Source organism: Ambystoma mexicanum, chromosome 3p (genome assembly GCF_040938575.1).
Source record: "Ambystoma mexicanum isolate Mex_15411 chromosome 3p, UKY_AmexF1_1, whole genome shotgun sequence".
Classification (NCBI taxonomy): domain Eukaryota; kingdom Metazoa; phylum Chordata; class Amphibia; order Caudata; family Ambystomatidae; genus Ambystoma; species Ambystoma mexicanum.
This window is the reverse complement of record NC_090925.1, coordinates 787,306,883-787,595,240: the sequence shown is the minus strand read 5'-3', so window position 1 is coordinate 787,595,240 and position 288,358 is coordinate 787,306,883. Positions and strand designations below refer to the sequence as shown.

Sequence of the window (288,358 nt, the reverse complement as noted above, 5' to 3'; positions counted from 1 at the left end):
AAGACAAAGACATTGAATGAGCGAATGCAAAGACATTACCCGAGCGCTAATCCAGAACTTACCTATCATTTACTGGAACTGCACGTTTCACTTCGGGTCGGCGCCATATCTCCGGCATTCCGAACCCCGGCCCCTAAGGGGAAAAAGACAATGAACATTATTATTAAGCTTGGACTTTTGAACTTGCAACAGAACTTTTACAAAGCCTTACCTGAATAGTCAAGCTTACCTGAACTCCCATCAATCCTCAATCCAGTGAAGTAACTGGGTTTCAACGCGCCCCTGCATCAGAAGCAGGATGGAGAGCTCATCCTTCCTGACCCTAAGGTGAGACTTCACGGGGAATCGTGGAAGGGTATCGTGGAGGGTTGGAAGAGAGTGGGAGGCTTGAGCATAACTCAGTCAGTAGGTAATACTCCCTTTTCACGCACAGGGGAATATTCCTGCGAGCCGGAGAAGCCAGAGTAGAGGGGCCCTTCCTGTCCATCTTCAGAGTCCTGCGCTTCACCATTGAAGAAGCATCAGCACTCGAAGCCAGGCCTGCGCCTCCGTGGGAATCAGGTGAGCGTTACAGACCCTTGCTCAGTACCCCTTATTGGTCCGCTCTCCTGCCAAGTGGGGTATGCCACAATCTTGTTTTCATCACCTTTTTGCTCTGAATTCACCTCCACACACAGCCTGGGTTTACTCTCCTGCCAAGGTTGCTGAGTGTCAATCGTTCGTATAGGCATGGTGTTTCTCCTTAGTTCTATTAGAGGCATACCTCCCCAGCATGTGTCCCAGACCCCCTTCACTTGGTTAACTTCACAGTTCTCTTTGTGCCCCAGCGTTGGTTTACTCTTCTGACAAGCTCGACAAGCACTAGTTGTAAGTGCAAAGTACGTATCCCTTCTTATTGTTATTTGGGATGTATTTTCCCAATAAGGGTGCTTGATCCCCTTCACCTTGCTTCTGTGGGTCGGTAAATGTTTGTATGTGTTAGTCTTTCTTTCACTTAAGGACTCTTGCCTTCTCTGGATCTCCCTAACCCCGGGTTTGTCCACCCTATTACCTGCAGGGTTTTGTCAGTTGCCCTCCGGTTGTCATTGGGTATCCCAGGCTCTTCTGCGGCTTCTCCAGCTACCTGTAGCCTTCACTGGTATTTTGCAAGCTTCTCCAGCAGCCCGATAGTGGATTTTCTGCACTTTGCCAGCCTCCGTTCCAGACGTGAGTACTTCCTCCTCTACGGGAAGCATCCTGCTTCATGCGACCTTTATGGACGTGCCCCTCTCCCCGACTTAGTCTACTTCTCTCATCTGACCTTCTTCACGTAGCTTGCCGAGCTCCCACTCCGTGCCCAGAGGTAGAAGGCACCATCATTTAGTTCCCTCTCTCGTTTTGAACGACAGCAGGCCAATTGGTTGATTCGAACAACTGGACCGCATGCCTTGGTTCTCAGCATTTATCCTCATTGCACTTGCCCTCTTCTTTGTGTACTGTCATTGAATACCTTATGGGCGTTTTCCTTTTCAGTGGTCTCTACCTGAGAAGTGCAACAAACGTATGTTGGGGCAGATGATGGGAGGGTAAGGGAAGGTTTTTTAGGGAAGGTGGGAGGCTTAAATGGATACTGCGTTCTCCCAAGATGGTCAATACTCTCAATGGGGTCCTCCCTCCCCAGCAGATCCTCCCGCTGAGTACCACCCCCCCAGGATGACTATCGGCCTGACCTCCCTGGCCTCATGGGAAGGGCCTCCCCCATCAGAAGCAGTGATGCTACCTTGGGATTCATCACACTACCAGACGCAAAACCAGCTCAGGATTTCAGAAATGTAGCAGTTCACTGTGTGCTGATGAGCCAACCCTGAAGCCAGAGGAGAGAGTAGCTCATGTTGCCCTGAGCCGTAACATGAATTGAAGGCATAAAAGCCTCGAGTAAGGCTTGTAAGCCTTCCATTCACACCACAGCTCATTTCCAATCATTTGTATGGCACAGAGGAGGAACAGAACACAACTTTCATTTCTACCGCCTACCGTCCTCTCCGTCATACAAATGCTTCAGCATTTGCACCAGCATGGTTGCTGGCATGCCGATGCAAATGCTGGAGATTCCTTTGGAGTCTGCAAGCGTTATGCATCAGCATAAAACAGACAGGCCCCATAGGAATCCATTGTATGTACTGCCTGCCATGTTGCCATGGCAGGCAGTGTGTGCAATTGAAATTAAACCCTCCCGGACATGCAACCATGGGTTTAATTGTTATTGTCACCACTGCTTTCAAGCAAGCCAGCAAGGCAGTGGTTATTCTCTTTGTGCGGCGGAGTGCAAAAGTACACATGCATCCTGCCCTTTGCCCTTCATTTTTTCACTCCTTCCTGCAAATGATGAAACCTTGGTGGCGGGGAACTGCCTATGTTGCAGTGCAAACAGAATGGCTCCTGACGTCAAATTTTATAACATGAGCTCCATAATATTCATGAAGACAGTATTAGATTGATCAAACTCGCAGACAGGTCAAGGTGGGCCGTCCTCTGCTCAATCCATAAGGAAAGTAAGCCCAAAGGTCGATTTTATAGACCAATTGCATTGATAAATGAGATAGGACAGTACATGCAAATATCTTGGCAGAACGACGCAATAACATTATGCTTAAACTAGTAAGCATCAAGTGGGTTATGATGAAAGGTTGAAAGGGTAAACACTACACACACCTTCTTCTGGATGCACATAATACTGTGTCTGATCATGGTGAACATGGGGTTGTCATCTCACCGGATACTGAAAAAGTCCATGTTTCAGTTCCTGTTAAGGATGGGTCTTAATGCAACTTAATTGATGAGAACGGGACTGTACTCTAGTTTTCAGGCCTATATCTCTTTAAATGGTCTTATCACTGTTTTTTCCACACTTGAACGTAAAATTGACAGCTACACTCCCTTCCCTCCTTGTGCTTGGGCACTGTGATAAGAGAGAAGGATGTACAGATGAGAAGGTCTTCCTTTAAGGAATTCTTATGTATCTCACTGACATATTTGTAGCAGCAATAGAGCCTACCAGATCCATCCTCAAGTTTCTGACCTTAGTAGGAGTGTATGGGAAATTGTTAGGGTAAAGGCCTATTGGTCATAGTCTAGGGTTCTCCCACTCTCGAAAGTCTATTTCAAGTTGCGTTTCGATGCATGGCGGATAAAATGGTCACCTAAAGGATTAAGGTATTACGGTATTGTTTTCCCAAGGTCTAAGTAAAATCTTAAATATTACAAGTGTAGCCCTGGTTTCCTGGCCCTGATCTATGCAAGTTGGTACACTTTCCTTCCCTGGAGCAGGGACAGTTCCTATGGATACCACCACCCCCACACCCCAGACCTGCTAGGTAGGGAGGGGCGTAGCACCATCCAAATAAGATTGCTGTTACCAGGAGATGGGGTACACCCTCAGTTTTTAGATCACTAATGGACTCAGACACCAGAGAGTATTGTACTCATGGTAAACACTTATACCTTTAACTACCCTCTCCTTTCCGATTCCCCTCGCGTGAGCACCAGCTAAATGGGGACCTGCTACGCCAGCCCACCCTTCCTTCGAGGGTTCTCGGGGACCAAGAGGGGGAGCCTGATGCAAAGACCCTTTACTTAAACTCAGATACCATCCAGATGGAGTGTGAGGCTACAGGATGGCATCTATGGATGGTCCCATCTCGCTAGGTGGCCTCAGGCAGGTCGCCACACTTTCACGCTACCTCACGCCAAGGTACCTTCCTCTACCAACTTTTTCCTATTTAAAATCATTAGCTATGCTTATCATTATACCCCTACTTAACCTTTAGGCCTACATAACATTTCCATTGAAAACCCCTACTCCCTACTTAACATTTAACCTACTTAACAGCAATTAAATATATACACATAACTACACATACAAAATATAACACTATGTCAAAATGTGGATACTGCTGCAGTCAGCCCCTTTACAGTACATTTGTGGGGCTGTCCTGGTGGCTGGCTGGCTGCATTGGCTGGCTGGGGACCTTCCCTCATGATGACAGAGGGGAGCCTGGCACCTCATCTTGCTTTTCGGTGGCAGTGCCACATGGTATCACCCATACTCAACGCGCAGCCAAGTGATTCCTTTAATTGTCCTTGGAAGCCCCCTGCAGGTTGGGGTCTGCCAATCACACCCGCGGGCCTCTCTGCCTCTTTGGGTCTTCAGGGTAGGCCGATGGGGCCCCCCCATCTGCTTTCACCACGTACACATGCTGATTCATGGCTTCTGGGGGCATCCACCCCTGATCATCACTGCTCCTGCCTTTTGCAAATCTTCTGGGTGGGCTCCGTGCTCATGACTACACTTTTAAACTCTTCGGGCAGGTCATGTTGGTGTGGGGACCGTCCCACGTAACTGCCATGATCCGTGCCCCCATCATCTCTATAAGCAACATCCCCTGTGCCGTGGGGATGCCTCCTCTTTCACTGCCACTCCTGTGACCATGTTGAAGACAGGTGGCATCCCCTTGGCAATGAGGACACTGCCACGTTCACCACTGCGGCCTTCCTCCTCTGCAATGCATCATGAGATGCAGTGGGCGGACCTCAGGTCTTAACCTGGGCTGCTCTATTTGGCAGCCCTGGGCTTTGCTTAATCTGGGCTGCACAGCAGAGGGGCCCAGGACTTCCTATTTCCTTCACTTCACACGAGCTGGCCGGCAAGGCCAGCCCGGGACTTTACTTCACTGCTCCACCCTCCTGGGTGGAGCGGGCTTCCCCGCTCTTCACCTCTGGGGCTGCACTGGATGTACGCTGCCCTGGATGGCTTTTATGAGGGGCCCACCTTGCTGGCCATAAGGCTGGCTGACAGGGGGCATGGCCGGGAGCCTTGTTGTGGCCACCCACCACTGGAGGCCCGGGCTGGGCTGTTCTTTTTGGCCCAGGCAGCAAACTTGTCAATGCTGGGCTCATCCGGTCTGTGCGGAATCTGAGGGCATCCTCACTTCTTTTTCTCCAGTATCCTCTTCTCGGTTGGCCAGGGAAAAGCCATTGCTTTTGGATCCTGACCCTGGGGATGGATATATATCGAGGGAGGATCACCTGGGGGGGAGGAGACTTGGGGAGAGGGGAGAGGACGTCCTTTGTTGAGACATTGTATCCCCCATTTCCCTTTCACAATGAGCCCTCCATCCCTCAAGCCTTTGTAGGTTTTTGACCTTACCCTGTGCTTCCGCTAAAACATTCCCCAAAATACACCAGTATGCTACTGGGATGAAGAAGAGGACAACACGAATGACACATCCATGTTATATTAAAGCAGACACAGTTTAGCCCCAGACAAGTACTGGGACAAGGAGGAGGAAGACAACACAAGTGAAGCAGGACTACCGCTTTAATGGTGAGCGCTCTAATCCTTTTTGGAATAAGTATGGAGGCGGGACCTTTAAAAGCAGGAATCCCGAAGGAAATGGAGTCAGCTGTGGTAGAATGTCCACACACTGCTGGGTGCTGGCAGACCTCTCCTGTGTAGTAGCAGGAGCGCTTGAAACCTGTGGGAAAGTGCAGAGCATATGCAGCGGGAAGCAAAGGTACAGGACGGTGGAGGCCGGTGGTAAGCCGAAGAAAGGAGACCGGTGGGACCAAAGGAAGCAGTCATGTGAGTCCTGAGGTACAGAGGAAGCACTGCTGTGTGTGCGCGAGCCACGGAAGACCTCTGGGAGGACTCTGCGAGTTACCGCACAGGAATAAAAGTGGAGGACCTTGCAAGGAGCTGTAAGTCCGATCGGTGAGTGCAACCAGAAGGGGGAACACTGGGCTGGCAGGCGGTCATAAACACAAAGTAATGGACATTGAGATAAGCGGAAAACACGCATTACTGTATGAACTGTCAAGTTAAAGCAGATATAATGCATTTTGAATACCAAACAAATGAAAGCAAGTTTGTGAACACTCTTGCATCTCGAGAGGAGTGGAAAGAAAGAGTGTGAATCTTACTGAAAGGACGTTTATTAACTGTTCTAAAATGATGAACTGCATTAACTGACAAAACAGTGCTGGCAAAGCCAAGAGTGCACAAATAGTTTTATGCCTGATATGAGAAATGAAGCATTGGCCACAGCCAAGAGAGGCCAAGGAACTGCATGTTATAAGGAAACAAGCATTGACAAAAGTCAAGGGAACCCAAGAAAGTTTAACAAGTGTCTGGTGGCCAGTTAGGCCAGCATATAGAGTGTGACACCTATGAATGAAGCAAGCCTTACTGCTAAGGAAAAGCAGTAGACAGGTGCTAATGGAAAAGCAGTCAAAGTAGTGTGACCTGTAATGGGTAAATCGTGTGGTCTGACAACTGCGCCTAGACCGGGTACCCCTTGAATGGAAAAGCCACTAAATACACCTATAAAGAAGCTTGGGTTGTAGAATGACCTTTTTGGTGATTTTGAAGTGAAATGTTTTTTTGAAAGCTGGAAGATTTGAACTCTATGGGAAAGGAACCCTTGTGTTTTATTAACTACTTTGGCCTTGGGGAAGGGGTGCTGATTGCAAGCCAAGAGCTGGAAGTTGCTCTGAACTTTATTTTTGAACACTATTCATTTTGATGCTAACATGCCTACACATTGTATACCGTTAGTTGTGAAGGCAAGTGTAGGTTTTGGACACAGACAGATGTTTTACTTTGGACTTCCTGATGCAGACTATCCTTAGTTTTCTTTAGGTAGAGGAATCCCACCTTAGAATAGGGCAAGTTAGGCCTTATTCCACTCTACCTTTGAAGTTAATAAAACTTTGTAGAAAGAACTTGAACCTGTAGTCTGTGTCTGACTCATGATGCCTTCACAACACTCACTACAGCCCTGGGGCAGCTGAGCTGCCCCTGGCATAAGCAGCTCAACCCCTGGTGCAGTCTCTGCCCCCCCCAAGCACTGCCCAGTGCTTTTGATGGATTTAGGCCTGGGGGGCACTCGATGCAGCAGCCCCACCAGGTAAATCTTTTCACTTCATTTTCTCTGCCTCTTCTCCCTTTCCTGCTCCTTTTACAGCTATCCTTCTTAATTGCCTTTTTTTAAAAATAATACAAATCCTACTGGATTCATTTCTTCCCTGCCCAGCCCATTCCTGGGCAGGGGAGTTCCGTTTCATTGTTCTTCTCTTATCTTTTTCTCTTCTCTCAAAATTCCAACAAGCTCCATGGTGGGGTGGAAGGTTTAGTCCAAATCACACACATTAATAAAGAAAAAACTAACTTTGTTACAATGGTGTCTGCGCCTTTATTTATAGGTGTTCCCTAAGGGGACAAGCATGTAGCCCCTGCTGGCCAGGCCCCGTGGGGCCATGGGCTGCACAAGAGACGGTTACCCTTGATCTTGAGATAAGCCCTGCTCCCAGACCCTGATCAAGGTGACCACAGAGGTTGGAGTCAAACCCGATAAGCCGGTTGATAATTTCCTCTGGTATGTGTGACAAAGTTACTCTGTAGGCTAGGAGATCCCTTTAGACCCTGGTGGCAAGGGACAGCTATTCACACTGTCCACCTAGTGTGCTGCCAGCCACATAGCAACCTAGAGCTTGTTCTGTCATCCACAACCATACATTCTAGTATGCATGTGAGAGGCAGAGGTATACCGGGCCTGAGAACACCAGCTCACAAACCCTTGTCTGCAGGACTCTGTGCATCTCACATTTTGCCCATCAGAAATCAAACCCTCTCAGATGACAAATCCACGGACCAGACTTGTGGAGGATCCCGCACAGCTTCTGTGCTCAGGCGCGCACCATTGGTTGGGAAAGCCCACAACAATACGGATTGGCACCACCATCATGGAGTGAGGCAGCCATAGAGGATGGACCAGCTAACTCCAGGATAGTAGTACCAGCCTTTTGAGGCCTCAGGCCGCAGAGCCATGGCCACATATCTATAAATGAAATGGCATTCACACCAAATGTGGAAGAGGTGGGACAAACCACCCAAAAAATCACATGCTCTAAGCAATCCCCAGGCCCATCTGCAGCCACTCAAACCTTTGGCACTATAATCCTGGAGAAGGCAGGGGTATGAAAAGGGAGCACAGCCAGAGTAGGAGTGTGGGAGTAAGGAGTCACATGAGGAATATGCAAATAGGCAAGAAAAGAGAGCGGCGAAAGACAAAGGGACAAGATGGAGGAGTTGAAGGGAGAGCGAGAGAGGGAATGGAGAGGAGGAGGATACAGATAAAGTGAGGGACAGTAGAGAGCAGAAGGATGAGGGGGTTAAGGAATATCGAAAGGGAGAAAGAGGAGTAGAGAGATCCAGACCGTGAGATGAAGATACAATGTACACGCTGTCCAGAAGAGTGCTCTGGGTCTGGTGGGATAGGCGACAGCTAAAGGGCCAGGAAACAAGTAGAGAAGGCGGATTAGCCTTAGGAGAATAGGGGTCGTATAGAGCCCTTCCAGATGGGAAATGTGCTAATGCCTGTGGCCTACGTGTTCCTGAAGGGTGTGATGCCTGATTCCCGTCAGATGGCATAAGGGTGATGCGCTGGTGGTGTCTGGTAGCTGAAGTCCAGGAAGAGTCCTGAGCTGACCAAGGAAGACCCGAACCAAGGCAAATTGCTTGGCTGCACTATTGAAATACCAGAGACTTGGATGACTGTTTGTTCTGAAGGGCAGCAAACATGAACCTGAAAGGGTAGGGATGGCCTCATGACAGAGAAAGCCTACTAGACTGCCAGCACCGCTGTGACACCTAAATAAGGAAACAAAGATATTCACAACTGGTTGGTTTCAAGTCCTCTGCTAGTCTCTCTCCTACCACAGGTGCCAGGAAGAAGGCTTTACGTTTAAAAAATAAACTGTCCCTATTCTCCTAAATGCCTCAAACTGTTACTTCTGTTCCTTTTGCCCAAGTATTCAACATTTGAAGGGATTCTCATATATTCTTTTGCTTGATCTTTTGCCCAATTGTGTGTTTTGTGTTCACTTCGACAAAGTGTCTCCATCTCGCCTCAATCCATAGTAAACATGTCAATTTGTCCTCCAGGTTCTGTTAGTGCTTCCCTTACTCCCAGATGGAAGACACCGTCAGTCACCTAGTTCTTCTAGAAATCTTCCCTCATCGCTCTTCGTGTAGTTATGGCTAATCTACTTCTGGCCATATGGTGTTATTTCTGTGTATCTGTCACCTCAAAAATTCTTATTTGGCTGGTGTCAGGTTGAGTAGCAGAATGATCTACTGCATCTCATCCTCTTCTTATTTATTTATTTATTCATATTTTTATTTGTATTTCTTTTCTTCTTGCATAGGGCCCTCTGCGTGTTCACTATCATCCATTATATATCTTTCAGCATTTAAAGCCGAGTGGGACCAAGGTGATTCATCCAAGATTGTGGAGCTCATAATGTTTTGGTTAGGAGTCCTCATGCCCATGACCTCCTGTCATCTCTGCCGCAGGTGGGCTCTGAGGAGAACTACTCATTTTCCTTATCAGTAGCCAAGTATTATGTTCCAATCTGGGGTAAAATTTCTGGTGCAAATAAGTGGAAACAAACCTCCCCCACTTCTTCTCTTCGGGACTTGCTCCCAAATCCAGGCAATTGTGTAATTCTGTATATATGCTGGTAAGGCAAAACCTCCTGGGGAACTGGAAAATGAATATGGTGGTTGCTACATCCACCACTGAAAAATATCTTTACATCTTACAAAGATATTCCCTTCCTTGTGCCGTTGGAGTTCTTCTGCCATTTTACACCGATCCAGCTCATCCACTTCCAAAGCTCTCCCTTCTGCATGCTTGGTTTGGCTGAGGAATGCCCTTATTTGTTCTCCCCTTCCCTCCACCCGGCTGCCACCAGCACATCTCATCTGGGACCTCTGAGCTTCTTTTTTGGGCAGTCATAGTGTCTTTATTTATTTATTATTTCATTTTATTTTTACAGTTGCAAGGGCTACATGTATCGCTAGTCATATAAATCACTTCTTAATTAATCAATTTTGGTTTCACCATAATCTACAATTTCCCCCCACATATTTCTCCATGTGTGTCAAGATCCCTACCTCTGTACAGCTCTATTTCAATCATTGCACAGTTCTCCGGCTCCTTGCACCACTGCGGGTGAGTGAAGGATCCTTCAATTTTCTTAGAATATGAAGACTTCTCACTGTGGAGGATAGAAAAATCCATCTGCTAAACTTACTCTTCCTGTAACAATTCAACACTAACCTGTCTCGTGCAGCAATTAACAAGGCAAAATGGGGAGTCCCCTGAAGCCCCTAACACCTCCCTTCCCCTTAAACAGGAAAGAATGGGTTGTGCGAGGGATCCCAGGGAAACCCTCCTGGGGAATAAAACCCTGCTGGAATGGATGTGGAGCCGATTGGATCAAGTCGTCCTCTGAATGCAGCTCCTCAAGTTGAAAGGACTAACAGGTTCTTGCCACGGAATCCCGACAAAGTCTGGATTCTAAATAAACAAACAGGGACTGAGCCAAGGAACAGAAATACTAAGGGAATCAAATGTAGGTGGTTCGAAATGTACCTAGCGTGTCGGGAAAGGGAACCTAACAAGGCTTCTTGCAGACTTGTGGACAATGGATGTGGATGGCTGGGCAGGGACGGAAGGCTGCGAGGAAGAGCAGGAGAAAAAGGGGTACGTACAGGAAAGGATTTGGGTAAACATGCACCCTAGCTGCGAACTCACGTAGCGTCTGGAGAGAGAAGCGACGCACAGAGCTTCGGATCTGCTGTGACATATCCGGAATCCCCGGAACAACGCAATGACATCAGAGAACGTCTGACAATCAAACGTGAAAACACTGCACCGCGTCCCAGGGGACGTGGAGCCATGTTGGAAGAAGGAAGGATGGAACGCGCTTGCAACCTCCAGCGACGCCAAAGAGAACGGCGGCGCCAGCGAGCTGTGACAGTATGCCCCCTCCTGAGGGCAAAACCCCCGGGCTTACCCGGGTGAAACCTGTGAAAACGGTGAACAAGCAACGGGGCATGGATGGCAGAGGCCGGTTCCCATGAACGATCAGCCACTGAGTAACCCTTCCAATGGATCAAATACTGCGGCCGAACGTGATGATATCGGGAATCACAAACGGCAGAGACTTCATACTCGGGACCATCCATAGTAGACACTGGAGGAGGGCAGGCCTGTGAAGAACGACCAAAACGATCTGACACATGAAGCTTGAGTTGAGAAACATGAAACACCGGGTGGATCCTGGACCACGATGATGGAAGCAGCAACTCAAAGGCCAAAGGACCCTTCGTACCTAATACCGTGAAAGGCCCAAAATACTTTGGAGACAACTTAGATGGAATCAGGTGTCTGGGAAGAAATTTTGCAGAGAGCCAGACCAAGTCCCCTGGAGTAATCACCGGAGTCGGCGAGCGATGCAGATCCGCATAGCGTTTAGAACGCTCTTGAGCTTCCATCAAAGCGGTCCTAGCCAAAAGATGTCCCTGTTGAATGTCGCCCATCAGGGCGTCAACATCTGGAAAGGCTGAAGACTTGAGAAGTGAGGATGGATGGCAGGAGAGGTCATACCCATAAGTACAATGAAATGGACTAGTCTTAATAGATGCATGGGGAGCGTTATTACAGGCGAATTCTGCCAAAGGTAATAGATCCTTCAAATTTTCTTGTGCAGCAGACACGAAACAGCGCAGATAAGTTTCCAGAGTTTGATTTAAACGTTCGGTCTGCCCGTTTGTTTGAGGATGGTATCCCGAACTCAAGGCCCTTTTAATTCCTAAAGCGGAGCAGACCTGTTGCCAATATCGGGAGACATATTGGGAACCCCGATCTGAAACTATGCTGTCCGGAAGGCCGTGCTGAGAAAATATGGAATCTATAAAATGTCTTGCCATCTGTGGAGCTGTCGGTACTGAGGGTAATCCTAGGAAATGAGCCAATTTGGTGAAATAATCGACTGTTACCATAATGGTGGTATGATCTTTGGACACAGGTAAGTCAACAATAAAATCTGTGGAGATCAGTTGCCAAGGACGGGTAAGTATTTGGATTAGTGCCAATTTTCCCAATGGACTTCTGCGAGGAATTTTGGTTTGAAGACAGACCACGCAGGAAGTGACATAGTCGGTCACGTCCTTTTTTAGGGTTTCCCACCAGAAGTGTCTCCAGTATGAGCTCCTGAGTGCTAGCTATCCCATGATGTCCAGCCACGACAGAATCATGGCACATGTGCATTACTTCAGTACGGAGTGGGAGAGTGGGGATGTACACACAATGATCTCGGTAGAAACATCCATCTTCGAAACATAGATCCAATTTATCTGCCTGAAGTCTAATGAAGTCCATTAAAATGTGAGTTTGGGCTGCTACAGAGTGAAGGAAGTCCTGAACTACTGCTATAAATGTTGCACGAGGGAACAATCTTTCGGTCTGAAAACCAGGTTTACAGGTGGGATCTCTTTGTGATAAAGCGTCAGCTTGTAGATTAGTTTTACCCGGAATAATAGTGAAAGTAATGTTGTAGGGAGAGAAAAAATGTGCCCATCTTGGTTGTCGGCTATTGTGGGCTTCGGCGTATTGCAAACTCTTGAGGTTCTGATGGTCTGTGCGTACCTCAATGGGATGCTGGGAACCCAAAAGGAGATGCCTCCATTCTTGAAACGCTCGTTTTATAGCCAACAGTTCTTTCTCTAGCACTGTGTAGTTGATTTCTGAGGGAGAAAAGGTTTTGGAAAGATAGGCCACAGGGTGATCTGGTCCCTGTGCAAGTGCTTGTTTCAGTACAGCTCCCAAGGCAAAGTGAGAGGCATCAGTTTCGACAATAAAAGGCAGTCTCTGATCTGGGGTCCGCAAGAGTGGAGCCGAAGTAAAAAGGACTTTCAAAGTATCAAAGGCTGATTGGGCTTCATCTGTCCATTCAAAGGCTTTTCCCTTCTTGAGTAATCTTGTCAGGGGCAGAACAATAGAGGAAATCCCCGTTATAAATTTCCTATAAAAGTTTGAAAAGCCCAGAAAGTTTTGAAACTCTTTGATAGAACGAGGAGGGGACCATTACATAATAGCTGTAATCATGCGTGGATCCATGGAAATTCCAGTAGAGGACAGGACGAACCCCAAGTACGTAACAGTAGACTGATGGTATTTGCACTTCATCGGCTTACAATAAAGGTGGTTACTCCGTAATCGGTGTAATACCCTGACATACGTGTTGGTGATGTTCTTTAGGATCTTTAGAATATACCAAGATGTCGTCAAGATAGAGCACTATCGTACGAAGAAGGAGATCTGAAAAGATATGATCTATGAAACTTTGAAAAACTGCAGGAGCATTTGAGAGACCGAAAGGCATAACTCGGTATTCAAAATGTCCAAACGGGGTACGGAACACAGTTTTCCACTCATCCCCCTCCTTAATTCTGATGAGGTGATAGGCACCTCTAAGGTCCAATTTAGTGTAGATTGTAGCCCCCTTAACTGCCTCTAGAATATCTGGGATTAGTGGCATTGGATAGCGATCAGGAATGGTGATTTTGTTAAGACTCCGATAATCAATGCAGGGCCGCAATTCGTCTGTGTCCTTCTTTGCTATGAAAAATAACGACGCTCCTGTGGGGGAGGTTGATTCAGTAATCAACCCATTTCTAATATGGGTATCTAAATACTGTCGTAAGGCTGACTTTTCTTTTTCAGAAAGGATGTACATCTTTCCGAAAGGAATTGGCTGTGAAGACTCAAGACGAATGGAACAATCATCTCTTCAGTGAGGCGACAGTTCAGAGAACTGAGTAGAAGAGAAAATGTCCTGGAATTCTTCGTACTCTGGAGGTAAAGGACTGATCAAATCCACTATCCTTCGGGCGGTGTCAGGATTCAAAGGAGGAGTGCAGAATCTGACTGCTCTTTCAGCAAGACAGTGTTGAACACAATGTTCTGATCCTAAAAAGATTGAACCGGCTGCCCAGTTTATGAAGGGGTTATGTAGTCTTACCCATGGCAAGCCCAAAATGATGGGATAGTGAGCAGCTTTAATGATATTGAAAACTGCTTCTTCCCTGTGAGATCCAATGAACATTTTCAAGGCAAGAGTCTGTTCTCGAATGGGTCCCGAAACTAGTGGTGTTCCATCCACACCTTCTACGGGTATCGCTATTGCTTTGGGAGAACGAGGAATATTTTGTGATCTCGCCCATAAATCATCTATGAACATACCAGCTGCCCCACAATCCACCAAGGCTGGTACTGTGACATTAGTGTTATCTGGTAGAGAAAAAGTGACACGCAGGACAACCATGTCCAGCGATGGAGGCAATATTGTAGGAGAATGGGAACCTGTACCCGTTACCCCGACCGTAGTTCCCTTTACGGCTGAGATCTGCGTTTCCCGAACGGAATGGCCTTCTGAGCGGAGCTACCGGGCATTCGTGAACTGCATGAGCAGAAGAGCCGCAAATACATGCATAGTCCCAGATTCCTCCTACGGGTACGTTCCTCTTGAGTTAGAGGTCCCCGTGTAATGCCCACCTGCATGGGCAGGTGGGCATTACACATTAACCTCTTTGAGTCCATGTTCAGAAGGCAGGTTGGCTTATTGGACTCACATCAGGCGAAACCATACCTTCTTGAAATTCATATCATAGCCGAATTCCATGGTTCTGTTTTCTTTTTAAAATGATAGGACCTCATGCATCTGGCATAGAATGGGTAGAATGTGCATTCTAAATCATGTATGCAATTCAGTGCCTAGATCCTCTGCTTCTGCTGACTTATAATGGCCACTTCTTCTTTTTGATCCAGAGTGGATTGGGTTTCTAATCTGCTATTTGGTGGCTGTCTCAACACTTTTAGGCTCGTGTTCAAATACTCCCTAATTTCAACCCCTAGTGGTGCGAAGTATCCCTTGTAAAGATTTTTGAAATCCTCCTAAAATTCCAAAATGATCTCTGCCTTGTCATTGGTAATTAGATATATATATGCCTTTTGAATGATCACCCACCCACGGAGGAGCAGGAGCTCCATTTTACCACTGCAGGAGCAGTGGTTAGCCCAGGAGATGAGAGCCTCACTTGCAGTATACACGCAGTAAGCAGGCTGTTAATTTTGTGCCTGAATACCGATCTCAGCATTTATAATCATCGGAGCACATCTATTTAAAGATTTAATTGAAATCAGCAGTACCGCCACCATTGCACCTGAATTACTGCATCTGAAATCGAAAATCGCTGCTCGAAACCCCATTTCTTCATTGTACACCACGAGGAGTGCATATTCCAAGATGGCCACCCAGGGGTATGATGTCCCAGCACCCTCTACCTAACTAAGCCCAAGCTCTGTTGCCAGGCTCGCATTGGCCACTGTTGGCTTTACTTACACCAATCCGGCGCCGGCCGGTGTAAACTGGCCCACCTCACCAAGGCCCAGGAAACAAGGCTGCTTCCTGTCCCTAGCCTGTCCACAGCTGTACACGCCATTAGCCAGTCACTCTGGTCTTAACTGGCTAACTTTTACTGTACGGATCTGGCGCTATTCAACAAAGCCCACACTGTAAAGGTTAATTCATTATGCAAAACCCTACAATTTACCTGGTCCACGCTTGAACCCTGAGCCGGAATACAGACCCCTGCACTATCTGTCTGACTTACCTCCCTTGCCTGTACCTAACGCTGTTCATAACGTGTGTTATGAACCTGCGTCTGCTCTAACCTACGCTGTACTGCTAAACATATTAGTCTACAACGCTATATAATACAATATGTTCCTACTTGCCTAGCTGCCCGCAATGCTCAATGATCAGCCCACTGCCGACTATAGCAACGGCTGCGAGTAACTTCACCCGCTCAGAAATGCTTCATAGCTGGGCTGATTTAGCCATCTGCTGCACAAATACCACTTGTCTTGCCCACTACTCTGTCTATCACCTGATTTTTTTGCACCTGTATGCCCACAGTGGAGTACCACAAACCTTTATCATTACTGACTGCCTACTTTCTTTCATGCCACTATTATTCCTGCAAAATAGCATTAACACCCCTTGAGGCACCCTGTGTGCACATCCGCATTAGTGCCCGCTCACCTGCCACTCTATGCTTTCATGACTGATTGCTGCCACTGCAATACCTGACCATATTACTGTATGCTTCACTCCCCTAAATGCCAGCCAAAGTTCCGCTAGCACCGTTTGACCTGTTGTGTCCTCTTGAAGTTGCCTTTTTGCCACTGTGTGCCCAGCTGAAACAGCCTCCTGTTAGCCTTTGCATGCCCTATTGAAACAGCCTATTGCCTATTGACCTGTTGTGTCCTCTTGAAATTGCCTCTTTATCCCTGTGAGCCCATCTGAAACAGCCTACTGTCAGCTATTGCGTGCCTCTAGCCACTGTATGCCAACCTGAAACAGCCTACTGTTAGCTATTTCATGCCTCTTGCCACTGTGTACCCATCTGAAACAGACTTCTGTTAGCTATTGTGTGCCTCCTGCCACTGTGCGCCCATCTGAAACAGCCTTCTGTTAGCTATTGCGTGCCTCCTTCCACTGTGTGCCCATCTGAGACAGCCTACTGTTAGCTATTGTGTGCCTCCTTCCACTGTGTGCCCATCTGAAACAGCCTTCTGTTAGCTATTGCGTGCCTCCTTCCACTGTGTGCCCATCTGAGACAGCCTACTGTTAGCTATTGTGTGCCTCCTTCCACTGTGTGCCCATCTGAAAAAGCCTTCTGTTAGCTATTGCGTGCCTCCTTCCACTGTGTGCCCATCTGAGACAGCCTACTGTTAGCTATTCCGTGCCTCCTTCCACTGTGTGCCCATCTGAAACAGCCTTCTGTTAGCTATTGCGTGCCTCCTTCCACTGTGTGCCCATCTGAGACAGCCTACTGTTAGCTATTGCGTGCCTCCTGCCACTGTGTGCCCATCTGAAACAGCCTACTGTTAGCTAGTGCCTGCCTCTTGCCACTGTGTGCCCACCTGAAACAGCCTACTGTTAGCTATTGCATGCCTCCTGTCACTGTGCGCCCATCTGAAACAGCCTACTGTTAGCTATTGCGTGCCTCTTGCCACTGTGTACCCATCTGAAACATCTTACTGTGAGCTATTGCGTGCTTCTTCCCACTGTGTGCCCATATAAAACAGCCTACTCTTAGCTACTGCGTGCCCTATTGAAATAGCCTATTTCCTATTACCAGTCACTATGTGCCCCTCTCAAATATGCTGAAGAAGACTGCATTTCCTTCCACTGCCACCGATCTACTACAATGGGCCTCATTACAACTCAGGCGGTAAGGGGTTTACAGCGCCGTAAACAGCGCCGACCCTTACCGCCTGAGTACGAGGTCCCTTAGCGCCATGGCGGATTTAACACCTGCTTTTAGCAGGTGTTAAAATCCATGGCGCTAAGGGACCATGTTGTTAATTACGCCACCGTAATTTACGGTGGCGTAATTAACGCCTTCCCCACTCCCATTATGCCCTATGGGGCAAAAATGGGAATGGGGAAGGGTAAATGGGGATTGGGGACTTACCGCCCCGCCGACCTCGGAATGGGGCGGTAAGTCCGCCTACCACCATGCCGTAAACGTAGTTTACGCCATGGTGGTAAAGTCACGGCCCAGGCGGTAACTTACCGCCTGGGTCGTAATGAGGCCCAATGTGCCTTATCAAGACTCAGGTGGACTCCATGTTGTGCCTTAACATACCATTTATTGCTTTAATTATGCCCTTCTCTAAACAGGCACCTTGCCCCACTGTGGACAGAAATAGCAGACTTCGAGCTAGATTACCCCGACTCTACGAGCCTATATGTTACAGCAACAAGGCCATCAACTCTCAACATAAACCTACCTCACAGTACCCTAAGATATGTCCTAACCATACCTCACAACAACTCTACTCAACCTAAACCCATTCCAATAAAAATCCAAAATACACCTAACACAACCACATTAACTGGAGCCTTGATTAATGCCAGGTCTCTGGTGGCCCACGCCACTGAAATAGCTGATACCCTATCCTCTAAGAACCTTGACCTCCTGGCAGTTACCGAATCATGGTTGCATGAAGCAGCAGGTCCATCACTCTCTCTAGCTATTCCTGAAAAATACCAATTAATCAGAATGGACAGACCTAACAGTGGAGGAGGTGGTCTAGCCATTAAAGCAAAAACTAACCTCACTCTAAGACTACTAGCTACGCTTCCCCTCAAATCATTCAAACTACTCACAGCTAAACTGCCACACTTTAACTATCTACCTAATGTACAGGCCACCAGGCCCCATCGGGACCTTCGAGGAGGATCTATCCAGCCTCTTAGCCAATAATACTAAAGATTCATCACAAATCCTACTACTAGGTGATTTTAATTTAAGATTTAATGCCCTTGATGACAAACCAGCCCAATCCATTGCCACCATGCTAGCTGAACATGGCCTTACCCAAAAAGTCCACACCCCAACACACAACAAAGGAAGGTCCCTGGACTGGGTCGCTACCTTATATTGTGATAATACCATCACCAAAATCACCCCTCAACAATGGACAGACCACTACCTCATTGACTTTGCATTAACCTTGAACAAACAAATTACCAAAGAGAAAATTATGGCATCACCCCTACCCACCAGAGCCAGAAAATAAATATCTCCTGACAATCTCATGCCATTGCTACTATCGACTATCCATGCTCTCCCCAATAACCTGGACCCTGAGTTCCTGGTAGAAAGTTACAATAATGCTATGAAGAAAGCATTAGATACTATTGCCCCTCTAAAGCCTCATAAAAGTAAACAGCAAGCAAACCTAAAAGCCTGGTTCACCCCCCATTTAAAAGAATTAAGAATGCAAAAAAGGAAATTAGAATCCAAATGGCGTCACACCCCATCCGAAAAAAACAAGCTGAAACTTAAACTCTTTGCTAATAACTACAAAAAAGAAATCCTACTCACAAAAAAACTCTCTTTTTAACAAAAGAATCTGCAATGCAAGTTCCAACACCAAGGACGTATTTGCAATCCTAAGGGAGCGGGAATCTTCCGTACCCACACCTGACAACATAACTAAAGACAAACAATGGTGCACTAGCATCCAAAATGCTCTAACAAATAAAATCAAAACACTCCAAACCAAAATGTCCTTAAGAAAAGACTTGCTAACTCCTAACGAGACACCACTCATCACCAGCCATACAACAACCAACTTCCCAGGCCCTGTTCCCTTCAAATTTACAAAAAGGTCCATTCTGGAAACTGAAAGGATCATCGCATCCCTCAAACCATCCAACTGTAAGGGTGACAGCTGCCCAGCCCAGCTAATTAAGGATCCTGCAAGGGACCTATCCCCCTTCATAACCAAACTGATAGTTGCATCCTTCTCCTCCAACACTATCCCAAGTAACCTTAAAGAGTCCTGTGTTCTACCACTCCTTAAGAAGCAAACACTAGACCCCGCCATTCCCACTAACTACAGGCCCATCACCACGGTACCCTTCCTACTCAAGATAATAGATAGAGTAGTATACCTACAAATCCAGCACTATCTTGAATCTATTCAGCTTCTAGGTGTTCGCCAATCAGGATTTAGACCGCAGCACGGCACAGAGACAGCCTTAATTGATCTCAAAGCTCAGATTGACAAACTCAACGACAAGGGAAACACTGCCATGCTACTCCTTCTTGATTTATCGACAGCCTTTGATCTAGTGGATCACACAGTCCTGTGCGAACACCTGGCATCTGCCGCCCACTTTTCAAGCGAGGCCATAGCCTGGATCCAATCATTCCTAGACAAACGCACAATAAGAATCTTCTCCACACTGGCATTAGCTGATCCTATCAAAATAGCTTGCGGTGTACCCCAAGGTCCTTGCGTCTCGCCAACTCTGTACAATATCTTTACCAAGCCCATAATTGACAAATTGGACAGACTGTGTGTCACCCACAAAAATTATGCAGATGACACTCAGATCCCCATTGCCCTTTCGGGCAATTTTGACTCTGATACGGCCTTGGTAAACAAAATATAGCTCATCATTCAGGCATGGATGGCCACGCATGGCCTATGCCTGAATGATGATAAAACTGAAATCCTGCTCCTCGGATCCGCTGCCAACTTAAAAAAACTTAGCCCCAATTACTCAGCATTTAACATTGATGGCAATACAATTACAGTTGCCAAAGCTGTGAAAACACTAGGCTTTCACCTCGACTCTGTCTTAACACTGAAGAAACAAGTGAACACATTAGCATCCGCTACTGCCTATATGTGCAAACTCATTAGGGCTGGCAAAGCTTTCCTCACCCAAGCCAGCTGTATCATCCTGGCCAATGCTCTAATACTATCCAAACTTGACTATTGCAATGCCTTGTATTTGGGAGCCAACAAATACATCATTGACAAAATTCAAACATTGCAAAACAATGCCCTTAGGACTGCCCTCAACCTACCTTCTAGAGAACACATCTCCAACAAAAGAAGAGAACACAAGTGGCTCAAAATCGGTGACAGAATCTCACTCAAAACAGAATCACTCACCTTTAAAGGATAGTTCCGGGACTTTTTTTTTATTGTCCCTACGGTTCGGCCATGTATTTTTAAGCATAAATCGGTAGATCGTAGAAAACTTTCCTATGGACCTTACCCGACTTTTCGTCCATTAACGCACTCGAAATCAGCCGCCATTTTCTGATAATCCTATCATTTCCCCCCATCGCCCTGGCTCACCTGCTTTTGCGGCACTAAATCAAATCCCCCGCCCCTGAGCCTGGCATCAGCAGACGCGTACCGCCCATTTCCCAACGCCAAAGCACGTTTCGTGTCAACAATCGCTGCGCCTCAGCTAATGAAGTGTCGCCATGGAAATGGCAGGACGCCTCTTTCCTCAATAAGTATAAACACACCGTTTCACAACACACAGCAGCAGATTTTCGATTCCATTACTCTCTCTGTGTTACTTTGAGTATTCTGTGACTCGTTTCTGTGCTCTGGTCAGCTACCTTCGCCGCTTCTAGGCCTTGTGAACACCTGTACCATCTCTGTAAATTATTTTACTTTCTTTACCACACAATGGCTACAATAATGCCGTATATGTACGAGCCCGAGTACACCGAGGAAGAACTACTGGAAAGGCAAGCACGCGAAAATGATGGGGATTCGGACGGCAGTTGGGAGGACCAGTCAACGGATGAAGAGCCTAGACCATGTCGCATGGACGGCGTCTCCACCTGGTGCACGTGCAATCGGTGCAAGCTAATGCCAACTGAGGAGGAGAACTGCTGCTGCCGTGAAAATTCCGGGTGCTTGGCCTACATTTCGGAAGGCGAGCCAAGTCCGCAATGCATCACCGAGCTGCCAGAGTTCAGGGAAGCCTGCCTCTCACGGACCGTGTTGAGGATGATGATGGTGCTTATGCACGAACTTCGCGGCACTGTTCGTCCGCGTAATCCGAGTAACAAGAAAGTATACTCTGGTTGTGATGTCAGTGATGCCACTACTATTTCATGGTCGTCTCCCACATATAAAATTACATCTACATATCATTCGAATGCATGTAAATTGGTTCCATATTGTGCATTTTCTAGATAGAATTTTTTTCAAAGCAGAATGACATTTTTTACCTGAATCGACAGTGATAAGAAAGTTTTGTCATTTTAATACAGTTTGCATCTTTCATTTTCACAGGTGGTACAGGCTGGTGGCCTATCGTTGCTTCACTTGGTGGCTTCACGGGAGGCTCGGACACCGCGTTCGGAGAGTAATACCTGCCTGTGCGGTACTTGCCATTAGACAACATTTCCCCAGCGACAGTGGACAATACCGCGGATTTTCCCTGGATGTGCTGCAACCGGAACTTTACAATGTGTAATGTTTATTATTTATGTTCAATTGAAATTAAGATCTAAAATAAAACCCAACATATATTTTAACAATGGTTGTTTTGATTTTTTAAATGAATCTAGTGTGTCTCCATTGAATAGTCTTCCTGTGCCTTGTCTTGTCACACCACATGTCTCCGGCCAGCATCCTCCCTCACGCTGGCCGCCCACCTTCAATCCACATAACCGTTGAACCCATATGCAGCAGACATACATATGTTATTTTGCGGGTTGGCATCAAGCCTCCCGGCCTTGCCTCCTCCCCCAAAAATACTTACCACACTACTTTGTTCAAGCGTTGGCAATAAAAGGCCGTTGGATTTTATTGATACAAAACATGGTTATAGGTAAATAATCAATATGGTTGATCATAATAAATCATCCTTTTGGGCACCGGGTACAGAGATGACCCCCTCTGGCCCGTGCCGCCTTGCCACCACAGGCCAGCCTGCTGCTGACTAACTGCCTAGGCATCCAGGGTCTCCAGGGTGAACTGCACCCATATATTCTCCTGGGAGGGTGAGGTATTTATAAACTCACCCCCCTGCGTCCCATGTACTAGATCCTGCAGCCTGCCTCTTACATGCAGTTAGATGGCCTCTCCTTGGTGAGGCCCTGCGGCAAACGAGTCTTGTCTGCACGACCACCGCCCCAATCCACCCCCCCCCGCCCTATCAAAGGCAGTTCGCACCGGGGTACTTGTGCTGGCAAGTGGAGCTGTCAGGGAGCGATAAAGGCCAAGAGGTGCCAAAGACCATGTACACTTCAAAGTGGTCTATAGAGCATGGGTTGTTGTTCCCATGTCTACCTCCAGACCCCGTGTCTCCTGCCAAGCATCCCCCTCACGCTGGACGCCCCCCTGCAATCCACATAAGTGTGTCTCCATTCACGAGTCTTCCTGTGTCTTGTCTGCACGACCACCGCCCCAATCCACCCCCCGCCCTATCAAAGGCAGTTCGCACCGGGGTACTTGTGCTGGCAAGTGGAGCTGTCAGGGAGCGATAAAGGCCAAGAGGTGCCAAAGACCATGTACACTTCAAAGTGGTCTATAGAGCATGGGTTGTTGTTCCCATGTCTACCTCCAGACCCCGTGTCTCCTGCCAAGCATCCCCCCTCACGCTGGACGCCCCCCTGCAATCCACATAATGCCACGACATATACACGTCATTCACAAAGTCACCCCTGTTTCGAATTCTTTATAACCCACTTCATATTTGTAATGAGAACTTCTTTGCGCTTTGCTAGTCAACCCGTGAAGGTGCTGGTTATCTGCTCTTCGTCTCTGTGAACTTCCGTGACCACTTCGAGGAAACTCGTCAGTTTGCAACCTGTGAACTGCTCCCTGTTCTACGACAAGAAACTACTCAGATCCCTGCATCTAACTGTTTGTTCGTCAAGGTAAGGCCATGTACCATAATCATTTTGCGTCCAATTTCTTTTCGTTCAAGACAGTACATGCAAGGAACTAGTCACATGTTCTGAGTTTAGTCAAATTATTTTTCTATTTTTTTTAAGTTATTCAAATACTTATCCGCATGTGAATAACGTGTATAGTTCCAAGAACCAAAACGAACCTTGCATTGAACCTTTTATGTGTCATTTAATTTTTTAACACATTGGTATTCATAGAGAATTGTTGATCTTTACTTTTCAGAACTTTCCACAATGCCTGCCTGTTCCATTGGCGGTTGCCCTTCGAAGACCCATAATAAATCTGAAGGTACTATAATGCATGTTTTCCCTAAGACAATAGATCAGATAAGAGAATGGGTCCGATATTGCGGATATCCACCGTCTGAGCTTGAAAGTAGAGTCCTAGAAGTCTTTGCGGACAAGAGGGGTGATCGATACCGCATCTGCAGCAGGCACTTTAGCTCAGACATGTACTCCACATCATTGCTAATAAAGAAGAACACACCGCGAGCGAAGCGAAAATTGCTCTCAACCGCTATTCCCACTCTATTCGTCCACATCCCTCCACTGGTGAGTCAAGTTTACGTATTTATCTCTCGGCCTTGCGGTAGTGTGTAGCATTTGCTAACAATAATTTCCCCATTTATGTATCCACTCAATATGAAGGCGGAAGATTCTCCATCCGTGTCGTTATTGCAGTCATCAGCCACTTCAAGCGCCTATTGGGTAAACTTACTTAGCTATTCTGCCACTGACTTGTTTTAGGCATGTAAATCAATAGTTTTAATTTATCGTGTGATTATTTTACCTAATGGTACACCCTTGTACTCGTCCTGTAGTCTTTGTTTTCAGTTTTAATTATTGTTATCCAAAATAATGCAAGTACTGTCTTTCAGGGAGATGCTGAGGAGTCTAACGCATTGACGACAACCGTTGATGTCACTCAGATGCTCGAGGTACGTTTCCGGACAGTTCCATCGATGGAGATCATCAGATCTTGCATTCTTGTAGCGTGATTGTTACACACAATGTTTCTTTCGTTTTTAGCCATTGATATGTCCTTCTGTCGTCGCCCTCCTATGTGTCTTCTTTTTTCAATATTGTGTTCATTACTAATGAAAGTCCTATGTTTCAGGGAGTCGATGGAGCATTAGTCCAAGAAGAAGGGGGAGCATGCAGTTACGGGTCGGCGCAACAGCTTGCAGAAGTGTGCACCGCAGTTACATCGTCCCTTGATGTTATTATGCATTTCGAGGTATGGATACTGACAGTTCGATCAAGCGAAATCATATTACGTGATTACATCCGCTATACTTCCTTCTTTATTAACGCAAGTACTATGTTTCAGGGAGATGACGGAGCTTCTTCTACAAGAACATCACCCCTAGTAGTTGATGCAGATCTCTGGGTGGTGACACTTCCAACGATCGAGCAAATCGAATCATATTTAGATATCCATTATTTATTTTAGACAACTGATCATTTGTGCAGGTCTATTTAGATGAGCCGTTGACGCCTGCACAAAGTTTATGTTCTTTTTAACAAAATAGAAAACAATACTAATGCAATTACTGTGTTTCAGGGAGTCACTGAAGCATCATCTTCAATAATATCATCAATGGAAGTCTATGAGGAGCCCGAGGTATGGATCTTGACAGTTCCATCTAACTAGATCAACAATGCGTGAATAATTGTCGTTTGAATGTTCTACACAAAGCGTTAATTCGTGTTTTGCTATTGAGATGTACGTGGGTATTGGTCCCCAAGTACATTTTGTGTTTTCAATATTATTATACATACTAAGGAAAGTTCTATGTTTCAGGGAGTCGATGGAGCGTCAGTGCGTGATGGATGTGCTTATCATGAAAATATAGTCTTTGCAGCGCAAGAGGAAGTGGAGACATGCACACACGAGTCGGAGCAACAGCGTCCCGATGTTGAAGTTCGAGGCAAGAAAGTTTCAAAGAAAAGAAAGCAAAAGAAGGTTAGTGTCCTGGTCACTATATTATGTTGTTTTTCACTGTTAATAGTTCAATACTGTAAGTTCTGTTTAAACTGAACATCCCTTTTCCAATCTGTCCTCTAGTTGCGAGTGGGTGTACGAACTAGATCTACACAGACAGTGAAGCGAACGAGAGATGTTGCTTGTCAAACCTTTTGGCAGGGACTTGAGACTGGAGATGCATCGTGCCAATGGGAAGAATATGAAGTGATTGACAACGGAGCTATACCACATCCAGCCATTGATAGTGAATGTCCTCCTGGCAGTTCGGATGCAGTCGGAGATCAATTCACAGAATCCACACCCGCAAAAACTAAGACCGCGAGAAAGTTGAAGAAATTGTTTTATTCACCCATCGCCGGAGAAGGAATAGATGTTGCAATGGAAGAGAATGAAGTGGACGACAATGAAACACCATCAATATCACTGAACATAGCGGAAGACGATATCAGAGATTCTACCTTTCATGTGAGTGACATGTCCTCAACGTTACAGGCCGAACCAGCTGGGATGCAGAGTGACAGTATAAGGAAAGAGGCCAAATTCATTGTATTCGATAGTTGTTTGATTGATATTATTATTCGGATGAAATGTGGGCATTCGGTTGGTGGGGAAGTATGTGGGGAGCCATTGATTGATGTGACTCGTGCAATTCGAGGCACTAACCTTAAAATACATGCCACCTGTACAAAATATAATCCTTTCTCATGGTCTGCACAACCCATGCTGGGGCAACTGCCAGCAGGCAATCTACTTTGTGCAGCGGCTGCACTTTTTAGTGGTTCAAGTTTTAAAAAGTTAGAGTCTTTCTTTCAGTTTGTGGGAATCCATTTCATTGCGAAAACTCAGTTCTACAAATACCAAACCGAATATCTATTTCCAGCCATTAGCGAAGCTTGGAGAATGGAAAAAATGTCTATTGATAGTACATTCGCGGGCAAACGGTTCAGGCTAGCCGGTGATGGACAGTGCGACAGCCCAGGATTTTCAGCCAAGTACTGCACCTACCACTTTCAGGACATGGAAAGTAAGAAAATTGTGAGTTCGGTGGTCGTGCAGGTGTCACAAAGTACATCCTCAGTGGCCATGGAGAAAGTTGGCTTTGTAGCATCATTGCAAGAACTACAATCGCGGGGAATGGTGATCGACCTGATAGCCACGGACAGACACGTTTCAATTGCCAAGACAATGAGAGAAGAGTACAAAAATATAAATCACCAATTTGACGTTTGGCATCTTGCAAAAACAATCAATAAAAAAATGTCGGCTGCAGGTAAAAAAAAAGATATGCAAGGTATTTCACAGTGGTCCAAGTCAATCAGCAACCATCTTTGGTGGAGCTCAAAAACATGTGGAGGGTCGTTGGAAATTCTACTGGAAAAATGGCGGTCAGTAATGCTACACTGTAGCAACGTTCACCGCTGGACCACAAACCAACATTTCCACAATTGTGAACATCGCCATTTGTCCACAGAGGAGGCACGGAAGAAGAAGTGGTTGATTCCTTCATCACCCACTCACAAAGCCATTGAAAAGATTGTATTTGATAAAACTATAACAAGAGATTTGAGGGGACTCACGGAATTCTGCCACACAGGAGATTTGGAGGTGTTCCACAATATGTGCCTAAAGTACAGGCCAAAACGATTGCATTTTGGCATGGAGGGCATGATAAATCGGACTCTTCTAGCGGTCTTGGCACATAACCATAATGTTGGCCGTCAACAAAGTAGGACGACCGGAACTTTAGGGACGCTTCGCTACAATAAGGCCTTCACTAAAAGAAGTAAACAATGGGTTATAAAACCAGTGTTTGAGGATATGCAATATGACTTTATTGAGAGACTTATTGTTGATGTCCTAGATAGGCACATACATGGAGTTGTGAACAAACCTGTGCAGGGGACAACTGCATTGCCACCCAACATTGCCTCTGTTCCATGTCCACCTAAAGAAGAGCTCATTGAGAAATACACATCACGGTTTAAATGATTGTAATTTGATTGTCTGTTCTCTCGAGTCTCCTCATGTCGCAGGCCCATTGAATATGTGTAGCTATGTATTGTGTAAATAAAAGTGATTGCTCTGTGAGTCCTGTGAGATGGCCTTACACTGAATGTAGCTAACTAGGAATGTGTGCTCGTTCAAAGTGAAGGTCAGCTGCTTTGATTTTTTTCTCGGGTGCCGGAATGGCCCACGACTCAGTATAAGGTTCTATTGTTATTTGACCTTGACAGGCCGGGACCATCCCGAAAGACTTCTTTTTGGGGGTGTGGGGCAATAACGTAAGAAACGATAATGAATATAATTTCAGAAACGAAAGCCATTTAATGTTCGTTCATTAGAAGAAATAACGTCGGCATAGAAGGAGTGGTATTTCGGGGCTGCCCTACGCACAGACACAATGGAAAATGCAAATATAATGTAAGTAACTCTTTAGATGAGTTTATACCGCAATTTAATTACTATACAGTAGCTTTAAAGACGGGTTAAGTTGTACTTGTTCGTTCTATGTGGCATATTGTTTTGTACCGCGCACTATCTTGAGGAGAACCATCTCCTTTTACGGAAGCACCTCAAAACCTTCCTCTTTGCTTCTGCTTTCTCTCTCCCTCTCCCCTGCTACAACTGGTCCACTGTCTGCGACCTCGGTCCTGGGCCCTTCCACTCTCCACCTGCACTGCCTTCCTATCAACCCCTGCACTGGGGGACTGTCTCAGTATCCTACAGCCCCCCCTTGACGTATAATACCCAGTTGCACTGTCCTAGCTATGAAATAATTTCCCGACCTAATATATAAAATGAATAATTTTAATAAAGATCTGATGGTGAGACTAATTTCATTTTTTATGTTTTTAAAACAGGTACATCCTTCATTATTGTATGTGTCACGAGTACCAGACACCGGCGGATGGCTTTTACAACCGCCAGTTGCTTCTCCGCGTGAACAACGTTACCACCCTGACCATTTTATGGGACGATCGCCAAGTACAAGTATGCCCTTACGCGGTACTAACGGCTAGATGCAACATACAGACCGTTGTGGTGGCCTAGTGCCTCGTTGTTGGAACAGCCATGGGATTATCAGTGCGACCGAAGAGCTTATTTTATCGTAAACCAACACCCTGTGTACTGCACACGAACATCGCTTGCCTCAAGACGAACTATTTTGGATCGAGAGCAAAGAAAAATGCAAATCGCAGAATATTCTCTAAACATTTGATGTCCAATAAATGTACTTTGCCAAATGGACAATCTTGCCGTTTGCTTTTAAACCACAGTTTCATATTCCGAATTGTGGCGCTGTATTGTGAGATGATCTAAGACCCTGTGTACAGCAAAGGAACATCGCGTGCCTCAAAACGAACTTTTTGGAACGTGAGCAAATAAAAATGCAAATCGCTGAATATTCTCTAAACATTTGATGTCAAATAAATGTACTTTACCAAATTTACAATCTTGCGGTTTGATTTAAAAGTACAGTTTCATATTCCGAAATGTGGCGCGCTGTGTTGTGAGCTAATCTGTGTTGGTTTCCGGGTTCTGTGTGGAGTCGCGTAGAAGACGCCTGGGCGCGTTTGCCTACGCAGCACAGTCACGTCACGGATAGAGGCGGGGAATATGAATGTTTTGATAAAGTCTGTTTCGGGGCGGGGGATTTGATTTAGTGCCGCAAAAGCAGGTGAGCCAGGGCGATGGGGGGAAATGATAGGATTATCAGAAAATGGCGGCTGATTTCGAGTGCGTTAATGGACGAAAAGTCGGGTAAGGTCCATAGGAAAGTTTTCTACGATCTACCGATTTATGCTTAAAAACACATGGCCGAACCGTAGGGACAATAAAAAAAAAGTCCCAGAACTATCCTTTAAATGCCTCAACAATGCAACCCCCCCCCACCTGGCAGCTAGAATTGTGAGAAAACCAGCCCTACCAGAACCGCCAATTCCTACCACCTACAAATACCTACATTTAGATTGAAAAAACAGGCAGCAGCAGCTTCCCAGTTAAGGCAGCCCAGTACTGGAATGATCTCCCATTTGGCATCAGAACAGACCAATCCTACTTTAGCTTCAGACGATATATTCTTACATGGCTACACTCAAATGACTCCCAAGTCTAACTGTGACTCTACCAACACCTCTAGACCTTACTCACACATGTATATATGTATATTCTAGACCTTTACTCAAACACATATATATGTATATTCTTTATTAGTACCCGGCGAGAGTCAAGCAGAATGTAACACGCATTCTGATTGGCTCTCGCCGGGTCCTTACCCAGACGAGAATCCTTCGATTCTCGGCCGGGATTCTAGCCGCCTTGTCCTCAGCGGGGGGCGTGACAGCCCCTCAGCCAATGAGGAGGCTCAAAGCGGGGTAATCCCCGCTCTGAGCTGCCCCACGGCTGAGAGGCTGCCTTCGCCCCCTGCCGGGGACTCAGGTAAGCTTTTATTTTTTTTCTTTCCCTTCCCTTCCCTCCCTCCTCCCTGCCCTTCCCACCCCACTTACCTTCTTGCTCCTGCATCCCCGGTGTGGGATGTTGGCAGCCGCCAGCAGTGTGGAGACTCGGAGCGGGGCCATCCCTGCTCCGCGCCTCCTCATGGCTGGAGGCTTCCACCGTCCCCTGCCAGGGATGCAGGAAGGTTTTTTTATTTCTTTTCTTCCTTCTCCTCCCTCCCTTCCACCCTCCCAACCCCACTTACCTTCTGCTTCTTTTTTTCAGGAGCAGACACGCTGGTAACACTTCTGTTCCCAGCCCTTTCCGCTCCCGATGGCCGCCATGGAAAGGGAAAACAGACTCCGTTTTCCCTTTCCCGGGGGCCATTTTCTTGCTTGTTTCCTTTTTTTTTTACTGAAAAGCTGCAGCGTTTCGGGACAAAAAAATTTGATTTTAGTGCCCCGGTCACGCATATATTGCGGGCCGGGGTACTAATAGCAATATGACCCTCACGGCGGGGGCATTACCAACTCAGGTAATGCCCCAGGGTCTTCATTAAGGCCCTCGCTTCGCTCAGGCCTATAACTATGGGCCACGGGGCATTACCTGAGTCAGTAATGCCCACGCCGCTTGGGTCATTTGCTTAATTATTAACTGATGTGTCAAGACAACTACCTGTAATTCTCACATGTATACTGTGCCCTACCTTGTAACCAAGCTTTTAAGTACTCATGTTTTCTGTTCTCTGTTGCACCCTGTTACCCTTGGGTTTGGCGCACCATACAAATCAATAAACAAACAAACAAACATCAGTTTATTCACACCTCTGCTTATCATGTGTACCAATAGCCCTCCCCTTTCAGGATGTTCATACTTAATTAGCTCGAGCCATCTCAAATGTATAGAGACTATTTTGTCATGGATTACGTTATTCCGTGATGGTCTGTATGGCAATGCTGGTGTTCCATGATTCCATCCCAAGATCAAGATGGTGGCGGTGACATCCGAGTAATCGCACCTCTGGTGTGACATATCAGGGACCAATGCAGGAGGCACATTTTGGTAGATTATCTGTCTAGTTGAATCTTGCACTTCCTAGTTTCCCTATTGCTCCTGCTATAACCCATACCTTAGTCCTACTTCCTCCCTGCTGGCTGCGCATTGCCTGCCTCGTTCTTCTGGCACGTTCCCTCATCCACAGTTCCCTCTTATTCTATGTTCAAACTCGATTTTCCTCCCTGTATTCAGGCACTAGCTTCTGGGCAACTCCCTTCCTCCCTCTGGGATCTTCAAGATGACCACTTATTAGGTGAGAATCACGAAAGTGTAGCGTACCTGTAGACCTGGGTGAGGATCTTGACGTGGCAGCCCTACTGACGACTGTTTTCAGATGCGTGAGTGACGCGGGTTACCGGCCTCTCTACCACCCAAGGTTGATACAGGGTGGAAGATGGACCAACTCCCAACGCCACGGGACGCTGTGTTGATGCTGGGTATGGCTGCAGAGCTGGTACAGTGAGGCTGTAGTTGAAGGTAGAAGCAATAATCCCACTAACCACTGAGGAAGTGAGAATAGCAGGCAGGATGTAGCCCAGACTGGTACAGCAGCTGGTAATCCAAAAGTCCCAAAAGGAACCGAGAAGGGGCACAGGCAGGAGAGTGGGAACCAAACCCAGGAACTGAATTAGGGAAAGGACTGAAATTGGAACCCGGGAGAGAGGGAGAGACACCCCAGGGAAGGGAGATCCAGGACCCAAAAGGACCTCCAAGCTAGGACAAGAGGAAGGAATGGGCCGAGGGCTGCAGAGAGGACGACAGGATCCAGGCAGAAGTACCAAGCAGGAGCAGGCAGAAGAAAACAAGGCTGGCGCTGGACAAAACAAGCGAGCGTAGAACACGATCAGGGACAAACCGCGTTGAGACGCGACCTGCTCCCGATCGACGCTCCTTTTATGGGATCACCGGCACCCGAGAGGCTTGAGACGCAAACCGTCTCGTTGCCGGGTGCCGGCACATCCAAAGTGAGGCTTGGAGTGCAGGCTCTCGCCGTGGCGAGGGCCCAATCTACTACGCATGCGCAGAACCGAGACTGTGGTCTCCCACGCATGCGCAGAGGACACCTAACGGGAACCCTCGATGCTCTCCTCATGGCGGATCCCCGCAAGCGAAAGCGCGGGTAGATCTGCCAAGAGGGAGGGGAGCGAGCAGGTGCGGAGAACCCCGGTCTCCAGGTAAGTGGCGTGACACTATGACCCCTCCCAGGAAGACCCGGGGCCCCAGACTTCCAAGGGAACCTATCATAAAATTCACGCACAAGGCGAGGTGCATGCACATGCTGGTGTGGCTCCCAAGTGCGATCACAAGCCTGGTATCCCTTCCAATCCACTAAAAAGTGGAGCACCCCTCTACGATAGCGGGCATCACAGATCTCCTGAACCTCAAACTCGGGGACACCCTGAACCATAACCGGAGCTGGGCGAAGAGAAGAAAGACCAAAGGTGTCTTTGACATGAGGTTTCAAAAGGGAGACATGAAAGACTGGATGAATACGCCAAGAACGTGGAAGCTCAAGGCGAAAAGCCACAGGGGACAGGCGCTTAGCTATTTTAAATGGGCCAAAATATCGTGGAGCCAGTTTTACCGGCAAATTGTGAAGCGGCAAGTTCTTCGAGGATAACCAAACCCTGTCCCCAACCCGAAAGTCTGGTTCCACACGTCTCCTCCTGTCTGCCTGAACCTTCATACGGTCCTTTGCCAGCTTCAAAGTCCTACGTGCCACTTCATGTTGTCTCTGAATGGTAGATACCAGATTATAAGCAGAAGGAACCGTACTGGAAGGCACGGGACGGAAAGGCATCAGTTTCGGGTGCTGGCCAGTAGAACAGTAGAACGGACTGACTCCCGCAGAGGAATGAACGGAATTGTTGTATGAAACTTCAGCAAAGTCCAGACACACCTTCCAGTTGGACTGAGTAGCGTTGGCAAAGCAGCGAAGATACCCTTCCAAAGTCTGATTAGTCCTTTCGGTGAGGCCACTGGTCTGTGGGTGGTAACCAGAGCTCCTAGCCCTGTGGATGCCAAGATGGCCACATACCTTGCCCCAAAAAGAAGATAGAAACTGAGATCCCCGATCCGAAATTATCTTTTTTGGAAGGCCATGCAACCAATATACTTCATGCAGGAAGGCCGACGCCATCTGGGCAGCCGTGGGTATTTTACAAAAAGGGATGAAATGAGCATACTTAGAAAAGCAATCAACCACAACCATTATGCAGGTATATCCGTCAGAGGGAGGTAGATCAACAATAAAATTGGTGGCAATGGTGTGCCACGGGTATGGCGGCAGTTCTGTGGGCAAAACCAATCCAAGAGGTCTTCTCCTTGGTACCTTTGACTGTGCACAAACGGGGCAACTCTCCACATACTTCTTGACTGCACCGGCCCACCCAGGCCACCAAAACTGTCAAGACACCAGTTCTTGCATAGCTCTGATTCCACAATGTCCCCCAATCAATGAGTCATGAAAACCGTGCAATATGCCTTCACAAATAGGTCCCATGGGGATGTACAGCCTCTTCTGGAAAAACAGTAGACCATCATGTTCAGACACCGATGATCGCCGAAGCAGAGTCGTTCGTTCAGGATCCATCCGAGTGGCATCCGAAATGGACTGTAGATGGGGAGACAATGCCAACAAGAAATGATGTGGGGAAATCAACGGTGAATTCACACCAGTATTTCTCTCCTCCTTCTCCAGGGACCGAGATAAAGCATCCGCCCTCAGATTGGCAGTTCCAGGGATGTAGGTAACATGGAACAGAAACGGAGAGAAAAAGAAGGCCCATCTGGCCTGGCGAGGCGTACGGCACTGTAAGGAACGTAGATACTGTAGATTACGGTGATCAGTACGGACCTCTACAGAAAAGCGAGCCCCAAGTAAAAGATGTCTCCATTCGTCAAAGGCCATTTTTATGGCCAGCAATTCTCTCTCAATGACCGCATAGTTCCTCTCGCTGGGATTCAGTTTGCGTGAGAAATAGGCTACTGGATGTTCAATAGATGTCTTAGGATCACACTGCAGAAGAACCGCCCCTATGGCGAAATGAGAAGCGTCTACCTCCACAATGTAGGGTAATTCGTCTTGAGGGTGACGCAGGATTGGGGCGGTAGTAAAAGCCGACTTCAAGGCGTTGAAGGCCTGCGAAGCAAGAGAATCCCACTTGAAAACAGTCTTACTGCCGGTCAACCTGGTAAGTGGCGCTGTAGTTTGGGAAAAGTGCGGAATAAAGCGTCTATAAAAGTTGGCAAAACCCAAAAAACGCTGTAAAGACTTTACATCATGTGGCTGCTTCCAATCTAGCACAGCTTGAACCTTTCTGGGATCCATTTCAATACCAGTATGATTGATCACATATCCCAGGAATTCGATGCTCGGTTGATGAAAAGAACATTTCTCCGCCTTGGCAAACAACTGATTGAGAGATAAACGGTGAAGAACTTCACGAACATGTTCTACGTGTTCCTCAAGTGACCTGGAGAAAATCAAAATATCGTCCAAGTAGATCCAAACCGAAATGCCTATTAAATCACTGAAGATGTTATCCATGAATCTCTGGAAAACAGCTGGGGCATTGCACAGACCAAAAGGCATAACCCTGTACTCAAAGTGCCCAAAGGGGGTCTTAAATGCAGTTTTCCATTCGTCCCCGTCCTTAATGCGGACCAAATGATAAGCTCCACGTAAGTCGAGCTTAGTGAAAACCCGAGCAGTGTGGAGAGTTTCTAGGATACTGCGAATCAATGGTAAGGGATAACAATCCTTTATGGTTATGTCGTTCAATTGTCGATAATCAACACAGGGTCTTAATGTTCCCTCCTTCTTCTTCACAAAAAACAAGGGAAACCCCGCAGGAGACTTCGAAGGGGCTATATATCCCTTTCTTAAACAACCCGACAGGTAGTCCTCTAATACTTGTCTCTCATCCTGGGTTAAGACATACAGTCTCCCGTGAGGAATTTCAACGTCAGGCAACAAATCAATGGAGCAATCAAAAGAGCGATGAGGGGGCAATAGTATATTTCCTGGCCCAGAGAACACATGTTCAAAAGCGGCATATTCTTGTGGAACTTGGGAAATGGAGCAAAGATTAGAACCTCTGCCGAAAGATTCCAAGGAAGTTGAAGGAACATGAGTCTGGGTTGGCAGGTTGCAGTTCTGAGAACAAAAGGTGGAAGAAAAGGATAAAGTATGAGTCCCCCAATCGATGACTGGATTGTGACATTGCAACCACGGTAATTCCAAGACCAACTTGTAGATGGGAGACCTAATCACGTCCAAGGCCAAAGTTTCCAGGTGATCAGCAATCCGAAGTACCAACCCTATGGTATAAAGACGGACGGGTCCGGAGGACAAAGGAGATCCATCGATGACCTCAACCGGTAGGGCAGTATGTCTGGAAAGAAGCGGTATTCCGTTGATGGTAGCAAATGATTCATCGATGTAATTACCAGAGGCTCCACTATCCAGCAACCCGTAAACTTCCTGAGTCTTGTCAGGCAAAGATATTCCGATCTTCAAGGTCAGTAAGACAGCTGGTTGCATGGGGTGGGGAGTGGAACAAGACGCGGAAAGGCCTGAGAAAGGAGTGGGACCTGTTGTTGCCCTTCCATTACACAACAGGTCTCCTAGTTTTCCGCCTTCTTTTTCTGAGGGCGTAAGGGACATGTACCCAGATAATGCCCGGCCGCTCCACAATAGAGACATAGGCGCAGTGTTCTTCTTCTTCTCCTCTCCTCCTCTGATAAAGGACCTCTCATGGCCCCTAATTGCATAGGTTCAGTGCCAGACTCTGAGGAACCAAAAGATCCGACTGGTACATTAGGCATTCTTGAATGAAATTTCTCAGACAAGACGTCTCTCCGCCCTTCGCTCCGCTAGTCTCTGGTCTATCCGGAGCACTTGTTCAATAAGGCGTTGGAGGGTCTCGGGCTCGGGATATGGAGTAACTTGTCCTTGTACTCATCTCTCAAACCTCGGCGAAACAAGGTCCTTTGCGTGACTTCTGGCCACTGTGAGTCGGTCGCCAGTTGGCGGAAGCGGCTTATGTATGTTATAATGTCAGCACTTCCTTGTCTCATGTCCATCAACTGGTTCGGGGCTACGGAAGCCAGGTTTGGTGATTGAAACACCTCCAAGAAAGCCTTTTCAAAGGCCACAAAATCATTCAAAATAGGACTATTGGTGACCACCAATGGAGTTGCCCAGGCGAGAGCGTTCCCAGAAAGATTCCCCAGGATATAGCCAATCTTGGCCTTGTCGTTGGTGAAGTGAGATGGTCTAAAAAGGAAATGAATCCGGCAATGGTTGTAAAATTCCGCTACACGTCGGGGGTCTCCATCAAACTTGATCGGAGTTGTGTGCGCCAATGAACCTTCACCCTGCGAAGCACTCATTGCCCCCTGTGTTACCATTTGACATAATGTCTGATTATCTTGACGTAGTGCAGTCATCTCTGCTCTAAGAGCTTGAAGCTCATTCCGGATATCTTGACCATCTTCCATCTCCAAATCTGAAGGCAGGCGTCTCAATCTATTAAGATGAGAATCACAAGAGTGTAGCGTACCTGGAGACCTGGGTGAGGATCTTGACGTGGCAGCCAGACTGACGACTGTTTTCAGATGCGTGAGTGATGCGGGGTACCGGCCTCTCTACCACCCAAGGTTGATACAGGGTGGAAGATGGACCAACTACCAACGCCACGGGACACTGTGTTGATGCTGGGTATGGCTGCAGAGCTGGTACAGTGAGACTGTAGTTGAAGGTAGAAGCAATAATCCCACTAACCACTGAGGAAGTGAAAATAGCAGGCAGGATGTATCCCAGACTGGTAGAGCAGCTGGTAATCCAAAAGTCCCAAAAGGAACCGAGAAGGGGCACAGGCAGGAGAGTGGGAACCAAACCCAGGAACTGAATTAGGGAAAGGACTGAAATTGGAACCCGGGAGAGAGGGAGAGACACCCCAGGGAAGGGAGACCCAGGACCCAAAAGGACCTCCGAGCTAGGACAAGAGGAAGGAATGGGCCGAGGGCTGCAGAGAGGACGACAGGATCCAGGCAGAAGTACCAAGCAGGAGCAGGCAGAAGAAAACAAGGCTGGCGCTGGACAAAACAAGCGAGCGTAGAACACGATCAGGGACAAACTGCGTTGAGACGCGACCTGCCCCCGATCGACACTCCTTTTATGGGATTACCGGCACCCGAGAGGCTTGAGACGCAAACCGTCTCGTTGCCGGGTGCCGGCACATCCAAAGCGAGGCTTGGAGCACAGGCTCTCGCCGTGGCAAGGGCCCAATCTACTACGCATGCGCGGAACCGAGACTGTGGTCTCCCACGCATGCGCAGAGGACACCTAACGGGAATCCCCGACGCTCTCCTCATGGCGGATCCCCGCAAGCGAAAGCGCGGGTAGATCCGCCAAGAGGGAGGGGAGCGAGCAGGTGCGGAGAACGCCCGGTCTCCAGGTAAGTGGCGTGACACCACTGTCCAAGAAATACAAGATGCTGTTTGCACCCGTACTTCTGGACTGCATCCTTGATTACAAGATCTGCCACTTGCTGAAGGTACTGCACATCAACCACCTGCCTCCTGAGAGAGGTTTTTCTCAGCAGGGGTTTCTCTCGGGTGTCAGCACTCCTTGGGGCCACTCGCCTAACCCTTCATTCCCCGCAGGGAGGTGGCAGCATGATGGGAATGGCCCATTCCCTCCTCTTCCCAATCCTGGATGCACACCCAGGCGAGACCAGACGCTGATAGTTTTTGAATAGGCCTGCTTGTAGTACTCTCTAGCCCATTATTTTCTCTGCCAGATTCCTTCTGATTTTGTATCCCGGACATGTTTGCCTCAACATGGGATTCTTCAATGTATCTTATTTTCTTAAATGCAGTCTTACATGTATATTTTCTGTTCTCTGTTTGTGAATTTCAAAATTAGTAATTTGGCCTCCAATACAGGGCTAGAATGCATCCCACTGTTGGGCTTCCCCAAATAAGAAAGCGACACCGGTTGGGATAACTTCCCTTTATTATTTATTATACAGGAACTGGTTCTCCCCTTATAGCTCTGCACCTTCCATTTCCATCCGCTTCCCACCTGATGTCCCTGGGGTGCCTTAAAGGCACAAAGACCTATAACATCACCCCATACACATTTTCTGAGGCCGGGGTCAGCACTCCTCCACCCGGCGCGTGGGTCTCCCTATGGTGCATTGCGGGCGAACTCTCCCCTCACTCGGTCCATCGGTCGCAAGTGGTCTGTGCTGTTATGCTGGTGAGTCTCATTCTCCTTCTGGGCGAGTCCACAGATCGTCCCTTGGTTCCCTCGCTGCTTCTTCTTCTCTCGGCAAAGGTGGATCCAGCTCCTCGCTCTTGATGAGGTGCTTGTATTGTGAGTTGTTCCTTGTTGTTTCTTGTTTTGTATTCTGTGCTGTTATCATGGTCCCTTTGAGGGACACCACTCGAAGGGGGTTTGGTGAGTAGCGTGCATCTGTCTTTTTGCTCATTGCCCGTCTCACCAGGACCTCTTCCCCTATTAGGAATTATTTGGGCACAGCTCTTCTCCTGATGTATGTGTCATGCTTGGCTTGTTCTTTCCCGATGGCGTCTCTGCCTGATATGTTGTCATCACGTTCTCACGGGCGGCAGTGTTTCTCACAATCCTGGTGTGTACTTTGTAGCGTATTATGAGCTCGGCTAGTGTTATGTTGGTCGCTTCATGGGGTGTGTTTCGGTAGTCTCTGAGCATCCTGCACAGTGCTTGGTGGGGGTTTGTTGCCTCTATCTGGGCTCTTTCGATGGTCTTCTTGATGGACGCCATGAAGCTTTCTGCCATCCCGTTTGCCTGGGGCCATATGGGTGTCATTTTCTAGTGGGGGAACCCCATGTGTCTCGCAAATGCTGCAAAATCATGTCAGTTGAAAGGGGGTCCGTTATCTGCTTTGATTGTTCAAGGTATGCCCCACTCACTGAGTACTTCATCGAAAATGGTGGCCACCTGGGCGAATGCCGTCATTGTCGTCTTCTTGGTGTTGGGGAAGCTTGAGCATTCATCGATAACAACTAGTAAGTAGTCTCCCGACTCCATGGGGCCGTAGAAATCAACAGCCAGTCGGTCCCATGGCCACTCTGGAATTTTTGTCTCTTGTAACGGTGTGGGAGCTTCTGCTCTCGTGGTGCATTGACACTGTAGGCAGTTCTGTATCCAGTTCTCCACTAGAGGTTCCATGAACTGGAACCAGACATGGCAACTCAAATGTTTCTTCATGTTATCGGCTCCTCTGTGGTCTTCATGTGCTGTCCTTATAACTTCGGCTCTGAGTGTGGCGGGAATTACTAGTTTGCATCCTTGCAACATTATTGAGTGACCCTTAACTGCAAGTTCTACATGTATTTTCACTAGTCTTTCGATCTCTTGCTTGCTTGCCCCTGGGCGTCTTTGAAGTGCTCTGCGATAGTCTCTCCACTTGTTGTTTGTTATGGCTATGGCTAGAGTCATGGATGGGTCAGCCGCTGAAGCTGTTATGACCGTTTCCATTGAGAGTGCTGGAGGTAGAGCATTCACTGTGACGTAGTTCATGTACTCCATGTCGCCCTTTCTTGTTTTAGGGCCACCTGTTGGCTATCGCAAGACTTATTCTGTGGGGCTTTGTCCCCCTTGGTCTGTGGATGATGGTGTAATCATGCTCCGGCAGGCGTATGCCCCATCTCTCAATCCTGGGAGGCATTTTCGTGCGAGGGTTTCCGAATAAGAAGAGTAAGGCTTGGTGGTTGGTGGCCAATGTGAATCTCTTGCAGATTATGAAGTTGTGGAAACATTTGCATGCCCACACCACCGCTAGGCTCTCTTTTTTGCCTGGGAGTATGCCGTCTCTGTGGGCAAAAGGGCTTTGTTCGCGTAGGTCACTATGTGTCTGGGGTGTACGTTGGCCCCGCTAGTTTGTGCGAGGATAGCTCCCAGTCATACTGGGATTGCATCAACTATGATCTCTTTGTGCCATGTGGGGACAAAATAGGCCAGTCTTCTTGCTTGGGCAAGCGCCCTCTTGACATTTTCAAATGCGGTCTGGCACTCCTCTGATCAGTGGAAGACAGCATCTTTCTGTAGCAGTCTCCTCAGGGGTTCGGTGTGGGTCACGTAATGGGGAATGTACCTGGCACAGTAGCCCGCCATGCTGAGGAATGATCAGATGCCTGCTGCTTGGGCTGATGCTTCAAGGTTTGTGATGGTTCTGACCTTGTCGGGGTTTGGTGTCATACCCTTGTCTTATAAAATATGGGCAAAAAATTGAGCTTCTTTTTGCTGAATGTGCATTTGCTTAGGGTTGCGCAGGTCTTCAGTAGTGCTGCATCATGCTCCTCTTGTGTCATGCCAAAAATTAGAATATCGTTGCTGTAATTTAGTGCCGATTTGATTGGGCGGATAACTTGTCTAATGGCCCACTGAAAAATCTCTGTGGCTGAGGAGATGCTGAAGTTCAAATGTCGGTAGTGGAAGAGTCCTTTGTGCGTGGAAAATGTGGTGATGCCCGTTGACTCGGGGTGTAAGAGTTGATGGTACCCTTGCACAATGTCCAGCTTGGAGAATGTGGTTGCTCTGTTCAGCTTCACTATCATGTCCTCAATATATGGGCTGGGGTGCCACTCCCACTGGATGGTGGTCTTGGTCACTCTTATGTCGACACATAGTCTAATGCACCCTCCTTCTTTGGGGACGATGACCAATGGGGAAACCCTTGGGGTGGGTCCGGTGGCAGGCTCTATGATCTTGTTTTTGAGCAAGTTGTCCAGTTCTTGGGAAATGGCATTCTGGAGGTGAAATACTACCTGCCTGGGGTGTTGGGGACTGGGCCGCACTGTGTCATTGACGTGTAGCTTGACTAGTACTCCTTTGAGTTTTCTGAGTCCTTTGCACAGGTCAGGAAATGTTGCCTTGATGGTGTCTTTCGTCATCAGGCCAGCTCCCGTGGGAGTCCTTCCTATTGCACACACCAATGCCGAGCAGCCTGGGTGGGGGGTCGCTGTAGATTGGATCACCTCTCCCTCCTGGTAGTGGATCTCAATGAGACCCAGACAACTTGCCGTGTGGTACCTCAATAGGTACCGTCCTTTGGTTGGGTTGCGGATGGCATGGATTGCAGTGTCAACTGATAGTCCATTGCATAGTAACATGCGCTGGAACTGTCTGAGTGCAGCACCCTCACTGAAATATTATTTTCCTGTTTCTTGACAGTTCTGGTCTCTCCAGCATCTGTATAAATTCTTGCTCCCCCATTATGTTCCCGGAAGCACCCGAGTCAACCAGGAAGCAGTAATGTCTGTACCCTATGTTGATGGATATCCTGGGCGCTTCCTTTGCCTCTCGGTCATCTTAGATGAGATTGATGTATTCATCCAAATGTGCCTGGTTGTATTCAGTGTCGTAGTCATACTGGTAGTTTTGTTGTTGCTCTCTGTAGAACTGGTATGGGCGTGTCACATTTATCGCCAAAACGGGTGTACGAGTTGTGCTGGTCGTATCCCTGGTCCTGTTCTTTGAGTGGCATTTCATCTATTGCCTGCACAAATCTTCTCTGGGTCTGGTATTGCATCGAGTGGGGGCTTGGCGTGTACGGCGCTGGTGTGGGTGCTCGACTGTATTGCCTCCCTCGGGGTGGAGCGTTCATTCTGGGCGTAGGGAAAGGTCTTCCTTTGCGGTATACAGATTGGAAGTGTCTTTCTCTCCCAAAATTTGAAAATTTCTGGGTGAGGGCTGGACATGTCCCCGAGTGTGGGAAGTTAATTCTGCATCAGTAGCATTGTCGTTGTGTCCTGTATGGAGGTGGCTTGTTTGGTCTTCCTGTGAGCATCCCAAGGTCCCCGGGTCTTTGAGGTTGTATTGCAGCTATTGAATTGCGCTTTTCATGTTTGGTACCTGGGTTGCCCTCAATGGAGGCTGCTTGCGCATCCACCCTCTCGAATATTCTGGCAAGTTCACTCACTTCATCAATGATTAGTGGTTTCTTAAGTAGCTGTTTCCTAAAATTAGGCGATATGCACCCCTGGATGATGCGTAGCCTAATGGCTTCGTCCATGGAAATAAGGTGAAATTGGCAGTGTGTGCTCTTCAGCCGGAGGCTTGTGATGAACTTGTCTATGGTATCTTCGGGTCTTTGTGTGCATTGGTTGTACACGTAGCCCTCATAATCATGGATGGGTTCAACAATGAGCTTTTTGTTGAGAGCGGTGATGAGTGAGGCTTAGCTGTCCTTTTTCGTTTGGGGGAATTGTCTTGACAATGGTTTTGATTTCTCCACCAACTAGGTTAATGAACATGTCACAAAGTGTGGATGATCTTTCCTCTCCCGCTGCTTTGATGAAGTGGTTCAAGTGGTTGAAGTCCTCCGCCCACTCTATCCATCTAGGTCCTTTATCACTTTGTGGGACCAGTGTGAACAGGAGTGGTTTTCGTAGTAGAGCCGCCTTGGAAGTGGACGGTGTGGCAGGGATGGGTGCCCCCGGGCATGCTGGTGATCCTGAACCGCTCATTATGGTTGAGTGATGTGGGTGTTGGAATGCGAGGTGTCTATATTCTATCTTGTGGTGTGCGTTGTCGGCCTTGTCCTCCTTGGTGTGGGGTCTCTTTGTGCGCAGCTTGTGGGCTCACGTGCCCCTGCAGTGTGTGCTATCGGCTGCTGTAGCCCTGGTTGGTGTCCTGCGTGTGTAGCGTACCTTTAATGGGCCCAAGTGCCCCTGTAGAGCGTGTTTCTGTCCCCTGCTGTGATCGCCAGCTCCAAACGTGTGTTGTCTGGCACCTGCAGGGTCTGCGTGTGTTAGGCGATCCTCTACACACCAGGCCACGACACATCAGAACACTGCTCACATTCCCACAACATCTCCTCCCAAGCTTCGAGGCTCAAGTGATTCGGTGAAACCACAGAACCGAAAACCTCGTACCAGTGTACGGGCTCGATTGCAACCCTTTCTGCATTGGCAACTGCCTTGGAGAACGTATAGCAGAAAGGGCGGCCTTACGTCTTCACGCCGGTCACGTGATCGTTCCCCATGTGATCTTGGTGGACGTCACATGATCCAGAGAAGTCACATGACCCAGGGGCGATCAGTATAAAGGTCTGAGAGACAGAACGCTCATTGCTTCTCAGCTGGCTTCGGACACTGTTTGGCGTTACAACTTGCTCCTTGTTACCTTGATCACGGAACTCTATCTCGGACTCCCTTGGACACCCCTTGGTACTTTTGCTTGGAACTGTTTACCTGTTGCCGGATATTTGGACTGCACCTCGACTTGTCTTTGGATCATCCCTTGGTACCCTGCTGATCTTCTACGCCTTTTCCCTACTGGGGATTCAAGTCAAGCCCTGACTCCCACAGGTGGCTACTCCTCATCCACGCTAACCTGCGGTTCTACCATTCCAGGGACCGCCGCATCTAATGAGCCTCGAACCTCCCTACTAGGTTACCTGGGTCTCCCTTACACCAGATAGGTAAGACACTTTAGATTATTTTGTTTACCTGCCTGTATTGTGATTGCCTGGTGCTTAACCTCCTTCCTTCTTGACAGCAGCATCGGTGTTCCAGAGGCTCCGTGGATCTGGGAAGACATCTCTCACCTGTGGCCTCAAGGGTCGCACAGCGGGTTTCTATTTTCGTTCCCCTGTGCGTCACTTGGGGACGGAGGTCTCATCGGTCTACACGACACTCAAGTCAGAACAGCGTGGTGGGCAGCGGGATCGCCGTTTGGGGGACAAACTTCTTGTTGCAACCTGTGAGATCGCTTCTGTATTCAGGACTGGCAGACTGCTGTGGATGAGGGAGAGCTGCAGGTGGGATCTATGCAATGTTGGAGGAGGCGGACAGCCTCGTAGCGCGCATGCAGTTGGATCACCGGCCGTGCCTGGATTGGCAGGATTGCAGGCGTGATCGCCTCAGCAGGACGGGCACAGTGGGATCACCGCCCTGGAGTTGCAGTTTGAGGCCAGTGCGTAGAATCAGGATCCTTGTTGCCAGTTGTTGGCATTCCCCAAATAAGGACGCGACACTGGTTGGAGGGATAACTTCCTGTTATGTTCCGCCCTGCGTCCCGCTACGCGGTGACGCAGGGCGTCTCTAATAAAAGCCCCGCCCCCGCGTTTGGGAGGCAGTTCCGGGGCAGACCAGCAACGCGTGCGGGTGTCTGTTTCTGCAGCTCGCGCTGGCGCTGCGCCACAGGCCGTGCGGCCTAGCCCGGACACTCCAGCCCCCGCGTGCGCACACCGCGGGCTGGAACCCAACAATGGCGACGAGGCGGAACGAAGTTCAACACGCGCTCGGCGTGTAAAGCATACCGATGGCCCACAGCCATCGCGGTGACATTTTTGGACACTCGGTGGGGGGTGGATCACTCGCGTGACCCCCCCACCCCAAAAAAAAATAAAAAAAATATATATTTTTTTTTTCTCTCTGCATTTCTCCTTCGCTCCACGATCTCCTGCTGGGCATGGTGGAGCCATTTCAACATCTGGCACCCCCCATTTGAGTGCAGCGACACGGATTGCCAACCAGGACAACGTGGAGACACCAGGTCCTGCGCTTCATCACTCAGTGGCTGGGGACCGCAGCACGTCCAGAGAAGGCCCATTTCCACGGCACTGGCGATGATCTAAGCGAATCACGACAACACCGACAAGGTACACGTCGACATGGCGGCCGGCACATCAACCCCTGGGCCCACCACGCCATCCAGAATTGCGGCAAACCTGTCGCTGTCATCCCCCCAGCCGCGCACGCAAGGAGGGTCGTCAACTCTAATCCAGCCGTTTGACCCCTTCACGGACCCATCGTCAAGCGGACCCAGATGGCAGCTGTGGATCCAGAAGTTCGAAATGGCGATGGAGTGCAAGGAGATTACGGCGGCCAGGAAGATGAAAGCACACCTACTGCTCAGTGTGGGTGACGAGGTATTGCACATTTTCAACTCCCTCAATGTTGATGATGGCCAAGATGCATACCAAAGCGCGAAAGATGCCCTCACGGCTCACTTTCTCCCTCAACTAAACCCGGACTACGAGACTTTTATTTTCTGCACCACCATACAGGCAGCGGACGAAACCTTAGACGCATATCACACCAGATTGAGAAAATTGGCTATGTCCTGCGAGTTCACAAATGTGGAGAGGGAAATCAGGAGGCAAGTTATCAACGGCATACACTCAGAAAAACTAAGACGCCTGGTCCTCAGCGAGAGAGGTATTCCCTTACAACGCATCCTTGAACTCGGACGCCAAAGGGAACTGGCTCACACCAGAGCGGCCAACATGGAGGCCACGCTACACAGATTGCAACCTACCCTCAACACAGCCATGGTGGCCCAGATTGCCAACAAACCATCCTCGAGGGATGATCACAGTAGGGGATATGGCCAGAACAGGTGGCAACCGTGCATTACTGGGCCCACAGAGTGCGCTGGTGTGGTGGCCCACGACATGGCCGTCGCAACTGCCCCGCACAAAGAAACACGTGTGGAGCATGCGGCAGGAAGGATCATTATGCAAATGTATGCAGATCAGCGGGCAGCTCCATCCAGCCCCTACAAAATCTTCCTGAGAAGAATGCGACCAAGAAAAAGAAGCAAGCCAATGCAAGGAGGGTCGCAGTGGCCAACTCCTTCACGGAGAAAGAAGGGGATGACGTCTCGACGATGCAGCAGAATCCCAGTAAAGACAACGACAGAAAAGGAAGGAAGGTATATCTGGTGCATGCATTGAGCCAAGGTCAAGGACCGCAAAGAAAATCTGCCCGAAGGCGCAAATGCATGGTCACCGTCCAAAACCAGAGCATCCTTATGACCATTGATACAGGCGCCTCAGTGAATGTGATGCCCACAAGCACATTCCAGACTCTAAACCCTCCACCAGAGCTGAAAAGCACAGACACGCTGCTATACGCATACGGCAGCCGGAAGCCCCTACCAGTGATTGGCAGATTCCGCACCATGCTGGAACACGGTGAAAATAGACTATGGTCGAAAGTCTATGTCGTGAGGGCAGGAATTGAAAGCCTCCTGAGTGGGGACGCAGCAGAAGATCTGGGAGTGGTTAAATTCGTCTGCCACGTCGATGAGGGCGAGGAGGTGGAGAACATACTGAGGCAATACCCCCAGCTGCAAGAGGGAATAGGCTGTCTGAAGGGCAAAACCATCAAACTACACATTGATGAAACAGTACAGCCCAAGGCCGTAAGACATCGGAGAACCCCATTCCACATGAGAGAGCAAGTGGAGCAGGAACTCAAGGCTCTGGAAGAAGCCGGCATTATAGAAGAGGTCACAGGACCCACACCATGGGTCTCGCCAATGGTGGTAACGCGGAAACCCAAACAGCCTGGAAAAGTGCGGATCTGTATAGACATGCGCCTCCTGAACACTGCCATTAAAAGAGAGCGCCACATCACACCAACAATCGATGAAATCGTGGCTGACCTCACGGGTTCCTGTGTATTCTCGAAGGTTGACCTGAAGGTGGGGTATCACCAACTCAAGCTCCACAGGGACTCTCGCTATATCACGACATTCTCGACGCATTTGGGGCTGCGGAGATACAAACGCCTGAGCTTCGGGATATCGTCGGCAGCTGAGGTATTCCAGCAAACCATTCAAGAGGTCATCAGCGGCATCCCTGGTGTCCTCAATGTGAGCGATGACATTTTGATTCACGCCCCCGACACGGAAGAGCACATCAAGAGGCTTCGAACCCTACTGGACAGACTACAAGAGGCTGGGCTCACCATACACCGGGAGAAGTGTGAGTTCCTCAGATCAGAGATCACCTTCTTTGGCTACAAGTTTGGCAGCACGGGCATCTCCCCTGACCCCCAGAAGGTCGCAGACATTCAGGCCGCAAGCCCACCGATGACCACCACGGAAGTACGCAGTTTCCTAGGCATGGCCACCTACTGCGGGAGGTTTATCTGAGACCTGGCCACCCTATCTGAGCCATTACGGGAACTGACGAAGGCCAACACCAAGTGGGACTGGGGCAGAAATGCCAGGACTCGTTCGAAAGCATCAAAGACTCCCTGTCTGTCGACACCAAAATGGCATATTACAACACCGAGCTGCCCACTGAACTGTTCGTGGATGCAAGCCCGGTTGGGCTCGGTGCCATCCTGATGCAGGTAACAAAGGAAGGGGAGAAAAGGCCGATAGCGTACGCATCGAGAGCCCTCACGGAGACCGAACAGAGGTACTCTCACATCGAAAAGGAGGCCATCGCCGTGTTGTGGGGGTGCCGGCATTTTCACCTCTACTTATATGGGCGTCGGTTCACGACAATCACCGACCACAAACCCCTGCTGCCCATCTTCATGGGGACATCGTCGCACCCTCCGGCACGAATCACCAAATGGCTCCTACACCTTCAGCAATACGACTTTGATCTCATCTACCAGCCAGGCAGTGGAAACCCCGCGGATTTTCTCTCGAGACATCCGCGAGCGGCGACCCACCAAGAGATCCAAGTGGCCGAAGAGACTGAGGAACACATATGCCAAGTGGTACGCGCAATGAGGCCTAAGGCGGTGAGCATCGAGGAAATTGAGTCAGAAACCCACAAGGACCCTTGTTGCGACTTGGTGAAAGATGCCATCATCTCGAGTGATTGGAAGACTTTCATGAGACACACCCACAACAGGACAGAGGAAGCGAAAGGGTTTCTGTCCGGCATGTTCACCGTCAGGCAAGATCTGTCGATCACTGAAGGTGGGGTGATACTCCGAGGAAACCGCATCGTAATTCCTCTCAAACTACAAGCCAGGGTTGTGGCCCTAGCACATGAAGGACACCAAGGACTGGCTAGAACAAAGGCCCGCATAAGGCACAGGGTATGGTTTCCCCAGATCGAGGAACGTGTAGAGGCACTAATCAGCACGTGCCTATCCTGTCAGATAACGGGAGCCCCGCCAGAACCGGAACCAATTCTATCGGCTGAACGCGGCCGCTCTCGGTGGGAGGCAATCAGCATTGACTTCTGTAAGCTACGAGAAGGCCTCTACCTACTGGTGGCCATTGATGATCACTCGCGCTATCCTGAAGTGGAAATAGTCGAATCCACCGCGGCGGAAGTGGTCATTCCGGCCATCGAGAAGATGTTCGCAACTCACGGATTACCCACCTCCATCAAAAGCGACAACGGGCCGCCGTTCACAGGGGAGGAATTCAAGAACTATTTGCAAGAACTCAGTATACAGTATCACCACATCATGCCGGGATGGCCCCAGGCAAACGGGGATGTGGAACGGTTCATGAGAACAATTAACAAAGTGCTAAGGGTATCCAAGGCAAATGCCAGCCCATGGAAAGTTGATCTGTACCGTTTCCTCAGAAACTATCGGGTCACCCCCCACAGCACAACCGGTATACCACCGGCGGACCTTATGTTCGGCACCGTTATCAGATCCTCGATTCCGCACCATCCGAGCAGGACCCCGGACGGGGTCAACGAAGAACGCACAGAAATGAGGAGAAGGAGTGCCAATGCCCACATGAGCGGCAAGAGGAGAGCCAGGCCGTCCAACCATCAAGTAGGGGATCAAGTCATCATGCTACGCAACCCCACCAAGGCAAAACTCGACACCAGATACGATGAACTGCCATGGACCGTCAGTGATCGGCGCGGAACCATGGTGACAGTGACACGAGGACGCCGTCAAGTGACGAGGAATTCGTCGTGGTTCCAGGCGGTGCCCCACACCATGTGGACAGACAAAGAGGACCACCGGGAGGAAGAGGATGCTCGGTCCAGCGAAGAGGAGCCCGGATCCATCCCGGACGAGACAGGAGCGGGGGACAGGACTTGGGAACCGCCGGATGCCCCTAGCCTCGAGGATACCACCAATGAAGGTGAGCCAGATCAGGGGCCAAGGGGGGGTAGTCCCCGAGAAGGGCGATACGGCCTGAGAACTGCCACGAGGCCGCCAGCCAAGCTAAGTGACTATGTGTGGTAGCCAACACACCCCGTAGACTAACGGTGAACGTCCAGTTGATTGCAGTTGTATTGTGTTTGTTTGTTTTATAATAAAGGAGGAATGTTATGTTCCACCCTGCGTCCCGCTACGCGGTGACGCAGGGCGTCTCTAATAAAAGCCCCGCCCCCGCGTTTGGGAGGCAGTTCCGGGGCAGACCAGCAACGCGTGCGGGTGTCTGTTTCTGCAGCTCGCGCTGGCGCTGCGCCACAGGCCGTGCGGCCTAGCCCGGACACTCCAGCCCCCGCGTGCGCACACCGCGGGCTGGAACCCAACACTTCCCTTTATTACTTTCTACGTCTCGTATCATGCAAGAACTGGTTCTCCCCCTATGTCTCCATCCTGCTTCCCGCCTGACATCCCTGGGGTGCCTTAAAGGCACAGGGACCTATAACACCAACAGCATTATTTCATCCACAATACTACCATTAACCTCCAAGTATTTTTACACCTTCTGGCCCAAGATTGTTTGAAGTTCTAGAGCAGTAATGTATTCCAGTCAAATGCTTATTTTTTCTTTTAATGCTGAATCATTGGGTCTTTGAGTAAACAGTTTACTGCAGAGTGGCTCGTTGTCCAATCCTCTGTTTTAGAGCCAGCCACGGCCTGCTGTTTAACAATCAGCAAGAGTCAGGAGGGTGGAAACTTCCCAGTTGGATTAACATGTAAGGCCAATCAGTTCAAAAGGTCAAACATATGCAGAGCTTTCAAACAACCAGACACACAGAAAAACTGCTTTATTCCTAATGCAATTTCTGCTTTATTCCACAAGATGGCAGCATTGTTAGTATAGATAGCTGAAGCTAGATTTGAACAATTTGAACATTATTTTTACCTGCGAGTTATTTATGGACCAAGTTTTAAACCTGTGATGAAATTCCTGGGTAGGAATGAGGCCCACACGGATGCCACTTTGGGGTGGATCGGCACAGTACCCCTCCCCGCCTTAATGGGGGGTGGGGGGGTTCTCACACTTGAAGATGGACAACTCTTGCCTAGGCATAAACACCAACTGGTCATGCAAGTCCTTCATTTATTCTGTGTTATCTAAGGTTTCAGAATCTGTATTGGTACACACATCAGAGTCCTCTGAAGCTCGAGTAGGGTTCTGGCCATTTCCAAGGTCAGACGCATAATCAACAGTTTCAGCATTCTCCAAATTTCCTTCCTTCACAAAAGAAACCGAGTTCCCAGTCCCTGGTGTTCTCCCCCATCAAGGCACTCATGGGATTCTGGCAAGGCACCTGCTGCATTCCCCAGCTCAACATTAGTCTTTCCTCTGCTCTCAGGCACCCGCTCTGAGCTAAACAATCAACAGAGCTGTGATTTAATTCCTTTAAACTTACGTGGAAAACATGCCAGTGCCAGCCAGCAGCCCCAACACAAGTACAAGGACAGGTCTGTGAAAGGCCACTGTGGAAGAAGAGTGCCTGTCACGAGTGCCAGTCTCACTGCTTAATGGCAGGCAAGCTCATCTGTTCAGTAATGCTGTTGCCTGCTCAATTTACCATCAGAGGAAAGCATATGTGCTCTTTTTTTCCTGTGTACAGATGGACAACGTGTAGAATCAGAGTAATATGTTACCAATTATGTATTCAAATACATATTTAAGTATTTATTTAATTTCCAGACACATCTAATATGTTATGTCAATTCGTATATGTAAATTGCACATCAGTCAGTGCACACGTTTCCCTCAATGAGCTGGTTGGAGTTGCAGATTTCAACCCAAATATGTTGACACTGTAGGGAGCAGTCATGGGAGAGGTCAACAGATGTGCTAGAAAATATTTGAGCCCTGTCACTTATTTTTGTGCAAATTAAGCACTGGAGAGCTGTTAAGTGATTGTTGTGGTGTAAGGCTGGTGTGTGTGTGTGGGTTGTGTTGTTAGGGGCTATTGTCTAATGAACTGTATAATCCTGATTGCCTGTTGGAAGGCTTTTTTTTTTTAAAATCAAGGGCAAGGTCATATATTTTGTGCACATTCTTGTGATGCTTACTTGGCCATATTTGTGGTACGTGGAGGCACACCATATCATTTTTATTTTGGGCTATTAAGTGGCGCTTGCGACAAATATAGGCTGAAACTATTGCATCAGAGTACAGATGGGGCGGAATGGCATATGAGGAGTGACACACATTCTGTAGGTTGTGTTTAGTTATTTGCCCACCCATTGACTGCCCATGGCCATGCTAATCCCTATGGCCATTCCGACCCATTCCTGTCCCTCCCCCAAAAACACCCCATCATGGGCACTCTTTGAGCTCGATATAATCAAGACTTGCCATCAAACTTTGCACTTTAAGTGCCTGCCAGTGTTTTTTAAAGCAGTCTTCTGAGAGTTAATGACTTAATTGGAATTGTAAATCTGCTACTGGTGTAATAAAAATGTCTTACCATGTCTGCCTCCAGCCACTCGATTTATAAGCACTCTGTGTGTTCTTTACTGGAGTCCTGTTAAAAATAAGCATTGGCAAAGCCAACAGTTTTGGCTTGTGTATAAGTATTAGGCATTTGCTAAGACCTGCTATTAGTTGCCCAGGTACCCACACAGTTTTGCACCTGCTACCATCCATGGGCAGTTAATACCACTATGGCTGTTCCTGGCATGTGCCTTTCCCATGCCTACACAAAAGCCCAAACTGGTGGCATTGCGAATGCCCGTCTATTAAGAGCTCAATTGTCATTTGTTGTCACCCCTCTTCTCTGCTACAGCTGGTGGCGCTGCATTTCTGCCCCACTGCAAGGTATCATGTATGCATCCAAAGGGTTTACATGCGTCACAAGAATTCACTGAGGAGATGGGCATGATATTAGAAGAACTGTTTTAGAATATGGCCTGTGTCTGTTTGCATACAACGTGTACTTCCTTTCTTTCGATGACAAGCTCTCATTGGTCGGTTGGCGGGAGGAAGGAATGGGACTTGGATAGAGAAATACGACATGCCGCTAGGGTCTCTAAGAGCAACAGAAGGGGACAGAGGAAAGCGACCCTTCCTGGGTTACATTGAGAATGTCGTGGTTCGAGAGAAATCGTTTTGATCCGCCAGACCAATAAAATCAACTGCGTGGATGGTCCCAGATGGTTTTCTGGGATGACCTGTAGAGGAGCAGTACCAGCTAGGCTATTTCTGTTCGGCAGTGGTGTCGCAAGAGAGGGGGGGCCCGATCCCCCCGTCATTATTCCATGCCCCCCCTTTTTGCCCCCCTACCAAAGGCAAACAGTGACCGTGTTCTCTGTTCATGGTGTTATTTGTGACACTCACTCTGCACAGCGACCTCCACAGTGTGCAGAGCAGCTTGCATCCCCCTCCCATCAGAATGTAGCCCATAAAACTGCTAATGATGGGTCATTAGTAGGGGTGTACCGAACTTCGGCTTCGAGTAAGTATTCGGCTGAATTCCAGCTGAAAGAAAGTTATTCGGCTTCGGCCGAATAGTTTCTTGCTATTCGGCTCTTGCCGAATACTTTGACATTCTCATTTGCATACAATGCAACATGAACTCAGAAAGGCAAATATCGACTTCAGTTTGCAAAACTGAATAGAATTAAACCAGACAAATGGCTATCACACAGCTGAAAAATATCTTATATTGGAATCTGCTCTTTAGGGCATGTTTTGTTTAAGATTCTTAGACAAAAAAAGTGCTCATCTTTTATACTTAGCCTGCAACAATACAGGAACATCTTTTCATTTGGCAAATGTTTATATGTAATTTGCACTTTTTTCAGTTGGAAAAAAACAAACTGAAAGAAATGTGCATACTTTCAGTTCCTGTCATGTCACTTCCCATTGCATATGTCATAGTCCCCCTTTTCTTTTTTTAAGGACTTGAGTCCTGAGTTTAACATTATCTGATATTTTATCAGGAAATTATAAGTTGCATATGTTTGTGTATTGACGAGAAGGAGTGGCTAGGATAAGTGAAAAGTGAGCATTATTTGTTTGGGTGGGGTGAATAGGTGTGAGATGTAGTTCACGCATTTCAGATTTCCTCTCGACTTGTGTCCTGCATGAGCCGACATGAACCATTTTATACATTTCTATGTGAGCTGCAAAGAAGTTTTGAAACTCAACCACATTGACTTTGCAACTGGATGGAGAATGCAATGCATCTGATTCACAAAGGCAGTCTTTTTGCATTTGTGAAACCTACTTTAACTGGCACTGAATATGCAACAATCTTCTGTACATTTGGTCCCTTCATTTTGGTTAAATCTGCTTTATTTCTGGCTTTTATACTTTAAATAAAGATGCTACATTAATTACAATGAAGAGAAATAAAAGTATAGAATGCATTTAAAATGGTGCTTTATTTGTTTTTGTAATAAGTGTGTTTTTGAAGTTTGGAACATGATTTATTAAATAAAGCAACTATTCGGCTTCATATTCGGCTTCGACCGAATATTTGACAGACTATTCGGTATTCGGCCGAATACTAAATATGCTATTCGGTACAGCCCTAGCCATTAGTCACTGAATGGTTTTGTGCCTGCATTGGGATGGGATGGGAGGCAACAGTGGAGTGTGGGTAGTTGGTGTGCACAAAAGCCTCTCTGCAAGAGTGCTTGTGACGTCACACATTACCTTTCATAGGCGCCCCCCCCACTTTTGTCTGTGCCCTCCCCCCCTACTTTTGTCCTTGGCCCCTCCTAAAATTTGATTCCTGGCGACGCCACTGCTGTTCCATAGTGCCTGTGACGGATCGTGCAACACTATGAGTAGTGGAGTGAATTAAGGAAAATAGCGCCTGGGCCCGAATTCTCAGGAGAAAGGAAACAAACAGGAAGTGATCACCCATACTCAGAACCACCTATTTTTGTGAACTAGAACACTGAAAAATGACACTCCCTCTTTCCCCTTTCTCAAAGGGGAAGGGGGTTGGAGGCACAACCATGGGAGGGCGGGTGAGGGGGAAATGTAATTGTTATAGGATTCCATGTAAATGCTTCTTTTTATGCGGTTTCCGTTGGTCTTGGGGCTGTTGGACAGGAGTGGATTTGTATAGTCGGCTTTTATAAGCAGCCTTCAGAGGGGGGGTACTCAGGAAGTAGAGGGGTGGAAGATGGGAGAGAGCGACTCAAGGCAAAAGGAATTGCAAAGGGGGGGCTGTAAGGGTAGTACAATGGTGTGTATTTGTCTCAAGAACTAAAGAGGAGAGTTTCGCAGCAAACAAATCAAGAATTAAAGATGGAGAGAAACTCAGATGAAAGTAACCATGCCAAGAAGCCAAGGTAGTATCAGCTGGAATAGGCCAACAGTGGATACAATTAAAGAGAAGAAGAACAGAGTATTCTGTTCGGAAAGGTCAAGATAAGCCACAGATGGCAGACGACTGGCAGAATTAAATCAAATACACGAAATTGCACGAAGGAAAGGCCGATTTCACAGTGTCAAAATCACGTGACCAGACCAGCAGGAAGGGATGAAACTTTCACACCTACACATGGACTTTTGCCATGCGTAGATGCCTTAACTTTCCCAGACCAAGAAGCAGACTCGAGGCCAACAACAAAGAAATAATTGACACATGACTACTGAGGTGATAATTGATTGTAACAATAATTGGAGGGAAGCTGGGGTGCAGACAAACTCCTTGTACCTGGCCGGTTATTCTGCACACTGCTAAGCGCAAGTGGAAAAGTATGAGTGGGGTTGATGCCAACCCAATCGTAGTGGACCATGTAATCTAGGGTCCTATAGTTACTAGAACCAATGAGACGTTTTTGGTATAAATGTTAGGTTTTTAAAAAAAATGAATTGGAGTTGAAGCGAAAAGGAAGATCGAGCGATTGCTGATATTCATTGAACTCCCCGTTTTTTGTATTTGTCATTAAACGGAGTCCCTTTGCCAAACTATTGAGTTGTCATTATTGATTTATTTGGTGCAAGAGTACAAATCTGCATCCCCATCCGTCTCAAGGGTGTGGCTGCTCATCTTAAAGTGCTGTTTGGAATCCCCCAGTCCTATGGGCTGGCTGGGGTCCATCCTGCACACATTTGACTGAGTTTTCTTGCTCATCTAATGGACGTCTCAAAAACCCAAGTCATAATCATTGCTGAGAGTACCATAATTCTCTCTTGTGGTGCTTGTACATCTTTCATTGTCTTCAATGCGATCAACGTGTTGTACCATCTTCCCCTTAATGAACTCATTTTCAAACATCTTTATTCAATGCACTTAATTTCTGCAATATATCTGCCATTCGTGGTAATGGATGGGACCCAACAGTTCCATATCATTGCTAAAGTTTTTACCTAGTTTGGTATCTTTGGTTCATGTTAGTCCTGCTGAATTATTGACTAATTATATTACTTGTTCCAGTAAGAGACCCAATAATTTACACATAACCATAGTTGGATGCCAAAACAAATACATGTAGATCTTTGGGATGAAACATGTGAAACACTACGGAGCTGCGGAGTATACATTATGTGATAGGTGCAACAGAGGATTTGTGCTACTAAGAGTCTCTAATCATTTTAAAAAGTACCAGCGTCCAGCACAACAGGTAGTACACCAAAGTTGTGCCCACCCAAGACATGTGACTTTTCTGATTTGCCACCTCCTATTGTCAGCACAGAGAGCGTGGGATAAGCTTCCACGCGTTCCAAATTAAGCCTTGGCAAATATTTGGCATCTAGAGTGGGTTGGTGAATATGTGGCAAATAGATCGACAAACCGTAACAAATGCCCTTTCTGTGAATTTTCATATGTGCGTAATTCGACACAGACAGGAGTCCAACATTATTTGCACTCAGTCTTTTCAGGCTCCAGAGTCAGCGAGTGATGGTAAAGAAGGCTGATGTCCTATTCAACACGCACCTCATATGTCAGGAACCAGCATCCATGTCATTGATATATGCACAAGACCATTGTGTACGATATTGGGGTGTGAGGGATTTCCATCGAGGACTCTACCAGATTCGTTTACATTTTAGGAGCCGTAATAAAAAGGATTCTGTCATGCAAGTCAGATCAGCTGAATAGTCTCACTATCAGACAGCTCTCCTTTTTAAAAACTGGTGCTGGCGGGTTTGTGCACGGAAGGGCCTGTTGGCCATTGGGTATATAGTTGACTTACCAACATCCATATAAGACACCCCATGCATACCTTCTGTTTAGCATACGTAAATGGCATGCGAGGAGCTGTTGAGACACACGGAACCAGGGGGAAGACTCATACTCACATTTTTATTAAAATAAAGAGAGGGTTGGAGCAAATCCTACCTTGTCCTATCTCTAAGAAGGGGTTCCCTGCCTCAACCAAACTAAATGATGTCTCTGTCAGAATGTTCAAAGTAAAGTTCTCCGTCCTGTGTCCAAACCCCAACCTGACCCTTACATGCTAAACTCAAGATAACGTGAAAAGGGATATTGTCTTTCAACTGGTCGTCTGCAGCTCTTTTCCAGAGTTCTAACAAAGTTCCAAAAGGTGCAGAAAGAAATAAACAATCAAAGTTCCATAATCCCCAGGAGATGTTTCCTCCTAACCCGGAGTTTCTCAGGCTCATTACAATTCACAGTTTCAGAGGGTATGGTTCTTCCCCTGATCGCTTTCACAATGCCTAGACGTTATTTCTCTTTTCTTGGCTCCTACGCACAGTTCGCTAAGGGATTGCTTACCTTCCCTTAGTCACAATATGCGCTGCAACCTGCTTCCTCCCGGTTTCCCGACCCGCGTCGGGAATAGTGGTTCCCCATGTGTCGTGCTGTTTGAGGTCTTTAAAAGTCCCAGCACTTATTGGATCCATCAAACAACTAGAGCGTGTCTCTGGCTTCACGGCTTCAGTGCTCTGCATTTCTCTAGTGCTCGTCCTCGTCTCAGTCCTTTTACTACAAGGGTATGAAAGAACCTTATTGTCAGTGCAGATTGTAGGTTCTAGTTCTATAATACAATAGGCCATACAGGATTGGGCATGAAAGTGGTGTTCATTATACCCTGCGAGGAAAGGGGGGGATACAATGTTCCAGCTAGTGAGTCCACCTGTACTATAAGGTGAGGGAAATTATCGGGTGGACAAACTGCTGAAACTAAAATGATGTTAGCTGAAATGAAGTTACACTTTTAGAAAATGCCCCAGCCGATCGGTGTTCTTCCAAAGTGTAAACCCATTTTTTGTTAGCAAACCTGCTACAAATGTGCTAGCAAGCTACAAATCCAAATGTATTCTAAATTTTGCATTGACATTTTGGTAAAAATCAAAATGTGAATGCCTATACAGGTAAACAGCCAGGTTTTAGTTATTAACTTAGTATTCCCCAAGGCCGGTTGGTAGTAAGTATAAAGTTATATGTGGTTTGATATAGTGGCCTGTGAGGAGATCCAGTTAGAATTGTCAAATCCATCTGATGTCATTTTATTATCACTGACTCCTGCAACTGTCCGGGCTATTGTGTATTACTGTCTGGGGCTGGGTTCTCCCACAACCGGTTGCTGGGTTCATGACCTGGAGTGTTCCTTTGTTCTCTGTTGGGAAGGCTTGACACTTTCCCAGAGGAACTATACATACCCCCATCGTTATAGTGGGAGCTGGTGTCTTAAAGGCAGCTCTGCCAGCACAATTGGGCAACTAGACCGAGGGGTAGATGAAATGTCTGTAAATCACTCCCTGGAGAAATTGGTGAATTATAGGCAAAATTAGACTTATTTTTTCCAATTTTACCGTCTGGTCGAAATTGGCCATTTTGCATGTTTTCCTGCCTGAAATCTAATTTTTTCCCACCTGATATTTCATGCAAAAAAATGTATTTTTATTTTAAGAAGTGAAATTTAATGAAAACAAACATTTTCAGGCACGAAACCTGACATTTCATGAAAACACAAAATCTTAAAGGAAAATCGTGAAAAAATCTGCTCTGCCAGCTAGACAAAATTGGAAGTGAATTTCACCAATTTTCTCTTTAACTAGGCAGACATAAGAAGAAAGTACAGAGGATCTTAGCAGAGGATGTGTACTGAGATCAATAGTCCTGCAATCATGGAAAAGATTAGGCCACACTTTCCATATGCCCCTAAAAACTTCCTGTAGACAAGGAACTCTGGGAACGTACATCAGATGAAAAAAACTTGTCACAGCAGCTGAGATTGGCCCCCTACAAAAGGCTTGACATTGACTGGTCCACTGTTGCAAAATTACCACATGCGGGAGGGGTTGATGAACCCTCTTCCTTAGTTCAATCATCTTGAAGACTCATCTTGAAAGAACATGAAGAGGATTTCACTGAGACTGATGGGCTAAAGTCCAACTAAAGTCTCCAGTCACTGGAGTGAAGATGCATTTAAAGAGACCTGCTGTTGGGAAAGACCTGCCTGCTGCTTGGACACTGGCAGCTAGGACTCGGTCTGCTGTAGTGGCAAACACTAAGTGTCCCTGGCAACTTCTCTAGCTGAGGAGGGCAGAAGAAAATTCACCTATCATCAGAGACACTGGGCAGGACGTCACATCACCCCAGGAACAATATAAGCTACCCTTGTCTCTCCCTGCAATGTTGATCCGCTTAAGAGTGATGGAAATCTACGCCAATCCAAACATCACCTGACTGTCCCAAGATTCTTTGAGCCAAGTGCCATTGCTGCTTGTTGAGTTTTACTGTGTTTCTGAATCCCATTGCACCCCATGAACACCTGGAACTCAATTATATACACTGGGAAGTGCCCTGAAGCCCATCTCGATGCTGCTGAGCTACAGAAAGAATGTATTAATGTACATGCAGTGGGTCTGTCTTCCTGGCCTTGTTCAATGTGCTCTAGTGATAACTAAAACCACCAGGCCTGACCTTTTAAAAAGACAGACACCTAAAGCTGAACATTTCAGCAAAAACAATTGCCTCTATGCTCCGGTCTTCATATTTAAGAGTGCCACTTTCCACCAAAGGTTTGCGTATTTCATTACAGGTTGAGTTGTTAGGGCTTTACTAGCTTGTGTGTCCTTTTGGGTTTTCTAAAGTCTCGTCCATTTAGAGAATCTTGATTTGACATTTTATTTTGGTACCACAGTCTTATTGTTTTTTTCATGTTTCGATGCTGGCTCACAGTGGTCTTGAAATCTACAGCCTGCCCTCGGCCCATGATACCTGTAAGAGGAGAAGGAGTTAGACCATTCAAGCTGTGCCTGTTTCACCTCTATGAAACCACTACTCCTTCCAGTACTCCTGCAAAGCAGTAGTCATTTCGTCACATGGCGCCCCATTCAGGATTTCAGATCACGGGGCAGTCAGCATACATCGTGCTCAGCTGCTGAGTGCTGGCAGCCCTAGGGAGCCATTTTCCATATATCTTTGGCAATTCTTCAGTATTGTTGCCACTCACCGCAGTAGCAAATGCCCGGTGCAGCACCTCTATATGAATACAGTCCAGTTTGTTTAAAAATATGTTCAGCAGCCAACGCAGCACACGCCGGGCTCTATTTCAGTGTATTCCAGGCAACGTGTAATGGCGGTGGCAATCCCATTCTTGACTGTCACCTCATTCAAGTGAGTCACACTGCTTTAGAGTTCTTGACTCTGCCACGCACTCATTTTCTTTTTTTTTTTTAAACTTTATTTTCAATACAGTGGAAGACATCCAACTACAGGCACAGGATACAGTTAGGATACATTCATATGCTATTGTGCAGTAAAATAATCAGCAAATTTCCCCAAGTGCATGATTCCGTCAAGTATATGAGCTTGGTGGACTCAGTCAGTACAGGCCTTCTGCTTATGCAAGTATTCTTTAAACGGCTCCCAAATATGCTTCGGTCTACAGGCCGGTGTAACCAACGCTATGTATGCTTCCTCGCATTCATCAGTACGTGTCGTTTCTTTTAAGCACATGTCAACTTTCGGAGCAGTTTTGGACTTCCACTTATGCATTTCTTAGCCAACAGACAGCCAAGATTGAATAGTCGCCTCTTTTTAATCAAGACCTTACCTTTATCACTGAATAGGTATTTGGGGAATGTTAGCGCTGTGGGGGACACCAGTACATTCATGTAATATTGCAGATATTTCAGCCCAGAACTGGACTATCTGGGGGCATGACCAGTACATATGATGTACATCGGCAATGGCGCGTTACATTTGGAGAAATAGGCACTCACAGTGTGAGCAAATTTGAAAAATCTTCTCCGGGTTGTAGTGAAGCATGCTAAGTACTTTAAATTGAATAAGCCTATGCCTGGCATTCAAGGAGACCTCTTTGGTGAGACGACACCAGCGCACCCACCTCCTCAAGTTGAGTGCCCAAGCATCCCTCCCAACCCATCCTGACTGCATTGGGCAATGCTTGCATTTCTTATATAAGGTGGAAATCAGTCGTCGAGTGTATCCAGTCCCCACAACCAACTCAAGGGGCTGACAAGTGTCCGGCTCTTTGGGGAATGACGACCATCTTGATCTAATCGAAGCTCTAATTCTATAGTACTGTAAAGTCTTGATTGGGCCAGCCCCAAATTTTCCGACAATATTGGCAGAGTTACAAAAGTACCATTGGGGGGGAAAAAAGATCCCAGAGCGGCAACTCGCCCGACGGATTCCACACCTCCCCGATAGATCGATCGTATGTTGGGGGGAGCCGCGGGCAGCGCCAAAGGAGGATGGAGCCCGCATAAGGTTCAGGAACCTGCAACCTCCTAAACACTCTCGACCAAGCATTGACAGTAGTTCGACCGGATCAAATGTGCAAGTGTCAGGGTGGCTGTTAGCAAGGACAATAGTGTGCAGGTCTGAAGGGGAAGCGCTATATGTTTCGAGGTCCGTGTGCAATGGACGGGCATGTGGGGTATACCAATGACTGGCGAAGTGTGCCTGGGTGACCTCGTAATACAGCTCGAAATCAGGAGCTTGGAGACCCCCCTGTTCGTACTTTTTGGTCATGGCTTCCCATTTAATGCGTGTGGTATCCGCACCCCAGAAAAAGTCGATTGCCAGTGATTGGAGCTTATCGAAAAATGTCTGCCCCAGCCACACAGAGATATCGACAAAGTAGTATAGTAGCTTGCGGACTACAGCATCTTCAATAGCGACAATCTATCGTATTCCGAGATCGGTAGTCTTGCCCATAGTCAGTTTGTCTGTAAGTGTGAGCATATATTTTCCTTGATTTTCAAGTAACGTGTGATGTTGTCATGTGAGCACAATGCCCAAATATTTCATCTTATCCTGTGCCCCTCTGAAGCTCTGGAGTTCCGTCGGGGGGACCGTGACTTTGTTCAGAAGGAACAACTCTGATTTGGCCTCGTTTATGCAGTACCCATAAAATAGGGTGAATTTGTGAACTTCCTATAGTATTGGAGCAACGTTTGTTGCCGGATTTCTAATTTAGAGTAGTGAGTCATCTGCATATAAATAAATTATGTGCGTGGGGCCCGTCATTCACATTCCCCCATGTATATGTCTGAGACGCATAATGCAAGCAAGGGCTCTATGGGGAGGGCAAAAAAACAGCAGTGATAGAGGGCATCCCTGCCGAGTGCCACGTGCAAGCAAAAATATAGGGGATATGGTGGCTCCAGTCCTGACTCTTGCTTTCAGGGAAGAGTGTAGTAGACAAACACATTGGTTATAAAATTCACCCAGGCCCATGCGACGTAGAAGCGAGAACAAGAACTGCCACGAGACCGAATCAAAAGCCTTTTCAGCATCCAATGAGGCGGCCACGGCTTGCGTTTCTGGGTTAAGCTGTGAGACTATACCGAAGAGGCTGCGCAGGTTATATGATGTTGTCTGCCCAGGGATGAACCCCGACTGGTCGGGATGGACTAGATCTGGCATGTACGGCAGGAGTCTGGAGGCCAGTGACTTAGTGAGGATTTTAGTGTCCACGTTAATTAAAAGACAGCCGCCTGTAGGAGCCCATATACTCAGGGGGGGGCGGGGTCTGTTGGGTTTCAGTAGCACAATAATCAATGCTTCGGATATCGAAGGGGGGGGGGAAAGAGTACCAGTTTGTAATGCTTCTTCCCATGTACGGAGCAGATTGGGGGCCAGGATCGAACTTAGTTCCTTATACAATTCAATTCCAAGCCCGTTGGGGCCATGGGCCTTTCCTGATGGGAGAGATTTGATGGATTCAGCAATTTCTTCCGTAGTGAGAGGGAGATTGAGTATTTGGTGGGCTTCCTCAGTGAGCTTTAACAATGGTATCGAGTCAAGATAGGCTTCTAGCTCCTCGGGGGAGCATTTGTCGGAATTGGAATAGAGTGCTTTATAAAACCCATGTAATTCCGCGTTCACCGCTTTGGGGAATTTAATACAGTGCCTGAGGCATCACGAATCCAGTAACGTGTTGTGCCCCACATTCTATATTAATCTCTTGTGCCAATTGGTGACCCAGTCTGTCTGCCTCGCCATGTCTTCTTGCCTGGTTTGGGTGGTATAGTAGACGGACCTGTCTATCAGCTAGTTCCCTGAACCTCAAGAGCTTACCCTTTCTGCAGCCCAGCAGTGCCCGGTCACGTGTACATGCATACTCATCTTCTAGCTTTTTAATATCAGCCTCCACATCTGCAAGGTTCCTTCTGGTCTCCCGTAACGCCCCAGAGGCAGTGGAAATGAACTCACCTCTAACCCACACCTTAAAGGCCTCCCAGACTGTGCTAGCACAGGGAACCGACATTGTGTTCCTATGGAAAAATTCCACAGACTCAGTGTGTAGTCGCTCAGGGAGTGCCAAGTCAGCTAGGCAGTCTGGGGGCATGCGCCAAAGAGACTGCAGCACCACCGAGGTAAACCATTCAAGGGACAATGTGATGGGGGAATGGTCAGAGAGAGTGCGTGGGTGGATTGCGGATTCAACCACACGTGACATAAGTAGGGAGGGGATCAACCATAGGTCAATCCTGGAATGAGCGTTGTGAATGGTAGTATTGTATTATATTGTATTGTATTTATTAGTCTTATATAGCGCTTTATACCAAAGCGCTGCAGATTTACAACAACAGGGTACATTTAACATAACAAAAACAATAACAGAAGCAAATTACAATCTTGAATCAGTCACCAAAACAGTATGTAGAGCAATTAGACAGAGGGGGGAAGGAGAGAAGAGGGGTAAGAGCTAGGTGGAAGAGGGAGGGAGGGTAGGAGGAGGAGGGGGGGGAGGAAGGGGTGAGGTGAGGATGGGGTGGGGGAAAGTGATGGAGAGGCTAAGGGGGGATGAAGGAAAATGGTGCAAGAGGGGGAGTCAGAGGAGGGGGGTGTTGTGGCGGGGAATGGAGAAGGAGAGATGTAAGGGACGTGCGGAAAGAGGAAAAAGTAGGAATAGAGCAGATAGAGAGAGGTAAGGAGTTCCAGCGGAGGGGGGCCAGGAGTGGGAAGGTGCGGAAACGGGAGGAGGATGTACATAGTAGAATGTATACTCGCATTTAGATGGGTTGCGGTTGTGCCACGGGTCTGTTAGACCTGAGTGGCTCATCACACTCAACACCATCTGACCCGCTGCTGATAAATCCCTCTGCGTATCCCTGGATCTGTCCAAAACACAGTCAAGTATAAGGTTGAAATCACCCCCGGCCCCGAATATGATGTGGGAGTCGCCAAGAAGGACATCGAAAATTTGACCATAGAATTGGGGATCGTCCACGTTTGGGTCATACGTATTCACAAGTGTCACTTTGACCCCAGCAAGAGAGCCCCCACACTATAATGTACCTACCCAGTGGGTCAATGCTGCGTTTGGACTCCAGGAACTGTATGGAGCAGTGTATCAGTGCGAGAACCCCGCGGGACTGAGATGAATAGCTAGTATAATATCACTGAGGGCCCCAAGATTTGGCAAATGCAACACTGGTGGGCCCCAGAGAATGGGTCGCCTGGAGCATTATCATCTTGGGGGCCCTTCTGCTAATGTAAGCTGCCAACTTGTGGGCCTTGATGGGGTGATTGGGGCCTCGTACGTTCCAAGACAAGAATGTAATATTAGTGTTCCGCTTGTCAAGGGTCAATATAATCTAAGCACAATTGTTGTCGGACATTTTAGCAGGAGGGAGTCGCAATTATCTCTAGTGGAGACATCTTCACTGATTTTCAATAGATTACCAAACATTCCCAACAGGACGCCACTGAGGCCTAAGAATATAGCACACCAGGGAGCAACATGTCCTAAACAGTTACAATTACAAACATCCCTTTTGTGTCCCACCCACCCACCCACATCATCTCCCACAACTTGACGATGCATACCCCATCATATAACAACATTTCAAACTCTCTGGGGTGCACTGTGAGTCCGCCTCGGACCTACTGAGGTGGCCACCGAGCACAGTGCAGCCCCGGTACTAATTGAGATTACACCCTTATTGTAAACTGATGGAAGGGCTATGAAGTGCGCCAGTGTCAGTCATTGTCCATAATGTCTGGATCACTGCTGCCTGTAGGGGAACCTCCACCTCTCCCCGGACCACTCCCTAGCAATGGTATGGAGATGTTGGATTCTATGTAAGACACAGCATCCCCCGGATCGTCAAAAAAGTGGGCTTGCCCCCGGTGTTGTATCCGGAGTTTGGCAGGGTATAGCAAGGCATACTGCACCTGGTGCATTCGTAGTAGTTTCTTAACAGGGTCAAATGATTTGCTTTTGGATAGCAAAGTTGCTGTAAAATCAGGATAGATGATATCATAGGATTCAAAGCGCAAGGCGCTCGTTTCCGTAGCCATGTGCAGGATCAGGTCCCTGTCACGGTAGTTGAGTAGCTTGGCCAATGTGGTGCCCTGGCGGGGGGGGGCGCCCGGCTTGGGGAATCACGGCAAGGACATGGTGTGCCCTCTCGACCAGGAAATGCTGCGAGAACTTGAAGGGATCAAATAGTGTCTTGAGCAAGTGCTCAACACATTCCTCCATCGGGACTTGCAGGCCGCCTCCGGAATTCTAACAAATCGAATGTTATTGCAGCGTGAGCGCGACTCGAGGTAGTCACATTCGTTGCAGACTTTACTAAATTCCTGTTGTAGGTGAGCAATATCATGGCCATGTTTTGCAATCTGATCTTTCAACTCGGCCACCCTAGTCTCGACCACCGTGATGTGAGCCCCTTCTTTGTCCAATTTGGATTTTAGCAAACCTATGGTTGAAACTAACTGCCTGATTCATGGACTTATTTGCGTGAAAAACACAGATTTGTGCGCCTTTCTGGCTGAAAATCCCCATATTTCAAACAGGATTTTCAGGCAGAAAGGCGCACAAATCTGTGTTTTTCACGCAAATAATTCCATGAATCAGCTGTATATCATCAAGTTTCATATTCACTGCCAGAAAGCCATTTTGTACATTCGCTATTAGGTGATCGTCAATCGACATCGAGGGGGTGGGGTCCCACTCATCCACTGGAGGCTCACCACCCGGGACAGAGGGTTTAGCCGTGGTGCTGGTATATGTGTCCATAGGGCCCTTCTTAGATGCAGCTCCTTTAGTCATGTCTCTGATAATAATATGGCCGGTCCGGGGAGCATAGGATTGACACCAGTAGCTACGTCACAAAATGTGCGTTTCGCCAGGTGCCTCCCAACTCCAGTCTCAGCCGCGACCGCGTGCAGCAGAGCACAGCCGTTGAGGACCTAAATGACCAGCTCCGTTCAGACGGGCCTCGAGGGCAACCGGCCCAATAAATGGTGCACCTTGGATGGGCTAGCAGCAGTCCAGTTATAAGCAGGTAATAAGGATGACCAGCCTGGAGGGCAGCCTACCCCTAGTATAACCGCGAGACTGCTCAGGGGTGGGGGTACAGGCCATAAGTCCAGTGTATGCAATTGAGTGCCACTTCCGGGTTGTTAACATGCAGTGTACGGGCCAAGCCAGATCTGCCGAGCAGCCCAATTGTCAAATTGAGCCAGGCAATGCAGCAATCATGAAGGCATCCGGACCGCAGTATAGACAGGTGTAAAGGTGTCCGGCCGGGAGACGCGATGCAGTAAAGTCTGGCCAAACCTTGGATCAAATTAGTTCACTCAGTTGGGTAGTATAATATTAGCCATCCGGTGCCAGCGAGAGCAGACACAGTCCCCACTAGGACTTCACCACAGGCAACCACACCACACCAAGGAGCACCGCCGGCCTGAGTGCCACCAATGTGTACCCCAGCCTGCAAGTGCTCAACCCCTCCAGGCCAGGATTAGGCGCGTGACCAGGAGCAGGTCGCCGTATAGGGGCAAGTAGTTAGTTAGTCTGGGTCCATAAGTTCATTACGTCCCACCACTGTCTCAGAGCCTCTCTCAATGTGCCAGCCTAACATCCGGAGATCTGACCACAGCCCGGGGCCACAGGCGCCAATTTACTGTCTAATATCTGGTGTGAGTGTCGGCAGATGCAGTTCACATCTGTAGTGTCGCTGAGGCGGGAGCCCAGCGGGCAGTCTATTGAGGGCACTGTCGTGGGGGCCTGGCTCAGATAGTTCAGCACAATGTTTCAATAGGCTCCACCTGGGGTCCCCAGGCCACAGACCCTCACACAGCGTTGTTCCAAATGTTCATGCTCAGGCCATTAGCAGGATCTCCTCTGTCTGTGACCTTTGGCCACGAAGTTGATGATGCGTTGGGGATGTAAATAGAGGAGTCTATCGAGATTGTTGTGCGGGCCGTGTTATGGCAGCACTGGATGCCCCATCCCACGGACACTGCGGCAAGCGGGGGAGTGTATAGCCCCTCTGATGTAGCGCAATGCACAGTTAGGTCAAGGCTCACTGACCTGTCTCCATCTGTACGTGCCAGTTGGCGCCAGTCCGGAGCCTCCTCGCCGTAGATCGGATTCGCCACCTGGGGCCTCCCAATTAGGCAGAGGCAGCCGCTCACCGCCTCCTCTCCTACAACAGGGTCAGCCACGAGAGGCCTCAGGGCAGCAGGGTTACATGGCTGGCTGTCCACCAGCGGCCGTCCTGGTCGGTGGTTTGTTCAGGTCTGGGCTGGGCAGCAGTGATGGGCAGACATCCTGCAGGTCTGTGTCTCCAGGCGTGCAGCCCAGGCCACGTGTTACATGCACACCGCAGCTGGAGCCAGGCGTGCAGCGTCCGACAGCCCACTTCAGGATCAGGCTAAAAAGTAGCGCGGTCCGGTAGGGTGCCCTCGAATCCTGGAGTGCCCCGACTGATGCAAGCGCGCTGTCGCATTGGCCCGTAGGTGGGTCTGGGCCGCGTTCGGATCTGCCGCAGAGTTCCAGGCGCAGCTCCGCCACCGTGGCCCGCTGCACTCTTCCAGTTGGTATGGGCACGGTCAGGTACGCCACCAAGCTGATCCTTCTCCCGGGTATGGTGTCACATCAAGGTCGGTGATGCTGCCACGTGCACCGCAGTGCACTTTCAGCCTAACGAGACAGCAGGGCCCCCAGTTGTGTATAGGCTGAGTAGTGTGGGCACTCCGTCGCTCTTATTCCTATTACCCTATTCCCCCGAAAGAATAGTACAGACAGGTTTTTGCTTGTGGAAAAATTATAGGCCGTAGGCTTATTTATTTTCTACAGAAAATAACACCAAATAATAATCATAACAAACACAGGATAACACCAACTCGCTTTTTGGGCACTTCGTGTCCAGGGGTTGTGGATGCCCAGCCTTCTCCTCGGCTCGTCTTAGTTACCCTGGGGCATCCGTTCCTGGACACGTGCCGCCTACGGCTTTCTTCTACCGTGTACCGAAGAAAGTACTCGGCGTTCCTGTTCCTTGTTCTGTCTCCTTTCCTTGCCTTTTTTCTGCTGGGTGGGTTGGGTGGCAAAACGTTTCCTTCTCCCCCTTTTCCAGGCCCTAGGCGCTTACCCGAGTGAGGTGAGCTCCTTGCCTGGTTGTGCCTAACCTGCATTTGCTTGGGGTACTTATGCCCCCCTGGCCCTTTATTGTCCCTCTGAAGGGGCCGGACCTCCTCCTGCCCCCCTGTTGCTTTCCTCACACCTTTCCCCCATCGTGTGGGGTTTCCCTAGCAATGCTGAGGGTGGGGGCGCCGCTTGGCTGCCCCTCCCCTTGTATTTCGCGCCATTCTGTTTCCCCCACCCTGCGCCTAACCCCCCAGGCCTCCATCGTGCCGTACTTTGTACTGCACGGGGCCTGGGGCATAGGCTGAGTAGTGTGGGCACCCCGTCGCTCTTATTCCTATTACCCTATTCCCCCGAAAGAATAGTACAGACAGGTCTTTGCTTGTGGAAAAATTATAGGCCGTAGGCTTATTTATTTTCTACAGAAAATAACACCAAATAATAATCATAACAAACACAGGATAACACCAACTCGCTTTTTGGGCACTTCGTGTCCAGGGGTTGTGGATGCCCAGCCTTCTCCTCGGCTCGTCTTAGTTACCCTGGGGCATCCGTTCCTGGACACGTGCCGCCACACCTGAGTGGGTGCCGCCTCGGCCGCTCAGGTCCCCCCAAAAAAGCGCTCCTAACTGCATCCTCGCGCTGCTAAGGCTCTAAAAATATTATCTGAAAAATGTCCCATCCCTTTGCTGGATAGGTTTATGCCGTCTTGGTGGGGCCTCTCCGGAGTGCTCTGTGATAAGCCATGCTTAAAAAACTGGGGCCCTGTACTCCTACAATAACCTTCCCCTGCCCTGTTTCGCTTTTTCCTTGTAGTTTCAATGGCATGCCTCCTGCGCGCCCCGTACCAGACTCTGCGTGTAAATATCTCAGAAATTTCGGTTTCCCACCAGCAATGAGCTATAGCCCTTGATGACTCGCACATGTTGCGCATCAATTCACCCCTATTTGTTTTGGCCAGGTCACTACCCCCAAGGTGGATTACCTCAACCCCCCCAACCTTCTTTGCGCCTTTCTCTCCCGGGCCTCCTGCCCATGCTGAAGTGGCTGCCCCTGTTCAGAACGGGTGGGTCCCAAACTCCGCTGCATCTCACCCTGCTTTTGCAATCTCGCCCAACCCTTCATTGCATTTCTTATCCGTGTACTATTTGTCGGGTCCGACACCCCGACCACCTTTGTGGTATATGCTACCGCAGACAAATGTGCTGCTGCCCATCTTTTTCTTTTACCCTGGGAAAATGCTTTTTCAACAGAAATCGCACCGGTTGGCAATTGTAATTTCACCTACGTCTTGTCCTGTTTCTGCTATCACCTTATTCACATGCTTTTGTACTGCTTACCCGTTTTTTTGTACGTTCCTGTCCTGATTCTCTTTGACTCGCCCTGGTTCCTTTGGTTTTACCTATTTCTCGGACCTTTTTGTTGCTATTTTCGCTTCTCCTCTCGTGGCACCCATGCCTTTTCGGGTGTGGGCGTTAATTTCCTGCCATACACTTGGCCATCTTTACCTTTTCCAGCCAATCCTATGGCTAACCCTTTCCTTATTTCCTGCACTTATTCGTGGAACCCATGCCTTTCCCGGTATGGGCGTTATTTTCCTGCCAATGCCGTGGCCATATTTTCCTTTTCCAGTCGGCCTTGTGGCTAACCTTTTTCCATTATTTTTGATGTTTCTTCAGGGGACCCATGCCTTTCCCAGCATGGGCGTTATTTTCCTGCCATACATGTGGCCATCTTTTCCTTTTCCAGTCAACCTTGTGGCTAACCTTTTCGTTATTTTCGGTGCTTATCCATGGAAACCATGCCTTTCCCGGTATGGGCCATACACCTGGCCATTTTTTCCTTTCCCTGTCAGCCTTATGGCTAACCTTTTCATTATTTCCGGAGCTTTATTCGTGGAACCCATACCTTTCCCGGTGTGGGCGTTATTTTCCTGCCCTCTCTGCGGCCATATTCTCCTTTTTCCGATGCTTATTCGTGCAAGCTTAATGGACACTTTGGCATTTCCCCTTTCCTGCCCTTCTTCTTATGCTCCATGCTCCCTGCTATGCTTTCCCGCTATCTCCTCTGCCACCCCTTTTGCACCGTTGGTGGTCTGTTACTTTGCTACTCTGCCGTCCTCTCTGTGTCCCCTATTGACTGCCCCACCGGTTCTGTTCCCCTGACCTTAAATGATTCCTTGTCGTTATTATCGTATCCAGATGTTGTACCTGACTTTGCTTCTATCGTTATTTTCCCATTATGCCTGTTGCCCTTCTGACCCGTGGACCCTGTGGTCTCCTTTCTCTTTTAATCCGTTAACCCGTTTGAACATTTCTATTCGTTCAACGGCTGGGATTTGTAGGTGCCCCCTGTTCTCCCCAGTTCTACCTCCTACCTGATTTTCCTGCTCCCTTGCTCCTTGGCCCCCTACTCATCTCCTAGCTCAGTTTTCATTACCCCTGTGGGTGTCGTCGTTGGCCTGATGCACTTTGCAGTACTACGATCTCCCCTACAATTCCTCGCATCCGTGGCTGGGTTTGCATTCCTTTCCCTAGTCGCCTGGTATCCCAATCTTGGTATGTTACAAATGCCACCCCGTCTACTGGGTATTTCTGTAAACTAACACTGTACAATCTTTGGAAAACCACCATCCTATTCTAGAAAAGTCCTTGCTACTAGTGCCTCTTTTTTTTTTTTTTAATAAACCCTTCTCATCTTCCTCATGTCCTCTACTGATACGTTTTGACCTCTCTTTTAACAATTCATTAATGAAAAATTATCAGTGCATTCTTTTCTCCATGTTTTCTCCTTCACTTTCCCATCAATATACCATGCTTGCGTCTTCATGGACCGGCCTTGGGTGTCCTTACCGACTGAGGGGCCTGCCATATTTCGTCGTTACTGCTTCTGCCCCTTGTATTGCTACAGTAGTGACCCCTCTCGGTGTCACCGGTAAGCTGGTGGTAGTTCCCTGGGCAATAGACCCTGGCAAGCCACTTCCTACCCTTGCCCTTCTCTGTTCGTTATTGCTCACTACTCCCTTCCTATTCACTTGTGCTTTTAAACGGCCCCCCTTTTTACCTTCACTACTTTCGTCTCTGAAGACGTTAAGACTTGCTTTTCCCTGTGCCTCTTGCGCTTCTTATCCTTCCTTCCACGGGTTCTGGGCAACTTACCCTGAGCCGTGCTGCATGCCTTTAACCTTTTTTTTTTTTCCCCCCCATTTTTCCCCCCAACTCTGCTATCCCTTCTCACCGTACCTTTCCTTTGCTTCCTTACCAGCGCCTCCGGCTGCTCCTGTGCCCCTCTTGGGTCTTCTCTCGACTTCCTTTGGCCTTGTGTCATTCCATCTTCCTCTTCGCTGCTGCTGGACTCCTCTAGCAGCAAAGGCGACCTTGCCCTTGCCTTTTCATCCTTATTCATTACATCGAGCACCCATTGTGCTCCATGCTCCAAGGTTCTGGGCGACTTACCCTGAGCCGTGCTGCATGCCTTTAACCTTTTTTACAATTTTTTCCCCAACTCTGTTATCCCTTTTCACGATACCTTTCCTTTGCCTCCTCAACGGTGCCTCCGGCTGCTCCTGTGCCCCTCTTGGGTCTTCTCTCGACTTCCTTTGGCCTTGTGGTATTCCATCTTCCTCTTCGCTGCTGTTGGACTCCTCTAGCAGCAAAGGCGACATTGCCCTTGCCTTTTCATCCTTATTCATTACCTCACGCACCCCTTGTGCTCCATGTTCTTTCTCAATTTTCTTGGCCCATTCGCTGAACACATGTTCTCTTCCTGCCCTTTCTTCTGTCATCCTGTGTGAATTGCCTCAGACTTTGCTCTGATTTTTTGCCTCCGAACTGGTAATTTCTTCTCCTCTCCATCGAATAGTGTGTTGGCACGCAAAACTCCTTGTGTGCCGAGACGCCTGCCGTGCTTTGCTTGTTTCCTGTGCTTGTGGCACATGAAGCGTTAATTGTGCCCTGCCCCTGTGCAGGATTCTTGCGCTTTTTTGGCCATTTCGTCTGCCATTTTTTGGTGATTCGCTTTTGATTGCACTCTATTTTTAGAAAATTCAAATGTTTATAAATGGCTGAGCTATATGTGCCCCAGCGCGCCTTGAACTCGCCACCTTCTGTTCCGTGACCCTCCGCTCTGCTTGTTGAGCCATGGGTGCCTATGCCCGTCTCTGATCCGTAATTCCCTTTTTTTTTTTTTTTTAAAGCTATATTTCTCTCAATTGTTTTTCGTCGGGTGCTTACTTGCTTCCTGGATCCAGCACGTTGCCCCTGTCCTAATCGTTGTTTTAATCCGGCACGTACTTTGCATCCCGCTAAGTAGGCGGGTCACCCACGGGACGACCTGTACCCGTTCACAAATTCCGCTCACCTGTTTAGAAATAAACAGTTACCTATTTTCCCCTTTGCCACATCTCTGCCAAAAAGAATTGCCCATGAGATTCCAGACATTGGCTTAGAACTCAGGTCTCCAGCATTCCTGGACCGAGCACTTAACACTTGGGCCACTGCTGCTGTGCTAGTTTCAGGCATGTCGCTTTAATGTTTACCCGGCGTGTCCTTTGCCACACCCCCTTGACGTAAACGCTTCTCACGCCACCTTTTACTTTCGTTTCGTCCTTTCGCGGGTGCCGAAAACGCCTGCTTCTGTTCTCCGGCTCTCCTTCTCGTGTCAGACGCGTTGCCCGGCCTCTTCCGCTTCTTCAGCCGGTTACGATGCAGCTCCGGATTCCCTGGCTCGACGACGATGCTTCTTCTTCTTGCCGCCCTGGGTCCTGCTCTTCCCCAATGACTGCCGTCCTCTTCTGCTCCTCCAGCCGGTTACGCTGCGGCTCCGGATTGCCTGGCTCGAAGACGACGGTTCCTCTTCTCCCCGGGTCCCGCTCTTCACCGGTGTATGCCAAAGCCAAGCCGAGGTGGGTCCTCCTTCCGATCCTCCTTCACTCCGTACTTTCTGTCCAAACTATGGTTTCCAAATTCTGAGTGGAAGTAGTTACGGAACGCAGGTCATGCTGATAGGTTGCAGAGAAAGACGCCAACTGAGTGCTTCTGACAATCAAGCCCGCAGAGGCAAAATTGACAGGGCACCAGGAAAAGGAATACGCACAAGCCCGCAGAGGCAAAACGTTTCCTTCTCCCCCTTTTCCAGGCCCTAGGAGCTTACCCGAGTGAGGTTAGCTCCTTGCCTGGTTGTGCCTAACCTGCATTTGCTTGGGGTACTTATACCCCCCTGGCCCTTTGTTGTCCCTCCGAGGGGGCCGGACCTCCTCCTGCCACCCTGTTGCTTTCCTCACACCTTTCCCCCATCGTGTGGGGGTTTCCCTAGCAACGCTGAGGGTGGGGGCGCCGCTTGGCTGCCCCTCCCCTTGTATTTCACGCCGTTCTGTTTCCCCCACCCTGCGCCTAACCCCCCAGGACCTCCATCATGCCGTACTTTGTACTGCACGGGGCCTGGGGCAGAAGTTCTGGCTCCATGCGGGGAGAGCTCCACATCGCCTCCCCTCCTCTTCCCAGTTGTCTGGGAGTATGCACGGAGGATTTTTGGAGGCTTGTCGCTCCTCACCGGTGCGCCGATTTCAAACAGGATTTGTACCGTGGGCACTCGAGCCTTCCCTCACCCATAGGTATCAGCAAGTTGAAATTTAACCAGGCATAAACAGATTTATTTTAAATTCGGATTCTATGAGGCTGGAGTTCTTCACTCAAGCGGCCCTTTTGCTTGGCTGCCCAACAGCGCCCCCTCCCACACACTCATTTTGATAGAAAGGGATACAATCCATGTATTCTGGGGTGCTCATCCACTGGGCTCAGTATATGTATAGTACAGTACTGTATGAGTCTGCTGTTCCTCAGACACAGAGCTTCAGAGTTCTATGGCCACCCCTCCCAATCCTGGCATTTCTTTGCTAACTGGGCTTAATGGAACCAGACACTGTTGTGCCAACTCCATACATCCTCGGCACAGCCCAGTTTCTTTGGGCAGGCAAACTGGGCGACAGCCCAGGGAACAGTTGGAGGGAAAGGATGCAGAAGGTAGCCTATTACCTTCCTGGTAGAGTGGGGGGGCGTGTTGAATTTCACATTGTTCAGCACTTCACACAGAGGCTGGGACAAAAGCTTGTCCTGCCCGTGGCTATCTAACTCCCATCAATCAGTCAACAGGGGGGGTGGGGGGGGGGGGTCATGTTTGCCGGTATATTGGCAGTAATTCTGGTGGGATACCGGCAAACTGACCTACTGTTTCTGCCGATTGATATTCTGGTAATACTGGGATATTCCAGGTGGTGGAAAGGGGAGTCTTTTCCCCCATTCCATGGTGTGCCCTAGGACTCCATGGAAGGGAATGCCATTATTACTGGTGCCAGTAATACTGACAGTTTGTTGCCAGTGGGGGCCTGATTTAACTCCAGTTCTTGGCTGGAGGTAAATCAGTGACTCCCACCAGCAAACCTGTTTGGCGTTGTGGTAAAAGTGGCGGTAATAGAATTACCGGCACTTTTCCTGCACCGCCAAACATACAATGATCCGCAATGTCTTAATACTCTACTGAGAGGCTGATTAAGAAGCCCTCCCTCCCCACCCATATTAGCATATCTTTGTGAAACTAATCATGCTTAAACAGTGGTATAATTTATGCAAAATACTGTTTTGTGAGATTGTAGAGGTGGGCGTCTATGAGGGGTTCATGCTTTTTATCTTTTGTTTGCTTGATCAAAAGGGCCAGAGCTAGCCTGCAAGAGTGGGGTCCAAAAGGAGGAGCAAGAGGTGTTTTAGGTACTGTGAAAAAAATGTATGTGAAAGGTAGCAACATTTTTGTAGCAAACACTAATGACAAAGTCAATAGTTTTGGCATTTGTCTAGTGAAAAGGGTTTCTTTCTTGCTACTGTGGGTATTGCGATCCCATGCCCATGTATATTCATTGTGCAGAGCATTGCAATTGCATGTCCAATTTACCATCATTTCATAGGTTTTGCCAGGATATGTTGATACAAAACCGATTTCAGGTATTGTCCCCAGAGTAAGGAACTTGCATCGTTGCCAGGTATTCACACATATGGCCAATGTTTGCCATAGGACAACCACAACTAGCGCAATTCTATAGGTATTTCGGTATGTTGGCATTGAACTTGCATAATACATTTCTATAGAGCTTCATGTAAATGGACCCCTTCTAAGCTCTGTATTAATGTGCTTTATTTTTATCCACTGACTGTACTCAAGTCCTCGCCCTGGGAATTAAGAATGGCCTAGTCTGTGCAAACAGGGTTTCATGCTTATCTCACTGCAATTTCCAATTCCCAAAACAATCACGTTGCACATGAGCCATTTATTTATTGATTGCTCGTTAGGCGCTTATACAGGAAGTAAATACTGTTTCAAAGCACCCACAGGGCAACAGAGAGAGAACATGGGAAAGAAAACACAATACAAAGAAATATAATACAGTGAAGGGAAACCTACTACGCCTTGCGAGTATTCAGAACGTGTGCAAGTGCAGCAAGGAAGAGGGCAGTGGGGGTACGTGCTGGGGTGTCCGTGCTCGTGGGTGAGACACAGATGAAGTCCAGGGTATGGTAAGTGCTACGCAGCCAGGAGCCGCGTTGGGTGAAGTGCGAGCCTCCAAGGCAGTGAGGTGTGCTGGGGAAGACAGATGCTATAGTGAATAGGTGCGGGAGGTCAAGGGCCCGAAGATGCATAAGGGTCCTGTACACCATTCGCAGCAACTGTGAGATTAGCAGAGGAGAGAAGAAGGGAAGGAGGAGGTAAATCGGAAAGTCTGAGGAGCTTCCGGAGTTTAAGAAAGCCCTGCTCGAGATGCAGAGAGAGAGGGAGGGGCTGTTCCAGAGGGAACCAGCTGAGGAAAGCGATCGACCTCCAGCACTCGGTTTAGCAAATCGCTTTATACACAGTTCGTACTAGAGGAGCGCAGAGGTCTAGAGGGCGATTATTTATTGAGAGTTGCAGATAGTGTGGTCCCCGGCCCCAGACAGCCTTGTGGATGATGCAGAGAGATTTTAATTTAATACGAGCAGCAACTGGGTGCCAGTGGAGACTTTAGGGTAGGAGAGATGCAGTCCCTGGACTTAAGGCCAAGGATAAGTCTTGCTGTCCTATTCTGGATTAGCTGGAGGGGTCGCATAGTGGAAGAAGGTATATTCAGAAGGATATTGCAATAGTCAATCCGAGAGCGAACAAGGGTTCGGGTAACATTGAGCTTCTGTGGGAAAGTGAGAAAAGGTAGAATTCCTTTGAGAAGGAAGAGCGGAAAGTGACACTTCTTGGCAATGTCCTGAGTGTGAGGGAGGAAGGAGAGAGAGGGGTCAAAGCTGACTCCAAGGTTTCTGGCTTCAGAAGAGAGGGCAGTGGGAGGTGTTTCTCCCAGCCTATTCCCGGGATCCTATGTTCAGGTGGCTAGGGGAGGACCATCACTCTTGGATCCCAACCCTAGGGACAGACAAGTGAGGGAGGATCACCTGGGTGGGGGGGGAGGGGACAGGGTCTTTGGGGACTATGGGAGACACACCCTCAGGGTAAGACCTAGTATTCCTCCTATTCCGATACACCCCTACCAGCCATCCCCTCAGTTGTCATGGGATATTGTCAGCAGAGTCCCAGCATACCCCAGTACCTTTCTGTAAGAAAGAGAAGAAAAAGACCAGGGAAATTAAAGCCCAATAGAAAATTCATTCACCCATCACAATACATTAACCCCCTTCATCCTGCCAAAACCTACATGTTTTTTCCATCATCTCCAGGAAAACCTACAACTCCCACAATCCCTACTGCCATTCTAGAAGTCCAACTACTGAGACAAAGAGGAGGAAGATGGGAGTCATGAGGATTACCCATAGGAATCCATGGGCAATGGATTCCTATGGGTAGTCTCCATGTTGTCCCGATAATGAAGTCAGGCAGAGTCAGGCAGGGAGGGACAACTACTCACACCGGACTCCAATCAACTCTTGGTCAGGCACACTGTAAGCGAGCTCGGGATGCTGAAGGAACCGTGAAGACCAGAAGGAGACGGCAGCAGCTGGGAGAACCTTGGGAAGCCAGAAGGGGGACGGACTGCCAAGAAACAGACGCCTGTGAGTACAAAGGGGGCTACATTGTGGCAGGGGAGTCGTGCCCCAGGGAACCAAAACTCCAGCTACACTTTTCTGGTAGTGTTTAAAACAGTGCTTGCTCCCTGGGTGAGTTCCAGAAACCCAGGTAGTTGAGGGATAGGTGCTGGGACCCTGACCTCAAGTGAATTCCCCTTTGAGGACCGATTTACACCTCATCACTGAGGGTAAAAGATGGAGAACCTGTGACTCGATGGAAGCTAAGGCAGGAGAACCTGTTGTGTTAAGAACTTTGTGTAAATCCCAAAAGTGCCTGTAACTGGCGAAGTGGGAACAAAACGGAAAGTGCATTCTGGGACTTGTAGTCCAAAAGAGCAAAGCTGAGAGACTGGGGGGAGAAGGAGCGGCTCTGGTGGAGCCGCGGCAGTGTAAGATGAGGAAATCGAGGGTCCATGGGCTGTAGGAGAGAAAGAGAAACTCCATGAAAGCCAAGGAGAATGACCCCGTTTTCCACCTATCGATGATAGACCTGCTTTGTCCTTCATTGAGGTCTTGAGGAAATGTCTGCTCTACTCCCTACGAATAGCTGAAGTGAGGAGACCCGTAAACATTGAAACTGCGAGTTTGAAGTACAAGAGCCAAGTTAAGAGACTGGTTTGATCCCGACAGAGGGAAGCCACTGAGAAATGTAAAATATAGAATATTGAACTGTATGAGTAAAAAAAGGAACTACAAGTACCAGCAGTCACTGGGAAAGAAGATAGTGCTGTAAAAGTCAAAGGGGTCAGGTATGGTTTAAGTAAAACCCCATGATGTCTCAGAAGCCTTCAACGATAAAAGCTTGGAGAAGGGAAAGCCCAAAGTGACAAGTAAAAAGAAGTCTGTGTTTTGCAAGTAAAGTGAGCTTTGTTTCAAGGCAGATGAAGCCTGCGTTTTGATAAGACGTTTCTTTTGAGAATCCTTTTGTTTCTTAAAGACCTTTGCCAGAGTGGTGTGAGACCAGCTAAACCATTGAACTGTGTCCTCGTGCCAAAGAAGCCAGCTAGTGCACAAAGCTCGAGTGTGCAGCTTTGTCCGGTGCTGAAAGCATGGGGAAGGGATGCCAACTGCTCAACTGTCCCAACATATTATTTCTTGAACACTTTTCCTTTTTTGCATACACTACTGTCCAACACCATTTTGTATTTAGAAGGATTGACAATAGGTTTATTAGCATAGGCCCTTTCATTTTGACAGAATCGACTAGGACTGTTATTATTTGATGGTCGTAGCTTGCTCCCATCCTTAGATAGGCGTTTAACCAACCCTTTGAAATTCAATAAACACCCTTCAACTGTGTCTCATTCATCAGTCTTCATTGATGAAACCAAGACTTTCCTTACAAGGGCCCATGGAGGAAGGCCAGAGTGAAGGGAAGGAGGGAGCAGGGGTCCCAATGGTAAGGAGCAGTTTTGCTGGCATTGAGTCAGAGCTCGTTGGAAGTGCACTAGGACTGGATGACAGATAGGCAGTCAGGGATGATAGGCGGTGCAAGAGGGTCAGCAGGAAGTTCGAAAAAGAGTTGTGTGTTGTCTGCATGACACTGGAAGACGGGGGGCGGGGAAGAAGACGAGGAGTGTCAGCAGAACAAGGTAGATGTAAAAAAAGCCACGGGGAGACAATGGGGTCCCTCTCCTTTCCACTGCTATTGCGAAATAGCGACTCTATCCCGATCTCTTGAACTGCCTCTGCCTTAAAGTGGAGGTCCTTCTTGAATAGTGGGAACTTGTTCTGCATCGCCTCATCCACCTTCCCGAGCTGCTAGAGACCCTATTCTGCCCATTTGCACAACTGCATGCAGTGACATTGCATGTACTACTGAGCACAAGGCTCCTCTCTTCGTAGGGCTTGGACTGCTTCTTCGTTAGGTGTATGCTCGATGTAGAACTGGGCCTAAAGACTATCTGCACTTCCTGTTTTCTTCCCCTCTAGGTTGTCGACATATTTTGTGCATGTAACCCTTTAGACCCCAATGGTCTTGTATATACATTGTATTGATGTGTTGTGTTGGTTCAGTTGGTGTTACTGTGATCCTTTTGCTATGGTCTACGTTACAAAGGCCTTGTAATAAATGTTGTCTATATTTTTTTATGTAACACCTGTCTGGAGTAATTTGTAAGTGTCCTTTCTTTGTGTGCTTATTGAGGTCCTTCAGTGACCCGCACCCCTCCTGAGACTTAGTCTTGACTGCCTGCCATAAGCTACCCTGATTGGTCTGGCTTGTCCAGAGGTTACCCTGTTCCAAGAAACTAGGCTGGCCTTCTGAACCTCTGCCCACCAGTTCAGAGTTCAGAAATCCATCTTAACAAATTGGTGTACAGCGGTGGGATAGGACTGAAGGTATCCAGTGTTGCATAGTATTAGGCATTTCAAGTTATTCCTACCAGGACACAGTGAATTGTTGTAGTATAACTAGAAAAGGCCATAGTCCTACAATATGGAAACAAGTACCATGTTAACTTTAAATGCTTCTAAATCTGAAACATTGAGAAAGATGTGTGCTGAGAGAGGCATCTCTGCTCAAGGCACAAAAATGGAAATGATCCAAAGAATCATGGACTGGCAAGAAGCTCAGCTTAGTGCCATAGCTTCTAATGACAGTGCAGAAGGAGGTGGGGCTGCTCTCACTGGCAGAATTGGTAGTTCTGCCGCTGCACTGATTCACAGAGAACATGAGGATTTGGTGGATGTAATGTCTAATGTTTCCTCTGTCCGTGCTGAAGGCAAGGCCATACTTGAATTCAAGAAGCAAGAACTGCTGTTTAGGCAGAAGGAGCTTGAATTTAACATGGCCAAACTGTAGATAGGATACTGGACATGGGTCTGGGTCCTCCTCTCATCCAAGGTTTCCTAAGAATCTGCTCAGTGTGTATGGGGAAAAGAATGACATTATGGACTGGCTGAATACATTTGAGTATGCATGTGAGGTTCAACAAGTTGAAAATGCTGATAAAATTGCCTGGCTACTTAGCAGACTGCCCCATTCTGGCTGCAGTGCCATTATGGAAATGTCAAAAGCTGACAGATCAGATTTTGCAATGTTGAAGTAAACTCTCATCTTAAAGTTTGGAAAGACTCCTGCCTAATACTTAAAAATATTCAGAGAGTAAAAAAAGAAAGAAGGTGGTACTTGGGTATTTTATGTAACTGAATCCTTAAAAAACTTGACTGGCTGGGTTGAAGGTTATAAAGTCTCTACTTTTGAAGGTATGATACGTCTCGTCATGCTGGAACATATTTTTGCATCTTCTTCCCCTGTGCTTAAGCAGCACTTGGCAGATTCAAAGTCGATAGATCCTAAGAAAATTGCCGTAGCAGCAGATTTGTGGGTGTCACATAGTGTCCCATAAGGACAAGACTCATCCTGGTAAGCATGAGGAGGAGGGGAAAAAGTCCAAAGACAAGGAGGGTGGAGAATCTGATAAAACTCTCCCAGAAGGGCCACAAAAGGAAAAACAAGGGTAAAACAAGAGAACTCGCAGGGTAGTGGAGGTCAGCCTCCAAAACAGAACTCTGGTTATAGTAAGCCTCCCTATGTAAACAGACCCAGTGGATCTTGTTTTGCATGTGGAGCAACTGACCATGTAAAGGGGGATTCCGATGTAAGGTCAAAATCTTGGGGGTCCACTCTGCTATCTGGCCTTCTCCTCCTACGAGGAAGAAGAGATTACGGGTGGTCTTTTTCTCTCTCTCTCTCCCTCTTTTTATTCTCCAATTGTAGAGAAGGCGTCGTCTATTTAGAAGACGAGAGACCTAACCGATTCCTGTGCCCAAAGGGAAATAATCTATACTTTTGTTGACACGGTAAACCCATAGTGATGTTATTAGTAAACTCCTTGGGTATGCAGGAGGAACTGAACTTAGAATCACTAATAATCTCCTGCTTTTTGTTGTTGTTTTTCCCTCTCTCCCTTTTCTATGTCCATCAGTCCACCATTGCAAATATTTGATTGTTCACTGCGGCAACCCCTCGAAGGTCTGGCGTTGGGACTTCAAATTGCCATACTTCATTGTGTGAAGGATAAGAATATTAGCCTTGTTTGGAACAGGCTAAAGTAAATGTTATGAGGCTGTTTTTTGTTTTTATATGCAGTTGTCTGTTGTTGGCTCCCCTGAAGAAGTCTACAGATATTTAAAAGTACTTGTCTTTTGAAGATAGACGAAACATGTTGGGTAATATGCACTGAACAATACACAGTGTTGAGAAATGTTATTAGTTTAAAAATTAATGTCCCCTTTAGGCAGATAAAGGGCGACTATCAAGTACGGATTCTTCCAATAAGGCATCCCCCTATGAGAAAAGGTGTCTGATGCTGCCCAACCAACATTGTATTGCACTTTAGTAGCAAATTTGCACTTTACTATTGCACCGAGAAATGAATTGGTGTTTACACTGCACTATTGGTTTTAGTTTTGTATAGGAAGGGTGTGGTTGTATCAATATATTTTGGTGTATGTTTTTTACTTGCCATTATTTTTAGGATGTGTTTTACAATAGGCAAGATGCTAATATTGTAAATCAGTGCCTCTGAAATGGTATGTGTGTTATACCTGTATATCTATTTTGTTGAATTTTGTTTGTATGTCCCGAGTGACTAAATAAATTACATGATTTAAAGAAATTCATTGACTCAAGACCTATTTGGTACATGGACTGAGTCGTGGAGTAGATGGATTGAAGTAGAAGAGGTAGGAAGACTGTTGGGTTCTTTAGTTGTTGATTGTCCATTTGCTAGCTAAGGGCTGAATCCAGCGGTCTATAAATTAGCCCGATCCAGTCTCTTCTTTGTTTTTAGTTGAAGAGATTACAGGGGCATCCTTCTCCTCAGACTCCTTCCCCAGTGGGATAGAAGCTGAGGTAGTTTTAGTTTCCCTGGGTTCCTGGGAGCCCAAAGTCTCAGAGGCTTATGCTTGGATTCCAGATAATACCAAGCACCATTTTAAGTCAGTGTGCTGATCAATGGAGTAGATACTCCAGCTCTTAGGGATAGTGGGTGTAGTCGAACTGTGGTGGATTCTACCTTGGCAGACCCAGAGGAAGTTGCCAGTGCTCCCCTGGTGCCCACTAAGTTGGCTGTTGGCCTACCTCATGTTCCCAGTAATACCTGTAACTCTTACTATCAATGGTACAGCAGTCAGAATTCCAGTGAGCATACAGAGGAGTATCCTAGGAAAGGTCTTGCTGGAAATGATATCATAGCTTTAGGGCTTGTGGGAGATACAGCTGAAAGACCCTGCACAAGGTGTCAAACAAGGGCAGCACTGGCCGAAAGCAATACAATGCCCCAGCCAAAGGGGAAACCCAAGGCTAAAGTAGTAAAAAAATCCAAAAGAGGGAAAGAAAACATTCCCCCTAACTCCCGTACCACTGGGGTGGAGGTAGTTGGTCAATCACCAGAACCTGACGAGGAGGTGGTGATACCTGAAGTAATTGACCCATATGACCATCCTGAACCAAATGATTTATTAGTAGAAGGTGGTCCTGACAGGGAAGAATTTAGTAAGGGCCAACGTGAGTGCCCATCTCTGGAAGGCCCAAGGACACATGCCTGCTCCCAGCTTGAGGGTGAACCACCTAGGAAGCACAGGATTTATTGGGATGGTGGTCCCCTGTACAGTGAGCCTACAGAAGGAGACCATAGGAGGTTGGTGGTTCCTCTTGCTGTAAGACCCTTCCCCCGCAGCTGGTGCATGAAGTGCCCCTTGATGGTCAACTTGGAATCAAGAGAACCAAGCAAAGGTTATCCATGCACTTCTACTGGCCAAAATGGGGGTGCAAGTAGAAAGGCACTGAAGGAGTTGTGCCTCCTGCCAGTTATCTGGTAAGAGTGGCTCAACAATCCATGCTCCATTGGTACCACTCCCAGTCATGAAGTCATGGGGGGTACCATTTGAAAGGGTAGGGGTTGACATTGTTGGTCCCATTGACCCCCAAACATCCTCAGGCAATAGGTTTATCCTGGTGCTGGTCGACCATGCCACCAGGTATCTGAGGCCATCCCATTAAAAACTGACTTCCAAGTCAGATGAAAAAGCTTTGCTTGGCATATTTACTAGGGTTGGCTTCCCTAAAGAAGTTGTGTCCGATAGAGGCAGCAACTTTATGTAAAAGTATATGCAGGCCATGTGGAAGGAATGTGGTGCCACCTATACGTTTTCATCCGCATACCACCAACAGACCAATGGTCTGGTTGAAAGGTTTAACAGGACCTTGAAAAGCACGATTGGGGCTCTGGAAGCACCTCAACGAAGAACATGGGATCTTCCGTTACCATGATTGCTGTTTGCCTACAGAGAAGTACCACAAGAGGGTGTTGGCTTCAGCCCCTTTGAACTTCTGTTTGGTCTCCCTGTAAGGGGACCCTTAGTCATAGTCAAGGAGGGATGGGAGATAGCCACCCCCCCCATTTACTACCAACGTAGTAGACTATGTGCGAGGGCTCAGAAAGAGTATGGTACTCCTGATGGGTCTGGCTAGTGAGAAGTTGAAGGCAGGACAAGCTCTGGTGAAACTTTGGTATGACCAGAAAGCTTCCCTCATCAATTTCACTCCTGGTCAGCAAGTCCTGATCATGAATCCTATAAGGCCTAGAGCTTTACAGGACAAATGGTCAGGCCTGTACACACTGATGAAGTCACTGGGTGAGGTCAACAATTTAGTGGACCTTGGAAGGGCTGGTCAGGCTCCAAAAGTGTTCCATGTAAATAGGCTGAAGGCTTTCATGCCAAGAATTGAAATCGCTTCTCTGCTGTTGGCTTCAGATGTTGAAGAAGAGGAGTCAGAACCTCTTCCTGACCTTTTCCAAAACAGTCCTTCAGACAGCTCCATTGAGGGTGTCCAAGTGGCCCCTCACCTGACTTCTGATCAACAGGCTGAGGTGAAAAGTTTGCTTAGGCAATTTTCCCCCTTGTTTTCACAGGCCCCTGGTTTGACACCTTGGGGCAAACATAACATTGACACAGGAGACAGTGTACCTACCAAAAGTAGGGGATACATAATGTCGGACAAAGTAAGGTCTTACATTAAGACAGAGGTCAACAAAATGTTGGATCTTGGGGTGATTGAACCCTCTAGTAGTCCTTGGTCCAGCCCAGTGGTTTTGGTTCCAAAAGCAGGTACTTCGGAATTGAGGTCCTGTGTAGATTACAGGGCTCTGAATGTTGCCACCAGGACATATGCACACCCGTTGCCTAGAACAGATGAGCTGGTGGATACTTTGGGTGCCTCCAAGTACCTCAGCACGTTTTACCTCAATGCAGGCTATTGGCAAATAGCCCTTGCAGAACATGCCAAGGAGAAGACAGCTTTCACAACACCAGAGAGTCTTTACCAGTTCAGGGCAATGCCTTTTGGTTTGAAGAATGCCCCTGTCACTTTTCAGGGGCTTGTGAATCATGTGTTGAATGGGTTGGATGAATCCTGGCTTGCATATCTGGTTGAAATAGCAGTTTTCAGTGCCACCTGGGAAGACCATGTGAAACACCTTGGGATTGTGTTACAGGCTCTTCAGAAAGCCCACTTGACCATAAAGGCCAGTAAATGCCAGATTGGACAAGGATCAGTGGTCTAACCTGGACATGAAGTAGATGGGAGGATACAGCCTCTACACAGTAAAGTACAGGCAGTACAAGACTGGCCTACCCCCACTACAGAGACTCAAGTGAGAGCCTTTTTGGGACTCTCTGGGTACTACAGAAATTTCATGGCAGACTTTGGTACCATAGCTGCCCCTCTGACTGCTCTCACTACTCCAGACCAAGTTACCTTCTTGGGTTTCTTTGAAGAGTGTGGGAAGGCATTCAATGGCTTAAAAGACTCCTTGTGCCAGGTCCCTGTCCTCAGGCCCCTGATTACCAAAGTCCTTTTATTGTGCAGACAGATGCCTATGACACTGGGATAGGAGCTGCACTATCACCAGTAGATGAGAAGGGTAAGGAACACCCTATTGGCTTCATTAGTCGCCAGCTTAAGGACAGAGAGCTCAGATGGTCCACAGTAGAGAAAGAGCGTTTCTCTGTTGTGTGGGCCCTAAAGAAGCTGAGGCCCTACCTCTATGGGACCCACTTCACTGTGCAAACTGACCATAAGCCCTTAAAGTGGCTAATGAACATGAAGGGAGAGAATCCAAAGTTGCTTAGGTGGTCCATACGTCTGCAAGGCTTTGACTTCACTATTGAGCATAGGCCAGATGTCAATATAGCAATGCTGATGGGTTGTCCAGAATGTTTAACCGACCTGAACAAGAAACTCATCCAGGGGTGGATTAGTTCCCCCTGTCCTTAGACTAGGAGGGGCGAGTGTTAGGAAAGATTTCATAATTGTATGTTATTTTCCCTCCATGTGTCAACCCCCAAACATTTTGCTGCCGTTTACACACCATTGACTGACTTTGCCAGAGAAGCCCAGCCTTCACCTGCACTCCTCTGGGCTTTCGCTCACCTTTTATGGGGAAACTGACATGCCCTTAAGACAGTCAGTACTGGGATACTTTGTTGCCCTTAGTCCTTTCCTCATGTTGCAACTTTTGTGCAACATTTAACAAGTGTGCAATGTATCTTAACATACAGCACACTTGGGTTTTTAGTCATTTCCAAAGGGCCTAGATACTCTCGCTGGACTTTTTATTAACTTGCAGATGTGTCAGGGACAGGAATGTTGGCAGCTATCTTTTCGCATTATTTTTAACCCTTTCCTGCCATGTAAACCGCATTAGCTGCGTTTGGCACGGATAGGTGGCCTGGCTCCAAAATGGCCATGCCACGAGGTTCTTTGTCCAAGTCCTTTGTCCATCTTGCCCATTCACCTTCCCCAGGTCAAGTCGACCCGGGCCATTCCTTATTTGGTCATGCACTTTCCTGCGAATCCCAATGCTTTTGCTGGCTTCTGCATGCCCTGTGTGTGTGCCCCCAGGATGTGGGCTGGAACGTCTGGTTCCAATACACATCCTGGGTGCCAGAGAGTCTGGAGTGCCATGAATGCCTGGGACCACCGTGATATGCGATTAGGCCATGTATGGAGTGTATTTGAGGGCAGATCTCCCATTGGGTCCTCTCCGTTTTGGCGCAAATGGAACTTTGTATAAGAAGAGGCTGAAAACACCATTACCATGTCGATCTCCTAAGTTCTCACTGAACAAAGGATAGGATCCAAGTATCAGGCAACACCGAGTCGAGGAACCGCTGGTGACCTGCTGGAAGGTTTGGCACCCTGAGCCCGCTGTCGTCCCATTGGACTCCTCTGCATCTGGTCGTTCTAGAAGGTCTGCGAAGATGCTTCGACCCATTGGAATAGTGGGACCAACTATTCTCGGCACCTTCATCAAACCCTGCAAGTAAGCTTTCTCGGAAGTGTTCCTGGGCCAACCAGTGGACTGACCAGTTTACCCAGTTGCTTTGCTCTGTCACTGCTGCCATTTCGAGGAGGCCTATTGAGAGGAGTATACTGCTAGCTATGTGTCCCCGGCACCCTCACACCGAATTTCGTACACTTGGTGTTCCCAGGTCTGAAGTGAGACGAGTGCGCCAGGACCAGAGTGAACGCGGTTACCATGTTGCCCTGCCGCGGCAACATCCTTTGCAAGTCCATTGCATTTGTGACCCTCTTGCCCCTGAAGCCTGCTGCAGTGAAACTGGGTCGATTCATCCACCCAGAACAGAGAAATCGCCACTGTCCAGTCTGGGAATCATCGCTGTATCTCAGGAACTGAAAGGTGCCGAGATGTCCTTTTTGCCGCATTCGAACCTGCAAGCGAAGTGGACTGAACTGGCGAAGTTTGGGTTTGATTGCATCAGGGACCGGTGAGTACTCCATACCCCAACCGGTGGCCCCTAGCACAAGGGCCCATTTGTACGCACAAGTGGCCCCTGGGTGTCCCTCTCCTTTCCACTGCTATTGCAAAATAGCGACTCTATCCCGAACTCATGAACTGCCTCTGCCTTCAAGTAGAGGTCCTTCTTGAATAGTGGGAACTTGTTCTGCATCACCTCATCCACCTTCCCGAGCTGCTAGAGACCCTTGAGGAGACCCTATTCTGCCCATTAGCACAACCGCGTGCACTGGCATTGCATGTACTACTGAGGCTCCTCTCTTCGTAGGGCTTGGATTGCCTCTTAGTTAGTTGTATTCTCGATGTTGAACTGGGCCTAAAGACTATCTTCACTGCCTGTTTCCTTCCCCTCTAGGTTGTCGACATATTTTGTGCATTTAACTCTTTAGACCCCAATGGTCTTGTATATACATTGTATTGATAGTGTTGTGTTGGTTTACTTGGCGTTACTGTGATTCTTTTGCTATGGTCTATGTTACAAAGGCCTTGTAATAATTGTGTCTATTTTTTTTATATAACACCTGTCTGGAGTAATTTGTAAGTGTCCTTGCTTTGTGTGCTCATTGAGGTCCTTCAGTCACCCTCACCCCTCCTGAGACTTAGTCTTGAGCTCCTGCCTTAAGCTACCCTGATTGGTCTGGCTTGTCCAGAGGTTACCCTGTTCCAAGAAACTAGGCTGGTCTTCTGAACCTCTGCCCACCAGGTCAGAGTTCAGAAATCCATCTTAACAGATAGCACTCTGGGGGACACCACAGGTGGAGAAGGAGGAAGTAGAGGAGGAGGAGCCCAGGATGACTTGGGAAGTCAGTTAGGAAGGTCAGTTAATCCAGTGCCCGATCCGAGATACCAAGGGTATCGTGGAGCCTTTGTATGAGGATGTCATGGTTGACCGTGTCAAAGGCAGAGGAGAGATCGAGTAGGATGACAGAAGGGGAGTTAGTCCAGAGATGCGAGCAGTTCTTCACGGTTGTTCAGAAGATCAGTTCAGTGCCTCTGGATGCACGGAATCCTTATTGATGGTTGTGACAAGTTCACTGTGCAAGTTGAGTTGGGGCAAGGCCAGCTTCCCCAGCAGTTTCCCCAGGAAGGGGGTGATGGAGATAGGGCGGAAGTTGGCTGGACAGGTAGGGTCTGTTGAAAGTTTTTTTTTTTGGGAGGGGGTGCACAAGGGAGCGCTTGAGGGAGTAAGGGAAAGATCCAGTGGCAAAGAGTGGTTGCATACATCACAGAGTGAGGGGCAAGAGAGCCAATGTTGTCCATGAAGGTTCTGGAGGAACAAGGGGAAACCTGTTTGGATAAGACCTCCATGAAGCAGACAACTCTGGTGACTTCTTCAGGTGTGACAGGGGCGAAGGTGAAGCCGGAGGAGGGGTGTGGGGGAGAGAGAGCGGTCAAGGGCAGCACAAGGTGTGGGGTGTATTGGGTTGGTGGGTAATACAAGGAGAGTATAGGATGACCTGAGTTTTGGTGGCAAAGTGTGTGGCCAGTGCATTGCAGAGGGCCTGGGAAGGAGGAGGGGAGAAGACAGCGGTAGGGTTAGCAAGTTCCCTGCAGATTTTGAAAAGTTCAGCCATGTTAGTGGATGAACCAGATGCTCGTGCTTGAATGTAGGCCCTTTTCTTGGCATGGATGGCAGGTCTGTATTGCGTTTGGAGCAGGCGGCTGGCCAGTTTGTCAGAGGGTGAACCTGAGGTTTGCCACTTCCGTTCTGCTGCTCTACACTTTCATTTCAAGGCTGCAGGTTCGGAATCATACCATGTGCTATGCTTAGAAGTGGGTTTCAGGCAGATCCTCATGACTGGGGCAAACATGTCAAGAGTATTGGTGATGGGCAAGTGGAGGTTGCTGAGAGCAGAGTCGGTGGTAGAGACTGGGGTAGGGGGAAAAGGGGGATGATGGAGGAAGCGAAGGCAGCAGCTGACCCTCGTTTCATCGGGCAAATGTTTGTGAACAAGGTTGGCAGAGCTTTGGGGTGGGGGAGGGGCGGTCAGAGAGCCGAAGAGACCCAGGAAGGAGGAGAGAGTGGTCTGACCACGAGAGAGGGGTGACCAGAGAGGTGGAGAGAGAGGTCAGAGTGGATGAAGGCATCCAGAGTGTATCCAGCCGAGTGGGTTGGACCGGAGGGGAGAATGGAGAGGGCTACATCCATCCAGCATGCAACTATTTGCCACAAGTAAACATTTTATGCTCATGAACTCAACCCATTAGACAGCTACATCACATCCGTAAGTACTCATGCCATTTTCTAGATTATTGCCTTCCTGTACAGACTCACCATGTACAAGGTGTTGCCAAATGCTCGTGCACTCACACCCTTTGGCAAGTATTTGTATACTTTGTGTTGGCGTGAAGATCATATGACAACATGGCTGCTTCTTCTCAGTCTTCCCACTTCTCTGGTCTTTTCCTTAAGTGCTTTGTACTAGTTCCAAGGCATTCTTTATGACCTAACCTTACTTAATATAGCTGGGAACTGCCTTCTCTTTCACCACCAGTGAACCCGTCCCCTTTATTTCACACCCATCTTCCATTCTTCTGCAGGAGCATTTGGAATGACCTACGAATGCGGTGTTCACCAACTGAAGAGAGCTATTGGCTCTTGCTGCACTCGACATCGAAAGCAAAATTTCTGGAAAAATAGATCACAGCAGCAGCAAATTATGCTTTTGTGAAAGCATGATCTAGGAGAGAGCCCTTCATTTAGGCACCAAACAAAAACTTAAGAGAACATGAATTCAAATTTAAAATATTGTATACATCGTCTACTTACTTATAAGTACAAGTCAATAAAACATTTAAATTGCATCAATTCGTTTATTTTGGAGCGGGTGTGCAGTGCGGAGAGCAGCAGAAGAGAAACGTGGGGTGGGGGCGTTATAATGGGGTTTGTCCTGGGTGCAATATCGTCTGGACGCTGCCCTGCAATGAACAATGTTATTAGGACCTGGGCATTCGATGTCGATGGTGTGCGTACATGGGCTGAGCAATCAAAGGAACAGAGACTGCCTAAAAGTTGTTTTTGTTTCACAACTGTTCAGGTTACTTCGGGTATATTGGTTCTGGGCCCTGCTCCAACACCTGTAGGCCCAGGTATTTCTCTCTCAACTTCATTCTGGGATTCACAGGCACTCCTTTGGCGAAACAGTAACTCACATTCTCTGAGATTTATGGTGTTTCTCATGGCTTTCTTGCCTCAGGACTTTCTTGGTTATCAGTCCGGTCAGGAATCCCCATTGGTCTTCCGAGACTTGCAGATTGATCTGGTTTCACCAGCCCTTTTGGCCTGAGCACCATGATAGCAACAGGCATCAAACCATTTTGTACAGTTGGATCCAGGGTTTTTCCACCACCACCCAATTCCATCTATCGGGGGAGGCTCACATCCTGGTCTAGACTCAACCCTTCGCCAACTGGCCGCCAGTGGTGCAGTTCTAGGATGCGGACTACCAGGAAAATTCAATCTTGCCATCTCCCTTCTCCTCCTCCTAGCGGTTTCTCTTCTACCTTCTCCGCAGTTGCCTTTCTCCTTTCCTTCTTATCCAACTCCATTCTGATGTTCACTTCCTTCACATGTCCCCATCACTTACTTTTCCCCACCCCCTTTAATTCTGACTTGACTTCATACTCTCGGGTCTCTCCTCACCAAGGGAATGATCTATCCTCCCACAACAGCCATACTCTGCTCACACGCTTCATCGGCCTCCTGGCATGTGCTAGTAATGTGTAATTGAACAGCTGTCATCACAGTGCTAGTGTGTCTCCTGATTGGGCAGACGTTGTGCAACAAAAACTTTTCCCAGCTGCCTCATATTGGTTTGTGGAATATCCTGTGGTGCCACAAGCCGTGTCTACTAAGCCTGCATCCACATCATGCATTCACTCCAAACATCCCTGTGTTGGACAGCGGTGGTTTCTGCCTTTTCCATCCTACATGTGTGTCAGCTAACACAATGGGGTCTATTTGGTTGCCTTCGTGGTAGAAGCGTCCCATAATAGGTGGTGAAACTGTGACCCCGAAGGTGTGGGGGGGGGGGGGCGAGACAGTGTAGGGAGGAGCAAAGTAATACAATGCTCCAAGCACTGATACTCCAGGGAGGTACGGAATATGCTGTCAGACTGGAAGCTGAAGGGATAGACCAGAACACATGAAAGTGAATGAACCCTTAAGATGGCAAACATGTCAGACCACTTCCATGAAGAGCGAAGAGGGATTTAGGTTTTAAGTCATTGGCTGAGCAGCGACCAGGACATGAATGCTTAAGGGATCATGGCCATTCCTTCGCTTCGAAAGATAACCATTATTATGCTCCCATAAATGTGCTGTTTGGTGATCTTACGGAACGAGACAAAGTACAATACTACAGGGTTGGGGGACAGCACAAATATTTGACAATAACTATATGTCTCCCTAAGTGGGAAGGCTATATACAGCGACATTGGTCTAAAGCTTGTGGTTCCTAGAGACCCAAGCTCCACCTCACTCATGATGCCCAATGAGGCAAAAACATCTGTCATCAAGGAAAAAGGGATGTGATCTACAAGTATGGCTGCACTGCCCCTTTTGGGGTGGGATTCAGACGGATTTCCGTATGGTGTCCCCCCCACCCCCTCCTGCAGAGGCACATCAAGTTGAAAAATGGTCCTCTGGATGTCAGCAGTTAGGATGCATTCAAAACCTTCCATCCACATTCCAAAACTAATGGGACCAGACATCCTACAAGGTTGGAGGAACAAAACAGGTTTGACAATAAATAACGACAAAAAAATGTTTTAGCTGAAATTATTTTACTTGCTGTGTTTCGTACTGCATAGGCATTGCGGGGGAAATGGAGGGGAAAAAATGCGTCGACAAAATTCTTTTCCACTGTAGTGCATTAAAAAACGTGGCTGCAGTGAATTGCGAAAGATACTTTTTGGCACTTGTACCGATGTATTGGACTCTTGAACCACTGCTTCCTGCCCCATGAAAGCAGCATGGTCGCGCCTTCCATGATCAAATTTTTTGGACGCGCTCATAGGCTTCAGCGGGTGTTTGAGAATCAACGTGGATGCCAGAGTGGTTGGAAATGTCAGACAGACATCTGGAAGGCAGACGCCACATGCGGAGAAAGCCCTTCGAGGCTGGTCAGGGGAGACGAGAGCCCAAGAATGCTCCACTCGTCGCTGCTGCTTGAAGAGGAGGTGTTGTAGGACTGTAGCTGCACCCCAGATTTCTCCAGCACCCCTAGGCAAGAGGAAAACAAGAATGCAGAATCAGCACATAAGAGCCACATTAGACCGGTCTATTCAGGGAGTATGATATGATATATGATAGGTTATTTATAACGCGCTTAATACCCAGAGGTTCCTAAGCGCGGACCCGGGGATTGAACCTGTGGTGCTCCGTGTCGTCTTGCTTCCAAGGCGAGCACGTTGCACCCGAGCTATCCTTCCGGGAAAGAGGTGTGTGGTAAATGCTGTACAGAAGACACAGACAACCGAAATGGCACCATCCACAATGCCAAGTAGCAGACAGATGTAGGGAAAGCAGTACAGGGTTGAGGGCGGAGGGAAAGAAGAGGATACATCAAGGGAAAGGATTAAGACAAGTACATAAGGGGCCAGACCAGAACAGAAAGGGCAGACAATTACTAGGGCTGTGGGTGAGAACGATTGTAGCAGAGGAGAGACCGAGAAGGACACTGGGTGGAATGAAAGAGGGGAGGAGATAAAGCGTTGAGGGAGATCCAGAGAATGGAGTGAAAGGAGATGATGAGGGCAGAGTGAGAGGATCGTGGAAGATCGGGTGGAGTGAGATGCAAGGGGTCAAGGCTTCTAGTAACTCATGAGGTTATGTGTTGGCTGTGTGTGAATGGCAAACGTCTAGAGAGCTACTGTCTGGTACAACCACCTTGATTTGCGTCCTTTGGCAATTTGACTGCTAGTTTAATGCCACAAAGTTGTAAAACGAAGCTCCTTCTGTAAAACAATGATAGTCCAGCCTAAACTCTCCATTGAAAAGTGCTGGCCCAGAATATTAAATTTGGTAACACCAGGAAATGTCAATTTTCATAAAAATAATTAAAAAATAGCTCGTAACCAAAATGAGCCTCTTGCGTTCGGGCCTCATTATGGGTTGGGCGGTATTCCAGCAGTAAATCCACTGGAACACCGCTCAACTGAATCACTGTTGCACCACTTGGTCTGGCAGAATTAACGCCGGACTACAAGTGGCAGTGTAAATCCCCATTTTTTTTAGTCCATAGGCCTCTATCAGGCTTTTTTTATCAGAATTTCTGCGGCTGTAATTCCGATGTTGGATGTAAATCCAATGTTGGAGGTAAATACTCGTAGTATGGCAGAGCGGGAACAATGGAAGTAATTCCGTTACCGCCAATTTATTCCCACTGGGACATAGTTGTAATAAGGCCCCATGACTTGTTCAAATGTATGAGATATCGGCTGTGTTAATCCCCAATGTTTTCTGTGACGATTGGACTGTATGGTCGATTAGGAAAGAAATGGTGTGTCTGTGGGAGAATGCGGGTTGTTGGAAGATGAACTTCCGGGCCTTTCAATAACCTTGATCCACCTCAACTTCGGGCAACAACTGGATAAGGCATTCATAAGAACACTTCTCGGTAAAGTAAGGCAGCAAGCCTGAGGCATGAGAACAAGGCGGACTGGGAACAGTAAGCATCCCGGGAAAATGTTGGCAAATCAACCTCATGCTACACCGAGAGAGCACCGTGAGTGTGCACCACAAGCTAAAGGGTGGCTTGCAGGAGCGGACTTGCACAGGGGAAAGCACAATATTCCAACTTTAGGGCAGATGTCCATTGTTTGACCAAGCCGAAAATTGATCTGCGATTTTGGCTTCCAGTGCCTTTAGATTTTTGACATGCAGTGGCATCCTCCACCCAATTTGTATCCATTCTAGGTGTCGTCCGGATATGTATATTTACAAAGGTGATGTGGCTAAATTGCGCATTGGGCTAATGCACATGATGGAGGAAAAATGCACCATGTGCCGTGATCTCCTTCTCCCTTTTTTAAAATCAGATCTATAGACTCTTCAATGTTAGGTCGCGTGGAGGTGGGAGTTAAATCATCCCTGGTGGATGTTCCATGCAAGTGTGGTTCCACCCCCCGTGCGAAGAAACTGCCTCTAGAACCTTAAACCATGCTAGCATAACACTAACCAACTATTTTCCTTCCCAAAAGTCACTATCTTATATATGTATGAAGAGTAAATGTCTTCACTGTATTTCTACTAAGATTCACGAGTGCGCGTTTACTGATAATTTAATAATAATAAATAATAATTTGGCATTTATATAGCGCTACAAACCCTCAGGTATTTGAGCGCTGCTTATTATTACCCACGGTGTGTGGTGCTCGACCTCGGAAGGATGAAAGGCTGAGTTTGGCCCCGCCGGGATTCGAACCTGCGTTAGCAGGCTCTGCACGGATGTCAAAGCGAGCGCTCTACTCGATGTGCCACTTGACCGGCTGATAATACGATATTCCTGCCAAAAGCTGTAACAAATGTAACCGCAAGCAACTACAAACTAAGCAGTGGCCTTTGAAAAGTATCCTAAATTATTCTTAAGTGTTTTGGTTTATTGTGCCAAGTATCTGGTGTAAATATAATAAATCTATATTTTAATATACATTTATGTCTGTTTCTATGATGTGAATTACTAACTAGGTTCAGTGTACTTACCTACAGCTCACAGGTTCCTCTTATGATCAGCCTGACTGCTCTGCCACTAGTACAGACTGATACTAAGAGTTGGGGGATCAACAAACCATTGGGATAGTTTTGTGAAGTTGTACCTTCCAAAGGACTTGGGAAAACTTTTAACACCTGGTCTCCTGTTTTTATTTCCTCCTATTCTTATGCTCGTTGGGCAGGAGAAGTCACATGCCAGATACAGATACCACCTGCACCTTAAAGGTAGTGCGCAAAGGGACCTTGAGCTGCAGTGTAGACCCTCCTTGTAACAGGATTGGGAAGATAGTGTGTGGCTTCCCCAGACACTTTGTAATCACTCCGAAAACACACTTGCAACACATGCCGGGGGTCCTCTGCTGCAGAAATGGTTCTCCAGTTGGTGGGTGCTGACGCGAATGTACAGACAGAAGGGAACAGGGAATCGAAGATGGTGGATTGGCTTTATAAAGCTGCAGTTCATCTGCCCTGTACTTTATCCATTAGACAATTAGATACACCAGATCCCAATGCAGTAGCAAGTTGGACTAATCCGAAGGAGTCGATCATTATCACACAGAGGTGCAAACTTCAAAACCTAATTGCAAACGCAGAAAGGGTCAGAGTATAAAAAGGTTGGCTCAAAGCACTGTCGTTTTGACATTTGGAGAAGGAGGTGGTGGCAGGCGATTGGAGGGAGTTGGCGGTTTTGAACAGAGGCTGCAGAGCGTTTGGAGAGATCGGAGAGGAGGAGAGGGGAGGTAGGAGATCAGAGGGAGAGAAAAGTCATCATGAGTGGCTTGGAAGACATCAGAGGGGGGGGGGGGTTGGAAGTCAGAGAGGGGATGAGGGCATCAGGAGGAGGCAGGATTAGAACACCGGAAGCAGGTTGGAGTGAGACATCAGGCAGGGCCTGTCCAGAACATCAAGGGGAGGCAGCAGTGCAGTATGAGAAGGAGGAGATGGGAATAAGCAGTCAGGAGGAAGTGCCAGAGGCTGGCGAGGTGGCTCCTAGCAAGAACTGAGGGAATAAGAGGGCATGCTTGGCCCAAGGCAGTGAGTGGGGCAATCCTCGACCTGTTGGAACCTTTGAAAAGAGACCCTCATGTCAATATATGTTTGGTTTGACCCAAGAGAGGACCTTTTTGTGTGAAAGAAAAAAACGTGTCTTGTTTTATATTATATTATGTTTGGACTCTGTGCATATGACACTGCTCTAGTGCCATTTTGTCAAGCCACCAATACACTCCCAGTTCCTCTTTCTGTCTATGTGCTCCTCCTGCAAATCACTGTTTTTTCCCTGATGGCCCATTGAATCCTGCTCACCTACTTACTTCTCCAGTTTGTGTCCGGTGTTCCTGTTTATGTCCCTTTGCTCTTCCTCCATCCGTGGCCAGGTTCCTGGTTTTCTACAGCTCTACTCTTTGTTCCTCTGTGCCGGTCTTCCTTATTGTGGGTCTCCACTTTCCTTCTGGTCTGTTCCCCTTTTCTTAAGGCCTGTTTCTTCCCACTGGGTCAGGTCTAAGCCAGCAGTCTCCCTCCCAGAAGGTCACTCAGCCTTTTTTATATTGGTCTTTCCTTCAGTAGGAGGATAGGGTCCAGATCTTCTTCCCAGTGCTTCCCTATCTGGTCCAGCCCCATGTTACTCAGTGGAAATCGGGGATGGATCCCTGGCTCCAACTACTTTGGGCTCACCACGTTATAGTCATACAACCACTGCAGTGGGCGGCCAGAGTTCTTCTTCCCATTGAATGCCTGCATGATAAGTGCTACAGGGCTGCTCCCACAAGACCTGCCTAGGCTGGCTCAACCAGAGTGACCCACCCTAACTGCCCCAGGGAGCTTCCTGGCACAATGCCTGCTGCAAACCTATTGCTCCTTCCAACTGCTTACCACCGCAGTCACCCTTGGCCAGTAGGCATCTCACACCCGGGACTCCTGCTACGCTCCCAGTTTAGATGAGGAAAAGAAGAGGGTGGAAGCTTCCTCATCCCCAAACTCCATCTCCCAGTCTCGGGTTCTTTGGCTCAATAGGAGTTGTGTCCCTGAAACCTGCAGCTGTGTCAAAGATAAAGATGCATGTGACATTGCCGCAAAGCTCCCTCCTCATCCCTGCCCTGGTCTACATACTCACCCTGTGTTTTGAGCCTCGTCTCTTACGTGGTGAACCACCCCCCAGTGGTGCAGCTATGTGGGATTCCACACATCTACAGAGATGAAATAGTCCATGCAAACAGAACACAGCTGTCAATCAATTCAAGAGGGTGCAGAAGAGTGGTTTGGTACTGAATCGGTTGTGTCTCGAGAGATGTGGCACATTCTTTTTCAAATTCAGATTAGGGCAGTGGCATATGGAGAGGCGCAATAAAAAAATGGGGGTGTTAAGAGTCGACTGTTACAGGTGATCAGTACAGACACTATAGAAACCATCACAGGAAAACCCACCACCTGTAGTAAAGCAAATTTAGCAGACTCCTATGGGTAGCTGGTCACTCACAGGGCCGAAGGCAAATTACTTATGGGGAGCTCTAATATGGAGGACAAATGTGTAGGTTTTTCACCACCATTTGGATTTCTGCAATGCGCAAGTAAGAGGAAGCCATAAAGTACCACTGGTTTTCCACACACATTTTCTAATATATGCTGTTCGACAGGCAAGGAGTTACTGAAAGGTACATGATATGCAGATTGCACTAAATCTCTGTGCTGCACATTCTGTGCAGAGTATAGACCAGTCAGAGTATTTTTTATGAATAGTTCATAGAATTGCCAAGTAGTCCATGGGGCATCACTGTGGCAGTCCCAGCTGAGACGCTTGGTGGCACAAAATGTTTCTAGTAATTGAATAGGCTTCAGTATGGCTGCCAAGTGTGGATGAATCAGGGAGAGATGTGGGGGTTGGGTGGGCCCAGAGGAGTTATATGGCTTACACCCGCCTCCGGCCCACAAGCTTTCCAGTTCACCCTTAGCCTTGATGGTCTACCCAGCCCTACAGGCCCCAACACTCCTTGGAGGTACATTAAGAGGCCCATTTAAGTTAGTGCAAATACTGCTTGAAGATGCAGCAAATTGTCATCTCATGGACCGCACAGTAGAGTTAAGTAAAGGATCATGCAATTCGCAGACCTGACACTGTGGGTATCTGTGAATCTTCCCACAGAGAGGGATGCCTGGTTTATTGCAAGACAAATCTGCAAACCCTGCTCATGCAGTTGTCCTCGGGCCTCGCTTGGGCCCAAACATAACAGAAAGTGAACCTTTATATGAATACTTAATATGTGAGACTGCACTGCTAGCAGAGAGTCGGTCATGGCAAACTAAATCCAGTAGTGCACATGGCAGCTGCATCATATTGTGATGCAGACCGCTAAGCAATTGTGGATAACTGCTGAATCCATAGTCCAGAAGAATAGTGCGCTATTGCTCTGCATATTCACACACTGTTCACACTCGGGCATCCTTAAACAATTAACTGCCTCCCCACCCCCCGAACATGCTCTAAAGGGGTAGCAGGGCCGACTGACTGTGTGGTAGTCAAGAGAACAGATAGTGAGGTGAAGATTAGTGTGTTTTGGTGCAGCGAGGAAGAGAAGAGAACAGCCAGTGAGGTGGAGGAGCAAGAAGGAAGAGTGGAGGGGAAGACTAAGAATGGTGAGGGGTGATGATGAGGGAGAGTCAAGAGCAAAAGCGTAAGAGAGAAAGGAGAGCAGAGTGGAAGGAGAGAGAAAAGAGGGCGGTGATAACGGAGGAAAGACTAGAAGCAATTTGATGAGAAGAGACAAAGGACTCCAGAAAAAGGGTGGAGGAAACAATAGGAGGAAAAGGATTGTCCAGAGAAATGGCCAACAACATATACCAGGCTAGGGTCTTGGAAAACCCTGCAAGGCGGTTTAAGAGTATATCAAGGAAGGGCCAACGCAGCCTGCAAACAAGCAGCGTATCCTGAAAACCCCAGCCCTATGCTTGCTGAAGATTCTGGTCCACATACAGATGGCCCAGGGCATCAGGAGTGATGATTTAGTTATTCCAGAAGTCCAACAACAAAACAAACAAAATAAGGAAAACTCTACATGAAGCTAAGGAAGTGCAGGGAACGCTAAAGCCCAGTCACTTTGAGTGAAGGATTTCCTCCTCAGACGGTTCAGCGGACAGAAGGAAAGGCTGAGGACCACCGTCCTAAGGGAAGCTTGACTAAGCTACATGTGCTTTATGTAGCCCACCCAGTAGCTTCAAGTTACCAGTTGATCCATTTGCTGTGGCAGCAGGCACATCCAAACCAAGGTACTGATGGAAGATTGAAGGTCCATGATGGCAAATACTAGGCCAGCTTTGCTGATCATAGGGTGGCTAATAAATAACTTGGTGAAAGGGTGAGGTCCACGTCAAAAACCTTCAGCATCCTCCGATTCACCATGTAGTCACCAGCTTAGTACAGGGGAAAACAGATTGGAGGATTTTCCCCCACCAATGTTGTGGCCTTTTTTAATAGATGGGCTGGTTGTGGCTCTTTTTAAAAATCAAGTTGTAGTATCTTTGTTGAGTAGTGTATGGTTATTACCATGTGCAATTTATCTGAGCGTGTGGCGCAAAAGGGACCGTCGAGAAAGGAAGCATTCCTTCACAAAGAGCAAGGTGGTGGTAAAGCAGGAGAACGTGAGGTTGTCTCGAGGGTTAACATGAAAACTTGGAGAAAGGTCAGGGTAAGACGGATGAGAAACAGCAGAACGACAAATGGCAGAAGCAGTGGGTGAGCACACCGGAGAACCAGCAGGAGATTATGGAGCTGGAGTGTAGGAAAGGGAAAACAATAAGGGACCAAAACAATTAGAGAATGCCAAAGGAAGAGAACAACTGCTCAGGTAAGATAAGAGGAATGAGGAACATAGGGTTATGGCAGGAGAGGAGAAAAAAACAAACAAATTCCATTAAATATTTAGGCTAAACTGCAGGGTCAGATAAGAAAACCTAAGAATGCATGGTCATACCCTCTTCCTGCCCCACTAAGATCAATCTTCGGTACATCTGTTACTCCTCACCTCCCGCCCACGACTCTACTTTTCCCCCACACCTTCTATAACTTAAGGTCTATGCTCCCACATTCCTCCTTGCAGCATCTATCACTTCCCTGCACCTTTCTCTGGTGCATCCTTCGCTTGTGCAAGCCTCTCTCTCCATCCACCCCCAATCTGTTTAAAACCCTCACCCTTCAATGGCACACAGGGACAGACACAATCCTTACCAAAAAGTGCTGGCAGGTCCCGTGCTCCCACTGTTCTAAACACAAGAAGGTGGGAGACCAGTGGCACTGGCTGCCTGAATCTGGTGCCGTGGAGCTCCAGCAAGACGGGTGTGCAGCCGTGCACAGTACCTACAGCTCCCTGCGTCTTCCCCACAATGGAAAGCCGTACCCGGCCCTCTCCCAGATATAGGCCAGAGGCATCCTGGTGGTGATGGGCAGTGACCTGAGCGAGAAAGGAATCAGTTATTAGAAGCCAGTGTGCGAGGATCATATCACAAGCAATACACGTTAAAAAGTTGGAGACTTCGCTAACGAGCAAACACAGCTCCGCCATGAATCCATAAACCGCTCCACGGATGGAGAGACAGCTCTAGTGATAATGATTTAGGTCATGATTTACTTATTCAAACAGCATCACTAATGCGCACATCGCACTTCTTCTGGCTATACCTCTTCAGTAATGCGCAAACGCCACTGATGCTTTTACTGCACTACTGATTAACTTCAATGATACAAAGTCAACTCCACCAATGAACAGTCACACAGATCTCTTAACACACCCACCTCAACAAATCACAAAGCTTCGCCAATCACACAAAACTTGTTGCAGACAGCTGGATTTTTGATAATGGCTCATCTTATTATTTGGTGCCTACTGTTGAATTTGATTGGCTGCTGCCAGATCCACGGTTAGCCACAGCTATGAAAAGTCAGAATAAAGTGTCTTAACTGGCTGAGCTCTGACAAAATAAATTGAAGCCCTAGCCATCCTGTACCAAAATGTGCAGTGGAAAAAGTTTAGAAGGCCTCTGGGGTTTATGTGGACCTCAGGGTGGATAAGGGTATGCAACAGAGTTATAGGCTAAAGCCTTTTTTTGAAACGACAGATTTTTGGCAGCAGGAACCTCAGATTCCGAGTGGAATTGCAGAGGTCATGCTGGTGGAAAAATATTTAAGTAGAGGGAGAAAGGAGTTGTTTTGGGAAAGTTAACGATGAGGGGATTAAAATATGACACATCATTGTGGAAGGTGTTTTCCAAAAGAGGAACCCTTCTTTGTGTTGCAAGAGGGATCTGTGGATCTTTGGGAGCCATTGGGGATCCTTATCCACGGTTCTTACAGATCCCACACAATGAGGGTTTACAGGGTATCCACAGAGCTACCATGGATCCCGTACAAAGAGTGCATAGATTCCTATAGGAATCAGAGGCTTAGGGTGTGCCTTTTAGATGTGAAATGTATCTTTCTGGGAAAAATGCAGAGTTTTGGTGACTGGGAAAAACAGATTCTCATTGGACCTACGGATGGTTCACAGAGGGGAAAATGCCAATTAGGGGTATACATAGGTGGTTTAGCGCAAAATGGAGGCTAAGAGGGGGCGAAGGTCTGATGAATCATTGTGGGTTGAGGTTTTCCTAAGCAGATAAAAGTTTATTCTTTTTAGCATTTGTTATCCACAAATCTTCCAAGGACCCGCTGATCCAGCGGATCCCGTTCAAAGGCTGCGCATGTGGAGTCTGAAGATCTTCAGCGGAACTGTACATCTCGTAAAAGTGCCTGGTGAAACGTTTTACATAACAGCTATCCAGGACCCTTATGAGGCTGTGCCCAAGAAGGATATGAGGACCTTTTTTGGGGGGGGAAATTGTGATGTTCGGTCACGGGCACCACAGCTCCATGAGCCATCCTCAGAAGTTGCTGATTTAGTAGATCTACGTTCATCTCATTCCCCCCCTCCCCCCCCACCCCAACAAAATAACTTTCAAACATAGAGGCAGTCTGTAAATAATCAAAGTATTGCTCTAGTCACCTGACCAGTACATTGTTCATTGGGCCTCATTACGATTTTGGAGGTAAGCATGCCATTTTTAGCGACATGGCTACACCCAAACTCGGGTCCGGGTCCCGAAAAATGGGAATTACCGGGCCATTCAGACCTTTGCGGGCCCGGTAATTCCCATTCGAGGGACCCGGAACGTCCCCATTCCCATTTGAGCCCCCATAGGGCTCAAAGGGAATGGGGAGCATGTTAACAACGACGCCATTATCACTCTACTGCCAGGGTCGTAATGATGCCCATTGTGTATGCTGTTCGGACTGGCTCTACAGAGAGCCACCTTTCTGAAGGAAAGGAAAGCAAGCATTGTTTGATTTCTTTTGACCGATTTGATAGTTGGTTCAGCAGAATACATTAATTTGTAACAGTAGTTCAATGTGTCACATTCACTCTTATGGTAAAGATTTAAAACAGACCATGTCATTGTTTACCAGGTAAAAGAAAGGTCTGCTTTACACAGTGCCTTTCCAGTAATTTAAAAGTGTTTATAGAATTTTACTGTACACAGGTATATTGAGAGGACGTTCTATTTCAACCATTTGTTGGCAAAACTGTTTTTTGATAGTACAATGATTACCTAGAATTGTTTTTTTTTAATTATGTTTGCTGCATTTATTTGGCAAATATGATCTTAAGACAGGAAGTGAAGCATATGGTTAGAAAGTTATTGGTAATATTTGTTATATTTTGTGTACTAAGTGATCATTCTGATAAAGTGAAATTAAAATAAAATGGCTTTGTTGTATGTTGTGTAGCAGTTTCATACAGAGCATACAAGGTGAACATCTTGACTACGCCATTTACTGTGTGCAATGTACTTATTTCTCCAACATTAAGTTATCAATCACGGTGTGCCATTCCTGGTTTTCCATAAAGTTGTGAGATTATGCATGTTTGGTGCTTGACAAAACAAAGAAAATAAAACATATTTTGAAGGGTTTTCTTATGTTAGTCTTGTAAAAATGTAATTGTTTCCTTATGATAACAGGAATATGCTGTTCGCTCTTTGTTATTAGTAGATATTTGTGGCTAAGTGCCGCATCATTGGAGTGGATATCTTCAAGTCAAAGAATAATGAAAGGAGAGCCTGATGAAAGTGCCCAAATAACGATATAGGAACGGAAACACATTGAACCCATGTTATCTCAATTGTATATAAGATTGTAATGTACAAATCACTCATTGTGTTTATGTATATGTTGCACTTGTGTTTCACACCTTTACATGAGGAATTGTGTATTTCAGTAATGGATCAGAACTGGGATGATAGATTAATTTGTTCAGAAAGAGGATGCTAGAATGATTCCAGTTACCCCATATGGAGCGTGGGAGTGTGTTCCTAGCATTGGCAGTTTTTAATCATATATATTTTTAATGGGCAGGCCTACCCTCCTGCATTTAACTGGACCAGACAAGCTTTCTTATTTATTCTATTCAGTAGACTCCTGATGTGCTTGCCTATGGATTGTGGTCCTGGGGTTCACTTTAGTTAAATTAAGAGGAAAATGTCAAGACACTTAATACATTCGTTTTCAGTTCTGGCAATCTTGTCCAGCCAGAGGCTGGCATATGGGATTTTATTGACCATGCATTGGCAGCCTGGCTCAAATTTCTTAACTTCAGCACCATCCACACAACCAGTGGTTATTTCTGCAATCTTCAATTGCAGGTCTTCTATGCTGTGAATTATGCAGACTCATTCACTGCCCATTTTGCAAAGGATCAACTCCTATTCAAAGGCCAGGTTCAGCTGAGTGGGGCAGATGTGACCCCAACTCACCAAGCTCTGATATCAGTATCACCGCAAAGCATACATTAGTTTTCAAAAATGGACTAGCAGAGTTTGCTAATTAAAATGTTCTTGATTAGCAAACACACCTCTTTGATTAACAATGCTGTACTAATATTTGTATGTCTGCAGAAGTTATTTGTACCCAAGACATAAAATGAGCAACAATACAGCATATTTGTGTACGACTGAAGACATTAACGAAATGAGTGTCTGTAAAACGCAAAGGCATTAATGGACACTGGTTTGCAATTATTTTAAAAAAGAAAACGTTTCTTGCCTAGCACTCCCACACAGGACCTTTGGCACATTTAAAAGTGGAGGAGATGATTAATGCACTCTCTCTCCATTAGCAACTTTGAACTTGCAGTGATCAGAGAAAGGGAGGTGGAGAGAGCGCTGAAGGTGAGAAGAATTCAGGGAGTGCATTGAACAGGGTACTTAGCTATCTTTGCTACACAAGTATCAATTTAATTAGCAAACATACAGAATTGCATATCAAATTGCTATGTGACACTGCTTATTTTATGCCTTGAACCATAGTTATTGTAGGGCTACGTGTTTTTTTCTTGAGATATATATTGCCTGATCGAGATTAGCTCCCACCCCCAATAAAGAATTATACAACTGGTGCTATTTTATAAGTAAGATGTCTAACTATGCCGTGACATCTGCGGGTTTGGGCATATAATAAATGCAATATATAAAAATATTGCGAGCTTCCGCTATATGTTCATACAGATACAGCACAAGACGGGTGCGATCTTATGTACCATAGCAGCTGGGAATACACTCTTTCAGGGCCAGGAAGCCAATGGTGGCTACAGACTCACTACAGACTATTCTGGTCTACGAAAAAAAGCAATGTCCAGGACAAAAAGGATACAGTACAGCCTCTAAAAAGATCACTGTCTTGCCTCCTAGAGAATGACATTCCAACATCAAGGCTGGAATGCTGGACTTGCGTAGCCCGACTTGGAGGTTATTTAAGGCATTCACCATCACACCACTGTAGAAGTCAAGGCAAATGAATTGGCATCGTCAGCACACTGGGATCACCCTCCTTCACAGACAACACTCGGCAGAGTATAGTCTAAACTCCTTCACATGCAACCTTATTCCGCCAATCGCACATCTTCAGGGCACAGCCGTGCGCAGTCTAAACCTTCAATCGCACCTCACATACGTGCAGACGAGCAAGCACCTTCAGGTTTCTAAGCAGTGCGCCCCTTCTTCAGAATGTACCTTTAGCCAATCATCCTTCAGGTACAGCCCAGCCATGCATACATGTGGCCGCGCATCTCACACGGACATCACCATGCTTACCTTAAGTCCCGCCTCCTTGGCATATAGCCCAGCATTGACCAGGTTAACATCTTTATGTTCCGCCCCGGTCAGAATTCCAACTGTGACGGCAGCCGTAAGGAAACTCCCAGCATGTGCCAGCCCACCCCCTACAAGGCAAATACAGCAGAATAATTAAGATGCATGAGCGAATAGTTCGTTAGAAAAACATTCCACTTTTGAAAGCTTTATTAGAGTAGAAAACCCCTGCTCGAGGCAACCAATAATTATTGCAAAATTTCTAATATGAATAAGTTATTGTGATCATTTATTTTGAGGACAATTGTTGCATTAGAGTGAACTTAAATGTTTTATTAGTCTGTCCTGAAATAAACATGATGTATGGTTCATGGGATTGGTATAGAAGAAATCCATTAAACAAGTTGCATAATCCACTTGCTCTTCCCCAATTAAAACGCTGTAGTTCTGCATATCTCCTTTACGGATCTATTTTTATCTCAAACATTCAAGGAGCTGGCTATAAACGAGGCCCACTTGCCAATCACACCTTCCCATCTCCAGAGGCCTACAGAGAAGTCTCTTAAAGGAGGAATTTCCCCAAGTCTTTCCAATTTGCCTACAGGAAGCAAACATATCAATATGTGTCCAGGGGTTTCGGGACAAAGAAAAGTAGAACCTGGCCATGCTGCCCGTCCTCCAGTTGCTTACGAAAGCAGCCAAAGGGAAATTGAGGAAAACAAATTCCGACAGATCCTCCTTGCCTTAGTATAAATTGATCAATATTAGACCCAGATTTTTCTTTATGGGGGACTTGACCCATGATGCATTGTCTCCATGTGTGAGGCTTATCGCCAAGAAGCCTGCTTTAGTTTAAGTCAGTCACCAGTGGCGAGGTGGGCATTGGATCACTGTACCCATCACACAGTCCCAATTTCTCTAGCTTGCACTTTGTAGAGCATTGGCATCTGCAGGCAATCTATGTACATCGTGTCCAATACAAGTCCCAGAGATCGGGTGTCCGTATGGCCAGCCATCACCTTCGCTGAGTACATCTCCAGCTGTACGGCTAGGCAGTGCCTTAGCGATTCAAATCCCGAAGAATGGCAATACACTGCTTGTGTTATCAGAACACTGAATGGCTTTTTCAAATGTATTTCCCCCTTTAATGAGGCTCCCAGAGTCAGCATAGGCCCACACGTCAGCTCGACAGAGCCACAGTGTCACAGCACCACCTAGTAGCCACCCCTGGAAGTTAATCTCCACTTGCGTCATTGAGTTAAGCTGGCCGTAGGCTGATAAAGCTATGTATTAAATAGGGTACAACGCTCATTCATCGACTGTTTTTTTGCTGCAATTTTTGCCGAAAACCTTTGCCCAAAAAATAAATAAAATCGAAAAATATGCGGGTGAGGGGGGAGGGCATATAAGGGGTAGGGTGAGGAATAAATAGAGGAGGGGTTGCTTGGGGGGGAACCCCCAAATAACAGTACCATTTATTTTTTGGGGCCAACATTTTCGGTAAAAAATGCTGCGGGAAAAATGAACATAGAACCATTAAATAGTGCTGCCTTATACGCCAATGATATTAAACTCATAGTCAAGTGACAGCTAATTCTGCATGCAAGTATGACCCTAGGGTATGAATCATGAAAAATGAATGTTCACAGAAAGGCTCTTTAGGTGGGCATAATACAGAGCAAACTGCAACTCCTGTAGCTGTATCAACCAGTGCAAGTGTTTGGCATTCAGAGTAGACTTTTCCGAAGCCTTTCTCTCTCTACAGAGTTACTTGCTGGGTCTTCCAATGATCATCCCTAACCCTATGGCTTTTCCATATGAACATGCCTCCTTTGACCAACATCCAGAATGTTCTTTATGCAACTAAATAAACAAAACCAGCCAAGAAGCATTCACATCCAGACAAGATTAACACTTGAGCGTCTTCATTGGATTAACAACCATTACTCAAAGGCATTAATAAGAGTGTGGGTGTGTGTACCTCTAATACAATGTGTACAATTACAGGAACATTCTTAGTGTGATCATTTGAAAGATCATTTAGTCCTTGTAGAGTCCAATTCTCCACAGATATCGGTGACGCGACCATTCTCCCTTCCGTTTCTTCTGAGAATGTCCACCTCTGATATGCTCAAAATTCTCTCTGTATATCCTTAAGTCAAGATGTAGACGGAGGCAGAGTGGTGCAATTATCTTATTGAATGGAAGACTTTAAACCATTTGTCCTTATTTAGAGGGTGGCCTTTACCTCCACACCATCAAAATTCTCATTCTCGCTAGAAAAGATGCGATCGCCAGAAACCTCATTCTCACCACCGTTTTTTGAGCAAATAGACTCATCAACCACATTTGGGCAACCAGTGGCTTATGAACCTGCACAATTTCCACCACTTTTAACTATGTTTTCGAAATTAATATATTGGTTGGGAAGATACATGAATACCTTCTGCATTATCACACCCACATCTAGCACACTTGTATCTTCCATTTCACTAAAATAGGAGTGTAAACTATGAAGTGCAAGATGCTAGGTGTAAATATTTATAGTGAATTCATTAGCGTTAAAACAGATTTATATCTGTGCACATGTCCTAGTCCATTGCTCATCACTTAGTAGTAGAGCTAGAAAATGTTCCCCATCTTTCTTGTACTGTACGAGCCGTGGGATTCATGGCGGCAGCAGCTACATTGTATAGCTTGTAAATTAAGTGTTCAGGGGTATTAGGAGCCATTATGAAATCTAGGATTGGAGAATTTGGAATTCCTAAAAATATATTTTAAGGAATATTTGCAGTTGAATTTACGACACCCTTCTTCATGAAGTTGATCTACTGTTAAAAGGTACCCTCTTCAAATAAGTCTCCAAACATACTGATCCCCAGCTTAGTAAAACTAAGCTGTTCAAACCTAATCAGGATACCCTGCATATAAAACAGCAGGACGTTCAATGAGCGGGTTATCAAAAACCTTCACGTTGTACGCTAAACGAACCTGCAGTCACCAATGTGTCACACGGCAAAACACCTGTAAACACTGCATGCGCAACTGCTATCTCTATATGTTCATGGATGAGTTCATGTTTATCATGGCACCGCCACACAGCAAAATTGCCTTCCACTACATCATATTGAATTGTGTCGGGCACTCCAAATCCAACCAACTCGTAGGGTCTACATAGTGCTTCCAAAGCATTCCCTGCTTTCTTCACACCCCATCGAAAGCAAGTGATCAAAATGTGTGCACTTGTCAAGAGCATTAACCCGACAAACCACACACACTTCCTGAATCCTATTTAAAACCTATAACTGTACCCACTTTCCAGGTCGCCGGCATAACGGATAACAACCCAGACATTGTCCAACTCATTTTAAGTAATAATTTGCCATATCATGTAATGTCTGCCAACAATGGAGATAGATTAATTTCAGAATGTTTTACATGTAATAGGTCTTTCAAATTTGCTCCTAATATCCAAAGATCAAAACGCCAGTCTCCCTCGAAATAAATGTACCTCATAAAATATCTAAATGTTTCCCATAGTATTTGGGGATCACACACAGAATGAACATTTTTCTCAAAGAGCAAATCAATATCTGCTGAGATTCCCGGTTTATATATGCCATTCACCAATGCTTCATGTTTGAAATACCATCTTATGAGGTGAGGTTACACCGGTAGTACACTGTGCAAAACACTAGCAGATGAGCCGAGAGGGTTCCAAGGAGTTAATCACACACCACAAACCTATTGAGCAGGCACCCAAAAGCCATATTATAATCAATTTGTGGAGTATGTATTGTGTACCTATGAACAGAATGTACATTCCTTTGCGCCTAATGAAGGCAATGCCATAGATCAATCAGTGAGTACAATTGTGCTATTTCTTCCTGTCAGGGATCACTTCAGCAAGGATCCATGTGTTGTCGTCGATCTATCCATTTGGAGATAGAAAGCCATGTTAAACTTTACTACCCAAATTATATTATGATCTATATATTTGTGTAATTTCCTTGCAAGGCCTAACACAATCTGGATCTTCAATTTTGGGTGGAAATAAATCTTTAATTGCTATCTCTGCGCCATTAATCGCATCAGACCCCAACAAAAGCCTACCATCAGGTTCTTCATTGTGAGTCACAGTTGTGAAGATTGCAGATGTGTGTATAAATGTAGCTACCCCTCTAAAGATGGATACAAAAGATGTAATGTAGTTCTGAACATCCCTGGTATGATTAAAGTACATTTTACATCCTCATATACAAATGTGTACCATGTATCAGTAAAGCTCTGCAGCGTTCAATCCCCTACAGCGAGCAGGTCTCCTCTCAACCCTGCCGCACCTTGGCTTTGCCTGCCTGGACTGCTGCTTCTCCTTCTGGCCGGGCGGTCCTTCCACGTTGGACTGATTGGGAACACCTCCATAGACCCAGTAAGCCCTGGTTCAGCAGCCCCTTCTGTTCGCCGACAGCTCAAGCCTTCACCACGCCCGTGGTTCCTCAAGGGAAGGCTTCTCTCACTTGATGGTATTCCCTTTTCTGTTTTCTATTGTTCTTGGCCAATTGGAATTCGTGAAACACTAGACTGCTCAATAGTGTTTTGAGGTTTTGATTTTCATGCCTCTGCACTTCCTCCTCATACTAGTGTATCCCGGACAGTTCTCTCCGAGGTAGACCTGACTCTTCTTAGTCCCAGTACCTTTACTGTAGAACTCCCTTTGGTGGACTATGTTCCTCATCATCCCAGTACTGTTGTTACTATGTACATGACAGATGGCAAGGTAATGGAGGATTAGGCGAGGGGGACGGGAGTGGATTAGATCACATTCTCCCTGCTCCCACAGGGAGGGATCGCTCCCCATGACATTATCCCGCTGAGAACTACCCCCAGGGGGAATATTGGGTAGGGGCAGATTGAAGCTGCAGGTTTTCGGAAGCATATTGACTGATTATCTTTGTCTGCCCAAAAATGAATAGCATTGTGCAACAGTGGTGACCTCTCGCACCCTTCATGGAGGCACCCACCTCTTGAGGACTCCAGTCTGTGCTGCCAACCTGGCCTTCTCTCTCCCACCGACCTCACAGTGTCCAGAAAAACCAGGCTTGAGCAGCTCTAGACCCGATTGGTCGCCAGAGCTTCAGAATACCCACAGCTTCAATCTGCCCCTGTTCTGAAGTAGCAAAGAACCGGGGCCTTCAGGAAGTGTCCGTGCCATTGTGCTCTTGTGTCACTCTCAGTCGCTTGTTTTGTATTTCTCCTTTAAATCGTAACCGGAGCACGCCCCAGGGGTTTCACCTGGTGCTCTTATACAGACAACCAGCTTCTAACAGCACAATCAGTCAATATTTACAGCAATAGGACTGCCTGTTCTGGAGCTTCCTTTCCATGCAGCCATATTGGCTTCTTCTCATGAGCAGGCACAAAGCATTTCATTTAATGGCTGCACACCCAAAGCGCATCCTGTGTAGCTCTGCTTTGGAAGCGAACATCGAGGGATGGCTACTAGGTAGAACTATGACATGTGTGGGTTATTAACTGAAATGACCTATTCTGCTCAAGTTAAGGTCACCCAGTCCTGGTTGCCTTATTTGTATTCAGAGTCTTGTAGTTGTAACCCCCACCCACCCCCTCCCCTGACCTCTCCCGACCACATCCACACGCCAAGTTTAAAATAAAAGGACTAGAAGATCCAGGATGTCAAGAAAAAGAGGACTGGACGAGTTAAGGGGGGCAGAAACAAACTCTGTCTTATGTCCATTCAACACTGGCATGGCCTCAGTCATATGAGAAAGTGATTTTTACTTGTATCCACATGAGGGTCATTTAGAAAAGCGAAAGCCAAAAGTAATCAAAATCATGTAGTCCATTCAATCTTGTCCTGCGACTACCATTACTTTTACTTATTTTCATATGGCTCCCACTACCACCAGATAATAATTTCACAGTGGAAAATGTAATCTATAAAGATGGCAAGTAATTATTTCTTTCCTTAGACAATTTCCTTTGCTTGCCATCATTTCAGAACGACCAAAATAAAGTAATAGAGGAATCGGTTTACCAGTTGTTAGCTGATTGATGAAGGATGCATGATGAGGATTGTCAATTAGCACTACCATATGTAGACTCAGGAAGAGGTGACACGATGCAATCCTTGCTGAATATTGCGGCTATCTAGGGGACCATTGACATGACCATTCCTTTATCGTACCCTGGCAACACATTATCTCAATCAAGGCATGCCATCTCCTTCACAAGAAAGGCCCAATAGCCATACTGAGCAGAAGATAACACCCCACAAGGCATAGGAAGGGGAAAAGGAAAGAAAGGAAGGGAAAGGAAGGACAAGCTTTGTGCCTATCAATTAGTAGGGGGGGCCCTTTTTAGGTGCAAGTGTGAATTTAGGCTTTGCGCCCAGCTAATCGAGGAGACAATCGTCTTTTCTGAGGTATTCCTAGTGGCTCACATTGCTTGAGTACACTCTCGTGTGGTTAGTAACAGAATATATTATTTGCTGCTCACATGAGTGTGAGGCTAGCCATGCATTTTACAATGCCTGCATCCCATCTCCATCTGGCGTACAGATTAACCTCTTCTCCTTCTTTCATATGCGATTGTTGGGTTTCTATCCTGTTTTTTCTGGCTGGTCTATTGCTCGAACATCTTTGTGAAATTTTTGCAGCGTCGTTGGAAGCTGGGGTAGCCTGGTGCAGGGCTTGCACCTGAAAATTAGTTTGGTTGGACATTTCACTGATGCCGAGTGCAGACAATTTTGATAGACTAAGTGGCACACAAGGCTTGTGAAGGTGACATTCGGCTTGCTTCACTGTGTTGGGCAGCCTTCCTACGTGTCCCCAAGAAATGTGCCAAACGTCCCGTTGGCCTGTGGTCCAGAAGGCATGTGAACTGACAAGCTTGCACGGGACCTTTGCCCTGGAACCACCGCTGTCTCGAGTTTTGACTCGAGCCTTTGGAGACTGCAAGTTCTGGGTATAAGACACTCTCCCGACGAGTTTCGTACACCTAACATTCCTAGGTCTGGAATTAGGAGATTACGACTGAACCCGAGCATACGCGGTCACCTTGTTGCCCAGCTGAGGTGACAAACTTTGTGGGTGCCTTGCTGCTCTGCCCCCTTGGTTCCTCGGACTCGCTGCAGCAGAACTGGCCTGATCCCTTCATCAGGAGCAGAGAAATCGCCACTGTCCTGCCACAGAATAATTGCTGGAACGCAGCCCCTGAAAGATGCAGATCAACGCAACTGCAGGATTTGAATCTGCGACCGAAGTGGACTCGACTGCCAAAGTTTGGTCTAGAGTGCGTCGAGGGTCGGTGAGTACTTGCAACCCTTACCGGTGGCCCCTGGCACCTCAATCCATTTTTAGGGACACTTCTTTATCGAGGTAGCCTGTGCTACTGAGCTATTCCCAACTCTTGGATCCTGATCTGCCCTCTTGGGGAGACCCTTCTCGAATAGTGGCAACTTATTCTTCACTGTATTTTTCAAATAAATATATGGCGCTTAACAGCACCATTGCGCACTTGGCGCATGGTTTGTCTCCCCGGGGCCGCCCGCTTCCTGGTTTCCCTTCTGCCCGCCTCCTCCGTCCCGATTGGCCTATCTGAGAAAAAATAAATAAAAAGCAAAACAGGCTGCAGCGAGGCTCGGCAATAGCGCTCTCCGCCATTTCCAGCGGACCCCTGACCAAGGTAAGGAGTCTCCTGACCCTCACCTCCAAAATGGCAACTTTAAATTAAATAAATGGCGCTTAACAGCACTATTGCGCATTCAGCGTGTCGTTTGTCTCCCTGGGGCCACCCGCTTCCTGGTTTCCCTTCTGCCCACCTCCCAACCCGCCCACTGTATCTGGATTGGTCCACATACCCCATATCAAGGACATCCCAGGGCAGCCCTCTGCCCGGCAGCCCCCGCGGCGAAGGACCCCGAGGCAAAGGGCGGTTCCTACATTGGCGGCTCTAAGATGTGTCCGCAGGGGAAGTCAGCAGTCAACAGACACCAACAAAAACTGTGAGTGTGGCATAGGTGGGGAGTAGAGCAATTACTCGATTCCAGAAAACCCCTGCCACTCTAGCTCACCTCCCAATAACAGACTGCCATAGGCTCACACCAGGTATACTCAAAGATTTGTGGCCACCAGACTGAACCTATTCACGACAGGATTGTAGAAGTTGCCTTGCATTACAAACTAACTTGTCAAGGTCAACAAGCGCCGCACAGGTGAAACCCGAATGACAGCATGCCCACACTTAGATATAATTGTGAAGATTAGCATGTCCACACGTAGATAGGATTGTGAATATTAGCATGTCCACACGTAGATAGGATTGTGGATATTAGCATGTCCACAGGTAGAAAGGATTGTGAAGATTAGCATGTCCACACTTAGATATAATTGGGAATATTAGTCTGCATTGCATCTCGATAGGACTGTGAATGTTAGCATGCCCACATCTAGATAGGATTGTGAAGGTCAAAAAGTGCCACACTTAGACAAAACTGTGAATGTTAGCATACTAAAGGTCAAGTAACCCACTAACCAATATAAGCTCAAACTCTGCATACTTATCTCACTCAAAAAACTCACACAACCATCTCTCGCACAATAAGCCGCACGCACTTCACAATACTGCAACAACACACAAGCCGGAGCAACAGCACATGCGCACTGACACCAATCCAATACCCGCACCAAAGCTCAGCACCTGGTGTATACCGAGTTGAAGCTGCCAACAGAACACCACTCCTCTCACTATCCTACTCCCTCTTCACCTTACTAACCCATCCCACCTTATCGTATACAGATCCGCCAGAGTGCCTGGGGACCAATTCCGTTGGTGACAGTGCATGGTACAAATACCTTTAACATTTAACTGCCTCACCCACCTTCCTGAGTCGCTACGGCCTCTTGAAGAGACCTCGTTTGACTTCACCACACGATTGCGTGCGCCAGCACTTAAAATACTTTTGAGCTCAAGACCCACTCATCTTAGGGACTGAACTGCCTCTTAGCTAGGGTGTGAATTGTGAAGGATTGCCACAGAGATAGTCGCACTGTATAACACCTTTCTTTACAGGTTGCGGAACTGTACGGAGTAATATCAATGTTGGCCATTGGTTACTGTATATATGTTTGCTAGATTAGTGTTGTGTTGGTTTTGTTACTGCTGCGGATTACTTTGTGTGTGACTTAAAAGGAGATATATATATATATATATATATATTTTTGATATACAACTGACAAGTGTGCTCATTGTGGGCTTTCGATCACTCTCACCCCTCCTCAGACCTAGTCCTGACCACCGCCAATGCTACCGTGATTGGTGTGGCTTGTCCAGAAGGTTACAAGGACAAGAGCATACAATACCAAAAAGATATATTTGTGAGATATGGCACCCAGATTTTGGGTTCCGAGACAAAAGAAATCTGCTGGGACCTGGCCAGGGCCTCATGCCTTGCCTGGTTTTTGGCTTAAGAGCACTCGCCCAACCTCTTCTTGTGAGAAAACCATCACAGGACAAGTCAAAGTTGTGCCACACCTAGTAAAATTGCTGGCAACACTGTTCAAATTCCCCAGTTCCTCGATATAAATTCAAGAAATTATGTGCCCATGAAGCTTCACTAATACAACACTGGAGACTTGCTTTCTAACGGCTTGCCCACACTCATCGAAGCAAGGAAATTCCTGGTGCTAACATTATCAATTGCAGTGAGCATTGAAGACAATAGTTCTTTGATCCAAATAGCTTTTTCTCTTTTAAAAGTGTACTATACCTGTTCCTAGCAACTTGAATAGCCAGCATGCCATCATCCTTGCCATGCTTCACTTGGCATAAAAGTTTCTTCTTGGCCTGGCAGCAGTCGTCAAACCAGGGCATCCTACCCTGTGCTTGAGTGAACTATGTGGTTTCGAAAAACAGTCCCAAAGGATTTTAATTATACCTTGCTGGAAGGTTATTATCTCCTCAGGCCTGTTCGTACTCGCATGAAATAATGTTTCCAGTATAGGCAGGATGCCATAATAAACTAGGGGCAGAGTTAGTTCAACGTTTAACCGGTCCCATTTTATTATAAGTCTAGCATGGCCAGTTAAAGTCAATGGTAGACTACTGGCTTGCATGGGTGTATATTCAGCCCCAAGGAAAGCATGTGCTACCTCCAGAATTTGTGGATGATCCCACTCGGTTCTCGTCTTGATTGTGAAGTCCCCGAGTAGGGACCAAACTTCCAGATTGACCAAAGTGTAGTCGATCCTGCTTTTATTAGCACCATTATCAAAAGTCATTTGCACTGGAGAATCCCCCTGGAGCCAACCATTACATGCCCATAGGCCAGCGGTTGACCGGATAATGGTCCCATCTTCTGCATTTTTATAGCCACGCTTAGGTTTACTGGCATTAAGTTAGCCTACGCCCCAAATAGCATCATCTTCTACTAATTATCCCATGCAATCTAGCGTTTCGAATTGATTAAAGTCCCCAGTAACCACAATATGTATGTGGCCTGTAAGGAATGCATGGTATCAAAAAGTAAGACATATACAAGTGATCACAGTTCAAGGGTGTTTATTGAACTTCAATTGGGTTTGAAAAACTCCTATCTAATCCGAAATCTAAAGTTGGGAGCAGGCAACGACCATCAAATAATAACAGTCCTAGTTGAGTCTGTCAAAATAAAAAGGGCCTATACTAATAAACCCATTGCCAATCCTTAATTCTAAATGCAAATAGTGTGGGAAACCATGTTATTCAAAAGAAAGGTGTTCAAGAAATGATATGTCAGGCTATTCAAGCCGTTGGCTGCCCTTCCCCACGTTTTATGCACATGACGCAGCACACTCTAGCTTAGCACACTCTTTGGCTTCTCTAGCATGAGGATGCAGTTCGAAACCTCCGCACCCAGGCCTTGTGTGCCAAGGTCTCTTCACCATTCAAAGTCTCTTATTTCAGAGGGCCTAATGCCACAAACAAACATTAAAAGTTCCTTTCTTCTTAGGATTTCATGTGTAAACAATTTCTCAGGTGATCACCTCGGGTCCCACTCTGTTGGGCTCAGACCCATTTTAACACAAAACCTTCTATCAGTCTCTCTGCGCTGTGCCCAGACAGATTTAACTAATTAAACACAAACTTTCTTTACTGAATCAACATCGAAGACTTTCGACTGTGCGCAGGATTTTGCTTGACCCGTCGCAGGAACACTTCGACTCACAATTCTTTACAACTCGTTAACTTTCCCTTCCGTCACTTCTTCACTGGATACCTTACAGAGACCTTTGATTGAGCACACACGCAGTGCCGGATAACTCTGTCAAAAGGTATTGTATCTTCCTTTCAAAGTTCAATCATTCATCCGCAGTTCAACTTTACTTGCGTCTTTTATCACACGCGTTTTAACAATGTTCGTTCCAGTGCTCGCCATACGACATACAATGTTGCTGCTTGCAACCTTGGTTTATACACAGACCGGTCTTATATTGGTCTCCCCAACTCACTGGCTGTGTTGATTTCACAGATGCTGCTTTGTTCTTGGAGCCAAGGACGGTACCACGGTGGTTGGTCATTCCCCCCGCCTTGATTATTGATGCGGGAGGGCCATGGGCATCTCCAACACACTATGCAGGATTCTTGAGCCTGCTTTCCTGGTCTTACACTTTATAATCGAGGTTTCTTGAAAGTAAAGCTTACTTGTCGGAAAGATTAAGAGAAGTTCCCTCCTTGCAATCCGCTCCTGTTGTGCCATCTTTATGTTCTAGTTCAGCTGCCGTATGGGAAATTCTGTTTCTTTGTGTGCTTTACCTCGCTCCCACTGTGCTCTTGTGCTCCGCATTTTATACATGTGGGGAAGCTAAACTGAAGTCAGGTGTGTGTGTGATGGTCAGTAATTGCCTGACCTCACCTGACCTGACCTGACCATTGTATTGGCACATGTCAGGTATACTGCTCGGGTGTTAGTCTGTTTTCTCCCATAGCGGGCTGTCTGTGTGAAAGTGTTTGTGTTGGGAAAAGGGTCTGAGGGGGAAACAGTTCTTATCTATCCTACCTGGTAGGATGCGGTAAAGCTGTTAAAGGGAAGGGGATACGGCATCTTGCCATTCGTTGTCCCACTCCCACACCACAAAGACCCCTCACTCAGGCGATCCTCCCACACTGGTCCACCCTAGGAACTGGATCCAAAAGCGATGGCTTTGTCCTGGCCACCTGGATGACAGATCCCCAGGGACTAGCGGGTGAGACACCTTTTGGTTTCTCACAGGCCACAATATTTATATCTCCAGTAGCTAAGCCTCTTCTGTAGAAGAAGGAAAAGATCAATTCCCTCCTTCTTTGAAGTGCGATTATGTAAGTTCATAAGGAGGCATTCGGATCCATCACAAAGCTTAATTTGGATTTCTAGAAGATCATTTGTGCGAGTCATGGCCGAATGTAGCATAGATGTACTTATCCATGTAAAGAGGCCCCCACTAGGGCAACAACAGCTCCCTTGAATGGCAGTGTTTGAAAAGGTAACATAAAAAGGGGTTAAAAAAAAGAATCTCCGTCGATGGGGAGCCACTACGGCCCAAGTTTCCTGGAGGTTAACTTCATCACAAGAAAAGACAACATCAGTCCAATGTGAATCACAAATACTGGTTGACCCCTACAATGTTCCACAACAGTACATGCATCCCAGCCCCCCTATGGGGGTACTCTGCCCACAGCTTCAATTTGGCAATTGGATGTCACAGCAGTTGACCTACTTAACAATGTGTCATGCTCGAAATGGGTTGAACATATCGGATGCTTGTACTACACCTCTGATCCTATGGAATAGCGTCCACTATTAGACAGATCTTCTATGAAATATGTTGAGCTGGACGATATAGAGCCTTTGATAAGAGGTTAAAGAAGAAAAAAAATACCTCTGGGCCTCTGGCTCTGATGGCCAAACAAACCTTGTGTTAAAAGATTAACTCTATACCTGGGCATTTATATTCCAGGTTATATTTTAAGCACATAGTAAAGAATAATAAAATACTGCTATCATGGAAACAGTCTCTGCTAATCCCCATTTAAAAAAAAGGCAAACATGACACTGTCTAACTATCGCTTACTCTCCATGCTTGATGTTTCCAGTTGCATCGTTGCCTTGTTATTAAGACAGGATTTGGAAACCTGGGTCAATACACATTCTATTCTTCATGTAACTCAGGTGGGCTTTCGTGCCAGTTGCTCTATGATACATGATCTTTTAATCTTATGCACGCTTATAAACAGAGCTAAGAAAAACAAATGTCCCGAAGCTTTGTTCTTTATTAATTTTAGTTACTCATTTGATTGTGTTAATAGATCAAAGTAATGGATTAAACTATCACAATGGGGCATTGATCGGAGCTTACTGAATATGCTTCACCAGCTGCATTCAATCACTCTGGTCCGAGTACGTATGGATGGATCTGGTGTATTTACAGACCTCATCCTCACCAATAGGTTTGAAACAAGGGTGTGTTCTAGTGCCCATGTTTATCCTCTATTTAGCTGATCCAACGGGGATGATTAGTAAATCCAGAATATTTGCGCCAAGGCGGGCCCTTATCATGTGCCTATACTAATGTATGCAGATGATATCATCTTACTTGACCATAATAAAATGGGTATAGCTAGATCTATGCACATGCTACTGAAATATGCGACCAGCAAGAAGCTGAAAATAAATCTGGGAAAGACCCACCTGAGGGGTTTCGATGCTAATAGATATTCCTCCAAGATAAAGTAGAGAGTATGCGGGTGTAGGGAAGAGACAAATACATTTATTGGGGCTGTCTGCTTACTATAAAAACGCACTGAATCTGCCTGGAAGTCCGCCTCAGATTAAAGCCCATAGGAAGTTGGCAGCTATTATGCACTTTTTGAAAGCCAGAGATGGCTTTAGTATTGGCGGGTGTGGGGGGAATCTAGTAATCTATAAACAAAGCCTAGTGCCATTAATTCTGTATGGCTTGGAGGCCTGGTTCGATATAGATTTTGATTGATTAGATGTACTGGAAGGTTACGTACTGAGACATTTTCTTTGCTTGGCCAAGGGTGTTCCTACAAGTATGATCCTCCTACAGCTGGGTCTGAACTCCCCAAGTACCCTGGTAAGAATCAGGCAATGCTTAACTTGGATGCAAATTACAACCATGCATCATACTCCCTTGCATGAACTATTAAGAGAAGAACTGAACTGGACGAGCAAGGGAGTGATACACTTGCCTGGTTGAGCACTATATGCAAGGTGTCTACTTTTTGTATTGACTGGATGCCGGTATTGGTGGAAAATGACTGGAAATGGGCATCTCGCCTTCAGAAGGCGGCCCATTGCTGGGATTTTCAAATGAACTTGGGCAACGCTATAACTTATTCTTGCCTCCATACAACATACCCATGTACAGGGGAAACCTCAAGATTAGCTGTTCAAGTGTCCTACTCCACAAATCAGAAGATTCTTTCTGATGGTTACATTTAATAAAGTACCTTGTTACAATGTACTGGGGACTAGACTGCATATCCCTAAACAAGAGAGAATTTGCCATAATCTGTGCCTCAAGGAGGGCAATATAGGGTTACTCCGGCACATTTTGTCTGTTTGTCCCCATCTGGAAATTGCTTGCTCTAGATTATTAAATAAGTTTGTTTACAATAAGGCTACTCTGTGCTCTTCACAATTTTCAGGCAGATGTTTTCTGGGAAATCTTCCAGTTATGATAATTGCACTTAATGATGTATGTATGTTTTTACTCCCCTCCAGACCATTGTACTTCGTCTGCCAAGCCATTACAAAAGGGGAAAGACCATATGCAAATCAGGCTACAAAAGAAAAGCAATTTGCTGTAACATAACTGTAAATAAATGTTTTTAAAAAAACTAAAATATGGGAGACAAATACACTCACCTCTACTAGCCATTTTTATGTGTGGATGCCCTATGAAAACCAGAAGCACCATTAAACGTGTTAGAACTACAGCTATGTTAATCCTTTGATACATTGTATGGCCACGATACATTGTATGGCCACGTATGTATCCATTCTTCTTGAAGCATGATCGTGAAGGCTCCGAACCAGACCAACCATGGGACATTAGGGAAACTAGGAAGATAGGCTGAGGCTAGCAGCGTCAGCAATGCATCCATTGTATTTATACATCGGAGGAACAATGATCTTGATCACAAGAGAACCTACAATGGATAAGAAATCAGATTTGACTGGAAGCAGTGAGCTTCTTAAAATGGTGTGAGGAGTTTGAGGGACATTCTGACCAGGTTGTGAAGGGGAGTAAATGGAACAGTTACCGAGGACAATACATAAGCCGACATACATAGATTAAGAACATTGGACATTTCTCAGTGTAGGTAGGCGGTACGGCCAGCTGTGTTCGGGATGGGACCACGAGGGGTGAAGTGCTAAGAGTGAAGGCAGAGGAAGTGAGGGACAGAGGCAGGTTAGAGGCGATAGAAATGTTTTAGCTAGCAAGTAAACAATAGGTCTGGTAAGGTAGGCATTATATGATGCTGCATATCGAAGGAGTTTGAATCTTTTTTCTTTTTGCATCATATTTATGGTTTGACTTTATTTGGATAACTAAGCCATAGTCTTACTTTTCCACTCATTTCTGTGCAACTCCTTACATATTCGGCAATAGCTAGTGCTGATGTTCAGCAAGTAGTGATAAGAGTGCTCAAATTTGATGACTGCATTAGTGTGGTATTCTAGCAAAATGGAAAACAATAGAAGAAAATAGCATACGGGAATAAAGCACAAAACACAACTGGTTTAATAGAATTACATTTAAAAATTAAGTAGGGTCCATGTAAAAGAAAAATGAACAGGGTAGAAAAGATGGTAAGGGAGAGCGCAACAGCAGATTAACTTCCTTTGCCTCACAAACCAATATGGAGAAAGTGCTGCGGGAGAACACTGGATGCGAAGATCATGAAAGAATCCAATGACAATTCACAATAAAGGGAGGGAAGAGGGGAAACAAGAATGGGGAGAGGTAAATAAAAGGGAACGGATCCAGTAATAGAAAGAGTATGAATGAACAGAAGAAATGGGCTATCGGCACACGTGGCTCTCAAAGAAACCTACTCGGACAGCCAGTTAATAATCGAGAAAATATTGCTGAATTTGACTGAAATTTTAGACTGCAAGAAAAGATGGACAATGTGTTAAGTGGGAGACTGTAGCTCAAGATCAGATCTTCAATTTACAAAAGGGACAAAGAGTATTGTTAAGCCAGACAGGATTGGAGGACATAAACAAGAGCTCCCCACTATGAAAGCGAATAAAAAAGAGAAATCAGCAAGCAGATAAACCTAATAAAGGAAGCAGCGATGGCACAATCGTAAGTGGAGAGAATTAAGAAAGGTAACATTGTTTGGAACCAACAGGATATTCTGGAAAGGTTAGATTGAATATTAAGATTATAAAAAGGAGGAAAGAAAGGGGAGAGGAGCAGATCACATGGTTTTAGATGGACTCTCCTACGTTGGGTAACACCATTAGTGGTGGTTCTCATAGGGGTTGCACCAATAAAGAATGCAAAAGGGTAAGAGACTCTCACATTGATGAATACATCTCTTTGTTATCTTAATCATAGATGATGAGTGCCACCTAAGGGCAGGACTCTTGGATTGGGTTCGGAAGCACGTTACCAGGGGGCTGTGTGGCCCCGACATGTAGGTATACGTGCATAGTGGAGGAAATATTTAGATGGAGGAGAGGTAGCACAGTGAGAATTTCTGGAATTAATTGATTTCTATCCTCTAGCATCTTCTAAAGACCACTCCTTAACTGGGGGCTTATCTGGGAATCAATAGATACATAGAACTGTCGGAATATAGAAAACATGGAAGGCATGGAGACTATCCCGTTGGGGTAGGGGAAGAGACGACAATATGAGAATTTTGACATTTCAGGTTGAGAAGGAATGGGCCTTTCACAAAAAAAAGAAAATAGGTATGCGTCAGTAACAGACTTGTGGAAACAAATTCTTGCCTATAGATGAATGGCAAAGCGATATGGGAACAAAGAAGTAGACGGTCATGGCATGTCATTGTCCCTTCAAAGGAGATACTGGCGTAACCGGCATTAATGGAAATGACAGCCATATGGAAACTGGAACCAAAAATAATAAAGACTATTATTCGCAGAATGGGATATCGTTATGCTACATGAAACTGGGGCCCTGGATCAGGTATTTATTGATTTTTATTGATTTTTTTCGCATTGTTAAAGCTCACACAGCCCGCGGGCATCGAGGCGCTGTTACAGGAATTGTTTGTTATAGTTGCATAATTGTTGGTCTTAGTTGCATATTTATAACGCGCTTAAATACCCGGAGGTTTCTAAGCACGGACCCGGCGATCGATCCTGTGTTGCTTCGTGTCTTGCTTCCAAGGCGAGCACGTTGCCATTATAAGCAATAAGCAAAGCATGCAGTAAGGGCATTAAAAACAAAAGCTCAGCTGGCAACCATTTTGTATCAGTAGAAGTGGGCCTAGGTATTGTGCTTGCCCGAACAACATCCAACTCGTGGTATAAGTGGATAAATAGTTGAGGAGTCCGATAGTGGTTACATTTTGAGATAAAAGGAACAGGGTAACCAAAGAATAAACTGAGCAGACGAAGAGGTGCTGTAGCAAATGGAGTTCCCTCAGGAAGCATTAAAGGAAGATGGCCCGATCGTTGTGGCTGGAGAATTTAATGCATGGTTGAGTGAAGATAATTACCTCATTTTTCTTATGGAATGGAGAATAACATAATAAACTTCCAATCACAAAGTACGCTAACCGTGCATGATAGGGATAGAGATAATGTTAAATGGTCCAATAGGATAGACTCATCTTCTGGTTGTGAACCGGAGACTAGAGCCAAATATCAGGGGACCACAACTATCAATAGCAATAGATTTACTAGCCCCACTGACTACATATTTCTCCCTGGGGACACGCAAGACGGTTCTAAAATGGTTAAATCATGACACACCCAGAAAGTGACTATGATCTATTATATAAATACTGGATGGAGGCTCCTCATAAAAAAAATAAAAGGCATGGTGTTAATGAGTAATAGCAAAAACAAAGTGGATACAAGGAAAAAGTATACAAAATGATTTTTGTTAGCTACTAAAACTAAGCTCCTAAAACGTTTAAGAGACGAGTCTGAATACAGAGCCTCAGTGTTTGAGACTAACGTAGCAATTGGGAAAAAACAAGTTAAGAACTAAACCAATGCGAGAGGAGGTGGTAAACTCAATTCTTCCCGGTTATGCAAGGAGTGTAAAAAGAAAGGCAAAAAATCCTCTTGGAGACACGAAAAGAGGTAACTGAACCTTGACAAAGTTGGAACTAAAAGTTAAAAAAAAAAAAAGAAAAGGACTCGAGAAAGTGCAGCATTACATCAAGGATAAAAAAATGGAATAGGCTCAAGGAAGCCGCTAGAGGAAGGGACGCCAAGAATGGGTATTAATGCAGAGGTCAAAGACACTGTACCTCTCCATATAGCCTCTGGTGAATGGATAACATGTTTTACCCTGCAGTGTGTGGAGAAAAGAAATAGGAATACTGGATGGAGCGATGATTGATTATCTGTAAAAGATAACGGGATTGAGGCAATCGCCTTGAGCGAAGTGAAAAAGACACTTGCTAAGCAGCTAAACTTTTAAAACTCCAGGTGTAGGTGACATCCGGAGCAACATCTGTAAAAGGACATTGCTAACTCTGGATAGCATTGATCATTATTAGCACATGCATATAACACATCTGCATACAGAGACTGTTAAACAGGGGTAATTGTCCCAGATATATAAGAAAGGGGATATGGGTTTCCGATACGTCCATCGTCTGATGACATTTCTTGCTGGTACATTGAAAATCTTTGGAAGAATCATATCAAGTGGATTACTTAAGTTGGCAGTGGCCAATGCACTACCATTGGTTGAAGCTTGGGTCCGTCATTTTCCCCAGCTTTACAACCCCCAGGTTGAAGCTGGGAATTCAGCTCAAACAAACACCCTGCCTTGAGAAATTGTTCAATCCCATTATTCATTGATGGAATTCAAGGTTGCAGAAGTAAGGAGGGCTCTGTTCTCCACTGCCACAGGCAAGGCTCCCGGTACACATCAAATTGCACTGGATACATTTAAAGATTAGTCATCTGTTATGGGTGCCTGTATTTACTAAAATCTTTAATGCAATAACAGCCCATAACAAAGTAGCCCAGCTCGAATGAACCAATAAGAATGCTCTTCTTTAAGAAAGGAGACAGATTAGACGGTAGCATCTTGGGTCCAATCTCGTTAATTAATTCTACGACCAAATGTCTACGCAGGCTGATTTATGACCAAATAATTGACTAGGCGCAGATTAATAGCATCAGAAGGACAATATGGATTTAGAGCAGGAGTTGGGACTATCCAGCAGATTCTTAACCCGAGGTTGATATTGGACAAGTATGCCGGGGACATGGATCTGAGCTCGGTATTGGACAGTGTGAACCAGCAACAATGGTGCCACACATTGTCTGGGAATGCATTGGTCTCTTTTAAATCTGTTAATTTCCCTGCATAATTAGCTCACCGCTGTGGGGAGACTAGAGTAGTGGCAAGACTACATTCTGCGTGTCCCGTGGAGTCAGACAAGGGCATGTGCTGGCTCCGTTATTATTGGACCTTTATATCAGCACAATTTCATTACAGCTAGATGAATTAACAAAGGACCCTCAATAGAAGGTACAAACATGCAAGTCCTATCCAATGCGGGCAACGCTACTCTACTGGCCCGTACCTCAAAGGCTCTCCAAAAACGAATCACTGCTTATGTAACATATATGGAGAGAATTGACCCTGAACACTGATAAATCTAACCTTATGTGTGTGGGTGGGTGAGCATTGTGGCAATTTACTGTGTAATTCTGCATCTGGACGAAAAATGAAAGTGGGTTCTCAAAATCACATATCTGGGGACAGTGTTCAGTTAACTGGTGTGAACATATTAACAGTTACAGGCACACGATGCAATCATTTTTTTGGTTTGGTTATTTGTAAGGCGCCCTGAGGCATCGGGGCACATAGTTATTAACTTTGGCAGGCATATGGGTGGCTTAACCATTGATTCTGTACTTCCGGTCGATCAGGCCGGGTCTATCGTAATCAGTTTGGATGAGGCTGAAGTGTGGGGTTCTCCCCCGCGCATCAATCCAAATGTATGAAAATAACTTCCTACGATATCTCTATGGAGTTGCCAAAAGTGCCCCGACATATCCGTTACATCAGGAAACTGGTCTGGATTATATTAGGGATCCAATCAGTCTTAAACCATTACTATTTAAGTCCCTTGGCCTTCTTGATCTTTTTTGCTCCTTTTCCAATTCAATGACAAAGGAAGTAGTTTTGGTTCAAACGAGATCCATGGAACAGAGGAGAAAGCAGCGCCTCAGCACGGAAGAAAGAACTCAGGGTCCAAAAGCGGATTATGTACGCTGGTTCTTGAGCCCGCACAAGAGGAGTGTACTATTCAGCTCAAGGGCTAATTGCCTACCCGTACCCTCTGTGCTGAGTCATCGCATACACGTTAACGGCCATCATCTGACTGCCCGCTGTCCTTGTAATAATAAATCCCCGGGCGATCTCTTGAATTTTTTATTTTTCTGGTCATTATCATATAATCTTAGGTCAAGGCTTTTAATCCCCGCCATTAAAAGAGAATGGCTGCAGAACAATTTACGACAAAAAATAAATAAACCACATATGCTTTGTGCCAAACAAACATGTTGATCATGCCGGCTATTTATTGAGGGGGCATGGACATTAAATGAAGAATGCCGTCAGAAGAAATTATTAGTTATTGTCTTCTCTATATAAAAGGTTTTATTGCTGTGATTCCCATGTACAATTGTTTTTCATCTGTACTGTACCTTTTATGATGTTTTTTTTAACCTCCGAAATGAAAGACTGAACTGGTAGCTGGGAATAGTGTACTCCTGATATCCAGTAACGATTCGGAGAAGGCCTGGGGGCGCAATACATATGGGTTTGAATCTAAAACTGGGAATATCAAAATATGCCCATGGTAGGGGTGTGGTGCTCCAAGTGGACTTTATGGTCTTAACATCATGCTTTCACCACATGGACCACCCCCCCACCTTATATACAAGCCTGACGAAAATGGGGAACCACCCGTTTTATTGGCCTACATAGGAACTCTGAAGCCGCGCTCACACATGTAGGTGGTTTAGAGATGCGTTTTAGCCCCCCCCCCCCCCCCAACAACTTCAATCTGTAAACTAGCTCATGGAGCGCTCTCCTAGAAGAAACCCAAGTTGGTTTCCAAAGTAAAGGGACTAGGCGAGTTCCTAGTCTCAACAACGCCGATGATGCAGCATTGCTGGCATGGGCACCAATTGCCCTTCAGGTCCTAATGAATAAATACACTACGGAGAGCTTATTGCCAACATTAAACAATATAATCTGCACTTTCAACAGCACACTACTACAGCAGCCCCCTCATCCTCGCTCTTTTTTGTTGAAATTTTGCAGGGTACCTTGTCCACTACCTGGTACCGGTGTCCTTTGTACCTCGTCAGCAGTGCAGCGATATGGGCAGGAAGGGATGACGAGACGCGCGCACACACACTTGGAGGGAATCCTAAGAGATTCCCTCCAAGATGGCTGTCCAGACGTTATTGAAACACTGCGCATGCAAGTGTATACTACGTTGTACGCTGAAATTGCAGCCCAAATTCCTTCCTGCGCTGCTTCGTGTGCCTGCACAGGCAGATAGCAAGTCTTGCAGGTCTCAAGTGTAGGGAAGATCTCGATCAAGGCGGGGGTGTGATCAGCGGTCAAGCAACATCAATGCTTTCCCCACTGTCCCAGAGAGGGGCTGTCCGCAGGACATTTTGTACTGCCTATAAAGTTGGGACAATCCTGCAATATAAGGGACGGTTGTCCACCCTATTTTTGGGGGCCTTTTTGGGGTGAAACTAGTGTGTTTGCGCCAGCATGGACAGATGTAGCGGGAGGCAGCAAAGGGGCTCCATAAATGGAAGTCTGTACATTAAGGGATCCATCAGGGATGAAAACACACTGAATGCATGAGTAGCAGCATAGACCTTCTAAAAGGAGATAAAGTGGGATGGTCCAGGGTGCACAGTAGAGGTCCGAGCATTACTGGAGATTTGCGCTGAAGAGTCAATGTAGGCAAGCTGTGGCCCCTAGAGAAACTGGATAAGTAGGCATCAGAACTTGGGACAACCGCAACTTTGCCAAACAAGGTGGTCCTTGGCTTGGCTCTGACCACGCAGTGATTCAAAGGATTCTGGGATCCTACTGGCTCCCATGTGTGTATATCTGGACTTGGCCGACCCCGCAGAGAAATGTGCTCAGGGCAAGACCGGGAAAAGGAGAACCGCTCCACAAGAGACAACTCCTATCTTTAGACCCCACTCACCTGCACCAGTCGGAAGTGACATCTCTGCGGATCACAGCAGGAAGATCAGCCCTTCAGGATTTGGCAAAGAGGTAGAGGTTACAAATGGCCCTGAAAAGAATGGACCCACCACCCCAAAACAAAACCCTAAATCAATTGTACCTCTATGTGATCACATTGATTTCCTTTGGAGCCACATACTATATATTATGAAGGGGAAAAAAGACCTTTTATGAGAACCGAGTAGGTTGGACATACATGTCTTGATTGGACTTCCCAATTAATTGTTGACAATGCCCCACAGATTGCTATAGATGTTCATCCGATCCAATGTTCTCAAAATACACTGGCACCTTTTTTTCGTACACTTATATATCATATTTTTCCCTGGTTATATTGACTTCATTATAAATAGCTGCTGGGAAAGATTATTCCATTTGCAACTTTCCCACATGGACTTCAATGGCACCGCCTACATTTCTACTGTTCGTTGGGCCTCGTACTGATTTTTGGGGTGAGTGAGGTCTTGTAGTGTTTCGGGGGCACTGGGTAACCCCTTTGGATGCCAGTGCTTTTTCACCTTCACTTTTGAAAGGCATGGCAACCTGATTTTAGCAGAGTGCTCCAGGGACACACTTGTGCCCCATTTCCTTTTCTCCAAAGTAACCATTTGTTACATTTGTAATGTGGCATGAACAGGCTGGACGAATTGAATCCATTTGTACTCTTTCTGCCCCGCTATACACCCTGGCATTCAACGCAAAAAAAAAACCTTTTGAGTACGAGCCACATCCTCAAACTGACGGGGCCTTGTGGCTTAAGACCTGCATCTTTTTTGCAAGCTTCTTATCCAAGCTCTGCATGCATGTTGAAGGCAAGCTCGCAAAACGGCTAGAAGGTCTGCGTTAACGGAAGTATCAGGCCTGGCAGGCAAGAGGTGGAGAGATGTCTCCTGCAATAGAAGTCTGACCACTCGCTGATCCCGTGTGGGCTCAAAACTGCTGTTTCTCCAGTTTGCTGCCTTGGAGGCTCCTCATATTATTCAACTTCAACTCCAGGCTTCCCTGCTGGTGTCTCACCCGAGTGCCTGAAGGAGCCTCAAACCAGCGATGAGGAGCCGGCTGCTACTGAGCCTAATGGCGAGCTCAGTTGTCGCCCAAACTCCTTGGTTCAGTGGGAGTATCCGTATTGGTGTTTGGAATCGAGAGGCGTACGATGCGTATCAGTCTAAGTCCCGCTGCCTGCTCTGGAAAGCACTAGGATGCGGTCTGCCCGCAGCTCTCCTTGCCTTGACTGAGGTAGCATTACCTGGACATGGGAGCCCTGTTCAGGCTCCCCTTGGACACAAAAGGCTGATAGTCAGCATTTTCCTTTACAGGACCCTTCACCTTTGAATGCTTACCTTATAATACAAATTGCACTCCGACACTGCAGACTGACTTTCAAACTGTCCTTGAAACCATTCCAAGCCTATTGAGTTCTACGTTCGAGCAGTTTGAACACACCTGTGGCTCGACTGACTCCATTTCGGCCTGTACGTCTAGGGGTACTTACCCGTAACACAGCCCTTGGGACTGGACTGAGCAGGGCTGGACTTCCTAAGTATTGCTGAAAGTGTTGTGGGTACATTACAAGGCTATATGATCTGTAATATATAATGGGAACATTGTTCTTCTCAGTTGAAGTACTGAAACAGTGTATATGCCAATTAGCACGTGCGACTACTAAAGTGGTGTGTAATCCATTTTGGGTTAGCAAACTGTTCGTGTAGGTGTATATTTTGTTTGTATACAGTGGTGTGGGCATGCTCATGTGTGCCAATCTCCCTGATGGCAACTGCACCTCTCGCCAATCTCTTAAAACTAAGCTTGACTTCAGTCTTGTTTCCAAGTGAGCTACTGGGTTGAACTTAGTGTGAACAACTTGTGCAGGTCCACTAGCTTGAATTCCCAGAACCCCACACCAGTGTATGTTTTGGAAACTCTCTCAACAATAGCTTTCGCAGCCAACTATCTTCGTAACTGTTTGATTTCTTCTCCAGCAGAAGAGCGTTACCTCCATTACTTAATGTGTGGGGGTGTTTGCCAGTGCTCGGCCCTTGTACTTATTTCTGAGCCCCGGCACTTATGGTCTGAGACTGAATATGAAGTAAAGATTGCTGGAACATCCATCAGCCCCAATGAGCATGTGGGAGCTGTAGTTTAACCCCAAATGTGTAGATATGTGCGGAGAATTTGTGGGTGGTGGCAGCAACGATGCGAACTGCCAGCACGCAGAGTCACACGCATGCTAGAAAATATTTGAACCCAGGTACTTATTTTGTTACAAATGAAGCACTGGTTACCTGCACATCACCAGACACAAAGGACTTCAAATGTTGTGGAGGCCAATTCGCCTTTGCAGGGCGACTGTATTTGGCAGTTACGATGCAGACTTTATATGATGGGAACAAGGACACACGCATGTGCTGCCAATTTGCACTTGGAGCCAGGTTTCCGCGTAGAATTCATGCATTACAATCCCTGCCGTCAAATCCATTTTGTAAAGCAAGACCTTGACCCTTGCGACCACTCCATCCCACTAGCGGAGGGTCATGTGCATCGCTGATAAGAGATGCAGAGGAGGATAGGGGAGTACAGGATCAGGATTAGGTTTGTGGATGAGGAGGAGTTTTCAGCAACTTCCATAAGAGAAGTTGCCATTTTATTGATTGATTGATTTGTTTATTTATAGAGCGCCTTACAGCAAGGCACTGTACAATGGAACTAATACAGAGAACAACAAACATTGGGAGCAAAAATTACATCATGAATCATTCTACAACAAAACAGTGCAAAGAGCAATTAACTGAGGGGGAGGGGAAGTGGAGTGGGAATAGGATTGGTGAGGGGGGACATGAGAAGGATAGAACGAGTGAAAATGGAAGGGAGAGTGAAATAGGAGTGGGGAGAGAGGAATTAGAAGAGGGAAAGAAAGAAGAGGACGGGGGGAGCCTTCAAGGTGGAGAATGGAGGAGGAGGGATTTAAGGGAAGAGCGGATTGAGAGGGGGAGTGAGTTCCAGTGCAGAGGAGCAAGGAGTTGGAAGGAGCGGAACCGGGAGGAAGCACAGGGGGAAGGAGGTACAGTGAGGAGGAAATGGTCAGCGGAACGAAGGGAGCGAGAGGGGGAGTAAAAGGTGAGAAGGGAAGAGAGATAAGGAGGAGCAAGTCCATGTAGGGATTTGAAAACAAGGCAGAGAAAGCAACATTTTAGCTGTAAGTGGAAAGGTAGCCAGCGAAGGTGAGTGTGAGGAGGAGATGGAGTCACGGGAGGTAAGGGGACAAAGGGTACGAACAGAGGAGTGGTAAATGGATTTAAGGGGGGCAAGCTGAAATGCAGGAAGTCTAAAGATTAAGGAGGAGCAGTAGAAGAGGTGGGAAAAGATGAGAGAGGAGATACGGAGTTTGTTAGCGTGGAATGTGAGTGAGGGACGGATTTTGCGAATATTGTAGAGGTGGTATCGGCAGGAGCAGGAGGTAAGTGAAATGTGTTGTGAAAAGGTGAGAGAGGAGTCAAATAGAACGCCTAGATTACGAGCATGGGAGGAGATAGGGAGGTTGGAGGGAGGAAAGTGGATGAAAGGGGGAGGAGAGGGAGGAGGAAGTGTGTTAGAAGGGAAGAAAAGGACTTAAGTTTTATCAGCGTTAAGAGAGAGGAAGCGGGAGGACATCCAGTTCTTGATGGCTGTGAGACAAGAGGAGAGTTTAAGATGGGGGTCAGGTGTGAAGGAGGAGAAAGGGAGAAAGAGTTGAGAATCATCGGCATAGAAGTGATGGGAGATACCAAAGGAGGAGATAACAGGGGCAATGAGGGAGGTGTAAAGAGAGAAGAGGAAAGGACCAAGTACAGAGCATTGAGGAACACCGTAGATAAGAGGGAAGGAAGGAGAGGTCTGGCCTCCCCATGAGATGGCAAAGATAACGATTTCAGAACAGGGCCTTTGAATCCGAAGGAGAGAGTGTGTAGCAGGAGTGGGTGATCAACAGTGTCAAAAGCTGCAGAGAGATCAAGGAGAATAGGGATGGAAGATTGCTTGGCATGTGGAGCAGAGAGTAGAGAATTGAGAATAGAGGTGGGAGCAGTTTCAGTGGAGTGTTTGGGTCGGAAGCCTGATTGGAAGGGAGGAAGGAGAGCGGAAGAAGAGACAAAGGAAGAGAGTTGAGAGTAGGCGAGACGCTCAAGGAGTTTAGAAAGGAAAGGTAGAAGGGAGATAGGTCTGTAGTTAGTGGTGAGAAGTGGATCAGCAGAGGGTTTCTTTAGGATAGGAATAATCGTTGCATGTTTGAAATCTGAGGGAAAGGTAGATGAAGAGAGGCAGGAGTTGAAGAAAGTGGTAAGGTAAGCAATAAGAAGAGGGTAGATCTTGGGGATGAGAACGGAGGGGAGAGGGTCAGAGGGGGCGGATGTGGGGTGTGCTTTGGCAAGAAGGGAGGAGACATCTGAAGTAGAAACAGATGAGAAGACAGACATAGTGGAAGAGGGTGGAGAGGGGGGAGGAGAAGAGAGGGAGTTAATTTTTTGGCGGAGTGAGATGATTTTGGAGGAAAAGAAGTTAGCAAAGTCGGAGGGAGAAAGAGTGGAGTTGGATGAGGGATCGGGAGTAGGAGGAGAAAGAAGGCGGGTAAGAGTTTGAAAAATCCGACGAGGATGAGAGGCTTGAGACTGGAGAAGGTTAGAGTAGTAAGAGGACTTGGTGGTTGCAAGACAAGAGTTGTAAAGTGCGTGGTAAGAGAAGTAAGAGGTTTGATTAGAAAGCGAGGGAGTTTTGAGCCAGAGTCTCTCTAATCGCCTGAGAAGGTGTCGCATAGAGCGGAGATGGGAGGTAAGCCAGGGTTGAGAAGGTTTCCGAGTAGGGCGAAAGAGAGAAAGGGGGTAAAGTTGGTCAAGGGCAGTGGAGATAGAAGATGAAAGGGAAGAGAGAGCATCGTCAGCAGAGAGTAATGTAAAGTCTTGGTGAGATGGGAGAGAAGAGCAAGTGTCAATGAAGAGGGTAGCGTCAAAGTCCCGGGGGTCACGACGTGAGTAGATTGGGGGAGATTTTATCATCTTTGTTCCATTGAAAAGCAGCATTAATGTAGTAGCATCCCCATCACATCTGTACCCTTCCAAGGAAATAATCAGGAGGGAATCCCCAAGAGCGAAATTACTCTAAATGTGAACCTGAAGACCACTTGGAGATCTACAAAGTATTAAAAAGAAAACAGAGTAGTTTGTATAACAGAGGTGGTGAGGTTTGAGGCTGCGTCCATCACCAGACCGCGAGACAGAACAGCAGCAGCTGAAGGGGCTCGGACCACGTCAGCATTGATCCCTTTTCATTGCCCTTAAACTTCACAGCATATGTCATGAAGGAAATCTTCACAAACCCCGGGGAAGACGACAGGGACAGGTTTGCCAGCCCACTATCCTGCTTTTTCAGGTTAATTTCAAAATGTCCGCCAGACAGGTCAGTTCTACAGTAGACAAGGTGCAGGGCTCACCCACTGTGGTCACTTCAAACTCTGGATTCTCCAGCGAGGAGCTGTTTCGGACAAAGGTCCCCAGGACTTCTCCCAGCTTGATCCATGGCTTCGTCTCTGGTGCAAAGGCACTGGACAGGGCGGGGGCATTGACCTGGAGAAACCAAACAAAAAAAACAAGTGAATTATCATACATTTAGCTGAGGGGTGAGGGGGAAGCTCAGGACGGGGGGAGGGGGGCAGAAAGGAGATTTATTAACAGACACAAATGGCGAGTGCTCCATCATGTAGCAACCCTTAGCACCTACATACATGCTTTCTCTATTAAAGGGTAGGGCTTTGCTGTGAGGGGCTAGCTACAATCTTACTATTATGCAGTTTGCAGGATAAATTGGAAACCCAGATATGTTATTTATAACACGCACAATACCCAGAGGTTTCTAGGCGCGGACCCAGGGATCGAACCTGTGGTGCTCCGTGTTGTCTTGCTTCCAAGGCGAGCATGTTGCCCCCGAGCTATCCTCCCAAGACTAGATAGGTCTCTCCACTTGTACAGGGATCAAGATTTAGTGCAAAGGAAGGAGACAAGGGGGCTGTGGGAGGCTTTGGTACTAGTTGAGTAATTTATTCTGAGACATCAATTGGCAGCAGCCTTCAATCACTTATATACGCACATTCATTGCAGACTTTTAAAGACAAATGAGAGGAGGGACAGCAAACATTGTAAACTCAAATGAAAATATGTATATATACTATAGCAAACAGCATTTATTGAGGCTTCAAGAATAGAAGGGGGGTTCTAGATTTGCTTTGAAATGAAAGATTATAGATTCTGAGAGACAGTAGGCTGTCTAGTTCCTACAGCGGCTTACCAGACACTCGTGCTTAATATATGTGCCAGTGACATAAGCGGTGAAGCAGTTGTGAACAAACCAGGAGCAATATATTGAAGCATTCCTGGGCAAGTTGCAAAGAGGGATACTGTGAGGGCACTGCCCCGTTGCCCCATTGGTGTTCTTTTTTTAGTCATTCGAGTAGAAACACGCTGGGACTTTGGATTGCAGGTTTCATTATTAAAAAAATAATAAATACATAAATAAAAAAAGTGGGGGGAAAATACACTTGTTACTACACATCTTAAAGCATGTGCATGGTTGCACTCAAACTCTTCTGAAGCCCCTACTGGGAACAGGCCCCTGTCCATGTAAAAAGAATTTCAGCAACAGGCGAGGTTTACTGCAGGGTCGAAATAACCCATAGGTTTGAAACAATAAACAATGACAGTTTGAAAACGGGTGTCTTTTAAACTAACCAGGGAGTCTGTGTGTGGTACCGTTAAGGAATGGTTGGGGTGCGTTACATCCAAAGGCGATTCACGCCAAGAGGGCATGTCCTTGGTACTAGGTCATGGGGACACCCGCAGTTAGGTCGTGTATGCATGTAGCACTCTGGGGTTTCTACGCCACTAGCGCAATCCGGAAGTAATCGGATGGTGTACACAGAGAACTTCCTGCAGCACTTGGAGCCAATGAGATCCTGTGAGAGATGAAGATAGTTCAGTGGATTCGGTGGTTGGGCACTAGGACCCAGAGGGGGAGCATCCAGGGATCAGACACAGATGTGAATGCCACAGAGTACGGATATTTAAACACAACCTCAGCCAGATATTAGGGGCGCTCATAAAGACTTGTGGAACAAGTGAGAAAGGGATACATTACAGACACTATGGATGCACTTTGTTATGGATCATTTATGGATGCCTGTAAATTACTCTGTTTTTAAATAATAAAGGGAGAAGAGAAAGGGATACATTTCACCAGCATTTGCTCACACAACAACCATTGTACATGCACTCACAGGTGCATGTGGGGTAACCTATACGCTGTGCTATCTTGTGCTGAGCCGTGTGTTCTGGTTAGGGGAGTGTTCAATGTATGTGAATGTAGAGGAGCTGTGTACGAAGAGTTATTTTCATACTGCTGTGGTGGCAGTGGGTAAATCGCTGCACGTTACGTAAAGCGTATTTAGGTACACATCACCATTATAATAGTTTAAAACGCCAAGCCTGGTTGAACATAAAGGCAAATTCTCACCCCGCCCAGTGCAAAAACCAGACCGATTATGATCAACGAAACAATTTAAACTCAGCACCAAAAGAGGTCAGAGTAGGCGGCCAGGTCTAATGATGCCAGAGTCCTGCCCCTAGCACCTACTTCATGCAACTCCTGCATTTTCCTTCGTCTCCAGCGACAAGCCTGATATTATGAGGTAGTCCGAAAAAAAGAAAGAAAAAAAATACTAAAAAGAAGCTGCAAACTAGTATCTTAGACATTAGTTTACACCCTTTTCATACAAGGGAAGATACCACAGACTTGAAGGAATTTTGGGAGAAGCAGCAGCTATGTCCACAGCTTGACCTGCTCCTTACCATGTCCTGACAGTTGCCCATAAACTAAGTCCAATGCTTAATGTTTACAGACTGCCTGGGTCACAGGCGAAGTGGCAAAGAATGTTCATTTTGTGAGGAAAAGCAATGGGGGCCTCAGTGTACAAGGCCTGCAGTCTTGAGCTAATGTAGGAACTTCCAGAAAAAGCAAATATTACACACCTTTAACAAATGTGTTGCACCAATAATTGGTTATAGGCTCAAATTCAGTGCATAATCCTGCTATGTAGCGGTTGGACTCAGGATATGCATTGTGTTAAGTCACAAAACATGGGCAGGTTTTTAATCACTGTGGGGGGGATGGCCCGAAGGCTTCAAATTCTACATACAAACTATTTTCAGATTGTGATCAGATGGAGTTGTCGGATTCTGGCAGGAGGATCAAAAACCGGCATCAAGCCGTAAAACTACTGTTACAGGTAGGTTATGTGTTCCTTCTGCATTGTAAATCTGTTTCAGAACCGCATGCTGCATACACATCTCAAGCGGTGTTATTCTGGGAGCATACAGCATGTAATAACTACATGCATGCGTAGGCAGTCAAACATCTCCACGAAACAAATCCTGCAATTTAGGTACTGTGAGAAACCAGAGGGCGTTCTCACAAGTAGTCCCGGGGGATCCGTTGCTCAGGTGACCAGGGAAGGGCCATTGCTCTTGGATCCCAACCCTAGGGGCGGACAAGCGATGGAGGTTCACCTGGGCAGGGGGTCCTTGGGGAGAGCGTCCAAAGTCAAGACATGGTATTCCCCCCGTTCCTTGCCCCAATCCATCCTGACCTTCCCTCAAGAAAAGAGAAGAAAAACATCTTAGACATCTAGGGAGTCCAAACCCTTTCACAACCCTTGACCTCCTTTCTCTGTCATCAAAACCCAGAGGATACGCTGTAAACGCACCTGCCCATGCCTCCCGGTTATTCCCCTACAGTAAACAAAGGGAATTGCCCTGGACATCTACAAATCATGCTGGGTGTGTGTTAGGGAGAATTCTCATAAATGGCTGATTTCCCTTGCCTAATTAGTCCCTCAGCAGCTTTGCTGGATTTCTAGGATTTATTTTTTTCACCTGGTAAGAGTGTGAGCCTTTTTTCCCCACTCTTACATGTGTTTTGCCATGTGTGTTTTTACCATTTTGTGTGTTGGTGAGGCTCCAGAGCCCAACTACTCCATGAGCACCTTCAGTGCAGTGACACAGGGTTGTCTTTGAGACTTCCCACTGACTCCATTTTTCTGGGGCTGGCTACTGTCCCCCAGAAACATTTAAAGTTGCCGTTAACTTTATGTGGTCACTTTAAACCACAGACCCAGTGCACCCCATATTTCATGGAGTATTGGAAAGGGTTAACTCTTATCCCTTTTTGTCTTTGCCTCTTGGAGCATTGTTTCGCTCCCTTAACATTAAGACTTGTCTGGTGGCAGTGGTAACTACCCTAACTTTTCTACCGAGATTAATTTATATAAACGTGGTAATGTTTTAGGCTATTATATTAGCCTCGAACATAAACCCTGCTTGACCAAATACATTTTATTTTTGTTCCAGCTGGGTTTATTAGTCATTTCTTTTTGTTAAAGTCTTTCTGGCGTTTTTCTCTGCGTGCCAAACCGGGGATGACTCCTTTGTTCACTGTCTTTTTCGTGGGCTTCTGCACAGAAGCCCTCCTTAAGGCGCCTGAAAGTCTGGGTAGGCAGGATGTGAGGGAGAGGTCTTTGGAACCCTGCCATGGGTTCCCTTGGTAACTCAAGTCGCACTCCTGTCTGATTGGCTAAGTGGGCTGCCCTTGCCAGGACAGCCACCCTGCTGTGCGATTGACAGCCAGGCTGTATGAATGGGGGAAAACTGCATAAAAAGCAGGTCTCTGGGACTGGAAAGGCACAGTTGCCACTGGAACGAAAGAACCAACGAGGAACTGGAAGAAGAGGACCGCTACCACGACTGAACTGCCCCATGAAGCCCTGCTGCAGGTCTGAATCTCCGAATCCGATGACAGAGAAGATCCTCCAGGAAACTTCTTCCATTGAGCTGGTGGGACCAACCAGTTCGCCCAAACTGCAAGCCAGGACCCCTCCTCTGGTCGAATTCGCTGTACAAAGCTACAGTGGGCCGGATAGCCAGGAAGATTGGACCCTGCTTGGGTTTTAAGGAGTGCACCTTTTATTCGTTTTGCTCTGCTGCTGGCTTCTCCCCTTGGTGGCGCAGGACCCTCCAGTCTTCCTACTTCGTGTCAGTCGGACAGTCGCTTCAGGAACCGTGAGCCTGTAGGAACCACCAGGAACGTCCGCCTCAGCTACAGCTCCCTCTCCCTCTCCGTTTTAAAGGTACTGCGCAAATCCGGTTGTCCGTTTCAACCGCGGTGAAAGCGTTTGAAATCTTTTGCCAATCCGAGGGCTTGTCCTCTTCTCTTTGAACTAACTTTTCTACCAACTAACCTCGTCTGGAATCTGTGCCCCAAACTTTATTGCGAACTACCGTGAACCTTTTGTTTTAGGGGTACTGGTTAGCCCTTAAGGCTATGATGAATACAGAATGGAATCTGTCTGCTCATTTAGGTCTATGGTAAATAACTACTACATCCCCCATCAAGATAGTGGGAACCCCATCTCGCTTTGCAGACATTCTTTGACACCCAGTGAAGCCTAGACTGGCTAGTGGCAGGAGTACCTTAATTTATCCACTTTTGGGTGCTCTTCTGTGTCCCATTTGTTACTTAGCGCATGGCAGCCTTTTGTGCATTATGGTCCTCCAAATAGCTGGCCATAAAGACGGACCTTGTCCCAAAATGTCTCCCAAGCATAAGAAGGAAACCGCCATATATGGTCATTCGTCTTCAGAGGTTCTGTCCAGAGCCCGGGAAGGCTCTTTGTGCCACTGCAACGGATATCGTCTTGGTGAAAGACTGCATAAGTCCCCAATACAAAAAAAAAAAAAACCTTGCATGAGTCATGGCTGTCCGTAATTGTGCAGCAACTTAGTTTAAATGTATCATGTATCTCAAATTGACCGGCCGCAGTCCAGAATTTTGTCATCAGGAGGTGATCTAGAGCTGTTCTGCCGTCGTCAACTAGAGCCAAGTATCCAAACACAAAGAGGTCACAGTAGGACTTTTGCTGGAACCGCCATTGTCCAAGCTCATCATCGCAAGACCTAGCTGTGCTATGCAGGATTCTCGACAAGATAGATCTTCCCTTGAACTGTTGGGCCTAACCATTTCCAGGTCCTGCATCACAGAGCTCACCCTCCTGATCTCTGAGGAGTTGTGGTCCAGGAATCCAAATGCAGCATCTGAAGTGGAGACTTCCACTGTCGCTGGGGTCTCATCCAGCCTGGCTCTGTAAATCATGCAGTGCCTCCTGATCATGAGATTGGGACTCTGCTGCCGTCCGGCCCTTCTGGTGATCCTTTGCTCTTTTGCATTCAGACCCTGTGCATGGTCACTTCCATTTTGCTGTGCCTTTGATGTCCTGGGGTTCCTCCAACATTGCGAGGGATTGCAGATGCCTGCCTGAGCTTCATCCAAGTCCAGCCAGGTGGTGATCCATTACTGGAGGGTTAATGACAGACTGGAAGCGCCGGAGCAAGCGGTCATAGTGGTCAACAGAGGTCCACTCTGCTCATGTGACCCCTGGACTTCCAACGTCGGAACCAACAGTGAGAGTAGTTGTCCCCAAACAATCATCCTGGCTCGCCTGGGGTCATTGCCTGTCTTGATCAGGGTTCAACGGGCTGGATAGCTTTGATACCTCCCTGGTCCTTATTTATTCCAATGGGTGTAAAATCCTTGCTCGAAGCTGGTTTTTCTTGGCTTTCAGCTGTGGAAACTGAGCCCGAGCATCCTGAGCCTGGGGTCACCCTAGATGACCAGGATAGGTAGTTGCCCCTTCGCTACATGAAAGCTTATGAATTGATTGTACTGGCTAAAGAGCTATTGCAAATTTGAGCCCCATTGATTCCTATGGAAGAACTTTGAAATACTTCCAAAACTTACCTTGACAATTCTGTTCCTACAATAGGGCTTGGTCTCATTAAAAAGTAGTATTGTGTGTACATGTGTATTTATTGACACCAAACTTGTATTACCTTTGATGTAATGCACATATTTGTATAAGTATTTTTGCACGCACCTGGTGTTTGATAAGCTCTTCTGTTTGTTAATTATACTTTAAAAACAAATCACTGATCTCCTTGGGCTCAGCTTAACTGGTTGTCCTCATTAACAAGGAAGCCAAGTTCAGACATTTAGTTCATTGCAGGTCCAAGAAGGTTGCCTTCACAGAGCCCTACAACAGTACTGGCTTTGAAAAACCTCTTTAAAGTACAGCCAGGGAAGACCTTTTTGGGATACATGGTTAGTCAGATGGGCTGAACCTCTAATCAATCCTTTGTAACTTTTAATTTTGACATAGTCTGCTTCATATTATCAATATTCTTTCTGCTTGGTGCTGCATTGGTGATTCAGTTGCAAGATGAGCTATGCAGAGTCATTGCCAATTGGATGTTGTACGGAACACGTGAGGCTCAGAGGGACAGCCTTTCATCATTCACTGAGTTGGCCACATATACTAAGCGATTAGAGATCTGCGGTGCTCTCGTACTTGTGGTCCTAGGCAAAAAAAGCAAGAAAAAGTCCCGTCAACGGGACATGAAGCGAGGAAATGGAAACAGAAGCTGTTGTGGAAAGGGATTAAGGTTTGAGGTGAGAAGGCGAATAAAGGGAGAAAAGGTCTTCGCAAGTGGTGGAGGAAGGACAAGTAGGTACTCACAGCTCCCACTAGCGCCTTGCCTTTCACCAGGTCAACAATCTGCTCTGCAATGTCTTCTCCACAGCGGTTCTGGGCCTCCCGGGTGCTGGCACCCAAGTGGGGGCAGCTGATCACATTGGGGTGGTTCACCAAGGCCCGGTCACGAGGAGGCTCCTGTCAAAGGAAATAAAGTGAAATGTTAGATTAACAAAACGACAAGGTAAATGTGGAGGGTGAAGGGCCTATGAACAAAGCACAGAAAGGGAAATGTTGCCGAGTGATGAGGGACAGAGGAGGTTAGACAACAACAAAAGAAGAGGTGGGTGAAACCAAGTGGAGGACAGCAAGATTCAAAGAACCCCAGGGTTGGCCAAGAGGGAAAAGCGAGAGACGGGACGAGGTCTAAGGTAGCTGGGCAGAGACCAATGCAAGTCTGGTTAACCTGGCACCAATAGTTAGTGGTGCCAAATCTTAACAAAAATGAACCAACGGGTAAGAGTCGGGCTAGACAGTAACAGTAGAAGGACTTAGTCGGAGGGAAATAGCAAGCCAGCAATGACACTAAAAATACTTGCCCTGCAGTCAGGAGCAAATGACTGCTGGACATGGGATACTCTAGAAAAACAAACAGTGATTGCACTTGTATCAAACTTTTCATAATTTTAACCTAACATCGTGAATCTACTGGCATTTTGCGGAGGGGCTTGCTGGCATATATGATCTTCCCTCAATGGAACCTGAACAAATTGTGAAAAAGTTTCCACACAAGACTGTCTGGAGCCCAGCGGCACACTCAAAAGTGGAACCTAATTGCTCAAATACATCAACAGAAAGGTTTTCACCAATCACGACAAACACAGTAGAAATATGCATTTAATAAACAAAAAAGGTCATCTCAATTGTAAGTTGATCTGCCAGAGTAGAAATAAAGTTTACAAATGTTGCATATAATTGCACAGTCATAATGCAGAATGTTTCAACATGAAGGGAAGTCGGGCACCAGATTTTGTAAATCCCCATTCCCATGGAGTCCCATAGGAGTGGGGAGACGGAAGCACCGGCATTGTTGCGAACAGTGCCAGTGCTTCCGTGACGGATCTGCCTACTCGGGCCACTGTGCCCACATTGGTCAAACCTGTCGGGCGCAGCAGCGCCGGCAGGCAGACTCGTAGTGTGACGGAGCAGAAACAAGGGTGCCAGTGAGCTTAATGGCACCCTGGTTTCCAGACCGCCACACTTCTAATGAGGCCCACAGTCATTTTAGTAACAGCATAAACTGTAACGTCTGACTGAGGGTCAAAGGAATCCTACGCGTTTCGGGACTAGTGTTCCATCTTCAGGGTGAAAGACCCTCAACATTTACTAAATTATAACCAAAGAGTATAATCAAAAGCTAAATCAGCAGATCTGAAGTCAACGATTTGGAGACATTGTTCAGTATTCACAACCAACATTAGAAAGGACATCAGCTTTCCCAGGACAATCTTTAACAAAGTAAAGCAGAGAACACAAGCACAGGTCTCTTGGACAGGTAGAGAAAGCCTACATATCGAAAGAGAAGCTAGTGCGAGTAAGGTCATCAAGACAAAATAGTCTTAGAAACACCCACTGCAGACAGATCGGTGCCATGATACACCTGATCATAGTGTGAATCCACCTCAAGATCAGTCATAAGGTATCAAATTGTTCAAAGACTGCAAAACTGTAAGAGAAGTCATTGAGAGCAACCCATAAAGAGAAGGCAGCCAGTTCACCCGATGTGGCCAAAGGACATTGCAATGCACCCAATAGCACCTCAAAGCCACCCCAAGTAAATAAGAGGTGGGTGCTTAATCAGGACATGCACGCAGGGAAAAAAAAAAAAAAAAGGTGTAACTCGTATACTGGCAAAGCGCCATCTTTAAGAGTGGAGTAGTAGTACGAGATAAACACGTTCAATGATAAGTCACCATACCAGGGGTCAACAAAACCAAAAAAAAAAAAAAAATTCCTAACGGGTACATAACGCTTAAATCAAAATGCTTGCCTAGTGTAGAGAAGCCCCTCCATGCTCACACCAGATAAAATACAACCCCACTAGGGAAAAAGACTCAGCAAACCTCTTGCAAGGAGAGCAAGGTTTATTTCCATAAAAAAACCAAGACAAAGAACTCTGCTGCCACGGAGTGCTCTGACGAAAACAGTATATGGAGCAAATTATAAAGGCACAAAGCGTCAGAAGTGACATACATTCCATAGGTTACAGACCCAAATGGCTGGTTGGTGCGCCCCTATACATATATCAGGAATTACAATTAATAGAAAATTACAAATACGATTTTAACGAATAAAAACAATGAAAAAATACAGAATTCAAAAATATATAAATATGTGGGGGTGGGGTAAGGGGTTAAATCTGTTGGGGAGGGGTTAGGGTGTGTGTGGGACTTCAAACATGGGAAAACTGGGGGCTTGAAAAACCCAAAATTCAGTTGTTTCTTTTGTTATTTTGGGTTTGGTAAAAATGAATTTATTATTTATTCATTAAAATCACATTCATCCATAGATCGCCTGCCCCCTAAGAGATGCCAGGCCATTGGTCCCAAATCCTCCGGTCTGTCTTCTTCCAAATGGGGTTCTTCTTTGCAGGGCATCGGGGCACAAGGTTTCTTATTGGCATTTATAAGTATAAAACATAACATTCCCTATCTGTGCCCTAATGTGCACCTGGTACTGCAGACATGGGCGCAGAGGATACATTTGAGGTCATGCTAACTTACAAAACCCAGCCCCAATCCCAGACGCATCTGTGCCGTCCCAAATCTTCCCACCCTGGTTTTATGTTTGTTACTTGCCGCCCCCCACCCCCTCCCCCCCGGGCACCTCAAGGCACAAATCACAGGGGTCCTAGACATTGTGAATGTATCTTTCTGCTGTAATCTCCCTGATTGGCGATCCAACAGTTTTATGGTCGGTGGTCTGGAGCTGGCTGGTACCTTGGCATGCTGGGGTCTTGGACAAAGGCATCTCAGCGCTATAACTTAGGGTTTGGACTGATGCAGGTTGGAGGCTCGTGCTCTCCTTCTCGTGAAACTGTTCACAGGGAGCTCTCTGCCCCCTCATGGCCTTGCAAGGGACATTCTTTCTGGCTTACAAGTGCTAATGATATAAGACGTTTATGAAACTCCGTGGGTTTGGCCTTTCTCACTGCTGCCCAGACTGCAACCCAACCCAGCATTCACATGAGCATCTCTATGTTCCGTGCCGGTTATACTGTCGATTTCATGATGGCTGCTATTCCATTTCAAGATGGCTGCTATTTTCTAAGATAGCATTTCATTCCTACTGCAGTCTACACCCAATTATATTCTAACATACCCATAATGCAGCTCCCAACGACACCCCCCCCCCCCTATAACCTCCCCAGGCATCTAGAACACAGTCTTTGGCATCTGCCGCATTTGGAACCTCCTGGGGGCCTGGGACGATTGTCCCCACTTACCAACACTAGAAATCATACTGCCATACCAAGAATGGTGCACAATAAGACAAATACCATATAGAAAATAAGAGCAAGGACTCAGACAATCCTATACTGTACACCCAGCATGCTGAGGGTGAAGAAGAGTTTTGTTTATCAAAGAGACAATATCAAAGAAAAAGGGAGTATAAACGGGGCGCAATGTCCAATACTGTTAAGTGCGTAATTGATGGTGGAAATCACCATACACTAGAGTGGAGAAATAATTGAACGCAGAACAGAAAATCTCCCATCTTGTGCATAATTAAAATCATGACACCTTAAAGAGCTTGTCCAACAGTACCGAAAAGTCTCCCAGAAAAATAAAAAAAACACAGAATAAGAATCAAGATTAAAACTAGAAAATACAATTGACATAAAATAAACATTTTTTTCTAGCCGCAGCATATATACATTCCTGGTGGACAGAGGCGTTGCTAGGGGAGTTGGGGGGCTTAAGGCGGATATAGGCCATGGTCCTTTCGTTGCATCCCCGGATAGAATCTCAGGCGCTACAACCAAAAGGCTAGCTAGCCCCAGTCCTGACAGTTCCTGACATCAGCGTAGCGCTGGGTCTTTTTCAGACCTAGGAATACCCCTGCTGGTGAAACTTCGTACCCAGATGGTTACCGCAGTAACCGACCTTGCAAGATGCCAACCAGAAGTGTCATGTCACTAGTTAAATCAAAGTACAGTTAGATTAAGGAAAATTTCATCAAAATCCACATTTATCCCTTTAGGGTGTAGTGCAGAAAGTGCATCGATCCAAAAGACCTCCTGCTGGTGTAGCAATCTTCGTACATTACCGCCTCTTCTCTTGACTGCTCACTTGCTCCAAGATGACGAATTGAAGCTGTGCAATAGCGTGCAGCTTTTTCTTAAAATGTACCGCTACTAGAGAGCGCAGATTGTGTGCGGATCTGAGACTTATGCTCAGTCCATTGTCGTTTAGCTTTCCTAGTGGTTAATCCTGCATAGTATACCCCACACAGGCACCTCAATGAATGCACAACATTAGAGGAATCACAAGGACAGCATGATTTCAAATTGATTTTCTGACCAATATAGGAATGGTAATTGGAGGGCCCCTTCATCAGGTTATTGCAATGTTGACAAGCATGGCAAGGAAAGGGCCAACCTTTTAGACGTCACTTTGTCATAGCATTCAGTATGCATCAACATATTCCAGATGGAGGATTTGTTCTTATAAGCAAAGATAGGCAAATCTGAAAATAGATCTGTTGTGATCCTGACATGCCAAAATGTTTGAGCAAGAGTGTGCTGCTTCACTCCGGACTGTCTTGTCTCAACATTTTTTCACATGGGATACTCTAGACCAGGTGTTTCAAAGGTTGATTTTGGGTGCCAAAGACTGGAAAAAGAAACAAGACTTTGAGGGGCTCCTATGAGAAATTAACTAAGCACCAAGAGAGATTGCCCTTGGTGGAGGACTAGAATGAGTGCATCCTGAAAAGAGACCGGAGAGACCTATGGGTTTAGGCTGCTTTCCCATATACAATGGAAAGGTAGACTGAAAAAGACTACCTGGTGGGTTGCCGACAGCAATGCCAGCGGTTATGATTAATTCAACACCTTCCAGCCATCACAGTTTAGTTTTGTAAAAACGTACCCAGACAGGAAAGAAATATTGCATCCTGGAGGGCCAACCTTTGATAATCTCTTCTGGCAATACTTTTAAAGTGGCATTTGACAGCAATGAGATGGCTGCTGGTTACATGACCAGGCCCTGCTGCTCTGCCCCCCGCCAGTTGGCCCGCCTTCCAGTCAACTACTTAAGGACTCCAGGCCAGCTCCAGGCAGACAACATTGAGGAGGTTGGTCATGTGACCAGGCCCTCCCAGTCAGCTGCTCTGCCCACCACCCATTTGACCAGTCATGCTTAGGTGTCCCCATCGCTGGCATCCTCCGCAAAAGACGGACAAAGACAAGGACCGCACCAGTTTCTGTTCAGGGCCATTAGGGCCAAGGGCAAGAAACTCTATTCCGCATTTCACCTACAAAGTAGTCACTACACAACTGTTCACCAAAATATATCACCACATCTCCCTTTCTCCATGACCCATCTGCACCCTTGCTAGGGTTCCAACAGCCAAGGACCGTGGGGAGCCCTGCCAAGCTACCTTAGTGAATCCCAGCAATATTACCCTTGCCCCATCCAACAGCCACACATTCCGTCCCGTCATGCTGATCAAGGACTAAGATCGCCAACCTCATCTAAAATAACCTTGATGCCCTCTTCATCGTGGAAGCAGTTTACCCCATCCTCTCTTCATGTCTTCAATGTCCTCGTATTCCGCTGGCAACTGCATCCAACATGTCGCCCAACAAGGAAGGGCAGGGGGTGGAGTGGCAATCATCCACAGGAGCAATTGGCAATGCCACATCATCCCCTCTCCACAAGTTTAAATCACTTGCCCGCCAGTTCCCTCTATAACAAAGAATCCATCACCTTCCACCTCATCTACAGACCGCCTCACAGTAGTGACTTTTTCATGAGTCTCCCGCCGACAACCATCCTCAAAGCTCGCTATTTGCATTGATTGGATTGATGAAACTTAAGAAAATTGTCCTCTACCCCACGCACAACAAAAGCTACACCCTAGACCTAATCTTTACATCATGCCCCACATCACCTGTGCAGAATCTATTCACACGACTGGTCTGACCATGCTGCCATCCCACTGCCGATCACCCACTCAACCACAGCCCACAAAGATCAGGCTAACCGCTGCCTCACTCAACGCCCGTCATTCAGAACCTTTCCAGTCAATGAGCTAGAAGCAAACTTCTCCGACTTCGCCACCACAGGGAATCCCTCAGCACTCTTAGAATTTATTCAGAGGATGCCCACTCAAAAGAATGCAACCCACAACCAAAACACCATGCCTCGCCACAAGAAAGACAGAATGGACAACAGAAATAACAAGGACACGCCAACCGCGTGGGAAGGTGCAGACCAGCAAAATCCCATAACTCTGAGAAAATGGGTAAAGAACAGGCCAGACGGCCTGAGGACACATACTAATAGCACAGCAAAGGTAGACTACATTGCTCACTACCTCTGTACATACGACTGCTTGGTAAGCAAAGGCAGACCAACAACAACAATAAACCGACAGGCAATAAGCGTTACCAATACAGACACCACTGATAAGCTAAACGTAACATGACAATTGATAAACAACCCCAACACGGACTACACGGAGGATAATACCCCAACCAGAATCAGGGACAAACTGGAATCCATTACCCTCCACACGCCCTACATCACCAAAGACTGGAACAACAGACGGGTACCAGGACAATTAACTGGTCTGAATGAACCAAAACTAACCAAACCTACCATCAACCTTATCAGTCTACTCGACGAAGAGACATACCACCAAATAACCCCACCTCCCGATAGGTACAACCAGCAGAGAACCACCAGCAACGGAATCTCAACCGACAAACACCGAACCGAGCCAACAATACAAACAACCCGAAAGGAAAATTAAACCAACTACATTGCAGCCTTCTCAACATTAGATCGATGGCAAAACACTCCATGACCTTCCTAGACGTGCTCCTTCTTACAGAAACCTGGTTATCGGACAACTACAAAGCCTTCGCAAATGAAGCCATACCGACAACTTTAAACTAATAAATGCCAACAGAGAAAACAGAAGGAGGCGGAAACGCAATCATACAAAGATCCGAGCACCTCAACTCATCACAACTGACGTAGAAGACTGAGTTCTATCTTGATGAGGAGGGATTCACAATGACCAAACCAACATAGTATTCCTCTTGATCTACAAACCAGCATCTTACAGCCGCAACTTCGCAACCAAACTAGTGTACGCGGCTGCCGTTTTATCAACCTATCCACGACACCCTACTCATACGGGAGGAAGCATAGCTCAGGGGCAAGACATTTGTCTTGGAAGCAAGACAACGCAGCACAAAACAGGTTGGAATCCTGATCCCGGCGCTTAGAAACCACTTGCTGGTATTAAGTGCATTATAGAAGAACAATTATATAATGGGAGACTTCAACATCTGGTTCGGAAACTAAAACCAACCCACAGCAAATCACTCTGCGCTCGCCTGGAAACGTTGCATTGCAAGCATATAGTAAACGGATCCACCTACAATGCCGGACACATCCTGGATGCAATTTTCTTCAGAGAAGGACTATGCGCATCTGCGCCACCTAGACCGATGGTATAGAGCGACCATTACTTGATACCATTCTACATCACATCCCAAACCCACCTTACGGCTGGACAGGAAATACTCAATGCCAGCAAGAAAGGAAACTGGAAGAAACTAAACCTAGAAGCCCCAACAAACCTTCTAGACTCTACCCTCCCAAGCAGAACAGAACCCACTGAAACAACCGTAGACACAGCAGAAAACACTAAACAGCTGGATCACCAAGGCCCTAGACCAGCTGGCACCAGTAAAAACATTCAAAGCAACACCAAAAAAAAAAAAAAAAAAAGCCAGTATAATGGTTCAGGCAAGAACTGAAAGAACTAAAAACAACCAACTGCAAAATGAAAATATTTAAAAATAAAAATGGAAAACACCACAACCATCAAGACAAAATGACATACCAAAGACAGCTAAAATATGCTGGACCACAGACACCGGACGAAACAAACTTACAGCAAAACTAGCCTGCCTAGAACCAATCACAGAAGAAACCTTTGCCACACTGATCAAGGACACCAACCTTGCCGGATCCCCAAGGTACCCCTGCCCCACTGACATCTTTAAAGGAATCCTCAACCCTAGAACCCCAGCAGCTCACTTCCAGAACCTAATGAATCTATCACTCAAAAAATAAATAGTACTGTCCGCCTTCAAATCAGAATACATCAAACCACTGATAAAAAAGGAATCAGAACACGCAGAAGACCTGAGCAACTACAGACCTATTATCCAACCTGCCCTACCCGGCAAAGATCCTGGAGAACCATGTATACAAGATCCCACTGAAATACGTCAAAACAGATGGAATACTTGACCGGTCACAAGTTGGCTTCAGACCAATGAGAGGAACAGAATCAGCACTCCTATCAATATAGGACGATCTGAAAATAAACGCAGACGATGGCCAATTGGCCCTCATACTACTGGACATATCAGCAGCCTTTGTCACAATCAGCCAGGCAGCACTAATAAAAAGATTCAATAGGGACCCTGACAACTGGCCCCAGATACTCTTGATCCTGTACTCCAGAGTGTGCTGAGCACGCGTGACACCAGCCTCCTGGCAGCAGTCGGTACTAATCCTGGTTTACAAGAAGGGTGTCTGAACTGCAATTACCAATTATCGGCTGCTGTCAATGCTTGATGTCACAGGAAAGATCTTCACCTCTATGGTACTAAAAGAACTATAGTCATGGGCTGTTAACAAGGTTCTTAACTTTGGTGCAGACTGGCTTCCGCTCAGCATCGGGCACGTCAAACATCAGAGTCTTGGACCATCTTATCCAGACAACTCGGAGCCGAAGGAATTTTTGCGTTTGATCACGTGAACAGGGACATTCTATGGGCTAAGCTTCGGGCCCTAAAATGCCCCGACTGGATCATACATATCTTAGTGCCAGAGTTCGACTGGATCATGGTGGTGGAGTTACGGACCCAATTCCCATTAATATGGGAGTAAAGCAAGGATGTGTCGCGGCCCACCTACTACATAACTTGTATATAGCTGATCTCCTCCCACGTCTGCTTGGGGTAGCAAACTGCCCACCAAGGATTGGAGAACTTCCCTTGGTGGGTATGTTGTATGTGGACGATCTGGTCTTGTTTTACTGCACTTTTAAAGGCATGAAGATCTTGCTTAATGAGATCTCCAAGTATGCCCTTGAACTGGGCTCGACTATCAATCTTGAAAAGAACAGCATTAAGTGGTCACCAGGAATACAGTAAATAAGATCAGGATGGACACTACGATTGGTACCATCGATTACGTTGTGTCCTATCCATACCTGGGCTTGGAAATCAGTGCTTGTGCTGATTAAGAGTTCATAACGTTCAACAAAATCAGAAGAGCAAACAGCTTATACTTCGGGCGCGTACATTTGCTGCAGGACACGCAGGCTTTATCCTGCTCTACAAGCAATGCTTCCATCGCTGCTCTACAGGCAGGACTGGAGGGACTCTTCTGGCGTGCTGTGCTGGGTTTGGGACCCTCCTGTTCGATGGAATATCTCTGCCTCAAACTCGGTCTTACATCTCTGGGGGCATGGCGAGCCGTGCTAGAGGATGTTTCCATCTAAAGACTCTTTCTAACCCAGTTTGTGAGCCATTGGCAGCAGTGGGCAAGAACCATGAAAGGAAAGAATATACAGGGGTTCCAACTTTTGAACACTCAAAGAGCAGCTTTTCAAAGAGATACGTTGGCGTCCCAATTTGGTTGGAGGCACCCCACTTGTCCACTTAAAGAAAGCTTTTGAAAAAAAAAAGAAAAAGTGGGACTAGTATCACAATGATACCCACCTGGCTACATTAAAAGGATATCATGCAGTATCGCGTGTGGTCCACCTTTACAGGAAAACCCAGCCTTATTTGCTACTATGCCCGGCTATAAGGACATTTATGCTGAAACTCCATACTAACAAACTATCAGTACGATCGATAACAGGACCACGAACCAGTCTCTTGCCTGAGAACAGATAATGCTGTATCTGTGTTGTACATAAGCCAGAAACTGCTATGCACGGCCTTACTCAGTGTGCCAAGTTGGGATAGATATATATGTATATATATCTATGACTGACCTGGGCAGCTTAGTGCATAGCTACGAGGCAATTCTTACTGACCCCTTTTGGGATTATTGCCTAAACGCAGATCACATCGCCATGCAAATTGCACTATCGCGTGTGGTGCCATGTACGAACTCTGCTGGTTGATTGAGGAGATCCACTTTTGGGTACCCTAGTTAGACAACTGCGAGGGAAGTATGACGTTAAGTTAGTGACTGGGCTGAGATGTATGACATTAAGAGCGAGTGGACAATGACATGTTGATATTACAATGTGAGGAATTTAAAGGAGTCTGCAGTGTTACCATTCAGATGGTATGTCAAAAATAGATGACCATGAAATTTAAATTGGAGTTTATTTGGTTCGTTTGTTGCTCCGTTTAGAGAGATTGATAATAATTAGTGTGAACATTGTGAATTTGAAATGTTTTTTAAATATATTGATTGGCACTGTCATTCGAGCACTTCGCTGATACACTTTGATAACTATCGATGAGAAATTGGTATGAGCTTGGATGCAAATTTGAATATGACCTAATAATGCTTATTTGTACATGTATATGCATATGTATTTTACATTTTCTTTTAGATTGCGAGTAGTGATGGTTTGATTTCATTCTATGTAAATTGGTTTGTGTAAAGTTCTTGAGTGAACTAAATCACAATAAAGTTTTATTATAAAAGGATTTTAGATGCCAGTTCCTCCTGGTTCCTAACCTATCCTATCCGTCTCTAACCTAGCCAGCCCCTTTTCTTCCAGAGCCACTTGAGCGCCTGGAGACTGCTCCTGGGTGGTAGCAGTGCACAGTATAAATCAACATACCAAAACAATTTGGCTATGAAATTTGTAAAAGCTCATGCCATCCTAATAAAATTACATGTAAAGAAAAGAAACAGCCACACTAGGACCACACCATTTGCCCCATGGTACATCCCTGAACTCACCTCGAGCAAACATACAATCAGGTGCCTAGAGTAACGGTGGTGCAAAAACCGTAACACTGGAGATTACACTAACCTCAAATCTGTGCGCCAACCATAGGCTTCCAGTCACCGACATCAAAGCTGCTTACTGTTCCACCACTATCTCTGCAGCCTCTAATAGGAAGAAAGCCCACTTCGAAGTAGTATGGCACTGTACCAAATCCTTGCTCGACCCGAAATGCCAGGAACTCAGAAAAATGCAAAGCAATCAAAATCTTTTAAAAATCTGACAGATCATGGAGTCAACCTCGAGATAGCGTTCCCTCCCTCCCCCCACTGCACCACACAATTCTGAGTTCCCTGCTGGACCGAATTCTCTCCTCCAGACCGCCTACAAACGCATGCCTCCATCAGGCAGATCTCCGACAAAATCATTACAGCCTCAATCATTAAATAATTGACATGCCCATCGCTCAATGCACTCAGCAGCATTAATGCCTCACTCACTGTACGGTCATTCCCGGACATTCAAGACGGGTCTCATGTGACCACTTTTGAAAAAATTACCCTAGACCCAGGCAACCTGGACAACTACTGAACCTCCCATTTATCAGCAAAATCTTTGAAAAAGTAGTACTTCCAAAACTACTCGCTAGAATCTAACTACACTTCCTAAAAACGACCATCGGTCGGGGTTCCAACCCCAGTGTAGAATCCAGGTGGTGGCCGAGCAATCATGGATGGGGCGACTCAGGTCTCCTCGCCCTCCTTGACCTCTCTGCTGCAATTGTCACTGATCACTGTGTCCTCTTCTCCTTCACAGGCAGGATGGGATTCACTGCACTGCTTTCCCTCTTACTTTTCGGGCGGATACCAGACAGTCTCGAGGAAAACGTTGCATGCTAACCAATACCCCCCTCTTTGTCATTTCCAAGGATCCATCCTCCGACTGATCATTTTTTACATTTACTTGGAGCCTCTGGGCACTCTCCTCAAACATCCCCACTATAGTTAGCCACCAAGGTGAGTATAATACTCAGTTGTACATGAGAGTAAAAATCCCACAGGACATCAGTCGACTGACTATCTAGCCAGCCTCCAGTCCTGGATGTGGACTACCTTCCTCAAACCTAACCTATCCAAGACCGTATTCATCTTCATCGGACCCTACTAAACAACTCTTTCAACTAGGATTTGCTCCCAGAAGGATTTGATCCTCAACTCTCAAATTCAGTAAAATCGTTAGGGCTTCACCAACAACAGCAGACTGTCCTTGCAGAAACACATAGCCAAGATGGCCCAAACGGCCTAGCTCCAAATCCTCTTTGCAAAATCAAACCCTTCCTCCTGCTGAAGGACTTCTGCGCCATAGTTCAGGCCCTTTGTCCAGCACATCGATGGTGGGTGGGGGAAGAGGGAATGCCCTACTGATGGGGCTCCCAGTCACTCACTTCGCTCCCCTAAAAATCAGTACACCGCGCTGCAACACCGCTTATTACAGGTTCACACAAATGTGACTGAATCACCCCAATCCTACAAAAACCACATTGGCTAAATCTTCAGGTTAGGACACTATTCAAGACTGTATGCATCATCTACAAAACAGTGAACAGCACACCAGTGTATCTGGCGGCTAAGCTCCATATATATGGTGGCACATGCTCCTTGGGCAGCCAATCGACCGAATGGCTCGAATCACAAATCGACCGCTAAGAAAGGACCTTCAACCAATCCTTCACATGTCACGCACCCAACCTCTGAACGCAATCCAGTATTGGCTCGGAATGCCCCCACAATTCTCCAATTTTACAAATCTCTCAAAATATGACCTTTTCATCAACACATGTCCCGGGACTAATCCAGATAGATGCATAGACTGCAACTCGCAGTACTGTAATACTATCAAAAGAGGTCAGCCGAAATGCTGGTGCAGCGCTCGGCTGCGCTCAAGCTAGCTGTGCTTTAAAGAAATTACAAAAAATTAAACTGGTGTCTAAGGAACCAAGGCTGGGACTTTTATCCTGTTGTTGGAGTTTGGAGACCGCATCTAATGCATCAGAATGGATGCAGGTCTACAACAAATTGACTGACTAGAAATTCATTTAATGAATTCGTAACCAAGGGAACCACTACCCGGAGAGATAAAGCGTCCCTCAGCCTTCTGGATATACCCTGCACTCCATTTCTTTCCCATCCACGCTTGATTTTCGCTGTTGCTCTTCTCCGTGGCCTTCAGCCCAATAACAATACATCTGGGTTGCCTATTTTCACGTTTTCCTAAACAGTGCATTATTGACTATTGACGGCCCCACCCTCCTGGCTGAAAGGCTGGCTTCTACAGTTCAGAGCATTCATTTACCAAACATTACACTGCTGTGTTCTTTCCTTGGCTGCCTGAAGCCGGCCACATGGGAAATACACAATCTTGGCTCTTTTAGAAACAAATGCTGCCAAGTCAGACTCGCACATAGAAGACCCCCCCCTCCCCCCACCCCCCATCAGCCTACAGTAGACACGGGTCAGCTGAGCAGCTGCTAAGCACATCCATGTCTGCACGGTGGTGTCAGAGGCGGCTTTATTTGCAATAGAAAGAATGGATTATATACAATTCTCCCCCCCCCCCCCAAACTCTGAGAGCATCCTAGGCCCACTGGACCGATATGTGGGATACAATGCAGTAAATGGGTAATTCCGTCATATGCGCGTCCCTGGCAAACGTGTGAACAGTGCATTGTATCATTTCCCTCCGAAAATAACGTTACTTTGTTTCAAGGAGATGCGAGTCGCAGAGCTGCAAGACAATGCCCGGATTCAGTCACACACTGAAACGCTGCAGCCCCTGCCCCAGCAAGTGTTCCAGGGCTGGCTCACACACACACTCCCTGTGCCTCCAGTGCTTGGGCCACCCTGCACACAGGAGTCATCTGCACACTGTTCAATGCACATTTTAGCTCTATTTTTATTTATTTGTAATCAGTTCATAATTGAACTTGTATAAAATCAATTAAATATATATTTACATCTGTACAAACTCAAATATAATATACAGTGCATGATATACAGCATATAATACAGTACATACAAAAACAATATTCACATACAGTATTTGAGTCAATATATTCCTAATTTAAAACGATTCCATTTTGATTCGGATTTCGTTTTTAATATATCTAAAATTAATAAAACTGTTACTTGTTTAAAATGTATTTGGGGCACAGTAGAGTGATACTCTTATTACACCAATGCTACCACAGTATCTAGAATACTCTCTCAACCCTGCAACAGAGACGAGAGAAGACACTGGCCCAAAGAGAACATTGGACGGACACTGAGCAAATACAGTGGGCGCCCGGGCAAGGTCCATAAAAAGGGGAGGATTTAACTCTACTGGAAGCAAGAACACTGGACCATAACTAAATGGCCACAGGAGAAGAGATCCTCAGACCTGGAAGAAATTACTCTTCATGTGAATCGCTAGCAGCAGGTTAAAGGGTCGCATGTTCAATGAACACTGATTAAGCAGGATCCCCTGTAAACTAACTAGTAGTAAGAAATGTGTAAACATCGCACTGCCATTGCCAAACCTTGGGCTTTGCATGCACCAATGCAGATCTGCACTCCTGACCCACCTCTGTGAAGACATCCAGGCCGGCCCCACCGCACTGCCCAGACTCCAGCGCCCGCAGCAAGGCCGCCTCGTCAATGATGCCACCACGAGCACAATTCACAACCTGCACACCCCTTCTGCACTTGGCAAAGGTCTCGTCGTTCAGTAAACCTGGGAAGAAACACAAAGGGAGAGGGCGGGTTAGGTCTCACCATCATGAGGGCAAATGCAAGAGCAACAAGCCGCTTTCACAAGACTGAAAGCAGCTTCACAGGTCGCACAATCGCAGGATCAGGTGGTAGATTAGAACTGCAAGGCACATCGAGTCTGCACCATTTCCCCAACTGTGCTCAAAATGAAGACCTTAATTAGTCTCGAGCTTTACTGAAGCATCCAGTACGCGAGAGCATTCCATTCTTTACAGTTCATCGAACATAGCTTCCTGGCCCTGCCAGGAGGGCAGACATGGCCAGTAACGGCCCACCAGCCCGAGCTAAGGTAGGCCCGAGTGAAGGGAGGGCCTCCGCTAGGTCTGTGGGCCTTTACCGGCCATGTCCACTGGGCTGGCAGGGCATAAAGATATTTGCACCCCAGCGTTCATACGGGTGCAAATGGCTTTCATAATTTTTCATAGAGCGATCCACGCTGCTTGCACAACCGATCTCCCGATAAAAAAAGGAGGAGCTCTGGGACCGAAGCACAATGGTGGTCCTACACGTAAGTGGAGGGGTGCGGAGGGGAATCAGATAATTATTTTGGGAGGTGGGGGAGCAACGAAGAGAGGCTATATGTTGCCTCCAGCATTGGAAAAAAAAAAAGGAAAAAAGCACTGTCCGGGGTAGGGCCTTGGGTGGTTGGGAGAGCGGGCAGGGATTGTGTATTCTCACCCTCTGTTCCAGCCACCTGATTGGCTGAGCGCCCTTCACCGGCTGCAAATGTTTTGTGAACTTGCCCCAACGCTCCAATCACAAGAATGTCAACCACACCACATTGATGGTCCCCAACGAGTGTGCAACTTGCATAGGAGTGCTACATCCTTAAGGGATGTGGGTCTTGGAGGTGAATATATAGCTATAGCCACTAAGTGATGCTGCGGAGCGTGTGGCGCATTCAATTTAATGGTCTATTGTACCACCACTAGTATCACCATCAATGGCAATGACAACATACGCCCTTGTACTGGCTTCTGCAATCTTAATTGCTAACAGGGAGCTAGAACCCAGTCTTGCTTAATGCCCACCAGTCTTCCTAACCAAACTTTTTCAAATCGTCATTGAGTTTGATGTTTACCAAACAAATGCCTCTAGGACTGACTTCTGTTCAGAATGGGTTGGTTCATGCATTTTATATCGTTTAAAATGTAGTACACTTTCTTATAATAATGTGAATTTATTGCTCGTCAGGGTGTCGGTCACAAGCAATGACGCAAGGATGCGGACTTTCTCAAAGTCCTGAAAGGAGGCTGCTGCGGAATGTGGTTGCTTCTCCAAATAGGCAGTACTTACCTGTGGTGGATGGCAGGAGTGGCGTGTGCACAGTGATGTAATCGCAGAGTGGCCAGATCTCTTCCAGGGTGAATTGCTGGACCCCAAAGGTGGCAGTGACTTCTGGTGGAATGATAGGGTCGTAACCTATGGTCTAAAGACACAACACGTCAAGGTTCCAGAGAGAAGGTCCATCAAGCATGGCCAGTTAAGGTTGCGGTGAACAGCAACCGCTGGCATAAGCATCATTGCGTCTGAACATGGCGGACACATTCCCATGCTGAACATCCTGGTTAAGATGTACAAATATGACTCATGCTTCATCTTTGGCAGACCCAGAATCTCAACAAGTCCTCACCTCAGACAGACTCGCCATCTCCGGAAAAAGTTGCTTTGGCCACATCAAGCTTCCAATCATTTCCTACATAACACCCAACCTAGAACCCCAACGCTTCCTCAGCCGAGTCTGATTAAGTACCTCCCAGATCCATCACCTCAAAATTCGTACATTTTTTTAGATACATTCCCGTGAATTTCTGAGTTGGGCGAGCAGTGGCTAATAAACAAACACATTGCTTCATTACAACCCTGGCGGTAGCCGTGCCTATCACACAGGCACGGCAGCTGCAGGAGTTGCATTTTTTTTCCAGGCCCTGGCAATGGGGACGTACAGGGCCATTCCGACCTTGGCGGACCCTGTATGTCCCCATTGCCAGGGGCCGGAATCCATTATGCCCCATTCCCACTGAGCCAAAAAGGGCTCAATGGGAATGGGGAGGTCGGATGCACCGGCACGGTTTATAACAGTGCCGGTGCAACCGACATGCTGTGCTCGCGGGTGCCTTTCGGCCCGCCAGGTCCAACCTGGCAGGCAGAAAGGCACACGCGAGCACAGCATGTCGGATGCACCGGCACGGTTTATAACAGTGCCGGTGCATTCGACATGCTGTGCTCGCGGGTGCCTTTCGGCCCGCCAGGTCCAACCTGGCAGGCAGAAAGGCACACGCGAGCACAACTCTTAGTTTGCCGGTCCGGGAACTATGGTACCAGCAAGCTTACCGGTATGGTAGTTCCCAGACAGGCATTGCCCCTGCAGGAAATCAAATTGATGCCAACCCCCAGTGCCCCACGGCCAACAGAAATGAAGGCGAGACCCCATCAGGGAAGAGAAGCATCAACTTGCAGAAATGTGGCACCCCCGGTTGGAAGCCTCGTGTAGCCTTCTGCTTAAAAGGATGCTAGTAGTATAGAAGGCGCAAAGGAGGGGGGGTTGTACAGGAATAAGCTGCAGCGTGCTTTTTAGATCAAGGGAATCTGAACACGTTAATCAATGCTGGGTTTTGGGGTGGGAGGTTAGGCAAGTCAGGGGACATGTTTTGATGGCATTAACCTTTGGAGGGCAAACGGTTACAAAATGTTTAATCTTGCAGTTAAAAAAAATGTGGTCGCCTTATTAAAAAATAGAAAATGTATTGCAGAACATACTGTCAATGTGTTGTATCCTCTGCAATTCTCAATAACAAAGATTCCGGATAGATTGAGACTTCAGGCTTGGATTGAGTCAACTCTGCAACACTAAAGTACAGAGCCATGTGTCCCTGCGTCCTGTGGCATCACAGTGTCTGCGCTCTCCTCTACTCACTACCGGTTTAGCCACGTATGCAATCAAGTACTTCTTGAATTTGGTTTCTGATTTTGCCGCATTCACTTTTAATGAATTAGTTTTATGCATATCAACTTCCTTATGCTATTCCAGAGGAGACACTAAATGGGGCTTTGTGGGTTCTGCAATATGCTTGCCATCTCCATTGCTTGTATATCTCAGAGAGGAGGTGGCGTGGCCTAGTGTCCAAGAGGGAGATGTGGTAGAGTGGCTAAACCAGTAGTGGGCAGCCTGCGGCCCACCAGATGTGCTGGCCTATGGCTATCGCATCAGGAACAATGGGCCAACCCAGTATATTTGCAGATGTTTGTGAGATCCGGGACCGAGGTCTTTTCATCCTCTCTCCCGGATTCAACTTCCTTGTGGAGCAGTACTACCACCTCTATGGAAAGTAATGCAGGGTACCAATGCGCCCCATGGCCCTCCTCTATATTCTTTTCAGTGTACTACCCAGTACAACGCTGCGAGGCTCGCGGCAGCCTATTTGTAACCACTGTTATGTGCACTGCTAGGTCTACCATATAGTGGGTATACAGCGATTATACCGAAATACAAATTACGAGAAAGGATTGAATTTTGGGACTAAAGTATGGGGGTGGGGTAAGGGATATAAGGGGTGGTGGGGTAATAAAGCTAGGGAAACGGGGCTTGGGGGGCACTCCTCCCCAAAAAAAAAAAAAAAAAAAAAAAAAAAGAACATTCGAAATGTTTTCATTAAATTTTAATTCACTAAAAAAGTTTGTTATTAATGTATTCATTATAAACACATAGAACCATAGATTGTTATCGCAAGGTAGCCATTTTCCCCACAATGGGGGCAAAGACTGTTTCACGCCTTGCACTTGTTGTTCGGTCTTTGGTGGCTGGGGTCGGAAAGGGACATATGGTCATGCATTCTCTCAGGCTTCTTCCCTGGGGAAAATACCAGCGGTGGACTGGCCTACATGGAACTCTGAAGATTTCCTGGTAGGCTTCTGCACCCTGGGCCTCTTGTGTGGTAACATTTTGTTTACAAATTTTCTCATGGGAAAAGGGATGGGATTGCTGAAAATGTGTAATATGGGGCCACTTTAAACATTATTTTCAGGGCATCTTTTGGTTCCCAGTCCACCCCTGGAAAATGCCAGCAGGAGTGAACCATTTGTATCTATATAAAGAGGCTCTCTGACCTCAATCATTCCAGCTAGAGTGAGGTTACAGTTATTGGGCAATTGCCGAAGGAGCTAGGGCGACAGCCCTCAACTAGTTTGAATGTTACAGGTCCTTTTATAGGTATTACAACTTACCCTGGTTACAGAAAACTGCTCTGACTGTTAGTGAGGAACGACAAGAGTCCACTCCACCTGGCTGAGGTGCATCGCTATAATCCTGCCAGTGAATTTGAGGAGGGGTCCTTTCAGGACACAGTCGCCCAACAAAGCGACAAAAGAAAATTCGAACTTAGTGGGAGCCCATTTTACTTGAGACCCAGACCCTCCTAGCATGCCGAACGAGCCAGCTACTCTAACCACCAGCCCCAATTCAAGATGGCCACCTATCACTTCCAGGTCAGGAGGAGAAGTGTGGAGAAGAATAGTTACAAAAGCAAATACTAAGTGACACACACAGTCTCAATGATCCAGATAGTTTGCCCCCGTTTGGCCATTACTTTTGTTTCTGACCTGCATGAACCAGAAATAGCCCTGCTTCTGTCATTCTCCTGTTGGGACTTCCTTTCTGATTCTACTTATTATGTTTCCTTCCAAGGTTTTTCTAAAGTGTCCCCTTCTTTCCCGCCCTCCATCATTCTCCAATTCCTGCCTCCATCCACAACCTCCTAGCCTGTGGATTCAACTTCGCTCAAGGTTGGTGCCTGATGTTATACCAACACTTTTTTCAGTCTTCGACCAGCAAAAGAGGTTCATCACCTGTCCACCCCCTTCCTGCCCAATTTGGGCTAGGCCACCTGTTCCCGCAGTCATTATCCGCCTGTGGACACAGTGTCTTTGTTTCTGACAAAAACCAAGAAACCAAATACCCCGGCAAGACCTGCACTCCGTAATTGGTGGACTTGTGTCAAGCGTTTGCAGGTCCACTAAGGTTGGCTTAGTGCTCTGAAAAACCTAACAAGATTGAAGTGTAAACACAAAATCTAAGAAAACTGGCTGTACTTGGGCAGGGCTGGCCCCAAAACTGCAGGTTGCCGAGTCCTGCCTGGGAATGGGAGACAAATCACCGGGATCCCTCTGTTGCAACACGTGTCCTTCTACTGCTCCTTGGAGCCAGACGCACACTGCATTGCATAACCCAAATGAAAAAATTGAAAAGGTCTTGGATACCCACCCGTTAAGTCTTTCAGACTACACAGGTGCAAGACTTTACTTTACAGATGCATAACCTGCACAGTCAAATAATGTTTGCCCTCTCAGAGGCCTCCAGAGCATGTCCCAACACTCTACAGGCAAGGCCTCCTGGAGGATTCATACACAGGTCTCGCCATTTTGCTTTTGCAGACAAGCTCTAAACACTCCCAACTATCCTATGGATTTTGCATTGCTCCATCCCACTGTTCAGAAAAGTTAATGTTATTTCCCTCTTCCGTTCTAAGCCACAGGTTTCCATCTTGAGTCTTTTATAGTGTAGAGACTCCATCTTGTGAGTTTCAAAATACAGGAGGTTACAAGGAGAGGGACACCATTTTCCACAAAGACCTAGCAGTGTAGATTTCTCCTGCAGCAAATACACAATGTTTTCCCCAAAGATACTTTGCTCCCCTTTGTTGAGATCTATTATGTAAATCTCCAATAGGATGGTCTTCAGTCTTCGTGACCAGATTGGATGCTTTGTTTAGAAGACATTGTTGGTCCTTCGCTACTGGAATCATTACAGCTATTTTCTCTTGTTCTTTCATTTCTGCCCAACTCCATTATACTAGGTATCCTGCATCCTATTTGGCAATTGAAATGGGTACATTCACCTTGCCTTTAGAACATATTTTGTTTAAAAGAAAGTTGAAGAATTCATCCCACTCTTTTGAGATGAAAACCTGTGCTCATCCCATCTACTGAAGACAACAAACTGCTGGTGACGTGTGCAAGCTTCACACCAAGCTTGGAGCCCAGGACTAGATGCCAGTAGAATGTACAATTGTTCTGAGTCCTTTTGTCCCTACAAATCCTCACTGTAGCAGATGGCTAGGTTAGGAGGGAGCGTCGTAGGCCTCGATTGAGGGGTACTGGCAGAAACATGTATTAGTGAAGATTGGTTCTGAACAGCAGCAGGCGACGAAGGTCAGACGTCACTAGTATAGATGTTAAGGGATCTGAAAACCTGGATAGCACAAGTAGATTCAGATCAGATCAGATTGTGAGAATGGGAGCCTGAAGGCAAGCGCACCCGACAGGGTAACGGAAAATGGGGAGAAAAACGTAAGATGAACGAAGAAAGATTGGGGAACGTACAACTATATCTACATAAAAAGAATAGAACTATTGCTTGAAACAGCAGGCAACAGTTTCTAATAGGGAGCGGTATTCAAGAGCTGTCCACTGTGAAACCAGGGACCCTGGGTTTGTCTAGCAAATCCACCCCTAGGGTTACCAGCAGTGCTGGAAATGGAAAATAATTACTGGGGGAATCCTCTCCTCCTTGGAGGGGTGGGCCGTGGGGGCAGGGCTGAGGGGCGTGGCCCCAGGCCGGGTTATAGGTCAAGTCACACAATACAGCAGCTCTTCACAAAACCCAATGCTGGCGATTTGCATAAACGCAAAGACCATCATAGGAACATAAGAATGCCCACAATTTTGAAGCCCGTCATAGTGATTCAGCAACAAACCATTTTCAGAGAATAATGGAAGTTGCACTCTACTCTTTTAATGGATCACAATACTCACCCTAGCAAAGAAATGTCTGAATTGCAGGACATATACCAGTTTGGACTACATATTAAAAAAGGGGGGACAGAGGAACACTGGGAAATGAAAGGGGATTTAGAGGCAGTCTATTTAGCTGGAAATCACTTGTTCCCCAACTTTAGGAGCCTCCCAAAGAAGGAGCTGCAAGACATTATGTCAGGCTTTGGCTGTTTGTGTATTGCGCCTTCCATGCCGAGTCTTCTGAAAGCAGTCCGAGTTGAAGCGCGTATGAGCTTCAGAGCAGATCTGTGAGTTTTCTGCACTAGCCCCTGGTCCTGGCGACAGAGGAGCGTTACGGCAAGACAAACTCTGCTGCAGCGCCGCTCTTGTTCCGGCCCAATTCCTGCCCTAGTTACAGACGTCCCCGTCTTTCCAGGACTGTCCCAGATTGGAGTACTCAGATTCCCTTCCCCGAGACATTTCTTCATTTGAGAACCCCATCCCAGTAGGGTCTTCCGTGGCTGGCCTCACAGCGAAATTAGCACGATTTGTCATGCAAGAAATGGGGTTAAAATATTTTACACGTCAACGTGATAGTTGATTTTTACACACTAAATAAATGTCATATTTCCGATTTTTAACACCAGACAACGAACTGACGGTCATGCCTGCGTGGGTTCAAACCACCAACCTGTCAGTAGCCACAGCACTAAACCATTGTGCCACAGAGGCGGCTCGTGAAGCTGGCAGGCAGGCCTCAATTATATATTGAGTCATGGCTAATGGACACAACTCCAATAGACACCATCCTTGTTATTCCTCCCATTACGGCATTTTTAGAGCAGATTGCCTCAGTCGTAAAGTTGCAGGGGTGGCCATTATTGGCAGAAAGTGTCTGGATATCCAGGTCAATACTCACTCATCCCATGAAAGCTGTGAAAGTAGTGTCGCCAAAACCAAGCTTGATGCCAATAGGTCCCTCACCATTGTAGTTATTTAATCGGCCACCTTCTACCAATCTGCTAACTAGCCTTACTAGGGCAACCACCCCAGTTATTATCCTCTGTGATTTTAATTTGTGGGCCAATGATAAGTTAGCAGTCTCGTTGCTTTCAGCACTGGACACCATTGGCTTTTCCCGGATGCTATTTGCTCCAACGCACAGAGCCGGACACTCAATATACTGGGTTCTTACCCACTAGCTAACTACGTGTAATATTAACATTGAGCCCTGTGCCTGGTCAGACCATTTTAAAGTGCATGGTCTACTTATAATGCGTGCCTATCCTCGGTCTTCTGACTCACACCCTAAACATTCTATTATCAGCAGGAATTAAAAAAAGGTCACTCCCTCCCTTTTAGCCTCTCATCTACTGGCCAAACTATCCACAGTCGAAACGTTTACTTGACCGACAAGCTCGCTACTTATATCACCAATACCATTAATGATACCATAGACGTGTTGGCCCCAAAAAAAAAATTCAAACCTATCAAGAACAAAGTTAATAAGAGTGACTGGTTTGGAGACCCGGTTACTGCTTTGTGTGGCATCAAGTGTGAAGCCCAAAGAGCGTAGAGAAAAAATCCCCCCCTCTTATTAGACCTCTATAAAAATTCAGTTAAATCCCTGAAGTCAGCAGTCATTGTAGCCCAGTCAGATCGTTACGATGACAGGATTTCATTAGCTCACTAACTCGCGTGAACTATTTGCCATCCTTAGAGAGTTTGAGGGGAATATACCAAAGCTAACAACCCTACCCAAAGACTTGGCCTGGTGCCAATCTATTCACGATGAGTACAACATCAAAACCGTAGCTCACCAACATTCCATTGCACCCCAGCAAAAGAATGTCAGGGAAACTAGTACTAGTCCCTCATGCTCTATCGAGCCAATTGCTTCCCCCCACCTTTAGTAATCATCCCCATGTGGTCTTCCAGTTTCAGCCATGCACAGAGGGCTCCGATCTGTAAAATAGTAGCTGGCATGAAACCCACATCGTGTTTAGGAGATGGCCGTCTCTCACCGATTTTCAAAGCCTACATTGGTACCCTTGCCCCCTGGGTAACCACACTAGTCAACTTGTCTTTTTCTGAATCCACCGTTCCTCTTATCCTAAAAGGAGTCGTGGATCACCCCTCTTCATAACAAAGAAAACCTGGACCCCAACGTTGCTAAACATTATCGACCGATCACAAATGTTCCTCCTCTTTTAAAAATGTTAGATTGTGTTGCATATTCACAACTCCAGGAGTTTATTGAAAATAGCATCTTGAACCAATGACACTCAGGTTTCAGGCATATGTATGGGACAGAAACCGCTCCGATTGACCTTAAATCTAACATTTCAAATATTGTAGATAAAGGTAAACCTGCTCTCGAGCTCTCTGCGGCCTTTGATTTGGTTGATCACTACTTGCTGGTCACCAGGTTAAGCGAACAGGCGTATTGCTCCGATATGGCTGCTCAATGGATTCTCTCATTCTCGGTCCAAGGAGCGCCAGAGTTGCAGTACATAATGCCAGTTCAGTGCCTACTCTCAACACCTGCGGCGTTCCGGAGGGGTCATGTATTTCTCCGTTACTATTTAATGTTTACATCTTGTCTTTGTTTGCTCTATTGGATGGTCTCAGCATTCAGTTTGCAAACTACGCGAGTTACACATATAATCATAGAGTTAACTGGCTGTTCTAGTACAGACTCTGACGATTATTAATCACATCTATAATGCTGTTCAGGACTGGATGATTACAAACTCTCTTGCGCTCAACCCTGAAAAGACTGAATTCCGGATCTTAGCATCAGGACAAAGACTAAAAACTCTGCTTCCAGACTATAATAGTTTTCCTATAGCAGGACATCTAATTCAAGTATCCAGGAAGGTGAAAACACTTGGTGTGGTGTGGGATGCAGGAGGAAACCCCACGTTGCCTCTTTATGGGCCGCTTGTGGCTATGTTTCGGAATTGCCAAATCATATCAAATCATATTTGTCCATATATATTTCATTAGAAAACAGCCATCTTAGCCACTGCTCTAATTAATTCACGCCTTGATTATTGTAACAGCTTGTTGGTTGGGACATCCAAGGCAAATCTTCAGGTCCTGCAAGTTGCTCTCCACTGACTCCCTGTCAAGCAACAAGTAAGTTATTATCTCTGACCTCTAAGTGTTGTGATGAAGCTCTTCAGTGCTTAATTAATCGTCATACCCCTCCCCCATCAGGTCGCAATCTACAGTCTTATGACCCCCTTAAATGCATCCAGCCTAGGTAGAATCTCACACCTTTGGTGGTTCTACCTTTGATGTTCAGGCTCCGTCATCCTGGAACAAACTCCCGCTCGAATTTAGGATATCCAAGTCCTGCTTTGAGTTTAAGAAAAGCCTTAAAACTAATTTGTTCAATATGGACACAGATTAGCATATAGTATAATTAATCATATTTGCTCAGACTAGTATTCCATGTATCTGCTCTTGATAATCAGTTTCGTCTCGGCTTTTTGGTGCACTTTGAGGTCTACGGGCGAGTAGCGCTTTATAAATAAATATGACTTAAAAGCTAATGTGTGTAGTGTCCTTACAGTTACCAGTCACAGGTAAAGCCCCACTTTATGCGGAGGGAAGGGGTGGGTGGGGGAGTGTTCCTCAAATCTCCCTCTGCCCCCAAACTGGTTTCCCCTGCAGTGTAGCCACTGTCTAAATGTGGTCCTACTTTTATGTCAGTGGCTTGTCTCGGTTATTGTTTTTTCCAATCTTGTTGCACAACAATTGTGTGAAGCTGCCAAGCAAATATCCCCTCATCTCCCTGTACCTCGGTTTACTTATCTACGAAAATTCAAAGTACTATGAAATGGGCTAAAAGTCAGCATAGGTGTTATATAACAATATGATTGTGGCTTCTTTCCTAGGAGTGGCAGCAATGTGCATCCAACAATATAATGAATAACCTTGTATGATTGAGGTGTTGACCTGCAGGAGCGACACGTCCAGAACCTGCGGCCATCGGAGTTCATGTAGAGCGTCCCAGTAGGCCCTGCACAGCAAAGCGGCTGGTACTACTGGTTGGGAGAGGGTCATGCAATCTGGGCCCAATATCCACCATAAGCAAAGCCAGGGCAGGGTGGTTGGGAAAAGGTTCTGCTTATGTGTCGGTTCACTGGCTTGCACTGCAGTGCACTGCACCCTGTCCGCCTCATGACTACTTCCCAACATGGGAGATTATAATTGGCTATTTATAACGTGCTTAATACCCAGAGGGTTCTAAGCGCGAACCCGGGGATCGAACCTGTATTGCTCCGTGTGGTCTTGCTTCCAAGGGGAGCGTGTTGCCCCTGAGCTGTCCTCATGTCCTTCTGTCATTTAAAATCTTACTGCTCTCTTCGGATGGCTGCGACCTTGCATACAGACTATGGCCTAGATCAGTGCTTTAAATGGAAAGCAAAATGCAGCCCTTTAAGTGGGCCAGTTCTTCGAATTGCTCTCAAGTCGGGGCCGGCTGAGGAACACGGACATATTTTGTCCTGCTCCATTTTTGTAGTTCTCTACTTGCCTCACAATGCAGGTCAGATTTTCCTACCCATTTCCATTTGTCTCTGCCCCCACTCTGCTCCCACTCTAGTCATTTTCTCACACACTCCAACTGTGTATTTTTCTGAGCCTGGATTGCCAACCAAAATCTCAGTATAACGGTTTACTGTTAATGCATTAACTTTAAATTGGATTCCGTCAGCCTAATACAACCATCCCTCAAAGACACTCAATCACAGACTGACTTTGGCCAGTTTTGACACCAGTATTGCAATGTACAAACGTTGGTAGGCTTTGAGAATGCACAATTTATGCAGGTAAGGAACGCGACATTAAATACTTTGCCTAGGATCACACACGTTGGTTAAGCTGTGAAGCTAGGATACTTTCGCACACACTTGACGATTGTTATGCTTGATAGAATACAATTTGAATACCCATATAAAAGAATACTTTTATTGGGAGCCAAACTAGCAGACATCATAAATATAAACTAAATTATAAAAGGGGGGAGCTCTTTTCATTGCCCAGTAAGGGAAATATCGGTTCGGTAACTGGATCTGTGTTTGGGCTCCCAATTCCAAACACTTCTATTAGAAAGTGCAGAGAGAAACATGTTAAATAAAAGTCATTGCCCAGGGTTTCTTGAGGTGCTGCCTACACAGGGGTGCCCTAAAGAAATTAATCCATCCTCCACATGAACTCTCAAAGGAACCCAAGGCTGACAGGCAAAGCCAAATTAGCGAACTGGGGTGCGCCGACAGCTCTGGAGGTGCAGGTCTGGATTTCCAGGGGATATTATGGACCCTGTGGGTGGGTGGAGAAGCGAGAGGGTGCTACTTTCCACAGCAAAGGCTGCAGGAGGTTAATCTTTCATGGAGGTACTGCTAAATGAAATCCTTTCATTGTCACCTCCCCCATAGTCTAGTACCGGTACTCTCCTTCAAGCTTTGAGAAGCACAGGTACTCATTGTCAAAAATAAGAAGTTCCGGTACTGATGGCCGGTAAGGACCGTACCATTTAAAGCACTGGCCTAGATTTCAGACTAAGGAACCCTTTCAAGGGCTCCAAGACCTAGTGCCTTCCGCCCGGACCTTATAGCATCACCTCTTGGAAGTTGTGGTGTCTATGTTTTGACTCTTCGTTCTACTCACGGTTCTCTCCGTCTCGGACAACGCCTGCATCGTTTCTCTGGCCTACTAGGTCTACACTTGACCAACCTCACGGGTCTCCGCACATTCCCTGTGCACACTATATCTACCACTTGTCCTGCACAGTTCCTGAACGCGGCACACTGGTCTACCTTAAATACTGCTTTCCGGTACTTTTATTCTAGATGAAAAAATGTGAATGTACGTTATATTGGTATAGATACAGAAATGTTGCCTCTAACGGGTGTGGCAAGCGATTCTTGACGGTCGCGGTAAACATCCAAAATGAAATATATCAATGGGTAATGTCAATAAAAACAAATAACATACAGAGATGGTGATAGTAGCACATAACAAGTAAGGAGCAGGACGAATTAGGTTTTTCGAGGTTACGATAGACATATCGACCATTTGAGATTTAGTACATTTAAGATGGCCGCTGCATTTCTCTTCCGAGCCCCGTTGTGGGAATAGTGAAAATGCGGGTGAGGATGTTAAGGAATGTTTACTTAGGTTAGACCACAGCACTGACTGATGAACCCGGTTGAAAACGGTGTTCAGACGTACAAGGCTCCTACTGTAAGTGAGGGGAGGGGGATGGGAATAACAACAAGTAGGAAACGGATAGGACCTGATATGGCATTAAAGCAGGAACTTTCAACAGTGTGGAAGATCTAACCATGTATGTGTCTTAGTTATCCCAATGGGTAATCTGAGTAAGTACATTTAATAACCACTTGAATTTCTTGGTACACATAAGATTTCTAGCAGACACCCATTTAAAATAAATGTCTACAAGTATATTTTGTTTTGTCCATAGGTACACGATCACAAGAGCGTTATATTTCCACTTAAGGTCAGTTTAAGTTGATTTATTTGGATTTAGTTAAAGAGTGGATAGACAGAGGTGTTCAAAAGTAATTCTATAAATATTTTATAAGTAAAATTGAGGAATTTCAATATCAGAAGAACAGTGAACATGCCCAGAGGATGGATTTGTAATCGGAAACACGTTGGCAAGATTTGGAGAAGTTAAAAGACTCACTCCCATGACTGAATTGTTTTCTGTTTGGTGAATGAAAGGGCAAAACCCCACTAGTGTTGTTGGGAAAATACCTGATGAAATTGAGTTAAAAAAAATCAACATTGTAAGTTGCGCTTTGACTAAAGTATAGGAATACTCTAGATGTAGTTAGTAAACGGTTTTTGTTTAAGTCATTTTTGAGAAAGAAACATGCGTTGAAAGTAATGACGGGCCTTTTTTTGACTTTGCAAATTCAACTTTTTACTTAGTTGAGTGAATTGATTTGGCAGAAAACGTAGGGGAGCTTTCACCATTGGAGTGCATTTGGGCTACCAACTGGCAACAGTGGGCTATTCATTGATTTTACCTTATATACACCCCAAACCTTTACCCCCTTACCTGTCCCTTTTGTCCCAGACCCTGCCAACGCTTTGACGATATTGCAAGGTAGCACAATATAAGACACCAAAATAATAAATAAAGGTCCCAGGTTCCAGTCTGTAAATAAGATCACTATGTAGGACTTTCACAAGGATTCCATACCTTCATGTTGAAGGACTGCATCCGGGTGGCCACTTCCTTTCCAATTCTTCCAAGTCCCAGAATTCCCAGCGTCTTCCCATAAAGCTCTGCTCCCATGTACTAAATTGGAAAAAGAAAAGAAGCGAGCCCGCGTGCATGAGTCCCAGCAGTAGAAGACCATCCCGCAACATACACCTTCCATCTCACATTTCAAACTCACCATCCAAAGAGGCAATGTGGCTTGCTTTGGGGAGCACACACCCCAAATGAGGCCTTAGCGGAGGCATCTGCAAGTGTTTTGGACTACAGCTCCCATCAGCCCGAGCCAGCGTAGGAAATGGCGAATGATCATGTGAGTTGTAGTCAAGAACATCTGCAGGGGAGCCAGTTGCAGGCCTTGGCCCTAGGAGAACATTACACATTCCTTTCACAGCTCCAAACCAGAACGCCACACAGCGTCAAACACCAAAACACAAATTAAAACAGAACAGTACTGCCTGAGAGTAGTGGACTTACTCCCTGAAAGGGAAACAGAGGCCCGACAAGGACACCAGAGGACAAACTACAAGGGGAAACCAAATAGGTTTTTCATTTTAATATTTCGTTTTAATGTCGTCATTGTTCTAAGCACGTGACGTGAACACCATCCCACAGAGCTCACCTGAAATATCAATCTGTATTCTTTACTTTCTGTTAACGAGACATTATCCTCCCTAAACCCATCATCACATACAGCACCCTGAAGAATAGGTGTTATATAAAAAGTATATGGGGAGGGCAATGCCAATGAAAACAATCAAGAGAAGTCATTTTTCTGGTTTAGGTGAACCTTTGTGGCGCAAAGTGGCGCAAAGTGCAGAAATCATTGTTACAGAAGAGAGAGAGAGAGAGAGAGAGAGAGAGAGAGAGTGGGTAGGAATGGGGTTTCTGAACTGTGACTAGCTGGTTGGTTGATCTTTTTTTCTGCCTGTGGGTGACTCTCTACCCACACCCACCCTTCTCCCACTCTCTACCTCCTCCCTACTCCGACTCTCTTCCCCGACGAACGGACCTCTCCCTCATTATGTGTGCTGGTTGGGTTTTGTTTGGGCTATTTTCAGATACTTTTGACAAATCCTCCTGATGCTGCTTTGTGCATGTTTTTTTACCCCCAACAAACTAACACCGCCCACCCTACTCCACCCTCTCTACCACCAGTCACCCTACCACCAGTCACCCTACCCCCCACTCTCTCTACACCCACCACCCTACCAGCACTCTCTAGATGACTCCACTCTCTCTACCCCAATCCTCTACTCCCACCAACCCCCCTCTACCCTCACCCACCAACCAACCAACCTTACCCCACTCTCTCTATTCCACACCCCCTACCTCCACTGTTCCCCCACCCACTCTACCTCTACTCTCTCTACACCCATCCTTCCCCACTCTCTACCCACACCCACTCCCTCTACTCACACCCACCCTTCCCCCACTTCTTCTACCTTCATCCACTCTATTTTATTTATTTGCATAGCACACTTACAGCCCAGAGGCATCGAGGCGCCGTTACATGATTTTGTAGGAAATTTTGATTAAGTGGTTAACAGGCAACCTAGGAGGTCTCTTGGTTAAAAGTACAAACTACATGGAAAACAGGCGAGTTACATACACAAATAATCTTTACAATGCAGTTATTATAGTGATCATTGACAATATTCTTTCAGACAAAAAGCTTGGTTTTGATTGCTTTGCGGAATGCTAGGTGGGACTTGATCATTCTTAGTCCTACTATGTTCTCCCACCTAGCCCCCGACCCCCACCCCTCTCTAACCACAGCCACCCCCCACCCTCTCTCTGCCGCCAGTCACCCACCCTAGAACTAGAGTGGTTGAGGGGAGCTAGAACAACGACATCTAGCATTCACTTGTCTCGTTTCTCTTTCTACTACTGTGTTATTGTTGCAGACTGTTGGCATCACCAAAGCCATTATTCAGTGTCACTTGTCAGGAACCCCCGTGTCATCACTGCAGATTGATAGAACGACAACACCCCAAATGTAGGTCTCATGACACCTTTTTGTCCTTCTCAGCGTCTTTTCTGGCCTCTCGCCTGGCATCTCTTTTCCGCCTCCTCAGCCGTCCTCCACCTCCTCGCATCCAACCGAGTACCTCTTTGCTAGTCAGCATTTGACTGGCTGCTGCGTTCCCCCAGGATCTCACCCATACCACGTCAGTATCAATGGCTTCTAGTCTTCGTCCACCGAGGTTGGCTGTATCCTCCCTCATCACAACTTTGCTCACAAACTTCCCCTCGCCCGCCCATGGTGGCTTCACTGTACTGCTCACCGCTAGCAATAAGAAAACCATAAAGGCAGTTACGACCTCTCTGAGGTAGGCCCCTAGTCTTTACGTTGGCTTGTTGGGGTGCTTACTTGTTTGTGCGAAGTCTCGCTGCACACTCGGACTGCATTTTTTCGTTTGCTTCTCTGGCGGCCCATAAGACTGCCAGGGTAGGAGTAATCGCATAGTGCCAAGTTTTGTCCAAGGCAAGTCTCCTCACTCAGAAAGTTTGACGTGGTTACATGTTGTTGGCAGCTCTTTGGTTTGGCTGCACCACAGTGCGACCTTTTCGCTGTTTGTGACCAGGCCATTGTCTGTCATTTGAAGACCGGAACTGCCGCCAACTAGGGCCTTCGGCGCGTGCAAGCTGTGATTCAGAGCTCACCAAGGAGGAGGAGAGGGGACCCCTCTTCTGCTCTTCCTCTTGGTACGTACCAATTAAGTCCACAGCTCTCTCCTCAAATAATAGGAATTACGACCTGTAAAGCTGCGCAAAAGTAAATACAAATGGTCCCTACGAGAGGGTGCACCCGAGAACTTGTTAGGTGATAAATACATCCATGCGGTTTATGGGATTTAAAAAAATGTGCACAATTTACTTCTGTCTTTGCGCTTTCAGACTCGGAGTTAAGTTCTCTATAAGAATACAGTTTGTAGACCTTTTAGAGGAAATTGATTATTTTAATCAACTCTGCCGCCTCATCAATTGTGCACATTTCATACTTCACCAAATCACATTTTTAAAGTAGAATTTCTTTTTACTATGCTTCGCTAACAGTAACGGACAGCTTTTGGCCCAATATAATGTCATTTGGTAGCATTGTATGGGCTATTCATGCTATGTCGCGTTCTGTTACTCGCCGGCTGATGCACATTTTGAACCTTATTGCAGCTCACTTTCAAGGTGTTCTTCCGCACCGGTATAGTTTGCTACAGTGAGGGACTACTTTTGGACTTCTAAAGTATCAATCATCTTGCAGACTTTTTTGTACTTTGTGTTACATTACTCCGCTTTTAACGCAGATTTCAAAACTCCATGTACGGGATTCTGAACTCGGGCTCTTCCTCCCTCTAATTCAGAGAGCACAACTGGATCCTTGTGCGCTGCAGGCCAGTGTGCTCCCCTAGAAACTCCTGGACCGTGTTAATCACTAGGCTACAAGTGGGAGCCCTTGCTGGACTCCAAACCACATTGTTGCTGCTGGTCTCACATATCTCCCCTCCCTGGACCCCTTCCAATCTGGTTTCTGGCCCGGCCAGAGAGCGTGCCGGTATCTGTTGTGCATGACCTAGCTTAACACTCTGATCAATGTGGAGTGGGGGTGCTGATATTAGCAAAAACATGGGGGGGGGGGTTCTGGGAGTTGCTCTCTGCGGCCTATATCCCGGGTTAGAGTCTCAACCAGAGTCTTTAGCTCACCATCCTTTCACAGAAGAGAAATGTGTACTACATATCAGCCTTTGTCTTGTCCAAGGGCAGTCCAGCACCGAAATGCCTGGCAATTCTCTTCTGAACAAGAGTACCAAACAGCAACCCCAGACACTTGTTTCGGCCTGGTTGTTCCTGGTCAGTGAGGTGGAGCTGTGCCTCTCTAAGATCAGTGAGCAAGGGTTTCACGTCTGGATTACCCTAGTAACTCTGGGTGAAAACCCAAAGCTACTTAATATGCAAAAACAGGGGGGGGGGTTCTGGGAGTTTCTCTACTACCGGCCTAAATTACTAGGGGAATCCAGACATGAACCCCTTGCTCATTCTTGGGGAGGCACGGCTCCACCCTACTGATGAGGTCCAACCAGACCGAAACACGTGTCTGGGGTTGCTGTTGGTACTCTTGTTCAGAGAAGAATCGCGTAGCATTTCGGTGCTGGACTGCCCCAGGGGAGGACACAGACTGATATGTTTGGGATATTTCTTCTCTGTGAAAGATAGTGAGCTAAAGACTCTGGGTAAGTCTCTTGTAACCAAGACTAATGTCTGGCAGAGGGACTCCCAGGACCCCCTTGTTAATTTGCTGATATTATTAGACCATTAGACCCATCAGCCCCCTTTGACACCATCGACCCGTCCCATCTTGTATGACTACTTTGCCGGGGGAGGGGGGGGCGAAGGGGGAGGAGGAATTGCTGAGCAGGTACTCCTTTGGTTTAAGTATTTTCTGTCAGAACAGGCCCAGTCTCTCTCCCCCCTGCACTTCCTTCTGTTCTTCCGCTGTCCTGTGGAGTTCCTCAGGGATCTGCTCTGTTTCCTACTCTATTAAATTTATACATTCAGCAGATGGTTGGGCTCATCCACTCACATGGCCTCCGGTGCTACTTGTATGCCGATGACGCACAGATAATCTTTCGGCTGGACCTTTCCCAACCCAGAGCGGCATCTCAACTGCAAAGGTGCCTGCAGGCAGTGGGTTGTTGGGTGGCCGACAACTGGCTAAAGTAGTTGAATGGGGACACAACAGAGATCTTGGTGGTGGCCACCCTCTGTACTCCCTCTTTCTGGCCTTCTCTCGGGCCATTCTAGTCACCTGTGTCTTCTGTGAGGGATTTGGGTGTCAGGCGCTCTCTCTTCTCTCTTGAAGCGCAAGTAGCTTGTCCGTCAGTCAATCCTGGCATTACTAGCTCAGGGGGCTGCGTATGGTGCTCTTTTTTCATCCTTGCATGCTCCTGCAGTTGCATTGCTTGTGCTTAGCACAATCGACTACTGCAATTCTCTAAACCTGGCTCAGCCGCTCTAGTTAAAACACTGCCTTGAGCACTATGCACACCTCTCCTATTCTGAGACAACTGCACTGGCTGACTGCTGCTCAAACAATTCTGTTTGAAGCGATGTGCATAGTGCCTCAGGCTTTTTATGGCACTGCAGCAGAGTATCTGCAGGTGAAATGTCATCCTATGTGCCCAATCGCCCTTGGCGGTCTCAGGTGTCTTACTATCCAAGTACCCCGGGTGCGGCTCACCCGTGTAAGTGGCCATGCCTTCTCTGTGGCGGCAGCTAAGCTGTGGAACTTGCTCCCACAGAAGATGCATGCTGTTAGGGACCACTTCTCCTTCCAGCGTCTTTTGAAGACCCTTCTATTCAGATAATTTTTCCCAGCCCAACTATCTTACGTAGCCACATAGGCATTATGCTCCAGGGTGTACGATGCACTATACAAACGCGATTAAGATAAGATACCTGCTCCATCATAGGACGCTGTAGACTGATCTCGCAACTTTCCCTCAAGCGACGCTCATTGTGTCCATTCCAGTAATCGTCTGTTCTTAACAGAGCATCCTCCGACTCGTCTGAAAGGGTCACCATTGTGTTGTTTCAGAATCTGGTTATCAGGTTGGTATTAGTTAATGAGCCCAACATGAAGCTGTAACATCTGTGCAGCGACATATGGAATAACAGAGTGACGGCAACATCACTTCAAGCACCTAACGGGAGACTGTGGCGTCAGAAAAGGAAGCCAACAAGCTAGGCGACCAGACAGCTTCACCTTAGAAACCTGATGCTAGACTGTGGTGTTAGAAAAGGAAGCCAACAAGCTAGGCCACCAGACGGGTTGCACCTTAGAAACCTGATGCAGGACTGTGGCATCAGAAAAGGTAGCCAACAAGCTAGGCCACCAGGCGGTTGCACCTTAGAAACCCGATGAAACACCAGTAAGTCCTTGGGGTAGTGTCCCAGAATGTACATTGGCATCTCTTTGGGAACCTGACGTAGGAATGTGAAACCTCAGGAACCTGATCCGATACCAAGACATCTCTATCAGAATCGGCAAAATGTGGATTCGCCCTACAAATCTGTTTTAATGAAGGTGTTTGAGCTCTGGGTCATCAGTTAGACAAGATCGATTGGCTGCCAGGAGTAGTTCGGCCATGGATTATTTAAGGATGAAACAATCTATTGGTTTTGAGCCTTACCTTGACAGGTGGGATGCCAGGAATCGTTGGTTCCTTTTGAAAGGATGATTGGGCATCTTCCCAGTTGGGTACTTTTCTTCCAAATGGGGACAACACACTGCTAAATGCGGTCATTATTGCAACAACGGCCACACACACACACTTTTTTTAATCAGTTAGATTGACGCCTGCACCTGAGAATCTTTGAGCACCACACCTTATTGGGATATATTTTTTTTCACGTGTTTTTTACTTGTACATCGTTGCTCAATATTTTAGGATGTTCACTATCCCAATTGGACTGATCTTGGAACTGTACAACTCCTGGCTAGTATGACTTTAATGTAGTATTCATCTTTCCATATGTCTGATGATTTAAGGTACAAGGTTGTTACATCGCCAGTATATTATTCTAGGAGTGTTTTGGCGAAAAATGTTCAATTAAAAAGCATCTAAAAATGTAGGTGGCGGGGGACTGGGTAAGGGGCATAATGGGTAGAAGGAGAATAGGGAGTAAAGAAGGTGGACCCGTATTAAAACAAATGGATGTTTTAACGTATTGTTAATCGTAAATTAATAAATTGAGAGTTTATTGTTAATTGTATATGTATACAGTTATTGAAATGTCTTGTACGTTTTAGGACAACAGTCAAAATAAACTGATGATTGAATAAAAAAACAAAAAAACTATTCAATGGAAACAATTATAGAAACAGTAAAACCACCAAACTTGGTGAACATCGATAACAATTCCAGGCCTGCTTGTTGGAACAAGACTGCATGGTCTAGATTCAAACACCGACATTTTACTGAGCATTCATGTCCCTGGGGCGCTACATCTCGCGTGGCCTAAATTCCTTTTGAGAACTGCATGACCCCCTTCCCCCACCCTCTCCCACCGCCTCCCCCTACCTTCTTCCGGTCCCAGTTTCCGGCCTTCATCGACGCCGCCGCCTGTGGGATTTGCCTGCAAGCAGAGCAAGGAAAGACACGGTCACACTGGCTAACAATTTCCCAAATTAGGATGAGCAAACTATGAGCCGATTCAAATTAGACATTTTACACAAGGGCTGGCAGATTCGTTTAACACCCAAACGTGATAAGAACCTCAAACAGATAGTTAACACGTGTTTCACGCCTGCTGGCATTTCATCATGACCAATAAATAAAATAGGTTTCTCATGGATGGCAAGGTCCAGCCTGGATCTCATAAACTGCCACTAGTCTGGCTAAAAAGAGCATCCTAGTTCCTATGGAGAGAAGGAGAGGGGACATGCAGCTGAGCTTGGTGCTGTATTTTACGACGCACATTGGAACGTGCCAGTGCCGTTTTGGACAAAACAGGAGGGGGACATGGGATGCGGTTACCATGCAGTGTCATATTTAGAGGTTGCAAAGAAATGAGGACACATGGTTGTGTGCTTTTTGACCAAATATCAACCTATTGTGAACCTGCTGTGCTAACACACACGGTTCCCACTCTGCAATATCACTTACTGAGAAGAGCAAGCTCGCTGTGGACTAAACTGCGTTCCGTTACTGAACATAAACGTGGACCCAGCCAGGATGACAGCTCTTTTTACAAATTAGTTCAGCAGCCATTTACAGTTCGGGTCAGGGGGAAGGACTCAGAAAAAGGATGAGCGGCCTATTTTGGAAGAAATAAAACCAAATAATGTTTCCCAAAACATTGTAAGTCGAGGACATTTTTTTTCTCACAATCCGTCAAAAATGACGGGAACCGGACTAAATGCATCTGCAGTGTACTAACAGACCACTATGGGCTCATTTGTAACACTGCAGCAACAGTTACACACTTTCATGAGGTCACTGAGCCAGCATTGTTCAATAGGCAACTTTCAGACAATCAAAACAAGGATGTTTCTGGATTTTTAGAATATGTATTGTGAAAGAAGTGCGTTTGTAGGTTCGGGGTTGGCTCCAGCCCCACAACAGTGGGTGGGCTCAAAGTTTGGCCCGAGGTCGGCATGCCAGTCTGGGATGTACCGGCGATAATGAAATTTGACCACCCAACCCATTCGCACTGCACATGCCGGGGTCCGGCTTGTGATATCAGTATAGGCGATCCAGGAGATGGACGATTTTGCGACTTTTCCAAAAATAGAAAGTTAGGACACAAGGGGCCTCATTACGAGTCTGCCGGTCCGGTAATAAAGGTGCCGGTAGAAATGTACCAGCACCCTTTCCAGCCGGGCAGACTACAACTTAGGCCAGACTGCCTGCTGGGGAAGACGCGTCCGGCAGGTATCACCTGTAGGGCGCATCGGACACAGTAGGCAGGGTTGCCATGGAAGCACCGGCAGCACTGACAACGGAGAAAAACTTGTGTTGTGTAGTTGTGGGTGTGTCCCCTGAACACAGGGTCGAAGAGACAACCTAAACAAGAACCTGCAACACAGTTTATGGCGCTAGCATTCCAGGAGAGTATCTGCTTGTGCTTAACCCAGGGCCCTGCTGGACTGGGCGCACTTAATAATAATAATAATAATAATAATAATAATAATAATTAGAGACCCCACCCTCTCCCCTGCACTTCCGTCTGTACAATTGCATGACCTGAATTTACTAGGCTAGTAAGTTCTGTTCCCCCACCCCCCCCTTTGTCTCCCCCCTCCCTAATTTGGTTGCACCTGAAACACTTCATGCACTTGCACTAGGAGAAATGTAGTCTGGCCTAGTATACCAGTTACTTTATGTTAGATCATTCGGAAACTTCAAGGTCTAAGAACGACTACTGTATCCCCTCGCTCCCTTCCCGCCTTGAAGTGCATTGAAGCACTTCACTTGTGTATAAGCGCTGTACAAATAAGCAATTACAACTAAGTGACCAGGTAGGTGTGCGCTTCGGTTTGAATGTGGTCATGGGGCTGAAATGACAAAGGCATCCCATCAAGTTTTCAATGCCACAGTGTGTGCCGGTGAATTATGGCAAGGAGGTGTGGAGGCACACTTCTACAGCTGCACAGAGGATCTCCAGGCCTACGGTATGATAAGTACCCACAGGGTCACCGAGTAATGGCATACGCAAGGTTGCTGGGCCTATCAATCTTTGACAACGACGCTATTGTTGGAGATATGAAACTCCCCTTCAATTTCAAATAAACACGTAGGCGTGGCCATCCCGGAGTGCACCGCTAGGAACAATATTGGGAAGGGATAGGTGCTTGCAGCCAACCCTGGGTGGAGGGCACTGATCGAGTATACATTGTGGGAATGTGCTTTATGGTCAGGTAGAGGCCTGGGAAGAGGCTAGCTCCTTCAGCCGACTCGCTGGAAACAAGCGACTCATTTTTTGTGTATGACAGAACCCAGCTATGCCAACAGCAGAAGTGTCTCTGGAGATTAGAACTGACCTGTCCATGTGCTTCCACTTACCGAGAGGCAGAAAATGTGGGCCAAATATTTTTCTTTAAAAAAAAAAACAAAAACCCTCACAAAACTACCTCCAAAATACAGTGGAAGGAAAACATGTAACATTTCCTCTTATCTGTCAATAACACAAGAATCTCCAGGAGGAGCTACAGAGGCCTCTCCAAGGAGCCAATGGGAATCGCACTACCCTCAGCCAATGGGAATCGCACTACCCTCAGCCAATGGGAATTACACAACACACAAGGCCCTAGGTTTCTCCTAATTTCTCTGGATGCAGAGGAGATCTACATGTTGTCTTGATTTATTTCATCTGTTCTGGTTACTCAATGCACATGGGGCTAGGGTGCAATTAGTGAATTAAAGGAGAGCGTTCATCTGTGGCAAGAGTGGGGCATTAGGTATATTGAGAACAAACCGTGGTCACCGGACTGAGTTGCTGATGAATGAGGTTTGAATGTTCAAATAATGAAGGAATTCAACTTAACCCTACGGCCAGCTCACATCAAAGGCCACATTCGCATCCAAAATTAAGAACTCCAATGCCTTGTACAAAGCACAGAACAAGCGGTTTCATCTTCAACAGCGATAGCTGGCCACACAAATCTGATGAAAATCCCAAGACTGGGCAAAGCTCTCTAGGCAACAGTCATGGGAAACCTTCTCGCCCGCTTCCCATTCCACTCCCAACACTCCCCTCCACTAGCAGAGCGATGCAAGGGTGGAAGCCAGAGCCAGCCCTACCCCAGTGAAGGATGGTGGCAGTTGAGTGTCCCAGTTCCTGTCCCCGCCACAAGTGAACATTTCTATATGGGCAGTAACCATTTGCATATTTCATTCCTCGTGATACAAAGAGAGAACCTGGTGAGCATTTGTTCCAGGTCCAGAGTCAACGCTGCATCCACACGTAGAAGTCAACTGGGAGAGCTCAACCCACCAGTATCCCACGCCAAGTGCTTTGTGACACCGGAGCTTCCAAACGAGTATGAGAGGGAGACTACCGAAGACGTGGCAGCGACCCTACGCTGCAGCTTGACAAACTGTGCAACGCTCCTCGAGCAGAAACTTTAGTGTCACTGCAAGGGTCTAACACACCCACTAGGATTATACTCATACTAAGGTAACCCACAGCAAGGCCACCTACCACAAACCTAGGCCCTGTGCAACGCGGGGCACCATTGCTACATTGTGGCAGCCCAGAGCATAGAAAAGGGGCTGAGTTTTGTCCACTATTTAAAGATTTATTTAGATTCAACACTTCATGGGCGGGGAAGACAGGGACAGATTGTCCAGGGCCAGACAAGCTGTCAGAGGATATGGAGGAGACAAGAAATACCCAAGGAAACAGGAAGTTGAGGGTTGTTCGAGTGAGGCCAGATGAGGAGGCGGGGGCAGACCAAGAGACCAGCAGGCGTTCGGAGGGTGGAGTGGAGTGTGGAGGAGATTTTAGGGGCAGGCAAGGTATTGGTTTGCGAGTGAAAGTGGTACTGTGACACAAGTGGGTCTGAAAGGCTAGCGAGTAAAACCAGTAGAGGGAGGTAGGGTGTGAAGGTGAAATGAATGTGAAAATGTAAGTGGGGCGTTTGAGAAGTAGGTGGGCTGTAGTTGTAATAGGAGTGTGGCGGAGGGAGTAGTAGCGTGGCAGAGGGAAAAGTAACATCAACAGGTAGAGACAAGGTTTAGAAGGAATGAGATAATTCAAAGGGACAGAGGAGGAAGATGCAGAATGAATCAAGGTGGGTGAAGTTGGAAGGAGGAGAGTAGTCAGGGGGCGAGTCAGAGTGGGAGAGAGAGAGAGAGCGAGAGACAGACAGAGACAGATAGATAGATATACACACACACACACACACACACATATCCCACTATCCCTTTTGATTAACAAACCTTTTTGATAGTGTAGGGTCAGTCTCTAAAGTCCCGAAGGGACGATAGACATAGAAGGCCATTGCCATTAGGAGCTCCTACACCAACATGGGGAATATGGACTCGTGGGCTAGGGAGGATTGGTGTTTTCTAGACGAGAGAGGGCAAGAGTGCAGGCCCTAGAGCCCTGAGAAACCATTCAACAAAAACCCTTGAACGGTCTCTGGGAGCCATCTGTGACACCCTTCACATGACACATAGAAAACGAGAAGGGGAAGTAGAACACCAAGAGCAATCTTGGATCCGGTCACAGTACTGTTGCAATTCACTGACCAGCCAAGGGTTTAGAGCAGGATTGAAAGATGCGTGATCAGTATTTAGTCTGATAATGGGGAGAAGTGAATTTCATGGCATTGGGGAAAAAACACGAACAATTTACCCTTGTGTATACTTGCCCGCAAAATGAAGGGGTAGCCAACAGTCTGGGATTTAATGAGCACTGAGAAATAGGGCTACGCAAAGTTTCCCACTAATCGAACAGATGACAAACCGAGTTTCAAACATCAATTGGTCTGGGACAGGTAGCTAGTGAAGAGCGGCAAGCTTGAGATGGTTCTGAGGCCAGTCTATGGTGGTTGGTCTCAACTCTACTTACAGGCAGGAGATTGCAGGTGTCGCGAACTGACGACACAGCGGCAGCCAAGACAGACGTGTCAGATGGCAGGACACTGAGAATTGGGCTCGAAAGCTTTATTTGAAATCAATCAGATCTTGTAAGGGGATCTAATCTGCAAGGCAGGAAACAGCGAGCCCAGTGTTGAGAGGAAGCCCCGACAATCAATAGTATATTTTCCACTGCTCTGCAGCATTACCCACAGTTAAAACACTTCTCTCAGGGTTCGTTTTCAGGCAGTGCATGCAGATCCAACCGCAAATAGACCCTAGGCGACCCCTCAAAGTGACGGGAGTCATTGCTCAGACCCTGACCCAAGCAGAGTGATGGCAAAGACGGGTGATGATGACGAATAAGAGGAAACATCGTAACTGAGCAACCAGGATGGACCGAAACTAGTCCAGTTTAGACCCACAGGGGCCAGGCTCGCGGAGAATAGAAAGGCAGACAATGGTGCCTCCCCTACAATTGTACAGCACTATGGTGCGGGGGAACTGGGAAAAATCACCAAACAGTGCCAAAAGGTGCTAGCTCATATTACCACAACATTATTTTCATGGGAGAACATTTTGCCCCAAAAATATAAAAAAAGGGGTGTAGAGGGGGCAGGTGAGGAGTGAAGGGTCAATGGGTTGAAACCGCAAAGAGAAAACCAGAAAATCAACCAAATAGGACCCATGAAAGGAATGCTGTAGTAAGAAGACCTCAGCCTGCCCCAAAACTCTTTACTAGAACCTCCCTGACATGTGACAGTGAAATCAAAGGCAAGGGATATCTGGAGGAAATGCTGATGTAGCATCACATGTCTGCAGCAGGTGGCCCTCTTGCTTTCTGGTCAGAGAAAGCAGTTCCAGCCTGAGAGCAGGGAGTAAGCCAACTATCCTTAGCAAGGACGCGAAGGATAGCGACTATCCTACGCACAGTCGATCACAAGGTACCAACCCTCTTTGGGGGGAAATTGGAAGCCAAGACAGAAAGGTTATGTCCCTTCATCAGATTATCTGATGAAGCATCCCAGCTGTAATACAGGGATGTTGAGTCCAGATGTGCCATACTCGGCTAGGCTTTCAACTTTGGTCCTAGTGCCTGTGGCAGAGGGAGAGGGGCCGCGGATGATGTGGGATTCTTAGGGCTCGGCACACAAAAACACCAATAGACGGGGTAAGGAAGGAGAACAGACCTATGCCAAACACTGGTGCACAATGTTAGACATTCTTTTCTGGATAGCACGTAAACGAGGACATTTGATAGTCTGTGTTCGGGCCTGAGGGACTCGGGCTGGGGAGACATGATGAGACTATGGCAACGGTTGTGGTTAAAAAACAGTTCAGAAAGCGACTCGCTAGATTGTATTAAGAAACACAATACGTCAGCCACTTTCTGGAGGAACTGTAAACTCGAGGTTTGCTCTGTTTGCTCTTCTGTTCAATCAGGTTTACTGTGTGCTGCAAGTTTGTAATTGCACCAATTCGGAAATGGCACAAGGGTACGGACATACGTTGTCTCGTCTAAAAGCGAGCACTCCTGTGTTGACACAAGGGAACACAATGAGATGGTAGGTCTTGTGACACGACGCCAGGATTTCTCAGAAGGAAAGCAATTCACATGTTCTCGCCCTATGGGGTAAAGGTCTACATTGGTGGACGAACGAAACACGTGCGCCCCGGCTTGTCCTATATGACAGGTGGACGTACACACAGGGTAGGGTACCTGCTGCATAAAAGGGGCCTACTTAAAATTTAGAATCCAGTGACAATGTGCCAAAAGTTGGACAAAGAACCAAGAAATCAGGAAAACATCACCTCGAATTGGACGTGTAGAATTTTAAAAAGTTGAATTTCAAAACAAACACTAAGAGACTCTATGAATTGGAGTGGTGAGGAAACCAGTTACAGTATTGTTGAGTAGGGATCATGATAGGGTGAGGGGATTGGTATAAGGTGGTGAGAAGTCTCACACCCCACCACTTCCACTCCACACCTTGATGAAGCTGGTTTAGAAACGTACAGAAAGGGTAGGGGCAAGCAGGGCAGCGTTTACAACCAGCATGGCCTTCAAAAGCAATTCCATTTGTTTAGATTTAAATTTTTATAAAATTCCCTTTTACATTTTCGATTTTATTAAACAGCCAATGTAATAGAATTTGTAGCCATCGACCTTTTGGCCTTCAAGATGTTCACATTCTGTATTTTTACGATCAAGGTTTTCGGACATACCTTTCAACATCATTCATGCAAGACTTTATTATTATTATTATTATTATTATTAAATAGAGAAGCAATCCCTCAATTGGTTTTCGGAGAGGTGCTGGGGTTCCTACAGCCCTACGGCTGCCGTTTTCGTCAGTGCCATGAGTTTTCAATAGCAATACCACACCCTGTACTAATTCTGGATCTGCCTGGGAGTGCCTGTAAGTAGCGAGGCCGAGATCAAGGCTGAAATCTGCTCTGCTTGGTGATTGCCGTTTCATGTGCACAGCAGCAGTCAAGAGCTAAAGGATTGCCTTTGGGATGTTAAGACTCCCTGTTGGGGCATAATCTCTACCTGGGCATACCCCAAGCTCCAACTGCCACACTACTAGTACTTCTACAGCACGTATTGTCACTAATTCATTAAATATTCTATTGAGAATCCGACTATTTTCACCCTACCATTGAGAAAAATAAAGTTGGCAAAGGGAATGTGTGTACGTTGGGGTTGGAGGAAACAAGGAAGATAGGGGTGCAACATGGAGAGAGCGGTGTTGTTGTGGTGGGGGGGGGGTGTTGGGCATGATCCAGAAGGAGCTTCTTTGGGAAGGGCAGGTAGTGGGTGGGAATTGCCATAGGGATTAAAGGGGACGTGGACAGCCAATGGGTGGCTAAATGACCAAACACCCACAAGCTGTGTGTCCCTCCTCACACCCCATCTCCAGCCTAGATGTACTCCAATGCAATAGTTTCAGCTAACAGGTGGTGCTATAGTGCCACCTAATAGCCAAAAATGAAAAGGGCAAAGAAAAGCTCAAAAACTCAAAATCAATGGTGAATTTAGCCCATTGTAATAAGCCAATTCATATGTATGATAGAACCTTTCCGAAGTGCATAGAGCAGGCAATGACTTCTGGTATACATCATGGCAATAACATCCAGCACACATTTGTATGCCGACTGATCACACATCAAGGTAATCGCTGTTCACGCACATCAAGGAGAAATGCAGGTGACACTGCAATGGGCAGTGACTGCTTACACCCATGGTACAGACAAGCAGGCGCTGCGTGGACTCTCAGGTTGCATGCAGAGGCAGCTAAAGATACAGACCTAGACAGGCAGAGGATCATGCCGCAGGTCAGCTCGGCCGCGCTGATGCTGTTTCCAGATGGCGTGCTGAGGAAAGACAAAGGAGAAAGTCAGCACACCTAACATGAAAGAACCTGTTGCTACTGGTTACAGACAGAATAGATTCCTCAGTGTGGGCCGACGACGCTGGCAGCATTGTGAGAATCCTGGCAGAAGACCACTTGCAAAGCATTCTGGTTTGACTGGATTACTTACTCCTCAGAAGGATGGCTGAGGTGAGCCAAGCATCGGTACATACAAGGCCGCACTGGCCCATTGGCATCAGGATACGGTGGACTCAAGCCTCTGGTCTACTTGACCGTCCAATCGCACGTAATATCCTAGCAGGCCGCAGAGAAAGTCTGTTGATGTGGGCGCCACTCAACATGTGTCAATGGGCATCATTACAAGTCCGGCGGGAACCGTGCCTGAAATTCCGGCAGGTTACCGCCGGACTCTTATTACCATTCCGTCTCCGTGATTCCCGGAATTATCAGGATATTATGACCCCGGTGACCTTGGAATTCCGGAGGTGGAATTCGGTAAATCCCCAATCCCATTGAGTCCCATAAGACTCAATGGGAATGGGGAAGTGGAAACACCAGCACCATCTCGTGATGGTGCCGGTGTTTCCATGTCTGCCTGCAGAACTCGAGATCACCCGGTCCGGAAACAACGGTGGCGGCGGATTTACCGCCACCGTTATTTCCAGACCGGGTGACTCGTAATGAGGCCCAAGGACTTCCACTGACAAAGAGGCAGACGCTGTTAAAGGACCATGTCAGCCCTCTAATGAGTCATTGTCCATCCTTCCCTCTCGTTATGCCCCAATACAACATTCTGTTGCATGCATGGAAACGTTGGTGATATTCCTATGGTTCCAATAGGAGGCCAGAGAGGGGCCAATTGGCCAAGAACAAAGCAGGGTGGCCAAAGCGTGTGGCATCATGAAGTGCAGCATCAGTAGCAAGGAGAAACGGCTGTGGGGCTGGATGATGCAGGCGAGCGCTCGCTTTGATCTGTGGACCTCAGCAGAGCATAGTATAGTATACAGGTCTGCGTTCTCAGACACAATGTAATGCAGCATAGCATACCGAAAATAGTCATGAACACTATACCCAAGGACAATATCAACCACAAACCACCCCCAGGTGCAACCACAATCCTGAATTAATTAGCACTGACATGAACAGCAGATTTCACTAAACAAGTGAAAGAAAGCAACAAAGCCAGCTCGCCAGTAAACCCTTGCCCACCAGACATCTACAAGAACATCCTCAGCAAAGACAGACTTGCAAAATACTTTTTCAACCTGGTGAACCATTCGCTGTAAACAGGAACAGTGCCTTGGAGTTTCGAAATTGCCTTTGTTAAACCACTTCTCAAAGATCCCTCGGGAAGCACAGACACACCCACAGGTAGGCCTCTACCCTGGCTACTAGTCACGTAAAGGATCCATTTCAAAACACTTTGCATTGTTCACTGGAGGAGCGGGAGGCCACCAGGAGAGTCTGTAATAAAGAACAGAGACTGTAATGGCCAAAAATGCAGTAACGGAAGAGAACCAGAACGACGTGATAACTAAGGACCTGTTTGGAAACCTAAACAATAAGAATAACTGAAGCATTAAGAAAGTGGAGGCAAAGATCCTGGGGGACGTGAAAGAATACCAGGGGATATTTCAAGAGAGATGCCGAAGAGTGGGTAGAGCACTTAACAAGAAGCTATAAAACGTGTTGTGAGACAAACAACGAGGAAAAACAGTTCATTAAGGAGACCCCACAGCTGGGGAACTCACAAAACTGATCAAACAAGTGAACAACATAAAGCGAAAGGAGGATGTTAGAGAGACTGTATCAAGGAGAACCAAGATCAGGGTCATATGACCTGGAAGGCAAGATCCACCAGCAGTTGGGAAGAGCTACACAAGCGAGTAACAAAACCTTATTAGAAGAGAGCACCATAAAACTGTTGTTTTTCCAAACAGAGATATTTGTACATTGAAGAGTTGTACTGAATAAGAAAACCCCGAAAGAACACCCCTCAAGATAAAAGGCAAATGGAAGGCAATAAAGAGACAATATTTGTCTCAGCTTAGTTAATATTGATTAGCAGTAGGGTCAGGTAGATTTAGACTGAGGACATTTTGGTTTTTGACTTCATGACGACAAATTAGCACCTTTAGTTCATTTAGTTAGATAGTGAATTCCCCTATAGGGATAGGGCGAGAAGTTTTTCTTTATTAATTACATTTTTAAAAAACCTCAAAATGTCCACATTGTGTCCATCTCCTTCCGACCCACCACAATACATATGGTTTAGTATAGATGCTAACATAACTGGAACTGGCCGGTAAAGCCACAATCTAAGGGGCCGTCTGTGCACTGAAGTGATCAAAAGGCGAAAGCCGCACTCTACAAAGAACATAATACTGAGATCCCAGAAGGACGGTCAGACCGGTCACATTTCTCTTCCATATGCAAAAACACAGCTCTGGCTTTGTCAATTCCGGGGACGCGACATGCTTTTTTTCAGTTCGTTCAGACATCATGACTAAACCTTCCCAGAGGATTGATCCAGGACCAGCCTCTTGTATCCCTTCGATCAGCATCACCCCCAATTGCCCTCACACCACAAGTCTTGGTCCTTCCATTGGTCATGCTTCGGGTCTTTAACTCAAATTCCCACATAGTATTGTCTGAACTTTGAGGCTTATAGCGGTACTGTGCTAGATTTCCCCATGTGCACTGTCACAGTCCTGCTTAGAACTAGCTTTCCAAAGGTAATGTTTGATACCATTATTTAAAGTGCCAAAAACTATAATAAGCCCTCTCAGGAGGGTGGGGACTCGTGGCTAATGAGCTTGCTCTATCTGGATCAGACTTCCGAAGCAGCCAGTTGCAGTTCTGTGGTGTGGCTGCTTCTGAGCCCCTGCTCTGGCAGCATGACAGGCACCACAACCAGACAGCGTTCACCTACCCACGAAAGCATTAGGCTGTGAATGGACAAACCCCGCCCCCACCTCCCAGGCCCAGTTTTTACAGCTGCTTGCCCACCTGCACCGTACAACCCCTTAGTGCTGGCTTGGCCTCCCACTTATCAAATCTGTCCCAGTTATGTCCTTGTGAGCATATTTCTGTCCCAAAACGGCCAAATATACTCGAAGCACATGTTCTACGTGTTGACATACACGTAGGCGGCTCCCAGTCACCACATTTTCCTCATTTGCACGGCAGAGTGCAAAAGTGCAGGACAAAAGGGGGCATGCAGACAAGCGTACGCCAGGGTTTGCCCTACAATTTTGCACTTCACCGTACAAAGTGAGTAAACGCTGTCTGGCATGCTTACTTTTCAAAAATGCTCCCAGACAAGCTTGCATGTTGGACAGCGTTTAATTTTCATTGTGAACACTGCTTACCATGCGTGTAGGATAAGCAGTGTTCGCAATCACAAATAAATGCTGTCCAACAAACCAGCAATGGGCAGCATTTAATTGTAACTTTAGATGCTCGCTGCAACGTGAGAGAGCTTTTCATGGATGTCAAAGTTATATCAGAAGGCAACGGTGTGTGCCTTGTATGAAATACCAATATGTTAGACAATAATCCTATTGCTTTACTCAGAATTGTCGTGATGTGCAAAACACACCGTCACATTTTCACAATATCGAAAAAACAGAACATTTTGGGATTAAAGTTTCGCTTTTTCCTTTTCAAAATTCTGGGGACGGAGGAATTGGAGATTTTCAGCTCCATTAAACACAATAGTCCAAATAAAGGGCAGCACTGTTAACACAAACATCTCAATACTTCTATCCAGTTTTGAAGAGTTCACAGTCGTTTGGTGTTTCTTTGCAGTGTAGCACTTATACGCACGCATTAATATTGTGATATCGTCTTTTTTTTTTTAATACCAGAGTGCAAAAATGTTTTTGTTAAAAAAGGACATGAACTGGACGAAATATCCGACCTGACACAGGACCGCCTGGTGCCAACTCTTACTTATTGATTTAGTAGCACGTGTGTATTTTCCAGAAGAGTGACCCAATATCAGCCAAAACAGCCTGGCTGTGATGCCCTCCAAGGCCCCCATGATGTTATGTCCCGACCACTTACGATAAGAAGGCAGGGAGCGGGGGTGGGGGGGGGGCACAGGGCTGAATCTGGGCATATGACAGGGCGCTTGGATATGAGAGGAGGTCAGGACATCTTCAGATCAGTGGTCGAAGTGAGCGGAAACGGTCGGGAGCGGCGTTCCCACTACTTTTTGCAACCAATTTCACCATTCCGGAACTGTTCTTTGTGAAGTTAAAGCAGACTTCTCCACTTTGCCACCCGATGGCAGTTACAGGTAAACTGACAGATGTCAACTCGATTGGCTGTCAGTCAGCATGGCTGCAACCTTTACAAACGTGTCGCATGGTGCTCCCTTCCTGCCTGCTATGCCCTCCGCCTGGGCCACAGTTCCACTACTTTTTGTTGGTATACTTCTAACACTGCTTCAGTTGAGTCACCACCTAGCATGCGACTGTCCTGGACATGTGAGGGTATTACCTATGACAGCAGTACATGGGTGTGTTAGGTTGTATGTAGCGGCATATGATGGCTGTACTGGGAGTGAGGCTACACCTGGAATGAGGGAGCATTACCTTGCCATACAAGGTTGCATTCAGCATGGCACAGCAGCACATGGGCATAGGAGGCTGCACTTTCATTATGCCGCTTGTACATCGCTGCAGCCCTCATGAGTACTTAAGCTGTACACACCTGCATGGGAGGCCGTACCGGTCAGAAGCTGGCTGTGCATAACATTTTATGGCAGAAACTGAGCCTATAGGGTGCACATGTTTGCAGCCCCTGAGCGTGCAAGATTAGATGATGCATATACGCCGACAACACCTGGCGTGTGAGGCTGTAACCGGCATCCATTGGCGGAAACCGGCCACTACAGAATATAGTGATATGGAAGCCGTGCCTTTGACCGACTATGATCAGTGCGCCTCTGGCATACATAGCTCTCAACTCACACGCTTTTGGCGGGTGTCACCCGCCTTGTAAACAGCTGACTCACCCGCCAAGCCTCTTGCACGCCCATTCATTTCAATGGGCCTCTCACCCGCCAAAAATAAAATCGGGTGTTTTCACCCGCCTTTACAACACAAATGGTTGAGAGGTATGGGCATATCAGAACTGCACTCGTGGCATAACAAGGCAGCCCCCCCCCCTAGTTAATATATTCTCGGTAACTAAAGTAGTGTGTTTACTATAGCATCTATCCCAGGTCTAAAAGGATGACTTAAGAGACCATCCTGGAGTCATCCGATGATCATCGAACTACATTAGAAGTCATTTCCACATCATCAGAAGTCATCAGGCTGTTAAAGTCATCAGCAAATGTCTCAGAATGGTGGGTGATGATTTGGGGATGAGCTTAGATGACTTGCGGATGATTCCAGCATCATCCCTATTTTAGAAAACTCTTTGTTCCTGATGACTTTAGGATGACTTGCCGATTACTTCAAGAGCATCACCATGATGATTTGGGATGATTCTGGGATGACCTGCCGATTACTTCAGGAGCATCAACAGGTTTGCCCCAGATGATTCTGGGATGACCTGCCGATTACTTCAGGAGCATCAACAGGTTTGCCCCAGATGATTCTGGGATGACCTGCTGATTACTTGAAGAGCCAAAACATGTTTGTCCCTGATGATTTGGGAATGATTCTGGGATGACCTACCGATTACTTGAAGAGCATCGCCATGAAACATGTCTTGATGATTTGGGGACGGCTTACTGATTACTTCAGAGCATCACCGAGTTTTTGGATGATTTGCAGACTAATACTGATTGTCATTTAAACTGCAACACCCAATGTAAAAGTGCTAAACCATTGACCAGGAATCACACTTAAAAAGCATACATGGCACAGAAATAGTTTTCTTGCAGTAAAAAGTGACTGGTCACAAATGTCCCCAACACATATTTGGCCCTAGGGAACAAGTAAGGGAAACGCACCGTAAAAATACTAGCAGCACTTAATGGAAGAAGGGGTTAAACAAGTTGTGAATGGCCAGACAAACTATAGAACCCATCCCAAATGGAAGTCATGAGGCCTAAACATATCATGCACCTCCTGGGTGAGAATCCTTTGCCATCCAGTCAAAAGCAGGCACCCAGCACCCTCAAAATCCCCAATGTGGCAAGGGTAAAGCTTGAGACTATGTTGGGTGAAAATGGAAGCCATGAGGCCTAAACATAAGCATGCACTCCATGGGAGAGAAACCTTTGCCATCCAAGAAGGCCCGAGCACCCTCAAAATGCCCAATGTGGCAATAAGGGAAAGCTTGAGACCCAGCATAAAAAAACATTGCACACACATGAAAGCCCCCCAAACAAATCAAACGCAGCTGCCATGCTGGTCAAGTTGCTGCATGCATAGAGAGTTTTTCAATGGCGCACAAAATGCATATAGAATTCACAGAGCTGGATCGATGCACTCACCTGATATGCTGCCTGGACACTGAAACTGAGCTTCTGCTAAAAGAAGGCCTTATGTTGCTTTCATTGGTAATAGCACATAAATAAAGTCCATATGAGACCCGAGAGCATTGTGTGTTTGTTTAAAAGTTTGCCAACACTTTCTGAAATGCCTTTAAGGCGTCATGACGTAGGGGCGATTTTTCACATAGGATGCCTACGTGATGACGAAGCTGATGAAGACAATCATGGAGGAAGAAGGACTCCATGCCGTGCAGCGGCAGGTATATTTAGCTGCTGGTGCGCTTGATTTGTTCTTTCTATTTTGGAATTTTGCAGCAACATCTCGTTGTGCCTGTTTCGTGTTTGTCTGGTAAGCATTACACCCCCTCTCCCCACAAACAGAAGTGTTTTTGATCATTTCGAGCGATGGCCGCCATCATCCACGCAGCCCCCGTGTGCAAGTGTGACTAATATTAAGTGCTCCTCAGTGTATGCGATGTAACTGTTCGTCGCGGGCTGCGGGTGTAATCGGTTTCTGTATGCTGCATGCAAAGCAATTGTGGAATACGATGTGCTTCTGGGCCAGCTATCAATTCCTTCCTGCATACACCGGACGCGTATTCTTTTTGCTTTTATGATTCATTGTCATTTTCATTCCTTAATACGAATGAACCTCGGCCTAGAAGGTGGTTCCTTTGATCTCACAAGCATGTTGGGGTGGAGGCTACGGTTCCTCACAGCATGCTGGAGTGATAAATGGAAGAAAGGGCAGGGAATTCTCCCAGTAATCCTGTGGGTCTGCCTGCCCCGAGTCAGGTTACAGTCCTAGCTCAGAATGATGGAGCTAGTGCTATAGTTCACATCCCGGAATCCCCATTGTCTAGGATCGCTCTAAAGGTTTTCGTCATAGTGTTGCAGATCGCACAGTCGACCCTAAGTTACTTCTGAACAGGTGTTTAAATATCGCCTTCTGTGTCCATGGGCTAACCCAGCGCAGCGCATGCAGGGTGGCAGAGACTCCCCGTTTTAACTGGAAAGCTGCAAGTACCCAAAGGCAAAGTAATATGAGCTTAATCTCCATTGGGTTTGTAAATGTGCTTTCAAGACACACAACAAAATGTATTCAGTGATAATAATATCACCTACTTTTAGTCATTGTTTGATAGAGGTGTGCAGCCAGGGACGTCATTTCACCAAAATGCCTGGGGTAGGACATCACATGACCCTTAACATCTGATGACATCACAGGAAGTGATATAATTGGACCCCACCCAGAAGTGACATCACAGGAAGCGATGGAACATGACCTTTCACCACTCGATAAAACAGGAAGTGGCATCACATAGCATTGTTTCTAAGTACACTATGAAAATTATGGGTTACGCTATCACTGTAAAGTGATATACATTTCATACAAGAATGGATCACCATATGTATCGTTAATATCAGTGTATATAGGCACATATTAACAAATCACTGTAATTGCAAGGAGATGCCCAAGGCCAAACGATAAAGATGTGTTATTATATAGCACTTATGTTTAAGTGCTTCATATAGAACAAATATACGTACAATATCACCCAACCTGTGTTGGTACTCATTTATCAACCTCAGCAGGATGAAAGGCTGCGTTGACCTTGCTGGGAGTCGAACCTGCAGATCGCACACACTTTGCAGCAGCTAGCACTCAACCCACAGAGCTATTTTACCAGTTATAGCTATCGGAAAACCAGCCACTCCAGAAACAGAGCCACCTGCTGCTGGCCACAGCCCATGAGTCTGTTTAAAAAAATCAACAAAAAAAAATCGATTTTTATTTTTTAGGGGTACCAAGGGAGACTACAGGGGTAGCAAGAGAGACCTCAGGGGTCGCAGTTGCAACCCCTAAATGACGTCCATGCGTGCAGCTAGTTAATAAAGAGAATTTCATTTAACTGTGCTGCTTAAAACAAAGGGTGTTTTTTTTTTAAAAAAAGTGTCTCTTTGGAGAGTGTGGTTATATATGCTGGGTGAGCAGCAGATTAGAGTAAAATATTTTTATTTTAAAACACTGTGTTCTATGTATAGTTATGCTATTCTGTTAAATGTGTTACTTTTGAGACCTAACCATGGCATTTTAAGTGGGCGCTCTTTCTATCTGCTTATTTTGTTGGGAGTAGGCTTGTTTTGGGCTTGTCTTGGAGGGGCGTGCAGCTTTTTTTATTTTCTCGGACCTGGGGGCACAGCTGCTGTAAGCAGCAATGGCGGCGGAAGAATGGTGGTCGTGCTCGTGCTGGGAACCAAAATAAAAGTGGATAAATAGCACAAAAGGTAGGTGGGAGTGCACACGTTTGAGGGCACCCTTGTTTATGTCAGCGTGAGGGTTTTGCAACCTACGCTGGGGACTGGGTCGGATCTCGTGGTCTCTCGGGAGTCGGGACGCAATGGTGGATCACGCCACAAACATGGAGGGGAGATGCGGGAAAAGGCATCCAAGCCAGCTGAGTAGCTCAGTCAGGCAGGTAGAGAAGGAAGGCTCTCACGGGCCTGTTCTGAGGCCTGGCGAACTGATATAGCCCAGGAACGGAGCGTGAGGGAGGATTGAAATACCCGGACATTCAAGAATGTTGATTTAGGAGGCAGGTCGTGCTGCCTTTGTTGTTGGAAGTGTCCACGCGGCAAAGACAGCATCTGCACAGGCGTGTATGTGAAATGAAAGCGTGCCTGGTTTAGTGAGCAATTATTATTTCTGCCTAGTCAATTTCTCGTTTCCATTCTATGTATATGGCTGTGATCGCCTCAGCGAGCCACTTACTTCCACTGTAATTACTTTTGCGGCTAGGATGGTGTGGCCGTGTTTGAAGTCCTATTGCTGTGTGCAAATGGTAATCTTCCACTCGGCTTCCACTATTGTTTCGATCTGGACAATATTCATTTTAAACGGCCGCATATTATTTCAAAATGTTCCATCAGTCCGTGCTGGTTTCACAGTTCTCAGTGTGCAGCACTTTTGTGTACACATGCAGTGCTTTTTTATTTTTGGCTAAACTGAAGTTATTGCAGTGGAGTACATAGTAAGTAGGACACGTGTGGAGGGACCCACAGCATGTGGGTGTTTTTATTTCTTTATACTGGTTGATCTGCCACTATAAATGAGCTCATAAAGTAATAAAAATGCCTTAACTAAGTGTGCCTTCTCCCGTTCGATTTATAAGCTGTGCATGTGTTTGCTCATCTGTTCTTTTAGCTAAGTCCTGTTAAAAGCATTGACAAAGCTAAATGTTTTGGCTCATGCATGTGCATTCGAGATTTGCCAGCAACTGCAATGTACATGCTCAGGTACTCACATTATTTTCCAGCTGTTGCAGTTTTATCGCTGGGCACCATTATGGCAGACCCTGGAACAATGCTATTCACGTGCCAACAGAGAAGCCCAAACTAATAACTTGGTATTCTCACTCTTATCACTCTTACCAGCCAAGCAAATGGACTAATGCTGAACTGCGCCTACCTGGCTTTTAACATTTTAGCACAAAAGAGAATGGAATTGCATCTGAAAGGGTCACAGTTGTAACTCACTGTTGCACTAGCAGGCCATTTAAAGAAAACTTATAAAACAGTTATCGATACGCAACTGGAGTGTTGGGTTGTATACATCACTGACCAAATATCCATTTCCCTTTTTTAGTAGTAAGTGGCATTTTGTGCAAAGGCTGATGAGGCATTCAATGTACACCCATCAATGTTTGAACAGTACAAGTAGCTATAAAGCAACATTTGCCTCTTGAGGCACCTCTCTTCACCCCACAGGCGGCTATGCCGTCTATCAAACCCTTTTTACTCTTATCCTATGTACCACAGTGCACACTCATTTTCAAGTGATGGCAGTGGTGTCCCTGGGGGCTAAGTGGTGATGATAGGGAAATATCCTTGGGGCTGAGTGTAGTGATGGGGGGGGGCGTCCTTGGGGCTGAGTGTAGTGATGGGGGGGGGCGTCCTTGGGGCTGAGTGTTGTGATAGGGGGCATCCTTGGGGCCAAGTGTAGTAATGGGGGGGTGTCCTTGGGGCCAAGTGTAGTGATGGGGGGGAGTGTCCTTGGGGCCAAGTGTAGTGATGGGGGGGAGTGTCCTTGGGGCCAAGTGTAGTGATGGGGGGGGGGTGTCCTTGGGGCCAAGTGTAGTGATGGGGGGGGTGTCCTTGGGGCCAAGTGTTGTGAGGGGGCATCCTTGGGGCTGAATGTGGTGATGGGGGGCATCCTTGGGGCCGAGTGTAGTGATGGGGGGCGTCCTTGGGGCCAAGTGTTGTGAGGGGGCATCCTTGGGGCTGAATGTGGTGATGGGGGGGCATCCTTGGGGCCGAGTGTAGTGATGGGGGCGTCCTTGGGGCCAAGTGTAGTGATGGGGGGCGTCCTTGGGACCAAGTGTTTTTAGGGGGCATCCTTGGGGCTGAATGTGGTGATGGGGGGCATCCTTGGGGCCGAGTGTAGTGATGGAAAAGGATGCACTTGGGGGAGAGGGAGCAGGTAGGGGATGAATGAGGTGGGGCATTTCACAGTTAAGGGGCAAAGAGTGGATGGGAGTAGTTGACGGGGAAGCAGCTGGTGGGGCAGGAGGAGAGGCCATTTGGGGGTGAAGGGAGATGGGGAGTATGTTGGGAGAGATGGTGCACAGTTTCAGTGTCTTTATATTTCAATTTGAACTTCCATCTTAGGTCAACTAGTCTGGAGTAAAACCACTCAAATAAACAAGCCAATATGTAGTACACACACAGGCTTGAATGCTTTTATTGTTGCTGGGAATGAGTGCAGCACTTAAATATTTTAATACAGTTACTCATTCACCACACAAAGGGGGGGGCCGCATGGTGCTAAAATACACATATACACTGATTAAAAACATTTTCTTGGCAAAGGAAATCTCTTTTAATGGTGTTACGAGCACAAGAAGATTGTCCTAGTGGCTTTTTCGGGGGATTGCTCATTCCTCAGGGCTGTCTGTCCTTAACAGGAAGGCACCGAAAAGCGGAAGTTTTACTTTGGTCTCGAGGGATTAGAATGTCTGATCACTGTTTTCAAAACTGAAGATTACTGTTTTTCTGAATCTGGGTCATTCAGTTTAAGAACTACAGCCATGAGATGGATGTTCAAAGGGCCCCAAAGAAAAAGCAAGAGGCCAAGGCGACGACGAGAGAAAGGCACTCTGCACTGAACGTCCGGCTCTTTCTCAAGAAACTTTTCTTCAACCTCCTGGAAAACTGCTACAATCATCTCATATATATTGTGAAGGTGAGTTGGGCCTGTTGGGATTGGAGTACTGTGAGCGTAATGGCAAGGGCAGGAACGGTGAGAGCGCACTGACACATGGGGGTTCACTCTTGCCAAATGAGACTAGCAAGACATAAGCGAAGAGCCCAGTGTTGGAGCTCTGTTCCGCACTACACTGGTCACAGCACTGGCTATTCACCTCACAACTTGTCTCAGTGTGAACTAGCTGAAGCAGCAAGTTTGCTTCACCAGTTCTAAATCGAGTGGCTGAAGGCAGACCTGGTTAAGACATTTCTATTACACCAGTAGTGGGTTTACTACTCCAATTAAGTTATTAACGCTCAGAAGACTGCTTTTGAAAAAAAAGGCACCGTTTGTTGGGATGGCTTGATTAATGCGAGCTCAAAGAGTTCCCATGAGAAGGTATTTTGGGGCAAGCGCAGGATCTGGGTGTAAATGGCTATGGGGATTAGCATGGCCATGGCCAGTCAATAAGTGGGCAAATATCCAAACATCTGCATGCTTTGTGTCCCTCCTTTTATGACATTCCCCCCTAGCTGTACTCTATTCCAATAGTTTCAGTGACACCCGATAGCCCTCAACTGACTCTCTGGGCAGGGTCAGGGCGCCCATCCGACTTCCTGGCTGGTTCTCAGGTTCTCCTTCCCTGTTACTCCCTGGGCTGGATCTCCACCTGACACCATTGCTCACTGGTAGGGGCAGTGGACCAAGTTGTAATTGTCTTCTCCCACTGTTACCGCAGTGTGATATCCTGCGCAATTTGCCTTATTGTTCTTGTCTACGCTGTTAGTTAGTCTGATGGCCAGAAAGTAGGTGCCTTTAACTTTTGTTTTTTGTTTTTTTTTAAATTGTAGAACAGTTACAAGCCACGCAAAGACACAATCAGTTGGCAATACATCATTTGCAGGCATCACTGGCGGCGCTTACCAGGACCGATTCATTACCAGAATCAGTGGAGAAGTCGTTGGGAATGGACACTGGATCATCCATCCTATTTCTAACTGTGTGATAGTTTCTAATTTAAAAGTCAAACTGTTGTATCTACACAATGAATCTGTCAATCTTGTTTCTGCATGATTGTCCTGTCTCCCATCCCCACCGACTCAGTGCCTGGCTCAACATCTCCTCAAAGACATATTAACCCCTTTGACCATTAAAGACCATAAATCTTCTGAATGCAGCCATAGAAAACCATGATTCATTTTCAGTTCAAATCTCTTTTAAGCCTGTTTCAACCGTTGTGTACAAATGCATTTAAATGTAGTGACACATTTGTAGGTTGACATTTTAACATTTGTTAATCCTGTATTTATTCTACAATAAGTAATTTAACAATGCCTCTTCTGATGTCCATTTATATTCATATATCCTTTCTTGTTTTTGTAGAATTTTTGAGATCTGTCTGCAAGGCTAACAGTTGGCCTACTATGGACGGCCAGGTGATGAGAAGGAAGCTTGCCACCAAAATCTGCAATGCCAGAAGAGGCCTAAAGAAGACACCGCCTTTCGAAATGCAGGATCAATGATTATTCGTTTGTATTTTTGCAAACTGATTTATTCTAATTGAAATTAGGGAGTTTACAGGTTGGTTCGTGACATGGGAGGGGGCGGTTGTAGTTTTGTGCACTAAATCGGTGAACTTGGTTAACAACATTTGGGTGCTCTAGCAAAGATGGACAGTGACAGCTGCAAAATTCATTAGATTTATTTCCAGTAAACTATCCATAAGTCTAACGAGTCATTCTAAAGTAATGCCACCAATCTTACTCAAAAGGAATACATCCTTGGGTAATCAAACCCCTTTTCCTAAATGTTTTGTAAGCATCTTGAAATCTTTTAAACTCATCATGGAGTGGTCTGCAAGAATCATTCACAATTCAAAACCCATCCTAAAGTTCTCATGCAACCATCCTGAAGTAATCCCCACCCATCCTGAAGTTGTCATGGAGTCATCCTAGAGTAATCCAAAATCATCGTGGAGTAATCCCCACCCATCCTGAAGTTGTCATGGAGTCATCCTAGAGTAATCGGAAGTCATCCTGGAGTAATCCCAACTCATCCTGAAGTTGTCATGGAGTCATCCTAGAGTCATCCAGTGTCATCCAGGAGTAATCCCCACTCATCCTGAAGTTGTCATGGAGTCATCCTGGAGTAATCCAAGATCATCACTGGAAGTAATCCAAACTCATCCTGTAGTAGTTTCTGTGATAACTCTAGAGTCATCATCTCATTACATATTTTGGCCTGTTGGAATACTTCGGATGATCTTCCTGAACTATCCATGGATGACTCTAGAATGGAGTCATCGGATGACTCCAGAATGATTCCAGGATGATCTTCCTTTTTGACTTGGGATGTTATACTTATTTTGGTGGTAGGGTGACCAGATATTTTTTTTTAACGGGCAGGGCATAGACACAGAAGTAGGACTAAAGTAAACAGAAATACGAACGTAGTCCTACTTCTTAGTCGTTGGCCTGTTGGGAGGGTGAGGGGGGGGGGGGGTGGGCTGCTCACAGGCACACTCCTCTCATTGGAGGAGAGCGACCGGTGAGGGGGAGGGAGGAGGAAATGGGGGCATGAAAACCATTCAAGAGTCGCGCTGGGCATGATTTCGAAATTGGTCTGGCGAAACCCGGACCGTAGCCACCCACCCTGCCAATCCCGGGATGGGGTTTAGAAAATTGTAAAAATTCTCGGGGCCCCGGAACGTAGGGTGAGGGACTGTCCTGGAAAAACCGGGATGTCTGGTCAACCTAGGTGGTGGCATCAAGGTGAAAGGTCATATGAGGTCACTTCATGTAATGCCATTGGATGTGTGATGTCACATTTGGAAGCCCGTGCATTTGGTGAATCTATGCCCTGCCATAAAATATAATTTTTTTTTTTACATGGCAGCCATTTGTTTTCATGTAACCGGGAATCTGTGGCCTTTTGACCATCTCATTATCATGCGACTGCTACAGCATTCCCTTCTCCCCAGCCTTGGCAAGGCAACTGCTTCCTTGCATTCCTACTGCTTTATAGCATGCGTAATCTTCCTGGGGCCTACATGTAGAGGCCAGTGGATTTCTTCTAGGTGAAATGGTGCGTGCCTGCCCCTCCCCGGCCTTTGACCTAGTTCCCAGGTGAATCTTGCAGACGCAGCGCATTGCCTCTGCGAAGACTGACCGCACCGCAGAGTCAGCAGCGCTGGCGCTCACCTGCGACACACTGACAAGTTGACTATCTCTGCACCTGAAGGATCACTCTCCTCAGGTTGCGTCCCATTCGGCATTCGAAGTAACATTCTGTTTGTAGGACCCACCTCTGTAAGTACAGGCCAAGATAAAATCTTGCATATATGCATTTTATTTTTAATTTACAAACGTCGTTCTTATAGTTTCTTAAAAATCAGATAGCTCGTATGCTGGTCTCCTGTGGCTCAGAGTTGTCGTTTCCTGGAATGTTGCCTTGTGTGTTTCTTGGTCGTGGCTTCCTCTTGTCTCATGCCCCACCCCTGCCCTCCCCCGTTTTAACGCTTCCAGTGGAGATGTTTTACATGGAAACACTTTAGGTTTCTCAGGCTGTCGTCTTCTTGCCTTTTTTTTTGGGAGCCTCGCTGCTCCCTTTTAAAAATTGGTCCGGTTCACCGAAACCTGGCTCTCAATTTCATTTTCATTGCGGACAAGAGAACGAGCAGTATAAACTTTTTTTTTTTTTTTTTTTTTTTTTTAAAGGGATAGGCTAGGCAACAGGTGAAAAAGGATCAAATAATTAATTTAAAAACGAAAGGTTTTGATCAATTTTCAGAAGGCGAGATGAGCGATACTTCCTAGATCTGCTGGCAGAGTGCGCCAGGCCCTGGCAGCACATGCTGCCCCCGACCTGTCCAAGCTTTCGGTCGGCGGGAGTGTGACATGGTCATGGTGTACTTGCAACAAAGTCTAAGCGGGAGGCAGGAGCTATGCCATTTACGTGTTCCTTTAAGCAGAGAGGAGCTTTTCCGAAACAGTGTTTGTGCTTGGAGGAGAGTTGGTTCCTAGTCACCTGCATTGAAAAAAGTGTGCAACTACATGTACCAGAACCCTTAGAGACTTTAATGAGAATTAACCAGACACACCTGAAAAGGAAAAGGAAAACAGCCTCCCTGATGATTGATAGAGTCAAGAAAACGTTTGGAGGAGGAGACTAACTGATGCTTTAGCAGGTAAATCTGACTGGGAACCAGAGTGCGCGCCTCATCTCCATGTTTTACTTTGTGCTCAATGGTCAGTAACGTAAAAGAATATCTGGCTTCAATAGCGCGCCAGAGAAGTACTGTAAGAATGGGCGAAATAGACACATTTTGGCAAAACCCTGATGGCGCAAGTTGCAATAGTCCAATACAACGCCCGCAATTGCCTAGCCTCTCTGGAGTAACAGGACAATAGTGGCCTAATCTGCTGAAGCAGCCACAATTGAATATTGATCCAACGTAATGTTTGAGATCTCAGAAGACAGTGCTCAATCCAAAAAAAAAAAAAAAAGACCCCAAGGGTCTTGTGGTGAATCGGGGCTTTTACTCGACTCACACAAAACATATTGCTGAATCCCTGTGGCAGCGAAGGGCAGAGGAACCCTGGTCAAGCTGGCAACATGCAGCAAGTAGCGCTGCCAGCATGGAGTGAGTAAAAACACTTAACTGCAAGAAAAAGGCTTCAGCCTTCATGAGCAGTACAGATAAAACCGTGCATTGGTAGAATGGTTACCTTCCATGTAGAAGACCCGTGTTCAATTCCCCATGAAGGACAGTGGGTAAACTGAGTCTAAATTACTGAAAGAACATCAACAACACCACAAAAGGCATGGGCAAAGTAAACTAAAACCTCCTTTCATGAAGCAAGGGGAACACAGAGGCATACCTACCATCGACCGAGGAGGAGCAAACCAGATAAACTGGAGCAGAGATCTTATATAGGAGAGCTAACTGGAACTCCTAATTGATCCAACTGTTATTTGAATTGACGGATAGGGGGGCGGCCTATCCTGGGAGGATATGATGCAAACGCTACTTCAACCAATGGTGAAGCCGGACAGTTCCGCCTATCGGTAGTCGGCTAGGGGAGAAAGGACTGAATAAAAAGGAAAGCCAGTTCATCTGCAAGTCGTCTCCGCTGGGGACTGGTTCCTTGCATCGCTGGTTAAGGTGGAGAAAAAGCATCAAGCAGGGGAAAGGACGGCTGCCTTGTGCCTGGTAGCTGCCCTGCTATGCTGAAGAGCGAAACCTGAGAGAGCCCAGCTGAACCCAGAGGGTGAGAAGGGGCCCACAACCCTCAGATCCAGGAGGCCAGAGGAGCTGGAAGTAAGGCAGCCGTGCTAGCCTGGGGGTGGGGGGGTAGGCAACCTAAAGTTCCCCAGTGAAGAAGGAAGCCAGACTATTCCTAGAGGGCAAGAGGTGAGCCCAGTCTGAAGGAGTCACGCAAGAGACTCAACTCCTTACTCAACTCCTTAACTCTGAGTGAAGCTAATCTAAGAGTGAAGATACCCTGACTGAAGGGGCATGAGAGAAGATACCCCAAGAGAGGGGAACGAGAATCAAGAGAACCCAGAAGAAAGATGGGGAGAGGGGGAGAGGGGGGACCCCCCCCCTCAAAGAAGCCACTTGTGGGTTTATCCCCAGATACCCAGGTATGCACCGCAGGGAGGTGGAATGGAAACCAAAAGCTCGCCTCGCACCTATGCGAATGGCACAGCAGACTCTTAGGAGATTTAAAAGAAGGCTTCCAACAAACGATGGTGGAGTCCCATTGAAGTGTTAAAATGTAGGACCCCCAAAGTATTCTCCCTCACCCATCTCAGGGCCTGGACTGACCACCCGCCCCCTACCTGCTGATCTGATGTTCTACAGTGAGCGCTTGGGCTTCTTTACGTCACCATTGGTAAGGAGCACCCTCCTCGCCCCTCCCCCACGCTCACACTGTAATGAGTATGCACGATTGAAACAGAGGAAGTCCTCCAACCTCCCCCAACCAAATCAATCAATCCATCCATCCATCCACGGAACCTACCGTGTGCTCAAAGTGAATAGGCAATCTAGTGGCCAAGTGGGAATATTAGTATTTATCCATTTATTTAATTTGCATTTTGAAAGCACTCAGAAGCACGGGCATCGAGGCACTGTTACAGGAATTTTTTGTTTTTTTGGTTGTGTAATTGGTTTTTTTTTAATCTTAGTTGTGTATTTATAACGCGCTTAAATACCCAGAGGTTTCCAAGCACGGACCTGGGGATCGAACCTATGGTGCTTCGTGTCGTCTTGCTTCCAAGACGAACACGTGCTGAGCTATCCTCCAGGGACAATGTGGGGAATGGCAGCTGGGCAAGTGAGCGAGTGGGTATGGCTGGTATTCAGTGCTTCAGATTTCATTTATTGCAAAAATAAATCATTTTCTAAACAAATTCTGGGATACCGAATGTTTGTTAGAAAATTCAATATGGAAAATAATAAGTGGACCTTTCACGGCCACAATTACAAATAAAAAAATTCAATGCAAATTCTAAAATGATTTCTCTACAAGTTATGCTACTCCAAACACCATCTGTTCTCAATCCATATCTTCCACGAGGACCACACTGCCCTGAGTTTACTATCACACGTGTTGATGGCAAGTGTCGATGTGTAGTCTTATTGGCTGCGGCAGGGTCATCATTACAGGCTCCAAAAACATTTTCACAAAACTAGAACAGAACAGGATAAATATGCATAATGACTAGTAAACCGAAAGCACAAGAGAGGGTGGATGTTGTCAAGAGCCTGGACCCATGGTTCGTGCCATGCTCAGAACACGTGTGTAGTATTGTAAACTCTAGGTTGGCTGGGGTTCATCCGGCCAATGAGCAATTAAAGAAGACTCTTTGCTTCCATATGTTCCCAAATCACAGAAACTCCCCATCTGCAAGTCCCCACCATCTTCCCTCGATGCAAGTTAGGTGGGCCTTACTTCATTACGATGACACCCTTCCTGGTTGCAGCCTCCACGTCCACATTGTCAACGCCGGTGCCGGCCCTGCCAACCAACTTCAGGCGATCCGCTGCCGCCAGGACCTCAGCTGTTACTTTGGTGGCCGAGCGAACAATGAGCCCATCATAGTCCTGTGAAGGGAATTAGAAAAAGTAGGTCAAACGTAGGAAGAGAGCTAGTAGGCGAGCTACAGATATAACATGACGTGGCAGCGAGGGCAGGTTTATGGAAGGCAAACACAGCCTTCCACGAAAGGTGGGTCATGTTTTGAAATTGGTAATAACTGTAGCAGGCCGCCATTACCTAGAGCCGGTGAAACCCGCTTACAAAAAAGGAGGCGGGGCTTAAGGCCTCTTAAGCTCTCGGATACCTGTAACCCGGCTCAGGGGGGCAACAGAAGGCAGCAACTTGCAGAGGGTATCAGCCGACACGGGGGACCAATCAAAGAGGAAGGGGGAGGTTAAAAGAAGGCAAAAAGGACCCCGCAGTGAGGGTTGGTTTGGCCGGTGTCAAGGGAGGAGACGACAGAACAAAGAGAAGACGCACGGTGCAGCAAAGAATCATAGCAGATGTTTGCAAGGTGAGGTATTGGTTGGCGTTGGAGCGTGGTACAGGGGTGCGAGTGTGTGTGTAAGGTGAGCGAGTATAGGAGGTGTGCGAGAGAGAGAAGGAGAATAGGAGGACATAAAAGGTGACAGGGAAGATCAGGGTGATGCGCATAAGGGTGTGAGAGGAAAGCCCAACTGAAATCTGTGTAATTGGAAAGGCAACTATTCCAGTTATTAAGACCATTGCGATAGTTCTGGATGCCCTGGAAAAGATGCTCGTAGAAGGCCCCAGAGAGAGTTAGCTAGATAAGGTGCTTGCCATTAGGCCATCACAACAATCCAGTCAGCCATTATATAGAAGGGTTCACAGATCTCTAGTCAACACCTTAGGATTCAGGGACACTAGAAAAGGGAGGGGCAAAGCCCATGGGAGATGAGACGGCCTGTAGCGAGCCCCTTGTCAAGCATTTTACTAGATTCCAATTAATTATCTTCAAGAGTGAGCGCGCTCCTGAAGCCATCTCTAAATGATGGAATTCACTTGGAGGTATACTATCCCCCAAGGGAAGGACCATCTATACCACCGGCTTCTTGTTGGAATTTTTGGGGAAGAATGGATTTTGAAAAGAAACAAACAGAGGGTTGATTAAGCGGAACAGTAATAACGATAAGCAGACCATTTGTCCATTTACAGTACGCAAGAAATAAAGTCTAGGTTTCTGGGACAATGCCCAGTAAATGTCAATATTAGGGTCTGTACGGGAGGGTTTATGAGACCTCTCTGGCCTGGTAGCTAGCAATCTAGTTGTTGGGAGAGAATTATAGGCCAAGTCGTACATGCCTCCTTTAATTTAAAAATCCTTCTGTGGAACGTGGCCTGGTCCTTTGCAGCAGGCACTCCTCACTATGCAAGATTAGTCTCTCGGTAGGAGCCTCTCAATGTGAAAAAATGCTGTTTAGCATTCCCAAAGGAATTCTGAACCATCCTTAATGCAAATTCAAGAAATCTGAATTGGGTGAAGGCCAAATGTTTTGAACATTCACTGATCCAAGTAAATGGTAGGTTTCATTAGTAAATGCATGGGATGATGAACAGCAATAATGCTTCATAGATAAGCAATAAGACCACAAGATAGAACTCGGCTGGTTTCTTCCATATTGGTGAACTCAAACTGATGTCAATTAATGATGACACAATAGATTTCTTTTTATTTATATAGCCGATTTAAAAAAAAAAAATACTTTTCAATAATATTTTTACAACACTAAAATGTTCCACATAAAAAAAAAGATAAATAAGAATTAATTTACATAGAATTGAAAAGGAGATGGAAAAAATACCTGAAAACCCTTCTGCAGGTGACCAATAAAAAGTACAATAAAATAGAATTGACATACTACACCAGCCAAAAAATAATTAGATAAAATCAAACCAATCAGGTGGGAAAATCATACATATATTTAACAGTTATTTCCATCCTTAAATTTTCCACGAAATCCAATTTCAAAATGTTTAAATAATTCACAATCGAATAACCAACATGTTGATTTTCAGTATGAAACATCCTCAGACACAGATCATTCTTTAAAATATCGTGCATTAAATAATTCAGTGCATTCTGTGGTTAGATGCCTCAATATCTCACATTGTTCATAACAGAACCGACATTTATCATCTATTTGAGAGCCCATTTTTTGTCGGAGTTTGATTTCGTTCGTATACCACAGATTTAATCTTAAGTGAAAAAATCCAGATCTATACGTCAGACTGGGAGATTTTGTCAAGTACAAGGGGAGAAACCTGTATTTCTTTATGCTAAATGGATTTGATGGAAAGTCTTTGTACAACATGCAATATAGATACATGTTGCTACAATAGAAATACAGTTTAGAATCCCGTACACACTGAATTTCTTTGGTTTCTTAGATGCATCCTTTTTAGGTCTGGCTACAGTAAGCTATGACAGAGCTTTTATATTGCATCATGTAAAGTTTGGTATTGCACATGTTTTGTGTAAAGTCCATTTAAGCCAAGTCACACATTCCACAACGCCACCTAGTAGCCATCGCTGGAAGTTCACCTCCAGCTCCGAGCTACAACAGCAAGGCATTGTGGGTATGCAAGACAGCCATTTGCAAAGCTGCCAGGACAACTACATACCTGGTGTCATCCTTATTAGGGATCATCAGTGCAGTATAGTCCTGACAGACTTGAAGTTTGAGCATTTGCTGGGTTTGAAAAAGAAAGATCATCCCTAATAAGGGTGAAACCAGGTATGTAGCTGTCCTGACAGCCTTGCAAAATGTCTGTTTTAGGTTGATTAAGCTGTGTATAAAGTAGTACTGCCCTCTTAAACAGACAATTTCCTAGAGAAAAGGGTTTGCATTTAGGCTAATTTGCATACCCAGAATGCTTGCTGTTGTGGCTCAGAACTGGAGGTTGGAGAATCGTATCAAGTCCAACTACTTTACTGAAAGATTTAAAGTAGATGGAGTGCATAATTTTATTATTTTTTACTGTGAACAGTGGTTCTAAAAAGGAACCTGTTTTTGGTGTTTTTTTTTTTTTTTTTTTTTTTCCCAGGGACGAGGCCAGGAAGTAAGGTGGGAAGGGAAGTAAGGAGAGGGGCGGCAAGCACAGCTACGGAGGGGAAGGTGAACAGGGGGAAGATGTTGGGCATGTATTACGTATAAGGTAGGGTACAGTGTTTCTCATGCTCCTTGATTACAGCCTCGAAAGCACTTTGAAACGTCTCCCCCCTGCAGAGTGGTGTGTTGCAGTATATACAGAGTACTGTTGTCTTCGAAGGATATGGATCAACAGCCTCTTTTACGGCTTTCAAGGTAGCTGGTGGGATTTTGTGCCCCATAGAAGTAGCCTTTGTGGTCTCAGTATTGGTTGAGGAAGATGAGGTAGAGGGAGACTGCCTACTACTTCCTGAGAAAGTAACAGCCTTTCTGAGAGCATCCAGGTGGTTGGATTTGGTGTGGAGGCACATGGAGCTGGTCCCGTAGGAGAACTGCACAGGTTGTCTGCGACTGAGTAATTGCACTCACTGCATTTCACTTTGGTAGCCTTAGGTACATCCCCAACAATGGTAAAGAACTGCCACACCCATGATTCTGTCAGGGTGCTAGAGGTAGGCATTTCCTCTACCTCATCTTCCTGGTCCTCTTCATTGTTCTCTGAATTATTGCGCTTCTGTTGTGTAAGCCCTCCAGCTGGTGGCTCCCAAGGAGGGATGGTAATAATGCCATTTTTGAAGATAAATAGCAGATTTGCTAATACTCTTCAAAGCATGTGTGCTGTGCCCTAAATTGTTAATGGACAATGAGCAAGAATAGTTGAAGGAGCTGTGCAAGGGTACATTTTTAGCTGTGCAAGGGTACCCAGAAATGTGCCAGTTATGGGAAGCTAAGCAACCATAACTTTGCCACCACCGTGCACTGCTAAGACTAACAACTAGGGCATCAAAGATGACATCACACACGTCAGGGACTCATTTTCCGGATTCGGAATCTGGACGCCTCTGGACCAATCAGAGAGCAACATGACATTCGCAGGCATCATATGCGCTTTCCGATTGGTCAATTAAAAACGTGAGGTGCGTCAAAACATTTGAAACGACTGCCATTTTGGATTCACGAACTGCGCCTGTAGTCCACTGACATGGCAGTAAAAACCATACAAAAAAAAAATCTGTCTTGTGTTTTATTTTTCCAAAATGTCAAAAAGTAAGTACAAAAAAAATAGTGATTTATCGTTCCTGCCTGGGCAGTGGGCCTGGCCCATGGGCCTGGCCCTTTGTCTACTTTGTCTACTCTGATTTGCCTATTTGGGAATGTGGCATGGCCAAAGCCCATGTCACATGGATTATGGATACTGGCCATGGCTGCAAGCCATGAGCACTGCTCATTGGTCACATTATGAGGGTAGAGTGGACACTGAACTAGGATGCAGGGTAGGTGCAGTGGATAACAGGGGTTGTTTGGTGGGGCTGGGGTCACGGTCGAGCTTCATGCCCTAGGCAATTGGACCACAAATTGCATCCCCAGCGTGCGCTGCTGATCACCACACACGCACATCAGTATGCGTTGCAAAAATATGTTTGTTAAAGGAGGTTTACAGTTCTTTCATACATGTTAAAAGAGGAATTATTAATAACGTATATACAGTGATGTAACATGAAACATTTTCACTCATAAAAATCCATGAAATTCTGTGAAATAACTTTGTTAAAGGGACATTATGGTTACAAGTCAAACCGAAACCCCCCAGAAATTAGTCAGTTATAGTAAGCTAAACAACCATAACTCGCGACCCCACAGCGCACTGCTAAGACTAACACCCAGGACATCAATCACAAATGTCATAGATGACATCACATTTGAAATTAATTTTGATGAAGTCCCTCCAAGGAGTACATACTCCAAAACTCTGGTTAAAGTGCAGTTAAATGGACCAGATTTAACAAAAGAAAACTCTTCAAATTCAGTGCATTTGGGAAGTCAAACCGGCTTAACTCTGCGCTTCTCGTTGATGTCACCATAATGCTATGTCCCCCATAATGCCATTTTGTAGGTCATTGGGAATCCCTTCTCTTATAATATGCATGTGCTCATGGGCTTTGAAATGGGAACGCGCTGAATTTCAAGGTTTTTGTTATACCATTGTTTTTTAATGGACCACTAGCCACGCCCTTTGGCGATGTCCACTATACATGTATTTTGGGCCCACTAGCCAGGGCCTTGGACCCTGGGCAGTGAGCATGGCCTTCGGCCATGTCCACTGTCCATGTTGCCCCCAATAGGTTTTGTTTGGTCCCACTAGGTAGCCACAGCTTTTGGCCACGGCCACCATAAATGCCGTGGCCACTATACACTATTCACACAATTCTTAATCACTTTTTGGCGAATTGTTCCCAAAATGTCCAGTTTGGGGGGGCCCTAACCAGTCCCTTAGATTAGAAAATGTCACCCAAATCCATCCAGCAAGTCAAAAGTTATTAGCCTTCCTCAGCCTCTCTGCTGCAAAGTACCAATACTGATATAAAGGTTTTAAGGCGCCGAGGGCACCCCATTCACTGTCGAAATGTTTGATAACTACTGGATGGATTTACCCCAAATCAGTCAAGGAAATTAAGTCAATGCTTTGTGCCCAAATTGTTTCCCATTTGGTCCAAATCTACCAAGCGTTTTTCATGCTATGGCTGTTCAGATAATGCATTAGTATGAAAACAGTGTTTTTATATTTTCTTAATAACTTTTTCATTTTTGAAGGAATATTTCCAACATGTCCAGTTTAGTTGGGCTCTTTGTAAATTGTTTGGAAAATTTCATCCAAATCCATCCAGTAATTCAAGTTATTAGCAAATGAATTTTCGGAAAAAAAGGCTGCTTTTTTTATTTCTGAAAATCTTGTCATCCTCTACTGCAATGCACCATGGGAGATATGGCTATAATTTTGAGAGAAGGTGACACCCCTTTCTCATTCAAATATGTGTAAAAGCTACTGGATGCAATAACCCCAGACCGCTCCCAGAAATTTGTGCCCAAGTTGTTTTTCATACCTGGTCCAATTGCATCCAGCGGTTTTGGATGTGTGCTTGAGCACAAATGTGACTTTCTCTATGTGAAGATGAATGGGGATTAGGCCGAAACAGCGGTTTTTAAAAACCTTTGTAATGACCTTTTCTATTTTTTTTAACAGATCTTCAAAAAAAATCGCCAGTCCACCGGTTTGGGACATTTTGAGCGGGGGCGCGTGTACAATTTTGATTGCAAAATTTCAGCCAAATCAGTCATACGAGCCAAAGGTTATTAGCAAATCTCGTTCCTAGCACAAACGGTTCCGGAGATACGGCCGATGTAGTAAAGGTAGTTTTTTGGATTTGAAATTTTAAAGCTCAGAATGACAGATGACAGTTTTCAGTTTTAAAGATGACAGAATGACACGATTCTAGGAGGCAGTTCTAATAGGCTAAAATAGTTTGGATTAGATTATTTTAAACTAAGTGATTGGTTTTGGCACAGTGCTAGCTGGGTACTCACACTAGATTTTGGACAGGAATGCGACTGTCACCGATCGTGTCAGGATTGGCTGGACTTCTGCTAGAGGTTCTTCACAGCGATCTGGTCTCTGGTTCTGTCATTGGTTCTGCTAGCGGTTCCGGATACAGCGGTCTCTGGTTCTGCAGGTCTGGATCAAGTGGATTTAACAAGCAGCAAACCGCACAGCCCGGCGGTTGAATAGTTTGCAAATGATTTTTGAGGCCTGCTGAAGAGAACTCAGCTTGTGGGTTAGCCTCTCTGCTACAAGTTCTGAAGTAAAGTTCTGGATCCCTGGAGTTCTGGATTTGAAGTCTGGAGTCTCCCTGCAAAGCGTCCCGCAAGAAAGTGGAAAGTGAAAGTCTCTACCTGGGTTCCAGTGGCTCTTTTTATGGGTTTAGAAAGTGGGTGTGTGCCTGGGCCTAGCTAAGCCTGCCCCTCTCACTTATCATTGGCCAAGCTTTCCTCTCTCCCTTGATCGGGGGAAGGAAATGGAGTGTCAGAGTGATGCTGTAGGTTTTATGGTCAGAGGAACCTCCCCTTGTCAAATTGCACACAAATCTATTTCTGACCTAAATACATATTTATCTTTGTACCATTTTTCTAATATTATAGGTTCAGTTAACAAAGTTTCTGTACCACCAAACCGTCCGATCCCTGTCTTTGTACGATGTTGTGTCCACGTATGACTGAATTCTCCCCTTTTCATCCAGATAACGACCTCTAAACCTTTCCAGATTTTACCCACATGTGCACCAGGGATATGGGTTTCAGATGATAAAGAGTCAGATTTTTAACATGTATACATTTGAAGTAACAACCTTTTTTTCCCGCTACTATCCCCAAGAACATACCACAGGGTCCTAACACCAAAATGTGCACAGAAAAATCACAAGAATGATGATGTTATTTATATAATTTTTACAAGTCTGCACTATGAATTACCCATCTTTTTAAAATCATGCTCTGGCCCCAAAGGGGTGTGGTTTTCCAAAGCACATGGTGACATTTCTGGTTTATCCACTTCCCCCAAGCTCAGCTTGCTCTCACAGGCACTGCCCCTCCCAGTTTCTCCCAAGAGGAAGCCATTTTACGACCCCCAAATAACATTTGCCTGAGCCAGGGACAGTGCTTTGTTTAGTTTCCTGTAGTCCCCAGGTGCCACTCCCCTAATTCAAACAGAGAGGTGTCATCTCCTTTTGGCAGGGGCAGCAGGATGCAGCCAGGCCTGGGAACACAGCTGCTGAATTCCCTCTCCTGTCGGGGGTAGTTGTCAGGCAGAATCTAGTTTCATTAAGCCAGGCTTCAGCTAAATGTCACTTTTGTTCCCAGTTTTTCTTCATTCAAATCAAACTCACAATTTTTGCAGATGCAGCTAGAATGCTGATTCTAAGTTCAACAGTTGCAACCGATATTACACTCAAAAGTAGGTCACTCATTTATTTTAAACATTTCGATTTTAGTGGCTTTCTGTCCATTTAACTTAAGCTGCTGACATCCACAGCTCAGCCAGTTTTGTTATAAACATTGTTTTGGGCTCTTCATCTTTCCAGATTTAGTATGCACACAAGAATACATTCTGCCAAATGCCTGCTGGTGTTCATGAGATTTTTGAATATCTTGTGATGTTTAAAACAGGCATTTTGAGCTTGCATTCAGGGAAACAAAGGTGATTTTAAAGTGCTTTTTTTAGCCAACTGGCACTGCTGTTTTTCCTTTGGCACACATCTCACTCATGGCACTCCTGGCCCATCATGCTTGCACTGGTGGGTGGCAGGTCAGGGGACCACTTTGCTGTGCGCAAAACTGCACGGTTCTCTAGGATTATGGCGCAAATGTGGGCTTTTCCGCCCTCTTGGATTTCCTAAGCCCACAGCACCAAATGTTGCAGCATAATAGTCCAAACGTCAGGACACCCAACAGGCCAATTTAAACACTGTTTCAGGGGTATGCAAATAAGACCTACATGATAGGGAACTTTCAGATGAATGGTTTAAAATTCAAATATGGCTTCAGAGCCAAAATGAAGCTTTGTAATCTAGCAATTATGACGCAGAAGCATTGTGAATGCTCTTCAATGGCAAACCTACAAAAACATGCATTGATTAGTCCAATACGTCTAGCGTTTCAAAGTTAGAAAGAACGCCTCTTTTGTCCCATCGAGCTTTGCGAAGCAAATTTTACCAACTAAGTTTACAAAGACAGACCTGTTGGCTTTGCTACGTCTCGATGTGCTTTCTACCGTCTAGACACAATACGGGGGAGAAAGACCCATGCGGCACTCGGCACTGAGATGCATGAATCCAGCAAATTTGAAAAAAGTGACCAAGGAGTGCTTGGTACCCTGCAGTCTGTAGTCCCTTGGAGCCTGCAGCGTTTCCCGCCAACCTCAGTCTACACAATAGAAGAGCTTGAGAGAGCGAGAGTCCCGCCTCTGGAGTGCATGGCGTTGCTTGGGATAGTCCTATTCTAGGCGCATTTGCAATGCCTTTCTGTAACTAGAGAGATGGCTTTCAGACATAGACTGAGTATGAGTGGTGATCACAAAGGGTTCTCGGTTGTGAGTGGACTCTAGGTCCCTAATCCATCTTTCTCCCTAAACTAACCTTACATTAGGATGTCTTTCTTTTGGCCTTTGCGACAATCTTACTGAACCCATGCCTGCCTCATGGAGTTTACTGCAAAACGCTCTTTTTAGATGCCTGCGCCTGTTTTTTGTCGGGGGAGGAGGTTGGACTATGTACCTCCCCACCCCCATTTCAAGAGGACAGTGGTCAAAACCATTGTATTTTGGCTAAGACAGTTGGGGTGCAGGAGGGAGAGAAGAGGTTGACTGTCATAGCCACCCCAACCCCCATAACGAGGGTGTGGGGTTGAGCCAACCCAATTGACACAGGTGAGGTGAAATGGCTGACTTTCAGACCCAGGCTTGCTCACCCTGGTACCCGCGTGCAGGCCGGCAAAACTACCCTAGAACTGGGTTATCAGGCCTTCCACACTCCAGGGAGGTAGCCTTGAACAGATGTTTAAAGTTAGGTGTTAGCTAGAAGCCCACACTACTCTCCCGAGAGCCATTGCCAGCCCTCTGCAACTGCTAGCAAAATTCTTCCATTTCGAGACCCTCCACCTCCAGAACCCCATTAATCACGAGAGCCAGATCTGCCACAACAACTGTGAAAGGTAAGGTGTCTGCAGTCATATTTTTGAGCTAGATTCTAGCGTAGCAACATACTGCATTGCGCATGTATTATTCCAAGTGTCCTGCTTTCTGTAGGGTCCCACGATTCACGGTACAAACCTAATCTGACGTAACTATCGTCTGCCAGTCTCTTCGCGCTACTGGAGACACCTGTGCATCGGAGCCCTTTTTTTATCATAAGGAATGTGGTAATAATGGTAAAATGTGGTAATTTAAATTCCAGCTATTTTTAAAATACCACCCAAATACAAGATGGGATCGCCTCGGATATTTAGGGTGGGGTGGGGGGGTACCCAAAGAAATACTGCATGGGGTAAATAGTACAGGTTTACTCCATGTAGCCCTCAGCGTTCACCTGATGTCCTAAATGGACAACTCATAAATGGGTGGTATTTTAATATAAAGAGGTTTGTGAAATAACTTTGCAGGATAAATCTGCTACAATAGGCTGCACTGTGGCAATCTGTTGGCATGCTTCTGTTCTTACAAATGTCTGAAGTCTCAGAAGTGTACCCGTACCCATATGGAGCTCCCTCAAATACAGGTGGTCTGAACAGCCTGACTGCAAGATAGAGGCAGTAGTTTAAGGACTCCAAGGCCCCAACAGGCTGGTCATGCCGTACTGTGCCAGTACAAACAGTCTGAAAGTGCAGACAGGCACGACCACCGCAAGAGCAAGGGATAAAAGACTGATGAGAAATAGCGTGGTTTAAATGTACATGGACATTGATTTTCTTGAATGCACAAGAATGCGTTTCAATGTGAAATGTCTCAGAGCTGGAACAGTCCTCGGATCAAACTCTGAAACCCCTGGGCACCACCAACCCTCCTCATCCCCCTACTTTGCCTGGCTTGTCAACTCAAATGATGCCTTTGTATTGCAAACCATTCCTCTGGTCACCTGTTGCTATCGTAAGCTTAACAGAGTTGCTTTTCAGATTTACAGTCCCCTGGAGAAGGAGAAGGATGCCCCCTTCTCGGACAAGATGTGGATGTTTTAATTAATTCATAAACTTTATTTTGTCACCATCATACATTAGGCAAGTCTGCTACCCATGTTTGGATTTACATCATTTTATTGCAAGGTTCACATTTCTTACTAGCTTCCAAGTCATTTACTTTGTGTCAAAAACGGTAGTGTACCCTCAGCCAGGGTTTGGAACTTGGTACATCCTTTCTGAACCCTGCCCTTCATCTGTCCTTGGTGTGTTCCCAAATACTTGAAAGCCTGTGCCATGCCCTGGTTTGGCTTACGGTCATGCCCCAGTGTGGCATAGGAGCCCCTTGATAGGTCACCTTGCGCTTTTCAGACCCTCTTCCAAAGAGCCCGTTCCTGCATCCGGTTGCACTCATTGCTGTACCTGGCCCTGAGGCTTTGGGGGTCCGTACATGTTTGGCGGGATGGTAAAAGCGGTGGTAATGCCGTTAACAGCACTTTTACCGCACTGCCAAACTACAGGTTTGCCAGTAAGGGTTGCCCGATTAACCTCCAGCTCTTCACTGGAGGTAAATCAGGCTCCCACTGCCACAAACAGCCGGTATTACCGGTATCGGTAGCACCGGTAACCCCCTCAATGGAGTCCTCTGGGACTCCATGGAATGGGGATTTACCGCCTTTGCCCGCCATAATACTGGGATATCAGGCAGCGGAAACAGTAATACTGTTTGGCGGCATCCCACTGGAATTACAGTTGGAATACCAGCAAACGTGTAACAACCCCCTTTGTTGCTGGGTATTTTGCCCTGTGTACTGTGTACTGTCGCATCATAAACAAGACTGGATTGCTGTTGTGTGGACTATGCGGAGGTAGCTGTACCTCGAACTGAGAGTGCTGCTCTAAAGCTTGGGAACCAGAAATGAGGGAGGGAGAAGTCCCTCCCCAGACCCTCCACCCCAGATACTGCTCCTGCTGCAGGGTCTTGTGAACAGGAACCTTTAAGCCCAGATAACTGTAAGGAGGAGGAAGGTGGCCAAAGCTGCTCTTTGCTGTACCTTGGCGGCTGCAGTGTCTGAAAACCAGAGGAGAAAGAAGGGGGGGGGGCTGGGGTCGACCGAACCTTGGGATCCAGTGAACTTGCTTCACTGCTCTTCGGGAAGGACCCGCGGTAGAGGCCTGCTCCTGCATGCACTACACCCGCCGCTCCCCCAACCCCCATAAGTAAACCCCTGGCTTAACCTGTCCTGAGAACTTTAGCACTTGCCCCAGCCAGTATCACCCACCCCAAACCCATGTATGTACTGTACAGGTAACCCACGCATGTGTCTAATGGACCATGTAAATCATTGGAACTAAAGTTTAAAGTATTTCATTTGGACAGCTCCAGTTGCCCACGCATACAAACTATCCGGCCTGCATTTTAAAGTGCCTGCCTTTATTATTAGCTATGGAGAACATTCAACCTGATTTAGTTTTTCCCACTGAACTTTATAAATACTATTTCATCATCTTGCCCATGTCCGAGTACGCAGATTTTATTCGCAAAAGCTGTATATTATTTGCATTTACATTGCTCTGTAGTGTGCAAATTCATGTTACTGAAAAGAAGCTCAGACAGACAGTCATCCCCGTTATCAATAATCATTGCCTTGGGCCTGCAATCATTTTTGAGTGTGCACAGTACGTCTCCCATCACCTCGCTTCGTTGTTCAGGTGTTTCATTTGCTGCAGATCGTCTGCATTGGTTCTTAATTGACCATTGAATTACCAGCTGAGCACCAAGGTCCCCAGTCCCCTCCTCCTCCAGGCACCCCCCATTGGCATGGATTGCATATTAGCTATACCATCAGCACTGTTCACTTGAACTAATGGATATTGATCAGGTGACCCCCTTTTTTATTCAGTGCCAGTTTTGTGGAGGTTCAGGCCCTCAGCCAGTTATGGCCCTTTGAGTAATCTGCACTCTTTACATAAACTTCTGTTACACTGATGTATCTAGCAATACCCACAAGAGATGACTTGCAACACCCTAGTTTGACCGCTCATGTTCTTCCAAAAATATCTTTGAGGCTTTTCCAGGATTGTAGGCTCAAATGAATAATGCAAGACTCAAAAAATGTACGTGCCTTGTCTTGCAAATCCCGATTACCCCAAACCACCCCCCAAACAGAAGCACAGCGCCTTGGTCGTTCCCAACAACCCGACAGAAATGCATCCCTCTCACACCACCAACCGGGATTACTAGAAGCCTGCCTCCCCCTCTGCAACCCTCCTTTCCACCAGCGCTGTTCCTCGCAGGAGTTGTGGAGGGGGGGCGCGGGCTCAGTAATAGGGGTGGGGGTATCCCACGGGAAGAGAGTGGACTTCACTCTCAGTCATTCAGATATTTACCTCTGTTCCGGCTGGCAGAACGCAGCTCCACCAGGGCGGGAAGGACAAGCAAACGTTTGGAGGGAAAGGACACAAATGAAATGCAAAGCGGACGAAGAGGCTGCACCAATGACCATTCAGGTGGCAGAGGAACGCGTATCTTGCCAGTCACTCAGCCCTCGACTGCATTCATGTTACACATGGTAAATTGAAATATGGTAGACAGATAAAAATGTACATTAACCTCTCAAACAAAATGCAAAAGGCATGAACCAGATTTCTCTCCTGGCTTCTCTACTGAATTCCCGCCAAATAGACTCGGTGTGTTGTTCTGGTCCCCGGTGGCTTCCTGATGACAGTACCCTGAAACGCAGCAGGCCTCGCCTTTGCCACTCCTAAGACTCTCTCCTCTTAATACCGCACGAATAGTAAAAAAAAAAAAAAAAAAAAAAAAGCTATGAACTCACACAACTGTCTGTTTTCACACTCGAGGATAGGGTGCCCTAAGAGGCAAAACAGGTTCACCGAGGATAGCACACATTGCCAGGCAATTTCTCATGTTGACAGTTTACGGGCCATTAAAGTACAGACACTGGTGCAGCGTGCGAGGACTGCACATGTATTGACAAGAAACTGAACTCATGCAAGCTCAGGAGGCTTCAGAGGCAAGTCAAACCTGCAAACAGTTGCACGTGTGCAAACACCAGTTGCACTTCTAGAAACAATACTTAAAAAGAGGAGTCACTGTGGCGGTTTAGTTTGCATGCGCAACATGCAATCGACAGTCGAGGACAGACTGTGTCGGGGCCAATGCGCAGTGCAAGGGCGGGCACACGGGCACAGGTACAAAGGCTTGGCATAGGGAGGAGCTCCTCCCTCACACTCCTCGTTTACTTATATCTGTACATGACCAAAGGGCATGTCGCATGTGCTCGGGCTGGCGAGTTGTGCAAAGTCCTTCAGAGAGCAGTTGTAATAAAGAAAGATTTCCTTCAACCTTATTTATTTGAATTTGTAAAGCGCCCACTGCCCTCGAGCATCGTGGCGCTGTTAAGAATGCTTGCTTAGTTACATCTTTAACTCCTCAATAAGAGAATGGGCATGGTCAAAAAACCTAATTCAGTGGACTTTGACATTTGCAAAACAAGCTGCAAAATTGCACAGACTGTACGGAAAATGTACGATGTTACCCGTACGTGAATTCTACCAACTGAAGGTAACACCAGCATTAACATATGGTGTCGAAGCTGCCTGGAATTTAGACCACAGAATATGGCCATACTTAGAGGGTCTTTTCTGGAGAAAGGTCCTGAGGTTATCCAACCATATCTCAGTCATTAAAATTCGAAATGAGCTGGCACTAGACTCCATGAAAGGAACAGTGCTATGGAAATCACTCTCACTCTTGAGGAAAATGAACTTAAGCCCCCGAGAACCAGCTTACGAAATGTTTAGAAATTGCCACAGCAAGCTCACAAGCTCTCTGATGAATGATTGGAAAACAACACTCACAAAAATACTGGTCTGCGCAGACGTTAGCTTGGAGATGCTGATAAACCGTCCTGAAACCGCAAAAAGAAAAAAGAAAGCAATGGCAATGGATCCTAAATACAGAACGATATAACAATTTGGCATCTGCGCTGTACTTGGGACCAGTTGCAAATAGACTAGACTTACTCCCTGCATACCTGAAACCATTTCCATCAAGACACCATCGCGACAGTTTCATGAAACTGCGTTTAAATGCCTGGAGAACAAAAGAGCAATTTTCAGGACTCCCCTCAAAGAAACAGTCGACAACTTATGCAGAGTCTGCAAGGGCGAAGTTGAAACCATCAAACACCTAATAATTGAATGTGCGGATCTGAAGAGCCAAAGAACATTACACCTAGGAAAATACGCCCCGATGAACTCAAACATGGAAGACTGGTGGCTCCACATTCTAGGAGGAAAAAACGTAATGTTGACCTGTCGAATAATTGACTATCTAGCGAAATCCTGAAAGAGGACATCAATTGTGATGCCGAAAGCAAAATGCAAAACTAAAACCTGTGACAAATGAGCTATTGTTTTAAAAAGTTTGTAAACCAAACTATAAAATCACAAATAAAAAAAATAATAAAGAAAGATTTCCTTCAACTTTATTTATTTATTTGAATTTGTAAAGCGCCCACTGCCCTCGAGCATCGTGGCGCTGTTAAGAATGCTTGCTTAGTTACATCATTGAAGTTATCAACATGTATATAAATTATCAATATATAACCTTGCCATCGTGATGTTTGTACTTGCAGAAAACACAACAGGCGCCACACTGCAAAGAGGGATTTTCACGTGTTGCATTACTTCACAAAAATGGGGGGTAGGGGGTGAGCGCAAGCACAAGCGACCCGACTACACTGAAAGTGTGGGCCAGGGCACCGAAAGCGCGGGTCACACAGCCGAAAATGCAGGTCATTCCACTTCATAAAAGTCACGCTGCAATGGCCAGGTGTGACGCTACAAGTGCACGTCGCGCAAGAGGCGTTTAACCACTGAAAGCTGAGAGTTATAGATTTCCAAAAAGCATTTAATTTTATCTGTCAAGCAGCACTAAACCTTAAATTGCTGTAGGCTGAAACGGGGAGGAGGGGTTTGCGGCTTATGACATAATAAAATCCATGTACAATTCAAACCGCTGCAAAGTGAAGATCAGCAACGTACACAGTGGGTCCTTCCAATGGGAACGAACAGCGAGACAAGGATGGCACCTCCGCCCACGCCTGTTCAAATCAATGACCTCCCTGCGTTACCAGAGGAATCCTAGGCCCCAGGTCTGAGACGGGACAGTGCAGAGATAAAATGGCCGCTGCATGCAGGTGACCTGGTCAAACTGGCTCCCACAAAGAGAGGGCGCCAATGCAAGCATAACCTCCTCGAAGAACACTGTAGACCTGGGTAGAGGTGAACCTAAAAAAATTAAAGACCAAAGTGATTGGATTACAGAATAAAGCAAAGGACAACAGCAACACCTTCAAGCGATTCCTTAATGGCCCACAAGTACAGCATGTTACCGATTTTTATCTAGGCCTCTGAATAAGTGTCCCTGGAAGTTATAAACTGGCAACAAAAACGCTTCGATAAAAAGTCTTCTGTGCAGTGTACACCATCACAAAACAAATATCGCACTTCACGCGAGATGTAAAATGAATGCTAACGCTTTTTGACAGCACCCTATCCTACTTTCACGGGGATAGGTGTGGGGTCCAACACTAAAAATACCCAAGTTTCTGCAGAGTGGTACAAATCACCCACAGAAATCCTGCACCCCAGCTGTGTAAACAGACACTGGGGCCCTGATTCATGGAATTATTGGAGTGTAAAAAGTGGATTTGCGTACCATTCTGCCTGCAAATCCCCATTAGTCAAACGGGGATTTGCAGGCAGAATGGCGCACAAATCCCTGTTCTACACGCAAATAGTTCCATGAATCAGGGCATTTGTGTGCATAGAAATTGCCCAAAGCATGTGGGTGCAAAGCAGAACTAGGTAGATTCCCCTAGCTGCCAAACATCCAAAAGCGCATCGTGTTATCCTGCTATCATATCAAGCGCCATAACCCAAACTCCCTCTGCTACCAGGCACTGCGAGACCAAACAATCCTTTGATCAATACATTGCAAAATGGTGGTTGTTCAGCAGCAACCGTTTGACAGCATTGGAAACCAGACAGGCCGAGAAACGGCCAAGGACTTATACTGAAGGACGTAACTAGGACAACAGAACAAGCTACAGGTAACTGGAGAAAAACTTTAAACTTGGTGATTATCGAATGCATAAAAAAAAAAAAAAAAAAAAAAAAAAAAGCACAGGCAAGCACTCACTAAATAGAGACTGTGACAACAATCTGGAAATAGAAACTGACCAATACAGCTTCTTCAAGAAGCTGGAAGAGGACAGAAATGGTCAGCAATGTGAATTAGGAGAAGCAGAAAATGACAGACACTTTCTCCCGCATTGCTCTTCATATGGAGATATTTGAGACACTCCCCCCACCAGATTTAGAGGAATTAGGAAAGCCTTTCAAAGTAAGACTAGAGATGACCAGGTCTGCTTCATCCTCAGGAAAGCGCCAAGAGTAGCAGAGAGAACAGCAACATATGTGCACTCCTGCCACTAGAGATGTCAAAAGACAAAAAGCCCAACGGACTTTAGAAAAAAGCTGAAAACAAAAACAATCGCCGCTCAAGAGAATGTAACATGTATGGAGCCCATGTAGCCACTTCGACAATATTTGGTTTACCCGTCATGGCTGTAAAGTAACTAGCACTCTGTCACCACTGTGGAAAAGTAGTCACACTAGTATGAGTCAATACTGCAAGCCACAAAGCAATAAAGCAACTACTGCGACAAAAGCAGCGACATGCTTTGTACAGACTTATCACATTTTGGCTTACTGCACAAAAACCCAGACTCATTTAAAAGTGGAAAAGGTCGCTTTAATGTGACAGGCCAAAGCTTACAATCAAAACGCTTAACTGGCTCCATGGCCTAACAAACTAAAGAAATATTTTAACAACCAATTAAATAAATTAAACATTTTCATTTTCCCCCAACAATTAAATAATTAAAGAACCCATTTCCTCCCTAATTATCCCTTGGACCCTACCGTCTCCTTGCCCCTTTTCCAGGCGTCCCGCTTTCTCCCAGGGGCCATGCCCCTCCAGGCTCAATACTTGTTCCCCGGGGTGACCTGCTTGTGCAAACAGCGCCACCCCATCCTTTCCCATGTCATTCCCCCATTGTGCTTCCCTCCCCCCACATCAAAAGGGGCCATGCCCCCGGCACCAGAAAAACCCTCCCCCGAGGAGTTATTTCTGCCCCACCCCCCCAACTTTTTATCTCCAACTTTTTACCCAGTCTCCCAGCCAAGAACCCAACTCCGCCAGGTAGTTATTATTCCCATACACGGACAAGTGTACCCCCTCCTCTCTAAAGATAAGGAGACCCTCATATGCTGTTTCCTTATGGTCCATGACCTGCACTGCCACCGAGGCACAACATTTTACCATTTCTCCGTTTATCCCCTTCCTGGCCCGCTCTATTGCTCCCCCACTTCTCACTCATCGCGGCAACAACTTAGTCCATACCACCACTGCTTGAGACCACATTTCCCGCACCCACACTAAGTCCCTCTTCATTTTCCTTAGCAGAGCCAACCCCGTATCTCTCACCAGGTCATTCTCCCCTGCATGCATAATCACCACCTCTGGAACCCCAAGCGTTCCCTCCTCCCTGCCAATATAGGAAGCAGCTGATCCCACCGCAGGCCCCCCAACCCGTGCCATCTCACCACCACTTCCTTGTAACTGCACCCCCGTTACCTTCCAAACACCCTTTTCTCCACCTCTTTCCCAGCCCACTTAATAATTGAATGGCCAACAAATCAAAACTTGCGCCGACTCCCCCTTCTTTCGCGCAGCATCTGACAAAGAAATTATAAAATCACTGACAAGTCAAAAATATTTCAACAACAACAGTTGGCCCACCAAGTCCTACTCCACCTTTTCAACATTCCCCATTATCAAACTCCCTGCCGTACCCCTTGTATTTCCCAGACCTCCAACGCCCCAATCTTTTCACCTTGTCTTCTGAAAAAACCCACCTGTTACCCTCAGATGCTGCGCCCATCCTAAAGGAATGAGTCCCAAAATCCTCTGCCTTTTCTCCCACGGCCACCAGCGCCTTCCGCAATACCCCTAGCACCTGGAACTGGGCATAAGACCTTGCTCCCTCGACCCAGCCGAACCCAAGAGCCCCTTCCCTTCTGATCCGTCTTAGACCTTTTAATCTTGATGTCTAAACCTTCTTCTGTAATTTGAACATCTTCCCATTGCAGTCCCCCTACCCCCCCTTTTCCCCCCAACCAACTCAGAAACCCTAAAAGCCCCCAAACAATAACCACGTAAAACAAGTCGCAAACAGCTCCCCTACAAGCAATAAATCATTTGTTCCACTTGTTGTGCCCAGTTTATTGCTTTACAGTCCTGCGTTGTCCCCCCTGCACCGGGGGCCCACGTGCACCCCCGTCCATGCAGGCCCTTTACTTTATTACTCCTCTCGCCACTGCACCAGGGGCCAAACCTGCACCCCCGTCCATGCAGTCCCGTCCATATCACAATGTTCAAGCTCCTTGCGTCCATTACCACCTGTTTCCCCCCTGCACCAGGGGCCCTAGTGCACCCCCGTCCATGCAGGCCCCTTTTCTTCCTTACTCCACTCCACCGCTGCACCAGGGGCCAAACCTGCGCCCCCGTCCATGCAGTTCCTTCCATATCACAATCTTCAAGCTACTTGCGTCCATTACCACCTGTTTCCCACCTGCACCAGGGGGCCTAGTGCACCCCCGTCCATGCAGGCCCTTTACTTTATTACTCCTCTCGCCACTGCACCAGGGGCCAAACCTGAACCCCCGTCCATGCAGTCCCTTCCATATAACTAATCCTCAAGCTCCTTGCATCCATTACCACCTGTTTCCCACCTGCACCAGGGCCCCTAGTCCACCCCCGTCCATGCAGGCCCCTTTTCTGCCTTACTCCTCTCCACCGCTGCACCAGGGGCCAAACCTGCGCCCCCGTCCATGCAGTCCATTCCACATAAATTCCTCTTCCAGCACCTTGCTTCGCTGCTCCACTTTTTTCCCCCAGCTGCACCAGGGGCCCTAGTGCACCCCCTGTCCATGCAGGCCCCTTTTCTGCCTTACTCCTCTCCACCGCTGCACCAGGGGCCAAACCCGCGCCCCGTCCATGCAGCCCATTCCACATAAATTCCTCTTCCAGCACCTTGCTTCGTTGCTCCACTTTTTTCCCCCAGCTGCACCAGGGGCCCTAGTGCACCCCCCGTCCATGCAGACCCATCTCATCACTTCCCCTTGCTGCACCAGAGGCGTTCCCGTACCTCCGTCCATGCAGCCTGAAACCTACTCACCTTGTCGTGCGGCAAGCGTGAGGGCTTCACCACCGTCGTCCATGCCCTCCAAACGACAGCTACCACCCCTTAACAATTTCCACCGTTACATCCCCCCTGCGGCCCTCCCCTACCTACGAGTCTTCCTCCTCACCCTTCTCCTACCCCCTTTAAGTTGCCCCCAAAAACCTTTCATCAAACCTTGCGCCCCCCCCCTCCTTTTACGATAAACTGAGCCCGACCTACCAGCACACCCCAATTTACCTGGCATGCAGTCCTTCCCCCCCCCACCTACTTGCCCCGCTCCTCGCCCTGACCCACTGTCCCCTGCCTGAAAACAATCTGTAATCGGATGCCGACCCGCACACCTGCTGCACTTGTGTTTAAATTTGCACATCCACCTCGTGCAGCCTTCTTTATTGAACGCCCAACATGCTGTCGAGGGCTGCCCTCTACCACTTCCCCCGCTCCCGCATGGGCGGGGCTACCAAGAAAGGGCCCGAAAGGCACGGGCAGCCCACTTGCTGTGTGCAATGTCGGGGCAGGCCTCGTTGGGGCCATCCATTGCAGCCAGAGATCCATGTCTATCTCCCCCCAGACCGCCTGACTGTCCTCTGCCATTCTCGCTCTGAATTCCTCATCATACCTTATCCAGGCAAAGCCCCCAAAACTCGTGAAAGCCTTCCTTATTACATCCATATATTTAAGCAGGGCCACCAAACGCTCCGGGAATTTTTCACAATACACCCTGGCATAAATGATAAACGCCGACGTCCAATTCTCAATAGTCACCGGGACCCTTGGGCGTGAAGCCAGTTCCCTCTCTTCCTCCTTAGACCCCTCCTTTGCTCTCACTTCCCTATGGAGCAATTTAAAGACATCCACAAATTCCCCCGCCTGAATCTTCTCCCTGGTCGCTGCCATCAAGTGCGCCCCTAATGGTTTTGTTATCCCCATGTATGGCAATTTTTTCTCTTTTCCTTTCACTTCAACCTCCTTATCTTTCCCAGCTTGCACTTCGAGCACCAATGGCTCCACCACCTTGTCCGTTTGAACCTCCACTGAGCAAATGCTCTTCCCAGCCCCTGCGGCTCCAATGGCCTGCACACCAACTTCTTTCCTTACACCTTGCAATCCAGACCCTTCATTCCCTGTCCCCCTTCTTGTGACCCCTCTCTGCCATGCAGATGACCATTCCCTTTCCCGCTCACCTCTTTCCACACCTGCCGCCCGTGGTCTGGCGTCCACACCGATGCTCCTCCTCTCCTTTCTTAGAGGGCTCCTACTGCGGGGACAAAACATGTCAGCACTCTCACCCAGCCAATAGTTCCCCTGACCCCTTCCCCCCCCCGTCCACCCTGCACTTCCCTTTCCATATCCCACCTCAAACTTCTACTCTCCTCCCCCCTTTCCATTTCCGCCATATAATCTTCCACTTCCCATTGCCCCACATATTCCTCCCATCCAACTTCATCACCCCTTAAATAGCATTGCAGATGCGAGCTCATGCCCGAGTTGAGTTGATTATCTTCTTGCGAGCCCGGGGCGTCCGCCCCGCCACTCCTTTGACGTCTTCTCGGCGGGGTTGTGGAAACCCCTGCCTGGTCCTCTTCTCTCGGGCGAGGCGTTCCGTCCTCCACCCTGGAATCCTCATTGCTAGGGGCTGTGCTGCGCCCTCTAGGCTCTCCTTGCGCTGACCGAGGAGGGGCCGTACTGAAACCCTCTACCTCCACCTGACCAGCGGGGGCTGCGCAGCGCCCTCTGCCCTCACTCCTCCTACCCGGGGGGGCCGTTCCGCGCCCCACTCTAAACTCCTCAAATGACGGTGACCTCTCCCTCCTTCTCCCACCTGCACTCTTCTGCAGGTATTTACCCCCTCTTCCACTTTGCCCTGTCACCCCCCCTCTGCACCCCTTCACTGGCTCCACTCTTATTCCTCTGAGCCACCTCATGACCCGAAATCATTTCTCCCCCTGACGCCCTCCTGTCTATCTCCTTCCTCAACTTCCCGCCCCTAGTTTCCCAAACCTCCCCTCTCCCCGCCGATGGGGTGCAAGCCACCACTGCCGCGAGAGCCCCATCTGCCGCTGCTCTACGCTGCGGCCCACCACCACTTATCTCCCCCTCCCCCGTGACCTCTCCGCCGGTGACCTCCCCCACTGCCCCCTCCCACTGGGCCCTAGATGCCATACTAATTATTTCCAAAGCCTCCCTCAGAGCCTTAGCATCAACCAGACCCTTCTTGCTGGCTCCCTGGCCCACCATCGTGCACTACTAATCTGGGTGTGCACAACAATATATATGGCCCCTGAAAATGAACCTAGCAAACCTAAGCCCCCGAGCCAAAACTACCCGTGGACCTATCCCCCAAATGACAACTACTAACTTTGAAACTAGCTTTATTTTTTTTTTTTTTTTTTAAACCTACTTATTTAATAAAATTACTACTTTTATTTATTTTTTTATAAACCCCCCACTTATCCAACCACCCCCTGCACCCGGATAGCCCCCCCTTTTTCCCACTCTTAACGAGCTGCTTCACTCGGAACACCCCCGCAGGGCCCCCCCCACCCTCCACCCCCCTTCTCAAAAAACCCCTTCCTTTCCCTATACCCCCTTTTCCTACTTTCCCTCTTTCTTTTTATTAATTTTTTTTTTTTTTTTTTTTTTTTTTTTTTTTTAGGCCCCACTCCTTCAACCCAGCTCCACCGCCCGCCCCTTAGTGGCACAACCGCCGCACCGCAGTGCCTTCTTATTCCAACTGGGAACAGGAACAGGAACAGGGGGAGCGGTCCCTTTAAGAGGGCCACTCTGCCCCCTCCCTGCTGCACGCCGGCACCGCACGCGAGGGAACAGAAGCCCAGCGCACGCGAGGGAACAGAAGCCCAGCGCACGCGGGCTCACCACCAACCCCTCACCCGACACACTGCGTCCCCACATGAACGCGCAACGGGGCCGGCAACAGCAATGCCGAACCCAGCGGGCCCACACTACGGCCGGCGAGGGATGCCCGCCCAGCTCCCTCACAAGAAAAAGAAACTGCGGCCGCAAATGGCCCCGAACCGCCCGCCCTGCTGTACCCAACCCGGGGACGGCAGCTCCGGTAAGAGGGGGGGGGTACCTTATGTACGGTACCCCTGACTATTCGGGGCCCGCGACACCACCCTCTTTATATTTATTATTCCGAACACACGCCTTAGGCCCAGCTACAGGGAAGGCTCGGGAGCAGGCGACAGGACTTCACAATCACCAAGTCCTAACCGTCGCCTGCCTCCCGAACCTTCCCTGAGCCCTTAAATACCCCCGGGAGGCGCTCTGCCCCCCACGGCCACTCGCTGGCCGTGTGCAGCGCCAAAAACTCCCCGGGGGGAAACGCTTTGCGTTCCCCCCGGGTCCCCCTTCTCCCACCTTTAGGGCTTCAAGATGCTCTTGCTGTGGTCATGCACAGAATATTAACACCCCCAACCCCTAAAAATGTAGAACTGGGAGTACGAAAAATATAGCATCATAACGGTTAAACTCCCCACTGTAAAATACACTGAACGGGTCTTGAAAAATACGCCTGAATTACTTTTAAAAGGAACTGCAATGTCTTTATGGGGGTTTTAATGCCTCCTGAGATGGACGGCTTCTGCTCGTGTATTCTTATGGTGCTTCCGATAGGGCCATGTGCCCCAATTACAGTAACTTTGCACTAGTGCAAGTACAATTTTGCACATTTCCTCCAGGGCAAATACTGCTCTATTCTTGCAATGCATTGTTCCACCAAGAAAAGGTTTTGCCTTGTGCCAATCGGAAATGGTATTAGCACTAGGGCAAATATTGCACTGGAGCAAAAAATGCATTGAAATAATACTTTTTCCTATATAGTAATTTTTTGTAACCAGTATTAATAGTCATCCACACCAGTGCAAAGTCACTGTAATGAGGCACCTGTTCTTCAAGCAATCTTATCATCCAAGTATGAAGCTGGTCAATAATTAACGTCCATCAAGGCCAAGATCTTTTGCAGCGCTGCAGAAACCCGGCATCAGCAGCTGAGAAGCAGCATTTGACCTGATCCCCAAGGACTAGGGCTTGTTCAAGGTCTTGTGCATGGAGATTGGCGGATCTACTGGGAGTCTCTGGATATACCGGGATCCGTGCAACCCTGTCAGAAGGTCCAAATCCCTATAGGAGACTGGGGCAAGATGGATAAGAAAACACACACAATTGTTTGCAAAACTGGTACCAGAATCTGGTGGATATAGAATGATCCCTTGAATTTTGTTTGACAATTACAAATTTGCAGAATGTATTTTGCCCAATTATACCACTTTTTTTTTTTTTAACGCAAAAGGGGGGGGCGGGGAAAGACGCCCGGACCTCTCCTTTCTCCCTCCAAACCTGTCCCCTTATATATATACGAAACCCAAACTTACCATCTATAGTTTTGCAGTAAAAAAGTGGTAGTAATAAAAAAAAAGAAAGAAAACGGCAAGACAAAAATTCAGCGAACTTGTTTTAGTCGGGAAAAATGGGGTATCCAAAAGCTGAGACATAGAAATCCACACGAAAATAAGAAAGCATTTCAAGGAGATAAAGAGATGGAGGTTTGGGTGGAGGCTGAGGCTGGAGAGGGACGAGAGGAAAGGAAGGGACACTGATGCCAAGTTAGCACATCTTTTTAGATAAATAAAGCACATTCAACCCCACCATGAAACTGCAATTAGCCAGGGTGTAATACGCATTTTATTGTATGGAGCCATCATGGGTCGAGGGGGTGCGCAGTGGAAACAGGTCAGCAAAGCTGGGGGGGGGGGGGGGGAGTTACCAGTGGTAGGGGGCTGGTGGAAACACAGGTCAGAGTCAATAGGGGCCAGTACCCGCGAGTCCCTCAGCCATCCTAGTACTACAGCCCAGTTTAAAATTCTGCATGATATTCAGTCAGCTTCGGAAACCTTCATGGAGAAGATTGGCCTCCAAAAAATGTGGGTTGGGACTTTTACGACCATTTGAAAGGCCCTAAAGAAATGGAGTCATGACAATATTGTGAGTCTGCAAGCCTCTCCACCCTCACTCTTGATCCGTCTACTCTAGCATCCACAGTTTTGCTCACTTCCAGCGAAACCAAACATCTTTTGTCACCACGTAGTGTTTTTTCATGGCTCCCCTACCCCTCTATGAAAAATGTGATCCACTACACTCCAATCTATCAAACTCTATTTAAGTGATAGGCAAGCTACCAGTTTGCACTTTGATTGGTGGTATAATATTAAACACACTTCTAAACTATTGGCATTCACATTGTCACTGCTAGAAAGATATTCCTTCTCTGGCTGTCAGTTATTTCAAAATTAAGGGTGCGAGGAGACAGGAGGAGGTTTGCCCAGAAGCACAGCTCAGAATTATGGAATCCTCTAACTTTGTAGCTTCTTCAAATCATGCAAGCCACTCCTTCAGACTTCAGCGATGGGGGGGGGGGGGCGCTGTTGCGCACGTCGAAAATGGCTGCTTAAACCCGTGGCTCCCACGCTGCCTCTACATCCTGAGCCTATAAATCGGCACTCTGGCTGACTGATTCGCTACAATTTGGTTGATCTCCTGCGGCCGAGGTCCTGCACGGTCGGTGGAAGTTTGAGCCTGGAAAAGTTCTTCATCTCCGAGATTTACCTCCGCGAAGTTCCTCCGACACGGGCGGCACTCCCTGGCCGGCTCCCGGCTCCGGAGAAATCTACCCGAGTGCCGCGGCTGCTGGTTGGTGTGGCCTGTTCTGGGCGGAGCTTCCCCTCCTTGGCGCTTGATCCTGGCATTAGACAGAGAGGCCCTGAAGACCCGGTGCCACGCCGGATGGTCGTACTGTATCCCGGCCCGTTCCTGAACCCGTCGCTGCTGTGTGGATCTCCCCTAACGCTGATACTTGCGTCTTCTGCCGGTTCTGAGCCGGGCGGACTGCCGGTGGTGCCGCTGGCGCCGCTCCCTCTTGAGTCCTGGTCCCGCTGTCGGACGTGCGGCCCCCTGCTTTGCCGCCTGCCCCGCCCTGGGCCCCCCGGCCGGGTTGAACGCGGGGCCCACACTCCTGCTTCTGAGGGTGACGTGCCTCGGGACCGGCTGTGCTGCTGAATGCTGATGCCCCTGCGTGCGGCCACTTCCAGCCGTACTGGGCACCGGGGACATCTGGAATATTCTGCTAGGTGAGGGGGCCTCCGACCCGGGGGGGGGAAAAAAATCGGGGGTTTATCTCTAGAACTCCTGATTCTGAGCAACGGGCCTCCCGCTTTTACCTGCCTCTCTAGACCCACAGTTTATTGGTCTACCGGGCTGCAATCCACCCTGCGTTCTGCTGTGACTGATCCCTGCTCGTTGTGACTATTACTAGTACTTCGTTAGATACGCGGCCGCTCTGCTGCCTGCTGGGGTTTACCTCTGGAGGCCGGTATACTGGATATCCCGCAGGTGTGCTTGACATCATTGGCACAGGAAGATACAATCCATCCTTATCTCGCATTTAGTTGAGGCCCACTCGTGTCCGCTCCCTGAGGTGGTGGCCTCGTCCCTGCAGATAACCGGTTTCAGATAAAATATATAAATAGAGTTACTGCGATCATGGGGGAGCCTGGCAGATCCAACAGAGCCCCTAAGACCCCTGGTGGCAGGAAGAAGGGCCCTATGGACACATTTACCAATTCGGTCAGTCACTCTGAGCCAACTGACACCCAGCAGAATGAGGACGAGCAGGGTGGGCATGTGGTGCTGGACAGAGAGGATAAATTGGCCATGCTAGTTCAAAACGGATTTCTGGCTGTAAATACCAAACTGGATGAGATAGTTGCTACCATAGGTTCCTTGAAGGCCAGAATCGATAAGGAAAGTGCGCGTGTCACTGATGCGGAAGGCAGGATAAGTGCCACCGAGGATACGGTTGGTCAACACAGTCGTGATATAGCTCATATCCAAGACACTATGAACAAGCTCCAGAATAAGTGTGAGGATCTTGAATCCAGGTCCAGAAGGAACAATGTCCGAGTGGTAGGTGTGGCCGAATCCTTCAGCAAGGGCCAAATGGAGAAGCATATGGAAGAACTTTTTAAATCCTTATTTGGGCCCGACACATTGTCTGCACACTTCCTTGTTGAGAGAGCACACCGCACCCTGGCGCCGGCTCCCAAACCTGGGGCACCGCCACGAATCATAATTGCTCGTCTACTAAATTACAGGGACAGAGACACAATCCTCTGTTTAGCCAGAGAGATGGGCACGCTGCACTATGAGGGCAATCGCATACACATCTACCCTGATTTCTCCGCCTCTGTCCAGGCTAGCAGATGCTCGTATGAGCATGTCAAGAAGCTCCTCAGAGAAAGACAGATCACATATGCCTTAATGTTCCCGGCCAAAATGAGAATCCTGCACGCAGGGAGGTCGCACTTCTTTGAGAACCCATCCGAAGCCCTTTCATATATTGAATCTTCTATACCCCTCCCTCCAAGGGGAGAACGACCTGCCCCGGGCAATAGACGTCGACCAGCAGACTAGGAAGTGCATACTTTCATAATTGACATTGAGAGTTTGTTGGCCCCATGTCACGGGCCCTTTTGTTCTGAGATTACAGTCAACCATCTTCTGTGAGCGGCGGCGTTGGAGGCCTGGGATGGCGGTCATGTGAGGCAACATGGCTACCCCGGGAGTATTCCACAAGTTTGGGGTCGCACACTGTCGAGTTGGGGGAGACGGTGTGGGTGGCGGGTGGGTTGGGGGGGGGGGGAAAGGCTGTGACTGTTTTTTTCGAATCCCATGTTGCAAAATGAGTATGCTCCCCCTCTACATGGGTCTCTGCTCTGAGAAGGTTTTTTTGGGAAGTTCTTGTTGGTTACTGTTTGTACTGGTGGTCTTGAGTTCACTTACACGGTCTAAAAGGCATGATACTTTATCTGGGAATCGTCTGTTACTACCCACACAACCCTTTTGTAAGGCCCTCCTCACATTCTGGTTATTACCCGTATATTATACTTCCGGTAAAGCTCTGTCCATGCTCTGAGGGTTAAACTTATCTCATGGAATGTGAGGGGACTGAACAATCGCTCGAAAGCCAAAAAAGTGGGTAATTACATTGTCAGACATGGTGCCCAAATCGTTATGCTACAGGAAACCCATACTATGGGAAATGATAATGAGGTCCTCATGTCCGGCTGGGGAAAGTCTAGGTTCTTTACCAACTATTCATCCCAGTCCAGGGGGGTTGCCATTCTTATACACCCGAACCTCGGGCTCCGGCTCGATGGCCATAAACTGGACCCTTTGGGCAGATACGCTCTTGTCTGGGGCTCGATATTGGGCCAGCAGATATTGTTGGTCAACACATATGGGCCTAATATTGATGATCCCACCTTTTATGCTGATGTATACCAATTGATCGCTACTGTCAATATCCCCACCATAATTTGGGGAGGAGATTTCAATATTGCTATGGACCCGGTGCTTGATAGATCCAGCACAATTGTAAGAGCACCTAGCAGGGCCTCTCTTGCTATGCAAAATGTTCTGTCTCAGCTGTTCCTTGCAGATGCCTGGCGAGCTCTACACCCGACTACGAGGAGTTACACGTACTACTCTTCGGTACATGATTCCGAGTCCAGAATCGATTATTGGTTTGTCTCCCCCTCTTTAATTGCTGGTATAAAGACATGTGAAATACTAGCCCGCACACTATCTGACCATTCCCCAATAACACTTGAAGTCACTTTTCACAATTACCCTAGACCCCCTAGAAGATGGAGGATGCCCGAGGGGTTGCTTCGGGACCCCGGGACGGTGGAGGGGCTCCACACTGAGATCGCTGAATTCCTTGAAATCAACACAGACTCAGTCGATAAATACTCCACGGTGTGGGAATCCTTTAAGGTCTGGGTCAGGGGTTCGCTACTGTCTAAATCTGTTGGTCTTCTTGAGGGAGTCAGGGCTGAACTGACCCTGACTGAAGGCAAGCTGAAATTACTGGAAGACACTTATTCTCGCACCCATGACAACAACATATTGGCGGACATACAGACACAACTTCAGGAATTCAGTAAACTGGCCTCTAGAGAGGTGCAGTACATGGCATCCCCGATCCGAGCCCGCAGATATGGCGAAGGTAATAAAGCGGGCAGGTCTCTTTCCAACTTACTCAAACAAGACAGACACCCAAATCGTATTACCAGCATACAGACACCTGGGGGTACGGTTGTAGTGAATGAGGACGAAATAAATGCGGAGTTTGCGATGTTCTATGAAAGATTGTATAGTAATAGAGACACTAAATCGTCCACCGAGATAGGGACATACCTTGCGGCACTGACAATGCCAAAACTCCATGATGAGACCCGCCTTGCACTGGACCAGCCTCTTACTACAGATGAGATTGCTGAGGCGATTAAAGATTTAACGTCCAATAAAGCTCCAGGATTAGATGGCCTTGGTGCTGAGTTTTACAAAGAATTTAGTTCGGAGCTTGCTCCGTTGTTGCGGGTCTGGGAGGAATCCCTTCAGTGTAATATACTACCTCCATCCATGAGAGAGGCGTTAATAACTGTTCTCCCTAAACCACGCCGCCCTCCCCAGGATATGTCGTCCTACAGGCCAATGTCTCTTATTAATACAGATGCCAAAATATTCGCCAAAGTACTGGCCAACAGGCTCTTGCCGGCGGTCCCCACATTGGTCCACCCTGACCAGAATGGGTTTGTCCCTGCTAGATCTACGGCACTTAACCTACGTAGGCTCTTTGGAATACTGGCCCAGGTTGACCCTGGCAGGAACGCTGTGGCCGTATCATTAGATGCCGAGAAGGCCTTCGACTCTGTTTCCTGAGCCTACTTGCTGGCAGTGTTGGAGGCATTTGGGATGGGCCCAAACTTTATCAGATATGTGCAACTGCTGTACACTAAACCCGGAGCCCGGGTACTAACAAACCAAACAATCTCGGATATGTTTCTGTTGGGACGGGGCACTAGGCAGGGCTGCCCATTGTCGCCTATACTATTTGCCCTGACAATAGAACCAATGGCAATCGCGATAAGGCTTCGACACTTCAATAGGGGCATTAACCTGAAGGGAGCCACACAGCTAATATCCCTATACGCTGATGATACACTCTTATATATTCGTGAACCTCAGAATAACCTACCCCCCATAATGGCAGAGATTCAAGAATTCACTACATACTCTGGTTACACCATTAACAAGGATAAGTCAGAGGTTTTTCCTCTTACACCGGCAACAGACTGCCCTGCTTCTCTGGGCGGGATGAGATGGTCCAGCGAGTCCATCAGATATTTGGGTATACTCGTCTCACATGGGAAAAACAGATTATACGCTGACAATCACGATGCCACGTTACAGGCCTTGAAGACTAAACTGTTATTGTGGGACCGCCTTCCGTTGTCATTGCATGGCAGGGTAGCAGTCCTTAAAATGGTAATCCTTCCCAAATTACTCTACCTGTTTGTGAACATACCAATTTGGCCTGGAAGACTCTTTTTCACTAAACTCAAGTCCATGGCCACGGCCTTCCTTTGGCACGGACAGACTCCAAGAATAGGGTGGGAAAGAATAACTAAACCGTACTCTTCGGGTGGGCTGGCGGCCCCTGACTTTGAACTTTATTATCATGTATCCCAGGCCCAGTTCTCTAAATATTGGTACTCCAGGGATGGGGGCCCCCCACATGTGGATGTAGAGGAACTTACCACAGTACCCACGAACATACAGTCTGTCATTTTTGATGATCGCTATAGAGATACATGTGATTTTAACCCTGTCAGTAGTACGGTCGCTGCCTGGCGGGCAATATTTAAGAAGCTGAGGCTGTCGTGCTTGTATAATCCGGCGGTCTCCCTCTGGAGATACCCTGGTATCCCCCCAACACATGATTCCGGCTTGCAATCGGCCTGGGACCCTGATGACGAAATGTGCCTGGGTGATATGTTTATCGATGCAAGGTTCGTGACCCTCCAGCAGATAACCGGGGCTCTGGGCAGGGGCCCACTTAGGGTTCTGCAATACTACCATATGAGATCGGCCTTCCAGAAACACTGGGCGTCTTTCCCTGATGAACCCCCTACACACCCTTGCGTTCAGATGATCACTTCCGGAGGCCGCTTGAGTGTTTCCAGCCTATATGCCATGGTACAAGCACACTCGCCCACGCCTGGTCTTAGCAGAGATAAATGGGAAAAAGATCTCCAGATCCCTATTGATGATAAGACTTGGGATAGATATTGTTCATTAACCAAGAAGGTTTCCTTGAATGCTGGGCTACGAGTGATCCAATTTAAAATTCTCAATAGATTGCACTACACCCCGGCCAAGATAGCCAAGTTTGTCTCAAACGCTCCGAGTCAATGCCCAAAGTGCAAAGCAGACTACGCTGGCTCGTTCCACATGTACTGGAGCTGCCCGGTGGTGGCTGGGTTCTGGAGGGAGGTGGCAAATATACTAGATGAGATCACACAAATCCCCCAGACGCTGTCCCCACAGAAATACCTATTCGGTGACATCGGAAAATGTTCCGAAAAGACCAGAAGACTGTTTAATGTCACATGTGCAGTGGCCAAAAAATGTATTCTGCTACACTGGAAAAATCTGTCGCCACCCACTGTGCAGCAGTTTCTCCGAGAGCTGGTCTACGTGAATGAGGCTGAGGAGCAGTTTGTTCTCACACGCCCTTCGGCCTGCAGACCTAAGGATATTTGGGGTCCCCTTAGAATGTTTCTTTGCGATATGATCTCTGACGGTGACAGCGATACTTAGACCCGATGCTCCGAGAAAATGTATACTATATGTGCTGTGTTCCTCTGCATTACCGTACCATGATGATTGCGATCTGTATAATGAAGCTCTAACTGTGTTTTGTGTTTCTCTTGACCACTAATAAAAAGAGTTTAAAAAAAAAAAAAAAAAAAAAAAAAAGACTTCAGCGATGGACAGAAACATAAAGGTCTGAAAAGATTTACGTCAGCAGAGGTTTGGGAGATTAGGAAGCAGATATTAACAAGTGTCCCCAGCCCAGTTAGGGTCATCCGCAATGCTCTCCAAAGATCATCTGACTGCTGGTTCAGAAATCTCGGAGGGCCAACGGTTGGGTCAATAGAAAGCTCAAATCGGGACCGTTTGTCGCGGCTCCTTCGGAAGTTACCTTAGAGGTCACTGAATACCTTCTGCCATCCTCACCCACTGGAAAAGCCCGCCTAGGAAAATCACCATTCTTTCGACCAGGATGCAGTAAATGGCAGCCTCTTGCCTGTCCCTCCAGCTAGGCTTCTGACAAGCCCCCACAGTCTCCATTCCAGCACAGCTCCCTCGACTGCAGCCATCACATGACCCAGGTCCAGGTGTACTCATCCTGCCGTCCCTCCAGTACAAAGTATAATTTCAAGCCAGGCAACAGGAGCTCAAAGGTTACACTCATCCATCACCCCCCTAACTCTCAGAACTCCCTTCACATGACTTACCCGCTCCCCCAAATGGTAGCAACACGACAAGGTTTAAAATTAGAATCTATGAACGAGAGTTAAAAATCAGCTCCTGGTTGTCAGGCATCACCCAGTCAGCAGGAGCTACCGCTGGGAAGCCGGATGCGGGTACGCAACGCACTGCAAACGCAACTTCCGAATGTGATCCGCTCTCTCTTTTTGCCTTTTATGTATGATTGATTATGTTGAATGTTGGCCTGGATTTGTCCTAATTCTTCTTCATTTACATTCTCAAACCCTCATTAATTTCACATTATATACATGTTTGAAAGGCACCGGTTGGCCTGAGGCGCCAAAAGTATCCCCCCTCCCCCCCGATAACTTGGTTTTTAACCTAAGCAGGTTCTCTTTGGGTAGATTCAGAAGCTAAATAGCTCCCAGCTATGATCTGATACATGGTATTTATAACGCGCCTATACACAAGTGTTTAAAGGAGCGACGAGGCAAGGGGGGGGGGGGAACAAAGGGAGGACAGACAACGATCCTACTAGGCCAGGTGTCATTCAGATCTCGCAAGTGCATGGGAAGGGGGAAAGGAAAAGTGTGCGGGAGGAAGGGAGAGGGGAAGTGCAGTACATGGGAAGTGGAATAAGATAAATAAAACACATAAAACAGCCAGCTGGTGGCAAGTGCAAGGAAGTGCAGACACAAGTGCTGGAAGGGGACTGAAGGGATATAGAAAAAAAACAGTCCCCAAGTGCAGGGGTTGCCAGGGAAGCAGTGCAGGTGGGCAGTTGACGGGCCTGGGCCAGAGATCAGAAAAGGGTGGCCAGGTAACCAGTGCAATTTCAGTCAGGAATTCAGAAAGGGAGGGGAGGAGAGGAGAGAAAGCAGAAGCAAAGAGGAAGGTTTTGAGGTGTTTCCGGAACCAGATATGGTTCTCCTTGAGTTTCAGGGAGGCAGGAAGGCTGTTCCAGAGAGAGGCCCCTGCCGAAGAGAGTGATCTGTCACCAACTTGTTGCTTGGAGAAGCGACTGACCCTGAGGGAGTTGGAGGCAGATGAGCGAAGAGCTCGAGAAGGAAGATATTTAGGAAGAGAGTTCAAGGTATTGCGGCCCCAGAAGGCCTTGTGTACAATGCAGAGGGTTTTGAATTTAATCCTCGCAGCCACTGGGAGCCAGTGCAGAGATTTCAGTCCAGGAGCGATATGATCCCTGGGCTTGAGGCCAAGGACAAGTCTCGCAGTCCTGTTCTGGATAAGTTTCAGAGGGCGGAGAGGGGAGGCAGGAAGATTTAGATAGAGGCTGTTACAGTAGTCCGGCTTGGAGAGGACCAGGGCTCTGGAGACAGTGAGCTTCTGGGGGAAGGAGAGGAAAGGAAGAATACCTCTAAGGAGGTGCAGCTGGTAGTGTGACTTCTTAGAGACGTCAGAGATGTGAGGGGAGAAGGAGAGTCGAAGATGATCAAGGTTTTTAGCCTTGCAGGTGGGAGTGGGAGGAGGGCCAAGAGAGGCCGGCCAGAGGGCTGCAGGGAAGGAGGGAGTGGGTGTGCCGATGAGTAGAATCTCAGTCTTACTGGCATTAAGGCAGAGGTAGTTGGTGGCACACCATTCCTGGATGGCAGACAGACAGTCAGAGATGAGGGAAGGAGAGGAGGAGGAGGCCGAGGGTAGCCTGAAAATGAGCTGGGTATCATCCGCATAGCATTGAAAGTTGGGACAGAGAGCGGCGATGCGGTGGGCAAGGAGTGCAAGGTATAGGTTGAGCAGCCAGGGAGAGAGGTTAGATCCCTGGGGGACACCACAGGTAGAGGAAAAGATGTCGGAGAGGAAGGACCCAAGTTGGACCTGGGAGGGTCGGTCTGAGAGGAAAGAGGTCAGCCATGCCAGAGCCTGACCAGTGATACCCAGGTTATCACAGAGACGGTTGAGCAGGATGGCATGGTTGACAGTGTCAAAGGCAGAAGAGAGATCAAGCAGGATAAGAACACAAGGGGTGTTAGAGTCGAGGTTGGAGAGCAGGTCTTCACGGATGTTCAGGAGAGCAGTCCGTGCTTCTGGCAGCTCTGAAGCCAGACTGATGGTCATGAAGACAACCAACAGATTCAGCATGAAGATTGAGCTGGGAGATGGCCCGTTTCTCCAGGAGCTTGTCCAGCAAGGGAGTTATGGAGATTGGGCGATAGTTAGCCGGGCAGGAGGGGTCGGCAGGGGGTTTCTTAAGAAGAGGGTGCACAAGGGAGTGCTTCGGGGGGGGGGCGGGAAGACTCCAGTGGCGAATGAGTGATTGCAGAAATCCGCCAGTGCAGGAGCCAGGGAGTCGATGTGCTCCTTGATAGTTTTGGAGGAACAGTGGTGAACCTGTTTCGACGAGCCTTTCATAGATCGGACTCGTCTAGAAACCTCGTCTGGAGAGACAAGGGAAAAGGTAGAGAAGGAGGGAGATGGGGTGGCTGCGGAAGGGGCAGAGGAAGGGCGAAAAGCTAGTAGCAGTGAAGCAGCTTTGGTTTCTCCATCACTGCTGCACTCAAAAATCTACCAGTACCCAAATGAGTGTTTTTTCCCCAGGCCTACTGCGTGCAAAACAGGTACCCAATCAGAATATTGCATTGCTGCCCCCTATACATTAAAAGAAAACACGCATACAGGAAAAAATAAAGTTTCTCAGAATCTAAGAAATAGTTTTATATCAGGGCAGGAGGTTTGCCCATGTGTACACCCTGAGCTAACATGAGAAGCGCCAGCTTTAGGCATGGGCATCCTGGGGACTCTCACTCTGCAAAGTTCAAAAGATTCCCAGGACACTGCAACTTCAAGGGCACATAATGGTGTTACCAATTTTAGGCGGAGAGATCGAACTTGGCGTAAGTGTATCTACATCGCCAGTCTAGCCCTAGCTGCTGACGTGGGGGTAACTGATGGGCCGGGCCACATCCCGGCTACATGATGTCAAAGAACATGGACTACATTTGGAGGATCCGTGATCTCCCCTTATGGTACAGGGTGAGCCAGAAAAGTGATTGGCACATTAGGCACGTGCCCCTTTAAGAGGGCCATTGAAAGTAAGCATGCCAATATGGCAGGTCCAGGTTAGGATGACCTTCAGTGTTATCACTGATAAGCAACTGTGGAAATCATACCTCAGAAATCAAGTCCTCAAAGATGATATATAAGAAGGATGGTCCATTTGAGCCAAGTCACACATTCCACAACAACACCTAGTAGCCATCGCTGGAAGTTCACCTCCAGTTCTGAGCCACATCAGCAAGGCATTGTGGGTATGCAAGTTAGCCCAAATGCGTGCCTTTTTCTCTAGGAATTTGTTTTAGAGGGCAGTACTACAATACATAGCTTAATCAACCCAAGAAAGACATTTTGCAAGGCTGTCAGCACAACTGCATACCTGGTTTGACCCTGAATAGGGATCACCAGTGCAGATTAGTCCCGATAGCCTTGTGGTTGGAGCACTCGGGCATGTATACAATACTTTTTTGGTGTAATTAGAGAATATATATATATATATTTTCAGTGAAAAAACCCTTTGTTAAGTGAGAGTTAAGGTGATCAGATTTAATGCAAACCCTTGAAATTCGGCACTCGCATTTTAAGTAAGTCTACCTTATCTTTGTGCCCCATGTTGCTCAGTGTATGACCACAATGATAGCATCACAGAATGTCAAAGGTGTTGTTATGCTATAGTTTCCTTGGGGCTCACTACCCAAGGCCTGTAGCCATGGCCACTGTACATGTTGCACCAATAGGTTTCTCTGGAGCCCACTAGCCATGGCCATCATCAGTGGTGTCATTTGTGATGCCATCTTTGTGACCATACGCTGCCCAACAGGGGGTGCAAAGTTAAGGTGGACATGCTCCAAATGCGAGTGCTGAATTTCGAGGGTTTCGTTGCGTTAAATCGGATTACCTTAACTCTCCATGGCCACTGTAAACGTTGCACCAATAGGTTTCTTTGGGGCCCATTAGCCGTTGCCTTCGGTCATGGACAGTGGCACAAAGACCCAGTACCACCTACATAGAAGATGTCATCACTTTAGGTGTAAAATGTCCTCCCCCACTCGCTCTGATTCCCGTGGGATTTCCCAATAAAGGCACTGAACTACAGATACAGCGGCAATGCTCGCAGTAGTCCCCAGATAATCCAAAACGTTTGAAAATCGAAAACTCTTCCCAGTCTCCACGGAGGCACTCACCAAGTGCCCCCCTTCAGATTTCGTATAACTCAAGGCCATCACCATAACTATAGGGTGGTATCTGTTCAAACTATTTATATCTGATCGGAGTGATAAACTGCGTGCAGTCAGGAATGCATTCCCTAAAATAGAGACATTTAAGGTTAGAGGCCTCGGATATTCAGAGGACTGTGTCATCTTTGATAGTACATATCTGAGCTTATGCCGTAGCATTGAAGTCTTGGTCGAATATGCGAATGACAATGGCCTTATGATTAATTTGAATAAAACTCAATGTGTGACTTTTGGGAAAAGATGTGCATCCTACTCTTGCATTGTTATCAAACTGGGAAACATGGAAAGAGTTACTGACTATACTTATTTAGAATACGATGTAGATGTAGAAATGAAGGCAAAAACGGACACATTGTGGAAAAGAAGATCCCGGGCTTCCTCATTGCTGGCTGTCACAAATCAGTTTTCAAAGAGTACGGCTGGCTCTAGCCCATTGGGTATGCTTAGTGTATACAAGGAGAAGATAGTACCAACATTGACCTATGCCCTTGAATCCTCATATGGTAACTATACAGAAAAGGCCGATCGTGTTGAAGGCTATATTTTGCGGAGGATGCCGTCACTCCCCGATTCCATGAATGTCAATGCCATGCATGTGGAGATTGGCCTAATTTCAATATCCACCCTAATTGGGATCAATAGAGGGAAGTTATATGTGAAATTAATTTTGGCAAACAAGTGTTCTCTATTATTTAATATGAGGCCAGCTTTGTTAAATTGCAATACCACAACTCTCCGGACGTTTAAGGCAATGAATGATCAATTGTTTGAACAAATTTCATGGTCCCCAAGACGGGATGAGGGTGCGGGTTGGTTGCTCAAATCTTAACAAAATTCTGCAGAAAAATGCGATTGGGCCACTAATTTTGAGAAAACAGAGAAACTGAAATTGCTATAGACGTTTGTGCAACTGAATTTGCCATACAAGAGCCCTCAGTCTTATATAAAGCGGACTCCTCCTAAAATGAGGCATACATTTATGTTATTTCGGCTTGATAGGCTGGAAGTTATGGAAGTGAAAGGTGCCTCATTAGGTATCCTTAGGGTCAATCGCGGTACCGCATTTGTTCCGAGACCAATGAAATCGAACCCACTAGGCATGCCTTGACCTCATGTCAAAGCATGATTGAGCCATATACATGATACTATGCCAACCATGTTGAGGAACTGCTTACCATACAATCCACACAATTTTGAGCCTTGAACATTGGAAGTAGATTTACGTAATTTTAGATGTGCCATCGGTTGGCAATGGACTATATCCTTTGCATTTGATACATGGTTTTTCTTTTTCTCTTCTTACTCACTGATCATATAATCCCACTATTGGGATTATATGATTGTGATCTAGGACTATGACATTTTAAAGAGATGAAATTGATTTAGATGTTATATGAATTGTGTGTTTATGTTTTTTTGAGGTAAATTAATATTTATGCATAGATACATACAAGGGTCTTGCATGTATAGATAGGTATTGTACGGGGGAAAGTATGTGACTTACTTTCTCTTCATTTTACTTCGTCTTTGTGTGTTATGAAATTTGACTTCTTTTAAATTGTGTCAAAGTTTTATAACTAATTATACAATAAAAAATAAAACAATCAATATAGGGCAGTATTTTCCCTAATCTTTAGTCATTTTTCAAAAAAAAAAAAGAAAAGATGTACTTTAAGTGTAAAAAAATTCCTGTTCAACATCAGCAAAATTCATTACAAGCAAAAACATTAATAAAAAAGAAAAATAAAGAATGGAATTTAAAAAAAAGTAGGCTGTATAGAAAGAATAATTTCATTTAATTAGTTGGCTAGTTAAGGATAAATTTAATTTGGTAGGTTGGACAGAGTCGGGGCAAAGCTCATCAATATTATGTTCTTGCCGTACGTGCCACAGCTGCAGAAGTTCTTACCCAGGTAGACACAATAAAATTATTTAAAAGGCCGTCACTCCCTTGGAGTCTTCCCTCGCTAGATCTCTTCTCTGAATCATCCCACTTCATCTACCCATTTCCCTGCTTCTGAGAACAGGGTCTAGGGAGCTCAGGAAAGTGGCCCCTGCATTGTACTCAGTAAGTCTCCTCCATGCATTACACCCCCTCCTGGAGTAGAGTCCACGACAGTCTCTGATTCAATGAGATCATGACGACAAGCATCTATTGGCAAGGAGCATGTTTGCAACTAGCAGATCACTAGCTGCCCTTTATATAGCACTAGACCCAGAAACACAGCAGTTGGGTTCTTTTTTGCACCCGCTTTAAAATCAGAATTATCCCCAAAACACAAACTTGAGGATCATGCAGAAGAGACCGGCCGCGTAAACCTCCAAGTACTGAGGCTTCCCTCCACCAAACAGTCACCGCTGGAAAGGGCCAACCAAGCCACAGGAATCTGGATTCCTCACCACTGCACTCGGGTCACGTCACAAACTCCCCTGGAGAGAAACGCCAAGTAGTGGTATACAATCGCTCCTGCACAGAAAGCAGAAATTTATTAATTTAGACCTCAAAATAAAGGGCACTGACCTGATGAAACCAAATTTTTTTACCCAACTCACCTGATTGTTTTGGCCCACAATTCCACAACCCATCTCACTCCAAACCAAGTCATCCTGCATCCCATAGACAACAAACCTTGTATACGTTGATCTCTCTATTAACTCCTCAAAGACTGTCCAGCATTTGCAGCAATAGGGATGTCTTTAGCAAATTAGGAGGCTTTGGCTAATAGTAACCACACACTGTGCGTACCTTGTAATATGCATTATACTGCGAGGTTGCCAGCCCATATTCTGCCTGAAACATCTTGAACATTCACAAGCCTTACATCTCAGGAGAGCTGTCCCCATGTTGTACATTGCAATTAAGCCCATTGCCTTCTCTCCGTGATATTGAGAACCCTGAGGCTTTATAATGCATTAGGCTAAGAGGCCCCAGCCGATATAGAATTGTGATATGCAACTTTCTGTGGAGGCGATGCCATATCCAAGTTACCCTTGTCTAAATTACCACTGTATACATCTTCGATCTTCACCGCCCATACTGCGGGTCCCCCACTAGCCTACACGTACAGATCCTGGCTAATAGCTCAGATTCCGCAGTCCATTCCGCAGCACTAAACCATTCTACAGCATGTTAAATCTAAAATACAAAGCAATTACCCTTCATTATCTGGGACCACCCATTCATACAAAAGATTGAAGGTGGCAAATGCTATCCACGAGACTCCACCTGCCTAAAATCGGTGACTTGAAGATACTTTCTTTGAATATTTTCTTAGAAAGGAGCATAGCCAAGGACTAAACCGAGCAACTAGGTCCAATTATAATTTCCTGTAATATGGTGTGAACTGAAAGTATAAAAGCTATCCCAAGATTTCTAAAGGAGTGCGGGACCCAGTAGATAACCAACTGAATTTCCTCTTCATGTCCCTTCCGAGAACATATAGACTTCTGCCAATTGATCAGTGATTCAGAGACCAGATTATACTGCACCATACCCACCAGCATCTCAGGAAATGTAGGCTGTGGGTCCCACACAAACAGTTAAGGTCATCCTCGTACAAGGAGACCACCTTAGGTTCCCTTTACAGCAGAATATCCTTTTCCAAAGCTTCCATCTCAGAGCGGCCATCAATGGTTTGGCTGTAAGGACAAATAGCAATGGAGAAAGTGGGCACTATCGCGGTCTTCTTTGTAATGCCCTGTCGCAGTTTACTACGCCATCACACTCAACTCAGGGAGTTCCTTTCCCCCCAATGAATGTGGCGCACAATAAATCAATATGATTTTGATTCGGTTAAGTTTGGTAAGGTCTCCAACCCGTCTCGCACCCAACCCCAACAAGTGCCCGGTGTCACAATGGACTAAGAACCAGGCCAATGGGTAGTAAGAATATATGTATTAATTTCTTTTAACCAAATTTGACAGACTAACATCAGCCACCAGTGCTGTGGCAACACAAGAACAAAAATTACTTAAAACGGCACCAACACTGAGATACGCAACGGCACCAACACTGAGATATGCAATCACAATTTCCCTTCAAATCACCCAGCAATACAGACACACCATGAGTGCTGATTTGGTTATAATACTTTCTCCCAGCAACCCCAACCTTCCGAAAAATCAATTAGACTTGACCCCTCTGAATTGAAGGCAAGTGGCAGAGAGTGGTAACACAATGGGAAAATCGTTTTGGGATTAAATTCTGATAAAAATGCACTCTTTAAAAAAAGGGACAAAATCATTTTTTTCCTTTCACTTCTTACCCCAGATGTAATATTAGGGACAGAAAAGCAATGGGGGAAATTTGGTTTGCCACACCAAAACAGAACAGGCAGGGCTTTCTGGTTTTGGTCAGAGCACAATGGGGAATTTTGTTTTGCACCCTGCACATGCAAAAGGCATTACCAGGCTTCACACTTCTGATTTAAAATGAAGGGGGATCAATGGGGAATATTGTTTTGCACCCTGCACACTCACGTGGAAACAAGGTTTTGGGATTAATTCTTCTGGCAAATGTTTAGGTCTACATCGGCTCAAAAACGTACTGGAAAAAGCTTGTTGGTTTCGAATGCCAACAAAATGCATCCCGTGATTTCTAAAGGGGAATTAACCGATTTACTTTAATTAAATATGCTAAGGAGCTACACAGACAAACAAGATATTTTGCTACGGGGAAATAAACTAGCTCAATACTTGAAAAATGCAGGGCCTACACAATATATGTCTTTGTGGATAGTTTTACTTACAGGAGATGCCTTGGAATGGGCATCAGGGAATAGCAGGGCAACGCAAGGGTGTTCATCAAGGATAGTCTCCTCAGAATTCTCCAAGGGGTACCAGTCAGCTTCTATGTCTCCTGGTTCCTGTCTCCAATGCAAGATTTGGGCCCTTCTGGTTAGATGTTTCTCGCAAGAGTTCAGCATCAGGTTGCCTCCCGGAATAAGTGAAAAAGCCTAGTTCTAATGCAAACTGGTCTACTTATAGGGCAAATGATATCACAAACTGGTCAGGATTCCTGTGAAAGGGATTGGTTGGTTTTCTCTACCCCCACATCCCTCCTGTGTTCTAATAGGACAAGAAGATCAGGGGTGTGAGTTGGACAGCTGTGGGAGGAGAAAGCTTAGTCATTGCAAACCGACAGTGGGCTCGGCCTGTTGAAAACTAAAAAATAAATCTATCAACATGACAAGTACCCTCATTTTTCACATCTTTACATGTACAAATATATTTTTAAGAACTACATTTAAGGCAAATCAGATGATGCTAATCTGAAGTCGGCACGCTCTTCCTATGCAGAGTTAAGTTTTTTCTTCATTTACTCAGGAGCCATATCAGTGAAAAATATGCCACTTCATAGTTCCCATGTTAATTTTGTCCTTCACTCTCACACTAACTTTCAAATATCTTGGCATCAAGGGAAGGCCCACATCAAATGTTCATTTATGACTTTAGTTATGTTTACGACACAAAAAAAAAAATCGGTTTAGCATGGTTCAAAGGGGGATACTGTCACCTTTAATAAAAGTCTGGAATGACGGTTGTGGCCCCTACACTGCCCCTTTTATGCAATAAAATGTATTTCTCCGTTAAACTGCAGTTTTCCCCCCTTTGTTCTCTTAAGTGTGATCAGGATGTTGTGGTTTACCATGTCAAAGGCAGAGGAGCGGTCAAGAGAAATGAGGATAGAGGGGGTGTTAGTGTCACGATTTAAGAGCAGGTCCTCCTGGGTTTTCAGAAGAGCAGTTTCTGTGCCTCTGGATGCTCTAAAGCCAAACAGATGGCCGTGGAGGCAAGCAGCAGATTCAGTGTGGAGGGTGATCTGAGCGATAGCCATCTTCTCTAGGAGTTTGGGGTGATGGAGATAGGGCATTCGTTTTCTGGAATGGAGGAGTCGGCAGATGGTTTCTTAAGCAGAAGGTCCACAAGGGAGTGCTTGAGAGAAGTTGGGAAAAGTCCAGTTGCAAAAGAGAGATTGCAGGGATCAGCCAAGGCTGGAGCAAGAGAGTCAATGGTGTTCTTAATGATTTTGGAGGGCAGGGTTCCACGTGTTTGGATGAAGCCTTCATAAACCGGGACTTGTCTGGCGACCTCATCAGGTGTGACGGGAGTGAGAAGAGAGAGTGGTGGAGGGACAAAGGGAGGCTCCAGAGGTGTTGGTGTATGATGTGGTGTGGAAGTGAGAGGAAAGGATGTCTTGGGTTTTTGTGGTGAAGTGTGCAGCCAGGGCCGAGCAAAGGTCCTGGGTGGGTGAGCAGAAGAGGAGGCTGCTGCAGGATTGGCCAGTTCCTTATAGACTTTGAAAGGTTTGGCCGTGTTTGATGCCACAGAAATGCAGGCTTGAATAAAGATTATTTTCTTGGTGTGGCTGCAGAGTTGATACTTCCGTTTAAGGGCAGCCAGATCAGAGTCGTACCAAGAGTTGCAATTTTTGGAAGGCTCAGTCGGACCCTCAACACAGGGGCAAGAGTATCAAGGGTGTTAGAGATAGAGATTGAAGTTAGCGAGAGCTGCGTCAGGGTGGCAGTCAGCCGTAGCAGTCGGAGAGTAGGTGAAGGATAAGGGAGCCAATGTCACTATTTTCATGAGTCTGGTGACTTTGAGACCAAGTGGCCGCACCAGCACCAGGTGTGCCGATGCAAGGGGAGAGGAGAGCTTCAAGTGTGAGGAGAGAAGAGAGTGGTCCGTCCAAGAGAGGGAGGTAGTGAGACAGATGTTGGTGGAGATGACAGCATCCAAAGTGTGGCCCACTATGTGCGTGGACGCAGAGAGTAAGATAGAGTGAGAGAGAATCGCATAGGTTGCGGAAAGGTGCTATGGAGTCAGGAGAGTCCAGATGGATGTTGAGGTCACCCAGCAAAAGGAGTTGAGAGGAGGAGGAGGATAGTAGAGAGGAGGTCAGGTCAGCCCAATCCGAGAGGAAGAGAGTGTACTGTCCTGGTGGCCGATAGAAGGGGGCCATAAGGAGAGAAGATTTAGTGGAGGTTCAAGTGTCTGAAAGTGGGTGTCCGCCATGACGTTTACGGATGCACTTTTGTCAATAAGTGCTGGGATTTCTTTTTTTAGTAGGTTTACCGCTTGGTTTGGCGCTTCTTTTTCTGTTGATTGTCGGCACGGATTAAATGAAAACACTGTCCTCCTCCTCCAAAACAGTACCTGTGTCCCGTTGGGCTTCTTCCACAGCAGTGACCTGGGGAACATTGCATTGGACCGGTGCTCTCAGACGGTCTCTCTCTCTCTTGAATGGGTCGCAGGGGCCTGTGCCCTGCACACACTCGCAAAGTGTTTCTGGATGCCACACCTGCTGCAAGTGTACTTTAGCTGGGCACTCGTTCTGGTAGGTCATAGCCAAATTGGGCGCATGCCACATTGTTGGCCGTGCAAGGCTGTTCCCTCCTCTGCCAGGAGTTTCTTTTCCCCACCTCTGCCAGACGGTTGCCTGCCTAAAGCAACACATTCTCAAGTTTCACTAAATTGAGCACCGATTCCATGTGAGATGCCCTAGCGTCTGCAAACTCTTGGGAGAGTCCCACTTCTAAAATGTGCTGTATGGTGGTGCCCGGTTCGCGAAGGATCTGTCCCCGCATGTGGAAGCGAGGTGGCGCAAGCACCCATGCTAGCCGTCCAGACTCTCACCAGGTTTTTGTGTTGCTGTTCACATGTTGAATTTTTCGGAATCCGTGTTCACCATGGGGGCGAAGTAGTCATTCAGGGCGGACATGGCCGCTGCAAACATGCCATCCACGGTGTACTGCCGGGCCTGCAGAGTAGAGTAACATAGATTTACCGGCCTGGTCACCGAGTTCACAAGTCGCGTCAAAGTACATGTGCAGTCGTTTGGCCCACATGCGCCATCTAGGGCCTAAGGTGGCAAGGGAGCTGTCTGCATCAAACTCAGGAATGGGTGCCAAGGACCCTTGCAATCAAGGAGGGGGGGGTGTGATCTCCCTCTTGGGGGTGCTGCCCTATCGTCATCAGACATGGTGTGGGTGCATGTTCAGACGGTAGACCAGTTATCAGGGATCCAGTAGTGTGCCTAACTGGGAGCTGCAACACTGTTGAGTTATTGGTTTATGGGCTCACAGGTACTCCTCCAGGAGTCGCAACCCATGCTCACATCAGTTATCGGTCCATCAACAAAACAGGGTCCCAGGACGCACATGCACTCCCTTTCCAGAGAGCAGCAACCCTGATGTGCTGGAGGAACCATCTGTGGCCGACAGGTTTACTCTGATGTAGGAACCATGGTGGATCAATTGGCTGGTGTCTTAAGTCCATCAAAGTGCTCCTTAAGGGAGTGTCCGCCAGTTTACGGTGTGCTAATCAACATGAGACGTCGAGCATGCTCTTACCAGCAAGATACTGGAGGGAGGCGAGCGCCTCTGCACGTGTCGTGCGTCGCAGTAACTGTGCTAGCCGGCAGTGGATAATGGCGTGGACTCACACAGCTCAGAACACTTGGCCGTCTGTAATCCAGTGTTACGTCCATCGCGGGGGGGCGGAGGGGGGGTTGGGGGAAGTGTAAGGGGGCAGGCGGATAATGAGACCAGGAGACCGTGCTCACACAGCCCCTGCTCGTGCACTACCTTGCATGCAGAGGCGGGGCTGTCTTTATTGGCGTGCGTGGTGATGCACGCCGTCACCACGCATAATCTTATCACATGACAGGTAAGATTCCACCAATCCTACTCAGTAAGACTCCAGTTTCTGTTTCTGGTGACCTCAAGATTCAAAAGTTGTCATGGCTAACTTGCTCTCTACAAACAAATAAGCTACCACACCACATTGTGTGGATATAGTGTGTAAAAAAGTGTGTTATGCACCGCAGTATACCATTATCCAAAGATTGCTTGTTGGAGACATTCAACCCCACAAACACACATACGTTATGGAAGAAGTTGGGTCACTGATTTAGGCCCTTAGGTGGCGCTTGCGCCTGCGCCAAAACCATTAGAGATGGGGAGAAATGGCATAGGAGGATGGACACACAGATTGTGGGTATTGTTTGGTTATTTGCCCACCCATTGACTGCCCATGCTAATCCCTGTGGCCAAACCCACCCAGTTTCGGCCCCCTCCCTGCGCAAAACACCTCATTGTGGGAACTCTTTGAGCTCGCTTTAAATCAAGCCTTATCAAACTTTGCACTCATATTGCCTCCTAGTGTTTATTCAAAGCAGTCTTCTGAGAATGCACGACTTACTTGGAGCTGTAAACCTGCTCCCTGTGCAATAGAAATATATCAGCAAGGCCTGGCTTCAGCCACTCAATTTATAAGCACTAGGCATGTCCTTCACTGAAGTCCTGTTAAAATCAAGCATTGGCAAAGCCAACAGCTTTGTCTTGTCTATATTTATTAGGCATTTGCCAGGCACTGCCATCCGATGCCCAGATACTCACCATTTTGCACCTACTTTCATCAATGGCCAGGTAATGCAACAATGGCAGTGCCTTTCCCATGCCTACACAAAAGCCCAAATGGTTGGCACTGCCAATACTGGTTTGCTACAGTCACCAGTTTCCAGGGGCAGGTTACTTTCTCAACCCCTGCATGTTTGGTGAAGTGACCCGCAAATCTGAGACAAATCGGATTTCACTGTTCATCAGAACTGGTTGCACTCTGGATGGAACACCTGAGATGCTGAAATTAGCCAGAAAGCTTAACAAATAAACAGTACTGACATTTTCAGGTTTTCATTTATCTCCTCAAATATCAGCGTGGGTGTTGAGACAGATGCACATTCCAACAAAGCGTTTCGGACCCGTGGTTCTTCATCAGGGCTGGCTCCTTGATGATCCCAGCTACAGGTTTTGTCTGGAGTATGAGATCATGAAAATTGATGACCTGTGTAAAAGTTTTACCAGCAGGTGCGTTGCTCAAACCACGTGGGGCAACCCGCAAGTTGTCTTAATGCTGCTGGCCGTGGGCGGTTGCACGGCCAGCAGCAAGAAGACAACTACATTTTTTTGTATTGCTCGTAAATGTTATTGCTTTATTATTCTCATGTAGATTGTAGGTTTGATTTAAATGGTCAATGTGTACAAAGTTAACTTGCAACCAAAGACATAATAAAACAAAAAAACATTTTTTTTTTGCCAGAGTCCCTCTGGTTTTTGGGTTGGGCAGACCTGGTGCTCGCTCCTCCTCTCAAATTAGGCAATATGAAGGCATGGTCTCAAAAAGGCCTGCTATCTTACGGGGTCTAAATCCATCCAAAGTGCACTGTAAGGGTTAACGGACGTCGAGGGACAAGACCAGGGGGCTGCCCTAAAGACTTCCACCATTGAGAGACCTCCTCTCTCGCCCACTAAGTCACAATGCCCAGAGTAAAACAACCCTCAGATCTCAGTTAGGGGAACCTGCTGCTGCTCAGAAGCCAAAATTATGATTTGCCTAACGCGCAGAGTTAAGGTAGCAGTGGTAGGCTTCTTGCCTTTGTGCCCAATTCCAAAGTCCATAAAGAGGGCATTGTTCAATGCGGAAAAGAGGGGCTCTAGGTAAATAAACCCAAACCGCCATCCCTATATCCAGCAATGAGCCAACTGACCAGATGATGCAACTGAGGAAACAGTTATGTTCTTTGAGCAAAGAAAAAGCAGGGAAGACCTTTAGACTAAATCAGGAAAAGGGGTACCACCAAACCATTAGGAAGATAACTTAGATAATGTGAAAGGAGGCGGGCCTTCAATTATCCCATGTGGCCAGCCAATGTAACGGCTGCCAAAGAGAAGACTTTAAATAAGAAACACTTCAGGACCACTTCTGAGGGAGTTTTGATTGGAGCTGGCTCTTGAGAACTAAGGGGAGATCCCAAGCTGGTACGTCTGAGAGGGTGGAAGGGTGAGGAAGATGGAACCTAGGAAATACACAGCGCTGAAGTCGGAGATACACGCTGGGTGACAGCATCCGCCCACTTTCTTCAGAGGACGACGCTGTCCCCTCCCCGCCCCCTCAGATATTTTAGAAGCTGTGTGTAAAATCAGAAACTGTCCGTTTTGAATTTATGCCGACCTTGGGTTTCAAACTGCGGTCGCCCTGTTCGCAGGCCGGGCGCTTCACCAGATTACCTGATGAAAAATGACCAACAAATGCAAGTTCCATGGAAAACATGGCTATTGATTCTTGGAGTTTAAAACATGCACACCTTTTACCGTTTTCAAAACGGTATTACAAGAAAATATCATGTCTGTGTTGATTTAATGAAAGGCAAATGCCATTCGCCCTGTGAAATGTGTATGGTTATGCAAAACCAATTGAATGAACTTTGCATATTTCACCCGGATATGCTAAAATCTGGTGACACCACATCCCACTGCACATAATCGACTTTTTTTTTCTGCACTTGACCCCCAGCGAGAGGCAAATTGCTCAATATGGAAAATGGCTCTGAGCAAGGACTGTACAAAGTCTTGCATCCAGACAACTACATTTTTTTGTATTGCTCGCCCCAGCTATCCCCAAAGGCCATCACTACCAAACAAGGGGCACGGGGGACACCCATGCAACCCCCATGTTTGGTAGTGAATATCCAATGTGATTGTTTTGAATATGGTAATGGCCGAATTCAGCCAGATGTACCATACAATCAATTCGAGCCTAACAAATTGGGTGCTTCCTTACAGAGTCAGCAAATGCGCCCCTCTCTATTCATCCCCCCCCCCCCCTCTAAGCTCCTGTTAGCTAGTAGTGGGAGGAGATGAAATCGGAGGTAGAGGATAAATCGTATAAGTGAAGGGAGCCGAAGTGAAATTAAATTAAGTATCTTCTCCGGGAGTCCCGAACAAACCCTGGTGTGTGTATATATCGTGTATTTGCGCCTCTCTGCCAACCTGCTCAAGGAAGTGCAGCGGTCAAATGTGCGGGTCTTCATATTGATCCTGCTCAGGAATACTGGAATATCGAGCATCCCGGAGCCAGGAAGATCAATGTCTTGTTAATGGTTAGTCACCGTGGACTCAAGATCCCTAAACCAAGTACTTCTGGAAAAACGGTCACTATGACCTTGCGTATTGTACAGCACGGCATCTGTAGAACTCCAATTAAATTTAATTTCAACCCATGTTGAGGAGGGGTTTTGTCGCCCGACACAGGTGTAGTTTGGGTGACGTGAGCCAGTCGGGGGGAGAGGGGGCGCGTTCTGATGTTTCGCCCTGTGCACCAAGTTGGCTAGAAACTGCCCTGTTGGCAGAGGTTAGTATGCTTGTGTAGGAGCTGGCTTTTTTACAGTAGTTTGTGATATGGCGAGTCAGGTTAGCGACGATTGCAAGCTTGGATCCATCACATGAAAGCAGCTGGCGACCCACAAGAGCAGAGTCTGGACTGGATACATATTGCCATAGGGTACAGAGAGGCCAGGCCGAGTTTCTCATGGGGAAGCGACGCAGAAGGAAAGCGCCGGCCTTGCGTAAAATGTTTCTTGAACAAACAATGAAGCTCCCTGTGCTGACGGCACCAAAGTCCCCAGCAAGAGGCCGTCTGAGCCCTGAACAAACACTGTACATGTCCCATGCATCTTGTGCTTACTCATTTTACTGTCATGGTGGGAACTAACCCTGGGGAAGTCTGCTTGTGGAACAACCCCCCCCCCCTTTCTCAGCTTGGGGCTCTGACCAACCAGTCTGTGCGGTTGATCAAATCCCCAGGCAGAAGGAGGGAGGGCGTGAGGTAGAGAAGCAAAGGGGGGGGGGGGGGTGTTCAGCAGGCAGCAGCCGCCATCTGCATATTAGCTGGCCTCGAGAGTGAGACTGCAGGGGCTGCCCTCTATATCACCCCCGCCCCCAAAAGCCCTGGGGACTGCATATGAAAGTCTCTCCAGACATTTCCCTTCCCGCCCTCCCTCAAGGACTTCGGTTTTTGGCACAGCATTTAAACAGCAAGCTCTTTATTAGGGATGGAATAGCCTTCGTTTCCAGGCAAGATCATAATAAATGTTAACGTTTGAGTGTCAAGTATTACAGGGGCATTTTGCTTCGAAATTCCAACACAAAAACTCCAATTACGGAAATTGGAATTTAAGGCAATTAAAAAATCACAAAAAAGAAACTTTACAAACTGGTTCACTAATTTTCATAGGTCTATTTACAACGCTCAAAAACGGTTTCCTATGTACGATTACGGGCATCGTGTCTCGGTGAAACAGCGACTACAAGCGGGAGGCCTAATCGCAGTATCTTTAGTGTCTTTCAATCTCGAAAAAACGCTTGCAAAACCCAGGACATTGTCTAGCCTCACGTTGCTTTGACTTATGGCACTTGTAGAATTCGAAATAAAATGGGGAAAATAAAGCTTCTATCATACCCACTCTCCTTCTCCCCCTCTTCCCAACTAATCCTACACACCCTCCCTGTTTGCAGATCCGCCAGAGCGCCAGGGGACCAATTCCGTTGGTGACGGTGCGCTATACAAGTACCGCTAACATAACTCTTTTTGCTTGACATCTGTGAAGAATCCTGTGGATCCCTCACTAAATCCCTGCCTGTACTCTTCTCCCCAGGTGGCCAGGGGAGGGCAGACGCTTCCTGATCCCAACCCGGGCATGGTGTACTGCAGGAGGATCACAGGGGGGGGGGGGAGACAGGGCCCAGGATAGTGAGGAGATTCCATGGGACGAGTCACAGCATTTTCCCCTCTAACAGGGAGATTCTTACCACTATGACAGAAGTAGTTATGGCTTGTTTACCTTCTATCATCTTATATTTAACCAAAGGTTGTAACACCCAAACCTATAATACCAAAAGAGAATATTTTTGGTTCTATCAAAGGTAAACTACAAGGAATAGCGAAAATGGTGTCTCATCCAAACCAACTTCCTCTAATAGAGGGTCCATAAGTTTTAACTATTACAAATACAAAGGGATTTACAGTTACAAAGTGTGAAAAATCCTAATTTTGGAAAAATGAACTACATGTCCCAGAGTCCCATTGGGACAGAGACAAAGAAGAGGGCTGAAGAGGAATGTAGAAGTAGAGGACAGGCAATTAGGCTCAACAGTCTTTGCCAGGGTCAGGCAATTAACACTTATAGCCTACACCTGAATGTAACTGCCCCACCTAAGAGGCATAAAAGGCTGCAGCCCGGTGGGGAAGGGAGAAACAGCAGGGAGAGAAGCTGCTAGGTTGGCAGTAGTAGTAGTAGAAGGACAAAAGCACAGTGTCAGTTCATGAGTAAATGTGAACACTTATGGACGCCAGGACAATTAGAGAGCAGATTTCACCTGCAAGTACAGAGGGCGTCCTGTGTCCACACACCTGCTTTTGCCGTGATTGCACTGAGAGAAACTCATTGAAAGTAAAGGTCTTCCCAGGTACGCCTAGTGGCTGTGATTGCAGAGCCATGCTGAAGACCGAGGTCCATAGCAAGAAGCAAGACAAGGGACAGGGGGTTGCCGCAGACTCCAAGTTGGTGTGGCAGAACCAAAGACATCCATGTTGAAAAGGGGTGTGGGTTTCCGTAGTGCCTAAAGCCGTAGATGAAGCAACAGAAGTCAGGCAGCCGAAGCAACCCGTAACCATAGCATTTCTGAAGTCGGTGAATGAAGCTCAGCGTTCAGATTCACTACTAAGCTCTTGCTGGAAGCCGTTACCAGCTTTCAAGTGGCTCGCGTAAGAAGGGAAGCGAGTAGAAGCTGTTCGTCGTTGTGGAAGTTTTTCTGCATAATGGAAATGCATCAAGCGCACTTTGATTAAAAGCTACAGTGCTCGCGTATGAAGAAAAGCTTTTCTTTTCCATTGTTGAAAGCTATATTTGTCTGCAATTAAAAAAGGGAGAACCTTTTTCGAAAGGCTCAGAAAAGTGTGATGCTACCTTTCACAAGTGTTACTATACTTTACGGCATCTGAGGAAGGTCGCGTGTGACCAATTACAAATCTCTGACTGGAGTAGAAAAGTATCTCTGTGTAATACAAACTCTTACAGACAGTGGAAGCGGAGGATATACCTGAAAGAGTTGACGTGTGTAGCTAAAAGCAATTTTCCTTTTAAGACTGAGCCTTGTAACTTTAAGAACGAACATTCTTAACAGTAGAAGTTGTTGTATGCATAATGAAAACAAGCAATGCCCACACCAAGAAGCGAACCCTTTCAGATCGAAGACAACCCTGTTTGAAAGCAATACAACTAACATGAACAATTATTAAGGTCCAGTATCCTCTTACACAAGTGAGATGTGGTTATTTGAAGCTAGTAGTGTGGCACTACAGCTTCAAGTTAGCGGCTGGAGCCAAATAGTTGGAAATAAAGCTGGGGAAGGGAATTCATTGGCTGCTAGTAAGAGGATTAACCTGAAGTGGCAGTAAAGCAGACTGAAGAGGCAAAGAGGATGCCCATTTCATAGAATATAGAAGAGTGCCTCGCCTACCTGGAGAGGTCAAAATATCTTGTCTTTAACATGCTTGACTATTCTTATATTTAAATTTGAAAAAAGTACCAGAACTGTGGTTGGGTATAAGACTTTCAGCAGATGACATATTACTTTGCCTTGGCTGCACTGAGACACGCATTAATAGGTTGAAGGTGAAGTACTTTCCATGTGCACCTGGTGGCTGAGATTGCAGAGCCAAGCTGAAGACTGGTGCCCGTACCAAGAAGCAAGCCGAGGGACAGAAGAGTGCTGGAGACTCCAAGTTGGCATGGCAGAACCGAAGATACCCGCGTTGTAAAGGGGTGTGGGTTTCCAGAGTGCCTAAAGCTGTAGAAAAAGTAACAGGAGTCGGGAAGTGTTAGGGAGAATTCTCTTATAAGCCTAATTTCCCAAACCTAGTGAGTCCCCCAGCAGCTTTGCTGGATTTTTGGGGTTTGTTTTTTTCTCCTGCTAAGAGAGACTCTTTTACTCCCACTCTTAGGCATGATTTGGGGTATGTCTTTGACTTGTTATGTGCTTATGGGCTATGGGGTTTCTTTTTACTCCATAGGGTATCATCTGTTTTTCTGGTATGTGTGTTACACAGCACCCTCAGTGCAGTAACACTGAGGTGTCACAGTGACCCCCAAACAGACTCCATACCCTGGGATTGACTACTGTCTCCCAGGGCATGTAAAGTCATTGGCTTTACTAGTCCAAAATTGTGAACAAAACCAGTACAAACCATCATATTGTGGAAGTACTTGTAAGGGGTAATTCGATTGCCCCTGGGTCTGTTTTCGAGGGGGCCCTGTCCCGTCCCCCCTCGTCGAGTTTCTGGTTGGTGGCAGTGGTTACCACGCAAAATATTCCACCGGAATATTCTCTATGGGATTTTCCCATTGATTTTAAACGCACCACTTTTTGGTGCAATGTTAAAGATACCGCCGGTTTATTTATTTAATATTAAATCACCGGTTGTGTCTTTTTGCCAGAACTCGATTCTAAAATGGCCTTTGTGTCCGTCTCTGTAACTCTGACCAAGGTCGAGCCCTTTGTTCCACTTTTTTGGCGAGCTTCTACACAGAAGCCCCCAAATGGTGCCACTCTGTCTGGGTTCCACAGGAGAGGTGGAGGGGGGAATTGGCACCCTGGACTGCGTTGCCTTAGCAACCCCAGTCGCACTCTACTCTGATTGGCTTAGCATGTGTGATTGACAGCTAGGCTGATGAATGGGGGTTTTGCTGCATAAAAGCAGGGCCTTTAGGACTGGAACTTCAGAAGTCGCCACAGGACCTAAGAATCCGAAGAGGGAAGAAGCTGAACCATCTGCAACGATTTCACCACCGGTGAAGCCCTGCTGCAACTACCTCACCACTTTCCTGATGACAAGAGAAGATCTGCTGGACGAGTCTTCTTCCTCTGAGCTGGTGGGATCAACCAGTTCGCCCTTTTCGCCTTCTAAAGATGTCTCTTGGTCGAATCGCCCGTGCCAAGCACCCCGACAGCCGGATAGCCAAGCTCACCACTTTTGACCGCGAATAAAAGGACCGCACCTTTTAATCGGGAACTCCGTGGCTGGTTTCATCCCTGTGCAGTGCAACGACTCCACGTTCCCTCCTCGACGAGATCTTCTCTTCCCCTGGTCGGAACCAAGAACTTCAACCACTGCCAGGAACAACTGCCCCCGCTGGAGCTTCCTTTCTCTTTAAGGTACTGTGTCCTGCCTGGCCTCCCTTTCTACAGATTGCTAAAGGTGACCCTTAAATCCTTGGCTTCTAAACTGGGTTGGCTCCAGGCCTTCTAACTATATCTTTTGCATCATCCCAACCTCTTTTGAACACTCTGCAAAGACTTTTAGTGCACTTTAAACCGTGTGATCCTGGGCACATTTCGCTTGACTCCATTTAAAGTGGGCCTGGCCTATGAACTTCGACTCTACAGTATAACCTGCCTTTCTCCCCTTGCTCTGAAGTTTTGGGAACTGTTTTACTTCTATGCTCTGCCTTTTTCTCTCCCTATAACTACATTATCAGAGTGCCATCTTGGTTAAGCGCTCACATCTGTTCTAACAAATAGTAGTTGTTTAACCCTGACTTGTCTGATAGTTATTAAGGGAGGTGTGTATACTTCACCTGACTGTTTTAACTTGCTTTTGATTGAGAATGCTACTATATGCCTCAAAGTGTGTTTTAAATAAATAACTATATACTTTTTATACAAAGCTCTGGTCAGTGTTTGTTTGCTCTACTGTGTTTTGGCCCTATTGTGTATACTCTACATACTGCCCTACTCTTCTTGAGAGAAGTCTGACTGCTCAGCCACAGCTACCAGGTAAATCTAGGTGGTGCAGACTGCTACCAATTGGGTTTACTGCTTACTCCTGTAGTCTTAATCTTTTTGCAGTGTTCCCCAAGGAAACTGCACAGGATTCTGCCTAACAGGAAGCCGAAGCTACCCGCATTTCAAACCAGTGGTGCTGCCTTTGGTACTCGATCAAACTCTTCAAACCTGCATGCTTGCATCTCAAACCAGCTCGATGCCACATTGTGCCTCGCAGAGCCCATCAACTGCTCAGCTTGAATCAACTGATTAGTGCCAGACCCCGACATAAACTGCTGGAGTGTCAGTCGCTGAATCGAACCAGCAGTTAAACAAATGACTCGACCATGTTCGACCACAAACTGCCATTTCGTCGATCCACACACTGGAGCATCAGGATCATCAATTCTAACTGTCGCCAACCGTTGACTGGGTCCATAGGAGCATCATTCTCTTACCCGACCCAGAGATAACCCCAACACGAACAGGCTGCACTCCGTACAGATCCTGGTAAGCACTCCAACCTGCATGACTCGAATGCCACTTCGAACCGTGCTGAGCACTGTATTTGCCTCGGCTCAATGCCAGTTCACGAGTTGGATCAACACAACTTGCTATAACCGAACTTGGCTCGAACCGCTCGCACAACAGCTTGAAGCCTGGTTCCATGCAATCAAACTGCAAAAAAGGTACTATTGACTTGACCACTTGGTCCATTCTAGGCCCTACAGACTGGTTAGGTCACTGATATCCCCTTTGCACACTAGAACATATCCTATTAAAGAACATTTAAAGGTTGTGGTTTTTACTTGCCTTTCACCCTCGATTCATTACTCCGAGTGATGCATCTCATTATTGTTGGTTACTCTGTGCTCTTTTCTCATGCAAGGTTTTCTATTTCGTTATTTTTGCATATGGTGGGTGTGATTAAAGTATATATATTTTATAAAGCCTTGATCGGACATTCCTTTATTTTGAACTGTTATACTTCCCTTTTTGGATCACTAATTAATCACCTTCACCCCCTCTTGAAGTATAGCCTTCCCACGGCCCACGTTACAACAAAAGGCGAAGGAGGTAGATCTCTTGACTGTGCCTGTTTTACCTTTATATTTGAGTTGGCTCTTGGTTTGTAGAAGTGTGAAGGCCGAGTAGGAGCTTTAGCCTCTACTCATCCTTATACTCCTGTAAATTCGTCACCAGTCATGAGGCCACCTCTAAAAGACGAAAGGCTTGGCGGGGGTCGGATTGGGAAATATGCACGTCAATCAAGGGTCAGGGGTGAGGAAGTCTGCCAGTTAGGGTTGGGAATTTCTGCCAGTCAACGGTTGTTAGATTCATAAGGGGGAGGGGGGAGTCGACACTGCACGGTAGTAGTGGCTGGGGAAAGATTTCACGGCGGGATGCAAGGGAGAGCAGTTCATAACATCATCTCCTCAAGGCGAAGGATTGAGGGGTTGTTGGGTAAAATAATGCTCAACATTCTAGGATGTAGTGCATAAGTAAGAACACTACTAATCTACTACACAGGGGATTTTCAATGGGTACAACATTTTTTATGAAATCCCTGTAGAATTGGGTGGGGACAAAGAGGCATAATGTGGGTTGGTGCTGAACCGTGAATGGTATATTATGTAGTTGGAAATACTGAGCTGATGAGGGATTGATGGGGAGGGGGGTTGGCTGAACTTCTATATGGGGTTGCTAATAGGAAACACGCGGTTAGAATAAAAGATTAAAAGGGAGGGACGGAACAATGCATGAATCGTGTACAAGTTATACGCCAACATCTTCCTTATAAGATCTAGATTGTGGTGATATAGGTTGCAAGGATCGTGGCCTGGACAAGGGATCAAAATGTAGGCACAAATCTTGGGCCAACTAAGAAGGAAACCCCTTGTGGTAAGAGCTGTGGGGGAGTCACACCGTGGCAGAGGTATAAGGTGCATCCATAGCGAAAAGAGCAGTCTGGAACCTCAAGGATAATGTGCAGTCACCAGTTAAAGTAACGGCACTCTGAGGTCCAAGAACGCAGAGAGGTCTTGGACATAAGGGGAAGCAGCCCTGCGAAAATGGGGTGTATCGGCCACTTACTCGCTAAAAATAGGCAAATGCCTCTGAAAAAAAAAATAGGGAGTAAAAATACTCCCAACAAAAAATGGGCGACAGACACACATGACCTTGTGCCCCTGCTCTCACCCACACAGCTCCATGGATATGTTCGGACCAGCTGTGCACGTATTACCACAGGAAGAAATTGATATTATTACTGCCTGATTGGAAGAAGTAAACATCTATCTTTTAATGGGTATGAATTACTAGGTGCAAAGAAATAATTACAAAAACATTTCCTTTCCCCAGTTAAAACATGTTTAATTGCTTATAAAATGTTCCCGTTGGGAATTGGACTTACATTTTTACTCCCTAAAAAAATAATTTCACTCCCAACTTTAAAAAATAGGGAGTAAAATACTCCCACTTCAAAATCTTATTTGGAGCACTGAGGGGGGGAAGGTTAGTTGAAATGTAAAAGGCCACGTGATGTGTGGGTGGGTACAAGCAAAACAATCACGAGACTTGTGAACAAGATAAGGTGTATGAGGTCATGAACCCAGAGTACAAATAAAGTGTATGAAGTCATATGGCCATGTTCAGTTTTTAAGAGATCATGAGACTTAAGTAACAAGAAATGTGTAAGAGGTCAAGAGACCTGTGCACAGTAAAGACAAAGAGCCGGTGCCACCCGGAAGAAACACATCATTCCACATGCAGGGCTCAGCCTGGACGCCAGCCAGAGTAGAACCCTGAGACTGAGTTGTCGAAACCGCTCACCAGTGAGTTTACTCCTGCCAAATAAAGCAGATGCTTCATCCTACCCACACAAAGCTATAAGACTCCTTTTTGGTGGGAGGATAGCTCTGGGGCTACGTGCTCACCTTGGAAGCAAGACGACACCGAGCACCACAGGTTCGATCCACGGGTCCGCGCTTAGAACCCTTCTGGGTATTAAGCACGTTATAAATAACCCACCATCTCATACAAGGGTAGGGAGGAGCATATGGAATTCCATGTAATGCTGCACCAGTCCATGGCATAGGGCACCAACAGGGCCAGGTGCATGGCGTCAGCACTCGCCCCCCTGGCGTCCACTTACTGCAGAGCAGAAGCAGCCCTGCCTGCAACTTTAGCTAGCTCTGCATGCATACATTCACCAGTATTCCCATTTATAGGGCGGGGGGAGCTTAAATCTAAAAATGATCTTGGGGGGGAAAAAAAAAAAATTTTTTTTAAAAAAACACTCTTCCTAAAATAGGTTTCACTCCAATGCAAGAATAATAGACACATTTGATTCTCTAGATTGCAACAACACCCAGTGTGTTCATTAATATAGCCTTATGTACTGAGGGATGGGTCATTATCGTGGGATAATGACCGACCTTCCACCAAAGTATGGCCCTGCCTCTGAAACTCCCGATTAATGCAGATATAAGTCTCTCAGCAACTCGGTTATACCCAAAGGGTGGTTAATGTCTACAACGTCTGCACTGTGCAGAGCTGGCGCCTTTCACGGCCCCGTGCTCTACTGAGGGGTGGCTAGCTAGCCCTGCGCCACCTCCACCGCCCAGATGTGGCTCCGCCCGCCGCTTCAGCACTAGCCAAAGGGGAAACGTGTGCCTTCGACGCGTTCAGGGAGTTCTCCTTGCAGCTCTGGGTGCAATGCACTGATTAGCGGGCCCGGCCTTCTCATTGGCTGCCCCCGTTCTGTGATCCCTCCCCCTGCGAGGGAGGCTCCACCGCTTTTCCAAAGGCTCCCGGCGTCGGCTGTTGAGAGCGTGAAACACAGCTGGCGTCTTGCATCAGTCAGGAGCGTGGTCCTGGCCGTGCGCGTGCCACGCTGCAGCCTCAGCCCTAGCCCACCTGCGGTCATCCCAACTCCCAGTGCCTCCGCCTTCCCGCGCCAACTCTCATCTGCGTTCTCCGTCTTGACCCACTTGTGCATGGCGCGCTTTGCTCAAAACAGACTAAAAAGAATTCTCCAGACCCGAACACGGCGTAGGTCACACGGCACTGTAGGATTCGCGCAAACGTTGCGCCGAGCAGAACACACCATGTCATTGACCGGTTTACTTTTAATTCTTTGACGCATGTAATTTGTTGAAAATGAACTGCAAGTCCCAGAATGCACACCAAAAATGAATAGGCCACCAACTAGCAATTTGACAAGTGGCTGATGTCAGTTGAATCTCAGACTTCCCTCCACAAGCATTGGCAAAGCCAACCATTCAGGCTTTTGCGTGGCCATGGGATAGGCATTTGCTGTGTACTGCCATAATGGTACGGCCAGGCCATGGGCTGCAACTACTTGGAAAGTGTTGCGAGTACCTGTTCATATGATAGCAGTGCCTGGCAAATCCCCATCTACATACATGCCAAAACTGTTTGCGTGGCCATTGCATTTACATCTGCAATGAAGCTATTGACTCAATGGAGACCGCTTAAAAATAACACTAGCAGGCCCTACAGTACATAGTTTGATGTTACTGTTTGACCAAGCTAACTCAAACAGTAGGATGCATTTTGGGTAAGGAGCGGTAGGTAGTAAGTAAGTGGGAACGGCCATAGACATTAGAATTGTATGAGGAGTGAATGGGTGGGTAATTACACTCACAATCTGTGTACCCACCCCCCACCTATCTGTACCACAATGCAATAGTTTTGGTTTATCAGGGGTGCTTCAGCAGGAGCTAATATTCACAATTAAAATTGCTTTTCTTATACTTGGAAGGTTTGCCACCTTGCTGATGGTTCAGGCCAGCAAAGCTCTCTCAAGACCTGCCAAGGCAGGACTGCAGGACCCGGGGGTGCCCACCCCAGTCTATGCCAGGCCCAGCATGGCAGTTCTGGGAGACATTCTCTAGCAAGATCTATGGTCCTGATGGATATAGGGGTGGAGGGCGGTACTACCTTTCCCAGGTCAGGCCTGCGGTATCTGGGGGGTGGAAGGGTATTCCTAGACTCTGGCTTTTACGGGTCTGTACCCCGGCCTGCACGGTGTGGCGGGCTGAGGCTCTATCCAGGACCCAAGCCTGACGCACAGGGTTTAGGGAGAGTGCCTAGGTCTGTGCCAGCTCGGCATAATGAGACCAACATGGGTTCTAACCCGAATCTGTGCCCAACCAGCGTGATAGTGGGGTGCATGGGTGGATCTATGAAAAGAATATAAGGTATGGTGGTGCATGGGGTCTCAAATGGGACTGTGCCAGTGGGCATGGCGGCACAGTGGTCCCCAACTGGATCTGTGCCATACATAATGTACAAAGGGGAGCAGGATACCTCAATCTTCAACAGGCATCCGACAGATATGGGGGTGCATCGATCCTTGCTAGACCCATGCCGCCTGCAGGCTCTTAGGAGTTCCTTACTGCACAGGTTTATTCCTGGTTCGGTAGCAACCCTACTGGGCATAATATGCGGGTGTCCTCACCTGGATCGGTGCCAGGCCACTGAAGGTCCAGTGGTGCAGGGATCTAGCAGAGAGATCCTCTCCTGCTTCTCTGCCGACCCTGGGGGGCTTGGCAGCAGAGAGTTCCTTAAGCATACACCTGTCCGTCCTGGGCAATCTGGAGTTGCAGGGGTCCTGTGCCTCTAGCAGACTGCCATGCAGAATCCGGGGTACAGAGGACAGCACCTGCATCTGTGCCAGGCCTGCAGTATCGGAGGACCAGCTGTCCTTGCCCGAGTGTGTGCCACGCTTGCAGAATGGGGTAAGCTGGGACCCCTTCCTGGGTCTGCAGAATCCCTACCAGGCTCCACCAAATCTGGAGTGTCTAGCTAGCACCCCTTGTGGAGCAGTTGGGGGGAGAGGGGGGGGGGCAGGTGCTGCGCCACCTGCACCTTAAGGCTTTTAGTCTGGGGGTGTAGTGTCCTTACCACGATTACTGCCAGGCCTGGGACCCAGGATTCTCAATGTGGGGCATTGAGCTGTGCACCTAAATTCTTCAGGGATGGGGTTGCAGAGTTCATAGCAAGATTGCGGTCTGATCTCTGGCTGTTGTCTCTGCCTGGGTTTGTGCCAAGACGTGTGTGTGGGGCGCAGGTGTCTTCATCTGGGTATATGCAATCGGGGGGGGGGGGCAGGGATCGCCCCCTGCATCTGGGCCAGGTATTGGTGGACTGGCACCGCAGGCTCCTTACCCTGATTTCCGCGACAAGCTGCTGCGCGCTTAGGTTCTGCTTCTCCTGCACCTCGATGCCCTGGGCCTGCAGGATCTGGCGGGTGCAGGGGTCCAGGCTGTCGCTGATGAGGACGCGGCGGATGTCGGTGAGCTGGGCCATGCTGTCGGGTAGGCGGCGGTGTTCCTCGGCTCTGCAGTCTGGCGGCTCTGCTGCTCACTGAGCCATGAATGAATTGAACGGTTCCAAACCCTGCAGAGATTCCCAGGATCCCCCGCGTGGATGTCATTGGTCAGAAGCCGAGAGCTCCGCCCCTCGCTCTCTTAATTTGCCCCACTCCTCCCCTCCCACGTTTTCCCGCTGCCTCGCTCTCTCTCCTCCTTTCTCTGTCTATTGCATTCTGTTCTACTCCCCTGCCACAATATCTCCACCCTCTTTGATTTTCCTATTCGCCTCCACCCCTTCACCTGCCCTCGTGAGCCGGGGGCGGGCGGCGGGGGCGGAGCGACCGCGGAGGCCCTATAATGACCAGAACAGTCGCACGACTCGCACCCCCAAGCATGTCAGCCTCTGTGTTGGCAAAAGAGAAGAGCAAGGTGTCCCCCAGCAATTTGACACATCTTGCATCCTCGGCTTTCATTTAAGAAATAACAAGTGCAGGAGGTTCCTTGTAGTCTGAGAGCAGCCACGACTACAACTCCCAGAATGCTTTTTTTTTGTTTAATAAACGGTCACAGGGATGGAAATCCACGGTCCTGGTGACAGTAGCAGGTGAGCGATGTCAATGCCTCCCCACAATGAAACCAGTTGAATAATTGTGGACCATTTTTTGAAGTAGACTGTTAAGTTCGCGGGCCCGCGGCCTACGCGCGGGGGCTGGAGTTGATCAATGGCTGCTTGGGCTTCCGTGTTACCACCATGGGAGAGACCCAGGGTGTGGGCCCTGTGACTTCCTCAATGATACCTGCCTCTTCTAGGGCCTTGAGTTCCTGCTCCACTTGTTCTCTCATGTGGAAAGGCGTTCTCCGGTGCCGGACGGCTTTCGGCTGCACTGTCTCATCAATATGAAGCTTGATGGTTTTGCCTTTCAGACAGCCTATGCCTTCTTGCAAGTCAGGGTACTGGTTCAGCATCTGCTCCACTTCCTTTTCATCGTTGACATGGCAGATGAATTGGACCACACCCAAATCCTCCGCTGCGTCCCCGCTCAGGAGGCTCTCAACACCTGCCTTCACCACATAGACTTTGGACCATAGTCTGTTTTTCCCGTGTCCCAGCGTGGTGCGGAACCTGCCAATGACCGGCAGGGGCTTTCGACAGCCGTATGCATATAACAGGGAGTCGGTGCTTTTCAGCTCTGGTGTAGGACTTAGGGTCAGGAAAATGCTTTCAGGCATGACGTTCACCGAAGCGCCTGTGTCGATGGTCATCAGAATGCACTGGTTTTGGATGGATACCATGCATTTGCTCCTTCGGGCGGCTTTTCTGCGAGGTCCTCGGTCTTGGCATAGTGCAGACACCATGTATACCTTCCTTCCTTTCCTGTCTGTGTCCTTGGAGGGGGCCTGCAGCATCGCCGAGATATCATCCCCTTCATCCTCCGTGGAAGAGCTGGCCACTGCGACCCTTCTGGCACTGGCTTGCTTCTTTTTCTTAGTCGCGGCCTTCTCCGGCTGGTTCTGCGGGGGCTGTATGGGGGTGTCCGTCGATCGGCATACCTTCGCGTAATGGTCCTTCCGGCCACATGCTCCACATGTGGTGCCTTGAGCAGGACAGTTGCGACGGCCATGTCGTGGGCCACCACACCAGCCACACTCTGTGGGTCCCGGAACGCGCGGTTGCCACCTGTTTTGGCCGTATCCACCACTGTTGTCATCTCTCGAGGGTTGTTTGTTGGTGACGCGGGCCACCATAGCCGTATTTAGAGCAGGTTGCAGCCTGTGTAGTGTGGCCTCCATGTTGGCCGCTCTGGTGTGTGCTAGTTCCCTCTGACGTCCTAGTTCAAGGATCCGCTGTAGGGGAATACCCTTCTCACTAAGTATCAGGCGCCTCAATTTTTCCGAATGAATCCCGTTGATGATCTGCCTCCTGATTTCCTTCTCCACGTTCGTGAATTCACAGGACATGGCTAACTTTCTCAGGCGGGTGTGGTATGCATCAAGGGTTTCCTCCGCTGCCTGTAAGGTGGTGCAGAAGAGAAATGTCTCATAGTCTGGGTTTAGTTGAGGGAGGAAGTGATCGGTGAGGGCGTCTTTCGCGCTTCGGTACCCATCCTGGCCATCATCAACGTTGAGGGAATTGAAAATGCGCAGTACCTCGTCACCCACGCTGAGTAGAAGGTGTGCCTTCAGTTTCCTGGGCGCAGTGATTTCTTTGCACTCCATCGCCATCTCGAACTTCTGGATCCACAGCTGCCATCTGGGTCCGCATGACGACGGATCCGTGAAAGGGTCAAACGGCTGGACCAGTGTCGACGAAGTGCCTTGTGTTCGAGGTGGAGGTGGCGTCATGGACAGGTTTGCTGCAATTCTGGACGGCGTGGAGGGCCCAGGCGTGGATGCGCCGGCCGCCATGTTGGCGTGGACCTGATCCGTGATGTCGCAGTTGTCTCTGATGGCCACCCATGCAGCGACGTTGGGCCTACCTTGGAGGTGCCGCCGTATCCAGGCACCGTGTTACGACTCAGGGCCTGGCATTCCCTACACGCCGTGATGCTGCTCCCTTGTGCTGGATGTTCGATGCCACCTGGTTTTCTCGTTTCTGGAGTGAAGAAAAATGGACTTGGTGGCAGAGAGCATGAATGGATGAGGTAGGCAAAAAAAAAAAAAAAATTTTTTATTTTTTTTATTTTTTTTTTTTGGGTGGGGGGGTCACGTGTGTGATGGCACCCCCACCGGGTGTCCAAAAATTTAGCCGATGGCTGTGTGGCGTTATTGTGCTCTCCGAGCACCGAGCCTTTCGTGAGATTCGTCTCTCCTCGTCGCCATTGTTAAGTTCGCGGGCCCGCGGCCTACGCGCGGGGGCTGGAGTTGATCAATGAGGCCGCGCGGCCTGTGACGCAGCTCCAGCGGGAGCTGGAATGAATGCACTCCCACGCTGATGTTGGGTCTGCCCCGGAACTGCCTCCCGAACGCGGGGGCGGGGCTTTTATTAGGACGCCCTGCGTCACCGCGCAGCGGGACGCAGGGCGGAACGTAACATAGACCATCTAGGAATATGCCAAGGGAGTTGGTGAAGACCAGTTTAGTGAGGAAGTCTTCACAGACAACAACATTTGAATTTCGGTTCTATGTGGTTGCGGTGTCTGATTTTTGTGGTCATTTTGCTCGATCTAACTTTGGTAGTTGGAACTTCTAAATTTCGTTTAACTGGGGGAGGCACTCCCCACATGCTGCTCATCGGACCTATGACTAGGGTGGCCACATTTGAAGCAAGAAACACACTTTTAGCCACGCCCACATTTTAAAAGCCCAACCCCTTATTATTATTATGGTATTTATTGAGCGCGAACCAGGCTTCAAGAAGCAACGGAGTGTGCTTTACAGAGAAATGCAACAACACAGATCCACAACAGAGCGCTTTACCAAGGCATACAACAGTGCAGATGCATAACAGAGTGCTTTTCAGAGGTCAAAGCGGAACAGATGTATTGCAGGGGGTAGGATAAGGAGGGGCACAGCTGTACAGGGTGGCAGGGAGGAGAGAGGCAGGCGTCGCCTAGAGAGCCAGCTGGTGCAACGTGAAGGCCTAGGTATTGAGGGGGAGAGACTCCTTGAAGAGGTGCGTCTTGAGTTCTTTTCTGAATTGTAGGAGCGTGTGGGCCAAGTCTGACGCCGACGGGGAGGAGGTTGCGTAGGCAGAGAAGGCTTGTTTTCTGGTCCTTTCCTTTTCGCAGTGGCAGATTTCAAGTATGCGGGTGTCCTGGCTTCCGGTGGTGCGTTTTCTGCAGGAGATGTTGGGTTTCTCTGCGAGGTAGCTGGGTGACTTGAGGGCGACTGCCTTATAGATGATGCGGCAAGACTTGAAGGTGATTCATGTTTCATAAATTCAAAAACTGCAAGGGGAAAGAAAATAATCATGATGGCAGTTATGTTTTTAACTGACGCTCGTTTTTTAAAAAAACAATAAGAATTGTGTATGGCTAAAATTACATTTCACAGAATTAAATACCATACCTTTTTTACCTGGGAATGTTGAAAAGCCGAGCTGGTTATGACAAAATGGATCCGCTGATGTCAAGCCAGACCTGCCTACGTTTGAAGTAAAAAAACTCTGCAATTTCTGGTAATGGTGGCACGCGCCTGACACCGCTCCTAGATATTAAAGGATAGTTCCGGGACTTTTTTTTTATTGTCCCTACGGTTCGGCCATGTGTTTTTAAGCATAAATCGGTAGATCGTAGAAAACTTTCCTATGGACCATACCCGACTTTTCGTCCATTAACGCACTCGAAATCAGCCGCCATTTTCTGATAATCCTCTCACTTGCCGCATCGCCTTGGCTCACCTGCTTTTGCGGCACTAAATCAAATCCCCCGCCCCTGAAACAGACTTTATCAAAACATTCATATTCCCCGCCTCTATCCGTGACGTGACTGAGCTGCATAGGCAAACGCGCCCAGGCGTCTTCTACGCGACTCCACACAGAACCCGGAAATCAACACAGATGAGCTCACACAACACAGCGCGCCACAATCGGGAATATGAAACTGTACTTTTAAAATAAACTTCAAGATTGTAAATTTGGTAAAGTACATTTATTTGACATCAAATGTTTTGAGAATATTCAGCGATTTTCATTTTTATTTGCTCACGTTCCAAAAAGTTCGTTTTGAGGCACGCGATGTTCCTTTGCTGTACACAGGGTCTTAGATCATCTCACAATACAGCGCCACAATTCGGAATATGAAACTGTGGTTTAAAAGCAAACGGCAAGATTGTACATTTGGCAAAGTACATTTATTCGACATCAAATGTTTAGAGAATATTCTGGGATTTGCATTTTTCTTTGCTCTCGATCCAAAATAGTTCGTCTTGAGGCAAGCGATGTTCGTGTGCAGTACACAGGGTGTTGGTTTACGATAAAATAAGCTCTTCGGTCGCACTGATAATCGCATGGCTGTTCCAACAACGAGGCACTAGGCCACCACAACGGTCTGTATGTTGCATCTAGCCGTTAGTACCGCGTAAGGGCATACTTGTACTTGGCGATCGTCCCATAAAATGGTCAGGGTGGTAACGTTGTTCACGCGGAGAAGCAACTGGTGGTTAAAAAAACCGTCCGCCGGTGTCTGGTACTCGTGACACATGCAGTAATGCATGATGTACCTGTTTGAAAAACATAAAAAATGAAATTAGTCTCACCATCAGATCTTTATTAAAATTATTCATTTTATATATTAGGTCGGGAAATTATTTCATAGCTAGGACAGTGCAACTGGGTATTATACATCAAGGGGTGGCTGTAGGATACTGAGACAGTCCCCCAGTGCAGGGGTTGACAGGGAGGCAGTGCAGGTGGAGAGTGGAAGGGCCCAGGACCGAGGTCGCAGACAGTGGACCAGTTGTAGCAGGGGAGAGGGAGAGAGAAAGCAGAAGCAAAGAGGAAGGTTTTGAGGTGCTTCCGTAAAAGGAGATGGTTCTCCTCAAGATAGTGGCGGTACAAAACAATATGCCACATAGAACGAACAAGTACAACTTAACCCGTCTTTAAAGCTACTGTATAGTAATTACATTGCGGTATAAACTCATCTAAAGAGTTACTTACATTATATTAGAATTTTCCATTGTGTCTGTGCGTAGGGCAGCCCCGAAATACCACTCCTTCTATGCCGACGTTATTTCTTCTAATGAACGAACATGAAATGGCTTCATTATCGTTTCTTACGTTATTGCCCCACACCCCCAAAAAGAAGTCTTTCGGGATGGTCCCGGCCTGTCAAGGTCAAATAACAATACAACCTTATACTGAGTCGTGGGCCATTCCGGCACCCGAGCAAAAAATCAAAGCAGCTGACCTTCACTTTGAACGAGCGCACATTCCTATTTAGCAACATTCAGTGTAAGGCCATCTCACAGGACTTGAAATTTACACTCCATTTTTGCATTTTGTCTGCGTGCTTTGCAGCCCAAGAGAACCATAAATACGGAGACATTCTATATTTTTTGAAAAATGATTTATAATACTGTTTGGTTTAATTTAATGCGCAGATGAACAAGGTTGGATAGACACATTGCATGTACACTGAGCAATCACTTTAATTTACACATTACATAGATACACATATTCAATGGGCCTGCGACATGAGGAGACTCGAGAGAACAGACAATCAAATTACAATCATTTAAACCGTGATGTGTATTTCTCAATGAGCTCTTCTTTAGGTGGACATGGAACAGAGGCAATGTTGGGTGGCAATGCAGTTGTCCCCTGCACAGGTTCGTTCACAACTCCATTTATGTGCCTATCTAGGACGTCAACAATAAGTCTCTCAATAAACTCATATTGCATATCCTCAAACACTGGTTTGATCACCCATTGTTTACTTCTTTTAGTGAAGGCCTTATTGTAGCGAAGCGTCCCTAAAGTTCCGGTCGTCCTACTTTGTTGACGTCCAACATTATGGTTATGTGCCAAGACCGCTAGAAGAGTCCGATTTATCATGCCCTCCATGCCAAAATGCAATCGTTTTGGCCTGTACTTTAGGCACATATTGTGGAACACCTCCAAATCTCCTGTGTGGCAGAATTCCGTGAGTCCCCTCAAATCTCTTGTTATAGTTTTATCAAATACAATCTTTTCAATGGCTTTGTGAGTGGGTGATGAAGGAATCATCCACTTCTTCTTCCGTGCCTCCTCTGTGGACAAATGGCCATGTTCACAATTGTGGAAATGTTGGTTTGTGTTCCAACGGTGAACGTTTGTGCAGTGTGGCATTACTGACCGCCATTTTTCCAGTAGAATTTCCAACGACCCTCCACATGTTTTTGAGCTCCACCAAAGATGGTTGCTGATTGACTTGGACCACTGTGAAATACCTTGCGTTTCTTTTTTTTTACCTGCAGCAGACATTTTTTTATTGATTGTTTTTGCAAGATGCCAAACGTCAAATTGGTGATTTATATTTTTGTACTCTTCTCTCATTGTCTTGGCAATTGAAACGTGTCTGTCCGTGGCTATCAGGTCGATCACCATTCCCTGCGATTGTAGTTCTTGCAATGATGCTACAAAGCCAACTTTCTCCATGGCCACTGAGGATGTACTTTGTGAAACCTGCTCGACCACCGAACTCACAATTTTCTTACTTTCCATGTCCTGAAAGTGGTAGGTGCAGTACTTGGCTGAAAATCCTGGGCTGTCGCACTGTCCATCACCGGCTAGCCTGAACCGTTTGCCCGCGAATGTACTATCAATAGACATTTTTTCCATTCTCCAAGCTTCGCTAATGGCTGGAAATAGATAATCGGTTTGGTATTTGTAGAACTGAGTTTTCGCAATGAAATGAATTCCCACAAACTGAAAGAAAGACTCTAACTTTTTAAAACTTGAACCACTAAAAAGTGCAGCCGCTGCACAAAGTAGATTGCCTGCTGGCAGTTGCCCCAGCATGGGTTGTGCAGACCATGAGAAAGGATGATATTTTGTACAGGTGGCATGTATTTTAAGGTTAGTGCCTCGAATTGCACGAGTCACATTAATCAATGGCTCCCCACATACTTCCCCACCAACCGAATGCCCACATTTCATCCGAATAATAATATCAATCAAACAACTATCGAATACAATGAATTTGGCCTCTTTCCTTATACTGTCACTCTGCATCCCAGCTGGTTCTGCCTGTAACGTTGAGGACATGTCACTCACATGAAAGGTAGAATCTCTGATATCGTCTTCCGCTATGTTCAGTGATATTGATGGTGTTTCATTGTCGTCCACTTCATTCTCTTCCATTGCAACATCTGCTCCTTCTCCGGCGATGGGTGAATAAAACAATTTCTTCAACTTTCTCGCGGTCTTAGTTTTTGCGGGTGTGGATTCTGTGAATTGATCTCCGACTGCATTCGAACTACCAGGAGGACATTCACTATCAATGGCTGGTGGTGGTATAGCTCCGTTGTCAATCACTTCATATTCTTCCCATTGGCACGATGCATCTCCAGTCTCAAGTCCCTGCCAAAAGGTTTGACAAGCAACATCTCTCGTTCGCTTCACTGTCTGTGTAGATCTAGTTCGTACACCCACTCGCAACTAGAGGACAGATTGGAAAAGGGATGTTCGGTTTAAACACAACTACAGTATTGAACTATTAACAGTGAAAAACAACATAATATAGTGACCAGGACACTAACCTTCTTTTGCTTTCTTTTCTTTGAAAATGTCTTGCCTCGAACTTCAACATCAGGACGCTGTTGCTCCGACTCGTGTGTGCATGTCTCCACTTCCTCTTGCGCTGCAACGACTATATTTTCATGATAAGCACATCCATCACGCACTGACGCTCCATCGACTCCCTGAAACATAGAACTTTCATTAGTATGTATAATAATATCGAACACACAAAATGTACTTGGGGACCAATACCCACGTACATCTCAATAGCAAAACACAAATGAACGCTTTGTGTAGAACATTCAAACGACAATTATTCACGCATTGTTGATCTAGTTAGATGGAACTGTCAAGATCCATACCTCGGGCTCCTCATAGACTTCCATTGATGATATTATTGAAGATGATGCTTCAGTGACTCCCTGAAACACAGAAATTGCATTAGTATGGTTTTCTATTTTGATAAAAAGAACAGAAACTTTGTGCAGGCGTCAACGGCTCATCTAAATAGACCTGCACAAATGATCAGTTGTCTAAAATAAATAATGGATATGTAAATATGATTCGATTTGCTCGATCGTTGGAAGTGTCACCACCCAGAGATCTGCATCAACTACTAGGGGTGATGTTCTTGTAGAAGAAGGTCCGTCATCTCCCTGAAACATGGTACTTGCGTTAATAAAGAAGGAAGTATAGCGGATGTAATCACGTCATATGATTTCGCTTGATCGAACTGTCAGTATCCATACCTCGAAATGCATAAGAACATCAAGGGACGATGTAACTGCGGTGCACACTTCTGCAAGCTGTTGCGCCGACCCGTAACTGCATGCTCCCCCTTCTTCTTGGACTAATGCTCCATCGACTCCCTGAAACGTAGGACTTTCATTAGTAATGAACACAATATTGAAAAAAGAAGACACATAGGAGGGCGACGACAGAAGGACATATCAATGGCTAAAAACGAAAGAAACATTGTGTGTAACAATCACGCTACAAGAATGCAAGATCTGATGATCTCCATCGATGGAACTGTCCGGAAACGTACCTCGAGCATCTGAGTGACATCAACGGTTGTCGTCAATACGTTTGACTCCTCAGCATCTCCCTGAAAGACAGTACTTGCATTATTTTGGATAACAATAATTATAACTGAAAACAAAGACTAGAGGACGAGTACAAGGGTGTACCATTAGGTAAAATAATTACACGATAAATTAAAACTATTGATTTACATGCCTAAAAAAAGTCAGTGGCAGAATAGCCAAGTAAGATTACCCGATAGGCGCTTGAAGTGGCTGATGACTGCAATAACGACACGGATGGAGAATCTCCCGCCTTCATATTGAGTGGATACATAAATGGGGAAATTATTGTTAGCTAATGCTACACACTACCGCAAGGCCGAGAGATAAATACGTAAACTTGACTCACCAGTGGAGGGATGTGGACGAATAGAGTGGGAATAGCGTTTGAGAGCAATTTTCGCCTCGCTCGCGGTGTGTTCTTCTTTATTAGCAATGATGTGGAGTACATGTCTGAGCTAAAGTGCCTGCTGCAGATGCGGTATCGATCACCCCTCTTGTCCGCAAAGACTTCTAGGACTCTACTTTCAAGCTCAGACGGTGGATATCCGCAATATCGGACCCATTCTCTTATCTGATCTATTGTCTTAGGGAAAACATGCATTATAGTACCTTCAGATTTATTATGGGTCTTCGAAGGGCAACCGCCAATGGAACAGGCAGGCATTGTGGAAAGTTCTGAAAAGTAAAGATCAACAATTCTCTATGAATACCAATGTAAACTCAGAACATGTGACTAGTTCCTTGCATGTACTGTCTTGAACAAAAAGAAATTGGACGCAAAATGATTATGGTACATGGCCTTACCTTGACGAACAAACAGTTAGATGCAGGGATCAGAGTACTTTCTTGTCGTACAACAGGGAGCAGTTCACCGGTTGCAAACTGAGGAGTTTCCTCGGAGTGGTCACGGAAGTTCACAGAGACGAAGAGCAGATAACCAGCACCTTCACGGGTTGACTAGCAAAGCGCAAAGAAGTGCTCATTAGAAATATGAAGTGGGTTATAAAGAATTCGAAACGGGTGTGTTTGTGAATGAATGACGTCTATATGTCGTGGCATTATGCGGATTGCAGGGGGCCGTCCAGCGTGAGGGGGGATGCTTGGCAGGAGACACGGGGTCTGGAGGTAGACATGGGAACAACAACCCATGCTCTATAGACCACTTTGAAGTGTACATGGTCTTTGGCACCTCTTGGCCTTTATCGCTCCCTGACAGCTCCACTTGGCAGCACAAGTACCCCGGTGCGAACTGCCTTTGATAGGGCGGGGGGTGGATTGGGGCGCTGGTCGTGCAGACAAGACACAGGAAGACTCGTGAATGGAGACACACTTATGTGGATTGCAGGGGGCCGTCCAGCGTGAGGGGGGATGCTTGGCAGGAGACACGGGGTCTGGAGGTAGACATGGGAACAACAACCCATGCTCTATAGACCACTTTGAAGTGTACATGGTCTTTGGCACCTCTTGGCCTTTATCGCTCCCTGACAGCTCCACTTGGCAGCACAAGTACCCCGGTGCGAACTGCCTTTGATAGGGCGGGGGGTGGATTGGGGCGCTGGTCGTGCAGACAAGACACAGGAAGACTCGTGAATGGAGACACACTTATGTGGATTGCAGGGGGCCGTCCAGCGTGAGGGGGGATGCTTGGCAGGAGACACGGGGTCTGGAGGTAGACATGGGAACAACAACCCATGCTCTATAGACCACTTTGAAGTGTACATGGTCTTTGGCACCTCTTGGCCTTTATCGCTCCCTGACAGCTCCACTTGGCAGCACAAGTACCCCGGTGCGAACTGCCTTTGATAGGGCGGGGGGGGTGGATTGGGGCGGTGGTCGTGCAGACAAGACTCGTTTGCCGCAGGGCCTCACCAAGGAGAGGCCATCTAACTGCATGTAAGAGGCAGGCTGCAGGATCTAGTACATGGAAGGCAGGGGGGTGACTTTATAAATACCTCACCCTCCCAGGAGAATATATGGGTGCAAAGGTTATGTGGATTGAAGGTGGGCGGCCAGCGTGAGGGAGGATGCTGGCCGGAGACATGTGGTGTGACAAGACAAGGCACAGGAAGACTATTCAATGGAGACACACTAGATTCATTTAAAAAATGAAAACAACCATTGTTAAAATATATGTTGGGTTTTATTTTAGATCTTAATTTCAATTGAACATAAATAATAAACATTACACATTGTAAAGTTCCGGTTGCAGCACATCCAGGGAAAATCCGCGGTATTGTCCACTGTCGCTTGGGAAATGTTGTCTAATGGCAAGTACCGCACAGGCAGGTATTACTCTCCGAACGCGGTGTCCGAGCCTCCCGTGAAGCCACCAAGTGAAGCAACGATAGGCCACCAGCCTGTACCACCTGTGAAAATGAAAGATGCAAACTGTATTAAAATGACAAAACTTTCTTATCACTGTCGATTCAGGTAAAAAATGTCATTCTGCTTTGAAAAAAATTCTATCTCGAAAATGCACAATATGGAACCAATTTACATGCGTTCGAATGATATGTAGATGTAATTTTATATGTGGGAGACGACCATGAAATAGTAGTGGCATCACTGACATCACAACTAGAGTATACTTACTCGTTACTCGGATTACGCGGACGAACAGTGCCGCGAAGTTCGTGCATAAGCACCATCATCATCCTCAACACGGTCCGTGAGAGGCAGGCTTCCCTGAACTCTGGCAGCTCGGTGATGCATTGCGGACTTGGCTCGCCTTCCGAAATGTAGGCCAAGCACCCGGAATTTTCACGGCAGCAGCAGTTCTCCTCCTCAGTTGGCATTAGCTCGCACCGATTGCACGTGCACCAGGTGGAGACGCCGTCCATGCGACATGGTCCAGGCTCTTCATCCGTTGACTGGTCCTCCCAACTGCCGTCCGAATCCCCATCGTTTTCGCGTGCTTGCCTTTCCAGTAGTTCTTCCTCGGTATACTCGGGCTCGTACATGTAGGGCATTATTGTAGCCATTGTGTGTTAAACAAACTAAAATAATTTATAGCGGTGGTACTGGTATCTGTCCACACGGGCTACAAGCAACAAAGGTAGCTGACCAGAGAACAGAAACGAGTCACAGAATACTCAAAGTAACACAGAGAGAATAATGGAATCGAAAATCTGCTGCTGTGTGTTGTGAAACGGTGTGTTTATACTTATTGAGGAAAGAGGCGTCCTGCCATTTCCATGGCGATACTTCATTAGCTGAGGCGCAGCGATTGTTGACACGAAACGTGCTTTGGCGTTGGGAAATGGGCGGTACGCGTCTGCTGATGTCAGGCTCAGGGGCGGGGGATTTGATTTAGTGCCGCAAAAGCAGGTGAGCCAGGGCGATGCGGCAAGTGAGAGGATTATCAGAAAATGGCGGCTGATTTCGAGTGCGTTAATGGACGAAAAGTCGGGTATGGTCCATAGGAAAGTTTTCTACGATCTACCGATTTATGCTTAAAAACACATGGCCGAACCGTAGGGACAATAAAAAAAAAGTCCCGGAACTATCCTTTAAACATTCTGCCATTGTCATATCTGAGGTAATAAAAGGTGGGTATAATAGCACGCGCACACACTCGTGCCAAAATGTTTGACTATGTAGAAAAAAATGTAACAATTGTAACTTATCACCTTTGATTCATTTCATTTAGACAAATCTAAATATATATTGATAAACAAGGCTTAGGTAGTTCACATTAAATGTGCCACAGATAAGCACAGAAGGATAAACTGATTTGTCAAGGATCACACACTTTAGTTAAAAGATGAAGCTAGAATTTGAGACCAGTCCACCACTTAAGAACTTGGTCTCATATTGTACGTGTGAGATGGGAACAGTCCTCTCACTGAGTTGATGACCCTCTGCATTGCAAAGTCTTGATTGCTAGTAGGAGATCCAAGGTATATAGCTCTATTTCACCACCCACTGAGACAGCTTTGCACACCAGAAATCTGTAGGTCTCTGTCTTCCGGAGAAAGTCTCAAAGCTGAAGTATCTGGACCAATCCTGGAGGTAAACAGGTCTGTATCGAGCAGTACAGATTTGATCAAGATGTGCATTAACCCACTTGTCTATCTTGCCAGAAATTCTCAATTTTAAAAACAGCTGTGCAACCATTCATAGAAGCTTTATTTTAAGATTTGAGAGTCAGCACATTCTTAGAATACTAAAGAAATGGGTGGTGTTGGGTACCAAGTGTCACTGCGCCAATCTATTTGTTCGTGTTAGTAATATTTTTCTTCCAAATACTAGGCACTTTTGTTATCAGGTGGGGGATAGACCGTAACACCTGCCGGTCTGAAATGTGTACAAGAAATGAAAGGGTGACCCCTCACACTTGTGTGCTCCATGCCTGTGATTAGTCATTCAAAAAATGATTCTGGTCCTTGTTTGTACTAGAAGTGCTTATTTAATCAAGTAACCTGCTATGAGAATGTTACATCATAATGATCAGATGTGTACCTGTGCAATCATAATCAGTAATTGCATACAATGCAGTAAGAAACAGCCAACAATAACCTATTGGTGCACGTGCCTCTTGTTTCGCCAAACAATAGCTTCCTCTAGGCTAGTTACACAATATCTGGCTCTAGCCAGGTTAATGCCTGACATTCAGTTGTGGTATCTTATGTTTGCTTACAGTTTAATTATAACATACAGTAAACATTTTTACATTCAATAATTCGAAATTTAGATTATAGAACAATACGTTAGTTTTCGGTCCGTGTTCCAGTGCTATAGCTAAGCGCAGTGCCGCTCGTACCCCGTGTGGGATAATAATGAGTGTATTCGTATATAAACTAACACAATTCATGAATGGCTTCTCCTAGGGAGTCCTTTGGGTAGCTGTAAGCAAGGTACACTGAATGACTGAGTGTAAGACAGCCGCCTTCTTGCAGAGGATACATTCTGTATTCACAGCTCTTTTTGAGAAACCTGAAACGCAGACCCACTTTAATCCAGGAGGCATACTGTTACCCACCTGTTGAACAAACAGGAGCACCTTGCTCACAGTTACCCAGAGGACTCCCTAGGAGACACCATGAATGAATGGAGGCACATCCAGTTCCTGCACATCCACTCTTTTATTGAGTTGCAGATGGAGTTGAGCCGGTCTGAGTCACTCTTGTGATCTCCATATTGCTCAATCGCGAGCTGGGTGTCATCAGCATTGTTGCTGAAATGCACGCCCAGGCTGGATAGTAAATCACAGAACAGTCTCATATAGAGATTTAAAAGAGCATGTGATAAGCCTACTCCATGTGGGATGCCGTATAGTATTTTCTCTGAATCAGAGAATGCTCTACCCCAACTTATTCATGATTCCCTATTGCTCCAGAAGGAGTGAATCCAATCTATGGCCTCTTTAAAGAATCTCCCAGTCTTGAACAGAGCATCCAATAAATGAAAATGATTAAGCAAATCAAATGCGCCTGACAAGTCTAAAATTACTAAAAAGCAAACTTTGCCTTTTTTCCAAATAGTCGAGCATATCAGACTGCAGGTCTAATAGGGCACAAATATAACAGTGCTCAACTCCTGCCAACAAAAAAAATTCACGCACTGATATCTACTCCTTATCTGATTTCTGAGGTCCTGCCAAGTTAGTTAGTGCTCTATACTGTTGGAGAAATGTATATACTCTATTATATGGTGCCAAAATAATACAGCTGGTCTCTCAGAATAGTCTGCATGACACACACTGTGCCAGCTTAAACAAGAACATAGATACATGTATCTATACTTCCCTTACTTATCTGGCCTCATCACAATCCTGTCTGCTTTTTCTGCCAATTTCCAATATTAATCTAAGAACCCTAATTGGCTCACTTTGAGATGCTGCCAAAGACTATCTACATGTATCAGTTTCTGTTGCTTGTCTTAAACTCTTGGCAGGGGGCGTGGGCCTCCACACCTGCCTTAGGCCTGGAAAACATATTCAGGGTAATTCATGGAATAAATGTGCGCCGAAATTTGTGGCTCAAGCTGGCGCAAGCGTGAAAAAGCTAGCGCACGCGTGTGAACTGCATGCATGCGCTTTATGGAAGGCCCTGCGCGTGTTTTTCCCGGGATGTGTGCCAAATCCGCGCTTACCTTGCACGTCACTTCGACTTTCCAAACGTATGCACGACAGGAAAGAGGAAAGTGCACAACTTCTTGCGTACACACCTAAAAAGGTGGCGTGAACACGGGGAATGCGGAACAACGCATGAAACTGTAGGCGTAACATGGGAAGTACAGCTGGGAAACACACGCAATGCCTACATGCTAGTGAACAACACGTATTCATGGAATTGAATAGGGAAAACCCGCGCACGTCAAAACACACACACAAATACGTCTGCCACACGAAAGCAGGCTGAAGCACCCCTGCGCAGCATAAAAGTGCGCGCAAACAACAAACAAGCATATACAGCTACGATGAATGTCCCATTCCTCGCAGTGATCGCGGGACACCACAGGAGGAGCAGAATAGCCAGGCCCCGCATTTTATTGCCCAGGACCAGCCTTTTGGGATGCCTGATGATGAGGTCTATGGCAGGTATAAGTTTCCACCTCATATCTTAGAGCTGGTCACTAAGTGGAAGGATGAACTCACATCACCCACCCTGTGCTCCCAAGCATTGAGTCTCTTGGAGAAGGTGCTCAATGTACTGCATTTTTTGGCCACTGGGTCATTTCAGCGGACAACAACGAGGTGTTGGCAATCATCACTGCGCGGCCTTCAGTCCGCAGGTACATATACATGCCCAGAACACCCGCAGAAAGGCAAGCCGTGGTCCTGGACTTCTACAGGGTAGCACACTTCCCCAAAGTGCTCAGTGCCATAGATTGCACCCATGTGGCCCTACGTTCAACTAGGGCCACTGAAAACATCTACCGCAACCGCAAGCACTGACATTCCATCAACGTGCAGGTTGTATGTGTAACGCTCACCTGGTATCCACGGGGACGTCACTCTGCCTGTTCTGACCTCTTACGACCTCGAACCCTTCCCTGGAGGCTATTCGACTGGAGACTGGGCCTGAAACACAGGATTGGTAGAGTTTAACTCCCTATTGTCTCTGTGTGCTTGAACCCCTTCTTCCCCGGGGTCCAACCCTTCCCTTTGACCCACATCTCACCTTGTTTTCTTGGATAGTGTGCTCTCCGTCCTGCTTTCAGCGCAGGGGCTCGTTGATTGGTGTGGGCTTGTTGCTGCCTAGTTACTTCACTGGCAAGAGTCCAACAGGTAAGTATAATGAGTCTTTTGAACAGTTCTCTAACTTCGTTCCTTTCCTTCCTTAGATGATGGCCAGCGTCCGGGGATGGCGGCGTGCTGCTGAGATGAGTAGCGCTGAAGGTGAGTGAGAGCGCGATGCACCCCTTTCGTATTTGCATTGAACTGAGTTCTTTTTCTGTGTCTTTTAGGTGCTGCAATGTTTTCAGCGTGGATGCCGGTTATGAAGAACAAATGCGGTGGGTAAGCACGGTATGCGGCGCCTCTAGATGTTTCCACGCTAACCTGGAGTGTCTTTTCCCTCTTGCAGATGGATGAGAAGTTCCGGAGACAGAGTTCCCCCAGAGCGGCTGGGGTTCAGGTAAGCGTTTGAAGCTCGTACAGTATTTAAAAATAAACGAAGATTTGCAGAATGCTTAGTAATGCCTTTTTTTCTGTTCTTTTCTCTTTTCCTTAGGAAGTGGCGTGCCGGGATGGTAATCACACCGCCGAAGATGCCCTCAGAACAGAAGGAGCGATGAATGATGGGCAGAAGCGCCACAAGGTAAGGCTGTTCCTAACAGTGTTCTTGTTCTTGCAGGAGCTGAGCGCAGAAGAAAGATGCTGGCCTACTGGAGACCAATCCGAACACAGTGAGTGTCACGCTGCAGGTGCAGAAAACACAAAGCATGTTTCTCAGCCTGGGTGTGGCTTAAATAGTCTCTGGGTATCCCAGGTGTCTCTGGGCTGAACCACACCCAAAAGACTAGACGGCACATGCAGTTCTGGGAACCAAAATATGTGGGGGCATCCATCTTGTCCCTATCAATGCACTACAAGTCCAATCCCCAATGTTATCCTATGGGAGTGGGTGAGTCTGGTGCCACAAGCGCCACGTCTGACTCCAAGTGGGTCTTTGGAGGGATGGAGAGGCCCTTGAGGGCCATGTAGGTGATCGTGGCCTGGCTCCAGCCTGACATCTCGGAGGACTGGGGACATGAGGGGCAGGAATCATGACAGCACTCCCCCCAAGGCCCCTCTCAAGGTGGCTCTTCTGTCTGGTCCTTGTTTGGTTGGATGGTTTTGATGAAATTCTCTAAGCAAGCGAGGTGCATGGATGTACTCACAAGGCTCCCATGTCCTGTCTTGTGGACCATACCCCTTCCAGTCTACTAAGTTGTATAATTTGGATCTGACGTACTTTGAATCTAGGATGTCCTTGACTTCGAATTCTGGCTCCCCGGCGACTACTACTGGCTGCGGTGGCGTTGCTACCCGGGTCCCAGGTTGAATAGGTTTAAGGATAGACACGTGGAACACAGGATGAATCTGCATGTTTGACTGCAAAGCTAGTCTGACCGCCACAGGATTTATCACGGAGGTGACAGTGAATGGACCCAGGTATCTTGGACGGAAAGTTCGGGCTCCTTTAATGGACACGAGTTTATAGACGCCAGCCAGACTTTGTCTCCCACTTGGTAGTTGGGGGCCTTTGCTCGGTGTTGATCATCAAACCTCTTTTGGCGATTCTTAGCTTGAAGTAGGTGTTCAGCTGCCGTTTTAAAGGGTTGACTGCTGGCATTTCCAGGGTTGTAGGAACGTCCAACTCAGAAGTACATGGGTGCCTGCCATACATGGTATAAAAGGGTGTCTGCCCAGTGCTGGTGTGTAGGGAATTATTATAAGCATATTCAGCTATCCATAATAGGTCGAACCAGCTTCCTTCAGCTTGGTGTAACATGCAATGCAGATACTGCTCGAGCGTCTGATTTGTCCTCTGTTTGACCATCCGTTTGGGGATGGTGACTGGTGGATAGCCAGATGTCGATCTGGGCCATAGAGCAGCATTTTCTCCAGAAGTTAGATACAAATTGAGTACCTCGGTCTGAGACCAAAACTGAAGGAAACCCATGGAGCCGTACGATGCCTTCAAGAAAAACCTTTGCCAGAGTGGAAGCATTTGGGAGCCCCTTAATAGGAATGAAATGTGCCATTTTTGAAAATAGGTCCACGACCACAAGAATAGTGTTAAACCCTTGACTGGGTGGTAAGTCAGCAATAAAATCGAGGGACAACGTGTGCCAGGGTGCTGGTGGGATTTCCAATGGTTGTAATAGCCCAGCCGGTTTCTGCTTGGATGACTTGTTTTGAGCACACACTCCACAAGATAGGATGAATTGGATAATGTCTTTACGCCACGTGGGCCACCAATAATTTCGTTTTACCTTGGCTAGGGTTTTAGCGATTCCGGGGTGGCCCTCGATCAAGGAATCATGATAAATGGACATGACTTGTTCTCGTAGTTCTTGGTTTGGTAAGAATAAACGATTCCTGAAGTAGGGCAATTGATCTTTTATTATGTAATGTTCTCCCTGTGCACTCAGCGCTTGTAATTGCTCCGGACTCATTAGGTTTTGGATTTCTTCATGTAATTCTTTCTGAGTTATAGTTGCTGTGATTCCTAGGAGCTTGTCATTCAGGATGATTGCTATTGGGTCAGGGGTCTGATACCCTTGCTCTTCCACCCCCATACGGGAAAGGGCATCGGCCTTCCCGTTTTTCACCCCTGGTTGAAATGTAATCACGTAGTCATATTCAGCAAAAAAAAGAGCCCAACGTAGTTGTCGTGAGGATTGGGCCTTTGCCGCTTTTAGGTACTGGAGGTTCCGGTGGTCAGTTATTACGGTGATTGTATGTCTGGCGCCCAAGAGGTAGTGCCGCCGTGCCTTAAAGGCTGCCTTAATGGCCAGGAGTTCTTTGTCTGTGATAGCGTAATTGAGTTGAGGGGGTGTGAATTTACGCGACCAGAAGGCAACAGGGTGTAACTGGCCCATTTCGGGGTCATTTTGTGAGAGGACGGCTCCCATAGCCATGCTTGTGGCGTCCGTTTCCACCAGGTATGGGAGATCAGGGTGAGGGTGGCGTAAGATTGGGGCAGATGTGAATCTTGCTTTGAGTTCCTGGAAAGCCTCCTTGGCTTCTGTTGTCCACTTGAACTTTTTGTTGCTTTTCCTTAGTAATGACGTGATGGGATGCACGATTTGCGAAAATCCTGGGATGAACCGGCGGTAGAAGTTTGCAAAACCCAGCATACTTTGAACCCCCTTGAATGAATTTGGGGATGGCCAGTTCAGGATAGCATCTACCTTGTGTACATCCATTCGGATTCCATTCGGGCTGAGAATAAAGGCCAGGAATTCCACCTCAAATACGTGGAATGAGCACTTTTCGAGCTTGGCGTAGAGCTGGTGTTGACGGAGTTTCTCCAATACGGATCGGACGTGTTTAACGTGGTCCTGCTTTGATACGGAATATACTAGGCTATCGTCGATGTACACTAGAGCACAGACATCAATCAATTCCCGTAGGACATCGTTCATGAAGTATTGAAATGCAGCAGGCGTGTTGCAAAGGCCAAAGGGCATTACTTGATATTCGTACAAGCCGTATTTGGTGCGAAAAGCGGTTTTCCATTCATCCCCCTGTTTTACGCGAACAAGGTGATATGCCCCCCTCAGGTCTAGTTTTGTGTAGATTTGGGCATCTTTGACTTGGTCAAGCAATTCAGGGATCAGTGGCAGGGGGTAGCGATTCTTTACGGTAATCTGGTTCAGTGCGCGATAGTTGATGCACATTCTCAAGTCCCCCTCCTTTTTTGGTACGAAGAATAGAGGACTGGCTGCTGGAGACTTTGAGGGACGGATGAACCCGTTGGCCAGGTATTGGTCAAGATAGGCCTTCAGGTGCTGGTTTTCTGGTTCCGTGAGTGCATAAATTCACCCACAAGGGATTTGTGCGCCGGGTATCAGGTCTATTTGGCAATCGTATGGTCTATGCGGTGGCAGGGTATTAGCCTGTTCTTTCTGAAAGACATCTTGAAAGTCCTGGTATTCACTTGGTAGGGTGTTGATTGCCACAGTCGCAAGCGTGGAGGTTCTGGTGTCTATTGATATGATATGATATGATATGGCATTTGTAACGCGCCTATACACAAGTGTTTCAAGGTTTATTGGTTGTTTCTCTTGGCGATAACATGTGTGTGTGTGCAAGTCTCGGGAAAGGCCAATTCTTTTGCTCGCCAATCGATTCGAGGATTGTGAGCTACCAACTATGGCATTCCCAAAATCAACCGGAACTGTGGTGCCTTAATGAGGTCGAAAACGATAGATTCTTGGTGTCCATCCTGGCAAAGAAGGGTTAAAGCTGCAGTGCATTGGAATACTGGACCAGAAGCTATTTCCGTGCCGTCGACAGTGGTAACAGTGTCAGTGGTTGATTTAGGATGTAACGGAAGCCCCATCTTTGCCGCAAGATCCTGGTTGATGTAATTCCCAACGGCTCCACTGTCTATGTACGCTCTTATTGCGTGCATCCGAGATGGTTGTTGGTGATTGATCAAAAATGGGAGGTCTGTAGTTCACTTTCTTCGCTCGACAAGTGGACCCCTATCAGAAATGTCTGACACGGTGGGTGTATCAGCAGGGTTGCCCGCGATGTGGTCCACCCCACTCAAATCCTGAGAGTCTTTTAATTCCCCTTCCTCCTCACCTGATGAAGACGAGAAGTCCAACTTCCTTCCACGAGGTCGATGAGTAAATGTTCTCCTCTCCTTGTGTAGATAGGGTCTGCCTCGGGAGGAAGCCACCGCGACCCCTTGGGAATGAATTCGCGGGGACTCCCCCCCCGCGACAGACAAGTACGGCAAGGGGAAAAGCCTAACGGCACAAAAACCCCTTTGGAGTGTAGCTATCCGATGGTGCGGAACGAAGGAAAATCCAAATCCAGCTGAAATGCGGAATACTGGCAAACTGATGGTAGGGAAGCACTATAGGCAAGGGGGGGGTGACCAGAGAGAGAAACGGCAAAACAAGTAAGGTAAGAGAAAAGAGGTGGAGAGCAACCGTGTCCGCGAAACAAGAAGGAGCACCGGTAAGGGAGAGAGGGCAACAGGAGGAAATATAGGATAGGAGCGGAACTCCGCTAAGCGAGAGAACTGTGGAGCGCAAGCAACGAAGAGGAAATCAGTAGTTGCAACGCGCCGAACTGCCGAGCGCGAACAGAGAAGTACACACAGCGGCGGCCATGTTGGAAAAGACTAGAATGTAAACAGCGCTAGTGAGCACAACGTGGCGGCACAGTCGGACGACCGCCATGTTTCCACCTCTTCCATAACCGCCAGAACCCAGCGGTTGTGACAGTATGCCCCCTTCGAAGTCGGGTTCCCCCCGGCTTGTCGGGATGTAATCTGTGAAACCGACGCAACAAGAGGGGAGCATGTATATGGATCCGAGGTTCCCATGTATCTTCCGAGGAAGGATACCCCTTCCAATGAATAAGATATTCAAGGCGACCTCTGTGATAACGTGAATCCCGGATATGGGAGACCTCGCATTCTTCAGAGGTGGGAGCAGGCAAAGTAGGGAGACTGGGGGTATTCTGTTTCCTGTTCCCTGATTTGAAGGGACGTAATTGAGAGGCATGAAAGGTCGGATGTATGCGACTAAGATTGTTAGGCAGTTTGAGGCGATAAGCCACCGGATTGATCCTGGATAGAACCTCGAAGGGACCAATAAATCGGGGGGATAGTTTAGATGGGTGTACCCAGCGGGGTAGAAACTTAGTGGACAGCATGACTTTAGATCCTCTCTTCCACTCCGGGACAGGTCTCCGGTGTTTATCCGCTTGTAGTTTGTTACGGGTATTAGCCTTTAAAAGACTCTGGTTGGCGGTGTTATGGGCTTCCTTTAACCTAGACAAAGAGTTTTCCAAGGATGGTATGGGAGTCTCAGTCCAGGAGGTAGGTACTATGGATGTAGGATGGTACCCATACGTACAAAAGAAAGGGCTGATTTCCAGTGCGCTGTGTACTGAATTGTTATAAGAAAATTCAGCTGTTGGTAAGAGGGACACCCAGTTGTCCTGTTGTTGGTTGATGAAACACCTCAAATACTGCTCAAGAGTACCGTTTAGCCTTTCTGTCTGCCCGTTGGTCTGTGGGTGAAACCCAGAAGACAGAGCCCTTTCGATACCCAGCAGACTGCACAAGGCTGTCCAGAATTTAGAGGTGTATTGGCTCCCACGGTCAGACACGATCTTGTTGGGGAGACCGTGTAATCTGAAGATATCTTTCATAAAGACTTCCGCCATAAGGGAGGCCGAAGGTATCTTGGACAGGGGGGAAAAATGAGCCAACTTTGAGAAGGAATCCACAGTTACCATAATGCAGGTACAGCCCTGGGAATTTGGTAGGTCTACGATGAAGTCTGTAGATATGTGTTTCCAGGGGCCTGGAGGAATCGGGTCTTGTTGAAGCAGGCCAAGGGGACTTTGTGTGGAATGCTTGTTTTGCATACAGGTAAGACAGGTCTGGATGTAAGCCTGAGTGTCGGCTCGTATACTGGGCCAGTAAAATGATCTCTGCAGTAATTCCAGGGTCCCTCGTAGTCCTCTATGCCCGGCTACCCTTGAGTCGTGGCACCACTGGAGGGCTTGTATTCTGAGGTCTGGTGAAGGAAGGATAAGCCTTCCTCGAGAGAAGTACAGACCGTCCCTCAGTTCCACCGGAGTCCCCCCCACTTGCAGGAGTGTTTCTTCAGGGGAAAGAGAACTTTCTCTCACTTTTTCCAGGAAAGACGATACGGCGGAAATGATCCTGATATGGGGAAACATGAGTACTTTCTCGTATCCCAGAGAGGCCTCATCTCTGCGAGATAACGCGTCCGCAACCTGGTTTTGAGTTCCGGGTATGTATGTTATGAGAAAATGGAATTGGGCAAAGAAATGTGCCCATCGGGCTTGTCTGGTGTTATAGCACTCTTGTTGGCGTAGGATCTGTAGATTCTTGTGATCGGTCCGTATCAGGAACGGGTGTAGGCTTCCTTGGAGAAGGTGTCTCCATTCAAGACAAGCCAATTTCATGGCTAGCAGTTCTTTTTCTATTACGGAGTAGTTCTGTTGACTAGGGTTGAGGGTCTTTGAGTAATAGGCGATGGGATGTTCTCGACCTTGATTTGTTTGCAGAAGAACGGCGCCAACCGCACCCGCAGAGGCGTCAGTCTCTAGAATAAAGGGGAGCAGTTGGTCCGGCTGTCTCAGTATAGGTGCTGAGCAAAACCTCTTTTTCAGGCAGAGGAAACCCTCTTCGGCTTCCCTGGACCATTGGAATGGCCCGGAGGCTTTCTTCAGTAAGGAGGTGATGGGCAGGGTGAGTCGGGAGAATTCAGGAATGAACTTCCGGTAAAAGTTGGCCAGACCCAAGAATCTTTGGATCTCTTTGACCGATGAAGGGGAGGGCCAGTCTAGTATGGCTTCGACCTTCTTTGTATCCATGGCGATTCCCTCGCTGGACAGGATGAAGCCCAAATAGGAGACAGAGGACTTAGCGAAAGCACACTTTTCCGGCTTGACTAGTAAATGATGATGTTGCAGCCTGCGCAATACCTCCTTCACATGACGGGTATGTTCTTCGGGTTGACGGGAGTAAATCAGAATATCGTCTAAATAGACAACGGTATTTTGACCCAAGAGATCAGAAAATATACGGTCCATAAACCTTTGAAAGACTGAGGGAGCGTTGACCAAGCCGAACGGCATAACTTGATATTCGAACAGTCCATAGGGAGTGCGGAAAGCCGTCTTCCACTCGTCACCGGTTCTTATGCGGAGCAGATGATAGGCATTCCGTAGGTCGAGTTTTGAAAACATTACCGAACCTTGGACGGCCTCCAGGATCTCAGTGATGATGGGCATGGGGTATCGGTCCTTGATGGTAAGTTGGTTGAGCCCTCGATAATCGATACAAGGTCTTAGGTCTTTGGAGTCCCTCTTTGTAATGAAGAATAAAGATGCTCCTGCTGGTGATCTGGACGGTCGAATAAGCCCATTGGCTAGGTTGTCGTCTAAGTAACGTCTAAGGACTACCTTTTCCGACAATGAAAGGGGATACATCCTACAAAACGGAACCAGAGCCTGAGGGACTAAGTCTATCCTACAGTCCTCCGGTCTGTGAGGAGGAAGTTCCATCGGTTGTTGGTCTTGGAACACTGTGGCGTACTCCTGGAAACTGTTTGGGATACAGTGGATCGTGCTCCTCTCAGGGGCACACCCCATCATGACACTTTCGAACAAGGGTCCTGGAAGACACTTCTCCAGACAGAAGGTCGAATGAAAACTCAGGAGATTTGCCGACCAATCGATGGTAGGGTTGTGTCGTCGGAGCCATCCGATCCCCAAAATGACTGGGAAGTGAGCTGCTCGGATTATGTCGAAGTTCAGTACTTCAGTGTGTTGTTGTATGGATACTCGTACTTCCTCAGTGGTATGGGTAATGAGGCCGGAGCACAGAGGGGTACCATCTACACCCTCTACCTTCTGGTCTACCTTCTTGGCTATCCTACGAAGGCCTATCTTGTCGGCCCATAGGGTGTCCAGAAAGTTACCGGCTGCACCACAGTCCAGCAGGGCCAGGGTCTCAATCTCCTTTCCTCTGAACTGAAGCTGAACGGATAACACCATAAGACGTTGGTCTTCCGAGGGTTGAGCAGAAGTAACGGAAAGTGTTACATAGGAACTGAGAAATGTCCCTCGGTAGTCCGTCCTACCAACTACCGAGGGCGTTCGTTTCCCGAACGTCTGGGAGGTACATC

At 46.9% G+C, this 288,358-nt stretch overlaps 2 protein-coding genes across 5 annotated transcripts; one reads left to right on the top strand and one right to left on the bottom strand.

The window, feature by feature from the left end:
* Positions 1 to 91,081: 91,081 nt before the first annotated feature.
* Positions 91,082 to 263,501, bottom strand: PHGDH (phosphoglycerate dehydrogenase). Its single transcript, XM_069651768.1, has 12 exons — positions 263,121 to 263,501; positions 202,510 to 202,661; positions 183,784 to 183,849; positions 175,468 to 175,522; positions 168,371 to 168,469; positions 155,653 to 155,785; positions 154,170 to 154,318; positions 139,358 to 139,510; positions 132,176 to 132,308; positions 104,198 to 104,325; positions 99,246 to 99,468; positions 91,082 to 91,537 (listed from the first exon to the last, which is right to left on the bottom strand). The coding sequence occupies exons 1-12, from the start codon at positions 263,259 to 263,261 to the stop codon at positions 91,383 to 91,385; spliced, it is 1,587 nt and encodes a 528-aa protein (XP_069507869.1). The 5' UTR covers positions 263,262 to 263,501; the 3' UTR covers positions 91,082 to 91,382.
* On the top strand, positions 190,516 to 201,967 carry LOC138580879 (protein timeless homolog). 4 transcript variants are annotated; one of them, XM_069651769.1, is made up of 4 exons: positions 190,516 to 190,565; positions 195,377 to 195,547; positions 196,402 to 196,550; positions 196,934 to 201,967. In XM_069651769.1, the coding sequence occupies exons 1-3, from the start codon at positions 190,518 to 190,520 to the stop codon at positions 196,546 to 196,548; spliced, it is 366 nt and encodes a 121-aa protein (XP_069507870.1). In that variant the 5' UTR covers positions 190,516 to 190,517; the 3' UTR covers positions 196,549 to 196,550; positions 196,934 to 201,967. The 4 variants fall into 4 exon arrangements, 2 of the variants coding, with proteins under 2 accessions (XP_069507870.1, XP_069507871.1); XR_011304361.1 differs by lacking the exon at positions 190,516 to 190,565 and adding an exon at positions 190,633 to 190,654; XR_011304360.1 differs by lacking the exon at positions 190,516 to 190,565 and adding an exon at positions 192,452 to 192,594.
* Positions 263,502 to 288,358: the final 24,857 nt, after the last annotated feature.

Coding starts and splice junctions, on each gene's coding strand:
- LOC138580879 (XM_069651769.1), top strand. CDS start 190,518: ATGAAGACAATCATGGAGGAAGAAGGACTCCATGCCGTGCAGCGGCAG. Junction 190,566..195,376: donor TCCATGCCGTGCAGCGGCAG/GTATATTTAGCT, acceptor TGGGTCATTCAG/TTTAAGAACTACAGCCATGA. Junction 195,548..196,401: donor ATCTCATATATATTGTGAAG/GTGAGTTGGGCC, acceptor TTTAAATTGTAG/AACAGTTACAAGCCACGCAA.
- PHGDH (XM_069651768.1), bottom strand. CDS start 263,261: ATGGCCCAGCTCACCGACATCCGCCGCGTCCTCATCAGCGACAGCCTG. Junction 183,850..202,509: donor AAGGGTGTCATCGTAATGAA/GTAAGGCCCACC, acceptor GTCTTTCCTCAG/CACGCCATCTGGAAACAGCA. Junction 175,523..183,783: donor ATGATCCTCTGCCTGTCTAG/GTCTGTATCTTT, acceptor CTCTGCTTGCAG/GCAAATCCCACAGGCGGCGG.